Here is a 288,358-nt window from a genome sequence, read left to right on the forward strand (position 1 = left end):
AGGAAGGCTGGGATCATGTGGGACACCAGAACAAAAGACAAAAGATAAAGACTGGGACTGTGTAACTCAGGGAAACCTAGGATGCTCCACGATTGTAATAAAAGGTACAAATATGTTTTTACAAATGAGGTAGAACAAATGAATGTCAACATTGCAAGGTGTTAAAAATAGGGTGGGATTGGGGGGAAAATACAATCAATGCAAACTAGAGGCTAGAATTAACAGAAACATTGTATTATGCTTCCTTTAATGTAACAAAAGCAATATACCAAAGCTAAATGCGTAAGGGGGGGGGGGTGGGGAATAGGGGAAGGGTATGGGACTCCTGGCACTGGTGATGTTGTCTGACTCTTTATTCTACTTTAGGTTAATGCTATCTTTCCTTTTGTCACCTTCTAGCTATCAAGTTTTTTTGTTTGTTTGTTTTTCTCTCTTTCTCTTGCCTTTTTCTTTTGCCTCTCTGCCTTCTTTGCCTCTTCCTTTGTCTTTGCAGAAGAAATGTCCTTATATAGAGAGTGGCGATGGTGCTCAATACAGAAATACGTGACTATACAAGGAACCAACAATTGTTTACTTAGGACGGAATGTATAGTGTTTGAACAAAACCATCTTAAAAGAAATGGGTTGATGAAGAAATCTTGAGGGCACTATATTTAGTGAAATAAGACAGACACAAAGGCAAATATTGCAGAGTCTCACTGATATGAATTAACTATAATATGTAAACTCATAGACATGAAATATAAGTTACCAGGATATAGAATGAGGCTAAAGAATGGGGAGCGGTTGTTTATTATGAGCAGAATGTTCAACTAGGGTGAACTTAAATATTTGGAAATGGACAGGGGTGATGGTAGCATGTAATGAGAATAACTAACAGTGCTAAAAGGTGTGTGAAGGTGGTGGAATGGGTAAGCTCAGAGTCACGTAGGTCACCAGAAGGGAAGTTGGAGGTTAAAAGATGGGAATGTATAAAACAGTGACTCTTGTGGTGGACAACATCCACGATTAACTATACAAATATTAGAAATCTCTCTCAAGAACTAGAACAAATGTATGTAACTATAACTAGAGACTAATAATAGAGAAGCATACAGGGAAAAAATATATACCTATTGCAAACTATATACTACAGTTAGTAGTATTTTAACATTCTTTCATCAATAGTAACAAATGTACTATACCAAAACTATGAATCAATAATGGCGGGGGGCGTGGTTAGGGGTATGGGAGGATGTGTTTCCTTTTTTTTGTCTTTGTTTCTTTTCCAGAGTAGTGAAAATGTTCTAAAAATTGAAAAAAATAATTGTGTTGATGGATGCACAGCTGTATGGTGGTGCTGTGGGCAGCTGATTGTACACTTTGGATCTTTGGATAGTTGTATGGTATCCGAACAATCTCAATTAAAAAAAAAAAGAAGAAGAATCAACGTTGACCCCTCACTCCCAGCCTCCTAAAATCGGAACCCTTCTGGGTGACACTCAAGGGGTCCCACCAAGGGAGCCTCCCCTCTCTCACCACCCACACTCCCACTGCTCCCCTGTGTCCCTCTCCTCCAGTCCCCCCACCCTGGCCATGCCCATGTCCATCCCCACCTCCCAGCTTTCCCTCCCATCTCTGCAACCACTCATAGAGCCCCTTCCTCTGTCTTCCTAATTCCCAGCCCTCCATCAAGGGCCAGCCCAGTCTACTCTGCATCCCTCTACAGGTCCTCAGAGAAAGTTCCAGCCAATCCTGCCCTTGGTGGGACAGTGTCCTATATAGTTCTCCCTGCACTGTGGGTGCTGACCACTCCCCAAAGAAGACATTCATCAAATGTGGAAATATTAAGTTTACCCACCTGGGGAATTCCTCATCTTCTCACAAACATTGGGGACTACCAATTTAGTTGGCCAAGCCCTCAATCTTGGGGCTTGCCCTTATGAAGCCTGTTACTGCAAAGGAGAGGCTAAGCCTATTTATAATTGTGCCTAAGAGTCTCCCCCAGAGAGCCTCTTTCATTGCTCAGATGTGGCCTCTCTCTCTCTAATCCCAGTCAGCAGGTGAACACACTGCCCTCCCCTCTACGTGGGACATGACTCCTAGGGATGAGCCGGGATCATGGGATCGAGAAAGCCTTCTTGACCAAAAAGGGAAGAGAAATGAAGCAAAGTAAAGTCTCAGTGGCTGAGAGATCTCAAATAGAGTCGAGAGGTCATTCTGGAGATTATTCTTATGCATTATATAGATACCCCTTTTTAGTATTTAGTGCATTAGAATAGTTAGAAGGAAATACCTGAAACTGTTGAACTGCAACCCAGAAGCCTTGATTCTTGAAGACAAGTGTATAACTATATAGCTTATGCAGTGTGACCGTGTGATTGTGAAAACCTGTGGCTCACACTCCCTTTAGCCAGTGTATGGACAGAGGAGTAGAAAAATAGGGACAAAAAAGTAAATGAATAATAGGGTGGGATGGGGAAGATGGGTTGTTTTGGGTCTTCTTTTTTTACTTTTATTTTTATTATTTTATTTTTTGGAGTAATGAAAATGTTCAAAAATTGTGGTGATGAATGTACAACTATATGATGGTACTGTGAACAACTGATTGTACACTTTGGATGATTATATGGTATGTGAACATATCTCAATAAAATTGCAAGGAAAAAAATGTAAAAAAAAAAAAAAAAAGATCTTCACCAATGCACAGTGACCACCCCCCCCCCTTAGAACAGGGCCGAGAGGTACAGCTCCAACCCGCTGTCCTGCTGCCGTCCACGGTCTGGATGGCGGATGATGGCCCCGGACTTGTGCTTCCTTCCCACCCCCACCCATCTCCAGCCACACATCACGGAAGCCCACTGGAAACGGCTGCTAATTTAGAGTGACTCATGCCTTCCTGATGCTCTTGAGTTCCCCTAGCCCCACCCTCCAGGTCCCACGTGCTGCACACAGGACTCCAAACCCTGGCTTCAAACCTGACTGTCTTCCTGGGGGGTGGCGGCTCTTCACCACCCAGGTCTCTGCAATCAACACATCATTTTTAAACAAAGCTGTTAAGACTCTCCCAGGATTAAGGCAAGTGGAAAATTGCAGGCCCAGACTTCCAACTCACTTTCTCTAAAGCAAAACATGTCATTCCACATGTTGACACGCCCAGAAACAAACTCCCTACTCAAACCTAGCCCACTACCATGGCTCTTGGAGCCATCCTATAGGGTCTGGCCCAGATGGGAGCCAGGATCTGTCTGTCTGTCCCTTGCACCATGGACCCCTGTCCTGGGCTTGCTGGAGAGGTCCCATCCCCCAGCCTCAGTCGCCATACTGTGGCATGTGCCCAGGTGAGAGGGCACAGGCAGGGCTGCCAGGTAGGGGTGTTTGATGTTTTACACCGCCTTCTACGGTGCACGCTGATTTACTGGAAGGCACAGGTGGCCCTTGCAGCTGAGTCCTGGGCGATGCAGGAGAATTTCCTCCCACACAAACGCCCGCAGGCACCCACCAGCAGGCACAGGCTAAGGCGAGCACACACATCCTCACAGACACGCTCGTGCATGGCCACGCCCTGCTACAACCTCACTCTGTGCCTCCCCTGAGATCGCTTCCCCTACCTGTCCCCTGTCCCCACCCACTCTCCCCTGACTCGCAACCCAACGCAGTTAAGACTGGGAATGGGAGGCACACGAATCGGGGTGCTGCCAGCAACACAGACACCCAAGCCACCAGCACTCTAGAAGCAACCACTACCTTCCCCAGGCAGAGCTGGGTATTGCTCAGGTTGTACAATAATATATTAGCTTGAAAATAATTTTGTTAAACTTAAGAAAGAAGGGACAGTTTCTCAAATTTGCACAAACGTGCCGTACGGCTGAGCAATGGCTTTAAGCTCCCAAGGCCTCCCCAAGGCCCTGCACTGGAGACCCCAGGACCCTGGGAGCCAAGCCTCCCCAGCAGGTAGGGGCACCCGAGCAGGGGCCACTGGAGGCTCCCCAGACTGTCCTCCAGCCCCATCCTTTCCTGCTCCCTCTACAAGATCAGAGGCTCCAATGAATCCTGACCACGGAGAGTAGGAAAGCTCACACAACTCCCAGAAAGTAAGCAAGTACTCAAAGTAAAATCCAATTTCCAGCCCTCCACTGTAAAGGCGGGTGGGAGGCAGACAGGGCGGAAGGGGTGCGGTAAACTCAAAAGTGCAGATAATACCAAACAATGGGTAGTCAAAAACTAATCTATATTTGGCTCCAGAGTGCAGAGGGAAACGCACACTGTGACATTCGTAAAACCAGCAGAGGAGCACCTCCAGTTCAGGCTGGGTTTCTGGTTTGAGAGCAGGGAAAGGGTTTGGAAGCTGAACTTCACCACAGGCAGATATTCTTGGTTCACTACAATGTGGCTATAATTGAAGCTGAAATTATTAACTTGTAGGGCTCCAGTCCAGCAATGGAGCCTTTCTTGATTCTTAAAGGCGTCGGGCAGAAAGTTAAAATGAAAGTAGCGGCAGGGCCGAGAGCACAGGACGGGAAGTCAGGCCACGAGCCCCTGCCACCACTGGACGGGCAACAGGCGATCATCTCTGTCAACAACCTCTGCCCCAGCCTGGCTTCTATCAGAAATCAGGTTTACTCATTAACTTCAGTCCTTCCTCCTCCATCCACCACTGGCCAGCCGGAGGAGAGAGGGCACTTGTGAGAGGAAAAGGGATTAGGAAAGCCCCAGGATGGGGAGCCAACACCCAGGCCTGACCCTCAGCCCACCACAGAAACCATGGATCAGAGGCAATTTATCATCCCAGTTTCTCATTTTGCAGTGAGGAAGCCGACATGAAGAAAGGAATTAACTTGCCAAAGTTCTTAGAGCCAGTTAGAGGCAGAGGCAGGAGTGGGTCACCATTCAGTGGCTCCAGAGCGTGACAAGAAATGGCAAAAACAAAGCCTTCTGAGGCCATGGCCCCACGAGAGAGGACAAACATTCTCTCTGGAAAGTCCTTCACTCAGGTCTCCCTCACTTTGGCTTCAACACAGAAGGAGGACAGTCATTGGGCTGGAAACAGCTGTCTGTCTCCCCGAGGCCACACGAGACTCCTGCAAAGCTCCCCATCTGCTTGTGCGTGGTGGGGCCCCCAGGAGCAGGCCCCCCAGGATTTCTGTGATCAGGCAGGAGCCGTGGAGGACCAGCAGGCAGTGCCAGGCAGCAAAGACCACCATCCACATGTCCTCAAGTCCTTTCCTCCCCACAGCCATGATTTTCACCCAGACTGAGCCCCCTCGGCCCAGGCCAGTGTGCTGTTGCATGCAAGGTCCGACCCTAGGCAGCGCCCCAAGGCCCAGAGCAGAGGGAATGAAAGAAGACACCCATCCAGGCCCCGGGGAGGACGGAGAAGGACTTAAAATGAGAGCTCCCACATTCCTGCTGCAAGCCGGCTCAAGGAGGGCAGCGCAGAGGAATCTGACCACCTGGGCTTGAATCCCAGCTCTAATGACTGATCTGGGCAAGTCTCCGAACTGTTCTCTGCCTTAGCTGCTGCTGCTGCTATTAAAATGGGGAGAAATGACAGCTAGTTCGCGGGACTGTTATGAAAATCAAATGAGATTGAAATTAAAATTTCAGAAGATTTAAATTAAATTAGTGGGGACACAGGTAAAGGGTCTCTAACTGGCCCATGATGATGTCAGATACGAATGCCAGCATCCTATGGATAAAGTGCAAAGTCTGGCAGGACTGTAAGAGGCTCCTGGCCCCTCCTGGGCCACCAAATAATCCCTGCTGGAACTCACAGGGAAAATAAGCCACCAGCCAGTACCATCCCGCTCCCCTGCATCAACCACCCAGATGGGTTCAGGGAAGGTAAGAGATTTACAAACCACCCAGCAGGGAGAAGTCACAGAATGAATTGCACATCAGTTAAAACAGAAAAAGGCCCAAGACTCCAGCTACTGACAGTCCCAGGTTTACAAGCAGCACCCCCAGGAAAACTAAATCAGCACAGTCCACAGCTGCCTGGGTAGCTCCTGCCTAGCTCCAGCTCAGCGGGGGCCTGGCTGCACAAGTGCTGCAAACAAAGAAAAGGAAGCCACCAGCAAGGCCCCAGGACCCCATAGCAGCAGCAGTGAAGATCCTGGGCAGGAGTGACCAGAATTCCACACATGCTCCTCTGGCCTTTAGCGGAAGGTCCTCCACCCTGGCTCCCAAGCCTGCGAGGAAGGGGCAGAAAGCAGGAAGTTGCCGGCCTCTCCCGCTCCCCTAGGCTTCCTCCACACAATCGGGGGAGCTAGGAGAGAAACTAAGTACAAACGGTCAGCCACCAATCCCAAACAGGGAATCCGAATTCTCTCCCAGCCTCCAAAGCCCAATTTAAGGAGCTTATAAATTCAAAGTCAAAAGCTAGGACAAGGGGACATCTAGAAAATGTCAGCATCCCATACTATTCTCCCCACAGTTAAAGGGCAAGAAAGGCTTTGGTTTTTTAGACAGAGCTCATAACACACAGACACAATGGACACAGACAGATACTGACCTGTTTTCTTTGAATTTCCTGCAAAACCTTGGCTGCTGACAGATTAAGAGAAGATCCCAGGGTATTCCTGCTGGGGAAAAAAAAATTAGGTCATCACTTTGTTGTGAAATCACTCTAGGGAGAATTTTGTCCAGTGCTGGCCACTCTGGGCCAGCAGTCCCCGGTCAAGAATCCATTCATTCAACCAATGGAGAATGCCAGAGAGGGCAAACAGGTTCCAGCTCCGGTGCCAGTTTCACTCGGCTGGTGGAAGGTGGTGGAAGGTTCCTAAAGCATTAGGAGTAGAACCCAAGGTCTGGCTTGAGAGGAAAAGACCGATGCAATCCATTAGCAATGTCTGACCTGGGCAGCACTGGAGGTAACTGAATCCATGCCACATATTTGCCATTCCTGGTGTAGACCCTTGGCATCCAAGGATTAAATGTGTGCAATTTTGACCACTCACAAGTGACCCAAAGTTTCAAGATATGTAAAAGTTTGGTGCTTTGCTGAGACATGAGGCTGATGTGAAGCAACAGGCCACTTTGTTATTTTAATCTCTACCACAGCCAAAGTTGGTTTCTCAGTGGGAAACGGCCACCAAGTGAGAGAGAAAATTGCAGCAGAAGTTGAAAGGGCAGTTAACTTGGGGCGTTAGGATATAGACAGGAAACATTTGACTCTGTGGAAACATGACTCCGGAGAAACCCAGGCGTGTATACAAATATTGCTGTGGATGCAAATGTGGGATTCCAGGAGGTACAAGGCTCATTTCTTGAGAACACTGGGGGTCTACACTGGCCCTCCTCTGTGCCTCTCACCAGGAAGAGTGAGACCTGTGCCGAGCGGAGATCAGAAGCTGTTTCGGGCAGAATCCACTAACAGCCACTGGAAACGGCAAATGGCACTGCATCTTCACAATCACCCACCTCAAAATCAGCTTCAATCCCCCTTCATCCTCTCTTCACCACATTCTTTCAATCAACTCATAGATGGTCTCCATCCCACACCCAAAATGTCTCAGATTCATTCCCTCCTCTCCATTCCTCACTGCAACTCAGTTGCTCTCCCCAACATAGTCTCCCCTCTTTACAGACTTCAGATTCACCTTCCTTAAGTTCAGACCTGCTTCTGCAACTCCTCAAAACTCTGCAAAGCGCCTGGGGACGCCCCAGGTTGCCTGCCGTCTCCCCTGCTCCGGCTCATGCCTGCCCATGGCGGACACTCAACAGAATGAAGGGAAGGATGAAATCCCTTAGTTGGGCATGGGAAGCCACCCACAATGTGGTCACTGTCTACTTGTGCAGCCTCTCTTCTCCATCAGCCTCCCACCACCCATCCCACGCATGAGTCACGCACCTCAGCACCCTCTCAGTGCCTTTCCTCGGGCCCATCCTTCTTCCATCCGCTGAAATGTAAACCACCCTTCAGGTTCCATGTCCAACACCACCTGCTGTGTGAAGCAGCATTCCACCCCAGCAAGGGCAAATTATCCCTCTGTTTGAACCCACAGAACATTCTGCTCTCAAAGGCCACTCACCTTATACTTTGAATTCTGTCATTTTTTAAACCCCTTTCTTAATCCTTTACTGGATTATGAAGCCCAGGAAAACGAGGACCTTTATCTTTTTTTTTTTTCATCACTGGGACTTGGCACATGTATGCTCTTGTACCAAGTGTTTGTGGAGCTGCGCTGAAGAACTATCCAAGGCAGTGTAAACATCCAGAAGAGAGGTGAAGACAGAAAATGTCATAGGCATTTCAAGAAAAATGGAAGTTCTTTTGGGATGGCTGGGCATGGAAGGCTCCACAAAGGACCTCAGATATGGGCAGGGTGCTGAAGGAAGGGAAGAGCATTCCAGTAAGGCAGGAACAGTATGAACTAACGTGCAAAGAAGGAAGAAGCACAGCACACTTGGGAGAGAAGTCTGGCTAGAACCGAGAATCCCTGGCGGGAGAAGATGGGAAGATAAGGCTAGACAGGCAGGCCGGGGCTGGATGGGAGGACTGCGGAGTGCCAGGCTAAGGCGCCTGGGTTGGCTCATGCCCTCTGCATCAGGAGACATGACACCACAGCAGACCTGGGCCTTAGTGATGCCGGAAAAGAAGTCTTGTCCTCTCTTGTTCCAAGCATATTAGTCTAGTCTAAATAGACTAGGTTATAAATAACAGCCACCATTTACTGTCCACCTGCTGTGCATGGGGCCCTAAGCTACACGCTTCACATACATTATCTCGTCTCTCCTTCCAATGGCCCTGAGAGCCTGATGCTGTTATTGTCATTTTGCAAGCAGGACACCAAGGCTGAAAGAGGTGAGGGCACTTGCTCAAGGCCTCCCCCACTCACTCAACCACTGAACAACGTCAGCACTGGGGAGAAGGAGGACACTCCAGCCAGCCACCCCAAAGCCCAAGAGCTTCCCACGTACGCTGGGCTGCCTTACCGTGACTCTCTTTACCAATTCCTCCAGGGCAGCATCTATTAAGCATGGAGTGGGAGTTTAATAAAGTCCATTTATTAACTGACCAATTGGCTGCCGATATCATCTTATACTGGTAATGATCTGATGTGTTTCATCTTGTCTTCCCCAATTAAATCACAAAACGTCAGAGCTGGAAGAGACTCCAGAAACATTTCAATCCAATAGCACTCCAAAACCGAGGGATGGAGAGGGGGGGTAACTTTCCCAAGGTAGTACAAATAGGTGGTGTTAGGGCTGAGCTCCAAGCCTGGGCTCGGGAAAGAGAAATGGCAGAGAGACAGCATGGCCCAAAAGAAAGCAAGGGGCATGAGGGGTCAGGAGCCAGAGTTCAAGTTCTGCTTCTTCCACGTAGGAGGTTTGTGACCTTAGAGAAGTTATTTATTCTCTCTGACTCTTATTTTTCTGAAATGTAAAAAGGCGATTAAAAATAATATATACTTCACAAGATTATGTTTGAATCAAATCAGATTATACATAGCTAATGTGCAGAGAAAGCACTTTGCCAGCTATAAGTTACTTTAAGTAAGAGTTATTAATGTTATTAATATTAAATATCTGTTCATGGATTTTAAGAGCCCGATCAGAAGATTAAAATCTGTTAAGTCGGACAAACAAAGTCCCACTCCACTCCAGTCCCCTATCAAGGGTCCAGGACCTGGCACAGAGGAAGTCTTGGATGAGTGAGTAGAGATCTGAATCACCTTCAAGGTTTATCACCCCAACCCTGTCTCCCGCCCCCCACCCTAAACCACAGCCCGGCTGCATCAGCCATGCTAGGACCAGGCGGAGGGTAGGAAATCTAGGAAGCCGCTGTGAATGTCTGCCTCCCAGGCTGCATTCCTTAGCTAAATATAAATTATTTGACGAGTCCATTGTTTGAAATTATCCATAAGGCCTCTCTCCTCCCCGTTACTTTGATGGCAAACCGACTGCACATCTTTACAGCAGAACATAACTGCAAAACAGTCTCCGTGGCTATTTTTAGTAGAGAGAGGGAAGCTGGCTGGTATAAGGGATCAGAGCAAGAGTCCACGGTTTTCTCCACTGGTCTAGGAAAGCTTCCTGGAGGAGGAAATACCCGCGTCTCCCCAGAGAAAGGGATTGATGCCAGTCGGAAGGACACTCTCAAATGAGAGCTTGGTTCTCTTAATCACAGGGAGGTGAGCCTGCTGCCCTCTTATCTCCCTTTTGGAGATGGGGAGGGAAAGTCAATACAGTTCAGGGGATCTCATGCTACCCCAAGGCTTCCAACTTCCCCAGGCACTACAGGCATTTGAGGAAGAGCGAGAAGGGACCACCATCTTTTTCAAAGAGATCCAGGACTGTAGTTCCAAAATGCGTAAGTACAAACGCTGCTCTCAAAACAACTGGTTTCTTGTTTGGATTTTTTTTTTGCTTTTTTTTTAACCACAAGAAAGTTTTTTAAAGTCCCAAACTTGGATGCACAGATGGGCTACATCTTGGACCTCGTAGTCTGCCAAAGCCCTGTCACTCCGAGTGAAGATGTGCCAGGGGGAGCCAGCGAGTGGGCAGAGGTTACCAGGGGGCTGCAGGCAGTAACCTAGCCCTGGCCTTCCCAGGGGGCGTCGCACGGACTGCCCCAAGATGGTCCACCGAACCACGCAGTCATTAACCCTTGACAGCGCCGAGGCTCTCCCTTTCTGCTGCCTCCTACAGACCCCCCATTCCACCGCCCGGGCTTCCGCCCTCCACTCCGACAACCCCATTCTCCAAAGGGCTTCTCCCCCTTGGGACCCCCTCTTCGCTCCGGGACCCCGCACACCTTCCCCTTTCCACCCCGCTTCCCGCCGCCTCACACGGCGCCAACAGCATTCCTCGCTCAGTTCTCCCAACTCCCGATCTCCCGGCACCCCCTGCCCAGAGCACCCCCTCTCTGGGGCGCCCCCAAGCCGCTCCCCGCCTCGGGACCGGTCCGGGGCTGGCCCGGCCCACCCAGAGCCGGCCCAAGCCCCGGCAACTTCGCCTGCTCGCGAGCCCCCGCCCGCCCGGGGCCGCGCTCACCGCGCTCGGAGGAATGCGGGTTCCCGGCTCCGCTCCCGCTCCCGCACCGCGGCCGCCAGCGGAAACGGGGGGCGGGGCCGGGGGCTCGCGGCGGAGGGGCGGGGCCTGCCCGGGAATGGCGAGGGCCGCCGGGAGGGGCTGGGCGGGGCGAGCGGGGGCGGGGCGAGCGGAGGGGCCGGAGCCCGAGGCCGGAGGGAGGGGAGGAGAAGGGGCTGCGGGAGGGAGCTGGGGCAGGCGTTCGGGACCTCGCCGCGGGCAGAGAGAAGGTGTGACGGGGCCGGGAGCTGCAGGGTGCGGGCCTCTCACACCCCCTGGCCCGGTCCCCAGGCTGGAGCCGGAGGGAGCAGAGGAGGGAGGAGGGGCCCTGCCGCCCTCTGGGGGCTCCGGGAGCCCTCCTCCTCGCCCCGCTGCCCGCCCGCAGGGACCGGCCCCCAGCCGAGGCTCTACTGCGCCTTCTCCTCCACGCCGCGAACCGGCCTGGGCCGCGCCCTCGCCGGAATTGGGGAACGGGAGATCAGGGCCTGGTAATGCCCGCACGGGGTCGCCGCCTCCAGACCCCACCCCAAGGGCCGTCCTGGCCAGAGTCTCAGCTTTCCGCCTCGGGCCAGGCTGTCTGGCCTCACCACCCCCACCCCTCCGAAACCCTTCCCTTTTATTTCGGGCCGACTATTTGAAATGTTGACAAGCCGGGTGTGTATTAGATACTGCACGGTGATACTCTCGTTAGAGGCGACTTTCTGGGTCTCCCCAGGAGCTAAAGGCCTCCAAGTGTTGGTAAAGGGCACCGTGGCCGGGGGAATTGAATAGAAGCAAGAAAAACACAAGTTAGACTCCTCTGGCCTAGAGCTCCCTAGAGACTTCTAGGCCCGCATTCTTGAAGCAGGAAGTCTGGACTCTAACGAAGTGGAAATTAAAAAGCCATCTTTCCTCCTCATCATCCTTATAATCGAATATTGATCGGATGGTTCCCACGTGGATGACCGTGTCCTAAGTGTGATTTCAGACAAATTCTTAGAATATGCCTATATCAAAAGAGTCCTCTTTGTGTCCCTCAATTGGAGCTGGCAGTTTCCACTCATCTCCTGCATCCCACCCCCCATGCTCTTACACATGTGGATCTGCTAGACCTAAGCCAATAATCCAACCCCTTCTGCCCCCACCTCAAGTGAAATACTTTCCCCCTTTCCTTCAAAACCTTGCACTGCCCTGAAGTCTTCCCACCAGCCCCCGGCTCTCCCCTCCCTGCGGCATCCCTTTAGCACATGGGCACCACCTCTGACCAACTTCCAGAAAAGTAAACAGAAACGCAGAGAGGGGCCTGCTAGTGATTTCTCCCAGGTGAGTCATCTTACAGTAAAAACAGTGAGGCTCCTGGTTGTATCAGCTCTGCCATTTGTGAGCTGGGCCCTCTCTAGGCCTGGGTTTCCTCACCTGGCAAATGGGGCCTAATTATACCAATCCCACAGAGTTGATGGGACAACCAAGATGCTGGAGGCAAAAACCCCAGCACAACTTTTGATGCCTGGTGGGTGTTCAACAATTGTTAACTTCCTCTTATCTCTTAAAGGAAGGTAAGCAAATCAGGTAAAAATAGAATTATGGAGTCTTAGATATGGAAGGAACCTTAGAAGAATCTCCTCTGGAACAGCTCAGAAAGTGACCACACTGCTCACCCTCCTTCCACACACCCAGTGATGGAGCACTCTGCACCCCCAAAGCGATTTGTGGCTGGAGGAAAAAAACCTATGGAGGAAAGTTGCAGAGCCTATGGGATTATTCAGCAAAAAGGAGACCGACAAGGTGACTTGCTATCCAAAAGGCAGATGTGTACTGATCATGCCCACCCAAGGACAAAACTATAGTAAATATCTAACTGTACCAAGGTTCCGAGGAATGTCACTGGATTTTCATCCTGGAGATCCTGGATAACCACCCTGCAGAGAGAGTGACCATATCCAGGTTCTCGGGACACTTATCATTTGCAACTTTTGTCCTGGTGTAGTTATTAATAGTTTCCCTTTTATGCTCAAAATATCCTGGTTCAAACAATAAATTGTCACTTTAACAATAAACAAAGGCAGTACTCCAAACAGCTCCTTCCAGCCCTGAATGTCAGCAGTTCTACTGGAATTTCCTGATCCTCAGGAATTTCAAAAAATAGTGTGTCAGTTTATCCCCTTAAAGTCACCAAATCAAATAAAAAATGATAATTGGCTGGAAATTAAAGTTCCAGCCAGAAGCCACCCAAATCCAATTTAAGGGCCAGTGCCTGCTGGATTGTGACACCTAGTGGTGAGAGAGCGCACTGCCGGGGGCCAAGTCAGGGCACTTCACACGGGACCATGAGTTTCTTCAAGTTTGATTGTAAAGCAGAGAACGGTAACATTTCCCAAGTGCTCGTTATGTACCAGACACTGTTGGTACTTTACACGCTTCAATTCACTTGATCCTCCCGACAACTCCTCGACGTGGGTGCTGTTATCATCTCCCCATTTTACAGATGAGGACATGGAGGCTCAGAAGGGCTAGGAAATTTCCCCCAAGTCCTTCAGTTCTGAGCTAGAATATAACCCCAGGCAATCTGGCTGCAGGGCCTGGGCACCCAATTGCTATGCCATCCAGCTTCTAATGATGTACAGAGTTACTTTGTCTTCCATTTAAATGTCTTGACCAACCCTTTGACAGGCAGATGATGTGAAAATACAGTGAGAAACAGTCTGTACTGCACCAGGAGTTCTACTTCCATGTCTGTCATTAATGCATGGTAAAATCAGGGCATTAAACCCGACAAAGAGACTTATAAACCATTGGTTAAATGCACAGCGGAGCTGCTATTTTAATGAAGGGCTTTCCAGAGAGAAAAATTAAACAGTTCCTCCCCTACCCCACACCGCACCTTCCACATCTTCCACACCTTCCACACCTTCCACACCTTCCACAGTCCTTAGGGCGAGGCTTCCATTCCATGCTCCCTCTTTTAAAGAATGCAAACTATCCCAAGGGCTCCTCCTTCCTTCAACTTATTTCTGTTCCAAAGCCCAAGGTGAGGTGAGTGGAGCAGGGTGGGGCAGGCAGAGGCTGGATTCAGGGGACACTGAGTCTTATAAAAGACTTTGTTATGGGGTAGCCATGCAATATTTGGGACATGTTTCGTCAAAAAATTATTATTTACCTGAAATTTAATTTTAACTACTTAGTTTCTTGTATTTTTAATTGCTAAATCTGACAACTTTACTTTTTTGTTCCTAAGACAATTGGAAAACATAGACTAAACCGGAGCAAACTTTTTCTGCAAGGGGCCAGAGAGAGACATTTTAGGCTTTCGAGGTCATGTAATCTCTGTCACATTGCTCAACTCTGCCACTGTGGCACGAAAGCAGCCAGAGACAATAATAAATGAATGAGCATGGCGTGTTCCAATAAAACTCTGTTTACAGAAACAGACTTTGGGCTGTAGTTTGCCAACCTCTGGGCCAGACTAGCATTTCTCAAAACTGGAGACTTGCACTGCTAGGTATCCTTAGATGTGCTGTGGGGGTGAGAGTGGGCTGGATCCCAGTTCTCAAGTGTGAAATACAGAGACTGATTGAAAGCCCTGAACATAATAAATACCAGTAATTCCATGAGTGGGTGTGTGCACTTGTGTGTGCACATGTGTGTGTGCATGCGTGCAACCTGAGATGGGTCAGCACCAGCAGACTGCATGCACTTCAGGAGCAGGGGCTGGTTTGGAGCTTCCTGGGATTTACAAGGTCTCAGAAAGGGTTGCAAGATCCTGTCTGGAAAAGTACAGATTCTATGTCTGGGATTCCTGCTGGTCAGCATACATTCTGTAAAGGCAGAAATCCACTGGCCATCCCTGCAGAAGGCCTTTAGGTAAAGCTAAAGCTGTTGGTGTTTGCCTACTTGTATAGTATTCAGCAACATGTGGTAACTATCTGTGCATGTATGAATGTGTGTGTGTGTGTGTGTGTGTGTGTGTGTGCCACATGTACACCAAATGAACACATGGGTAGCAACTGAGGAATTTGCATGGGGGTTAGAATCAATAAATGTAACAGTAATAGCCATATCGGCTACATTCATATCCATTTTCTTATTGGTTTAGAATATTCCTATATACCTATCAAGGGCATGTCCATGGTTTAAAAATCACACTTTAAATTCTGCCCTGCAGACCAAAATAAAATGTAAAAGGACAGACCACTAAGTCCAAACATGAACTTGAAACAGCAGAGAAATTGTTAATGTATCTGGAGCAGAGGGGTTGTGGAGAGTACAATGCAAAATAAGGACAAGGAATTATAGAGAGGTTGACTATGCCAGATCAGTTAAGGATTTTGACATGTATGTTTGTCCTAAGATAAGTAGGTCATCACTGAAGCATTTTGAATAGGAGAGTGATGTGATCAGATTTGCATTTTGAGATGATCTCTCTGGCTATAGTGTAGACAACAAATTGGAGGGGGCAGGGACCAAAATGGATATAGGGGTTCTTAGCAGTGGTCTAGGTACAGGATGACCTTGATCTCGGTTGGTCTAGGTTGATGGTGGTGATGATGGAGGGATACAAATAGATTTGAGAGAGATTTAGAAGGTGACATTTACAGATTGGCAATGGATATAGAGGATTAGGGAGAAAAGGGTATCAAGAATGACTCATTTGATTTCTGACCAGCCAAAGGGATCATTGGTGAAGCCATTCACTGCGATACGAAAGAGTGGAAGAAGTCTAACCTAGATCTAAGGGAAAGAGCATAGTATCCATTTGGAAATGTTGAGTATGAGGGACCTTTGCGACTTCCAACCAAAGAGACCAGGTAAGTAGTTGGACATACAGATCTAGAACTCAGAGAAAAGGTCTGGGCAGGAGATGGATATGTGCAGTCCCCTGTGTATCAGTAGACGTTGAAGCCATGGGTAGAGATGAGATTGATTAGGGAGAAAGTGAGACAAGAAAGCCCATGACCAAGTCTTAAAGAGCTTAGTATGAATTTCCTATGGCTTCTGTAACAAATTACCACAAATATAGTGGCACGAATCAGCACAAATTTATTATCTCACAGTTCCACAGGTCCCAAGGCCAAAACGGATTCCACTGGGCTGAAAGCAAAGTATCTTCAGGGCAGCATTCCTCCTGGAGATTCTAGGGGAGAATCTGTTCCTTTCCCAACTTCTAGGGGCCATCTGCATTCCTTCGCTCATGGCTCCCCCGTCAGCAATGGTTTCACTCTGACTTTTGCTTCCATTGTCACTTCCCCTCCAAGTCTAACCTCCTGCCTCTGCGTTATAAGAAAGCCCACCAGATAATTCAGAATAATTTCCCCATCTCAAGATCCTTAACTGAATCACATGTGTAAAATCCCTTTTGCCACAGTCACAGGTTCCAAGAATTAGGACATGGACATCTTTGGGGAGGGGGGGCTATTATTCTGTCTACCACAAACTCCAGCCTATAATGTCTGGGTTGAGGAGAATGAAGCTGCAGAGGGGACTGAGAAGGCACAATCAGAACTAGGGAGAAAACAAGAAAAGGGATACATTTCAGAAGCCAAGAGGAAAGAACATTTCCAGGAGGAGGGGAAAGTGGGATCAGAAGTTGAATGCTACTGAGAGATCAAGGAAGAGAAGGCTAAGAAGTGTCCATCAGATTTAGTGAGTTGAACATCAGTAGAGATCTTGGTAAGAGCTATTGCTTTGTAGTAATGAGGTAGAAGCTGTGCAGGAGAGGGTTAAAAGGGAGTAGTTCCTGAGACATGGAGACAGTGAGATGATTCTTTCAGGAAAACTGGCTGCAGATGGGAAAAGAGAGAGGGGAGATAGCTGAAGGAGACTGTGGGTCAAGGGATGGTTTGGGGGAACTTATGGGGAGACTTGAGCCTCCTAAGGGGGGACGTGAGCTCGTGGGGAGAGTCATGGGGGCAGCCCATCCAAAGATAACCTCTATATGCTCTGAATAAATACAAAATGACAACAACTAAACTATCTGAGAGTGACCGAAGTAGGCAGATTTTGGAGGGGATTCAAAATGTAGAGGAAGCAACTGATCTGGACGAGTTCCTATTTTTTGTGGCTTGGCCCCAGGTTAACCATGCTTATGGTGCAGCATAGGGTGGCTAAAATTCCAATAAGAAGTTCGTTGTTTTTCTAGCTGGAAGAACTAGAGGATGGAGCACAAAGCAATCAAAATTGCTGAAAAGGGAGGACAAATCCTGGAAAGGAGAGAACCAGAGAAGGGGAACCTCAAATTCTGTATGAACTCCGCACAAGTCTCTGATTGAAGCCTGAATCAAACATTAATAAGGAAAAACTTCAGGCATGGAGACTTGAGCTCCTGCCCACTGCAGGTGAGACAGAGTTTAACCAAGTTAATCATCTGATACAACAAAAGTATCAACACTTTTCTGAGTAATAAAATAGAATCCATACCCAAGACAATTTACACATTCAACAAAATCTCAATACAAATTCCAATAGCGTTCCTCACTGAAATGGTAAAGCCAATCATCAAATTCATATGGAAGGGCAAGGGGCCCCGAATCACCAAAATCACGTCGAAAAAAAGAACAAAGTTGGAGGGCACTCACTTCCTGATTTCAAAGCTTATTACAAACCAACGGTAATCAAAATAGAGTGGTACTGGCACAAGGACAGTCTATTGGATATAGAATTTATGAGAGTTCAGAAATACGTCTATGGCCAATTGATTTTTTTTTTTGTCCTCTATATTTCCTGAAAATTGGCAGCTGAATTGAAAGGTTTAATCAGGCTCATGCTAAATCCCTTTTGGCAAGATGGTTTTGTGTTCTCTTACCAGAAAGTGCATAATATCCAGTTGTCTCTCTTTTGGTGACATTGTAGCCAAATGATTTTGACAAGGGTGCCAAAGCCACTCAATGGGGAAAGAATAGTCTCTTCAACAAATGGTGCTGGGCAAACTGGATATCCCCATGCAAAAGAGTGAAAGTGGGCCCCTACCCCACTCCATATACAAAATTAACTCAAAATGGACGAAAGACTAAAATATAAGAACTAAAACTATAAAAATCAGAAGAAAACATAGGGGAATATCTTCAGGACTTGTATTATCTAGTGGATTCTCAGACTTTACATCAAAAGTACAGCAACAAAAGAAAAATAAACTGAACTTCATCAAAATTAAAAACTTCCGTGCATCAAAGGACATTATCAAGAAAGTAAAAAGACAACCTATAGAATGGGAGAAGATATTTGGAAACCATATATCTGATAAGGGATTAATATCCAGAACACATAAAGAACTTCCAAAGTTCAACAACAAAAAGACAAACAACCCAATTTAAAAATGGGGAAAGGACTTGAACAGACATTTCTCCAACTTGTATACTTGAAAGTGGTTAAAATGGGAAATTTTATGTTGTATATATATTATCACAATAAAAAATTTGAAGATAATAGAATCCTGAATCCCCTCAACATAACCTTCAACATATGATCTAAAATTACTTAGCATACAAAGAACCAGGAGAATATGACCCATTCTCAAAGGCAAAGCAAACATTAGAGGCCAAACCCAAGATAATGCAATCATTGGAATTATCAGACAAGGACTTTCAAGCAGCCATTATAATTGTGCTCAAGGATATTAAAAAAAACACACTTACAATTAATGAGCAGAAAAGAAATCTCAAGCAGAAAACAAAAATGTAAAAAAGAACCAAATGAAAAATTTAGAACTGAAGTATATGATAGAAAAAAAACTCACTAGATAGGCTTAATGGTCAAATGAAGATGTCAGGGGAAAGAGTCAATGAACTTGAAGATAGATCAATAAAAATTATCCAATCTAAAAAAGAGAGAGAAAAAAGAAGATTGAGAAAAAATAGAGTTTCAGGGACCTGTGATACAATAGCAAAAAAGTTTAATATGTGGGTAATTAGAGTTACAGAAGGAGAAAAGAGAGGAAATGGGACAGAAAAATATTTATATTGAAAAGCTGATGGGAGGTATCCAGTTGATAGAGGCTGGACACATAAGAAAAATGAAAGATCACAAACAGTAGAATTTTCCATAGTATGTGGGAAGAGATAGAATCCAAAGTGTAAGTATAGAGCCTTGGCTAAGGCAGAAAAGATGACAGCACTAATAACAGGAGAGAAGAGAGAATCGGATGAGAGCATTGTCCCAGATGGGGATTTTCATTTGATGGTTTCTATTATCCCTGTTTTTTTTTGTTTTTTTTTGTTTTTAAAAAAGGCTAGCTCATCTGCTACAAGTGGAGGAGTGAAGAAAGGCCAGAGTTTAGAGGAGATTTGACAGAGGATTGAAATAACCCCTGTGGGAGGATGAGTTATTGTAGACACTTGACAGGATTTCCTGGGTATACTGAGGGCCTGTATTGATGTGGTGACCATGAATTTATGTGGAACCAGTGTGCCCTGTTGGGTGACTTTCCTAGAAGTTGCTTGGGTGCCAATAGAGTGATACTGGATAGTTGGGTCCATCGAAGTTGGGATTTTGTCAGGTGGGTAAAATAAAAAGAGAAAGGATCAAGGTTAGGAGATTACCACATCTGTATGGTCAGAGACTCCAAGCTAGGTAAGGCTAATGGTGTGGGCTGAGTAGAGGGATCGATGGACCAGAGGGGCCGTGAGAGGGAAGAAGAGCTCCTGCGGGAGTAGTTGAAGAAGCCGGCTGAAAGGAAAGGAGGAGGAACTCGTAACGGGGGAAACTGACTCAATGATTTTGGGGGAGGCACAGTTTCCAGTGATGCCATAGCCCAAATTCTGACTATAGAATTGAGTGGCTTAGAGAGAGTAGAAGTGGTCCTTGGAGAGAAAGAATTCAAGAAACTGAGAGTCCTATTGAACTATTGCACAATTCACCTAAATCAACAATGAATTTACCTAGGATGATAACAGCCCACAGATACGGAGGAGGATGAGACAGGGAGTTCGGGTGACAACTGTGGTTCTCAGTCAGGGAAGGGGACAGCATAGCAGTATGGCTGAGACTCAGAAAAACGGTCAAAGGGAAATGGGCAGAAGATATATACCAACCTTATCTTCTGGCTTTTAAATTGTGGTATGGCAGAATAATCAACGGCCACCACTTAAGTGGGCTATAGAAAAAGTGGTGTGTGTAGGTGTATTATTTATCTATTGCTGCATAACAAATTACCAATGACAAACGACACATTTATTATCTCACAGTTTCTGTGGGTCATTCCTAGTACAGCTTACCTGGGTCCTCTACTCATGATCTCATAAGGCTGCAATCAAGGTATTGGCCAGGCTGTGTTCTCACCTGGAGGTTCAACTGGGGAAGCATCTGCTTCCAAGCTCACTCAAGTTGTTGGCAGAATTCAGTTCTTTGCACCTGTAGGACTAAGGACACTGGCTTCTTTCTGGCTGTCTGCTGGAGACCACCCTCAGCTCCTCAAGGTTTCCCAAGTTCTAGCCAAGTGGGCTTTCCCAACATGCCTGCTTACCTGGTCAAGCCAGCCAGGGGAGTCTCTAGAATCAGCCTGGTAGCAAGACGGAATCTTCTGTAAAACAGCATAATTGCAGGTGTGACATCCCGTCACCTTTGCCATATTCTAGTGATTAAAACCAAGCCACAGGTCCTACCCACACTCAAGGGAAGGGGATTACCTAAAAGTGTGAACACCAGGAGTCAGAAATCATGGGGTGGAGGGGTCCCCTTAGGGTCTATCCTCCACAGTAGGAGAGAAAACAGGGGCATTTGCTGGTTACTATGGGGCAGCATGGTGGAAGAGGGTAGAGGTGGGAAAAGGTGGGAGCTGGGTCAGGGAAAGGAAATGCTGAGCACCTGAGGATAAGGGATTGGCACAGATGGATAGGGTGACAGGGAGAGGGTTTAAACTTTGGGTCCAAGCTGAGGAAACTGAGTTCTCTGCTTTTCTCCACCATAAGTATTAAGAAAAAGAAATCTGTTTACTTAAAAGTGTTATGTTAAATAGGTTAGTTTGGTTAAATATATTGATTATATTTCCTCCAAAAGTCTGGCTTCTTTAAAGAGCAGATGGCTTGGAGACAGTCTAAGAGGAGTCTTGTCGATAATGGAGAGAAACAAAATGACATCCCCGTTCTCCAGTAAAAAAGGCAGAGGAGAGCCAGAAGGCAAAGATTGCTCCAGAAGGAAGGAGAGAGGCAAAGCTGATGCTTTGAAATTGGAAGCACGTCTACTGAATTCAAGAGTTGGATGAAATGAAATTGTATGACTGTCAATAAAATGACCTGAGGATGATGGTTGATAAAACACGCAAGGATTATAGAAGTGAAGAGGGGCACATTTGCAGCCCTGGCCGGGGAATTAGGGATCTCAGTATATATACATCCATTTATGATAGAGAAAGGTTAATTAAGATTATAATTAAAATATACAGCATGGTATATTGAGGTTGTTTTTTTTTAAAAAGGAGAGAGGTTGGTAGTTTAAAAGGGAATAATAAAATAAAAACCTTTTATAGTAGAACATAAATTTTTACAGGACTTAGAATTGGAGTTAAATTGGACACATCAGTGTGAACTCATTTTCTAGCACTACCCCTAGAGTGGCCTGGATGTGGAGATTCCTTGCCTTCATTTCTCAGGCGGATAATCTGATTTGTGCCATCAGAGCTGAGATATTGGCCCCTAATAACATTCACCACTTAAGGAAAACAGGGCTCCTTGGATAGTAACTGCTTCTATACCTTGGTGCGATAAAAATCAAAGTAGGCCCAAGTCCATTAGTTGACATCTGAATCATCTTAGTTTCAAGAGATGTTGGAGGTAGTGTTAAAAGGAAAAGGGATATGGGGGTTGGGGGAGGGCAAAGCTGTGACAATTTAAGTATCAAAAAGGAAACAAAAATTTTGTGAAAATCCTGGGTTCATAATGTTACCAACCACAAGCGTTATGGCCTGAACTGCAGCCCCCAGAAAGCCAGGTTCAGGTCCTAAGCCCAATACTTAAAAAAAAAGTGACCTTAGAGGGTCATTACAGATGGAATCAGGAGAGTTAAAATGAGGTCCAACAGCAGTGGGGTCTTAATCCCATATGGCTGCTGTCCTTGTAAGAGCGGGAGGGAGACCCAACCCAGGGGAGAAGGCCGCGTGAAGGTGGGGACAAGAAAGATGGCCACGTGGGGACAGAGGCTGCCTCGCAGCTACAAGCCAGGGCAGGCTGAGGACTGCTGGCAGACACTGGAACCTGGAAGAGGCAAGGAGAGCTCCCCCTACAGTTTCCCGAGCCCGCGTGGCCTGGACGACACCTTCATTTCAGACCTCCAGACTCCAGGACTGTGCAACAATACATTTTTGTTGTTTGGGGCCACCTGGTTTGTGGTCCTTTGTTACAGCAGCCCTAGCAAACTAAGACAATGCGTGCTGCTAAAAGGAGGTATGTGCGAGTTCCCCCAAATGTCAACTATTCAAATAATATATGCACGTTCCCCAAAATGTTAACTACTCAAACAGTATGCATGCTGCCGTCAGGTTTTGGTTAATACTTACACTGTGCATTCCATGTACCTATTCAGGTAGTGGAAGTTGTGAAAGAAATTATACTAGAAGATTTGGGTAAAAACTGGGTAAAATTGAAACTTAAGGGGCAACCAGGGATGAAAGATACACTGGGTTGTTTTTTGTTGTTGTTGTTTTATTTTTCTGGGTTTTTTTTTTTTTTTTTGAGGGTTTTAGGAATCTTGTTGTCGTGGAAGGCAAAACTAAGCCATGGGAAGCCACCCACTGTGATAATTCCCAGCCTTTTAGAAGGCACCTCCAGATCCATCCCGAGACCTACCCAATCTCAAGGTGACGTTCCCAATCTGTAACAGTCTCCAGGGCCTAACGCTTCAATTTAATAATTTCAGCCCACCTGTGATGCTGATTCTGCTTTCTTTGGATAGACTTGAAAATACATATAAAAATGATGAGTGCTGTAAACATATATTGACCCTTTTGTGATAGATTTAAGGGTGTGTATGGTAATCATTTGGGTAATTTGTGTTTTATCTGCTTTTTTTTAATTGAGATAAAAGTCACATAACATGAATTTAACCATTAACCATTTCGAGGTTTACAGTTGTTGTTTTTTTTTATCTGCTTTTCAAGGTATTAGAAATGTAGAAAAGCAAGTGACAGATATATTAGACTTGTGATGTTAATTTAATACTTAGGTGGATTAGGTTCGATGGTTAAATGTTTACATAAATCTGATTAAAGCGATATGTTTAAACTTATGTTTTGTAAATAGTGTTTAAGTGCTTAGTGTTAAATGCTTAGTGTGTTAAGACCTTGTTAGATTTGTAAGTCTGCCTTGTTAGATGTTTGAAATGCTTAATTGTAGTTTAAACAGTCTGTGCTAATTTAATTAATTGAATTTGTAAATGAGATTAAATATCTAGAGAATGTATAAGCTAATTGAGCACTAATCAAAGAACAAATGAAGGAGATTTTAACACAAAAATAAGCTTTAGAAACAAAATAAGATTTCTAAGCTGAGCTTAAGTTAAAAAAAAAAAAACTAGGCTTTAAATTTACAACCTTAATAAATTGTAAAAAAAACTTAAAATACCCAAATAACTTTATTTTCCATACATAAAAGCACCTCTCAGACATTAAATATTCCAGTGGCAGTGATTCAGTAATTCAAAAACTAATACAAAAGTATGTAATGATATTTACATGTTGAAACAGTGACAGTTGAAAATATTTCAAGTCCAATTAAAAGTCTAGCTGGTAAGAATAATGGGAAGTGCCTCACTTACGCTCTTTCTTTTGCATACATTTCCCTTTTGAATTTGTTACTTTTCTTTTCTTCTATTTTTATGGGTGTTTTGTTTGAAAAGAGAAAATTGACTGATTTTTACAGAGAATGATGAATATACTGCCCAAATACATATCTTTCCTTGGGAAGAAAGTCCTCTATCCCCACCCTGTGGCCCTCCCCCCTCCATCCTCAAGAAAGAGGGATTACTAGGAATTGATCACAGCCTGGGGGGTGAGGGTGAGTTGCTTTTCTCTGCACCTTATTAAATTGTCTAGCTCACCATGTTGAGTAAAATAAGCCAGACACAACAGGACACATATTGTATGATCTCACTTATACAAAATGACTGGAACATGCAAATTCATAGAGACAGAAAGTAGATTACAGAGTATAGAGGTGAGGGTAGAAGTGGGGAATGGGGAGTTAATGCTTAATGGGTACAGAGTTTCTGTTTGGGGTGATAGAAAATTGTTAGTAATGGACGGTGGCCATGGTAGCACAATATTGGGAATGCAATTAACACCACCTAAGTGTGTACTTGAAAGTGGTTAAAATGAGAAATGTTATGTTGTAAATATGCTACCACAATAAAAAATTTTTAAAAAATTAAGTGAAAAAAGGAACGTCTAGCCCAGTTGCTTCTCCAACTTTAATGTGCATAGGCATCACCTACAGAATTTGATTCAGAAACACTGGAGTGGGGTGGGGTAAAAGTCTGCACCCCAAGGAGCACCCAGGTGCTGCCGCTGCTGCTGGCTGGGGAGCCACATGCAAACCCATGAAGAGCCTGCCAGGTGCGTGTGAGCACACACGCGTGTGGTTCTTTCCAGTGATCCAGGTAACAAGGGGTAGAGTTGCTCCCTCTCTCTTGCATTTTCTTTGTGGAACACAGCAAACCATCTTGCTCCCATACTATAGCTGGCCACAGTTGGGGTGCATGGGGGGTTTGCAGTTGTCCTGATGTAAGAAGGCATTGGGGCAACTGCCCTCCGTTGCCATGGCTACCCCTTGACCCTCCCACTCCCCCTGTTGCTCTCCGGCATGTGTGTCGTCTGTCCCTCCATCACAGAGCACACAGCCAAGCCCAGTGGGGTTTGGCTGTAAGGGGGATACATAGAGCAGGCCTGGCATATGTGTGTATGTGTCTGACTCCCCCACTAGAAAATAAGCTTCTTGAAGGCAGGGACTATGTTTTTAGTCACTGCTGCATTCCCAGTAACTAGAACAGAGTCGTCATAGATGCTTAATATATGTTTATGGGATGAAGGAGGCCCGCTTTGGCTCTAGGCATTCAAGCCAACCTTGCTAGAATTCCACAGTGGGGCCCAAGTCCTGGCTGACAGTTAGTGGTAAGTGCCTTCTCGGCCTCTTCCCTGTGGGAGGGGTAACTGTGGCCATGGGCAGGATTTGGGTCTCGCTATCCCCCTTGCCATAGCGCCATCTCAATGCCACTTCTCTCCACCTCTGGCCCTGCCAGGGGCTTCTGCAGGGCCCAGGCCAGAGGGAGCACTCGCCTTGCCCAAGGCCACAGGAGGACACCAAAATCAGGGGCAGGAACGGAGCAGAGGGCTAAGGGAGAAAGCTGAGGCCCAGAAAGCCAAAAGGGGAATGTGACGAGTTGCCAAACCCAACAGAGCAGAAGCAGATATCAAAGCCAGGGACTACAGCCAGGAATCCAAGACCCAGTGAGATGAAGAGAACGAGCAAGTGGGCCGAGGGTAGCCAGGGAGGGGCCTGAGGCCTTTCCCTGGAGCAGGCATGTGTGGCTTGCTTTTATGTGCCTACAGGGCGGTGCTAGGGTGGGTCCCATCGAGATGAAAGGGGGCCCTGGGTGGGATGGACAGAATGGTATTTCCTGGGGGCTCTTAGTTTTCTAGGGCTAAAGCTGGGGAAACGGCACGTGGTCTTAGAAGTCAAAAGGCCAGTTTCCAGTCCCAGCATCCTACATCCTGTGTCACCTTGAGCATGTTCCTTAAAAGTCGCCTCATCTTCGCTTGCTGCTAGAAAGGAGCAAACACTTAATCAGCTTAAAATCAGAAATCTGTATATCCCCAACAATCTCAAAATGATTCGCCAAAATGCATATGCCAGCAACAAAATGTCTGTGTCAGGACTGGTGGGGATTTAGAGAAAGACACTGGAAAGAAGTCAGCAAAGTAGTTAGTGAAGAGGAAAAGCAGAATGAGTGAATCGTGCCAAACGTCAGAAGTTCTCAGCTTGGCCTCTGAGACAGCGAGCTACAGAGAGAAGCCGAAGCCTTTGATACCAAGAAAACGTTTATACAGTCACAAGACGCTCAGCAGACCCTTGATCTGAACATCTGATTACTGCCTGATTATTTCTGAAATGGGATGGCTGGCATGCCAGCTGGCAAACACATTTTCCCTCCAACGTCAGTGGTTGTCCACAGTTTACTTTCCCTTTATTCTGTACAATCTCCTATACCCCATATCGCCCCTATGGAAATGTAAGCTTTTTACCCAAAAGGTAAAGCCACAGAATTCCAAAGATGAGGACGCTCTGATTGCTGCACCGAAAAATGCTGTTCCATCAATACCAGTTCTCTTTCCAGGGCCTTTTGGGGCTGACTTCCAACTATCCCATCCAGCATCAGGCAAATTCTGGGGTAGAACCTCTTGCATTTTCATACCCTCCTCTCCACCTATGCTCGTGAGCCCTGGGTGAGGAGCCGGAAGATCCAGACTGAAGTATCAGCTCTGCCACCAAGTAACCAGGCCACTGAGCTAGTGACTGCTGAGGCTTCATTTCTTCATCTGTGGAGACAATGTCTACAGCATCACAGTGGAGCTACAGACAGCAAGGGAGAGAATGTATGTGAAAGTGCTTTGTAAACTGAAAAGTGCTATAAAAAGTCAGGGGTAGTTATTCTTATTCCTGTTACTATATTGTTATTAACATTATATTATCATTGCCAGTGTTCATGGTTTAATTACTGTGCCTCCATCTTCACTGCCAGATTCAATGACATATCAAGTATAATTAAGTTTGGCTGTTAATTACAAAAAGCAAATAAAATAAGAAATTAAACAAGAAAGTTTATTTCTCTCTCCTGTAAAATCTGCTCAGAGTTATTACAGTGCTCCGTGGTGTCAAGGACCCAAGTTCCTTTTATCTTGTTTCCATTTTCTCATGATCCAAGGTGGCTGCAGGAAATCCAGCCGTAACGTCACACTCTGATCAGCTGGAAAGAAGAAGGGGTGAAGAGGGGCATGCCCGCTCCCTGGCAGGGCGCTTCTGGAAATTGCATTTGTGTTTACCTTCATGGGTCAAACTTAGCCACATGGCCACATCTGGCTGCAAGGAAAGCTAGGAAATGTGTGTTTTATTCAGAGTAACCATGTCCCAGCTAAAAATAAGGGTTCCTATTATTCAGGAAGAAGGGGAAACCAGAAGGTCTCTACCACAAATGATTATTTCTCTGACCTCATCTTTTTTTTTTTTTTTCTTTTTGGTGTGGTAACAAATATACAACACAAAATATCCCATATTAACCATTTTCATGTGTACAATTCCGTGGCATTAATTACATTCCCAATATTATGCTACCATTGCCACCATCCATTCCCAAAACTTTCTCATCAGCCCCAAGAGAAACTCTGTACCATTGTGTAATAACTCCCCATGGCCTCATCTTAATCTACATCAGCAGCATTTGACCATTCCCCCTGGTAACACTTTCTCTTTATTAATGAGAAGAAAACCCTACTTTCCTGGTTTTCCCCTTCTTCTCTTCTACCCCTAAACATTGGCATGCCCCAGGGCCCTGGGACTCTTTCTCTTCTCCATCCTTACTCTCCTTCTAAGTAATCTCATCTGATCCCAAGGATTTAAATACCACTCTGGGTGTTGATGAGTCCTAAATACAGCTCTGACCTCTCCCTTGAATTCCACAGTCATATATCCAGCTGCTACTTAACATTTCCACTTGGATGTCTACTAGGTATTTCAACCTTAACTCTTTTTTTTTAAACTTTTTATTGTGGTAAAACATATATATACATATACATGTACGTGTATATATATGTGTGTATGTATACAACTCAAAACTTCCCTTTTATACACTTCCAAGTGTACAATTCAGTGGTTATTAATTACATTCACAATACTGTGTTACCATCACCAACATCCAGTATCTAAACTTTTTCATCCTCTTAAACAGAAACTCTGCACCCATTAAGCAATAACTCCTGATTCTTCTCATCCCCCAGCCCCCAGTAGCCTGTAATCTACTATCTGTCTCTATGAATTTGCTTATTCTAGGGATTTCATATAAGCAAGATCATATAGTATTTTTCTATTTATATCTGGCTTATTTCACTCAACATGATGTCTTTAAGGTTCATCCAGGTTGTCACGTGTATCAGAACTTCATTCCTTTTCACAGCTAAATAATATTCCAGTGCATGTATATCCCACATTTTGTTTATTCATTCTTCTGTTGAAGGACTCAGTATTAATTCTTGATCCCCATCCAAAAACATGCTTCTCCCCAAGTCTTTCCCCCTCAATAAATAAGAACCAGTGGCTTGAGCCAGGCACTTTGAAGTTGGTTTTAATTCCTCACTTTCTCATACTCCCTACAGCCAAGTCATCAGGAATCCTTGGTGACTCTATCTTCAAAACACATCCCCAGGTCATCCACTTTCTCTCCTCTTCACCACTACACCCTAGTCCAGACCACCACCATCTCTCCCCTCCATCAGCAGCCTCCCAATTGGGTCTCCCTGCTTCCACTCTTACCTTCCTCTGATCTATCTCCACACAACAGCCAGTATGATATTTTAAATAAGTAAATCAGGCCAAAGACGGTGAATTAAACACATGCATTCACTTTGTTTCCTCGTGAACTCTGGAAACCCCTTTAAGATGACTCTAAAGGTATTTTTTTAATCCCATTACAATCTGAAAGAACAAAGAGAACAGGAGAGAAGATAATATTTAACAAAAACTCAGAAGCTGAAAAGCAGGCAGACAAATGGTAACTGACTTGGAAGACCCAGGAAAGCTGAATCCTGACCCAGAGAAAATCAAAACTGAACCTGATTTATACCACAAAACCCTCCCAAAGTCAAGAATTGGTGGCACTGGGTATCTCTGGAAATGGGGTTAAAGATGGGGATTAAAAAATGGGAGGGTGACTTATACTCTTCACGAAACAGACAGATCCCCCTGTTCTGGTCTGCTAATGCTGCCCGTTATGCAAAACATCAGAGATGGATTGGCTTTTATAAAAGGGGGTTTATTTGGTTACACAGTTACAGTCTTAAGGCCATAAAGCGCCCAAGGTAACACATCAACAACTGGGTACTTTCACTGAAGGATGGCCAATGGTGTCTGGAAAACCTCTGTTAGCTGGGAAGGCACGTGGCTGGCGTCTGCTCCAAGTTCTGGTTTCAAGATGGCTTTCTCCCAGGACATTCCTCTCTAGGCCGCAGCTCCTCTTTCAAAATATCACTCTTGGTTGCTCTTGGGGCATCCTCTCTTAGCTTCTCCGGAGCAAGAGTCTGCTTTCAATGGCTGTCTTCAAACTGTCTCTCATCTGCAGCTCCTCTCTCAGCTCCTGTGTGTTCTTCAAAGTGTCCCTCTTGGCTGTAGCAAGCTTGCTCCTTCTGTCTGAGCTTATATAGTGCTCTAGTAAACTAATCAAGGCCCACACTGAATGGGCAGGGCCACACCTCCATGGAAATTATCCAATCAGAGTCACCACCTACAGTTGGGTGGGTCACATCTCCATGGAAACACTCAAAGAATTACAATCTAATCAATACTAATACTTCTGCCCACACAAGATTGCATCAAAGACAATGGTGTTTTGGGGGACACAATACATTCAAACTAACACATTCCTCAATCCTCCTCCCAGCTCCATGCAGCTGGGGTACTGCCTGCCCAACTCAGGAAAAAGCCTGGAATTCTTTCCTAGGGACAGGGTAACCTGGGTGGGGGGCGTGGGGGATATGTCTCTGGATAGGCAGACACCAGGAGGAGTTGATCACAAGAGTGATAATCTCCATCCTGAATGTCGAGGCATCCCCAGCCTTCTTCCCAGAGTGCTGGTGGCTGGGCAGTCCCTCCAGCAAGAACATGGAGGAACCCTCTCCATGGAACCCAACCAAGCCAAGACAAAATACCTAAGGAGACCCACCCGAGAGGTTCCTACACTAAAGAGCCCAGCTAGGAGGCCACAGAGTGCAGCCCTGCCTACTACACCTGCCCGCAAGGCCAGAGCTTCCCATGGGCTTTTCACACCCACTCTTAAGCAAAAGCAGACAGTCAGGGATTAGAGGGCTTCAAGAAAAGGCTCTAATCTAACCTGAACAACAAAGACCAAAACAAATCAAAAGAAAAGTAACTGGGAGGAAATTGATCACATAGGGAGAAGACCTCCTTGAAGTCATTACTAGGCTCAGGTATTCCTGTTCTACAAAGGAAGAAACAGATACAGAGAGGTCAGGTAGCTGGTGGTTCAGCCTGTAGGTGGCCGAGTTTGGATTTGAACCCATGTCAGCTGGCCCCACACTAGAACAGGTAAGTAAATGAAGGGATTTCCTCCATGAAATAAGGACAGGATATTACTCTGGTTGCACTCCAGTTTCTTTCTCCTGCTTGAACCTGCAGTAGTTTTTCCTATCTCAGCATCCTTGCACTAGGGGCTCCCATCTCTAGACCCCCAGAGAACACATCAATGGCCAACTACTCTGAAAAAGCCCCTCTCCAGTCACTCTCTAACACAGGGGTTGGCAAACTTTTCCTGTAAAGAGCCAGACAGTTAAGATTTTAGGTTCCATGGGTATACATGGTCTCTGTCACAACCACTCAACTCTGCTGTTAGAGTGCAAAAGCCTCCATAGACAATATGTAAATGAATGAGCTTGGCCGTGTTCAAATAAAGCTATTTATGGAGGAGGAAATTGAAATTTCATATCATTTTCATGCATCACAAATATTATTCTTTTGCATTTTTTCAACCAATTAAAAATGTAAATGCTAACCCATGTTCTAACACATCATCCTGTTTTATTTTCATCAAAGCACTAATCACTTCCTGCTGTTTTCTTGCTTATTTGCCTTTTTCTGTTGCTTGTTTATTGTAGGTCACCTCCATTAGAGTGAGAGTTACATGACAGCAAAGACTTTTCTAAAAGTCTTCACGGATGCATCACCAGCTCCTAGAAGAATTCAGCGTATGGTAGGTGCTCCCCAAATGTTTGCTGTGTGAAGAAAAAAATGCTAAAGCCTTGCAGCCTGCCCCTCACCTGCTGGCAGTTCCTGATAGCACAAGTCATCAGGGACAATAATAGCACTCCCAAACTTGCTCTCCTCCCATCCCTTTCTCTTGTTTTCCCTCTCCCTTTCCCCTTCTTTCCTGCCCTCAGTCCCAAGTTGCAAGCCTGTCTGTGAAGCCCAGGGCAACCCACAAGCCTGAGAACCAAAGAAAACTCATCATCTGAGGCCAGCCTGTCCTCCATGCTCCCAGTCCTCAAGGTAAGGGGAGCGTGTCCAGTCCCTGGTTTTGCCAGTAGACTGAGGGTCACCCAGGTAAACCCTCCTGCCTCAGGGCTTGGGAAGGGAAAGGAAGTGGGGGTGGGGATGTGTTGCTCCAGGTTTAAATGGGGCTTCAGAATTATCACCCCTGAACCTGAAACTGGTAAAATTTAGTGTAGTAGAGCAGTTAATAAATATTAGGTGTTCGGGGAATGTGCCAGTTTGGATGTATTATGTCCCCCAAAACTCCATATTCTTTGATGAAATCTTGTGAGGGCAGACGTATTAGCATTGATTAGGTTGGAACCTATTGCTTCTGTGTTTCCATGGAGATCAACTGTGGGCAAGGCCTTTCATTGGGTTATTTCTATGGAGGTGTTGCCCCACCCATTCAGGCTGGGTCTTTATTGGATCACTGCAGTACTTTAAAAAGGGCCACACAGGCCCAAACGCAGAGCAGCTAAGAGTGATATCTTGAAGAGGAGCTGCAGCTAAGAGAGGACAAAACACCCCAAGAGCAACACTTTGGAGAACACCATTTTGAAATGCAACCTGGGAGCAAGTGTACACCAGCCACGTGCCTTCGGAGCTAACAGAGGTTTTCCATACGCCAATGGCCATCCTCCAGTGAAGGTACCCTATTGTTGATGCATTAGCTTGGACACTTTATGGCCTTAAGACTGTAACTTTGTAACCAAATCACCCCCCTTTATAAAAGCCAATCCATTTCTGGTATTTTGCAAAATGGCAGCATTAGCAAACCGGAACAAGGAATGACTGGCGAATATTATAACCTATTCTGTAGCATTGTAACTTCTTAGCATGCTATAATGGGATTTATGGTAACATAAAAAAGGAGCAATTTCTAACCAATGTCCTGAAAGGAATCGTTGATCCCGGATGGGAGATTTCAGGTCCCCACAGAGGAGACAGAAGCACCAGACTCTCACCTTTGATGACATACAATTTATTGAAGTCATGCAAGTCCATACTTAAACAAGTCACCCTATGCAGATGGTCTGCCTTCCCTCGGAGCTTCCCTATGGAGGTAGAATGTGCTATTCTGCATTCCCATGTCCTGCTCAATGTGAATGAATAAAGTGGCATTTGGGCTTATCCATCATGATCTGATTTGGGTTAGCAAGCCAGCCCTGTGGGTCTGCTCCCTCCTGGACCAAATGCTAAACCCAAGTTCCTAAGATGCCAAGCTGGGATCACATCCTGCCAGCCCCTGCCTGAGCCTCTCCCTTTGACCATTCTTTGGATCTAATGGTGTGTCCACTTGTTGTTTATTAAGTAGCTAATGCCATGCTTCTAAAATAGCAGAACTCACACTCCCAGGCAAGGAACTTCCTCTTAGAGCACCCTTGGGAGACGTTCGCGATTTATATAACCCAGAGGGCAGCTGAGCACTTGTTCTCTGACGGTCAGATGACGCTGGCTTGAACCTTATCCCACGCTGGGAGGCAACACGTGTTTTCCATTCTCTTAGAAAGGGACCTGGGCTGGGCGGGCAGCCCTCCAGCCCTCCCTGCTTCCACATCCGGGCGCACTTTATGACCGTCTCCGTGATTCCAATCTGCTCTCTGCTGGCAGGGGTGAAACACCTCCGTTTCCGTCAAAAGACACCACTCACACAAAGGCCTTTGGGTATTATCAGACTTTACTGATGATTTGGAGAGATGGAGGGGGTTTACATAGCAAAAATACAAAAAACTTCACATTGCATATTAGACATCCATGAGCGTAAGAGACCCTCAGCCATTCCCACCAACCGGGCACAGCCTTCCACAAAGGTGTTGGCCACCTCTCCCCCTCCTCTCCCGGGAAATAAATCCCAAATTCCTGACTGTCTCTTGTTCAGAGTAGTTTAGCCCTTCCTTTGTTCTGCCTCCTCTTTCTAGACCTTTCCTTGGCATCTCTTTCTCACCCTGATGAGCCACAAAGTTATTTTCCCAATTAAAAACACTTCCCTCCCTGTATCTGTTATCAGGATTAGGGTGAAAGTTCAAAAGCACCTGGCAGTGTAAGCCCCTCATTGGCTGATGCTACAATAGTGGGGAAAAGGGGGTGGGAAGAGGAGACAGTGGGGGGAAGTATTTAGACACCGAAGTGATTAACACTTCCTGAGCACTCCCCAGGATTGGGGGTGTGTGTTTCTCCTTCATATATGATCCCCTTCCTTCCTCCCAACAGCTCTCCGAGGTCACGGCCATTGCTTTCCCTTTTGACAAATGAGGTTATTCAGTTTCCAAGAGGATTGTCCTTTGTCCAAGATCACACAACTCCTAAGAGGCCAGTTCTGTCCTAGGTGGGCTCAGCTCCAGGGTTTAAGTTCTTAAGAACAACTTATACAGATTTAACTCTTTGGGGAAAAGTTTCTTGTTTTCATTCTTAGAGTGAACACACCAGATGTCAGAAGGGGTCAAATGCAGTGACCACCGGATCTAAGTCCCTGAGGTAAAATCAGACACCTCACAGCTCCACTCCATGTTCCTCCACTCCGAGCAGGTGTATCCCACCTGGCATGGGTGACAAAGACACCTGTCACCGCCCTCCTCCCTCCAACCTCTCTCGCCCCACTGCCCACCCTCCTCTGACCCCCCCTCCCCAGTCTGGGAGAGGGAGCAGGTAGACAAGCCAAGAGCACCCAGTGGGTGGGAGGCCCCGAGAAGGCCACAGCCCATGTCCGCACACACACACACACGCATACACACACCAAATTCCTTCTGTGTGGGTTTCCCTCACCAGGAACACAATCTGCTCAGTCACCATCAGACCCCATGAGACAGGTGGGCTCCTTCCACGTCCCTATCTTGACACCGCTGCAGGCTAGCTGGAGAACGCTGCTAGACGGCCAGGATGGGGAGAGGGTCTCTATTCCTGGAGGGCTCGGGGCCCCTTCCTCACCTCCCAGGGCCAAATGCCATGGATCTCGGCGCTGCACACATTCAATCACACATCAAACGTTTCCTGAGCACATGCTATGTTCCAGACATGCTGTTCAATTTATAGAAAGTTAACAGAACCAGGAAATCTATCATCTCCACCCACAGAAGCTGAGTCTAGTCAGAAAGACACTTGAAGCAGATAATTACCCATGCTTCTCTGCAGTCCATAGCAGCCAGTGTTGTTTTTTGAAAAATCAGATCAAAAAGACTTACTCCTTGCTTACAACACTTCAAGGACTTCCCATCACACTGCATAAAATCCAAATTCCCTGCCAAGAGTGGGTGTGGGGAGCAGGGGTGGAGGGGATTGGGTTGACTGCTCCTTTCCCATCTGGGATGCTGGCAGGGGCACAACCCAGCCCCTGCTCACCTCAACAACCCCACCTGTGCCCCCCTCTCCATATCCCAGGCCCGCCAGCCTCCCTTCTGAACCTGGGACACATGTCACCTTCCCACTCCCTCCCCTTGGAATGCCTTTCCTTCACCCTCAGCTCAATCACCACCTCCTCAGAGGCCTCCCCAGTGACCTTTACAGCAACTATCCCATCCTGCATACATCTTGTTTATTTGCTTACTCCCTTGTCTCTCTTGCTCACTAAAATGTAGGCTCAAGGACCTTGTCTGTCTTGGCCACCAATCTTCCCAGCACCTGGCACGAAGCAGCAGTGAGACATGTGCAGAGTGAATGAGTGCACTAATAGTCCAAGCACGTTAGCTGACCTCTCTGTGCCTCACCTTCCTCACCTTTAAAATGGGGCTAGTGTAACACCTGCCATGTGGGGACTGGTAGAGCTCACAGAGGACCCTGCATTTGGGTGCCGAGGAACAGGTGCTCTAATGGGGTATGCATGGACTGCTTTTGACACAAAAGGGCAGGAGTGACTAGCCTTTGACCCTTTCCACATGCATGGGCCACTCTGCTCTACATGCCCAAGACCTCTTGACTCCAGACCTCAATGTCCATGATTTTGTTTTGGAATAAACATAAACAGCGAATTTTGTCTGGACTTCCTGCTGGCTTTTGAACAATGAATACATCTGCCAGGAGAGGAGGGAAAGAGCAAGACTGATCACCGGAAGGTGCGGTGCAGAAGCTCAGAGGCAGGGAGCATGGGCAGGGAACGGGGGTGATTCAGGGTGGCTGGAGGAGGGACAGGTGGGGCCTGGGCCAGCACCCCATTCGCCCCAAGGGTCATGATTTGCACTACACCAGGGAGAAAAAGCTGAGCCTGCTGTTCCCTGCAGCCCGCGGGTCTGGAACTTACATTTATCCGCAGGCAAGTCTGTCGGCCAGCGGAGGTCGGCTGGTGATGGGAAGGGACCACTTGTAGCCAACACCTGGGCCCAAGAGCATCTGCACTGACCTCCTCCTCACCTTTCATCTGTGCATTTGTCCCTGGCCAGGAGGCTGTTCACACATCGTGCATGAGCATCTGTCTCAAGGTCCACAGAGCTGGTCTGAAGGTCCACAGAGCTGGTGCCATCAGTCAAACCAGAAGGGAGGGCAAGGGCTGAGGGTGGCTGGGGCCTTGTGGTGGCACCGGCTCGCACATGGATGTGTGAGCACATGCCTTCTGCACAGGAAGTCAGTCCACTCCAGGACCCCTGGGGCCCGTGCCCTCTTTCCATATGACATCTGATGAGGGCAAGGCCTCCTCAGAGCGCAGCTACACAGCCCTGCAGGGGCTCTGGCCGAGGTCCTGATACCTGGATTTTCTGTTTCATGCTTCCTCCAGTCTGCCTCAAGTGCTAGCTCTTCCCTGAATCCCCCACCCTGGACCTCTCCCATCTTTGAACCCCCAGGTGCTCTGAGGATCAGCCCACCCCACTTAATAGCTTCCAATTTGACTCCTTAGTTAGAGCACAAGCTCCTATATTAATAATAGCTCATATACATTGAACTTAATTATGTGCTTGGCACCACACTAGGTGCTCCGCATATATTGAGGTAGGTCCTGTTATGATACCCATTTTACAGATGGGAACACTGAGGCACAGTAGGAATAACTTACTCCAAGGTCACATGGCTAGTCAGTAGCAGAGCACTGATTCCAGAACGCTTGCTCCTAATGATCCTTCTACTATCTCCTAGAGGCCGTCATACTCATTTTTGTGTTCCCCCTGTAATGCATCCCTGAATCCTGGGGACACAGCAAATACCCGTAGGCTGATCCTTTGCTCTCCTATTCGAGGCTCCTGGAACTGGGGCTCCTATGAGGGACAATGGTACAAAAGAGCCACTAGGTGGCAGCAGAGGCAGGCCCAGCCCTCCCTGAGGAAGGGGAATGATGTGCTCATAATTGCATTTATTTGGTGCATTTTGCACCAGGCACTTTACAGACGTCACTTCTCCTCACGAAGGCCTTCTAAGGTAAATGCTATTGTCTTTCCACTTTTCAGGAGGAAAGGCGACAAGGCTCAGCAGGTTGAGACATTTGCCCAAGGCGAGGCAGCTAGGAATACTAGCACTGGAGCTAGGACTGCCACAACCCAGAGCCATTATGAGGCAGGGGAGCCCTCCGGTTGGCTGACCCTGAGCCCACGGCGCAGTGACTATGCCCTGGGGAGGGGCTGGCTCTGAGGAGGTCAGCACCCAACAGACATCTTGGCCGGGAGGGGGACTGAGGTTGGATGTGCAGGATGTCAGGACTGGGTGAGCCTCGGGGACCAGGGGTGCAACTTTTCCAACCTTCACCACCAACAAGGAGGCTGCATGGTGCCAACCTGGCTTCAGCCCTGCCACCTCCTGTCCTCCGGCCTTGGCTCCTCGGATCTGAGACGAGCTCTGACCTTGTCCCCTCTTACCCGTCACAACCACCCTGACAAATCCACACCTAAAACCTGAGTCCCAGGCTGGACTAGGGGAGTGACAGAGGTGGCAGGGGTGTGCAGAGGCCTTCAGACACGTAGCTGTAGATGCAGGCACGGACACCCAGAACAGACAGTCTGTGTACCCTGTGTGGCCAGCAGCAGAGCGCGGGGCTGGGGTAGCAGCCGAGGGCCTGTCACATCTTGAGCTTTGGTGTTGGTGCTGACGGTCTTGGCTGAACCCTTTGGGGCGTTGGCTTCAGAACTGCCAGGGATGCATCTCCAGGGCACTGCATCCAGCCAGATGGCCCCACCTTCTCATGTCTCCCCCAGTCCCTCCCAAAGCTCATACAGCCAGACCAGGTCCTCTGGAAATACACAATATCGTGGATTTATTTGGGGTCGGGCACTGCAGGCTCAGGCAGTTTGTTCCTGGGTAGGAAGAGTCGTGGCCTCTCCTCTCAGCTCTCCTGGCATTTTGGGGGGCTGCCCCTGCAGGTCCCCTCCCCATACCCCCTTTCCTGCACACAAGTCTCTCCCCCCTCCCTGCTCCCCGAGTCTCTTATTCTTTCACCAGCCGATAGATATGGTGCTGGGCCCCGTGCTCGCTGGCCGACACCTCGAAGACGTATGCGATGCACAGCAAAGTCTCCTGTGTGTCTCTGTTGGTGACCACCTGCAGGGGAGGAAAAGATGAGGGCCTGGGCCCCAGAAGAGGACACCCCATTTGCTCTGTCCACCTGTCGACTCCCAGCCCATCCCTGCAGCGCCCCCCGGACCCACACACCTGCAGGATGGTGAAGTTCTCCAGCACACTGTTCATCATGTACTTCTCGGGCAGGTGCTTTAGCTTGTGGATGAAGTTGATCATGTACTCACAGAGCGGGGACCGGTGGATGCGGTACGAGTAGTGGCCGTTCTCGTAGCGGGCATATTCCGTCTGCAGGGCCCAGGGACAGCAGGGGCTGAGAATCCCTTCTGAACACCTCCATCCAGCCCAGGCCCAATTGCACGGGAAATGGCAGGACCCGGTCACGGCCAGTGGGAAGAAAAGGCAAGAGGCCTGGGGACCCTTGAACAGAGCCCCACCATTGCTAACAGGCAGAAACCAGGTACTGGGGGGGAGGGGGACGTTTAAAGATATGTAAGAGCAGAGGCAACAGGGGAGAGGGGATGGAGTGGAGACCCCCAGTCCCTAGGGTTTGAGACATGGCGGAAAGGCATCCTTGCAGGGATTGAGCTGTCCTGTATATCAACCATGGTCTCAAAAACACAAATCTACGTATTACACACACATACACACACACACACACACGTATGCTTGTGAACCTGGGGATATCTGAATAAGATTGGCAGATTGTGCCATGTAGCATGGCGGTTACCCAAGAAGTTACCAGTGGGGGAAGTCAGGTGAAAGGCACTTGGGACTTCTGTGTGTTATTTCTTACAACCACAAGTGAACTTACGATGATCTCAAAATTAAAAACCTTAATTAAAAATAAATAACTTGGACAGCTTTTTCAAATCTGCTACTATTGCCCAGACTCCGCTCTGGAGATGCTGAGTTAATTGGCCTGGGGTGGGATTTAGGCATTGGTGGGTTTCAAAAGCCCCCCGGCTCATTTTACATGGGCCGGAGACCACTGGGATGGAGGGCGTCTCTTCCCTGGTGCTAGCCCAGCATCTGACTCGGGGTAGGTTATCAACCACTGATTGGTTGGAAATGGGAAAAGCCTGGTTTCATGAATCTGTGGACACGCACAGATCTCGGACTCGAAGTCCAGAGGGTGTCTGCTCGGAGGCCTTCTGCTCCCATCCTCTTGGCACCCCCATTCCACAGTGGAGCCAGAACAGGGTGCCAACTCAGTGACTAGCAAGGATAACTCACCCATTTAGAGCTAAAGGAAGGATTTTCTCCAGCCCTGCCCCCAAGCCTCAGCCAGAAATGGGGGAGCAGGGATTCAAGCCCAGGCCCATCTGATCTCTGCTCTTTACCCCTGCCCTGCACGGCTTCGCGTGAGAACATTTTGCCCCTGGCCAGGGGGCTTAGCAGGAGGTGGAAGCCACTGCCTAAATTCAAAACTGAGTTTTCTGTGGCTATCATTAGTATCATCTGTGTCTCCAGGGAACCCACAAATAAGAAACCAAGGACGTGCCCAGTGTTTAGCATTCACGGAGCAAAAGTGAGCTGGCTTTTGAAAGAGTGGGGTCCATGGAGACCCAGGAGCCCTGGCTCTAGTCCTGCTTCTGGCACCAGCTAGAACCGATGGCAGGGAAGGCCCTTCCACTCTCCGGGCCTCGAATGTGAAATGAGAGGGCTGGACTAGGTGGACTGATCCTGCCTGAGCTGCAGCTCTGCTCTGGGGAGGCTCAGTGGGTGCCTGCACGGAGGTGCCTGGCATGTCAGCGACAGCCCTGGGGAGCCTGGCAGGTAGGGGAGCTGGGGCCCCAGTTGAAGCAGGCAGCATTGTCAGGATGGAGGCGAGGTGATGAGTAGGCTGCCTCTACCTGGAAGCAAGTGGGAGCCACAGCAAGGCCACCCCAACCGCCCTGCCCTTAGAGGAGCTGCAGCAAAGGAGACACCACAGCCCCACCCTGCGGCCCCTCCTCGCCCCCACGGACGGCCTCCTACCTCCACTTTCTCCACCACCTGCTTGCCAAAAGAGCAGACCTTGGTGGAGCAGGTGATTATCATGTTCTCGGGGCTCTCGTACTGGCTGGAGACCCCGTAGAAGGAGCTGCCTTCGCTCTCGATGTTGGTGTTGAGGTCTGCCTGGAGAAGACACAGGGGAGCCGGGGCAGGGGGTGTCAGCCACCTCAGCAGACAATGGAAAAAGACGAGTCAGGTAGACCTTCTGGGTCACAGCCCAGGGTCCAGGGCCGGGAAGAAATCAGGAGGGCTTACAGGAACTTGGACGGCAAGTTCCTGGAAAGCTTGTACCCTTCTCCACACCCAAACCAGGTGTAGTCATGAGGCTGTGTTGCCCAAACAATGGAAAAAAAGAAGACACTGCCCTGGCATTCGTTCGGGCCACTGCTGCCTGCTCAGGTACCAATACACGCTCTGTCTTAAAGGCATCAAGTTTTATAGTTTGATTGTCCCTGTAAACTGCAAACATCTGAATCTGTATCAGTCATTTCTATCATAGTGTGAACGACTTTATCAAACCTCGAAGTCATCTTGTGGCATGAAATAAGCCAGACACAAAAGGACAGATATTGTGTAATTCCATTTATATGAAATACCTAGAAGAGGCAAATTCATAGAGAAAGGAAGTGAAATAGAGATTGCCAGGAACCGGGGAGATGTGGAATGGGGAGCTGTTGCTTACTGGGGTGTTGGGAAAGTTTTGGTGATGGATGGTGGGAGGGCAGCCCCCTGTGAACCTGATTAACGCCACTGAAGTGTGTACTCGACAGTGGGTGAAATGGGAAGTTTATGTGGAATATATGTCACCACAGGAAACATTTTAGAAGGAGGAGGAGGAAGAAAAGGGGAAGCATAAACCGTGAGAACAGAGAGCCAGGAAGGGGGACCAGCAGAGGGAAAGTGGGAGGGGAGGCTGGGGGCCCCGGGGGTCCCCGATTCCTCCATCACTCGCCCTCCATCTGGCTGGTCACCAGATGCTGCCAAGGCCCCGTTCAGAAATGAGCACTCTAGTCATCGCACCTCCCAGCACCACTGCTGGGTGCAGCCACTCTGTATCTTTCTATAGCTCAGTAACAGCCCCCAGACTGCCTCTCCCACACTGGTCTGGCCTCCCTTCGGATCATTCTCTAGCTGCTCCAAGAGTCCCCTCAAAGCCCAGTCTGATGCTGTCGCCGTGGTGAAGGCCCCCATGGAGCCCTCGGCTGCAAGGTAACTGTCTCACTGCCCACCTGGCGGACAAGGCCCACAGTCCGCCCCGCTGGTCCTCCCACTGCTGACGGCAGAGCCAGAGGACATCACGTGGGATACTGGGTGAGGTGACAAGTATCTTCAACACGCCTCCTCTCTTAGAAAAGGTGGACCAGGGCTCTCGGTGGCAATCTCACACATCCCCTGCAAGGGGTTAAGGCAGGGACCACAGGCTCAAGGCTACCAAAGAGGCTGTCTGACCACTGCTGCCCAGAGGGTAAGAGATGGGTTCCAGGTCTCAAGACTCCAGCTCCAATGCTGATCCTGACCCTGCAGGAGGTGCAGAAGAGGAGTGAGGCACAGGCCGGGCTGGGCCTGGTGACTCCGAGGCAGGAACTGTCCTCCTGAAGCCATGGCCACTAAGGGAGCCCTATGCCCGGGATTCTGTGAGCTGCACATGCAGCACTTCATCCGAGTCGGGGGTGCTAACAGAGTAAGTGGCTGCTCACAAGGAATGCACAGATATGTTGCAAGATGCGTATTCTTAGGGCCAGGCCTCTCTTCCTGCCCAGACAACTTAGGCCTCAATCACTGGACCCAGAGCACAGTGGTGGCTGCTGACCCAGGTAACGGCTCCAACACCAAGGCAACGTCCACAGCAGAATAAGGGGGTCCCCAGCACCCCAGAGGAGTACTCAGCACTATTTGCAGAGCCAGGCCCCAGCAATTCTGTTCCTGGCCATGAGGGGATGCTCAGGCATTATTTTCCTCTCCTCTGGGGAAATATTTTTTCCAAGAGAACAAAAATGTTCTCTAGGCTGGCAGGGGGGCATTAGCTGCATTAGGGTGCAAGAGAATATTATGTAGCCACAGAAATGTTGGGAAGGGCCTATATTTATATTGTGGAATGACTACATCATATCATCAAGTGAAAAACAGCAGATTATAGAACAGAATGAAGGTGTATTAGTTTTATGGTCAGAAAAAAAAGCTGGCATATTAAAATAGAATGGCATATCAAAGTTTGATTGTGGTGATGAAAGCACAACTATATAATGATACTGTGAACAACTGATTGTTCACTTTGAATGACTGTATGTTATATGATTATATCTCAATAAAACTGCATTAAAAATGAAAAAAATAGAATGGCATATGCTTTGGGTTGGCTTTAATGAGGCTATAAAGATGAAAAAAAAATAAAAAATTAAAATTAAAAAAAAAAAAGAATTACAGATGCATTTCAAGACAATGCTCAACCTTTGAGGCAAACAGCAGTGTGGTAAGCCTGCCCCCACCCCCTGGCCTCAGTCTCCCCACTCAGACTTCATTCTATGATTCTCGGAAGGAGGGAGAGCAAAGGCAGGCAGGGGTTCCAGTGAGTCCTGGCAAGAGGTGGGTCAGCGGTCGGGGGGGCTGGGACCAGAACCTGGGCTCCCACTACCAAATCACATCCTCTCCCAGGAGGCCAAGCTTGTGTGACTCTCCCCTCCAAAGGAGCTCAGGATATGCTGCAGCCGGGAGCACAAGTCTGAAACTGGACCACGCCCGAAAGGAAGCTGGCAGGGATCCCACTGCCCGGGAAAGGCCTGAACACAGGGTGAGGCATGGGGAGGGGCGGGCAGGTGGGTGCAAGCGTCCAGGGCATGAGACGACGATGCCCCCCAGCCCCTAGTCACGGGCATCCTCCTCTGCACAACCATCTACCACGTGGCTCACTCTGCACCTAATGGTTTCCTTTAAATCGACTGACTTTTAGTCCTTATCGCCATTCTAAGCCATGCATCCATGGAATCTAGGATTATATATATTTTAATATATACAAAAGAAATCACATGACTATTAAAGAAAAACTTTCATTCATGCACCATCTAAAGCAATGCGATGCCCCAAGCTTGGGAAGGGCTAGCACTAACACCTCCCTGGCTCTTCCCAACAGAGGGGCCGCAGCCGCTGCCCCTGCCCCTGCCCCAGGCCGCCGGAGCTTTCTTGGCCGCCCTGTGCTGTTGTGGTCTGTTTGGATGTCCTTGCCCCTTGTGGATGGCCAGCTCCCCGGAGGCAATAAGGAAGCTGCAGTCACTCTGTCCCCCAGGGCTCTGGTGGGGCGTCTACAGGGGGCCTTCACACAGGCTGCTGTTCAGCCTCTCACCTCTGGGTGACGCCGGGCGAGGACAGAGAGGCCCCTGGGTCCCAGGGAGGAAGAGGCAGGGAAAGAGGAAGGACCTACAGTCTCTTGCTTCCCCTGCGCGTCCTCTGCACCCCAGCCCCACCCCCATCTCAACTCCACCCCCCGGGGCCTGTGTCATCACCACCCACTCACCTGGCACGTCCAATCACTCAGTCACCCATTTATCCAGCCCCAGCCTGACCTTGCTGGGGGACGTGGGGGCCCAAAGAGGCTGAGCCATTGTCTCTGCTCTCAAGGAACTGATACCCTGTGGGAGAGCGACTAGAACAAGTGATGGGAAAGAGATAGGGGAGTGGGCACAGTCCCAGGAGACCCCAGCCAGTGACACAGATCATGCACCCCAGTGGCTCGTCTTGTCCCCAGATGCCCTGATCCTTCTAATTCCAACCCCATCCCTTCCCCTGCAGCTATACCTCAGACAAGCCCTGTCCCCCTCCTTGCATACCTCCAAAACGAGCTATGCTTCTCTCCTTTCTCAGCCTAAGAAAGGAGGCAAGCTGCCCCCCTCTCCATATTACCCTGAGGGCCCCCCCACCCTCTTGGCCTCTGAATGCCCCTTGTTCCCCTCCCTCCGCCCTACTCCTAGCTGTGCGTGCGAGTGGGCAGCTCACAGGCTGTTCCTGGAGCAGGTGTTGGAGATCGGGTGACTGACAGATGAGCCCAGACAGCCGCAGCCCGGGGCGGGGGCCGCAGGAGCTCAGGTTCATTGTCATGTGCTGGTATGTGCCCAGGAGAAATGTCAGGGCCCAGAAGAGAACAGTGGGCAGGGACAGGAGCAGGGAAAGCCTGGGGGTCTCCACTCCCTCCATAGCTTCAGCCCAGGCTCTGCAGACCGGAGTTAACAGCCATCAGTGCCCAAGAGCCCCCCCCGCCCGGCCCCGCTCCCTTCCCCAGGACAGAGTGGGGATCTCTGCTTTCCAGCCTCTCCCAGCCCCTCACCCCAGACCCTGCAGTTCTGACGTTGTACAGCCTCAGCAACCTCAACACTCCTGCAGCCAGATGTCATTTCCAGCTATGAATTACCACCACCCTCCTATCAATATGGACAATAACTCAGTGGGACGGAGGGAGGCTGGTTTGGGGACGTCAGAGTCCCCCTCCTGCTCCAAGAGGGTCTCTGGTGGCAGACTGAGAAAGCAGTCAGCCAAAGAAAGGGAGGAGCCTTCGGGAGAGGCAGCATTGTTTCCTTGCCCAAGCAGTTCTTCCTAATTGTAGGGGCCAAGTTCACAGCAGCCAATGGCAGGGGAAGAAGTGATCTGGCCGGGGATCAGGCCGAGAGGGCTTCCAGGTGCTCGGGGAGCCAGACCTGCCCGTGAGGGACCCTACACTCAATCCAAAGTCTCGTCATTTCCAAACATGAACACAGGCGCACCTTGGAGATATTGAGGGTTCAGTTCCAGACACCACAAGAAAGCACATATCGCAAGAAAGCGAGTCACACAAATTTTTTGGTTTCCCATTACATACAAAAGCTATGTTTACGCTATACTGTAGTCTATTAAGTGCAATAGCATAATATCTAAAAAAAAAAAAGGTACATCCCTTAATTAACATGCAACACAGTCACAAAATGGGCACATGCTGTTGGAAAAACTGTGCCAATAGACACTCAACGCAGGGTTGCCACAAACCTCTTGTTTGTAAGAATCACAGTATCCGTGAAGCACAGCAAAGAGAGGTATTCCTGTGCTGCACTTATGTTTCCTCTTCACAGACTTGTATTTCTCTAGTGCCTCTGCCCATCCCAAGACGAGGGGCCAGATGACTGCCGAGGTGCCCTGGCCTCTGACAATTCTCCCCTCTCTGATTTCACCCGTCCTTGCCCTGCCCAAGCCTCTGGCATCCAAGCAGAGGGGCTGGCTCTTGGGGCTCCAGCAGGGGTCGGGGAGCAGGACAGAGCCTCCCTCCACCGCCGGCCTTCCCCCACACACCACAGGGTCCTCCTCCGCCTCTTGCAGGCCCTCAAGAACAGGGAAAGGGGACCAGGAAAGCTGAGATTTGCTCAGGCACACAGCTCTCAGGGGGTAGACCTGAGATGAGCTATGCCCCAGCTGGGGCCAACTGTCGCCACCCTGCTCCCCTTCACCCGTGTAGCAGTTATTGCCCTGAGACCCTTTCTGGATTCTCCCACCCAGGACGTGGGCTCCTGGAAGCAAGGGCCATGCCGGATCCACACAGCGAAGGCACAACTCCTGGAGCACAAAGTCCAGAGAGCTGCTTGGAAGCTGCCTGGTAGATTTCCTCAGCACCAAATGACCCCACCTCCAACCTCCCCAAAGGGTCAGAAGCAGAGGACAAGGGTCCTGAGCAAGGCTGGAGGACTTATAAAGATATAAAGGACTTATACCCAGAATATATGAAGAACTCTTACAATTCAATTAAAAAAAGACAGATAACCCAGTTAAAAATGGGCAAAAGATTTGAAGTCATTTCTTCAAGGAAGATATAAAAATGGCCAATAAGCACATAAAAAATGCTCAACATCATTAGTCATCAGAGAATTACAAATCAAAGCCACACTGAGATACCACTTGTGGTGGTTTGGAGCTGTATTTACCCCCAGAAAAACATGTTCTTAAACTTAATCTATTCCTGGGGGCGTGACACATTGTAAGTAGGACCTTTCCGTGAGGCTACTTCAGTTAGGGTGTGGCCCACCTCAACAGGGGAGGTCTTAATCCTATTACTGAAGTCCTTTATAGTGGGAATGAAATTTAGACAGAGAAAGAAAGCCACAGTGGGAGCAGCCAGAAGCTGAAATTCAACGGAACCCCTAAGAGAATGGAGAGGCCAAAAGAGGCCGCCATGTACCTTACCATGCGACAAGCTGAGGACCAAGGATTGCCAGCAGCCAGCCCCAGAATGCCACGGTGTTTGGGAAGAAAGCATCGCCTTGATGCCTTGATTTGGACTCCCTTAGCCTCAAAACCATGAGCTAATTAATTCCCAAGGTTTAAGACAACTCATTGCATGGTGTATGCTTGAGTAGCCAAGGAAACGAAAACAACACTTCACACCCACTAGGATGACTATAATAAAAAAGACAGAAATAAGTTTGATGAGGATGTGGAGAATCAGAACCCACATACACTGCTGGTGGGAATGTATAATGATGCAGCTGCTCTGGAAAAAAGGAATGAAGTATTGACTGATGCTACAACATGGATGAACCTGGAGAACATTACACTGAGTGAAAGAAGCCAGTCATAAAAGAACACATATTATATGATTCCATTTATATGAAATGTCAGTATAGTCAATCTATGGAGACAGAAAGAGATTAATATTTCCCTAGGACTGGGGGAATGGGGAGACTTGAGGGTGATAGCTAAAGGGTATGGGGTTTATTTTTGGTGTGATAAAAATGTTCTAAAATTGATACTGGTGATGGTTACACAACTCTGAGAATATACTAGAAAACACTGCATTGTTTTTTAAAAGTAGGTGAATGGTATGTCAAAAAAAAGCTGTTAAAAAAATCTGGACAAATGGCCACGGATTACAGACAGTTGAGAAAACCCTCCAACTTGAAAGAAACAAGAGACAGGAAAAAAATGATTAAAAAGAACAATGGGAAAGTTCTAGAAATGGATGGTGGTGGTGAGGGTACCACAACATTCTGAATGTGATAATTCCACTGAACAGTATGCTTGGGAGTGGTTGCAATGGGGAAGTTTATGTTGTATATATGTTTTCACAATTAAAAAAAAAGAGAGAAAGCAACTAGAAACAATGACAATTAAGAGTAATACAGGCATACCTCGGAGATACTGCAGGTTTGGTTCCAGACCACTGCAATAAAGAGAGTATGACAATAAAGCGAGTCACATGAATTTTTTGGTTTCCTAGTGGACTTAAAAGTTATGTATCCACTATAGTAAAGTCTATTAAGTATGAAAGAGCATTATGTGTAAAAAAACAATGTTCATACCTTAATTAAAAAATACTTTATGCTAAAAAACAGTAACTATTATCTGAGTCTCCAATGAATCAACATCTTTCTCCAGGTGGAGGGTCTTGCCTCAATGTTGATGGATGTTGACTGACCAAGGCAATGGCTGCTAAAGGTTGGGGTGGTTGTAGCAATTCCTTAAAATAAGACAACAGTGGAGCTGTCTGCATTGACTGACTCTTCCTTTCACGGAAGATTTCTCTGTAGCATACAATGCTGTTTGACAGTATTTTACCCACAGCAGAACTTCTTTCCAAATGAGTCAATCTCTAGGTTATCAATCAGGTTTATGTAATATTCTAAATCCTTTGTTGTCATCTCAGCAATGTTCACAGCATCTTCAGCAAGAGTACATTCCATCTCAAGAAACCACTTTCTTTGCTCATCTATAAGAAACAACTCCTCATCCATTCAAGTTTTATCATGAGGTTGCAGCAAATCAGTCACAACTTCAGTGCCACTTTTAATCTTAGTGCTCTTGCTATTTCCACATGTGTAGTTACTTCCTCCACTGAAGTCCTGAACTCCTCAAAATCATCCAGGAGGGTTGAAAATAACTTCTTCCAAACTCCTGTTAATGTTGATATTTTGACCTCCTCCCAGGAATCATGAATGTTCTTAGTGGCATCTAGAAGGGTGAATCCTTCCCAGAAGGTTTTCAATTAAGTTTGCCCAGATCCACCACAGAAATTACTATCTCTGGCAGCTACAGCCTTGTGAAACGTGTTTCTTAAATAATAAGACTTGAAAGTTAAAATGACTCCTTGATCCATGGGCTGCAGACTGGATGCTGTGTTAACAGGCATGAAAACAACATTCATCTCATTGCACATCTCCATCAGAGCTCTTGTGTGAACAGGTACATGGTCAATGAGCAGTAATATTTTTAAAGGAATCCTTTTTTCTGGGAAGTAGGCCTCAATAGTGGGCTTAAAATATTCAGTAAACCATGTTGTAAACAGATGTGCTGTCATCCAGGCTTTATTTCTCCATATATAGAGCACAAGCAGAGTAGATATAGCGTAATTCTTAAAGCCCTAGGATTTCTGGAATGGTAAATGAGCAGTGGCTTCAATTTCAAGTCACCAGCTGCATTAGCCCCTCACAAGAGTCAGCCTGACCTTTGAAGTTCTGAAGCCAGACACTGACTTCTCCTCTCTAGCTATGAAACCCCTAGATGGCTTCTTCCAATAAAAGGTTGTTTCGTCTATAGTGAAAATCTGTTGTTTAGTGTAGCCACCTTCATCAATTATCATAGCTAGATCTTCTGGATAACTTGCTGCAGCTTCTACATCTGCAGTTGCTGCTTCACCTTGCACTTTTATGTTATGGAGACATCTTCTCTCCTTGAACCTCATAAGTCAACCTCTGCTAGCTTCAAACCCTTCTTCTGCAGCATCCTCACTTCTCTCAGCCATGACAGAATTGAAGAGAGTTAGAGCCTTGTTCTGGATTAGGCTTTGGCTTAAGGGAATGTTGTGGCTGGTCTGATCTTCTATCTAGACCACTCAGACTTTCTCCATATCAGCAATAAGGCTGTTTCACTTTCTTGAATCATTCGTGCATTCACTGGAGCAGCACTAGAATAGCACTGGAGTATCTTCAACCTTTCCTTATTTCCAATTTGGCTAACTATTTGGCACAAGAGGCCCAGTTTTCGGTCTGTCTTGCCTTTTGACATGCTTTCCTCACTAAGCTTAATCATTTTTAGCTTTTGATTTAAAGTGAGAAATGTGTGACTCTTCTTTCTCCTTGAACACTTAGAGGTCATTGTAATGTTATTAACTGGCCGGAGTAGAGAGAGAGAGATGGGGGAATGGCTGGTTGGTGGAACGGTCAGAACACACACAATATTTATCGATTAAGTTTGCCATATTATTGGGGTGCAGTTCATGGCAAGTGAAAATAATTATAATAGTAACATCAAAGAGCACTGATCACAGATCACCATAACAAATAATAATAATGAAAACGTCTGAAATATTGCAAGAATTACTAAATGTGACACAAAGACATGAAGTGAGCATATGCTGTTGGAAAAATGGGGCAGAGTTGCCACAAACCTTCAATGTGAAAAAACACAAAGTCTTGTGAAGTGCAATAAAACGAGGTATGCTTGTATGTGATTCTTGACAGGATCTAATAATGGAGAAAAGGCTCAAAAGGACATTATTGGGACATATGAAAAAACTGGAATATTGACTGTAGGCTTTATATCAATGTTAAATTTCCTGAACTTGAAAACGGCACATAAAGTAGTTACATAAGTAAATAACCTTGTTTTTAGAAAATGTGTATGATATTACTAAGTGTTCAAGGAGCATGATGTATACAGCTTGCACTCAAGTATTCAGAAAATGAATTGATAGATAGATGGACAGAATGATACAGCAAATGTGGCAAAATGTTAAGATAGGTGGAGCTGGGTTACTGGAGGGATGAGAGTATATTGGAGTTCTATGTATTGTTTTGTATTATTTTTTGCAACTTTTCTAAAAGTTTGAAATTATTTCAAAATGAAAAGTTAAAAAAAAAAAAGGGTGGATATGGGTAACTGGGGGCTTGGGAGATATGTTAGAGTTCTGTGTATTGGTTTTGTATTCTTTTTATACGTTTCCTAGAAGTTTGAAATTATTTCAAAATAAAAAGTTTAAAGAAAAAAGAGAGGAGAAAAAGTAAAAAATAACTCTCATTTCATATCCTTGAAATGATAAAAATTGTATCCATCAAAGAAGACCAGAATGCAATCAAATAAGAAAGAGTTCTTGGGAGTTAAAAATAAGCATAGCCAAAATTAAATATTCAATAGAAGGTGTGGCAGAGATTGATGCTACATTCCATCGGTCTAATTCATCATTAGCTATAAGATACATCATGATTTCATGAACCACTAAGAAAGAAAAAAATGCCATCAATTGAACAATAACAGGCCATCAATTTAAGACTCATTCAACTTCTTCTATAGTAATAGAACCCCAATTTTACTCAGAATGGCAATTTACCCAAGGTGCAACCAGACAATTAAGTGTTGTGTGGGACTTCCAGAAAGGCTCTTTAAAGGACACTAACTTGGCTTCTCCTTCCTGGTACCTGGAATGTAGACAAGATGGCTGGAACTCCAGCAGCCATGGCTTTGAGGGTAGAAGCCATGTACTGAAGATGGCACATAGGAAGAGCAGTCAGGTCCCTGGTGATTTCACAGAGCCAACAAAACAACCCTGGACAATCTCCCTCCAGACTTCCTTTGCATGAAAGAAAAAAAAAATTATTTATGCTACTGTTGATTTGGGTTTTATAGAATAGGCATTCAGGTATAATCGTAACTACTTTAGAAAAGTCAGAAGATAAAGTCAAGGAAATCTCCAAGAAAACAGACCAAGAAATTGAATTGGAAAATAAAGACAGAAATGGTAAAAATCAGAGGATAAGTCCAGGTGCTTCAACATCAGACTGATAGTGGCTCTGGCCAGAGAAAACAGAGGGAAAAACATTATCAAAGACGTAAATTTTCTAAAACTGAAAAGATTCCAATTTCCTGATTAAAAGTGCCTATCTCAAAAATGGAAGCTAAAAAAAAAACACAAAAAAAAGAAAATACACCCCAAAGCTCATCAATGTGAAGTTTATGATCAAAAAAGAAAAAGGAGAAATGCTAAAACTTCTAGAGAAAAAAATAAGTTCAATAAGAAAGAATCAGGAATTAGAATGGTATCAAATTATTCATGTTAGAATGGAGCAATGCCTAAAAATGATTCTTAGAAATCGTTTCTAGGGAAAATGTCTTCCAGTCTAGATTGTATACCAAAACAAACTATCGATCAAGCATAAGGGTTTCAAACGTATGAGCATTAGAACATTTATCTACCATGAGTCTTTTTTCAGAAAGGTCCTAGAGGATATACTCTAGCAAAATGAGGGGTACACCAGAAAACAGAGAAATGCGAGATCTAGGAAACTTTAGATTCAATATTCTTCTTAATAAAGAAAGTCTCAGGCTGACAATTATAGAGCAGGCCGAGAGAATAACCAGTTCAAATTGGAGCAGGAGAACAAAGGCATTCAGGAAGATCTCCAGGAGAAAGGGGAAACTGACAAATTATCTGAAACCTTTAAGCATTTGGGAAAAAATTTAAAAACTAGAGAAAGGTATATGATGATTCTGATTAACTGATTTGTAAAATTTAAGGATAAGTTTATTTAAAAGCATGCAAGTTAAAAAGCCATTGATTTGCAAACAAAACAAAAGTTGTACAAGAAATACAATAATAATCATAATACACTTCTTGGCTCCCACCTCTGCCTAACAGATCCTGTCCGTCTCTAAAGGCCTGGTCTAACGTCCCTCCTGCTAGCAGGACAAGCTGCCCTGCAGAGTACAAAGACTAAGCACCTGCCTTTTCCTTCATGGCATCCCTGCAAGATAAGTCACCAGCATGAGCCACTCATGAAAACTTGGCCAGGGCTCCCGCTCTTGCTGAATCTATTCTAACTGGCATGGTCCAATCTGGAAATATAGCCTCAATATGTGCCACCAATACACAATATATCAGTACACTTCAGGAAGGTGGACTAAGTGATTTTCATAAATGGACTGTCTAAGACATCTACCTAACTAAAGAAACTATGCTAGTTCTGTGTATATAAAATAAAACTAAGAAATCTTCAATTGAAAAAAAAAACACAAAACACAAAAAAACTAAGCACCTGAGACTCAGGGGCCCTGGGTATCAGTTCCAGCTGTTTCCTCTTTTGTTAAAAGGAGATAGCAAGACACAGGCATTTAACTGTGATGACAGCTACGCTAGGAGCTCCTAGCAAGGGGCCTGTAAACCATGTGGAATTACGCATAAACTTTTGTGAGAATGTGCATCTCTCCAGGAACAGTAAAGCTTTCAAATTACCAAAGCGGTCTGGGACCAAATAAAGGGTGAGAACCTCAGATCAAGTATTAAAAGGAGATCCGAAGATAAAACAAAAAAAAAATTTTTTTTTTAATGAATGAAGGAATAAGATATGGTGTGTTCTGAGACTCTGTCTCCTGAGTGTTAACAGAACTGAAACGGTGCTGGAAAGAGGAATGAAGGCAGAACCTTCTGAGCCCTGGTGCCAAAGCCTCAGGATTAGTCACAGGCTCCAATCACAGGCCCAGAAGGCTTTCCCACACTTCCTCACACTTGTTTAATTGGGACTTCTCTGACTCCCCTCCTTGCACCCCTTTCCTGTGTGCACTGGGCACCCTAGAAGGTAGGCTCCGGAAGCAGGGACCACAGCTCCGGCTCATAGAGAAGACGTTTTGAATGGAGGCTGCCCTACACATGGCATCTACTCAGGGGTGAGAGTTGGGAGTGGGGGGCAGAGGCCAAGGTTTGGGGGTGAGCTGTTAGAGAAGTTGGGTGCGTATTTCTCTTGGGGTGCCCTGGCTGCCTTGTCAGTGGGGTGACCTATCCTAACCCCATAGGCCCCCCTTCTGGTCCAACATTCCTTGGAGATGAGCTTTCCCGGACAAGCTGCCCTGCTTCAGGCCCTCAAACCAGTATGAGATTTGCCATTTGACAACAGGGCGGTTGGTGCTGACTCTTCGTCTGTCCCCTCAGCGGCGCCTGTAAGTCTCTTTCCAGCACACAACCCTCTATGGTTCTGCCCCCACCAGGCTTGACCCCTTGCCACCATTCCCACCCATCAGAAAAGGGCCTCACTCTGCTAGCCCAGCTCCTTGGCGTCCCTGGCCCTCACCGCCTGCCTCAGCTCCCACCACTGGACAGCAATGCTATGCTGGCTCCCACCTTCTCCTCCTCACCGGCAGTTTCCACCCAGAGGTGAGCACCTTAGGCCCTCTCCCCCTTTTCTCCAGGGGGCAGGAGGTTTTGGGGTGCCTCGGCTCCCCTCACATGCACAACCAAAGAAACGCTCCTTCCTTTTGTTTTACACCCTGTGCTGCTGTGTGACAGTTTGATGAATGGGTTCACGGGGGTAGGAAGGGAGAGTTTCCCAAAGGGCTTACCCAGAACTTCACGAGAAAAAAGGCATTGGAGGGTCCCCGTTCAAAGAGTTCCTTGAGTCCACCCTTCTTCTCTGGGAATTTGTCATAGATCTGGCGGATGTCCACAGCTTCGAGGTAGGGGTCACTGTAGCTTGGGCTTGACTGGCCAATATGCACAAACAGGTGCTTGTTGTACTGTGGGGAGAACAGCCAGTCTCAGGGAGAGGCGGGAAGCAGTAGGACAGACAGACAGACCGGAGCTCACATCCCAGCTCCAGCTCTCCCTTGCCAAGCAATCTGGAGCCGAGTCATTTAACCCCACTGAGCAGACAGTGAAAGGGCTCCATGTGTGGGGATAAAGCACCTCGCATGGGGCCCAGCACCCAGCAGCACCCAATAAATTGTGGCTGTTCTTTACATTACTCTTTGTTCTGGCCATCACTAAATCTACCTCTACCTTAGGCAAGTCGTTTTTTATCTTTGGGCCTCTGTTTTCTGATCTGTGACAGAGACCCCTGCCTGAGATAAGGTGTTGCAGAGCTGTGCTCCACCCTCAGAGACAGGGAGCAGGAGGTTTTCGGATGCCTCGGCTCCCCTCACATGCACAACCAAAGAAACACTCCTTCCTTTTGTTTCACACCCTGCGCTTCTGTGTGAGAATTTGTTGAATGGGTTCCTTGGCTAAAATACAAGTTTGGACAACTCAGAGTGAGATGCTCTGTGACGTCCCCTCGCGTTGGTGTCCTGCTGGCCTGGCCCCCCATAGATCTACCTGTGACCCTTGCAGGGGACGCTAGTCACCCAGGACCCCTGAGGCTGAAGGGGGTGGGGGGCTCCCTGCTGGCCCCACGAGCTGTGGGTCAGGCACTGGAGGCTCCTCAGAGGAAAGAGGATGTGGAAGGAGGAAGAAGCCAGGGCTGGGACGGAGAGGGGAAGGGAGGGAGGAGGACAGAAGCCGGCGGGGGGGCTCAGGAATGGCAGGAAGGAGGGAGGGGATGGTGGAGGGAGGAAGGAGAGGGACAGGGCAAGGAAGGCTGGAAAGGAACAGGGAACCTAATTTAAGCCCAAGAGAGAACTTGGGGAGAAGATCAGGGCAAGAAAGGCAGAAGCAGGGAGGAAAAGAGGTGGACAAGGCGTGGAAGCAGGAGACTCCGGGATCGAGAGGGCCAGGCCAGGACCTACCGTGTCGGGGTCTTGCTGCTGCTCCAGGAAGGCTGAGAACTCCAACATCCAGAGCTTGGAGCTGGCCACACTGCGGCCCTGCCACGGGGGTGCCGGGGGTGCCGAGGGTGACGGGACGGGTCCTGCGGGAGACTCGAACCCTGCTCACAACAGGAGGGGAGCATGGGGGCCTGTCCACAGAAGCCCTCCCTGCCGCCCCCGCCCCCCTGCCTAGACGCCTGGGGGATCTCCCATCTCCCCTAAACGGGCCTCCCACCAGGGGCGGTGGAGGGGAGGGGTCAGCCAGACCCAGCTCCGTCCACTCAAGCCTCTGGCTTCAGAAGGGTGCCTGGGCAGCTTGCTGGACTGAACATGCCCCACAAGCCCTGTGCCCAGGGTGGGGAGGAGCACAGCAGCTGAGGCCACACAGGGGCACAAAGGGGCTCAGCACACGTGCTCAGGGCCAGGAGTGGGGAGGAGCCAAGATTGGGACGTATGGCCTGAGCACACAATAGGGGAGCATTTGAGGGGACGCAAGGCCTCCACTGTTGGGAGCCTGGGCCCACGGGCATGTGGGCGTGTAGGAAGCCACGCACTGCTGACCCACCTGGCAGAGGCAGCGGAGGCTGGACAGTGTATGTCTGAGAGAAGGGTTTCACACTGCGGGAGATGAGAGAGTTGGTGTAAAGCCTTGGGGAAGATGCAGCCCCCGAGCCTCAGGCAGGGTCCCAGGCCCTCTGAACCACGGGCCTCAGGCTTCGTGGCAGGTCTGCAGAGGCAGCCAGTCTATTGGAGAATTCCAGCCCTCCCTCCCAGCTGAGTCCAGCAACCTGATCTCTAGCCTCTTCCCCCTTGGGGCCTAAGTTCTGGCACTGCCTACACCCTGGAAGACTGGAGTTCCAGCAAATGCCACCCCAGGGTGTCCACAACCCACACCAAGCCAACTGACGCCTCGGAGCAGGGGAGCCCAATCTCTAACTGAAAGGCTACCCTGAAAGGCTGACGCAACTAGGGCCCCGTCCCTCCCAGGGGCCAGGCTGACTCATGAGTTTCGGGGTTCCGGTTCAGTTCAATGGGAGCAGCCATACTCACTCGTGGGATGTTCCGGCTTGGCCTGGCAAAGCTCCTTGCCAAAACTGAGGAGGCAAAAGTGCAGCATCAGCACAGCCCGTGGGCACCTGGAGCCTCTCAGGCTGAAACCTCAGGCTCCTCGGCCAGCAACCCTGTGGCAGGGAGGAGCTCAGGGGTGGCAGAAAGGAAAGGTGATGCTGTTGTCTAGTGTCATAGGCAAGGACAGTGTCCCCAGAGTGCACTGCAAGGAACTCTAGTTTCTGGAAATTCCACAGTAAAAGCACCCCGACCAGGTGAACACCATATGCCGTATCCTCCCTTAGAGACTCCGTGGCCATCAGCACACCTTAGGCTCTGAAAAGTCCTACAGTCTAGAAATCTATGTAATTCTAACAGTGTCCAGACTTACTCATCCACAGAACCACTCCATGTCCCCTCTACCTAACGTTCTGCTGGACCAGTGCTCTCTAGAACACATTTTGGAAAACGTTGGACAGAGAGTCCCCGTAGCCCGTGCCTGTCTGCCCCTTCCCCACATACCTAGGGCAGGGCCGTATATCTCAAAGACCCATTTAGTCCCCAGAACCAAGAACACAGCCCTGGAAGGAGGAGCCTTCTGGACCATTCCAAAAGTGTGGCCAAGTGTCCATGGCTGAAATGAGAGGCCAGTCCTGAGGCCGAAATATTTAAAATCCAGACAAGGGTTTGTTTTCCTCAAGCTGAGCACCTAAGAGGGTGAGCGGAGAGAAAGACCGAGTGCCACGCCCAGCCCTAGGCTTCAGCTCCCAGCCCCTGGACTTCAGCTTCCTCATCTGTAAACTGAGCCAACTCTGTAGGACCACCCGGCCGGTCAGCTAGGGGGGTGGCCCCTTTCCGTTTGTAAAAGGTTTGTGTTGTAACTGCCAACATTCCTAAGGGTGGTTCCAACACCCGCTGAGTCGGGACTCGGCACGGCCCCTCCTTGCCCTGGCTCCCCTGGCCAGAGAGGACTCCAACGAGGGGAACGTGGTCTGGCCAATGCTCGCAGAGCTTCAGAAGGGAGGGGAGTGAGAAGGCGGCTGGCTTGGCCTCTGGCCCTGGGCAGCCCCACTTACCCCTGAGACTGCTGGGTAGCCTGGGCCCCGGGCGAGGGCCATTTTACTGTGGAAGGCTGTGGCGGAGATGATCTGGGCGGACGACATGGAAGCCATGCTCTGCAGGGCCTTGTCTTTAGCTGCCTGATCCTGGGGGGGAGACATCGGAAGGGAGGGCCTCAGCAGTGGTCCCTGTCGGGCTTGTGGTCAGGGACGCAGTCCCACCGCCACCTGGGCCAGGCCCTGGGCTCCAGCTCTGCTCCCTGCAGTGCCGCTAACTGGTTTCTCTGAACCAGTGTCCTCACCTGTCCAAGGGGTATAACACTTGCCTTGTCTATTTTATTAGAGCTTTAGGAGACACTGGATGCTGTCATGAATTGTAACAAGTATACCACAGCAGTGCTAGGTGTTAACAATAGGGTGCTATATGGGAACTCTGTATTTCAGGCATGATTTTTCTCTAAACCTACAACTTCTCTGATTTGAAAAAAGAGACATTGGAGACCATCTTCCAGACCATCTTTATTTTACTAGCCATGGGGACACCTTGAGAATGGGATCTTTTGTGTCTTGCTCACGTGTGTACTGGTGCATGGCTCAGCACCTGGCTCGTGGCAGGTGCTGTATAAATACCTGCTGGAGCCCCACCTCAACAGGCAGGAGGTCCTCAGTCAGATAGACGGTTTGGAGGCAAGGATGGTCTCCTGCAGCTCCCCCATCTCAATCCTGTCCAATGGGTCTCCCACGGCACTGTGCACACTCCCGGGACTCAGCTACCCTTCACGTGTCAGAACGCGAGTACCTGCTATGAGCCCTCCACATGTCCAAGGCCCCAAGGATGGGTAGACCCTACATGGGCCCAGAACAAGGACACACTTAGGAGAGTCATTTACATGACACTGTGATAATTGTAATAGTAATAATAATGTTTTAAACGTGGATTAGTCAGTGGTTCCCACCTTGAGTTTCCCAATCCCAAAGGTCTTCAAAATTAATGAAACAACCTCCCATATTTTAAAAAATCTAAAGGGAGCTGTGTCTCTGCCCAGTATAAGGCCCACATCACAACTGGAACAGCAAGTACTATTCAGTGTGTGCAGCTTCACTAGGGCTAAATGTTTGGATTTTGTCAACCCAGGAGCTCTGACTAGAAATTCTGTATCTTTACAGTTAATCTTTTTTAATGGGAAAGATAAATTAGCCGTTACTTAATAATTAATAGTAATTAACTTGGTAGACCCAGATCTGTCAAGTGGTGAAAAAAGTTGAGAACTGACTGAGACCGTTGCAGCTTATGAGCACCTTTGCATAATTACTCCATGTGGTCCAGCCAACAGCCCTGTGAGGCCCTGGAGAACTTAACTTGGGTCAGATGAGTCGGGGTGGCCCACTGTCCCTCAGGCCTTGTGGAGACCACAGGTTTTCGAGGACATTATCTCCCTTTGACTCTGAATATCACAGCAGTCCAGCAAGGCTGGCAGGACCAGGAGGATCCCCATTCTAGAGATGAAGAAACTGAGGCTCAGAGAATTTAAGCGACCAGGATGCTGACGGTAGGGGTGGCCAGCCCCTGGAGCTTGGCCCAGATCGGCTCCCCCGCTAACTTTGGGGCTGGTGAGGTCATTCTCAACTTGGACAAAGTATAGCAGGTGAGGTTTGCCACTGACCACTTGCCTGGCTCCCTCCTCACTGCTCCTTCTGGGACCAAACTTGGGCCTTGCTCCCCAAGGAGCAAAAGCAGGCGCTGAGAAGCATAAGGTGTGTTTCTTCCCAGGGACTCTGGCACTTTTCAAGAGGGAAAAGCCACACCTGCCTAGGCCAGCCCCACCCAGCTCCCTCCCTCCAGGATTAATGAATGCATTCGAGGCCAGAGAGCTTCTCGTCAAGTGAGTGACCTGTGCTCGAGAAATGGGGCAGGAATCAAGAGTGAGCAGAAGGATGTCATGGAGAGTGACATCAGCAGCCAGGCTGCAGGGCCCGGGAGTCGCAGGAGGGGCCCTCGGGTGTCACCTTGTTTAACCCTGTTGTTTTACAGATGAGGAAACTGAATGGAGACCAAGGAGGCTTGGCAACTCGCCCAAGCTCCCAGGACCACAAAGCAGAGCCCGGCAGGGTTTCTGCCTGCTTTCAACCATGGAGCTTAACTACTGTGGGTCCCAGACCCCACTGAGAGCATGACGACAGCCTCAGACCTTCTCCCCAGGAAAATGCCTATTATTTAAGGGGTTCGTGGCCCCCTGATGCCTGTCCAGTGATCCCCTGAAGGCTGTGCCAGGGCCCCAAGCCAGACCCTGCTGACAAGGATAGGGGCATTCCCTCTGGGCACTAAAGCTCCCCTCTGAACAGAACACTGGGAAGTCTGTTTTCCGGACTGGTCACCTGCTGGGGCAGAGCAGAGAAGGGAATCTGGGGCCTGGCGGTGCACATGTACTGGCCTGATTGGGAGGGGCCAACAGCTGCGGCCTGGCCAGCTGTCCCCGGCATGCAGGAGTGAGGTCCGTCACAGCTGTGGGGGCGGAGGACAGCTGGGCCGTGGGCAGAAGGAGTGGGACTGAGTGGGCCGTGGGGTGTGGCTGCAGGAGGCAGGGGGCTCAGTGGGTCCCACCTGCTTGTCCTGAGCTTCCAGCATCAGATCAGACAGGACCTTGGAGACCATCCAGCCCAGTGGATTTTAAACTGGGTTCTGAGGGGAAGCCTCGAGTGCTATGGGGTGCAAGAGGCTGGATGGGAGGTCGAGGTCTCTGGCCTCCTCTTTGCCCACCTACCTTTGACCAGGGCGGCTTTGGTGTTAAAATACTGGGGTGAAAAAAAAAATTTGGTCAGGGGGAGCTTCCACTGCTTTAAAAAGTGTTTGCAAACTACTAGTCTAGTCTAATGCCCCAAATTTAGGTCTTCCTAGCAAGAGCTGTGCAGGCCTGCAGTTAACACCTCCGTGATGGGGTCTCACTCTCTCCTAGTGTTCACCAAAGAGCCCCCAGGTCCCAGGATCCAGGAGAGCTGATTCCATGGGGCGTGGAGCTGCCTGTCAGCAGATGGGTGGATGGTGCAAAGGGAACCCGTGAGGCTCCCGAGGAGACCCGGGCTCCAGGAGGTCGGCAGGGAATGGGACCCGGAGGTGATCCCCACTGCACTAGCAAGGACCTCTGAGCTGCAGCCAGTGGAGAACTAGCCAGAGGCCGGGGGGCCGCTCCCGAGACACTGTGGGGTCTGACGCCCACACCCACAGCTCTGAGGTCAGGTGTCACCCCTGTGCAGAGAGGAGAGTGGTGACCTGCAGAACCTGGCTCTCCCCCACATTGAGAAATCCGTGACTCTCCTACAAGCAGCCAGCCCCTAAACCCAAAGGGAAGAAGGCATTTTTCTGTTGGAAAAAGAGCTCCAACTTCTGGGAAGCTGGTCCCACTCTGCTCAGGTCCCTCTGGCCCACGGCTGCAATATGCCTTACCTTTAGCTTGGCCTGGATCTCGCGGGCTTTGCGACGAGCCAGCACCTGGATGTGGCTGGAGACCTAGGGCAGGGGAGAGAGGACTGTTGTCTCTGCCCCTCAGACAGCCTGGGCCCCCCATCCCCACCCCTGTTCCTTCAGCCCTCCACAGCCCTCAACCCATATCTCTGGACTGAATGAATGAATGAACGAACGAAAGGGCCACTTAGGCCCCTAGTCCTGCCTTATCCAGCCAGTTCAGGGTTTGGCAATATCTCAAAAGTGTTGTGCCAAGATTTTGCTCTCTGTTCTGGTGTCCTGGAGAAGGGGGTGGGTGAGCTGACCCCCTGGTAAGGTAAGGGGTTTCTCCCAGGTGATGCCTGCAGGGACCCCAGGGAAACTGGACCATCCGTGGCACCCCAATCAGTGCCAACCGTCCCTGAGCTGGCCCCACCCTAGAAGTCCATGCTTGGCCATGGGAAGGCCTGTCCCACCTTGGTGCTGGCTAATGTCGGGAACCTGCTCCCAGGACCCACACCTGCCCCCCCCCAGGGCCCACCTGCTTCCTGGTGCGGGTCTTCCCTGTCCGGAGCTTGATGTAGCGGGCAATCAGCTCGTTCCGACCTGCAGACACCAACAGCCTCTCAGTGGGGAGGAGAGGAAAGACGGCTGGGGGCAGGGAAGTGGGGAGGGCCCTTTGCCTAGCTGGAAGTGCATACTTGGGGTGAGGATTTTGTGGGCTCCCTCCTACCTTCCTTGCGTCATAGGGATCTCTTAGCAGAAAGAGGAAGCTGAAGCCTCACTGGGGGGACTGGCAATCTGAGAGCCAGGAGGTTAAAGGGCCATGGCCCTGTTGCTAGCTCGCAGCTCAGGGAGCCCTTCACAAACCTCCCTGGACCCCCGGCATTGTTCCCCAGCCCGTGCTGGCTGCCACCACCCCTCTACCCCCACAGCAGCCTGACAGCCCCTCTTGCTCACACCTTCTCCTGGAGGCCTTCTGCAGGCTCTTCCCCTTTGAAATCCCCACAAGTCCACCAGCACCACTACCACCTTGGTAAATGCAGAGGACTTTACCAGACCCTCGTCGTGTCACATGGAGGAGGTGAGTGCTAAGACACTAGATTTCTCCAGAGAGGAGGGTCAGGAAAACACAGACCAAATCTCCAGTCCCACAGGTCTGACTCAGACAGGTCATCAGGCCAAACTGAGTGCTGACCGCATGCCCAGTCTTCTGGAAGCTAATGCTATGTGTGAAAGCTCTTGGAAACTGTCAAGAGTCATCCATGTCTTTACTACTGTAAATAAGATTATGAAAAGAGAAGTCATGGGTGCTCATTCAAATGCTCCAGTGCATGCTTCAGTAACGGAACATGCAAGGTGGTCAGCAGATGGACGAGGGGTCAGTTCAGGCTGGGTGGTCAGGGAAGCCTTCAGCTAGGGTGGGACTGGGCCAGGGAGGAGGGCATTGGGTGGGGAGGGGAGGAGGGTGACAGGGAGCTGCCACCCCCTTGCTCCACTGCTGGGTCAGAGGGCACAGTCACCAGCCTGCCCTGTCCCACCGGGCCTGGCCGGGCCTGCAGGGCTTCTGCTGGCTGAGTGAGGAAGCTGCTGGTGCAGGGGCGAGGTGAGACGAGAGAGCTGCCCGCCACCTGGGTGGCAACCAGAGCGTACAGCCCAGGCCAAGCTGCCCCCCAAGTGACCTCTCCCCAATGCCAAGGCTCAATTAGGCGGCCACCCTTTAGGAAGTCTGTCTGCCAGCCTGTCTGTGTCAGAGGAAGGAAGGAGGGAAAAACCAGACCCCTGGGGACACTGCCTGTGGGCAGATCGGCACCTAAACTGCACGTCCAGCAAGACGTTTCTTCTCAAAGCTTTCCAGGGAAAAGTGTTCCACAGGCTCCTTTGGCAGTCTGACGAATGTTCAACCGTCCGACCCTATGTCTAACTAGAAGCACTCGTGCTGCAGCTATACAATGCCTGTCTTCACTGGCAGGCATCTAATCATACCAGGCTACTGAAAAAGGGGACCCCGGCTCGAGCCCAGCTGCCCAGTAACTAGAATGTGATCTGGGCAGAGCCTTCTCTTCTTAAACCCAGTTCTTCAAGGTTTTTCCTCCAGATTTTCCTTCCCAAATTTCTAGGCTTAGAAAACAGACCTTAACTTTGACTCAATGAGAGCTCTGTGGCTCAGTCTCCTTTTTGCTAAAATGAACAGGTGCTAGATCCAAGTAGTCTGGATCAGAGACAAGTCTAGGGGCAAGAAGAGAACAAAGTGGGAGAGAAAGCTCTGGAAAACAGGGGTTCAGTTATGGTGCTGGTGGGCCTGGTTCTTGGCAATGAGTGGGAAAGTCTTGGGGGTCGGGGGTGGGAAGGCTGGATGGATGGGGAAGGCAGGGGACTCTGAACTGCAGGGACGCAGGGACCGTGGCCCTCACCCCGCACACAGGAAGCCACGTGTCCCCGATTTGTCTGTCTTTCCCTGTTAGTCCTTGTGCTGGTTTGGATGTATTATGTCCCCCAAGATGCCATGCTCTTTAATGAAATCTAGTGGCGGCAGGTGTATTAGTGTTGATTAGGTTGGAATCTGTGGATTGGGTTGTTTCCATGGAGATGTGACCCATCCAACTGTGGGTAATACCTTTGATTCAGGTGGGCCTTGATTTAATCACTGGGGTCCTATAACATAGCTCACAAACAGAAGGACCTCAGAGCAGCTAAGAGAGACATTTTGGAGACGGCCATTGAAAGCAGACTTTTTGGAGATGCTAGCCCAGAGTTTGCTCCGGAGAAGCTAAGAAAGGACAAAAATGCCCCAAGAGCAACATTTTGAAGAATGCACAGGAGCTGAGAGAGGAGCTGGAACACAACCCAGGATCAGCAGACACCAGCCATGTGCCTTCCCAGCTGACAGAGGTTTCCCAGACACCATTGGCCTTCTTTCGGTGAAGGCATACTCATGTTTGTGCCTTAATTTGGACACCTTCATGGCCTTCAGACTGTAACTTTGTAACCAAATAAACCCCCTTTATAAAAGCCAATCCATGTCTGGTATTTTGCATAACGGCAGCCTTAGCAAACTGGAACAGTCTTCAACACCTCAGAGGAAGCGACCCCATCTCCATTCCTGTCTGCATCTCCAATACCTGGTCATATTCCTCGAACGAATGAACGAATCTGTCAGCAAATTTCGAGGGGTCTACCTTCAAAACAACTCCAGATTCCAGCCATGTCTCACCCCTGCACTCTCCACGGCCCCTGCCACCATCCTCCCTTGCCTGGCTTATAACAGCCTTCTCCCTGGATTCCCTGCTCCCACCCTTGCCCTCTCCATCTATTCTCCACCACAGTGGTCCCTGGTTAAAACAAAAAGGCCGATCCTGTGATTTCCCATCTCCCTTGCTAACAGTGCCAGGTCTTTACACTGGTCTGGGAGCCCCTACAGGATCTGCCCACCCCATCTATGTCACCCCACATCTTATTCTCTCCCAGCCCTCTTGCTCTTCCTTGGCCACTCCAACCCACTCTCTCCCTTCCATGAGACAGCAGGACTCACTCCCTGGCCTCGGGCATGTCTTGGCCCAGATTCCACCTTCTCAAGAAGGCCTTCCCTGACCATCCACTGAAAGCGGAAACTGCCCCCCACCCCCGGCACTACCTACCACCTTTACTTTAGGGCACCTTCGAATGTACTATATACTTCTAATATACTACCAATATTCTATTTATTTATTTTGTGTACTGTCTATCCTTTCAACTAGGAAGAAAGCTCCATGAGGACTGGGATTTTTAACAGACTGGATACAGTAGGCTCTCAATAAAGCGTTGCTAAATAATTCGATAAAACAAATAAAAGGAGTAAATAAGATGTTGATCACATCACATTTTAAGCTTCTAAGAGAAGGGTGTGAATTAAATAAATGCAAATAACCTTTTATTTCTCATGAGTCCTACATACTTTTTTTTAATTGAGGTAAGATTCACATAGCATAAAATTAACCATTTTAAAGCAAACATTTCAGTGGCATTTAGTTCATAAACAGTGTTTGTGCAACCACCACCGCCATCTAGATCCAAAACATTTTCATGACCCCAAAAGGAAATCTTGTACCCATTAAGCAGTCACTCCCCAGTTCTCTCCTTCCCCAGCCCCTGACAACCACTAATCTGCTTTCTGTCTCTACAGATTTGTCTAGTCTGGACACTTCATATAAATGGAATCATATAATATATGGTCTTTGGTGGCTGGTTTTTCTCACGTAGCATGCAGTTCTTGAGGTTTATCTGTGTTGTAGTATGTATCAGAACTTCATTTTTTTTTTTTTTTTAACTAAACTACAGACTTTGTTAAAAAACTTCATTCCTTTTGACGGCCAAATACTATTCCACTATATGGATACAGCACATTTTGTTTATCCAATCCTCTGGCAATGGACTTTCAGGTTGTTTCCACCATTTGCCCATCGTGAATAATGCTGCCATGAACATTTGTGTCCAAGTTTTTGAGGTTTTGAAGTTTGCATACCTGTTCTTAATTCTTTGGGGTACATACCTAGGAGAGGAATTGCAGACTTACATAATTTTCAAAGTGCTTTCTTATTCTGCTCTCATTTGTGCCTCTCTAAACATGTCGGATCCAACTTTTCAGGGGCTTAAAGCTTCTAAAAATAGGGAGGCCCTCTTTGAGAAAAAAGAACAAGTAATACAAATAAAAAATTAGGTTCAAAACTTTTGGGGGTGATGGATGGCAGTGCTGGCTTCATGGGTGTGTGTGTATATATATGTCAAAATTCATCAAATTGTCCACTTTAAATACGTACAGTTTATTGTATGGGAATTATACCTCAATAAAACTGTTTAAAAGAGGTTCTTGGAAGGGGCCCATGCAAGTGAGGGGTCTGGAAGCTTATGCCTCAGTAACTTCACAGGAAACCCACCTCCTCCCCACAGGAAGGCAGGTGATTATACCTATTTGCAGATGAGGGAACAGAGGCCAGAACACCTGATCCCGTCTCCCCCTTGGTTTGACCCCGGCATAGCCGTGCATCTGGCACCAGGCCTGGCACAGAGAGTTCACTCACTAGTGGGAGCCCTTCTCCCAGCCCCAGGCAGACCCCTGACTCCTCATCCAGGGTTGGGCCTCCTGCAGCCAGGGAGGCCGCTGCCCACTGGCCAGGATCCTCACTCCAGACTCCAGATGGCCCAGCCTGAGGGGCAAGGTGCCCCAAATCACAAAGACAGAGCCCCAGCCCAGCCCCACTGCCCCCTCCGGGTTCAGGGCCTCTGCTACCAGACAGGCCCTCAGCTCCGGTGAGAGGCCAGCAGCGGGGCTGGGATAGGGGCCAAAGCCCAGGGGTCCACGGCTGCCTTTGTGATTTTTCAAGTTGCGCTCCCTCCCCTCCCTGGCCGGCTTGTCTTGGACTATCACTCCGTCTACCCGCTCTGCTTGTCTGCGGATGACGCCAGCAGTTGAGAACAGGCCCCGGTGTGGGAGCGAAGGGCTGGGTTTCTGTAGGTGTGCCTAGCCAAGGGCCCAAACAGCTTCCTTCCTGACACCGGGGTCAGCCTGGCCATCCCACTGCCTCTGGGCCAGCTGGCCTCACCCAGGCTTTAGACACATGCAGGGAACTGCTGTACTTTCTTTTGTTCTTACACACCAATAACCATAACGAACACTTATTGAGCACCTCCATGTGCCGAATACTGCCAGCTTTGTTCGTACGCACTCATTCAATTCTTGTGACAGCTCACTACCATCATCTCCAATCTATAGACGGGGAAACACAGGCCCGAGGAGGTTTACAAACCTGTCCAGGCCACAGACCTACAAGCGGTTGAGACTCAAATCCTCGCAACATGGTTCCCGAGCCTAACTCTTAGCTACTGGACCATCTCTCTTAGAGGCTGATGCCGGACCAGGTGACCCCAGACGATCCTGTCTAGCCCAAGGAAGAAACTGAGGCCAGAGAGAGGAAGAGGTTTCTGCAAAGTCACACAGCTTGTTAGTGTCCCAGGCACCACTGGAAGATACATTTTCCCAGGCTATGCTCAGGTTCAAAACTTTTGAAACTGCCACACAAGGGCAGCTTTTCCCAGGGCTGCCCTCCCCTGCTTAGCTGCAAGCTGCCTCCACGACCGACCACTCTGCTCCCTCCCTCTGGATCCATTCCCGATTCTCTGGGTCTCTGCATGAAGCAAATCCTTGGTATCGTCTGACTACCCCTTGCCCTAACCCAGGTCTTAGAGGCAGAGCTGACACTTTGGACCCACGAGTCTGTCCACCTGCTTCTGCTCCCTCATGTCCAGTGGTACCCGGAGCCAACGTGCCCAGAATACTGGGGATACCAGGAGGCTCACAGAGTCAGGGACAGGAGGGGAGGGGAGCAGGGGGTGTGGCCCGAGAAGAAGAGCCTGACACCATGGTGAAGGCCAGCCAGGGAGAGCAACAAGGAACTGGAGAATACCCAGGTGAGTTGGCGGGGAGGAAAAAGAGCTGTATCCCTGCCCCAGCTCCACCACCAGCTGTGAGAGCCCAGGCAAAGGCCTTGCCCCTCTGGTGGCTGAGATTGCAGGGTGGGGGTGCAGAGGAAGGCTGGGGCCTGCAAGCTCTACACGACCTCGGTGCAGACAGGCCAGGCAGCCAGACATCGCCACATGGCAGCTGGTCTCAGCCAACCCCAGAAAGCACCTGGGTGGGGCTGGAAGGGTGCACTCCCCAGACCCTGGGCCCAGCCATCAGGGGACCCGTGTCACACATCTCTGCAGGGGTGAGGACTGCTGATGGGGGAAGTGGAGCTGGATGACAAGGATACTCTGCCACTGACCACAGGCCAAGGGTGGGCCCCTCCTGTCCAGGGTCCCAGCAGAACCACTGGCTCACGCTCAGGATCACGCACACCCCGCCAGGTGCCCCGTCCTTTCCTCAGTCACGCTTCACCACTAAAACCGTGATCCCATCTCCAGTGTATGGGTCATTTCAGCATCTCACCTCTGCCATGCTGAGCCCCCTCTCTCCGCCCTGCCCCCTCTTTGCGCCTGAGTCTTCCTGCTTCTCGGACCTTCTGTTCTCTTTTCAGTCGAGGCCTCAGGACACAGAGGAACGGCAAAGCAGCTACTCACTGCGTGATCTCAGGCCACTTACCTAACTTCTCAGAGGCTCCGTTTCCTCACCTAATAAACGAGGCTAACCACACCTAGGACGCCATCCTCAGTATTAACTGATGTAAGGTCCGTGAAGCACCTGCCACCCGGTAGGTCGGTAAAATTAGCTAGCACCGTCAGTACTGTTCATTGTAATAACTGTATTGCAATCATAATGTTGTTAATTAGCCCTGCTATAACTACGTTATTAGATTTCAAAACTGCAAAGGGCTGAGCCGCCGAGGCTGTGAGTCTCCCCGCCGACCTCCCAAGAGAAGAGGGAACTGCAAGTGCAGGACGCTGGACCGCTCTGGCCAGAGGCCTCTCGGGATTCACTGGGCTTCAATGAGCTCTCTGTCGCTCTCCTGCAGAACCCAGGTAGCCCCGGGCCTCTCCGTCCAGGGATCAACCAAAGCTATAAACACCTGGGGCTGGAGAAGGTTGTGAGCCAAGAAGAAAACTTGTGACACCCTCCACAGGCCCTGGGCACTTGGCCTTTCTCAGTCTCATTTATTTAGCACCTAATGTGTGCCCCCATCCTTCCAACAACACCCAACAGCAGGAGCAGTATCTGCTATTGCCACTTCACACATGCAGACTCGGAAGCTCAGAACTAGGACGAACAGTTTGCCCACAGACACATTAGCTATCAGGGGCAGCCAGTGGATCTCAATCCAGGCTCACACTATCCAGCCTCTTACTTCATGAAGTCAGGGTGGTTCTGGCCAGAAGGGGGGAAACGTGGAAAAGCTGGAAGCCTACAGGGCAACACAGTAGAGGAGCAAATGCCCAGCAAGGAAGCAGAGGAGCAGGGGACGCTCAGGGGGCTCCCTGACCTTCCACCCCCTTGTGTCAGCGGAAGAGCAGGCAGCCTCAGTGCTTGTCCTGACTTGGCCTCTAATTGGCCTAGTGGCTGGATCTGCTCCTTATCCTTAAAATGAGTGGCTCCTTCACCCCTGACATGATACCTCTGTGCCCAGATCCTCCTCACCCACCGTGCAGACTCCTGCCGCTGGGCTCTTGCCCCCTGCCCGGAGCACCCACCCTCCTCTACCCAGCTCCAGCTCGGCTTCCTTCAAGAAAACTTCCAAGACAACCCGGCCCCCCAGCTTATGGCTGTCTACAACATACATGTCTGCTTGGGTGGTTAGCCAACTTTCCCAAGATGCATTTCCTGCTCCCCTTGTTAGACTGTGAAGTCCTGGAGACCAGGCCTGGCTCAGAGCAGGTGGGCCCTTAATAAGCAAAGACTGCTAACAGGCATGGGGAGGAAAAAGCAAGGAGAGGAGAAGCAGGCAGAAAGACTCAGGAAATTCAAGAGCAACTTCCAGAAAAGAGTGTGAAGCAGCCCAGGAGGGTGGCAGGCACAGCATGCAAAAAGGGATGCCTGCAAAGAGGAAGGCTGTTAGAGCAGCCACAGGAGGGAGAAAGCGAGGCAGCCCAGGGCCAGTGCTGAACTGCCAGGAGAGGGAAAGGAAGTGTGAGGGCAGACGGGGAAACAAGCTCCCCACCCTCCCCTCCTCTCCCCCTGCCCACCCAGGCCACAGGAGGTCAGTGTCCAGCATGGCAACATGCGATGCCAGGGCTAGGGTCACGCAGTGACAGGGCAAAAATGGAAATGGCTGTGGGCAGGAGAGGGCGAGCAGCCCCAGGCCAGGGGTCGGCCAGGAGAGGCAGGGGTGCTCAAGGGGAGGGCCACAGCCTACTGCGTGGGAGACCCAGCTCAGAAACAGCAGGTGCTAATCTGCCATGCTGCTGGACATGTCATCTGCATGTCTGCCTGGCCCGGGATGGAGTGACTTGCTCCCTGAGTGCAGTGGCCTGGGCTGGGAGCAGGCTCAATCCCTCCACAAAAAGCCAAGGCCAACGCCCCTGGCCTCAAATCCTCCTCTCAGCACTAGGGAGTGAAGTTAGCTCTTCTCCCTGCCTGAGGCCAGCTTCCCACTCTCAGGCTCTTAGGGAGGCCAGAAGACAAAATGGAGCAGAGAAGGCGGGAGAGAGGGTCCCTCATGGGACGACGAGAAAACAGAAGAGGAGCCAGACTGAGATTAGATCTGACTCAGCACCCCCTGCCCCCGCCCCCACACTGCACACACTGGGGCTGAGCTCAGAGCTATATATACCTCCCAGCTGGACTGGTCAGCCCTGCAGAGCCCCTCCATCAACTCCCTACACAGCCCATCCTTGGCTCAGATACCATGACTGCTGAGAAGACATGGGGATAAGCCAGCGTGAGATCCCAGGAGGATCTGAACTCGTGGAGGACAGGTGCTGTGGGGGCTGGGTTTGTCAGCAGACGCTGGGGTGCAGCCTCCCACCAGGCCCCTGCCCAGGGCCTGACCCATGTGGAGCTGGGACCACGCTGCAGGCTGGGGTGGGGAAGAGGAAAGGAGCAGGGAGGCTGGCTTCCCAGAGCTCACCAAGGCCATGGGGGAGGGAGAAGGCGCGTAGGGAGGCAGGAGAACTAGGTTCTAGTCCCCACTCCCCCAGTGACTAACTGAGACACTGGGAGAAATCCTTGGCTTCTCTGTGCTTCCATTTCCCCACGTGCAAGACGGAAATTAAAATTCCTCCCTCACCTCCCCTGAAAGGATCAAAGAGATAATGGATACCAAAGTCCTCTGGGAGCTCCCGAGTCGTACCAAATGTAATTAAGAGGCTCCTGCCCTGGCAATGTGGAATATGACTCCCGGGGAGGAATGCAGACCTGGCATCGTGGGACGGAGAACATCTTCTTGACCAAAAGGGGGATGTGAAAGGAAATGATATAAGCTTCAGTGGCAGAGAGATTCCAGAAGGAGCCAAGAGGTCACTCTGGTGGGCACTCTTATGCTTCTGGTTCTAATGACTTGGAGTAGCTAGCAGTAAATACCTGAAACTATCAAACTACAACCCAGAACCCTTGAATCTTGAAGACAATCGTATAAAAATGTAGCTTATGAGGTGTGACAATGTGATTGGGAAAGCCATGTGGACCACACTCCCCTTTGTCCAGTGTATGGATGGATGAGTGGAAAAATGGGGGCAAAAAAAAAAAAAAAAAAAAAAAACCTGAAGGAAGAATGGGGGGGTACAATTTGGGTGTTCTTGTTTTTACTCTTGTATTTTTTATTCTTGCTTTCACTTTTTCTGGTACAAGGAAAATGTTAAAAAAAATAGGGCTAATGAATGAACAACTATATGATGGTAATGTGATCAATGGATTGTATACTTTGGATGATTGTAGGTATGTGAATAAATCTTAATTTAAACAACTGATTGTGGTTTTGAATGCACGACTATATGATACTGTGAACAATTTATTATACACTTTGGATGACTGTATATATATTTAAAAAAAAAAGGCTCCTGGCCACTGTCCCTCTCCTCTCCCTTCCTCCTCGCCCTCCTCTCTGTCGTCTCCCATCTCCTCCCCTCCGATTCTAGCACGAGACCTCTACGGGTTCACCACCATGGCCAGAACCCAGAAGTCTGCCAAGCACCGCTTTCACCTGCTTGCCCTGCTCAGGCTCCCCTCCTGCCACACAGATCTCCAACCCAAGCACTGCCAAGAGACCAGTGCCCCACATTTTCCATGCATGGCTCTGCTGTGATTGTCCATGTTGCCGCAGATGTCTCCTAACCCCAATTTCTTCCCACAAGGGAGTGTAAGGATAGAAGTGACTAAAGACGAAGCATCCCGAGCCCCTGGTCCACAAGGCACTCAAAGAAATGTCTATGGAGCTGCCACCGTCTGCATCCCCCCAGGGCCTTCCCAGACTCCTGCAGCACCCTCAGTGCTCTCCTTTTGCTGAATGCCTCTTGCATGCTGATGTTTTGCACGATCTGCCAAGTGTCCTGGGTAAAGTGTCTCCAACCAAACTGGCAGCCCTTCCCTGCACTTTCTCATCTCCACACCCCAGCTCATGGGCAGCACCCACCCCATTCCCCACGAAGCAGTGGAAAGAGTCTCGGCACCCAGGGGCTCGGATTCCTCACCAGCTGAGTGCGGATAACATGTGTAAAGCACCCAGCACACCTTGCACCCAACAGGTACCCCACGCACATCAGCCACCTCCTACAGAAAGCTTCCCCAGGGGCCAAAAATAAGAAGCCACCCTCAGAGCAGGAGGAAGCGGTTAGCACAGGGGAGGGATGGATACCTGCAGGAGGAATACTCAGCAAAGCCAGGGAGGTGTGGCTGGGAAAGAGAGATGGGCAAGAGTACCCGGCTCTGGTCTGCCCCAAACAGCCAAAGGGAAGAAATCATTTGGGCAGTGTAGGGAAGGCGACAGGTGAAGGATGAATGGAGGACTTTTGGGAACTCTGCCACTCCCTGGGCCATAACAAACTAGATTTGAATTTGCTCAGTCCCCAGGGGCCCCTAACCAGCCGGCAAAGCACCTGTGCTGGAAGGGCCGGGGGTGGGAGGCGCTTGAATGGAAACCCCGGTGGGCCACTGGCCTGGAGCCGTCATGTCGGGAGCTGCTGACTCTGGCCAGTTACAGAGCTCCCAAAATGGATGTCTCAAGCTGGGGGTCCTGGGGGACTTTCCAAAGGGATGTCCAGCCGTTCAGTTTTGTTTCTGTTGTTTGCTTCGCCAGCGGCCCTTCTCTTCCATGCAAAATTCCACATGACCCCACGCAGACTGTTTGGCCCCAAGTGGCAGCTAGACAGAAAGTATATCAGTGTTTTCTGGCTCTGCAGCCACTCGCAAAGAACAAGGCTCCTTCTGACCACCCCAGCTGGAGGTGACCTTTCCTGAGGGAATGGCTTGCAGCACTCAGACAGCTCCGCAGTCAGCCTTGGATTACAGCCGTGTGTGCTCACCTTCTCCACCCTGGGAGCGTCCCCAAAGCAGGGACTGGATCTGACCCACCCACCCCTGGCACACAGAAGGCTCAATGTATGTTTGCGGCATGAATGAGTGAATGAATGAATGAGTCCAGCGATCCTGTTCTTGAGCTGGGTGATGCTCAGGTATTTGCCTGGGGTGTGGCTTGCTGGATTCTTCCCCTCTCCTCTGGGGAGATGCTCTACCTTGGCCAGAGCCCCCTTTTCCCAAGCTTTCCACCACCACAGTTTCGCACCCCTCTGTGCCCCACCCTCCACACCCACTCATGCCCCAAGGTCACTGTGTCCAGTCCCTCACGTGCAGGGCTTGAGCCAGAGCACAGGGGCCCACTGCCTGGCCTGATAGGCTCCTTACCATACATCTTGCCCTCATCCGACAGGATGATCTTGCGCCGGCCGCAGGGTGGGTAGATGGCCAGGGCCTCCTGGAAGCTCTGTTCGATGTCTGGGCTCCACACACCCTCTGCATCGTTGTCGATGGGCTTGTCCAACGCCTGACTGCCCCCCGAGACGTTGCTCCCCTCCGGGGAGTTGGGAGAGCTCCACTCGTTGGAGGTAATGGTGCCGGCCTTGCCCTCCAAGGCTCCGCTTGGAGGAGCACCCGTTGGACCTGTGGGGACAGAAACCACAGCACTGGTGAGAAGTGGGGGAACTGTGTGGGCCATGGGGCAGAGGGCCCGCCATGGGGTGCCAGAGTCCCCAAACCACCTGCCCGTCCCCAGCACAGGGGTGTGGAGGGAAAGGCCAGGGATTTCAGGGGACCAAGAGGTCTGAAAGAGTCCAGAGACTTGGGCTCTTGGGTGGGTCATTTCCCCTTCAGAAGCCTGAGCTCCCCCTCTGTATCAAAAGAGCAGAGCAACCTGCAAGATCTGAGCTCGGATCTAAGGATCCACGTTTCACAACGGGGAGAGAAGGACCAAATGCCAGGGGATGTCCTGGCACTAATGAGTGCTGGGCAAAAAAGGATGCAAAATGAAATGCCGGCCAGCATTCTCTTCCTTCCATCTCCAGCTCAGATTCATTTTTTAAAATAATGTTTTTCTCAACTTAATGTGGTAAAATATATTTAACATAAAATTTGCCATTTTAACCATTTTTAAGTGTACCATTCAGAGGCGTTAATTACATTCCCGTGTTGTGCAACCATCACCACTGTTTCCAAAGCTTTCCATCACCTCAGAGAAATTCTGTACCCACCACCTCAAAGAGAAATTCTGTACCCATTAAGCAACGACCTGACACTCCCCTCCCTGCCAGCCCCTGGGCACCCCTCATCTGCTTTCTTTCTCTTTAAAAGAAGATTTTTAGCCCTGGCAGATTCTCACAGGTTGGGGCGATGGCAGGAGGAGTTGCTGGTGCTTCTGGAGGCTGACAACCATGAGACAAACCCAGAGACCTCTCTGGGGAGCAAACTGTCCAAGCTGTAAATTTCTTGACACAACTCACAAAACTTTGGGAAGGAGCAGCCCATACTGGTAGTCTGCAAGGCAGTGTTTGGAAGAGACACACAGTGTGGAAACACTCACCTCCTCCAGCCCTCCCCTCTCCCAGCCACTGAGCACATCTGCAAGCAGGGCCTCTCCCAATGACACACATCACCCCCTTTCCTTCTCCCCCATTAGTCATGAGCATTGTGGTCCGTCAGCCCAAACCCAGACCCAGGGGTCTAAAGCCGAGTTCCCACCCACTGCCCTCCAGCAGCTTCTGAGATCAGACCTTCCCAGAGGTTCCCTCACTCGACTCTCCCCCACCACCACCCACGCCCCTGGACCCCCGGCCTGGCCCGCAGCCTCCAGATGGACAAAGACCTTCACAGAGAGGGGCTGCAAGTGTGGGTGTGAGGGCGAGTGTGGTCAGCCTCCACAGCTGCGTCTGGGAAGGCACTGGAAGGGAGGTGGAGGACCGAGGAGCTCGGCCAGGCTGCTGGCTCGGCTGTGCGGGTGGAAGGAGGTTGGAACCATGGAAACAAAAGCAGACACTCCAGAGGAAACCACATCCAGTCCCTTCCTGATGAGGACACCAAGGCCAGAGAAGCCTGAGGACTCACCCAAGGTCACGAGTAAAGGGGCAGCTGGACCTCGACCCCAGCCCTGCAGGGTCCCAGGCCTCTCCGTGGCACTGGAAGTCAACTTCCATGAAGGGTTGTCTGAGGGGTCTCTTAATCCGCAAGAAACTAGCTTAACCTCCACCAGGAATTCGGGTCTTGATTCTATCATGAACTTTGCAACATTTTTCTGTACCTTCTGAAACAAACTTCCTAAAAAAGTTGTCAACTTAATTGTTGGCAATATGGTAGACAAGATGACTTTAAGACTCTCACTTCATAAAAGAAACCTAGAAATGATAGATCAACTATAATAAATACATTTTTAAATGCAGAGCTGATTTCAAAAGAAAATCCTTAGAGGCCCCAAATGAGAGAACTCTAAAAAGTAAGCAAATGAGCTGAAGCTACAGTAGCCTTGGGAGGCAAGAGGTGAAGTGGATCGCCGCAACGAAGAGACTGTTTTTTTTTAAATGCAATTTTATTGATATAATCACATAACATAAAATCATTCAAACCATTTGTTCACAGTATCGTCATGTAGTTGTGCTTTCATTGCCTCAAACTTTGAACACTTTCATTACTCCAAAAACATAAAATTAAAATAAAAAAGAACATTCAAAACATCCCATTCCCCTCCTCCCCCACTATATATTTACTTTTTTTAATAGTGTAATTTGATATAATCACACACCCTACAGTCATCCACAGTGTACAGTTATTCACAGCACCATCATACAGTTGTGCATTCATCACCAGAATAAATTTTTGAAACTTTTCCTTACTCCAAAATAAAAATAAAAGCAAAAAACAACACTAAATCTTTCCATCCCCTCCATCCCACCATATTCTTCATCTAATTTTTGTCCCCATTAGTCCACTCATCTGTCCATACACTGGATAAAGGGAGTGTGACCCACAAGGTTTTCAGAATCACACAGTCACACTGTGCGAGCTACATAGTTACACAATCGTCTTCAAGAATCAAGGTCACTGGGTTGCAGTCCAACAGCTTCAGGTATTTCCCTCTAGCCATTGCAATACACTAAAGACTAAAAGGTGATATCTATATAGCCTATAAGAATACCCTCCAGAGTGACCTCTTGACTCCGTTTGAAATCTCTCAGCCACTGGAACCTTATTTTGTTTCCTCTCTCCTCCCCCTTTTGGTCAAGAAAATCCTCTTGATCCCACAGTGCTGGGTCCAGGCCATTCAGAGATGAGGCCTTAGACCCGAGAGATGGGGAGAGGGTGGAACTGAGAGCCATATCTAAATCCTCAAAGAAAGGATGGAATAGTGACAACGCATGACAAGGAAGGTGGTCTGTCTGGGTCTAAACTCTAGATATAAAAAATTGTACTACCTATAAATTTGTAACCAAGGGCCTGCCCTTAAGTAGATTTGAGATTTGAATTTTGTATTACCCAGGAACTACCAGCCAATTCATAAAAAAACAAACAGAGGTTCCAAGCTGAAAGGACATAATCTTACCCCAGACTGCAGAGGATTCCCAAAGATAAAGCCTTGCTAGAAAGGCTCTCCTAATCCAAAATGATAACATATAAGAGGAAACAATCCACCATAATCAAGATTCAGTGTGGTTAGATACCTAAGAAGTGCAGATATAACTGAACTATCAGATAGAAACTGTTATATAATTATGTTTTAAATGATTGTTGATTTAAAGAAGGAAATGGAAACATGAGAAAAAACAAGACACTTAAAAAACACATAGTAGACTGGAAAAAAGAGTCAAATAAAACATTTGGAAATGAAAATTTCAGTCACGGAAATTACATACTCAATGGCTAGAACTAACAGCAAAGTCGATACAGCTAGAGAAAGAATTAAGAACCTGGAAGACAGATCTAAGGAAATTACCAAGAAGGGAACACACAGATAAGAAACATATTTTAAAAATGAGAATACAGGTATGGAAAACAGAATAAAACAGTTCAACATACCTCCAATTAGAATTCCAGAAAGAGGGACTATTAAAAATGTGGTAGAGTAACATCTGAACAGATAATAGCAGGGAACTTTTCAGAATTAATTAGAGACAGGAATCCTCCAATTCGGGAACCATACTGAGTCCTAAACAGGACAAATTCAAATAAAATAAACACATATTTTAAGGACACTGCAGAATATAAAAAAGAAGGTGTAGATCTTAAAAGCATCCAAAGTGAAAAATGACAGATTACCTACAAAGGAAGGACTACTAAATCACTAAGCAAACTTCTCAAAAGTAACTCTAGAAGACCCAAGATAACATCTCCAAATCACTGAGAGAAAAAAACTGTCAACCTAGAATTTAAAACCCAACCACAAAAACGTAAGACTATACCACACAATGAACCCTAAAGTAAAATATAGACTGTTGTAACAAAGGTATCACACTAAATGCAAAGCATTAATAATAGGGAAAAATGTGTGTTTGGTGGTGGTGGGGGGTACCTGGGTACTTGGCATTTTCTACATGGTTTTTCTGTAAACCTACAACTCCTCTAATAAAATATATATATCAAGAGTGAAGACTGAAAAAGGAATTTTCAGGCAAAGATGGAAAGAATTTACCACTAATAGGCCCTTACTGTAAAAACACCAAAAAATAAAAAAATAAAGAAAGAATTTAAAGGAATCAATATGAAAAGAAGGCATGAGACACAAGGAGGTAAAGATAAGTGTAAATCTAAGCAACACTAACTGTAAAAAACAAAACAAAACAAAACAATAACAATGATGACTAATTTGGTGATGCAAGTATAAAAATATGTATGTATAGATAGGTCAGTATGTAGGTAGATGATGGATGGACAGAGAGAGACATAGATAGATAGATAGAAGTGGGAAAACCACATTCTGAACTATAAATTCAGAAAAAGCCTCTGATAAAATTCACAATAAAAACTTAGCAAACTATTAGAAATAAAAGGAAATTTCCTTAATCTGATAAAAACCTAATCTTACAAAAACCTAAAAAATAAATATCCAACTTGATGAAACCCCTTCAAAGTAAGGAATAAGATAAAGAATGCTCACTTCCAACACTTAACATTCACACCATACTAGAAGTTCTAGCCTATACAAAGGACAAGAAAAAGATATTTAAAAATTGGAAAGAAATAAAACTGTCATTCTCAGAAAATATGATAGAAGATTGAAGATTCCAAAAATTATAAAAACTTTTAAGCTAGTTGAGCAAGATCAATATATCAAAATCAACTGCATTCTTTTGTACCAGAAATAAGCTACAAGACAATATAATTTTTTTAAATATTCCATTTACAACAGAAACCAAAGCCATATTTTTTCGAGTGATAAACCTAACAAAATAGGAGATGTTTTCAGAGAAAACTGTAACTTTTTTGAAATATATAAAAGAAACAGATAGGGATACGTTGGAAGCAATACAGTTATTTTAGGTTAAAAAATAAAATAAACGGAGAGAAATTGTGTGCTCATGGATGGGAAAACAATATAAATTCTATATAAATAAATCATAAATTCTATCCAATTATAATATAAATCCCACCAGGCTTTCCATCAAGCTTAACAAGCCAATTCTCAAAATAAATGGATGAGCAAGACCCTTCTGAAGTTGTCTACCTCATTGTCTTCATTCTCCCTTTCTTACTTTGGTTTCCTCCTCTCAGACCCATTCCATGAATGTTTTCCTCGGGTAAAACCATACACATACGCCCCAGGTGATCCCACTGATGGCTTCCACTTCTGCCATGTTTTTGATCCCCAACTCTGTATCCCCGAGCTTTAGGCCAATACAGCAACTACCCACCAGGCATCTCTAATCAGAGGTCGGCAATGCTCCTCAAACTCAACACGTCCAAACCCTTCTCAGCTTGCCACTGAAGCCTGCTCCTCCTCTGTTCTCCTTCAGGAAACAACACAACCACCTACCCAGAGGTCAGAAACCTAGGATTAGATTCTGCCTTTTCCCTCTTACCTCCTACATCCTGTTAACAACCACATCCTGTCCTTCTGCCTCCTAAACGTCTCCTGAATCCACTGCTCTTTCTTTCTCACTGCCCTGACCCAAGTCCCACCAATGCGCCCCGGGATGTCTATAGCAGCCCCGTCCAGACTTCCTAAGCTTTTCACTGCTGCCAGAGTGATTTTTCTAAAACACAAATCTGATCATGTGATTCCTCTACTTAAAATCTTTCAGTGGCTTTCCCATGCTCTTAAGATAAAACTACATATCTTTTTTCTGTGTATATATTTCATAATAAGGAAATAACTGAAATTGCAGAACTATACCCATAATATTCTTTGAAATCTGCTCTCTAACTACTTGGTAAATTCTACTTTGAAAGTTATCACTATTCTGTATATACGTTACAATAAAACAAAATAAAGCTAAAACCACATACTCCAGAGTGTGATTGACAGGGAACTTTACCAGCTGATTCCTGCTCTCCTGCCACACCCTCCATCCATCTGCACCACCCTCTACACTTCTACACTCCCTTCCTCACTCTCCCCCAAGCCCCAAACTCAATTACCCATCTTGCCCACAGCATGTTAAGCTCTTTCTACACCCCTGATCTCTGCTGCTTCTAACTCTCTTCCCATCTCTCTTTCAGCTACCCAACTCCTGCTCACCCTTAAGGTCCAGCCAAAATGTCACCTCCTCTAGAAGAGGACCCTAACCAAATCTGGATTTGGTGCCTCCATTGACTGCACTCCATCAGATCCCTTTCAGTATCCTAGCACCCATCGCCCAGTGATTTTTCTCCTCACTACACTTTGGGGAGGGCAGCAGGGTTGATTCTTTTTCTACTAAATCCTTGGCACATCATACAGTGCTGGCAAACAAGTGAAAGAACAAATGAATGGGTATTTGAAAAGTTCTCCTAGTGGAATAATTTCTCTGATAGGAGGATAAATGACTGTGTTTAGCTTCAGGAACCAAAAGGACATCTCTGGAAATGTCTGGATTATGGCACATCATTGAGAAAGCTCGAGTTGCATGTGCCTTTTTCCCTTTGGGATTTATTTTGGGGGTTTGTAAAATGAAAGTGTGAGGTCTGGGAAATGGTTTTGGTTTCAGTTCTGCAACCAAGTGTGTGACGTGGGCAAATCACTGCCTTTCTCTGGGCCTCAGTTTACTCAAGAAATTGCTCTAGTTGGGATCTAGGGTCCTTTTCATGCCCACAATGTCTGTGGCTCCCACTTCCTACCTAGACCCTCCGCTTCCTCAGGGAGCTTTCCTACTGGCCTCAAAACATGCCATGTACACTTTCACCTGGGTTTGCTCAGAGAAGGCTGGGGATATGTCCCACATGATGGTCAATAAGATGAGATGTTATCCAGGACAGGGCCTGACACAGGGTGTCAATAAGAGATATTTTTGTCGTCATCATTTTATTAAACCCCAAGTGAAGATCTGATATACTAAATGAACCCAATAGGTACGCAAACCTTAAGACCCTGACTAAGGTCTCCTAGGACCTGGCTTTAACCCAGATTTTCCTCTTGGACCTGACACTAAGCACAGATGGAAAATCTGAGCCAGGCGGAGGTGATGTGGAGACCAGAATGTTAGGAGAGCCAGCAAGGAGGGCAGCCCCCTTCCCCAATCCTATGGGATCCTGTGCCACTTTTAATGTATTATGTTCCCCAAAATGCCATTATCTTTGATGCAATCTTGTATGGGCAGACATATTAGTGTTGATTAGATTGTAATTCTTTGAGTGTTTCCATGGAGATGCTCCCCACCCAACTGTAGGTGATAACTGATTGGATAATTTCCATGGAGGTGTGGCCCTGCCCATTCAGCATGGGCCTTGATTAGTTTACTAGAGCACTACATATGCTCAGACAGAAGGAGTGAACTTTCTACAGCCAAGAGTGACACTTTGAAGAATGCGCAGGAGCTGAGAGAGGAGCTGCAGATGAAAGACAGTTTGAAGATGGTCACTGAAAGCAGACTTTTGCTCTGGAGAAGATAAGAGAGGACAAATGCCCCAAAAGCAACATTTTGGAGAACACCATTTTCAGACGCAACCCAGGAGCAAGCAGACAACCAGCCATGTGCCTTCTGAGCTAACAGAGGTTTTCCGGACGCCACTGACCATCCTCCAGTCAATTGTTGATGTGTTACCTTGGACACTTTATGGCCTTAAGACTATAACTGTATAACCAAATAAACCCCCTTTTATAAAAGCCAATCCGTTTCTGGTGTTTCGCATTCCAGCAGCATTAGCAAACTAGAGCAGACCCCTCCAAGAGCCAGAAGCCATGGTCTCAGGCCCTGCTGCTCCTTGGAATCCCCTTCCTGCCCCTACACTCCTGAGCTAGACTGGCCTAGGGAAATGAGCACTGTCTGTCCCTGCAGATGTCTAGCCCAGGGCAGCCTAGTGGAACACACCAGGCCTGGGGAGCACTGGAGACTCCTCGGGCCAGACAGTGCCCCACAAGTGCAGTTTTCTAAGGACCTGCACTCCACGTCCCCGTGACTGGTTGTCTCCCAGGAAAAGCAGGGCAGCAGGTCACCCAAGGCCCTGGGCCACGGGATTTGTTACTGAAATGGCCTTGATGCCAGCCCAGTGTGGCCCTGCTGCCCTGGGTCTAGAACTAACCCTGGCTGGCCTCTCCACCCTACCCACCCCCAGCAGGGTCTGGCAGCTGTCTTCCCTCTCTAGGCAGGCCTCCCAGCAGCCTCTGCTCCATGGCTAGTGGAATGGGGAGGTAAGCTAACACCATCCAGAAGTGTCCCCACTCCTCCTCCTTCTCCAAATGCTCCACAGTGAACCTGGCAGGCTTGCCAGAGTGAGACCTGGAAGGGGGGAGTGGGGGCGGGGAAGAGATGGCATCGTTAAGCCTGGGCCATGTGCCACCAACAGAGGATAAAAATAATCCCTGGCTCACCTCTCAAGGCCTGGCCCAGAGGCCTCCTGCTCCGCCTCAAGCCCCACCCCAAAACCCACCAGATGGGCCACCCAGTACAAACCCCAGGCCCAAGCAACACCCCACCCCATCGTGGGAGACCACAGATATGGTTCACTCAGGAACTTTCAGAAGAACCGGGAGTTCATGGGCTTTTATTAAGTTCTTTGTAATAACCAGAACAATAAACTGAGGTTCTCTATTACCCCACCTTCAAAAAGACTTTCAGAACAGAAAAGCAATTACAATCCCCAGGTGAGGAATGGAGAAACCAAGGCTCAGCAAGGACAAACAACTTGCCCTGAAAAAATGGCAAAAACAGACCTCAGACCCTGAAGTCTTCTTTCTCTTGTCATCATCTTTTGTTCAATTTCACTTATATGAGATAACTAGAATACACAAACTCATAGAGACAGAAAGTACCAGGGGCAGGGGTGGGGTGGGGACTAGGGAGCTAATGCTTACTGGGTACTGAGTTTCTGTTTAGGGTGATACAAAAGTTTGGTAATGGATGGTGGTGGTGGGAGCACAACATTGTGAATGTAATGAACACCCCTGAACTGCGTACTTGAAAGTGGTTACAAGGGGGAATTTTATGTTGTGTATACAGTTACCACAATAAAAAGTTTAAAAAGAAAAAAGGAAGCTTATGAGACTTGCCTGGTGGCATCCAGAAAGTGATGGGTGGACAATTAGAAGAGGGCCTGAGTCCCCGACCATGAGGATACAAATGGTTCCCTGCCTTCCCTCTTCTCCACCCACCTCCGACTCCAGGAGCCTTGGGGCTCTAGGCAGAAGGTTCCAGCCACAACAGGATCCTCATGACCTGTGGGCTCTGATATCGCAGCTCCTACTCTGCTGCTTCCCTCCCTGGGGCCCTATTCGAGAACTACCTCCTTCATCCCAGTGACTGCCCTGTAACTGAGGAGCTGGCAGAAAAAAGAAAATTTGGGGGTTTTCTTCCAACAGACCCATGCACATCTTCCAGATAGGAGTTTCAGAGGCATAAAGATGCAGGAGGCAGGAGGATGGCTAACATAACACAGGTTGGGGGCAGGGTAAGAACAGAAACCCTGCCCCCTTTTGCTTCAGTCCCAGCACAGAAATCCTTCTTCAGGCTGGTGGGCTTAAGTGCAAGGCTTGGTTACGTCTCTGAGTTCAAGTCCTTTGTTCCAATCCAATAGTGTTCCAGTTACAGACCAACACAGACACAATTCTTCCCTCCAACACACTTTAGGGCAGAGAAGAAAATGACCCCTCCCACCATCACCACTGGCCATTCCTACTGGACCAGCTCTCTAGCATGAGAGGGTCATATGTGCAAGTGCCAAAAGGTGTTGCACATGCCGAAGCAGAAATACAAGGTATAAACACCCTGATTTGGGGTGGGAGGGGGTGTCTCTGGGCTTCACTGTTTCACCTCATTTTTAAATTCCTGGATAACCAGAACAGTGGGCCTGGGCCTTTCTCCAGACCCATCCCCTCACTCTCCTCCAGCCTCCAGAATTTATTCACATTGTGTACCTGCTTAGCACAGGCCTTTGTACTAATCTAATTCCTGCCACCAGTTCATCCATAAACATCTACTGAGTACCTGCTCTTGGACTAAACTCAGGAGAAACGGTCCAGGTCTTCAAGGGGCTCAGACTTTAGATGGGCAGAGCAGGGGGAGTGCAAGAACAGACGTGTAAATGTGTAAGTGCCACAAAATGTTAGCGGCTTCGAGGAAGGAGTTACAGGACATGCAGTATGGCACAAAGGCCCAACTCAGAAGCTGCTTCCTCGCTGAAGCATTCCCTGACCCCCAGCTCCCTTGGCCTCCAACCCAGAACATGTACTGCCTCAACTACTCATTTGGTGCTCGGCAAGTTCTGTCTTGGCCAGTCAGCCGTCTCCTGTCTTCCATGTCTACGACGACGTCCTTCTTATCCACTAGAGCCAAGGCTGTATGAGGACAAGGGCAAATTTATGTCCCCCGAGGTGCCTAGTGGCTGCCTAGCTGTAACTCAGTTGGCTGAGTGGGAGGACGGGACCTGGGAGCAGAGCCAGACACCCACCTCCACACACGTGGCAGTGCCTTCTCACCTCCTCACACACAGCATTGCTCCTCATCTCCTCACAGGTGGTGCCCAGCCCCTATGCATTTGTCTGAACCCTACAGGACAATTTCAGGCAGTCCAACATTCGTGGAAGCCTGGGACACTGGGGGACACAGATGTTCTGCTCACCAGAAAGATGAACTATTTCATTATTAATACTAAAAGTTTCCATCTTTGAATGCCCACTCTGTGCCAGGCACTGGGCATGTTAGCACCTCTACTCTAACTTCCCAAGACCTCTCTGAAGTGCCTATTATCCCATTTCACAGACAGACAGACTGAGGCTCCTCAGAGAGAAGAGTCGTGCCCACGTCCCACAGCTAGGAGGTGCCAGGGTCAGTCTGTCAGCTCGGAAGCCCTTCACCACACAAACCACCTCTCATCACCACACTGCTTCTGTACCTGTTTGGTTCACACTTCTGTAGACAATATGAAGGTGAAGCAGTCTTACTCTGCAGCATGAGGGAGTCAAGTTAGATGTGAAGACTAACAGGGAGGGGTACCAGACCCCAGACTGATTGGCTCCGAGGAACCAGTGACGCTTCTCTGTGCAGATTCAAGAACCCTCCTGGTCTCTTAGCACAGACCCCACTGCTCCCACAGCCTCTGGGAAAGGTCCCAGGGGAAATGCAGTGTTCCCAAAGGTTGGGTGGGTGAGAAAAGAACACTGAGGAAGTTGCCCTCCAACTTACAGGAGAGGAGACTAAGATCCTGAGAAGTGAAGTGACTTCCCACGCGGCCACATAACCAGTTAGAACGGGAACTAGAACAAACCTCCTCCCTGTGCTTTCTGCCACACAATTTCAACCCCCACGACCCCACCTGGATGGCTGTCCTTGAGGGGAAGGCAGGGTGTGCTCCAAGGATTGGTAGAAGAGACCCACCCATGTGGATAGTCACATTTCCCAGCCAAAAATATCCCCTTCCCTGCTGACTTTCATGCCTAAAAGCTCACCATTAGTGCTTCAGTCCTTTGCATCTTCCATTCAGTCATTTAAAACTGTGTATTGAGCACATGCTATAGGCTGGGCATTGGGATAATGCTCAAGTAAGCCATAGTCCCTGTGTCTAGTGTGCGTGTGTGTGTGCACATGTGCGGGGGTAGGGGTGGGGTGTTCAGAGTTCCCTGTAAAGGTGCGGGTACCTGAGGGAGGCAACATGTCAAACCATTTTAGTGAACATCTTGGGGAGAGGGAGGGAGAGAATGGACTTGAATAGATGTGGAACTCAAGGTCCTGGGAATCCCACACCAGACAGTGGCCTGATGGCAGAGGTGCCAAAGGGCACCAGGAGGCAGAGGGAGCAGAAGCTGTGGGAGGAGCCGGGAGGAAGGAGACTGCAGGGGACCAAGGAAAATGGCCTGTTTATAGAAATAAGATAGGCAGGTTCCTAGTAGGAGTCCCTACTGATAAGGGAAAGAGAGGGAGTGGAAGGCAGGAAAACAACAGGGAGCCAAAGGGCTGGGCTGGGCTGGGCTGGGCTTGGCCTGAGGACTCAGCTGGAAAAAGCTAACCCCAGTGGGACTCTAAGAAGGCAGGGCCAGGGCTTGCTAGAGACCAGAAAAAGGCCTGTCTCAAAAAATAACAAAACCAAATAAAAGCTCAATGCCCCAATTCCCATCACTGGAGCACCCTCCCCTCATGCTAAGCGTCACTCCCTCCTCTTCTAGCTTCTGTTTCCTCATCTTTCCACAGAGCTGTTGTCAGGACCCAATGGGACAGGACAGGAAAAGCTCATGGAGCACAGGCCAAGTGTGGATACATTCCCAGATGAACCTTTCAACGGGAAGAGGCTCATCACTTCGTTTTCAGTGATGGGGTGGGAATGCCGGGGGACAGTGGGAAGGCTTACACAATTCCTCCCGACTGTAAGAACGTGATGAAAAACAGAAGCCACAGGGAGATGGACCCCTTCAGGCATTGCCTAGCCAGGGGAGAAGGCAGAAAAGAGAGAGATGCCGTGGGGCGGAGATTAAGAGTTTAGGCTCTGGACTCGGATCCTGTCCTGGGTCAGCCTCATGCTGTCTGCGAACCAAGACAAGCTACTCTGAGCCTCAGGTTCTCCCCTACGTACACTCAGGAGGTGATAATGTTATGAGGATTAAATTCGATCATGCCCATGAGATGTGAGCACTGGACCTGGCAGGCTTTGGTGACTCTTCCTTGGCCACGGGTGTCAGGCGGGGTGCTGGAGGGGAGCGGGAAGTAGCAGGAGGGATTCAGGACACAGTGGGGAGGGGCGGGAGCAGAGGAGGAATGAAGGGCAAGGAGAAGAGATAAGTAAAGAGGTGGAGACACTCTCGGCAATAGGCCAGAGGGGAGGTGATCAGCAGAGAAAGGGTGGGTGGCTCAGAGATGAAGCCACGATGGGAGATAAGATTCCTGAGTGGATAGAGGCCCAAGCCCATTGCCCAATCATCCTGGGGTGCCTCCTTCCCGCCCAGCCCCCAGCCCGCAGCAGCAGCAGCAGCAGGGTGAGAGGACGCACCCTGGCCCCAGCACCCCCATTGCCTCGCCTCTCCAGAGGGGGAAGCTGGGACCCTGCCCCAATCAGTGTCGGGCCATGGGTGCCTGTGGGCGTGGCCCTAACACATCTAAGAAGTGGGTCATGGCAGTTGGTGTCCATGGCCCTCCACCCTGTCCCTTCCCCTCCATCGCCTGCCCTGGGGCCACTAAAGGAGGTGATGAAGCTGTGATGAAACAGGCTTTAGGTCTCAAGCACGGTGCCAGGCACATGGCAACTTGGAACAGCTTTGTGGTAAACCAGGTTCCACGCTCAGCTTCACCAAGGAGATGTGGCATGGTGCCTTGGGCCAGTTACTTCTCCTCTCTGGGCCTCAGTATCCCCATTTGCAAGAAGAAAAGATGGGGAGAGTCAGCCTTGTATTTTTTTTCTCCTCGGGGCCTTTCTTCAGGGTTCTAAAGTAAAGCAACAGTCAGGAAAGGACTTAAGGGGCAAAAGTACTGAACCAAACCAGCTGGCTGCACTTTAAATAGGCTTGCCCTAGGAAAATTCAGATCCCAAGACAGATAATTCAGCAGGGAAGACCTTGCCTAACTTGCCCTCAAATAGCAAGTCCCCCCAGGGTGCACACAGAAACTGAGTGGACACACCAACTCCTGTGCTGCTCAAAAAATGTGTCGTTTCCCCAGCCTTGGAGATGGGTTTGCCCGGACTTGGCTGTTCCCCCAAAGAAAGAGACAGGACTGTGCACCACCCAAGTCAGGCCCAGGGTGTGCCACCATCAGGCACCCTGCAGCATCAGGCATCCTGGGTGGGCGTGGGGAGCACATTCCCTGACCAGGAAAAAGAAACTGGCCTGAGCAGGAGCCAGGCAGGAGCTCTCCAAGCTGGAGAGGAGCCCTGCACAGGCCCTGGAGGCAGCAGGCCCTGAGAGCTGCAGAAAAAAACGCTCCTAGGGCTGGGCTTTCCTCTTCAGCTCTGCCCCTTTCTCCAGCTCTAGGCCTTAATCATGTCTGGAAAAGGTCCCATCCATGGGAAGAATGAAGACCTCAGTGCCTGGATGGACCAGCTCCCAGGACGCACGGGTGGGACAGGCTGGATGGAGCCCGGACAAGATGTAGGAGACAGCACCTATCCCAACCTTGGCTATTTTTCATAATAAATGTTCTTCTGTCCCAGAGCCTGCCTGGATGGTGCCAGGGTTGAAGACTGAGGTGATCTAGAAATTCTGCTTGTGATCCAAAGCCCTCAGATCCTAGGCTGGGATCACCCCACATGGGACCCACCCTGACCCAGAAAACTCATCCCCATTGATTCTCCCTGGCACCAGCCACACCCCCAGTGGCTTATCCCTCCAGGCCCAACGATCACCCCACCTCCCATTCCAGAATGCACGGTCACCCAGTTTGGGTGAAACCCGGGCTGGACACCAGCATTTGTTTTTCTGAAGGGGCCAGCCCAGCCTAACCCAGCAGGACACAAGGATTGGGGATGGCACGGCCAGAGGTCAGGGAAGATGGCCATTTGTGCCCCTTACTCCAAAGCATGTTTGATGGCAGGTACTGAACAGGAATGGAACTTTGTGGAAGACCCTATTTCTTCTGGCCTTTTCCATAGGCCATTCTCCAGTGTTCCCCCACCCCCACCCCGGGTCCCACCCCTTGCAGAAAAGCCGAGCTCAGGACACCAAACGCTCACCCCACTTCCAGAATCCCTCACACCCATCATCTTTGGCAGACTTGCTCCTTAAAAGGTTTTCCCCGGAAATTTGCAAGTCACCTACCTAACAAAGAACTTGTATCCAGAACATTAAAGAACTCTCAAAATAAACAAACTAAAAGAAAACAGTTCAAAAGACTTGAACAGACACTTGACCAGAGAAGATATGTGAATGGTAAATAAGCCAATGAAAGATTCCCAGCCTCATCATTGTTACGGAAATGCAAATCAAACACACAGAACCAGAAATGCAAATCAAAACCAAATGAGATACCACTACATACTTATTAGAATGAAACAACAACAACAATAACAAAAAACACTGTCAAGAGGATACAGAGCAATAGAGCAATGGAACTCTCCTGCTTTGCTGATGCAACTCCAAAATGGCACAGCCGCTCTGGCAATGTCTTACAGTGTTACATGTACACATACCACATGACCTTGCAATCCCACTCTCAGATATTTCCCCAAGAGAAATGAAAGCATATGTTCACGCAAATCTGCAGTCAAATGTTTATAGCAGCTTTGTTCATAATCAGCAAAAGCTGGAAACAACCCAAAAGTCCTTCAGCCAGCAAGCGGATAAACAAACTGTGGTAATCCACAGGATGGAACACTGCTCGACAATAAAAAGGAACAAACCATAGATATAGGCAACAACTTGGATGAATCGCAAAGGTATTAAGCAGAAAGAAGCCATACTCAAGAAGCTACACACTGTGTGATTCCATCATGACATTCTTGAAAAGGCAGAGTTACAGGCAGGGAGGACTGATGAGCGTTCCTGGGAGATGGGCCAGGGAGCAGGGGGAAGGAATTACAAAAAGGGGCAGCAGCATGAGAAAATTTCTGGGGGCAATGGGACAATTCTGAATCTTCATTGTGGTGATGAATGCCCAACTCTGTGCTTGTCAAAGTCCATGGAACTGTACAATAAAAACTTTTTACTATACACAAATTAAACATTTTTAAAAATATTCTCCTTATTCTGCCCAGTACAAATTCACCTCATTAATAAATCCTAGTTATCTCCCCACTTCTAATCCACTTCATGATGATAGCTCTCAATCGCTGCTTTTACCCGTCTTCTCACAGGTATTCCTCTCTTCTGTTCATACACACACATGGCTGTCAAAACCCTGCTGTCCTTCCAAGCCAGCACAAATGCCTCCTCCTCCTCCACGCAGCCTTCCCTGACCCCTCCCAGCCTCGAAGGAATGACTCACCCTTTCCCAGCACCCCACAGCACTTGTTTGTGCCTCTAATTAGACCTTCCTCACCTTACAGGTTATTATCATTAGCTATTTATAGTCTGTCTTCCCCCGCTGGATTGCAAGCTCCTTGAGGACAGGACCAGGTTCCCCCTTTCCCCCTGGGAGGCCAGCACAGTGCCAACCACACCGTGGGTGCTCCATGACTGTTGTGGATTGGTGCAGGGCAGGCACCGCTGGAGGGAGCTGATGCCAAGAGAGGCGAGTTGGCAGTGCCGGGGCTGGCAGTGTTCTGAGGAGGGTATCAGAAGCCACTGTAATGGCTTTACTTCTCTTGCATAAGCAGCCCAGCTATTGCCTATAATGGCTTTACTTCTCTTGCATAAGCAGCCCAGCTATTGCCTAAACCTCCAAGTGCTGGAAGTGACCCCACCTCCCATTCCAACATGAGGTCATCCAGTTTATGATGGAGCATTTCTTAGGATGCTCTTGCTTCCTCCACGCCACCCGGCATAGTTCCAAGCCAGGGGCGGCAGATGCTCAGGACGTACCTGCCGAGGGACGGGAACCTGTTCCTTCTTCAAGGTGTGGTGGTTCCTGACTTCCAGATGGCAGGCCCACTTTGCAGCAATAGCAGATCAGGGCCCTCTCATCAGAAGACAATTTCTTTATGTAGAACTACAGTGGTCACCCCACAGGGCTACTTCATGATCAGTTTTTCTAAGCACATCACCGATGCCCCCCACCTCTTACAAACTCCAGCTTGTCTGGGGTCATTTATTGAGCAAACTCTTATGCAGTGCTTGGTATGTGCCAGGCAATGATCTGAGCACTTCACAAAGATCAAATCACTTAATCTTCACATTAACTGTATGAGGCTGATTCTAATAAGATGATCATTCCCATTTTATGGAGGGGAAACTGAGTCACATAGCAGTGGGATAACATGCCCTGGGTCACACAGCTAAGGAGGGGCAGAACTGGGACTTGAACCCAGGCAGGCGGGCTGTGAGGCACTGTCCGAAGGGTATCTTCTTGCCACAGGTGGCTATCAAGCACTTGAAATGTAGCTAGTCTGAACCAAGATGTGCTGTTAAGTGTAAAATGCATGCTGAATTTCAAACACTTAGTATGAAAAAAAAAAGGAAAATATCTCAATATATCTTACTATTGCTTATATGTTAACATGATAACATTTCAGCCCTATTCGGTTAAATAAAATGTATTATTAAATTTACTGTACCGGTTTTTTTTACTTTTTGAACGTGGCTATTAGATAATTTTAAATTCCACGCCTGGCTTGCATTAAATTCCTGTTACGGCTACACCGTGCTTGGATCATCTTCCATATCCCCCAACCTCAGGAGGAACCAGGAAGTAACTCCCCTCCAGATGTCCTCCATTCTGCCTCCGCCACCTGCTCTGACCCCACCCCTCCCAGCCTTCCTCCAGTGGAGGAGGCAACTTAGCTCTACCTTCCTCCAGCAGGAATCTCAGCAAGCAAAAACACCTCACAGATCAGCTAGTGCAGACGCTGAGAACCACAGACTCTTGCAGGAAGCCGAGGCCTGAGAACCACTTAGCCAAATTTCCCACCCAGGCAGACACCTCCTCCCAAGCACCCCCAGCAAGAGGTGGCCACGTGGCCACTGCTGAGACAGTTAAAATTATGGCAAGCTCATTACTGCAAAGGAGAGGCTAAACCTGCTTATAATTGTGCCTAAGAGTCTCCCCCTGAATGCCTCTTTGTTGCTCAGATGTGGCCCTCTCTCTCTCTCTCTCTGGCTGAGCCAACTCAGCAGGTGAACTCACTGCCCTCCCCGCTAAGTGGGATCTGACCCCCAGGGGTACAAATCTCCCTGGCAATGCAGGATATGACTCCCAGAGATGAATCTGGACCCGGCATTGTGGGATCGAGAATATCTTCTTAACCAAAAGAGGGATATGAAATAAAGCTTCAGATGCTGAGAGATCTCAAATGGACTCAAGAGGTCACTCTGGTGGACATTCTTAAGCACTATATAGATAACACTTTTTAGGTTTCAATGTATTGGAATAGCTAGAAGTAAATACCTGAAACTATCAAACTGCAACCCAGTAGCCTTGACCGCTATGACAGCAATGTAACTTACAAGGTAACACTATGATTGTGAAAGCCTGTGGATCACACTCCCTTTATCTAGTGTATGGATGGATGAGCAGAAAAAATGGGGACAAAAAACTAAATGAAAAATAGGGTGGGATGGAGATATCATTTGGATGTTCTTTTTTACTTTTATTCTTCTATTCTTATTTTTATTCTTTCTGGTGTAATTTGTAAGAACAAGTTCAAAATAGATTGGGTGATCGAATGCGTTAACTATATAACTATATGATGGTACTGTGAACAGTTGATTGCACACTATAGATGATTGTATGGTATGTGAATATATCGCAATAAAACTGAATTTAATTAAAATAAATAAATAAATAACAATCAAATGGAAAAAAAAAAAATTACGGCAAGCTCAATTCTGAATAGATCCCAATACAGCCACCCTCCAAAACCAGACGTGGCTCCAGCACGGCGAGCGTCTCGCGGCTCGGCAGGCAAGTCTTCCTGGACACGGTTCCTGGCCACACCACTGGCCCACACAGTTCATGGTCCAGTGGTTGTGGTGGAAAAGAACTGCTCAACCTGGATTCAAACTCTAACTCCAGCATTAAGACCGTGTTGTAACTCTTTTCCTCTTCCGTGAAGTAGAGGCTGAAGACAAAAACCAACAAATCCCTTATCTCACAGGGCATTGTTACGAGAATTAAATGAGATAATAAAGGCAAAATATGTACAAGCCCAGCATTCTACTTTTAATAGTCACCTCCTAAATGTTAGTTTTCCCCTTTCCCTTCCTTTCATCACCCAAAAACTCCCAGGTTTTATTTTTTTTTCCACATGAATTGTTAGTAAGCTCCACCCTATTCTATACTTACATAATTGATGTTTCAAGTTAAATACAAGTGCTTCAAAATTGCTGTATAGCTACCTGTTAAATCATACTTTGAAAGTTATCACCTTTCTGTATATAAGTTATATTTCACAATAGGGAAATTACTGAAATTGTGGAACTGTAACCCATAATATTCTTTGAACTTTGCTCTCTAACTACTTCTTAAATCATATATTGAAAGTTATCATTTTTCTGTATATGTTATATTTCACAATTTAAAAATGTAAAATAAATAAAAAAGGTTAAATGCAAGATTTTACATTTCAACCTGTCAGATTTCATCTTGAGACAAGGATAGATGTTCAATATGGTTCAATATCAAGTAAATTTTTTAAGGCTAAAAGCCCAGTGGGGTGCCAGTAAATAAATTAAGATACATTCATATAAGGTAATATTATTCAGATCCTAAAAATTATAGTTTTAAATCATTTTTATGACATGGGATATTACGATATAGTGTTTAATGGGGGTAAAAAACAGGATAGAGTACAACTGCAATTATGCTAAAATACATATAGATTTACAAGAACACAAATTTGAAGGAAAATATACACAAACACTAACCATGCTCATCCCTGATTTGTGGGACTATTTTGTTTTCTTCTTTATAGATTTCTTATTTTCCAGATTTTCTATAGTGAACATATATTAATCTTAATAGTTGGTAAAAATTTTTATTTCATCTTTCTGCTAATTTCTGCATTCTAGTCCATCGAGATGATTTTGAATCCTGTTTGCTCTCCCTGACCCCCACAGAATTGATAAGCATGTTCTTTCTATGCGATTCCCATGTCCTAGATAAAGGATCTAAAAGAGGACAAAGCCAAAGAGAGCTCCGAGGCATATCGCTAGAAACCTCCAGCAGTAGTCACCACTCAAGGCAGTCTTTCAACCAGCTACAAATCCATCTCCCTGCTGTGCCAGCCAGGCCACATTTACTTCTCTGGTACCCAAGAAACCCATTACGCTCAAATTCCCCACTGAACCTTCCTTCCCCCAAATTAGATTATTTCCCCAAGACCTGTTCGAGTGGGTCCACATTGGCTACTAGTTGTCTTGACTTCCTCTTCTAAATCCCCACAGATCTTGTGTTCAAAAATCTGACCTAGACCTTGGCTAAGGAGCAAAAGGAAGCTTCCCAGCCTATCACTTCCAGGATCCCAATAGTGGGACCTGGAAAAAGGGAAGAAAGAAAAGCAGGCCTTAGCCTTTGAAACGTCTTCTACCCTTGCAAAGATGAAGGCGAGATAAAGAGGCCTGGGCCTCCAGTGGACATCCCGCCACCTGCCTCGGGCAGGCATCTCCCTCTGCCTGTCCCTGTCATCTCTTGCCCTCGCAACTGGGGCCGAAGTACTGCCTTTACAGTGTCCACTGACCCCCCACCCAGGGCTCTGCACGGCACGGCCTCCCCCACCAACTATTACTCAAGGCGAAATGCCAACATGGAGAACAGCCAAAAGAAACAAAACTAGCTTTTTATCCAGGCCAGGACGACTCACGAAGACCTCTCAGGAGCTGGAAGGTGAGAGGGCAGACACGGTGCTGGCAGGGGGTACCGGCTTGGCATGAGCAAGGCCTCAGACGCCACAATATCTTCGCTGGTAAAACACTGAATGAATGCTCCGCCAATCGTGAGCTCTGAGCAGCTCAGGTTTCACTCTGAGTCCACAGGCCCCCTTCACGGAAAGCCCCCACCCCGGGGCCCACCCTGTGTGTCATCAGCCCCTCCCCAGTGCCCTTTGCGCTTGCCCCAACACTCTGCCTTTCCTTCAGGCACGGATATGCAACCCCCTCCCCCCAGGAGGGTTCACCCCTGCTGCTAGCACAGCTCCCATTTCCTGCCCCGGGGTGACTCCTCTGAAGTCTATTGTTCCCATGAAGTTTGGGTCAAAGGAAGCAGAGTCCCCACCCATGGGGGCTGGCGCACTCACAGGGAGCCTGCCTGGAGGGAGGCACGGAGTTTTAGCAGAAATCTCCCCCCAAAGATCCAGTCCCCACCGCCAGAAGGGATATACAGAGAGCAGGTGGTGATTAGAATCACTCCAACATCTAGATGGAGGAAAACCAAAAAGCAAGGGAGGGACAGTCATTTCAGAGAGGTCAAGGCAAACTGCAGAACTGGAATTAACTGTGTGGGAGTCAGAGACTCTGGGCTCCTCAGTGATGAAGCCCTTGCCCCCCACCTCCACCTGGGCCCCCGAGCTGCTTTAAAACCCGGGGCATGGGGGGGGGCGTGGGTGCTGGAGAGCAGCTGTTAGCTCCAGTTTCAGAGCTTTTAAAGGGAGCTGGCGTCTCAACCCCTGCCAACAAAAGGTCATCAGGGGGCAAAAGGAAGACAGGCAAGGTAAAGCCACCCGCACAAGCCCTGAATTTCCGACTGCCACCGGAATGGCCTCAACTATAGGAAAGGCAAGGGACCAAAGCTGGTGGTCAATGTCCACTTCCACTGAGGAAGAGGAGGTGTGGCCACAGGTTTGGCAACAGGTACTGCTTTGTGACAGTCACCCGTGCCAACACGCCAGAAGGGGAGCAAAGGAGGGAGGTTTGTGACATTTGCTCCCAGGGGGTCTAGAAAGATAGGGAGACCCTCGTCCACCTGGCAGAGTAATGCACAGACCAATGAGGAGAAAGGATGGGTGGGTTTTTAAAGACCTCCTGAGGGACGACCCCCCCATTCCGGACTTGGCATTCTCAGATTTTACAGTAAAACGGGTCCTTCCCCAGTAAGTCTGTGTGTTCTGCTGGGCAGAGGGGCCGTTGTGACCCTTAAACAAGTTACTGTCCCCAGGGTTGTAAGGCTCCCTGTCCTTAAATGAGAGTTAGACCCTGACATCAGAATATCCAATAATGCTCAGCATGTTCACTCCGGAGGCACGAGCTACCCTGGTTTCCTAAGAATAAAGAACATGTGGTGGGACCGCTCCACAGTAAATGCTGAAGAAATTATTAATGAGGTAGAGCAGGGTTCCTCACAGGGAGTTCAGAGAAATTAATTCAAAAAACACTAACCCCTAGGTAAAAGAGGGTCCTCATTAAAATAACTTAGGAAACACTGGATACACTATCTGTTGGGTCCATGGAACGTGCCAGGCACTGTGCTAGCTGCTCTGCAGCCATATCCACAACGAATCTTCTGGATAGATATCATTATTACCTGCCCCCCTACCTCCTCCATATAACTCATTGGAAAACTGAGCCTGGAGAGCCCTTAAGGTAGTGAGTGACTGTCAGGATTTGTACCCAGACCTGTCTGACCTCAAACCCATACACTTTCCAGCCCATCAGTGTCGCTTGAGACCACCCTCCCTCGCAGCCCAAGCCACACACCTGACCTAAGCAGGTGAGCGGGTTAGGTGGTCCCACCAGAATCTCTGCACCCTCCAGGGTGCATAGAAGGATAGGGACGAGACACCTCCCCCCGCCCCACCGCTTCTTTCCAAGTGGCTCTAAACTTTATGCCCATATCATCTTGTTGTGGAACTGAAGAAAGGCCTCCAATGCCCGGGCTGCCTGCACCCCCAGCCACGTGCCATGTCACTCTGCCAATCTCCTGGACCTGGTGGCTCCCTCCTACCCAGTTCACTCCTCTGAAATGTTTCTAATGGGAAAACCCTAACTGGAAAGAACAACTCCATTGCAAAGCAGAAAGGAAGAGATGGGGAAACCGAGACCCCCTAGAAGTGTCTCCCCCAAGGTCACCTAGCAAAGCAGGGGTAGTAGCCCTTTCCTCCCAGGCTGGCACTAGAGCTACTCAGCCCCCCTTCCCACAGCAAAGCACTGTGGGGTGACAAGGTGTAAAGAATGAGAGCTTCTTTCATTTGGTTACCTAGTTGGCTTCAAGAACAGTTGGACCAGTAGAAAGTAGTTCAGGCTGTTAAACATCAAATAGATCCTTATTTGTCCTTGGGGACAACTTAGAAGCACTATCTACACAAGTCTCAAGATTCAAAATGGTCTCCATATTTCTGGGGGACTGCACCCCCAAAACATTCCCAACTCTCCCTATCAACAACAACCTGAAGGCAAATATCTGAACTTCTTTTAGCCTTCTACCAGCTTATTCTCTAAACTGTTCCAGGCAAGAATAGGATCCACTCTCCCTCAGAGAGACAGCTGCCTGGAAAAGGCAGGTGTAGACAGCTTCCTTCCAGCTCTGCCCAGTCCAGGGGGCAGGGAGCCTGGAGGCCACACAGTCCAACAACCACAAATCATCCCTGGGCACAGACAACTGTCTCCCGCCCATGGTTATGTATGAAGAAGAGATACTCGGAACCAATACACTCACAGAGAAATACACCCTTAGAGACGTGACATCATACTCATGTTCTCAGACAGCTCTGTGTCAAGTAGAGAGGAACACACTTCAACACACCTTCAACACAAGCAAATACGCCTACTGGAGGCCAAGGGGAGTCGATGCAAACAGCTATCACCCTCACATACACCCGGAGCTGACACTCAGTTGTAAGTTCATATGGACTCACCAGACATACCCACCCAGTCTAACCCAACTCCTTTACACGGGGGCACAGAGGCAGCCCCTGGGATGCCTTTGGGGTTTGGGAGCTCTGCTCTCCACGTTCACCAGTTCTCACTATGGAACACAACAGCCTTCCCAATCCCTCCCTGGTGAGCGGGACCTTTCTTTGGCATCTTAGCACTTAAACCAGCCAATACACCTACCTCCAGCGCTCCTCTCTCTTCCAGGCCCCGAAAAGGGCCCAGGGGAGAAAAGGGGCGTGGGCGCTGGGTCTCTCCACTGCGGGTGTCCGCGGTTGTGCCTCTGGTCTTTTCAGCTTCCGGATCTCCCCTTCCTGCTCGTATCCTGCCCCCCGCCACCACCCCCACCCCCGTCGCCAGCATCTCCCTAAGGTCCACGTTGCCCCGCGCAACACCCCAGATGTCTGCCCTTCGGCGAGGTCCTACAACTCCCCGCTCCTCCGCGTCGCCCCCATGCCGCCCTCCCGGCTCCTCCGCCCCTGCGCGCAGCGGGGCCGCGTCCTCACCGGTCCCAGGGTGCGGGAAGGTGGGGTGTGAGTGCGCTAAGTTAGTTCCAAGAGGTCCGTCCCGAGCGCCAGTTCTTCCAGCCTCGGCTCCGCTGAGGTCCCCGGAGTCCGGCGATTCCACTGCAGGGACGACAAGGGGGTCAGCGAGGGAGCCCCACGGCGACCGGCCGGGCCGGGCGGGAAGGCGCGGATGCGGGACGAGCGACCCCGGGGCGGCCCCAACCAAGTTCGCCGCAGCCCGGCTCCCGAGCGCCGCGCGCCGAGGGAGGAGATTTTCCCAGAATGGGACTGACGGGAAAACACGGGAGATCCCTATTCCTGGAGGCGTGAGTCAACCGGGCGAAAGGAAGGGAGCGCGGCGAGCGGACCCGGCGCGGGGAGAGGGCGGCAGGGAGGGCAGCGGGGCGGAGGGACCGGGGGGCCCGGGCTCCCAGGAAGAGGGGAAGAAAGGAGAGGGGAGGATCGAGCGACGGGCGGAGCGCAAGAAGTCCAAGGCGGGAAAGGGGAGCGGCGGACAGAAAAGAGCAGCCGGGAAGGAGCACGCGGCGCGCGGGGCGAGCGGGCCCCGGGGCCGCGGGCGGGCGCCACTCACCTGAAGCGGGGACGCGGCGGCGGCGCGGGAGCCGGGAGCTGCCGGCCCTCCCACCCCCTGGACTCAAGTTTGAAAGGAGGAAGCCTGGAATGTGCGGAATGAGGGCTGGTATGAGATGCGCGCAGCCGAGGGAGGGAGGGAGCGAGGGAGTGGGCGGCCCCGCCACCGGCACCTCGGGGAGGAGACTGGGACGCGGGCGGGCGGGGGAGGGGGCTGCGGGCGAGGGGCGGGGCCCAGCGGGGGAGGGGAGGGGAAGGGAGGGGGAGCCGGCCCTCGGCGCGGGAGCCCGGGGCGGGGGAGGCCGGGGAGGAGGGCCGGGCCGCGCGGACCCCTCAACTTTGACCTCAGTTGCTGGCTCCGGTCTTTGATCTCTCAGCTCCGACTCCTTTCCTCCTCCCCTCGCCCCTCGCCGTTCCTTCCCCTCCCCGCGGAGCACCCGATTCCCTTTCTCGAAAGCAGAAACCTTGCTCTTAACCGGGGTGGGGGTGTCCCTTGGGCCACCCTGGGGTCCCCGGCTGCCGGCCGGTGTCCCTCCGCTCCAGACGGAAAGGCCGGGAAAGGAGCGGGCGCCTGGCGCGCAGGAAGGGCTGCTCCCTTCCCCGCGGCTCCCACCAAAGGACACTGGCTCCGGGCAACCAGGAAGCAGGAACTCCCGGGTTCTATTCCCGGATCCGCCCCCCAGTACCCCCCGCACCTGCCCTCCAAGGCATTATTTCAGTTGTTCTCTGCTGTCCCTTGGGGATCCGCAAAACTTTTCGCTGCGAAGCAAAACCACACGGGACAAAGGACACTCAGTGTGAAGTTCGTGTGGGAACGAGCATGAGACACCCTTTGGGCTCAGAAACTCAAGGAATTTGTATCCAAGACATCTTATGTGCTCAATAAGAAAGGCTGAGACCTCAGCACCTACCCTGAAGGTTCAGTAGATAGATAGATAGATAGATAGATAGATAGACAGACAGACAGACAGACAGACAGACAGACAGACAGGTAGGCAGACAGACAGATAGTTACAAAGCTGGAGTCTGGGTTTTAAATGAACATGCCAAATGTTGGAAAACAGGCAAGGCACCTGTTGCAAATCTTCAAAACATATCGACTTAAAGCAGTACGTAATCACTCCGCTCTATCATCCATATTGTTGGCAGGCTTGAAACCAAAGGAATTTTGGCATTTTCCAAAAATCAAATCCAACCTCTTAGGGAGCATTATTACTTAATCTTGTATTGCAGTGAGTTTCAGATCTAATCTCCCTTACCAAACAGAAACTTCCTTGAAGACTGGGTGAATAACTGATTCATCTTATCTTTCCCACAGCACCAGCTGCGTGCCTGGGTTAGAGAAGTGGATAATCAATGTTGAATGAATGAAAAAAATCCCTACCATGAACATATTAATAAGAAAGTTCTATAAATGCATAAGTTTTTTCTCAGAGAGGTGTTCCAAAGGGGTTTTGAGCAACGATAGCATGACAGAACTAAGTATCACTCTTGCGTGGAGATAGCTTTGAAGGAAGCAGCCCTCATTTGGAAATATACATTCTGGTATGCTTGTTAAATAATGAGTCATATCAGGGCTTTGTCTCACACCTCATACACATGAAAAGATCACAATAAATAGAGGCACCAAATAAAGTATAAGCTCTAAGCACTAGCTATTTAATGCAACAATCGTTTGTTGAGTGTCTGCTGACTTTGAGCACCAGTCTAAGTGCAGGGAGAAGTCTTTGCCCTCAAGAAGAAATCTAAGGTGGGAAGACAGACAATTATATGAAGTTCAGTGGGAACCTGGGAGCAGGAAGAATAGAATCCAACTTACCTGGGTGGTCTTTGATATAGCTCTTGAAGGGTAAGTGGAAAGCCCATGGAAGCCACGTGGAGTAGCAGGTCCAAGGGTATGGTAGCCTGTAAGCAGGGGGTGTCAGCTGGTGTGGCTGGAGAAAGGATGTGGAGAATCAGATTAAAATAAGTTGGTGTCAGGTTGTGAGAATCACTGTATGCCATGCTGGAGAGTTTGGTTATCATCAAGGACATTTATTCACAGATATGGCATAATTGGCACAACCAGGGGAAGGCCCCCTCTGGCCACAGTGTCTGGGCTGAATGGGAAAATCAGGGTGTCTGAAACTCAAGCAGTGGCCCTGAGGTTGAAGAAGAAAGGAAAGGGTCAAGGAAACAGTCCCAGGAAACAGTTCAGAGGCAAAATCAACAATTGGTAACTAGCTTGGTTGGGAGGGTGAGAGGGAACAAAAATCAGTAACCTTTGACCGCAGAACAATTGGTGGTGCCATTAACTGACCTGAAGAATTCAAACAAAAGGAGGGACAGATTGGGTTGGAAGAGGAGTCCAGCCAGGCTCAGAGCATTGAGAAGGCAGGACAGAATCCACAGCGGAGAGTGGAAAACAGTGCTTTGGCGTTACCGTCCCTGTCGGCACAGACTGCTGAGAGGAACCGTGGAGATCAGATTTGCTTCTGACTCCTTTTCAGGATTTACTTTTAAAATGATTCAAGCTGGAATGGTTTGTCTTTAAGACTTACCCCTCCTGGTCCACACCTTTTACAGGCTTCCAGAGAGTTCTGCACCTTCAGGGATCCGATGGGCCCAAGCTTTGAGATCCCTCTGGGTACGGGAGAGTTTTCAGATGTACATATTCTGAAAAGTTAAAGAGGGAAAGTGATTTTATACCCGCATTCTAATCCCTTCCAGGGGCATTTGCATTCCTTAAGGGACAGCACTGGATCCTCAGGAATGAATCCAGTGATGAAAATAGTTCATGTGTCTGGATCAAGCTGAAAAAGATATGCACCCCCCCACCCCCACACCCCCCAAAAAAATCCCCTCACCTAAGACCACTCTGCCCCACCCCTTGCTCAAGCCTGGTGACAGCAGTGCAGGAGGAGCAGGGCAAAGCTGTGGTCAGAGCTGGTTTTGATGTGGGGAGAGTATTTGTGTTGGCTGAATTCCAAGGTCAAAGTCAAAAATCATAATTACTTTTATCTTATGCTGCTTGGCATTATTTCCATTCCTTTAAATAAATTTCGTTTTTCCAACCCACATAAATCATAGTTGAATTATCTATGTGATAATTTACTAAACAAATTCAACCACATCCATGAGATGGATGCAGCTATTAGTAAGAAGATATGTTTAATATGCCACATATTCATGATACAGTATGTGAAAAAGCAGGTTCTAAAAATGGAATGCATAGTATGGGCCTTTATATATATATTTAATTGAAAACAATTTTAGAGTCATTATCCCTGAAAGGTTGTGGAATAAGGGGATTTATTTTCTCATTTTTTCTTTATTTTTCTATAACAAACTTCTTTTATATTCAAGTTAAAAATGAGATTACAGCTATATCTCTAACCCTTCCCTAATTTCTCCATATCTTAAAAAAATAAAAACAAAAAAAGACCCACAACTGATCTCATAGCCTAATAAGAAATTGACTAGGGCAGAGTGAAATAAAGATGGTTTCCTTATCTTTAGGTAAAAGGCAAATATATTGCTTTTGAGATATCCCAAAAGCATCCCTTTCCTCACCTTCACCTGCTTGTGTTCAACTATGACCCAGGTTCTTTTTTTTTTCTTTAAGTTGTCCATTCTGTATTTCTATTGTTTATGTTTTTCCTTAAGAGGATTCACCCTCTATACAAACTGAACTTGTGTTTTGAAGAACAAAACAGACCTTTATCAAAGTTTTTTTGGAGTCTTTTTTCCCCATCTATAGAATAAAAGCAGTCTGTAAATTTGATAAGCATAATCATAGTTATGTTATCACTTCATCAAAGAGAAACATGAAAGAGAATAGGCTCCAGATCCAGCACTTCTAGGGAAAAAGACTGAAACAAAATGCTTGGTTTCCTGAGCCTCAAGGTGAAGCCTTCACACAATTCTCAAGTGGGGAGTTTCTCTGAAGTTCCCAAGAGGTCTCTAGGATCTGACATCCAGTATCTAAAGGGGAGAGAAGGCTTCCTCCAACCTTCTCAGTTAAAAATCTTCATCTTCAGTTTGATACAATATTCTCAACATGAGAGTTAACATGAACTGTGTATTGTGACCTCACTGGGGAGTTAAACTATCTGGGTTCAAATCCCAGCTTGGTCATGTACTGATTATGATCTCAGGAACAATTATATTCTGATCCTTGGTTTCTTCAGTGTTCATTTTTTTTTTAATCACACCTTTATTTTTTTTCCTCCCACATTCATTGAATGCACCTGCAGTCCTTGGCCCTCTGCTAGATGCGCAGCAGGGATACACACAGACAGAGGTCACAAGCTTTGTTCCTCGAGGGACTAGCAGTCCAGTGGGGAGAAAAATTGGTAAGATAACTTAAACTAGTTAAGAAAACTTAACTCGTTTTGGACACCTGAAGTTGAGATTCCTGTAGACTGGTGCTGACCCATGGAATTTTCTGCAACAGTGAAAATGTTTGATATCTGCACTGTCCATTACAGAAGTCACTAACCACATGTGGCCACTGAGAACTTGAAATGCAGCTAGTCTGAGGAACTGAATTTTATCTCATTTTAATTAACCTGAATTTAAATAGCTACATGTGACTTGTGGCTATCATATTGGCCATCTTAGCTGTGGACCATCCCAATGGAGAGATCCAGCAGGCAGTTAGATGACACTTGAAGGGCTACAAGTTTGGGACTATGGGAGACATTTATTATGTGTCAGTACACTTATGTGTCATATCCTGGGCATTGTGTCTGGAATTCCCCAATTGTCTTCTAAACTCCAGAAATACTGTTCTTAGAAGAGTCACAAGGGTACTCAGTGAAGACATGATAATGTGGTCCAGTTATTGAAGCCACTGAGTCCTTCGCACCTGCCACCTGGATTACAGAATCTGTGTTCACTCTTTCTAACACACTTGCAATGTGCACCGTTGGTCTGTAGGTGGCGCTGCGAAATCATCTGTGGTTTAATCGGGGCTTGCCTAACGTTCTCACGGAGTACTCATTTATTGTGGTATCCCTGGATTTCATGGACAAGGGAAGGGTGTGTTGGTTGATGAAGACTGTGAGGCTTTTGAAGAATATACATTGACTATGATAATGAGACCAAAGCGAGGAGAGGAGCAAAATGATTCATCCACGTTATGGGAGGTGGGACAAAAACCGCAAGGTCCTTGGCAAACCACTGGGTGAGGGTCCACTTTGGAAGGTCTAAAAGAGGTCTGTGGACTGGAGAGAAGCAGCTATTAGACATACAGAATGAACACATGGGCAGGAGCCACCTGACCTTGAGAAGTTGCTGGAGAGCTGAGGAAAAGGGTCCCTTAGCTTAAGCTCTCCGTGGTCTTTTCCTGAGGTCTGTGGCTTCCTCCTTACAGCTATGAACAGCATGAAGCTGTCCTCCAGGAGGTAACAGAGAGCTCCAATTCAAAACATATTTGAGAGAATTCCAGATCACTGCCAGCATGAATGGGGAGAATCGTAAAATTCAAGAATTGAAAAGGATCCTGGAGTTCAAATCCTCTGAATCTACAGATGAGGAAAAGAGGCACAAGGCAAATGACTGGCAGAAACGGGACCAGGATCCAGGTATTTTGCCTCCACCTAACCACTGCTTTATTTCTGCAACTATAATGCTGTCTAAAGGAAGCAAACTGCTTCGAGTTCATTTCTTCTGTGACTTACTAAACAGCTGATCAAAAAAGAACCTTTTGCAGGCCTGTTTGAGATTTTCAGGTGACACTTCCTGAAGTCTTTCATGTATAGTCTTGGTCACCAAAAAGTCTACAAAAGTGTTACGAAGAATTCATTTGGCCAGCCATGCCCCTTAGGCAAAATGAATCAAGTAATAGAAAAATCAAGCTGAAAGAATTAGAATTAAACTCTGACTCCCACTCTCGTCCTGCTGACTTTTGAGTTCTCTCTGCTCCCTCCTGTATGTTTTGTTATCGCCATAATGCTGCTAACAGCAGGAAAGCCTAGTAAAATTTTGTGAACGATGTTTCTCATTGTCTACATAAAATAACTTGAAAAATATAAACATGTAGAAACAAGAGATAGACTAAATATTTAAATATTTGTTTTGCTGCTGAAAGAGTAAGCAGTGCCAACAAAGAAAATCCAGAAGGCAGGCATCCAGGACAATATAATCACTACCCTTCTGTGGCCTCCTCTCAGTTCTGTCATCTGTCCAGAAAACTCTTTTTGGTATTGTGCGTATGATGGGGCCTAGACAGTCTCTGGAATAGACTTTTCAGTCTGTAGACTCCTGATCTTCCCCAGGGTGAAGTGTATGCTGAAAATTACAGTTTATGCTTCAAAGTTCACTGTTGCCAAGTGATGAAAATCCTTTACAGAACATGACAGTAGGAATTCTGGGGGATGAGACTCTGTAAAGAATGGTGACACAATTTTATATAAATTATCTTTTATTTCTGTAGCATACAAAAGGTATAAATACAATTTGTGTAAACTCAACCACCTGTACACCCATGCAGAAAGCATTTATACTTGGGGTATAAATCTCTCCTAGCCCGAGGGGAGGAGGCAGCAGAATTAGGTCCAGTCGCCCCACTGTGGACTCCCCTTCCCCAGATGCTGTCATATGTTGCATTTGGACATAACTGAGTGAAGAGACTTCTGTCTTCAATATGTGTGACTGGTTGGCGGTGCATCAGGACAGTGGGTGGCAGGTTTCTGAAGGGCCTTGGGATGCTTCTGGAAATGGGCACTTCATGGGAAGATTGCCTGAGATGGACACCAATCATACCGAAATAAAGCAGGCAGGACTTGTCAGGGGGGCCTAAGCACAGGGTCTTTTCATCTCCCAGGTCCCTCTCCTTCGCATGGCCGGATGACATGGAGTCAGGAGCAATAGGAACAGAGAGCAAGGAAAGTCCCCCGCAGGGGAACAGACAGGAGCAGGAGCCACTAATACCCTGCCCCACGCTGGCCTACAGCTCAGTGCACAGAGGCTTGGGAGATGAACAATGCTGAACGTATAGAGCTCACGAATTCTTAAGTTCTCAAGATTTAGATACATTCTGGGGCTGGTGACCATATAAGGGTCATATGATTTGTTGGGAGGTGCTAATAATCTCAAAGACTAGGAAAAATCTTATAACTGTGAGGAAAAGTGACAGGAGCACAATCTGGACCAAGGAGCCAGACTTTAGGGAGCTGTTCATATTTAGATCAAGGAGAAAGGCCCAATAAGGTCTGCAAAGCTCAAGAGCCAGCTCCCCGGTTCTCTCCAGAGCCTCTCTTGCTCCCAGGTTTCTATGGATAACGTTCCCTTCTTACCTCTTACACTGTCTACAGGTGCTTAGGACCCCTCTCCTAATGGCTCCATAGTGACAGTTGTGGGAGGCACTCCTGGTTGAAAATCACTCTCAGTCTTAACTAGACTAAGACATCTCCATAGCCTATACCTTAAGGCTTAACCTGAAACTATGATAATTATACCAAATTCTCACATAACTGATCACAAATCTGGCCACGGCCACTTTGAGACTGGTGCCAGCCAACCTCCAAGGGGAGACAGGGAAGGGAGGGACAGTGACATCGGTAGCTTCTTAGCTCCAAAAGGAAAACAAGCCAGCTCTCAGAACAAATACCACACTTCCTCTGATAAGGCATGGATGGTTCTAGATCCTAGTGAGCCTAAATTTTTCTGTTAGGGTGGGTAAAGTGGCTGGCATTGCCTGTTCCCCTGAGTAAGCTGGCTGGGATAGCACAGTCAGGTCACCTGTGTGGACTTAAGATGATCACTGACCTTGGACTTTCCTGGTCCTAATGGCAGATGATAATCCAAAAACCATCCTTACCCAAGGTAAAAACTACATCACAGTGAATGCAGCCTGACTACCTCTTTAGCTCCAATCTACAGGATTGTTGCTTTCCAGACATGCCCATTTTTCACTAGCAGGATCTCACAACCAGAGGCCCATTTTAGAAGAAGCCCGAGCCCATAAATGATGCAGACTGATGTGAAGCAGGAACCAGCAGACTATGGCCCACAGGTCAAATCTGGCCTGCTGGCCATTTTTGTAAACAAAGTTTTATTAGAGTACAGCCCCACTCACTCATTTACAAACTGACTACGGTTGCTTTTTTGTGCTTCAACAGCAGAGTTGAGTAGTCATGAGAGAGATCATATGGCGTGCAAAGCCCAAAATAATTACTATCTGGCCATTTGCAGAAAAAAATTGACAACCTCTGCCCTGGAGAACAAAGGCAATTTAGGGAGCTGCTCCTCTCTGAAAAGGTCTTTAAAAAGAGACCCAAATATTTAATCATTAGAACCTGATTCTAGCTGAAAGTTTCCAAGCATAGGGAATTCAGACTCTTGAGATGCGGAATCTGCAGACAATAACCTCAGGAGTCAACAATGTGCTGCGGACAAGAACCTTCATTGTGCTTTCAACAAGCTCTTACCCGCACTGAACTGTGACCCATGACCAAGTCTATAAAATCCAAGAAGTGTGTACATATGTGTGTGTATGTCTGTGTGTGTAAACAAACACAGACACACACACACCCAGAGATACATTCAGGGATCTTTCCAAAAGGGGCAGTGTTGTTCTTTGTGTCCTGGGGCTAGGAAAGTAACTATCTGCTCTTGAAAGCTCTGTAGTGAGAAAGCCCAGTTAAGCTTGCTTTTCCCTCATTCGCATGCCAGCTTGCTGTCAAAGCTAGAAAGCCCAATGGCAAAGGCCTGCAGGGCACATAGCGGGTAGTTGTAGTCCAGAGTGAACACGTCGTCTGCCACACGCCCAAACTGCATGACTATATAGTCAGCTAGAAACAAAAAGAAATTGGAAGGTTAGAAGATAATGTGATTGTACTGAGGAAAAGTCTATTTAAGATACATAAAAGTTCTCCAAATAGGTCTGTTTATCACCAGGTCTCTTTCAAGTTAAAACAGGAAACTTTTAGAAGGATGGAAAGAGGTATTAAGAGCGTCTGCTAATCAAAAGCAAATGTTCTATTACTATTCCTCTCAATTACAGAGAATGGGAGATTACTCCTGACTAGCATGAAAGGGCAAGAGGAGAGAAAAGTCACGAGTAGCTTATCAGGAGCAGTACCAGCTCCTTGGGCTCAAGTTACCAAGAAACCTTCATTGAGGGTCACTGGCATCTCTCTCTAAACAGCCTTAACTAAGACTTCTCTGATTTGCCGCAGTAAATCTCACACTCCTCTCCCCTACTTAACACAGTGGGCTGGAGGGTTTCCTCTAAAACTGCAGTTCTGTCTTTCCAAGGAAACAATCTCTCTTAAATAATTCTCTCCTGAATATAATTTCCTTATCAATCATAGGCAAGGCCCACTTCCCTCTCTTGTAGGAACATCTCCCCTCCGATACCCATCCCACCCTCCCTGTGGCTTACGATCATTTTCATGAACTATCTGAAAGTTCTTCACAGATGCCTGCGTGACGCGGCCATGGAAGTTCAGGACGTAGGACTGAGTGTCATCGTTCCAGACCGGGGCCTTGTTGTGCAATTCAATCAAGTTCTCCATGGTTTTGTTCTGCCATTTTGAAATTAAGCTCTCATGGTCCTGTGCAAAGGGAAAACCATTGCTTTGCTGAGAATCAGAACACACTCATTCTCAACTCTGTGAAGTGGAAGGTGGAGCAGGTGAATATTTTCTCCATTTCAGGAAGGGCAAGGCAGAAGCAAGGAAAGCCAAAATTTAAACCAGGCCTTTTCATCCTTATCCAATATTCAGCATTTCTCTTTGCAGACTAAGTAGTTTCATATCAGCAACTTTAGTTAACTACCCTGAAACTGCACTTATCCCAAGGTTCTGGAGTAAGGAGACTCTTAAAGAAGATTATGAGCCATACTCGAGTTTGGGATTCTGGAAGAAACAATATTTTTTTTTGTATTGATCTTTTCTGTATTGTATTCTTGTCTTTGGAGTCCTTTGCTGATCAAATATGTTGTTACTTACACTTCGTGGCCGAAATGGGATCCGTTCATGATTCATGTTCATCCCTGGAATAATCACAGACATTTTCCTAGGTCCCTTAAATCCAAGCACATTTGTTTCCTAGAAGATAGGAAAATACGGCACAACTTAGAAACACAGTAAAAAGAGATCACGTTTTTAACAAGAGACTTTCTTGGGCATGTAAAATGTTGACAATATCGAGAACACAAAAAATACTGTATTATTTACTATAATTAGAGAGAAAATAAAAAACAGGAAAGTAATACTGCTTCTCTTTTTAAACCTAATTTGAACACCTGAATTTAAAATAGATCCTTTGGTCTTAAGCAAAATTTGAGACATCTGTGAACAAAGTGAACAAACTGTCCAACTTTGTCATCACCAACAAATATTTATTTTCCAGTGAGGTCATGCCACTATATGATAACAGTGAGAATTACATTTACATTAAATAGGGCCAGTACGAAGAGGTCCAAAACTCAACAGTCTATCAAGCAAGGCAGATTATGTAAATATAAATAAGTGTACAGTGGAGATATATATATATACACATTAACTGACTCTGAAGTTACAGAGGAAAAATCAATACGTTACAAGGCGGTCAGACTGTTCTCAGACACTTACATTAAATCTCATGAGAATCAAATGATGAGATTAATTTCAACTTTAGGAAAGTTAAGACTTTGGGATCAAAGTAACACCTGAGTTGGGTTAATTTCCTCTTGCCTTCTTTTACTCAACAATTATTTGAATGCCTATTATGTGTCAGGCTCTGTGCTAGTATGCATACAGTAAGCCATAAGAGTTTACAAACTGGTAGAGGAGGTTTACATTGAACAAGTAATAGGTATAATATGTGGACATAGGACTGTACACCACAAACAGTGAACCCTAATGTAAACTATGACTATGGATAATAGTGCATTATAATAATATTCTTTCATCAGTTGTAACAAAGGTACCACACTAATGCAAAATGTTAAAAATGGGAGTGGATGTATGAGAACTCTGTATTTTGTGTATGATCTTTCTGTAACTCTACAACTTCTTTAATTAAAAACAAGGGGACAGTGAGACACGCAACGAGGTGAATGGATACTACAGACGGCATTTTGAGTGAACTACGCCAGAAACAAAGGCAAATACTATATGCCTCACCCATATGGACTAACTACAATGTGTAAACTCAGAATTGAATCTTAGAGCACAGGTTATCAGGGGAATGCTTATTGCAATGGTCCCTAGATTATAAGCTCTTACAGCAGTCACATCTATTCCTGAATTGTAATGGCGATCTCCAGACTCCGAGGTGCTGATCCCTTTGTGTATACCCCTGATCAATCCCTGGAATTTTGGGTATCTGTGTGACACCTGAAACTCAGAGCTAGAACTCGGCAGATATGGACGCAGTATTAGCACATATATCAACTGTTAAAAAAGCTGAAAAAGAGTCCAGACTTCAATTAAGAGATATGAATGAAGCAGATGTGGTTATGACTAGGGCAAGTCGGGCCAAAGGATTAAAGGACGATACTGAAGGTGTTTTAAAACTTCAAATTCCATGTGAGACCAAGGGAAGAGATGTTTAGTTGGTGCAGGATCTATATTTCCTAAACAATTTCACTCCTACAGTTTGTTCAAATACCATAAATTACATGGACCTTTGAATAGGAAGTGAGACCTGGTAGGTTTGCATAGGTTAGTGTGAAATAGCGATACATCCCAAAGTAATCTGGACAGAGAATAAAAATATACATGCAGTGCCCCTCTGAGGAGTTGGGGGAAAATGCAGAGGTGTTGGGCTTCCTCACCTGGAATGTGGCTAATGTTCTCACAAACACTGAGGACTGGTGGTTTGGTATGCTGAGCCCTCTATCTCGGGACTTGCCCTTATGAAGCTGGTTACTGCAAAGGAGAGACTAAACCTGCTTATAATTGTGCCTAAGAGTCTCCCCCTGAGTATCTCTTTGTTGCTCAGATGTGGCCCTCTCTCTCTAGCTAAGCCAGCTTGGAAGGTGAACTCACTGCCCTCCCCACTACATGGGATCTGACTCCCAGGGGTGTAAATCTCCCTGGCAACGCAGGATATGACTCCCGGGGATAAATCTGGACCCAGCATCGTGCAACTGAAAACAGCTTCTTGACCAAAAGGGGGATGTGAAATGAAACGAAATAAAGTTTCAGTGGCTGAGAGATTCCAAATGGAGTCAAGAGGTCACTCTGGTGGGCATTCTTACACACTATATAGATAATCCTTTTTAGATTTTAATGTATTGGAATAGCTAGAAGTAAATACCTGAAACTATCAAACTGCAACCCAGTAGCCTTGACCCTTGAAGACAACTGTATAGCAATATAGCTTGCAAGGGGTGACAGTGTGATTGTGAAAGCCTTGTGGATCACACTCCCTTTATCCAGTGTATGGATGGATAAGTAGAAAAATGGGGACAAAAAAAACAAATGAAAAATAGGGTGGGAGGGGGAATGATTTGGGCGTTCTATTTTACTTTTATTTTTTATTCTTATTTTCACTTTTTCTGGTACAAGGAAAATGTTCAAAAAATAGATTGGGGAGATGAATGCACAACTATATGATGGTACTGTGAACTACTGATTGTACACTTTGGATGCTTGTATGGCATATGAATATATCTCAATAAAATTGAATTAAAAAAAACAAGGGGGGCAAAAAAAAAGATTATAATATGTGGGTTACAAGAGGAAGCACAGGGTGCCATGGAGATACACACAATGGAATGTCAACCATATCTAGTGGTTGGGAAAGACTTCTCTGATGAAGTCAGTAGGAGTCGATTAAGCAAAGAGTAAGGAGAGTTTCAGAAAAGGGAAGGCTGTCAGTGAGGAAAGATCAGTGTGTTGGAACAAAGGAACTAAAGGAGGGCTACTGTGCTAAGGCACTTGGCAATTCATCAGCTATAAATAATTAAAACTTGAATACAGGGAGAAACTGATACCAGTAACAGAAAAGGAGGATGACAGAAATAGAAACAGGCATGGGAGGAAAGATTATGAGTTCAGCTTTGGTTACATTAAGTTTGAAGTGCCAACAGGACATCCAGGAAATTACGGAAAAGAGTACGTTACAAGAAGGGCACTTACATAACAGATGGCCGCCAGCTCCTGTCGGTTTTGGGCCTTTTCCACCAGACCCTGGGCCTTGGTGGGGCTGACTCCGTGGTCATAAACTGTAAACTTGGTCCCCATGAGGTTGGACCTAGAATCAGGAGAAAAAGTCACCACGATCATCTGTATTTTCTTCTCTTACCAACACAATCTAGGAGAGCTAAGAAGTAGAATGGAGGTCTTTACCAATTCTTCAAAGATCTCTCATTAAAACAAGGAAGGGATTTTTTTTTTTTTTAATTACAATATGAATACGTAAAAGAAAGATCTGGACTGTTTGGAAACTTCACTTTTTTTTTTATCATTTAAAATAACCTGGAGATATTATATTTTCATGTCAATACATAAATATCTACCTCATTTTTTTTTTTGCCTGCTGCATAACTTCTACAGAATGGAAGGACTATAATTTATTTAGTCATTCATTTATTCATTCATTCAACAAATATTAACTGAGAACCTACAATGGGCCAGTTATTGTTCTAGGCACTGAGGAGACAATGAATGACTAAGCGACTCCCTGCTTGGAGCTTACATTCTGATAGAGAAAGGCAGACAATACCCACAAAAGTAACACAATGGCAGGTAGTATAAGAAATGGGGAAAAAATTAAGTAGGGAAAATGACAAGAGAATGATGTACTCTGCAATTTTTGGATAGGGTGATCTGGAAGACCTCTCTAAGGAAATGACATTTAAGCAGAGGCCTGAGTGAGATGAGAGGCTTAACTTAGAGATAAGTAGAGAATGTCCCAGGCAGAGGAAATAATTAAGTACAAAGGCCCTGAGGCAGGAATGAGCTTAGCATATTCAAGGAGTTGTAAGAAAGCCCAGCAGCTGAGGCAAAGTGAGGGAGGGGAAATGGAATTGGGTCACCAGGGCAAAGGGCATCTAAGGGCACTAAAAACCACGGTAAGGACTGTGCATTTTATTAAAAGAGCAACGGGGAGGCATTAGAATGTTTTAAACAACAAAAGACATGATCTGTTTTAAAAAGATTGTTCTGTGGAGAACAGAGAAAAAGGCAAGAGTAGAAGTGGAGAAAAGAGTTAGAAAGTGGTTAGTGGCTTCTACTAAAATGGACAGTGCAGGTGATGAAAAGTGATCAGAGTTTTGATAGATTTTAAAGGCAGACTGGACAATATCTGCTGATAGATGGCATGTGAGAGTCAGAGAAAATGGAACTGAGGATAGCTCCGAGGTTCCTGGTTCAACGGCTGAATGTTGGTATCATTTACTAAGATAAGGAAGATGAGAGAGAAAAGGATTTGGGGGTGGAAATCAGGAAGAGTTATTGTTCTAGATATATTATGTTCAAAATATCCTTTAGATATCCAAGTGGAGATACCAAGGAGGAGTTGTATAGATGAATTTTGAGTTCAGGGGAGAGTTCACAGTCGAATATATAAATTTGGGGATCATCAATAAATAGATGATGGGATGAGATACCTTAGAGGAGGAAGGGGAGAGGGAGGAGGAAGGGGTCTGAGGAAGGTTCCTAGAACACTCCAATATTTAAAGATCAAGGAAAAGGATCCAACAGAGAATTGAGAAAGAACAGACTGTCAGAAAGAAAATACAGAGAAAATGTCATTCCAGAAGTGAAGCAAATCTTCTACTGAAATGGCAAGTCAGATGAGGATTGAGAATGGACAACTAAATGTGACAATACAGAGGTAACTGGTGACCTTGACACAAGAATTTAGTGGAGTGGTGGGGAGAAATCCTGATTAAAATGGGTTAAGAATAAATAAGGGACATTATTCTTAACCAAGTGACCAATATCATCAGCATGGACACACATCAATATCACATGCTTCCTGATGGGAAGCACTGAGAGGCAACACTTCTGTGGGAATCCTGCCTAAAATGCATAATCTGAATTTAATTTCAGAAAATCCAAACTGAGGCACATTCTACTAAATAACTTGTTAATACGCATCCAAAATGTCAAGGTCATGAAAGAAAAAAAAAGGCTAAGGAACTGTCCCAAACTGAAGGAGACTAAGACCATAAATAAATACACGTGGGATCTGGACTAGAAATAAGGCATCAGCAGGACAAGTGGGAAAATTTGAATAAGATCTCCAATTAGTTAATAGTATTGCATCATGTTAATTTCCTATTCATGATCACTGCACTTGATAATTGTTAGATAAATGTTAACATTTGGGGAAACTGACTGAAGGATATATAGGAACTCTGTACTATTTTGGTAGCTTTTTGGTAAGTTTGAAATTATTTCAAAAGAAAAAAAAGGGATGAGGAAGGAGGAGATAGTAAAAAATAACTCAAGATTTACAAAAAAGGGGAACAGATAAATGAGCAACAGATGGAAGGGAAAACGAGATGTTTATTATGGCATGTTTGCATATCAGTGGGCATAATCAAGTGGAAAAGGAAAAGGTGATATGGTGCAGAGAAAGGAGAAAATTATAGGAGCCAAGTTCATGAATAGGTGGGAGTAGGTGAAATCCATTGCATAAGTTAAGGGTTTAATCAAATATAAAAGAAGCAGGAATATTTAATTACTTTAACAGTAGAGAAGGCAAAGCACATAGATACGGATAGAGTCAGGAGTATTTCAGGCCTCTACTTCTCTTGTCCTGACTATAACATGAAAGCCTTTTGTGTTTCACCATTAAACCCAATGCCCACCTAGTGATAAATATTCTCTATCAAGTTAAGGAATGTTTTTCCACTACTTTTTCCTAAGTGTGTTTCTTAGAAATGCCTGTGTACTTTTATCAAATGCTTTACTCACATTACTGATAAGACTATGTAGTTTTTCTCCTTTAATCTATTAAAGTGATAAAACACAGTAATAGCTTTCCTAGTGTGTAATAATTCTTGTATTCTTGCACTGATCATGACTTATTCTTTTAATACACATTGGATTTGATTTGCTAAGATTCTATTTAGGATCTCCGCATGCACATTCATGAGCATGCTTTGTTTTCTTTTGTTTTTCACTCTCTTTAAGAGGTTTTGCTATCAGGGTTATGCAGGCCCCATGAGTCTGAGTCAGTTGACTCTTTGTGAAACTAGCCTCCATCTGCATCAAGCCTCTATAGTCAGACCCTCTCTGACTAAAGGAATAAAAGACTCAGGAAGACTAGGACAGTGATATGGCCATGCTCACCTGAGTTTGCCAATATAACTTTCCCCCTCACGAGATAAATCTGTTGGATCAGTGGAAATAAGGTAGTTGGATGTTTTGCTCTTTTTCCGCTTTCTACCTGCAAGAAGAAATATCTGGAAAAAGAAAATGTGCCAGTCAAAAATGAAGTCAGGAGAACCCCCAAAGTTTGTTCTACCCATTCATTCAGCAAATGTTTAGTAAGTGCCTATCAGGCACCAGGCAGTCAATCTTCGGCTCTTTATCCCTTCTTCTAATCCTCATTTTACTTCTTCAGATTCACTCCCAGGGTTTCCTTTCTTGCAACTTTTCTAAATACACTGGTTTGATCACCCATACAACAACTTAGTTTTATCCCTAAAATCATCAGTGACTTTTTAAAAGCTTCATCCAATGCCCTGAATAAGAGTCCATCCAACTTGAGGAGAGACAGGATCCTGGACACCTGCCCATTCTTTACTGCCTTCCCTGTATTCCTTTTCATATTTTGTTGCTGTTGTTTTTAACCCCTGTGGCTTCAATGATATGAATACCATTGTATTTATGCATGTTCCTAAACTCCACTAGACTTGGACAAAATAGGGAAGCAGGACAGTGGCAGTGGCTAAGAGAGGGGCTTTGGAATCAAACAGAATGGGCTTGAATCTGGCTCTGCCACTTAGTGTGATTTTGGACAGGTGAGTTACTCCCTAACTTACTCCAGTTACATCACTCATAAAGCAGGGATAGGAAATCCTACCTTCCAAGTTATCACCTTAATAAGGATAATGGGTGACAATATGCATAAAGCATTCAGTGCATGCTGGTACATGGTAAACTATCAGGACATAAGTGTTTACAATAATAACAATACCTACTACCATTATCTTATTTCTAGGCCCTTCAAATCAAATACCACTTAGACCTGTGTGCCAGTTTGGATGTATGGTGTCCCCCAAAACACCATGTTCTTTGATGCAATCTTGTGTGGGCAGATACATTAGTGTTGATTGGGTTGGAATCTATTGAGTGTTTCCATGGAGATGTGACTCATCAACTGCAGGCAAAACCTAACTGGATAATTTCCATGGAGGTGTTGTCCCACCCATTCAGGGTGGGTCTTAATTGGACCACTGGAGTACTTTAAAAAGAGCTACACAGGCCCAGACACTTCTGCAGCTTACAGAGACATTCTGAAGATGGCCGGTGAAAGCTGACACTGACATTTTGGAGAACACCATTTTGAAACGCCACCTGGGAGCAAGCAGATGCCAGGCATGTGCCTTCCCAGCTAACAGAGGTTTTCCGGATGCCAGTGGCCTTTCTCCAGTGAAGGTACCCTATTGTGATGCCTTACCTTGGATACTTTATGGCCTTAAGACTGTAACTTTGTAACCAAATAAGCCCCCTTTATAAAAGCCAATCCATTTCTGGTATTTTGCATAACGTCAGCATTAGCAAACTGGAACAACCTGGTATTAAAGTAAGTTGTTCATTATCAAGTATTAAATTACCTCCAACTTATGTATAAAATAAATTAAAATTTCTAGAGTGAGAAACAAGACATTTGACTTGCATGTTCTTCCATATTTCCAATTCCTTCTATTCCCTAAAACTTGCTCCTCTTCTTCCAAAATGTCATGTTCTAGCATAACAAAAACAAAACCCAGAGCACAGTAACACCCCAAAAAATAGTTATATTCAAACATTCTCTTCCATTTTCATAGATTCTGGTAAAACTTTGAGGAGAGAAGTTGGGGGGCAGTGGCTTTGGACTCTTAGGCTGTGGACTCTTTGAAGATTGTGAGAACACACTGTCTGAGAATTAATAAATACCACCTACTTCTAGCTGACTTGAGATAAGGAAACCAGTGCTGTTTCCTTATCTCAACATTCTTCCCCTCTACCTTAGGATTTGTCCCAGGAATCAATTTCCTCATACCTTCCGATTTTCATCCTTTTCCAGGTGCATATAGTACGTAGGGAAGAGACCCCGATCCATTCCCTTTTTATCCCTGGTTATCCGACACTTTACTGTGATACCTCGAGGAGCAGGACTATATGCAAAGTCCTCTAAATTCTCCACTTCTCCCAGCTGGTTATCAGCCTGTTGGGCTGCAGTACTAGAAGCTCCTGTATCCTGAAAGAACATTCCGAGCAATAGGAGACCAGGTCAGAAGCCTCTTCTTCTCTGGGAAAAACACTTACCAAACAAAAAAACATACAGATTACCCCTATGTCCTCAGTCTTCTGACAAAATAAGGGGAACTTCTGAAAAGTTAAATGAGAAGATGAATATTTGGGTGTAAGTGAAGGAGCCAAGTATGATAAAAGGACACAGCCTCACAACGGTTGACTTGAGGCAGAAGAAATTAGAGGTCATGAACTTTAAGTATAAATTCAAGCTTAAATCTTTTAAAGGAAACTTCATTCAGTATCTAAATATTGAAGGTATGTTTGGGAAACAGTCACAGCTCCAAGGGAAGAGGTTTCAGAGCTACATACTGGGGTTGATTTCTGGCTGGATGCAGAATTGGGTCTCTCTGTTTCTGAATTCGGTGAAGGAGATCTTAATTTCCTTCTTTCTTCTTCTTCCCCATCAGTCTCCTCCTCATCAAAATTCAAGCTACCTGAGATGCCTGGCAGAAAAGGAGAAAGAACCATCAACAATCAACACTGGTTTAAAAAAGAAAGGCAAATATTTTAAGCCAAAGATAGTTTCAATTTTCTTGCTTAAAGTTTTCCTAGCTACTCTGACCCACAACACAGCTATTTTATCCAAATTTTGACAATTCTTTCTTTATAGTCTCACTAACATCCATGCTATATTTTCCCTTCCCACTATTACCACCCTAATTTAGCTCTTGAAACATTATGTCTACCTATGGGAGACACACTTTAAAATAAAGACACAGATAGGTTGAATGTAAAGGGTAGAAAATACAAACCATGCAAACAGTAAGACTAAGCAGGTTAGAGTGCCTATTAAAACCTTCAGCCAACATCATGCTTAATGGTAAAAGACTGAATCTTTCCCAAGATCAGGAACAAAGCAAAGATTCCCACTTTTACCACTGTTATTCAACATTGTGCTAGAAGTCCTATCATTGTAATAAGGCAAGAAAAAGAAATAAATGGTATAAAGATCAGAAAGAAGTATAACTGTTAACCTAGAAAATTCCAGAGAATCTACAAAACTACTAGAATAAATGAATTTAGCAATGTTTCAGGATGCAAGGTTAATATACAAAAATCAATCCAAGTGTATCCTTATATACTAGCAGCAAACAACTAGAAATTAAATTTTAAAATAAAAAATAATTTCATTTATAGTATGTCAAAAAAACATTACCTGGAAATAAATTTAACAAAAGGTTCCCAAAACCACTGCACTGAAAACTACAAAACATGGCTGAGAGAAATAAAGAACTCCTAAATAGAGAAATAAATCATGCTCATGGATTGAAGATCCAATACAGTTAAGATGCCAATTCTCCCCAAATTGACCTGTAGATTAAGGCAATTCCAATTAAAATTACAGCAGGCTTTTTAATATAAATTGCCATGCTGATTCTAAAATTGATAAGGAAATGCAAAAATCTAGACTACCAAAGCAATTTAAAAAAAAACTAAACTGTAACACTTAGTAATGAAGACTGGTATTTGTGAAAAGACAGATTAAGGGAAAAGAATAGAGTCTAGAAATAGACCCACATATACATGTTCAATTGTTTTTTTTTTAATTCACATTTATTGAGGTATATTCACATAACATGCAGTCATATAAAACAAAGCATACTTTCAATTGTTTACAGTACCATTATATAGTTGTGCATTCATCACCAAAATTAATTTTTGACATTTTCATTACCACACACACAAAAATAATAAGAATAAAAATTAGAGTGAAAAAGAACAATTAAAGTAAAAAAGAACACTGAGTGCCTTTTTTTTTTTTTCTTCCCCCATTTTACTACTCATCCATCCATAAATGAGACAAAGGAGAGTGTGGTCCATATGGCTTTCCCAATCACACTGTCACCCTTCATGGGCTGCATTTTTATACAATCGTCTTCAAGATTCATGGGTTCTGGGTTGTAGTTTGATAGTCTCAGGTATTTACTGCTAGCTATTCCAATTCATTAGAACCTAAAACGGGTTGTCTATATTGTACATAAGAGTGCCCACCAGAGTGACCTCTCAGCTCCTTTTGGAATCTGCCACTGAAGCTTATTTCATTTCCTTCCACATCCGCCTTTTGGTCAAGAAGACATTCTCCATCCCACGATGCCAGGTCTAGATTCCTCTCCAGAGAGCAAATTCCATGTTGCCAGGGGGATTCACTCCCCTGGGTGTCAGATAACCATGTAGGGGGGAGGGCAGTGATTTCACCTGCCAAGTTGGCTTAGCTAGAAAGAGGGTGTACCAGTTTGTATATATTATGTCCCCCAGAAAAAGCCATGCTCTTTGACGCAATCTTGTGGGGACAGACATATAAGTAGGGATTAAGTTGGAACGTTTGGATTAGGTTGTTTGCATGGAAATGCGCCCCACCCAACTGTGGGTGATAACTCTGATTGGATAATTTCCATGGAAGTGTTGCCCCGCCCATTCAGGGTGGGTCTAAATTAAATCACTGGAGCCATATAAATGAGTTGACAAACAGAAGAAACTCAGTGTAGCTGAGAGTGACATTTTGAAGAGGAGCTATAGCCAAGAGGGACACTTTGAAGAAAGCACAGAAGCTGCAGATGACAGACAGTTTGGAGACAGCCTTTGAAAGCTGACTTTTGCTCCAGAGAAGCTAAGAGAGGACAAACACCCCAAAAGCAACTGAAAGTGACAGTTTGAAGAGGAGCTGTGGCCTAGAGAGGCACATCCTGGGAGAAAGCCATTTTGAAACCAGAACTTGGAGCAGATGCAAGCCACATGCCTTCCCAGCTAACAAAGGTTTCTGGACACCATTGGCCATCCTCCAGTGAAGGTACCCGATTGTTGATGCATTACCTTGGACACGTTATGGCCTTAAGACTGTAACTTTGTAACCAAATAAACCCCCTTTATAAAAGCCAATCCATTTCTGATTTTCTGCATCCCAGCAGCATTAGCAAACTAGAACAGAGGGCCACATCTGAGCAACAAAGAGACATTCAGGAGGAGCTACGTAGGCACAATTATAGGGAGGCCTAGCCTCTCCTTTGCAGCAACAGTCTTCCCAAGGGCAAGTCCTGTGGTAGAGGGCTCAGCCCATCAAACCACCAGTCCCCTATGTCTGTGAGCAAATCAGCAACCAGTGAGGTAGGGGAGCCCAATACCCCTGCATTCCCCACCAGCTCCTCAAGGGGGCTCTGCATATTTTTTTCATTTTTTTCTTGAATTAACTTTTTTTTAAATCAACTATATCAAATAAAAATTTAAAAAAAAACAATAAAAAACATTTCAAACATACCATAACAAGGGAGTCCAACATGTTCCTACTCTACCCCAAGAAAATAACCTAATATAGCAACATTTCTGTGAACTTGTTCCTACCATACTCATCAGCGATTAACAAACGATAGTCATTCCTGGGCATTCCCAGAATCTTAAATTCACCCACCATAGCTTATCTATTCTTATTGGGTTATCGTTCCCCCTTCATTAATTGCTCTCTATCACTAGTTCCCCCTACATTCTACATTATAAACCATTTATTTTAGAAGTGTGTTGTTTAATCTCCAGGTGTTTGGGAATTTTCTAAGTCTCTGATGGTTATTGACTTCTAATAATATTCCATTGTGGTCAGAGAATGTGCTATGAATAATTTCAATTTTTTTAAATTTATTGAGGCTCGTTTTATGTCCCAGCAAATACTCTATTCTGGAGAAAGTTCCATGATCACTAGAGAAGAATGTGTATCCTGGTGATTTGGGATGTGATATTCTATATATGTCTGTTAAATCAAATTCATTTATCCAATTTTTTAGGTTTTCAATTTCCTTATTGGTCTTCTATCTGGTTGATCTATCTATAGGAGAGACAGGAGAGAGTGATGTGTTGAAGTCTCCCACAATCCTCTGCTTCCTTTAGTTCTGCCAGTGTTTGTCTCATGTATTTTGTGGCACCATGACTAGGTGCATAAACATTCATGATTGTTATTTCTTCTTGTTGAGTTGCCCCTTTTACTAGTATGTAGTGGCCTTCTTTGTCTCTCATAACATCCTTGCATTTAAAGTCTATTTTATCTGAGATTAATATTGCTATTCCTGCTTTCTTTTGGCTGTAGCTTGCATTAAATATTTTTTCCATCCTTTCACTTTCAATTTCTTTGTGTCTCTGTGTCAAAGATGAGTCTTTTGTATGCCACATATTGATGGTTCATATTTTTTGATCCATTCTGACAATCTATAATTTTTAATTGGGGAGTTTAATCCATTTACATTCAACGTTATTACTGTGAAGGCATTTCTTGAATCAGCCATCCTATCCCTTGGTTTATGTTTGTCAGATATATTTTTCCCCTCTCTCTCTTATTGTCCTTTAATGAGCCAATATTGAATCTCTTTAGTACTGAACCTTTCTCCAGATCTCTCTCTCCTTTCTTTGTTTCTCTGTCGGTAGGGCTCCCTTTAGTATCTGAAGTAGGGCAGGTCTTTTATTAGCAAAATCTCTCAGCATTTGTTTGTGAAAAATTTAAGCTCTCCCTCAAATTTGAAGGAGAGCTTTGCTGGATAAAGTATTCTTGGTTGGAAATTTTCCTCTCTCAGAATTTTAAATATGTCATGCCACTACTTCTTGCCTCCATGGTGGCCACTGAGTAGTCACTACTTAGTCTTATGTTGTTTCCTTTGTATGTGGTGAATTGCTTTTCTCTTGCTGCTTTCAGAACTTCCTCCTTCTCTTCAGTATTTGACAGTCTGATCAGAATATGTCTTGGAGTGGGTTTATTTGGATTTATTCTATTTGGAGTTTGCTGGGCATTTATGCTTTGTGTGTTTATATTGTGTAGAAGGTTTGGGAAGTTTTCCCCAACAACTTCTTTGAATACTCTTTCTAGACCTTTACCCTTCTCTTCCCCTTCTGGGACACCAATGAGTCTTATATTTGGATGTTTTATTTTATCTGTCATATCCCTGAGGTCCATTTCAATTTTTTCAGTATTTTTCCCCATTCTTTCTTTTGTTCTTTCATTTTCCGTTCTGTGGACCTTGAGGTTGCTGATTCATTGTTCATCTTCCTCTAGTCTTTTCTTTTTTTTAATTTTATTTTGAAATAAATTCAAAGTTATAGGAACCATTGCAAAAACAATACAAACCGCATACACAGAACTCCAGCTTTCCCTGACCCCCTCCCCCGATATCCCGATCCACTAACTTTAACATGTTGTCACACTGCTAGTTCTTTCCCTCCCTCCCTCCCTCCCTCTCTCCCTATCTATCATCCATCATCTATAGCTCTGTCTTCTGAACATATGAGAGCTAGCTGCACACATCCTTGAACAAACACTATAATTCACATATACAATACCCATGAACAAGAACATTCTTTTATGTAATCCCATTAAGCACAGCTAAGAAGTACAAGAGATTCAACAATGATACAAAGCTTACATTCTATATTTCCTTTTCCTTATGTCTCAACTGTGTCTGTTTGAGCCTCCTGTCCTGCATCCTCAGATCCCATCCAGGGTCATCCTTGGCATTCAATTGTCATCTATTTAGACTGTCTTTTTTTCTTTTTTTTTTCTTCCTCAATTTGGAAACATATATACAGCCTAAATCTTCCCATTCCAACCCCTCCCTAGCATTCCATTAGTGGGATTAATCACATTTAGAATGTTGTAATGCTATCACCTTCCCACCATCCATTACTAGAAATGCCCTTTCACCTCAAACAGCAACCCTACACTCATTTCTTAACTCCCCATTGCCCCTTCCCCCATTTCTCTTAACCCATACTCTACTTTTCATCTCTATGGTCATATTCTCTGTAATTTCTTTGTGTTTACTGTGGGGCTTAAAATTAAACTTTTAAATCCATAACAATCTTATTTTTCTTTGATACCAACTTAATTTCAATAGGACATAAACTATTGACCTATACTTCTCCATCCCCCCAACTTTATATAGTTCTTGTCAAAAATTACATATTTTACATTGAGTTCAAAACCACTTCATTTGTCATTAGAGTTTGTGTATTTTATATCATGTAGGAAGTAAATAGTGGAGTTACAATTCAAAAATTATTGACTTTTATTTGTATTCCATTGTGGTCAGAGATTGTGCTTTGAATATGCTCAATTGTTTTGTTTTGCTTTTTTAATTTATTGAGGCTTGTTTTATGTCCCAGCATATGGTCCATTCTGGACAAAGATCTGTGATCACTAGAGAAAAGTGAGTGTCCTGGTGATTTGGGATGTAAGGGTCTATATATTTCTATTAAAATTCTCTATATCTTTCACCTTTCTTTGTTTCTCAGTCGGTAGGGCTCCCTTTAGTATCTGAAGTAGGGCAGGTCTTTTACTAGCAAAATCTCTCAGCATTTGTTTCTCTGTGAAAAATTTAACCTCTCCCTCAAATCTGAAGGAGAGTTTTGCTGGATGAAGTATTCTTGGTTGGAAATTTTTCTCTCTCCAAGTTTTAAATATGTCATGCCACTGCCTTCTCGCCTCCATGGTGGCCACTGAGTAGTCACTACTTAGTCTTATGTTGTTTCCTTTGTATGTGGTGAATTGCTTTTCTCTTGCTGCTTTCAGAACTTCCTCCTTCTCTTCAGTATTTGACAGTCTGATCAGAATATGACTTAGAGTGGGTTTATTTGGATTTATTCTATTTGGAGTTTGCTGGGCATTTATGCTTTGTGTGTTTATATTGTGTAGAAGGTTTGGGAAGTTTTCCCCAACAATTTCTTTGGATACTCTTTCTAGACCTTTACCCTTCTCTTCCCCTTCTGGGACACCAATGAGTCTTACATTTGGACGTTTTATTTTATCTATCGTATCCCTGAGATCCTTTTCAATTTTTTTGATTTTTTTCTCCATTCTTTCTTTTGTTCCTTCATTCTCTGTTCTGTGGACCTCTAGGACACTGAGTCGTTGTTCACCTTCCTCTAATCTTGTATTATGAGTATCCAGAGTCTTTTTAAATTTGGCCAACAATTTTTTTTATTTCCAAAAGATCTCCAATTTTTTAATTTAATCTTGCAACTTCTTCTTTATGCTCTTCTAGGGTCTTCTTTATGTCCCTTTTATCCTGTTCCATGGTCTTCTTCATGTCTTTTATATCCTGTGCCATATTTTCGTTCCTCGATTGTAATTGTTTGCTAAATTGTGCCAAGTACTGTGTCTCTTCTGATATTTTGATTTGGATGTTTGGGATTGGGTTCTCCATATCATCTGGTTTTACCATATGCATTGAGATTTTCTGTTGTTTTTGGCCTCTTGGCATTTGCTTTGCTTGATAGGGTTCTTTCAAGTTGTAAAAAAAATACTGATCTAATTTTTCAGAAATGCAAGTTGGTGGCGTACACTTTCTCCAACTAACCAGCAGATGGCATCTGAGAGTCACCTATACCCCTCAAGTCAGTTCTCCCCAACTCTGTCTCTGTGGTGTGTGGGGAAATGATTTTTTGGGGTTCAGCTGGTGAACTCAGTTTGAGTTTGTTGTTGGAGCTGTCCGCCCTGAACATGGGGCGTGTGTCTGGGTGGTCAGGGAGGCAGGGCAGCTTTAATATTCAGACCTCCCAGGTGTTCCTGGAGATTCAAGGCTGTTGCAAGAGTCTAAGCCTTCATTTCAATTTTGCCCCAGATTTTCTCTTCGCTGACCCACAAACCACTGGCATTGACGTACCATCCCTGGGTTTTCCGAGCGGGGCCCCCTTCTCAGCTGTGATCTTCCAGGACCTCTGCTTAGGGAAGGCTGTGCTACATCACTAGTGCGCGTGGTCCCTCAAGGGAAGCCCCGGGCCACCGGGCTGTGCAAGGGCGCTCTCTACCTGATGCAAAGATTAGGCTATAATTCTTGACTGGTGTAAGTTCTGAATGAAAGGCAGGTAGTAGAGCTGGGCCCCACCCCTTTACTCTTAGAGAAGATTAACGCCTTAGAGAAGGTCATTAGCATTCCAATGGTCTCTCTCTGCCTGTGCTATACCCCTGTCTGGCTCACAGAACTGGGAACTGAAAATGGCTGAGGCTTTCTCCACTAAGTCGAAAAAGGAACAGAGCTAGTCCGAAGCGACCCTCCGGCTCTCCAAGGTCAGTCGTCACCCAAAGCCTCTGTCTACTTGTTGGGGATTCGTACCTCATAGTGAGCAGTTCACACTCACTAATTAAAACCCCAGTTGGAGCTCAGCTGAGCTATATTCACTTGCTGGGAGAAAGCTTCTCTCTGGCACCAGGAGGCTTTGTAGCTTGGGCTGTGGGGGAGGGGACTCCTGATTTGGATCCTCAGTTCTTACTTACAGATTTTATGCTGTGATCTCGGGCATTCCTCCCAATTCAGGTTAGTGTATGATGAGTGGACGGTCACGTCTGTCCCCTGCAGTTATTCTGGATTATTTACTAGTTGTTTCTGGTTTTTTTTAGTTGTTGCAGGGGTACTACTTAGCATCCACTCCTCTCTATGACGCCATCTTAGCTCCTCTCCTCCTTCCTCTAGTCTTGTACTATGAGTATCCAGAATCTTTTTAATTTGGTCAACAGTTTCTTTTATTTCCATAAGATCATCTATTTTTTAATTTAATCTTGCAATTTCTTCTTTATGCTCTTCTAGGGTCTTCTTCATGTCCTTTATATCCTGCACCATGCTCTCATTGTTTATCTTTAGTTCTTTCATTAATTTCTCCAAGTACTGTGTCTCCTCTGATCTTTTGATTTGGGTGTTTGGGTTTGGGTTATCCATATCATCTGGTTTTTACATACGCTTTAAAATTTTCTGTTGTTTTTGGCCTCTTGGCATTTACTTTACTTGATAGGGTTCTTTTAGGATATACAGGATTATTCAAAGACAAATCTCTAATTTGTCAGATCTACAGCTTGGTGGAGTACACTTTCTCTAACTAACCAGCCGATGGCATCTGCTAGTCACCTATTCCCCTCAAGTCAGTTCTCCCCAACTTCATCTTTGTGGTGTGTGGGGGTCTCATTTTTGTGGGGTCCAACTGGTGCACCAAGTTTGGGTGTGTATTTGGTGCTGTCTGCCCTGAATGTGGGGCATGTGTCTGAGTGGTTAGGGAGGGAGGGCAGCTTTAATAATCAAACCTCCCAGGTGTTCCTGGAGATTTAAGGCGGTTCCAAGAGTCTAAACCTTAATTTCAGTCTTGCCACAGATTGTCTCTGCTGCTGACCCACAAGTCTTTGGTATTGGCATATGGTCCCTGGAATTTCCAAGTGGGTCTCTCTTCCAAGCTGTGCCCTTCTAAGGCCTCTGCTGAGAGAAGGTTGTGCTATGTCACAAGTATGTGCTGTCCCTCAAGGGAAGTTCTGGGCCGTCGGGCCATGTACTTACAGCATGTTCCCAGCCTGCTGTAAGGATGGCTGTATGGGGCATGTTAATTTCCCCCTTTTCGCAGAGCTCCGCCTTCCCAGTTCTGGGACAATTAGCTGTGGGTGCGCAAAAGGCTGTTGTCCATGCCCGATATTGTGGCGTGTACGTGTGTTGCTGGAAACACTTCCTGTTGCACCGGGTTTTTTGGCGCAGCTCTGGGCTCTGACTCCAGCACCGGGCAGGAACATTCCCAGCCTGCCGGGAAGATGGCTGCAAGGGGCGTGGTTATTTTCCTCTTTTGGCTCACCTCTGCCTTCCTTGCTCTGAGACGATTAGCAGCAGGTGCGCAAAAGGCTATCTTCCAACGCCAGATATTGAGGCGTTTGCACAGCCCATTCCTGCTGCACTTCACTGTAAAGTTCTTGCTGCTATATCTGCAGCTGCTTTTGGGTTTTTTAAAAAAAAACTAGTCCGCTTTCAAATGCCAACCCATGGTTTCCCCACACCTCAGTGTGGCTGCTGGATATTCAGCAGGCTTACTCACTCGTTTCAGAATGCAGACTCCCAGTTTCACCAAGTGCATGGTCCCTGTGGATTTAGCAGACCTTGTCCAGCTGGTGCATCACTGGAACTGGTGTTCTGGGCCCCTTTCTGGCTTTTATCTAGTATTTTTCATGGAGATTTTTTTTGCCCTGTCTCTTGTAGCCGCCATCTTAGGTTCTCCAGGCTCATTCTCAATTGTTTTTTGACAAAAGTGCCAAGATAATTCAATGGAGAAAGCGCAGTCTTTATAAGTGCTGTTGGATCAACTGGATGTACATTAGGAAATAGATGAAGACTGATCGTTATCTCACACCATAAACAAAATGTAACTTGAAATTTAATACGTATGCTAAAATTATGTATTTGTTAATATATAAAAATTATGTATTTATTAATGTAAATGCTAAAATGATAAAACATCTAGAAGAAAACATTGAGAAATTTTGCAATGTAGGGGTGGGCAAAGAACACAAACAGCATAAGACAAAAGAGAAACGTTGACAGAAGACATTATCAAAATTAAAACCTTTTTTGTTATTCAGAAGACAACATTTAAGAAAGTGGAAAGGCAAGCCACCAACTGAGAGGAAATATTTGCAATACATATATAAGACAAAGTACTTGTATCTAGAATATATAGGAGGCGGGGCAAGATGGCAGACTGGTGAGCTGTATGTTTTAGTTACTCCTCCAGGAAAGTAGGTAAAAAGCCAGGAACTGCGTGGACTGGACACCACAGAGCAATCTGTCTTTGGGCATACTTCATACAACACTCATGAAAACGTGGAACTGCTGAGATCAGCGAAATCTGTAAGTTTTTGCGGCCAGGGGACCCGCGCCCCTCCCTGCCAGGCTCAGTCCCGGGGGAGGAGGGGCTGTCAGCTCCAGGAAGGAGAAGGGAGAATTGCAGTGGCTGCTCTTATCGGAAACTCATTCTACTGATTCAAACTCCAACCATAGATAGACTGAGACCAGACACCAGAGACTCTGAGAGCAGCCAGCCCAGCAGAGAGGAGACAAGCATAGAAAAAAAACAACACGAAAAACTCCAAAATAAAAGCAGAGGATTTTTGGAGTTCTGGTGAACACAGAAAGGGGAAGGGCGGAGATCAGGCCTTGAGGCGCATATGCAAATCCCGAAGCAAGGCTGATCTCTCTGCCCTGTGAACCTTTCCTTAATGGCCCTGGTTGCTTTGTCTATTAGCATTTCAATAACCCATTAGATCTCTGAGGAGGGCCGTTTTTGTTTTTTTTGTTTTTTTTTTTTTTTTAAATCCTTTTTGCTTTTTCTAAAACAATTACTCTAAGAAGCTCAATACAGAAAGCTTCAAAGAATTGAAATTTGGGCACGTCAAGTCAAGAGCAGAACTAAGAGAGCTCTGAGACAAAAGGCAATAATCCAGTGGCTGAGAAAATTCACTAAACAACACAACTTCCCAAGAAAAGGGGGGTGTCCGCTCACAGCCACCATCCTGGTGGACAGGAAACACTCCTGCCCATCGCCAGCCCCATAGCCCAGAGCTGCCCCAGACAACCCAGTGTGACGGAAGTGCTTCAAATAACAGGCACACACCACAAAACTGGGCGTGGACATTAGCCTTCCCTGCAACCTCAGCTGAATGTCCCAGAGCTGGGAAGGGGGAGCAGTGTGAATTAACAGAGCCCCATTCAGCCATCATTTGAGCAGACTGGGAGCCTCCCAACACAGCCCAGCAGCCCAGAACTGCCCTGGGGGGACGGCACTCACCTGTGACATAGCACAGTCATCCCTCAACAGAGGACCCGGGGTGCACAGCCTGGAAGAGGGGCCCACTTGCAAGTCTCAGGAGCCATACGCCAATACCAAAGACTTGTGGGTCAGTGGCAGAGACAAACTGTGGCAGGACTGAACTGAAGGATTAGACTATTGCAGTAGCTTTAAAACTCTAGGATCATCAGGGAGATTTGATTGTTAGGGCCACCCCCCCTCCCCGACTGCCCAGAAACACGCCCCACATACAGGGCAGGCAACACCAACTACACACGCAAGCTTGGTACACCAATTGGGCCCCACAAGACTCACTCCCCCACTCATCAAAAAGGCTAAGCAGGGGAGATCTGGCTTGTGGAGAACAGGTGGCTCGTGGACGCCACCTGCTGGTTAGTTAGAGAAAGTGTACTCCACGAAGCTGTAGATCTGATAAATTAGAGATAAGGACTTCAACTGGTCTACAAACCCTAAAAGAACCCTATCAAGTTCAGCAAATGCCACGAGGCCAAAAACAACAGAAAATTATAAAGCATATGAAAAACCAGACGATATGGATAACCCAAGCCCAAGCACCCAAATCAAAAGACCAGAAGAGACACACCTAGAGCAGCTACTCAAAGAACTAAAGATGAACAATGAGACCCTAGTACGGGATATGAAGGAAATCAAGAAGACCCTAGAAGAGCATAAAGAAGACATTGCAAGACTAAATAAAAAAATGGATGATCTTATGGAAATTAAAGAAACTGTTCACCAAATTAAAAATATTCTGGACACTCATAGTACAAGACTAGAGGAAGTTGAACAACGAATCAGTGACCTGGAAGATGACAGAATGGAAAATGAAAGCATAAAAGAAAGAATGGGGAAAAAAATTGAAAAACTCGAAATGGACCTCAGGGATATGATGGATAATATGAAACGTCCGAATATAAGACTCATTGGTGTCCCAGAAGGGGAAGAAAAGGGTAAAGGTCTAGGAAGAGTATTCAAAGAAATTGTTGGGGAAAACTTCCCAAATCTTCTAAACAACATAAATACACAAATCATAAATGCTCAGCGAACTCCAAATAGAATAAATCCAAAAAAACCCACTCCGAGACATATACTGATCACACTGTCAAACATAGAAGAGAAGGAGCAAGTTCTGAAAGCAGCAAGAGAAAAGCAATTCACCACATACAAAGGAAACAGCATAAGACTAAGTAGTGACTACTCAGCAGCCACCATGGAGGCGAGAAGGCAGTGGCATGATATATTTAAAATTCTGAGTGAGAGGAATTTCCAGCCAAGAATACTTTATCCAGCAAAGCTCTCCTTCAAATTTGAGGGAGAGCTTAAATTTTTCACAGACAAACAAATGCTGAGAGAATTTGCTAACAAGAGACCTGCCCTACTGGAGATACTAAAGGGAGCCCTACAGACAGAGAAACAAAGACAGGACAGAGAGACTTGGAGAAAGGTTCAGTACTAAAGAGATTCAGTATGGGTACAATAAAGGATATTAATAGAGAGAGGGAAAAATATGGCAAACATAATCCAAAGGATAAGATGGCCGATTCAAGAAATGCCTTCACGGTTTTAACGTTGAATGTAAATGGATTAAACTCCCCAATTAAAAGATATAGATTCGCAGAATGGATCAAAAAAATGAACCATCAATATGTTGCATACAAGAGACTCATCTTAGACACAGGGACACAAAGAAACTGAAAGTGAAAGGATGGAAAAAAATATTTCATGCAAGCTACAGCCAAAAGAAAGCAGGTGTAGCAATATTAATCTCAGATAAAATAGACTTCAAATGCAGGGATGTTTTGAGAGACAAAGAAGGCCACTACATACTAATAAAAGGGGCAATTCAGCAAGAAGAAATAACAATCGTAAATGTCTATGCACCCAATCAAGGTGCCACAAAATACATGAGAGAAACATTGGCAAAACTAAAGGAAGCAATTGATGTTTCCACAATAATTGTGGGAGACTTCAACACATCACTCTCTCCTATAGATAGATCAACCAGACAGAAGACCAATAAGGAAATTGAAAACCTAAACAATCTGATAAATGAATTAGATTTAACAGACATCTACAGGACATTACATCCCAAATCACCAGGATACACATACTTTTCTAGTGCTCACGGAACTTTCTCCAGAATAGATCATATGCTGGGACATAAAACAAGCCTCAATAAATTTAAAAAGATTGAAATTATTCAAAGCACATTCTCTGACCACAATGGAATACAATTAGAAGTCAATAACCATCAGAGACTTAGAAAATTCACAAATACCTGGAGGTTAAACAACACACTCCTAAACAATCAGTGGGTTAAAGAAGAAATAGCAAGAGAAATTGCTAAATATATAGAGACGAATGAAAATGAGAACACAACATACCAAAACCTATGGGATGCAGCAAAAGCAGTACTAAGGGGGAAATTTATAGCACTAAACGCATATATTAAAAAGGAAGAAAGAGCCAAAATCAAAGAACTAATGGATCAACTGAAGAAGCTAGAAAATGAACAGCAAACCAATCCTAAACCAAGTACAAGAAAAGAAATAACAAGGATTAAAGCAGAAATAAATGACATAGAGAACAAAAAAACAATAGAAAGGATAAATATCACCAAAAGTTGGTTCTTTGAGAAGATCAACAAGATTGACAAGCCCCTAGCTACACTGACAAAATCAAAAAGAGAGAAGACCCATATAAACAAAATAATGAATGAAAAAGGTGACATAACTGCAGATCCTGAAGAAATTAAAAAAATTATAAGAGGATATTATGAACAACTGTATGGCAACAAACTGGATAATGTAGAAGAAATGGACAATTTCCTGGAAACATATGAACAACCTAGACTGACCAGAGAAGAAATAGAAGACCTCAACCAACCCATCACAAGCAAAGAGATCCAATCAGTCATCAAAAATCTTCCCACAAATAAATGCCCAGGGCCAGATGGCTTCACAGGGGAATTCTACCAAACTTTCCAGAAAGAACTGACACCAATCTTACTCAAACTCTTTCAAAACATTGAAAAAAATGGAACACTACCTAACTCATTTTATGAAGCTAACATCAATCTAATACCAAAACCAGGCAAAGATGCTACAAAAAAGGAAAACTACCGGCCAATCTCCCTAATGAATATAGATGCAAAAATCCTCAACAAAATACTTGCAAATCGAATCCAAAGACACATTAAAAAAATCATACACCATGACCAAGTGGGGTTCATTCCAGGCATGCAAGGATGGTTCAACATAAGAAAAACAATCAATGTATTACAACACATTAAAAACTCGAAAGGGAAAAATCAATTGATCATCTCAATAGATGCTGAAAAAGCATTTGACAAAATCCAACATCCCTTTTTGATAAAACACTTCAAAAGGTAGGAATTGAAGGAAACTTCCTCAACATGATAAAGAGCATATATGAAAAACCCACAGCCAGCATAGTACTCAATGGTGAGAGACTGAAAGCCTTCCCTCTAAGATCAGGAACAAGACAAGGATGCCCGCTGTCACCACTGTTATTCAACATTGTGCTGGAAGTGCTAGCCAGGGCAATCCGGCAAGACAAAGAAATAAAAGGCATCCAAATTGGAAAAGAAGAAGTAAAACTGTCATTGTTTGCAGATGATATGATCTTATATCTAGAAAACCCTGAGAAATCAACGATACACCTACTAGAGCTAATAAACAAATTTAGCAAAGTAGCGGGATACAAGATTAATGCACATAAGTCAGTAATGTTTCTATATGCTAGAAATGAACAAACTGAAGAGACACTCAAGAAAAAGATACCATTTTCAATAGCAACTAAAAAATCAAGTACCTAGGAATAAACTTAACCAAAGATGTAAAAGACCTATACAAAGAAAACTACATAACTCTACTAAAAGAAATAGAAGGGGACCTTAAAAGATGGAAAAATATTCCATGTTCATGGATAGGAAGGCTAAATGTCATTAAGATGTCAATTCTACCCAAACTCATCTACAGATTCAATGCAATCCCAATCAAAATTCCAACAACCTACTTTGCAGACTTGGAAAAGCTAGTTATCAAATTTATTTGGAAAGGGAAGATGCCTCGAATTGCTAAAGACACTCTAAAAATGAAAAACGAAGTGGGAGGACTTACACTCCCTGACTTTGAAGCTTATTATAAAGCCACAGTTGCCAAAACAGCATGGTACTGGCACAAAGATAGACATATAGATCAATGGAATCGAATTGAGAATTCAGAGATAGACCCTCAGATCTATGGCCGACTGATCTTTAATAAGGCCCCCAAAGTCACCGAACTGAGCCATAATGGTCTTTTCAACAAATGGGGCTGGGAGAGTTGGATATCCATATCCAAAAGAATGAAAGAGGACCCCTACCTCACCCCCTACACAAAAATTAATTCAAAATGGACCAAAGATCTCAATATAAAAGAAAGTACCATAAAACTCCTAGAAGATAATGTAGGAAAACATCTTCAAGACCTTGTATTAGGAGGCCACTTCCTAGACTTTACACCCAAAGCACAAGCAACAAAAGAGAAAATAGATAAATGGGAACTCCTCAAGCTTAGAAGTTTCTGCACCTCAAAGGAATTTCTCAAAAAGGTAAAGAGGCAGCCAACTCAATGGGAAAAAATTTTTGGAAACCATGTATCTGACAAAAGACTGATATCTTGCATATACAAAGAAATCCTACAACTCAATGACAATAGTACAGACAGCCCAATTATAAAATGGGCAAAAGATATGAAAAGACAGTTCTCTGAAGAGGAAATACAAATGGCCAAGAAACACATGAAAAAATGTTCAGCTTCACTAGCTATTAGAGAGATGCAAATTAAGACCACAATGAGATACCATCTAACACCGGTTAGAATGGCTGCCATTAAACAAACAGGAAACTACAAATGCTGGAGGGGATGTGGAGAAATTGGAACTCTTATTCATTGTTGGTGGGACTGTATAATGGTTCAGCCACTCTGGAAGTCAGTCTGGCAGTTCCTTAGAAAACTAGATATAGAGCTACCATTCGATCCAGCGATTGCACTTCTCGGTATATACCCGGAAGATCGGAAAGCAGTGACACGAACAGATATCTGCACGCCAATGTTCATAGCAGCATTATTCACAATTGCCAAGAGATGGAAACAACCCAAATGTCCTTCAACAGATGAGTGGATAAATAAAATGTGGTATATACACACGATGGAATACTACGCAGCAGTAAGAAGGAACGATCTGGTGAAACATATGACAACATGGATGAACCTTGAAGACATAATGCTGAGCGAAATAAGCCAGGCACAAAAAGAGAAATATTATATGCTACCACTAATGTGAACTTTGAAAAATGTAAAACAAATGGTTTATAATGTAGAATGTAGGGGAACTAGCAGTAGAGAGCAATTAAGGAAGGGGGAACAATAATCCAAGAAGAACAGATAAGCTATTTAACGTTCTGGGGATGCCCAGAAATGACTATGGTCTGTTAATTTTTGATGGATGTAGTAGGAACAAGTTCACTGAAATGTTGCTATATTATGTAACTTTCTTGGGGTAAAGTAGGAACATGTTGGAAGTTAAGCAGTTATCTTAGGTTAGTTGTCTTTTTCTTACTCCCTTGCTATGGTCTCTTTGAAATGTTCTTTTATTGTATGTTTGTTTTCTTTTTAACTTTTTTTTTCATACAGTTAATTTGAAAAAAGAAGGGAAAGTTAAAAAAAAGAAAAAAGACAAACAAGGAAAAAAAAATAAAAAGATGTAGTGCCCCCTTGAGGAGCCTGCGGAGAATGCAGGGGTATTCGCCTACCCCACCTCCATGGTTGCTAACATGACCACAGACATAGGGGACTGGTGGTTTGATGGGTTGAGCCCTCTACCATAAGTTTTACCCTTGGGAAGACGGTTGCTGCAAAGGAGAGGCTAGGCCTCCCTGTATTTGTGCCTAAGAGTCTCCTCCTGAATGCCTCTTTGTTGCTCAGATGTGGCCCTCTCTCTCTGGCTAAGCCAACTTGAAAGGTGAAATCACTACCCTCCCCCCTACGTGGGATCAGACACCCAGGGAAGTGAATCTCCCTGGCAACGTGGAATATGACTCCCGGGGAGGAATGTAGACCCGGCATCGTGGGATGGAGAACATCTTCTTGACCAAAAGGGGGATGTGAAAGGAAATGAAATAAGCTTCAGTGGCAGAGAGATTCCAAAACGAGCCGAGAGATCACTCTGGTGGGCACTCTTACGCACACTTTAGACAACCCTTTTTAGGTTCTAAAGAATTGGGGTAGTTGGTGGTGGATACCTGAAACTATCAAGCTACAACCCAGAACCCATGAATCTCGAAGACAGATGTATAAAAATGTAGCTTATGAGGGGTGACAAAGGGATTGGGAAAGCCATAAGGACCACACTCCACTTTGTCTAGTTTATGGATGGATGCGTAGAAAAATAGGGGAAGGAAACAAACAGACAAAGGTACCTAGTGTTCTTTTTTACTTCAATTGCTCTTTTTCACTCTAATTATTATTCTTGTTATTTTTGTGTGTGTGCTAATGAAGGTGTCAGGGATTGATTTAGGTGATGAATGTACAACTATGTAATGGTACTGTAAACAATCGAAAGTACAATTTGTTTTGTAAAAAAAAAAAAAAAAAAAAAAAAAAAAAATAGCAGTGAGCTTGTTTTCGCTTTTAATTTAACCAGCTGATTCTAAAATTTAGATGGAAATGCAAAGGAACAAGAATGCCAGGAAATGAAAAACAAAAGGAAGGACTCACTCTACCAGATATCAAGACTTATTTTTAAATAAGCAGTTAAGACAGTGTGATATTGACCCCAGGAGAGACAGAATATCCATATATAAACTCTTGAGTTATGACAAAAGTAGCACTATAGAGCAGTGGAGGAAAGAGATGATATTCAAAACCATGTGCTGGGTCAACTGCATATTAATGTAGAAAAAATGAAACTTGATTCCTATTCAAACTACACAAAAAGATATAATTGTAAAGGGTAAAATCAAAGTTTTTGAAGAAAATATTGAATATCTTCATTACCTTGGGGTGGGGGAAGACTTGTTAAACACAACTTTAAAAACCATTAGCCATAAAGTAAAAGATTGATAAATTTGACTACATTAAAATTAAGACTCTCCATTCATCAAAAGGCATAGAAAGGTGCAGAGCATGAAAAAAATAATGCAAAACATATAAACAAATGACTCACATTTAGATTATGTAAAGAACTCTCACAAGTGACTTGAAGACATTTTTCTGTGTCTTCTTTCACAGAGGATACCCAAAATAATCAGTAAAAACAGAGAGATGCTCAACCTCATTACTAATCAGAGAAGTGCAAATAAAAACCGCAATGAAATCCTGTCACACATTTTATCATTATCAAGTGTTGGTAAAAATAGGAGCAACATTGCTAGTGGGACTGAAAATTGGCACTGATAATCTGGAAAACTGGCACTCTCTACAAATGTTGAACATAAACATAATCTCTGACCCTGCAATTCCATGCCTGGATCTACACCCAGCAGAAAAGTGTGCACATATTTACAAAGAGACATGCATAAGAATGTTTGCAGCAGTATTATAATGGTCAAAAACAAGAAATAATCTAAAAAGATTTTCCTGTTCAGGACATTTCATATAAATGGAATCATATAATAGGGGTCTTTTGTGACAGGCTTCTTTCACTTAGCATGTTTTCCAGGTTCATCCATGTTGTAGCATGTATCGGTACTTTATTCCTTTTTATAGTTGAATAATTTCCCGTTGCATCTATATACCATATTTGGTTATCCATTCATCAGGTGATGGACATTTGGGTTCCACCTTTGGCATCAAGACATATTTTATGAGTGAATGAATACCAGTCTGTGCTAGAATCTCCTGGTTCATATATCACAGGACCCATCAATGCCTACCTTTTACAAACTGGGCATGCAATAGATATTTATTCCTTATTAGGCTTCAGTTTTCTTATCTGAAAAGAAAACATTCGATCCCTTGTCACTATAAAATTATTTTTGTTAGGAGGAAAGAAGACTACAAGGGACCTCTGAAAAATACAGGAAAATTTATGGAGATGACAACTCCAACTGGCAGAAAGTAGGCTCCAGTGGAAAAAGCAGCAGATTAAATATATTTTGATTCAATTTATGTTTCCACTAAGCTGGCTATTTTATTTTTTTCCCTTTTCACCAGATCAACATAAACTGTGAAACAGAGGCAGACTAGGGGTGTTGGGCGGCAACCTTGTCAAAGGAGGAAGGGTGAGAACTGAAAATAAATGCCAAAAAGAGAGAAACAGTCACATATAACAGCTAATGCTGCTGTTATTTTATACTTGATTTAAACTGCCCCCCTCCAACTTACAGACACACACACGCACACACACATACACACAAACAGGGCAACAAGATAAATGCTACTATTGTGGATAATGACCAATACTCAGATGTCAAAGTGGTCATCTCTGTAAGCCCTCAGCCATACTACAGGCAATTTTGAGTCATCTAAGTCAGTTTTAACCAACAAGGAAAGTAAAGATTACAAATGGATTTAAAAGATTAATTGCCTTAAAATCATTACCAATCCTCACCATGTTTTTGGAGAATCTCCTGAAGATCAGGCTTGGAAGCAGTGTCCAAAGTATTTTCCCCATCAGTGTTTCCTTCAGTTTCCTCTTCTGGAGAAGAGGAGCTTACTGAGAGAACATGAACTTTGGTCTCCAAATCTTGAGCATCTGGCTTCATGAAGGCAGCTGGACCATCAATGCCTAGAGGCAAAAGAAAAGAGAAAAGAAAACATTATCTGTTATTGAGCTGGAGCTATGGGGTGGCAGCGCATGTGATCAGAATTAGGAACTATCCAAACCATTTTTACCTCTCCTCCTTCCTTACCACCCAGAAGGACATTCATTGGTGAAGCAGTCCGGGACTGGTGTTCATTTTATTAACATGTTTTGACTGTTGCTATGGTAACATGAACTTGATGTTGGGCTTTAGGAACTTAAGGATGAGACCAAGAAAACAAAGCAAGTCTCTATCATACACATCCTGTACAAGCTAATAGCTCAGTAGGCTTTGTGTAGAGGGTCTTAATCCTATTCTTCCTTCTCCTACCCCACCATCTCAAATGCTGCTTTGAGTCCTATCTACTGGAAGAATGAATACTCTCTACCCACTCCTGGCTTCATCATTAACTTCTGCCATGATGAAACAAGCAAGACTGATTAAACCATAGCTTTCCTTCTAACTCAAAGAGCTAGAATGTGTTATAAAGATGTACGAAAGTGCCTAGTAACAATGTTAATCTTGTCTCTTTGGTCCATCTGAGAATCCTCCACCCTTCTCCTAGGTTTATGAAGCCCACATCCCAGCAGGAAGGGATGCTGCCTAAATACACACCATGCAGGATGACATTGTTGTGAGGGGTATGAGGTTCCACCAAAGGAGTGTGCTCCTCACTGCCTCTTGGCTTTGACCGACGTAGCCTGGCTTCCGGGTTTGGCTGTACCATAAGTGGTTCAAGACGCTTTTTTCTCTGCTTCTTCTCTAGTAGTGCTCTCTAGGGAAAAATGGGATATTATAGCTGGGAAAGTAATGACAAGACATAGACACTTCAAACATTTACAGCTTGCTTTTCACTGATCCTCACAAAACGTCCTGTAAATTAATGTCTCCCACTTAAGAACTGGGAAAAATGAGGCACAGAAAGGAGCAAGGATACATTCATTCATTCAACAAACACTTATTGAACACCTATGGAGATTTGTTTAAAATCATATAATGCATTGTTAGCCAAGCTGGGTGATGATTCAACTCTACTGAAAATACATAAAGTAAGTACATCATTATCAAAGCATGACTGCAAGTTTAAAATATATAAACACATACACATAGGGGAAAAGACGAAGGAACACAGCAATGGTGGTTTTTTTGGGGTGGTAAAATATGGATGCTTAGTTTCTTTTCCCTAGTTTTCTGTATTTTCCCAATTTTCTTACTTTGGAAGGAAAAAAGTAAAATTTATTTATTTTAAAATGTATTATCCAAATTATTTTCATGTGTTAATAAGCTAAAGAATTATAACTTTTGCTTTCTTGCTCATTTTAAATAATTAGAAATCAAACAAATTAGGACCAAGGGTAAGAAGATGGGAAAAAAAGAAAAAGGCAATTGGACCATTCTAAATAAAAAGCAATTAACTATATGGATAGAAAAGCAAGATAAAGAATATGGCAATAAGATAAGTGTCAGGGAAATGCATGAGAGACTATGAGAAAAAACCTAATGATATGGGAAGGAAGGTACTAACTTATACTATTTTTAAACTTTGGCAAATAAAAGCCCAGAAATTATTATAGATCTGGGATATCTCAGGGATATCTCAGAACGGGAAAAGTCCCAAGCTGGAAGATTAAAAAAAAAAGAAGAAGAAGAAAAGAAAAGAAAAGAAAAGGAAAGGAAAGATATTATGACCTACTTACTATTGTTTCTCAGGGAAGAAAGCCATCTACTTGCTGTTTTCCATGGATATTGCTTCAGAAAAGTGCTGCTAGGAAGAAGAGTCACTCCAAGGGATGAGACTATTAAGTAGGGAAGGAAGTGTGTCTTTCCTGAACTGGGCTGATGAAAGCATGCAAATAAATTCAGAAGACACAGAAGAAACAGAATGTGTCAACATGGACTATACCATTAAGACTGGAGGTTAGAGCAAATTGGGAAGGAATGATCGGGATGTTAAATTATCATGAGTAGAAGGATCTTAATGTACCAGGAACACTAAAGTACCCAGGAGGCTAAAATGAGGCACCCTCCCCCCCACACACACAAAAAAAAACTTGCTGAGACAAGGTCCCATCTAGCAACTAAGAAGCTTTATATAATGGATAACAAGTAACCCACCTGAAGAGATGATAGAACATGATAAATTGCTATATCTTTTCTATATGACCATGGCTATTTAGTCTCACAGAGTCTCATAACTATGACTGATGAAACAAAAACACAAGCTGTAGCCTCTATTTTATTAACACAAGTAAAGAAAGAATGTTCTGTAGAAAAGATATATTCTGCTTGTGGTCCAGAAAAGGGGAGCTAAATTTGACAGAATTTTTCCAGACTGTCTGAGAAAGAGAAATACTGAAACTGGTAGACAAGAGTATCCTATTCATTGATTCCTTGCTTATCAATCAGTCTTGTAATTTTCAACTGACCTTCTCAATACCACGTCCCAGGAAGAGAGTATCGTGAACATACCACTAGAAGAGCACAGTTCCCACTGTACATTAATCCATTGGCATTCTGGTTTTACAATTGACCATTTGGAGTTTGGGTAGTATGAGTTTGTACCCAAGAACATGAGTTCTTAGACCTGTAAAGCAAAGACAAGACTCTGGACCACAGTGATCCTACCAAGGTATCTGGTGAAGCCATTTTCTTTCCGCTTAAACACCAAACTCATTTACGGCAGCAATGTAAGGGGAAAAAACTTGTATATTCAAACTCTAAACTTCAAGGTCACAGATACTACAGCATTGAATATATATACTACTACTGTACAGTTTTGTAAAAGAAAAAGAAGTAACAAAATATCTGTATACTGGCAAAGTACCATCTTTGGAAACCATCACATGATTTAGCATTCTAATCACATAGTCTGGGTGAGGGAGAAGGGAGGTGTTGAATTTAAATGTAATGACGTCAACTCATATTTCATTTATGTTTTACCCTTCCCTAAAAAGCTAACCGTGCTTTAAATGAAACTGGTTAAACAAAGGACTCTTATTGTAAGGAGGAGAAGATTAAGAGAGTCTGGAAAAAATTCTGAGATGCTGAGCATTTTGTGTATAACCTGGTCAGTCTATGGAATTTGGGTATCTGCGTGACACATGAAACTCAAAGCTAGAGCTCAGCAGATATGAACGTCAGTATTAGCACATACAGTAACTGTTTAAAAAGCTGAAAAAGAGTCCAGACGTCAATTAGAGATATGAATGAAGCAGATCTGGTCAGGACCAAGGCAAATCAGGCCAAAGGATAAAGGATGATATTGACCGTGTTTTAAAACTTCAACTTCTGTGCGAGACCAAGGGAAGACATGTTTATTGGGCACAGGATATATATCTTCTACAGCACAATGAATAATTTAACTTGTACAGTTTATTCAAACACCATAATTACATGGAATTTGAATAGGAAGTGAGATCTGGTGGGTTTGTACAGGTTAGTGTGAAATAGCAATACATCCCAGAGTAATGTGAGCAGAGAATAAAAACGTATTTGCAGGCACCTCCTGAGGAACTGGGAGAAAATGCGGAAATGTTAGACATCCCTACCTGGATTGTTGCTGATGTTTTCACAAACATTGAGGACTGACAATCTGATATGCTGAGCCCTTGATCTTGGGGCTTGCCCTTATGAAGCTTGTTACTGCAAAGGAGAGGCTAAGGCTACTTACAATGATGCCTAAGAGTCCCCCCCAGAGTATCTCTTTGTTGCTCAGATGTGGCCTTCTCTCTATAGCTAAGTCAACTCAGCAGGTAAACTCACTGCCCTCCCCCCTACATGGGACCTGACTCCCAGGGGTGTCAATCTCCCTGGCAATGCAGGATATGACTCCCGGGGATGAGCCTGGACCCAGCATTGTGGGATTGAGAACATCTTCTTGACCAAAAGGGGGAAGCAAAATGAAACAAAATAAAGTTTCAGTGACTGAGAGATTTCAAATGGAGTCAAGAGGTCACTCTGGAGGGCATTCTTTTGCACTATATAGATATCCCTTTTTAGGTTTTAGTGTATTGGAATAGTTAGACAGAAATACCTGAAATTGTCAAACTGCAACCCAGTAGCCTTGATCCCTGAAGATGACTGTGTAACTACGTAGCTTACACGGTGTGATGGTGTGATTGTGAAAACTTTGTGGATCACATTCCCTTTATCCAGTGTATAGATGGATGAGCAGAAAAATGGGGACAAAATGAAAAACAGGGTGGGATGGGGGGAATGGAATGATTTGGGAGTTCTTTTTCACTTTTATCTTTTATTCTTATTTTTATTATTTTTGGTGTAAGGAAAATGTTCAAAAATTGATTGGGGTGATGAATGCATAGCTATATGATGGTACTGTGAACAGCTGATTTTATACCATGGACGACTGTATGGCATGTGATTATGCCTCAGTAAAACCAAGTTTCAGCCCCGGGTAAGGGGGAAAGAGTCTGGAAGAAAGCCAAAGTTGACTGTTCAGTGCCTCAATGCAACTCTCATAGGTTGCTTTCAGGATTTAAGTGTCACATAAACTAAAATGTAATCACTTTTAAATTTCTCAGTTCCCTTGGGAACTGAACAATAACTTAAAGAACCCATCTTCTCCAGAATATAGTGGCATGTCTTTCTATTATTTTCTGGGGACAAACTATTGAATGGTGATGCCAAAATAGATAATGAAGAAATATAGCAGATTATATAGGGGAAAAATTTCCATCATTGGGGCTTCAAAGGACTTTATCCAATAAAATAATAAAGTTCAGGTAAGCCTCAAATTAGTGATAGCTTGGCTTTACTGATTCCAAGTTTCCAAGGACTCCCTAGAAGAGATGGGCTGGAGCCACATTATGACAACCTCGGAACAGACTGACCACAGGGTGCAACCAGCAGTATCAGAACAGTTGCCTGGGGTCTATTAGTTTGGCTAAAAATAACCTCCCCGGCATAGGAAAAATCATAGAAAGGAAAGCAAAAAGTTTTAAATCAAATTTCTTAAAGTTTTAATTCAGTGCACTGAATCTATGTTGTACTTTAATCAGTTTTCCACCAGATGGCATAAATGTTCTCAACCTAATGTGTATCCACGTCTGAGTAATATCACTGGGAAAGTCTGAACATCTCTACCTTCTATAGCCAGCTAAGGTGCCCACATAGTCTGAAAATAAGAGCACCCTAGTAAAATTAGTAAAAATAAAAGCAAAACATATTGGATGGAAAAGAATATTCTTTTCAATGAACGCTGTTAGGACAATGGGTATGCACATGCAAAAAAATTAAGTTGGATCCCTATCTCACACCATACACAAAAATTATAACTAAAAATGGTCATAGAAAGCGTAAGAGCTAAAACTATAAAACTCTTCAAAGAAAACATAGGAGAAAATCTTTGTAACCTTAGATTAGGCAATGGTTTCTTACAGTACAAGTGACAAAAGAAAAAACAGATAAATTTAAAACTTTTGTATGCAAATGAACAATCAAGAGAGAAAAAGCCAACCCTAGAACTGGAAAAAAGAAAATTGCAAATCTTATATTTGATAAGGGACTTGGATCCAGAATATGTAGAGAATTCTTAAAACTTAACAATAAAAAGACAAATAACCCAATTAAAATATGGGCAAAGGATTGGGATATCTCTCCAAAGAAGATATACAATTGGCAAATAAGCATATGAAAATGCTTATATAAGATGCTCAATATCATTAGTTATTAGGAAATGCACATCAAACCCACAATGAGATACCACTTCACACCACTAGGCTAGCGAGAATCAATAAGTCAGATTTAAAAAAAGCATTGACAAGGATGTAGAGAAACTGAATCCTCATATACCACTGGTGAGAATGTAGAATGATGTAGACACTTCAGCAAACAGTCTGTTAGTTCCTCAAATGATTAAACATAGAGTTACCAATGACTCAGCAATTCCACTCCTATGTGTATACCTAAGAGAAATGAAAATATATGTCCAACCATAAACTTGCACACAAGTGTTCATAGCAGTATTTGTAATAGCCAAAAAGTGGAAACAACCTACATGTCCATCAACTCATGAATAGATAAACAAAATGTGGTATATATCCATACAAGGGAATATTATTCATCTATAAAAGGAACAAAGTGCTGCAACATGGATGAACCTTGTAAACAACTGGCTATGTAAAAGAAGCCAGTCACAAAAGTTCACATATTGTATGATTCCATTTATATCAAATGTCCAGAATAAGTAAATTCATAGAGATAGAAAATAGACTGCTTAGGGCTGGAGTGTTTGGAGGGAAATGGGTACAAGACTTCTTTTTGGGTGAAGAAAATATTCTAAAGTTGGATTGTGGTGATGGTTCGACAACAAAATATATAATGTAAGTACAAATTCTAAATATATAAAACTAAATGAATTATTCACAATATAAACACTAAATACATAATATATAATGCAAAATATATACTAAAAACCATTGAATTGTACACTTTTAAGGGGTGTATATTTATGGTATGTGAATTATATCTCAATAAAACTGCTTAAAAATATGTATTGGATGAAAGTAGCCATGTACAAATTATCATCTGAAAATTTAGGATTTGAAAACATTTAAATTTCAAGAGTACACTATCAGGAAAACAGGATACATATGAAAGAAGCTGTAATCTAATCAATAGTACTGTCACCTGGACAATGGCGATGAAAGAGTGAGTTAAGAGAAGGGGAATGGTCTGCATGGAAATAAAACAGGTGGAACCTAAAACCAAGATTTACCTGTCTCTAGTACTGTCCAAGGCACGGAGAGTCTCCTGGCCAGACACTAATGTATCTCATTCCCTTGGGAGGTATATCACTTTAGTGGAGGTGGATTAATTATACCATCACACATTAATGATATTCATGATAAAGATCACTTTACAAACTTGGCTTGCTCTGATTTCAAGCTTCCCAGGCCACTTACTGATAATCAACTTCCCAAAGACTTCCCTAAAGAGTGTGTGATGGCCAGCTGATTCTGGTATATATTAATTCTCTGATTTAGATTAGTCACTTGTGAAACTGGTTAATGTCAAGCAAGCCTCATGAGAATGATTAACTTTGGCTGCCATGGGGACATTCCTGTAGCAGAATTCCTGAGTCTTGTCTACTGTGTACACCTGGGGCAGGGGTGGGGAGAGGGAGGGCTCCCCAGGCTCTCCCAACTCCATTAACTGTCACTGCCAGCACAAGCCGCTGTCATCGATGGGAGCGCATGGTGTCCCCAGGTAGGCCGACTAGCACTGGACAGTGGACTGTGTCCCCACCAAGGCATTGCCAACTTATGATGCTGAGACTGAACAGCAGCCCATACTTCCTCTACACAGTTCCAACTCAGCTCTCTCCAATTCTGATACCCTAAATCCTCTCAGGAACATTCTATGATTTTATCAGTCTGACCTCACTTTGCAGATGAAATAATAGAGGCCCACAAAGTTTAAGGACCTTAACTAAATTCACACAACCAATTAATGGCAGAGCTAGGACTAGAACCAAAGTTTTCAGATTCCTGGCCCCATGCTTTATTCTTTTTGTGGTGCTGCCTCTTTTATTCCACGCCATTTGAATGCTCAGCCTGCAGGGATGGAAATTCCCTCACCCCAGGCTGAGCAACCTCCTCCTTAAGCTTACGGGAGCTTCTCAGGCTCTAACATCATCTCATACAGCATTTAACACCTAAATTTACACATGAGGCCCCAAAAAGGTTTTTTCCCTAATTTTTAAAAATTCCTACTAAAATTTTTTTTGTCTATTTATGGGTTCTCTTTGGAAGGATCGTTGGAAGCCAGGGGTAGTCTATGGTAAAGAACTGAGCCAAATGGAGGGAGGGAGACTTACTTTTCACTGAATATCTTTTTTACATGATTTGAATTATTACCATATGCTTATTAACTACCTAAAAAGCAAAAATTTTCTTTAAAATTTGTGCTATAAAAAAGCTTACAAAAGTCTCAAAATTTATACCACACACATTCCACTCTCATTGTAGTACTCTCATTGAAAATATTACAAACTACAAAAATTTAGACCATGTTTACAAAAAATCCAGAAAATATATTTATAAATAAATTTCAAAAACTGATGTCTTACAGCATTACTTGGTAGATGAACCCTAGATTCCATTTAATGTTGGCAAGAGATGTATCATCATTTGGCCTTCTAACACCAGGATGCCTAAAAACAAAAATGAATGAAAGATCTAAAATTTTGCAGTCACTTCTCTTTAACTGTAGTTTGCAATGCTCTGGATTGTGAAATTACATGTGTGTGTGTGTGTCTAAGATCTAATAAGAATTTCCCCCGTGATCCAAGGAATACTAGTTTCTTTCCTACTTTTAATCAGTCTCATCTTTAAAGTAATTTACTAGTGAGAAGTTCCATTCATTAATTCCATCAGCAACAAAAAGATGCAAGACAAGACTTTACAGATACTTTTAGTTACCTACAGAGGCTAGATACTTGGATTGTCAATAATCCTGCAAAGGTAGACTAGGGCTACAGAACTTCCAGACTTAGGAAAAAAACCATGAAAAAGTAAATATGAAAGCAATGTTTGATGGGTATAGGTTATAAGCTGCCTGATCATGATAATAGCATGTAACAATTCAAAACTGTTTGTTTATTCCTTTCTTCATCCAAATATCTAATATTTATTACATGCCCAGACCTATGCTAGGAATTTCTGATATAATGGGCACCAAAAATAGACTGGATTCCTGTTTTCATGGAGCTTAATCTTGCAGAGGAAATAGACATAAATCACATTAATTGTGAAAAAACAAATATGTAACTGCAGACTGAGACTGGTACTTGGAAGAAAATTATTCTATAGTCAGTGGAGGTTTTAAAGCAGCACAGCATGCCCAGATCTGCATTTTGGCTAAGAAAAAAATCTTATAGTTAAGTGAAATTACAGTGTAGAGAGGTATTGAAGATAGCACAACCAAATTACTACATAGAAATACAATATTAACTTTCTTCTAATTCTTAAGAAAAGCACCAAGGAATTTTCAGTGATTATACCAGGTCTAGATTTATTGTTGATGTCCTCAAAGCACTTGAGTCTCGCCATAGCCCTGAGCCTTGGCTCAGAAAATACTAATTTCGGACATGGCTTAACCGAGTAGCCAAGAAGAGCCTCTTCCTTTTCAGCCTTCTTTCCACGATCCTGCCAAAGTAATTCCAAGTCAAGACCACCATCATCATGGTCAGTGCAGCTGCCCACCTATTTCAAAAGAGGAGGCTCCACTCACCTGATTATCCAGCTTCAGCTGTCGAAGCTTCATGGTCTCATCTTCAAAGGCACTGCTTAAAAAATAATGGAAAGAAAGACTATAAAGAGAAAAATCTTTCAAAAATGTAAACTTCATCTTACCTATTTTCCTATCCTCCAGGCTATTTAGAACCTGTTAATTCTGCCTTAGGGAAAGCATCAGTTTCTAGATGCTGCCCACACCATGGCCATGTGTGGACTCCCACTCCTTCATGTCACACTCCACAGAGGATGTGAGGAGATGGAAATATCCAAAGGGTGGGGAAAGCATGGAGAACACAGACTCCATGCAAGCAGAAAGTTTTTTCTTTTAAACCACGTGTTGAGTACTCATTATATTCCAGACTCAGTGTTAAGTATCTTACATACATTTTTAAAAATTTGCTCTTCAAAACAACCCTATGAATTAGATACTATAATTTTTCACACTTTAAAGAAAGAAACAGAGACTTGGAGAGCTGCATGTAAGGTTAAACAACAGAAACAGAATCTAATTCTCGTCTCCTTCCAGAGTCTAAGTTACACCTAAAAATCATATGTATTTTACTTCTTTTTTGGAATTAGTGTTAGGAGAGGGAGAACTAGACTGTTCTTCATGAAGATCCTAGTAAAGGATCTTACTACAGCCACTAATTTCCTTAAGTTTCGAGCAAGAAACTTACTCTTCAAGTTGGCCAATGGTAAAACTTACTATGCCAGTCATGTAAGGAGACTAAGTACACATGAACAGACAAGATTTAATACCACTGGGAGATGGATGTGTCTGGTGGGAAGAAACAAAACAACAACAAATAATAAAAACCGAATCAGACAACTTTCTTCAGTTGATAAACCAACTCCTTTTGAACATTTCTTAACTCTCTATGATGCCCTTTCTATTTTGAAAATTTCCTAATTTACTATTTTATTTTGTGACTCAGCATTCTTGGAAAAAGTAAAGTATGAAACAAGACAGGCAGGGAAAGTATTCCCAGTTATTTGGATTATAAATTTTTACTAGGAGATGACTGTCAGAAAAACTGGAATTAAAAGGTCCTATTTAAGAAGACAAATTACATGGCTATAAAGGGGAGCATGGCTTTTGCTGCATTTGGGATAAATACACCCCAGCATCAATCCATGCTTTTTAATTATATAAAAGGTACATTCCTACCTTTTATATAATACACTCATACCTTTTATATACTAACACACAGTGAGTTGGAATTTGGACCTTCTCCAAAAGTCTTCCTGTCTAACAACTTTAAAGCAGGTTTAGATCTAGATGTGGAGGGGCTTTCTGATTCTCTAACAGTCCTATTAATTTCCTCATCACCTTCATGGTTAAAAAAAAACAAAAAAAAAAAACCCTGGCTATTCAATAAGTCATCTCTTTCTCCAAGCTCAAAAAAGGAAAACAAACAAACAAATAGTATCAGATACAGTATATTTCTGTCCTTGAGTTGTGAGCCCCCAAATTTCTCAATACATTCTTGTTTTTCTTAACGTTTTTATCCCTTCACATATTTTTCATTCCTAGCATTTAGTTGTTATTAATATAAATTTGAATAAGTTCTATATAAAACAACGAAGACTCACAAAATAATATAATGAACATTACGTAGAAATGTAACTTGGAGAAAAAAAAGTCACCATTATAGAACAGTATTTTTAACAGTTACTGCTATGAATCTACTTTCTCTCCAGTTCACTCCACCCCCAACACTAAACCAAAATTGGAACCTTCTGGTGTGAAAACAAAATCATCTTCCCCCATACCCCTAGATGCTAAAACCTCCTCAATAATGCTAAAACCTCTGACAAGACAACTGAAGTCCTCAAACATTTCTCTTAAGGTCTCAAGTAGTGACGAAACCAGGTGTGTCTCCACTGCCACATCTAAACACTACTTAACTCCTTTCATCAAGCCTGGGCAAGCCGAAAAGTCAAGGTAAGTAAACAGGCATCAAAACACTTTGACCTGAACAAAAGAGACACTGAGTAGATGCTATATAATTGTAACATTTAGATATGGCTGATAAATCAAACAACACATTTTCACAAAACCTCAAGTTTAAATTACAATTTCGTGGCAATAATAAAGATATTTCATACATTTATAGCTAATCTGAACTAGGATTTCTAGGCTAAACCGCAATATGATCCTACTAAATTTGCATTTTTTCCTTTGATATTTTCTTTCATTTCAAACTAAGTTACTGAGTAGCAAGACTAACCAATCCTGGTTATTCAATCCACACAGCACAGAAAGAACCCACACAGAGAAAAAGAAATGGAATTAATATGTTTCCACCCATTTTCTCAGGGAAAATTTACTATTGTCTTGGTACAAACAGAGGCAACTCTAAATGTACATTTTGGGGGAAACGGTGACCTGTCAATGACTCTGGTGTGGCAGAGGACAATTCCCACACATCAGCACTCTCTTGAACAGCTCTCCAGTTCCCAACCAAAGTCTCCACTGGAGCTCCTGCCATGCCTCACCACTGCTGAAGGCACACACAGAATTCCCTGAGAATCTGTGCCCCATCCCACCCATCTTTGTTCCTGAGCACCAATTTTTTTTCTTAATAACACTGTGCACTTATTCACCTAACAAATATTTTGTAAAAGTCTGCTAAAAGGTTTCCCCTACTCATCCACTCCTTAAATACACACTTTTAAGAATCACTAGATTAACTGAAAAAAGCCCAAGAATCTAACAGTAGTATAACGGACAATAAAATTTGGTACAGTCACATAATGGAATGTTACACATCAATGAAAATGAATGAACTTTAGCCTCCCACAAAAAAACACAGATGAATCATAAACATAATGTTGAACAGAAAAGGCAAGGCACAAAAGGGTCATAGGGTGGCTCCAAGGTGCCAGAAAAGTTCTATTTCCTTGACTTGGGAAGGAGTTACATGGGTGTTTACAAATCTGTTTAAATCTACATTTATGTTTTATGCATCTTTCTGTACGTATGCTATATAAAATTCCTGCAAAAAGATAAATGCTACTGATAAAAGTGTCAGCGCACGTGACTAGCATGAGGGCAGTAAGAAAAAGCCACACTGTAACACTGCAACAGAGGAATTCATGTATGTGCTAGGGAACAGTTCTCAACTCATAAATAAAAGGGGTTCTCTCTTTTTTGAAAAAAAAAATTCTTATATAATTATTTTATTTCTTTTTAAATTTATTATTATTTTAACTAAAGAAGTTGTGGGTTCACAGAACAATCATGCATAAAATACAGGATTCCCAAATATCACAAAAGGGGTTTCTCTTTAATTTGTGGCAAGAACTATGCTGACCTTAAAAAAAGTCTGGAGATTTTTAATTATTTTTTTGACTATGACATGAGTGTATTAAGAAAACTGACCAAGACCACATGATTTCAACCACACAACTAATCATTTTATATACATTCCTTTTTTTAGCTTTAACATGGAGGGTATCCCTGAGCTTAATTCCACTCCTCTACACCATTCCTGTACAAAAAAGGAACATAGATATTGAAAGTGGCAGATGTGTAATAAATGTGTTCTGACACATGATTCAGTTATGGAAATTTCTGCCTAACAAGGGTATGTTTGACTTCGGGCAAGTTAAAACTTCAAGATCTATGACTTGGTTAATATTTGCAAATGCCTATACTTTACGAATGTAAAGAAATACTCTTCATGATAAAACCATACATGGAAATTCAAGAATTTATTAACAAAAACAATGTGAATGAGCATTCAAAATGAATAATGATAGTAACAGATCATAAAACATCATTTTAAAAAGAATCCATACCAACTGTATTAGTTAGGGTTCTCCTTGGGAAACAGAATCAATGAGAGATGTCTCTTATTATCAAATTGTAAAAGTGACTCACGCAACTGTGGGAGTGCACGAGTCCAAATTCTGCAGAGCCGTCAACAAGCTGTCAACTCCAAGGAAGATGTCCAACGAACTCCTAGGGAAACGAACCAACAACTTTGACGAACTCCTCAGGAAACGAACCGACAACTTTGACGAACTCCTCAGGAAACGAACCGACAACTTTGACGAACTCCTCAGGAAACGAACTGGCAACTTCGACGAGCTCCCCAGGAAAAGCTTCTCTGAGCAGCTGAAGAAGAAGTGAAGGTTCTCTAACCGTCCGGCTTATAAGCCTCCAACTGATCACCCGGACCAAATCCAGCCAGTTGCATTCTCTCACTGTGGAAGCACGCCCCTTGATGAGTCATCAGTCAGCTGCAGTCAATTGACTGATGATCCGACACACCAGCCCGTTGGTTTATTAACCAGCCTCAAATAGCCTCACAGCAATCGTCAGGCCAGTGCCCGCCTGACCAGACAGCTAGGCCACCTAGCCAAGTTGACACATGAACCCAACCATTACAGTCCACCCCTTGTCAACTTGGCAGTTGTACACATCACCTAAAACTATATCATCATAGTCCTCGTTTCTGTAACTGGTCACGTGGCCGTAGTTCATATTTATCACAACCTTCTTCCACTACCCATTCCATGTTCCCTTTACCCTCAGCAAGCACTTCAGCTGGCCGTGGTTCTTTGCCTGGTGGGGTGACCCAAACCTTCCTTCCTGAAGTTTCTTGGCCATTGGTAGTCCTGCCTGGATTGGGTTGTTGCAGTTTTCCACTGACTTTAATCACAGGGCATGGTAGTACTAAGAGACGCCCCAGGGGATCTCCTGTATGCCAGGAAAACTCTTCTTTACTTCCATTGTGTAGTTGCAGAGCTATTTCCCCTTGATAGTCAGGATCAATCACCCCAGCCAGTACAGTAATCCCCTTACTTGCCTGTTGATTCAGAGGCATAAGAAACCCAAAGTGGCCAGGTGGCAGCCTTAACTTCCAGTTCAATGGGATTATTGTTGTGTTTCCTGGTGGAAGCACTCCTCCTTTTGGAACCAAGACTTGTAGACCAGCAGAGCTTAAACTTGCAGGGACAGGAAGCAAAAATTTCCCTAGTGGATCACTAGGAGTGATAGTGAGTGGTGCTACTCCTGTTTCCACCCCTTGATTCCTGGACCCATGAATCCTGGCTATGGGAGAAACAGCACCATAGAGTGGATGCTGATTCAGAGTATACACAGCCTCCTGGAGAACACTGCCCCAGCCCTGCAAGGTATTGCCACCTAGTTGGCGCCGTAATTGAGTCTTCAATAGGCCATTCCACCGTTCTATCAACCCAGCTGCTTCTGGATGATGGGGAACATGGTAAGACCACAGAATTCCATGAGCATGTGCCCATCCCCTCACTTCAGTTGCTGTGAATTGGGTTCCTTGGTCCGAAGCAATGCTGTGTGGAATACCATGACGGTGGATGAGGCATTCTGTAAGTCCACGTATTGTAGTTTTGGCAGAAGCATGTCGTGCAGGGAAGGCAAACCCATATCCGGAGTATGTGTCTATTCCAGTAAGAACAAATCGCTGCCCTTTCCATGATGGAAGTGGTCCGATGTAATCAACCTGCCACCAGGTAGCAGGCTGATCACCCCGAGGAATGGTGCCATATCAGGGACTGAGTGTGGGTCTCTGCTGCTGGCAAATTGGACACTCAGCAGTGGCTGTGGCCAGGTCAGCCTTGGTGAGTGGAAGTCCATGTTGCTGAGCCCATGCATAACCTCCATCCCTACCACCATGACCACTTTGTTCATGAGCCCATTGGGCAATGACAGGAGTTGCTGGGGAAAGAGGCTGATTGGTATCCACCAAATGGGTCATTTTATCCACTTGGTTATTAAAACCTTCTTCTGCTGAAGTCACCCTCTGGTGAGCATTCACATGGGACACAAATATCTTCATGTTGTTTGCCCACTCAGAAAGGTCTATCCACATACCCCTTCCCCAGACTTCTTTGTCACCAATCTTCCAATCATGTTCCTTCCAAGTCCCTGACCATCCAGCCAAACCATTAGCAACAGCCCAGGAATCAGTATACAGACGCACCTCTGGCCAGTTCTCCTTCCAAGCAAAGTGAACAACCAGGTGCACTGCTCGAAGTTCTGCCCACTGGGAGGATTTCCCCTCACCACTGTCCTTCAGGGATATCCCAGAAAGGGGCTGCAGTGCTGCAGCTGTCAACTTTCGGGTGGTACCTGCATATCGTGCAGAACCATCTGTAAACCAGGCCCGAGTCTTCTCTTCCTCAGTCAACTGACTGTAAGGAACTCCCCAAGATGCCATAGCTGTAGGCTGGGAAAGAGAAGGTAAGGTGGAAGGAGTGGGGGCCATGGGCATTTGGGCCACTTCCTCATGTAACTTACTTGTACCTTCAGGACCTGCTCGAGCTCTATCTCGTATAAACCATTTCCATTTTATGATGGAGTGCTCCTGTGCACGCCCAACTTTATGGCTTGGTGGGTCAGATAACACCCAGCTCATGATAGGTAACTCAGGTCTCATGGTAACTTGGTGGCCCATGGTTAAGCGTTCTGTCTCTACTAAGGCCCAGTAGCAGGCCAACAGTTGTTTCTCAAATGGAGAGTAGTTATCTGCAGAGGATGGTAAAGCTTTACTCCAAAATCCTAAGGGCCTGTGTTGTGATTCTCCTACAGGAGCCTGCCAAAGGCTCCAAACAGCATCTCTATTTGCCACTGACACTTCCAGCACCATTGGATCAGCTGGATCATATGGTCCAAGCGGCAGAGCAGCTTGCACAGCAGCCTGGACCTGTTGCAGAGCCTCATCTTGCTCCGGTCCCCACTCAAAACTAGAAGCTTTTCTAGTCACTCGGTAAATGGGCCGGAGTAGCACACCTAAATGAGGAATGTGTTGTCTCCAAAACCCAAAGAGGCCAACTAAGCGTTGTGCCTCTTTTTTGGTTGTAGGAGGGGCCAGATGCAGCAGCTTATCCTTCACCTTAGAAGGAATATCTCGACAGGCCCCACACCACTGGACACCTAGAAATTTTACTGAGGTGGAAGGCCCCTGTATTTTTGTTGGATTTATCTCCCATCCTCTGCCACGCAAATACCTTACCAACAAATCTAGAGTAGTTGCTACTTCTTGCTCACTAGGTCCAATCAACATGATATCATCAATATAATGGACCAGTGTGATGTCTTGTGGTGTCTTGTGGGAGGGAGAAATGATCAAGATCCCTGCGGACAATATTATGACATAGGGCTGGAGAGTTGATATAACCCTGAGGTAGCACAGTGAATGTAAACTGCTGGCCTTGCCAGCTAAATGCAAACTGTTTCTGGTGGTCCTTGCTGACAGCAATTGAGAAAAAAGCATTTGCCAGATCAATAGCTGCATACCAGGTACCAGGGGATGTGTTGATTTGCTCAAGCAATGATACCACATCTGGGACAGCAGCTGTAATTGGAGTCACCACCTGGTTAAGCTTACGATAATCCACAGTCATCCTCCAAGACCCATCTGTTTTCTGCACAGGCCAGATAGGAGAGTTGAATGGGGATGTGGTGGGAATCACCACCCCTGCATCCTTCAAGTCCTTAAGAGTGGCATTAATCTCTGCAATCCCTCCAGGAATCCGGTATTGCTTCTGGTTCACTACTTTGCTAGGCAGGGGCAGCTCTAGTGGCTTCCACTTGGCCTTTCCCACCATAATAGCCCTCACTCCAGGAGTCAGGGAACCAATGTGAGGATTCTGCCAGTTGCTGAGTATGTCTATTCCAATTATGCATTCCAGCACTGGGGAAATAACCACAGAATGGGTCCGGGGATCCACTGGACCCACTGTGAGACGGACCTGGGCTAAAACTCCATCAATCATCTGACCTCCATAAGCCCCAACTCTGACTGGTGGACCAGAGTGACGTTTTGGGTCTCCGGGAATTAATGTCACTTCTGACCCAGCGTCTAATAATCCACGAAATATCTGATCATTTCCTTTTCCCCAATGCACAGTCACCCTGGTAAAAGGCCGTAGGTCCCCCTGGGGAAGGCTGGGAGGAAGATTAACAGTGTAAATTTTTGGCAGTGTGACAGGGTCCTTCTCCAAGGGTACCCGGCCTTCCCTTCATTCAAGAGGCTCTGGATCTATAAACTGTCTCAAGTCTGGGAATTGATTAAGGGGCCGTGACTCTCTGTTTTTGTAATTCAAGGGAGATTTTTGTTCACGTGGCCTAGAATTCTTCTGTTTATATAGTTCAAACAAGAATTTAGTCGATTGCCCATCTATTTTACTACTTGGTACTCCATGATCCACTAGCCAACGCCATAAGTCTCTGCGAGTCATATTATTTTGATTGCTGCTTTGAGCCTGTTTTCCATTATGGTAGCCCTGTCCACCTTGTCTGTGGCGATTAACTGCAGCCACTTGGCTTCTGCTGACTCGGCACCCGATTCTCCCCATTGTGTTTAAGGATTCCAGTTCAGTGACAGCAGTTCCTACAGTAATATCTGACCTACAGAGAAGGGCGACTACAGAGCTCTTCAGGGATGATGGAGCTAGTTTCACAAATTTATTCCTTACAGTCCTGGTAAAAGGTGTGTCCTCTGGACATTCCAGGGCTGTGTGAGTAGGTTTTCCATGATAAATCCACTCTAACATTCCAATCTCTCTAAGCCTTTGAATCCCCTCCTCCACATTATACCAGGGCAGTTCTGGCATTTCAACCTCTGGTAATGCCGGCCACCTTTTGATCCATGTTTCAGCCAGCCACCCAAACAAACTGTTAACACCCTTTCTAACCCCTCGAGCTACAACATTGAATGCAGAATCTCTGCTTAGTGGGCCCATATCAGTAAATTCAGCCTGATCCAACCTTATATTCCTTCCACCATTATCCCACACTCTCAATATCCATTCCCACACATATTCCCCTGGTTTCTGTCTGTATAAGTTGGAAAACTCATACAGTTCTTTTGGAGTATAGCATACTTCCTCATGGGTCACACTTTGTACCTCACCCTTTGGGGCTTGTTGGGACTTGAGCCTAGTTATAGGTCTTGAAGCAAAAACTGGTGATGGGGGTGGGTCATGAAAAGAGTTAGAATTATCTCTCAAGCCATTCAGCTCAGGGCACTCTGCTGCAATTTCATCTCTTAAAACAGGATTAATCTCTCCAGACAAAAGAGTGAGGGCTGCTTCCTCAGGGGAGGTGATTACAAGATTAGCAGGCATTGAAGGGTTAATCTCCTTAGGTGGGAGTTGCATGGCAGGCTCCTTAGGGCAGACTGGAGGCAGGGAAGCTGTTTCCCCAGGACAGCCCTCTACAGGTAAATCTAACAATGACCCAGCAGAATCCAGGGTTCCAATGTCCTCACTGTCATTATTATCCATCCATATGTCCCCATCCCAAGTTTCCGGGTCCCATTCTTTTCCAATCAATGCCTTTACTTTAACAGCAGACACCCTGAGAGGTTGAGATTTTAGTTTATGCTGTAAATGTGCTACTCGCACAATAAGAGACTGCGTCTGATTTTCAGAAACCTCCAGTCTGCGGGCACAGGAAATAAGATTTTCTTTCAGGGCACAGATGGAACCCTTTACATCTGTCATACGGCATTCAAGTTTTGAATTTGAAGCCTTTAGCTCATCCCTTTCTCTTACAACTGTATCCAAAGTATCTAAGAGCAGCCAGCCAACATCATTATACCTCTTAATACTGTAAAACTCCGTGAAAGTGTCAAAAACGCTGTCACGCAGAGCCTCACTTTGTACTAGAGCACAATTAGGAGAATCAAATGGTGCTATTTTGCATATTTCCTTTGCCAACTCCTGCCATGGACTGTTAGTACCCTCTTGATTATTGGAAATAGAGTCATTAGTGCCTCTGAATCTAATCAGAGTAGAAAACAAATTGTAAAAGCCCATTTTAAGATTCCGTTTCTCAAGAACCACTCTCGGTACCAAGCTGTATTAGTTAGGGTTCTCCTTGGAAACAGAATCAATGAGAGATGTCTCTTATTATCAAATTGCAAAAGTGACTCACGCAACTGCGGGAGCGCACGAGTCCAAATTCTGCAGAGCCGTCAACAAGCTGTCAACTCCAAGGAAGACGTCCGACGAACTCCTCGGGAAACGAACCGACAACTTTGACGAACTCCTCAGGAAACGAACCGACAACTTTGACGAACTCCTCAGGAAACGAACTGGCAACTTCGACGAGCTCCCCAGGAAAAGCTTCACTGAGCAGCTGAAGAAGAAGTGAAGGTTCTCTAACCGTCCGGCTTATAAGCCTCCAACTGATCACCCGGACCAAATCCAGCCAATTGCACTCTCTCACTGTGGAAGCACGCCCCTTGATGAGTCATCAGTCAGCTGCAGTCAACTGACTGATGATCCGACAAACCAGCCCGTTGGTTTATTAACCAGCCTCAAATAGCCTCACAGCAATCGTCAGGCCAGTGCCCGCTTGACCAGACAGCTAGGCCACCTAGCCAAGTTGACACATGAACCCAACCATCACACCAACTCTTCACCAACTCTTCCAAAGAGCAGAAGAGGAGAGAACATTTTACAATTCATTTTATGAGCTCAGTATTACCCTGACTCCAAAACCAGACAGATATCAAAGAAAACTACAACCCACTATCTCTTGTAAATATTGATGCAAAAATCTTAACGAAAATACTAAGAAACCGAAGCCAGCAAGATATAAAAAGAATTATACACCATGATCAAGTGGGATTTATCCCTGGAATGCAAGGTTGATTCAACAACAAAAAATCAATTAATGTAATACACCATTATCAATAGAATAAAAAACAGAAAACACAGGATCATCTCAATAGATGAAGAAAAAGCTTTGACAAAATCCAACACTTTACCTGATAAAAATGCTGAACAAAGTAGTAATAGAAGGGAACCTCCTCAATCTCATAAAGAGCATCTATGAAAAACCCACAGCTAATATACTTAGTGATAAAAGACTGGAAACCAAAAGAACACAAGGACATCCACTCTCATCACTTATATTCAAAATCACACTAGAGGTTCTAGCCAGGGCACTCAGACAAGAAAAAGAAATAATAGGCATCCAGATAGGAAAGGAAGAAATAAAACTGTCTCTATTCACAGATGATACGATCTTGTATATAGAAGATTCTAAAGAATACACTAAAAAACTATTAGAACTAATAAACAAGTTCAGCCAGGTTGTAGGATACAAGATCAATATGCAGAAATCAATTGTATGTCTACATACTTGTAATGAACAATTCAAAAATGGAATTAAGAAAATTCCATTTATGATGCATAAAAAAGAATAAAATATTTATGAATAAATTTAACAGACGAAGAGTAAAACTTATACTCTGAAAACTACAAAACATTGTAGAAATAAACTTAAAATGACCTAAATAAATAGAAAAACATCCCACATTCATGGATTGGAGGACTTAATACTGTTAAGAAGGCAATATTCCCCAAGTTGGTCTATATATTTATACAATCCCTAGCAGAATCAGAGCTGGCTTCTTTGTAGTAATTGACAAGCTCAGCCTAAATTTCACAGGGAATGCAAAAGACCCAGAATAGCCAGAAAAATCTTGAAAAGAAACACAAAGCTGGACGATTCACACTTCCCAATTTCAAAACTTACTACAAAGAAACAGTAATCAGGAGAACCTAAGATGGTGGCTAGGAGAGACAGGGCAAAAAAACACCTCCATGAAAAATACTCGATAAAAGCCAGAAAGTGACCCAGAACACCAGTTCCAGCGATGTTCCAGCTGGACAAGGTCTGCTAAATCCACAGGGACTATGCACTTGGTGAAACCAGGAGTCTGCGTTCTGAAACGAGTGAGTAAGCCTGCTGAATATCCAGCAGCCACACTGCGGTGTGGGGAAACCATGGGTTGGCATTTGGAAGTGGACTAGTTCTTTTTTAAAAAACTCAAAAGCGGCTGCAGATACGGCAGTGAGAACCGCACAGTGAAGTATGGCAGGAACGGGCTGTGCAAACACCTCAATATCTGGCATGGAAGATAGCCTTTCGTGAACCCGCTGCTAATGAGCGAGGAAGGCAGAGGTGAGCCAAAAGGGGGAAAAACCACACCCTTTGCAGCCATCTTTCTGGAGGGCTGGGAATGCTCTTGCCTGGCGCCGGAGCCACAGCCCAGAGCTGCGCCAAAAAACCCAGTGTGACAGGAAGTGTTTCCAGCAACACACGTACACACCACAATATCGGGTGTGGACAATAGCCTTTTGTGCACCCGCAGCTAACTGTCCCAGAGCTGGGAAGGCAGAGCTGTGTGAAAAGCGGTAAATTAACATGCACCACACAGCCCAGTGGCCCAGAACTTCCCTTGAGGGATGGCGTGCACTCGTGACATAGCACAACCTTTCCTCAGCAGAGGCCCTAGAAGGGCACAGCTTGGAAGAGGGACTCACTCAGAAATCCCAGGGACCATACGCCAATACCAAAGACTTGTGGGTCAGCGGCAGAGACAATCTGTGGCGAGACTGAAATGAAGGTTTAGACTCTTGCAATAGCCTTAAGTCTCCAGGAACACCTGGGAGGTTTGATTGTTAAAGCTGCTCTCCCTCCCTAACCGCTCAGACACATGCCCCACATTCAGGGTGGACAGCACCAACAACACACCCAAACTTGGTGCACCAGTTGGACCCACAAGAATGAGACACCCACACACCACAAAGACAAAGTTGGAGAGAACTGACTTGAAGGGAATAGGTGACTCATGGATGCCATCTGCTGGTTAGTTAGAGAAAGTTGAATGCCACCAAGCTGTAGATTTGACAAATTAGAGATTCGTCTTTGAATAATCCTACATATCCTAAAAGAACCCTATCAAGTAAAGCAAATGCCAAGAGGCCAAAAACAACAGAAAATTTTAAAGCATATCATAAAACCAGACGATATGAATAACCCAAACCCAAACACCAAAATCAAAAGATCAGAGGAGACACAGTACTTGGAGCAATTAATCAAAGAACTAAAGACAAACAATGAGAGCATGGCACAGGATATAAAGGATATGAAGAAGAGCATGGCACAGGATATAAAAGACATGAAAAAGACCCTAGAAGAGCATAAATAAGAAATTACAAGAGTAAATAAAAAAATAGATGATCTTATGGAAATAAAAGAAACTGTTGACCAAATTAAAAAGATTCTGGATACTCATAGTACAAGACTAGTGGAAGCTGAACAATGAATTAGCAACCTCGAGGACCACAGAATGGAAAATGAAAGAACAAAAGAAAGAATGGGGAAAAAAATTGAAAAAATCAAAATGGACCTTAGGGATATGATAGATAAAATAAAACATCCAAATATAAGACTTTATTGATGTCCCAGAAGGGGAAGAGAAGGGTAAAGGTCTAGAAAGGGTATTCAAAGAAATTGTTGGGGAAAACTTCCCAAACCTTCTACACAATTTAAATACACAAAGCATAAACGCCCAGCGAACTCCAAATAGAATAAATCCAAATAAACCCACTCCAAGACATATTCTGATCAGACTGTCAAATACTGAAGAGAAGCAGCAAGTTCCGAAAGCAGCAAGAGAAAAACAATTCACCACATACAAAGGAAACAACATAAGACTAAGTCATGACTACTCAGCGGCCACCATGGAGGCAAGAAGTAGTGGCATGACATATTTAAAATTCTGAGAGAGGAAAATTTCCAACCAAGAATACTTTATCCAGCAAAGCTCTCCTTCAAATTTGAGGGAGAGCTTAAATTTTTCACAGACAAACAAATGCTGAGAGATTTTGCTAATAAAAGTCCTGCCCTACTTCAGATATGAAAGGGAGCCCTACCTACAGAGAAACAAAGAAAGGAGAGAGAGATATGGAGAAAAGTTCAATACTAAAGAGATTCAATATTGGCTCATTAAAGGACAATAAGAGAGAGAGGGAAAAAATATATCTGACAAACATAAACCAAAGGATAGGATGGCTGATTCAAGAAATGCCTTCACAGTAATAACATTGAATGTAAATGGATTAAACTCCCCAATTAAAAGATATAGATTGGCAGAATGGATCAAAAAAACATGAACCATCAATATGTGGCATACAAGAGATTCATCTTAGGCACAGGGACACAAAGAAATTGAAAACGAAAGGATGGAAAAAATATTTCATGCAAGCTACAGCCAAAAGAAAGCAGGAGTAGCAACATTAATCTCAGATAAAATAGACTTATAATACAAGGATGTTAAAGAGAGACAAAGAAGGCCACTACATACTAATAAAAGGGGCAATTCAACAAGAAGAAATAACAATCATAAATGTTTATGCACCCAATCATGGTGCCACAAAATACATGAGACAAACACTGGCAAAACTAAAGGATGCAATGGATGTTTCCACAATAATTGTGGGGGACTTCAACACATCGCTCTCTCCTACAGATAGATAAACCAGACAGAAGACCAATAAGGAAACTGAAAACCTAAACAATCGGATAAATGAATTTGATTTAACAGACATATATAGAACATCACATCCCAAATCACCAGGATACACATTCTTCTCTAGTGATCATGGAACTTTCTCCAGAATAGACCATATGCTGGGACATAAAACAAGCATCAATAAATTTTAAAAAATTGAAATTATTCAAAGCACATTCTCTGACCACAATGGAATACAATTAGAAGTCACATCAGAGACTTAGAAAATTCCCAAACACCTGGAGGTTAAACAACACACTCCTAAAATAAATGGTTTGTAATGTAGAATGTAGGGGAACTAGCGATAGAGAGCAATTAATGAAGGGGGAACGATAACTCAAAAAGAACAGATAAGCTATCGTGGGTAAATTTAACGTTCTGGGAATGCCCAGGAATGACTATTGTTTGTTAATTTCTGATGGGTATGGTAGGAACAAGTTCACAGAAATGTTGCTACATTAGGTTATTTTCTTGGGGTAAAGTAGGAACATGTTTGAAGTAAAATAGTTATTTGAGGTTAGTTGTCTTTTTCTTACTCCCTTGTTTTGGTTTGTTTGAAATGTTTTTTTTATTGTATGTCTTTCTTTAAAAAAGTTTTTTTGATATAGTTAATTTTAAAAAAAAGTTAATTAAGAGTCAATGACAATCAATGCAATATATGACACTGGAGTAGATCTAAGAATGGAGGAGAAAAGCTCAAAGGGGGCATAAGGAAAAACTGGAATATAGAATTTAAGCTTTATATCCATATTAATTTTCTTGAATTAACTGCAGTTAAGTTAATGACATAAGTGAATAGCCTTGTTTGTAGGAAATGTACATGGAAGTGTTATGAGTTCAAGGAGTATGATACATGCAACCTGCTCTCAAATTTCAGAAGATGATAAATGGGTAGATAGATAACTGATAGAAATATAACAGATATAGTTGAAAGAAAGAGAGGGGGGAGGGAGGGGAAGGGAGAGAGGAAGGAAGGAAGGAAAGGAGGGAGGGAGGGAAGCAGGAAGGAAGGAGAGAAAAAGAAAGGCACTGCAAAGGTAGCAAAATGTAAAATTGGTAGATCCAGATATCTGGGGGTGGGGGGGTGTTGGAGTTCTCTGTATGGGGTTTGTATTGTATTTGCAACTGCCCTATATGTTTGAAATGTAAAAACCAAAAAGAAAAAAAAAGAAACAGTAATCAAGACCATGTGATACTGGCTTAAGGACAGACATATAGATCAATGGGATACACTTGAAAGTCCAAAAGTAAACCATGTTCTAGAGTCAACCAATTTTCAACAAGGGTGTCAAGACCATACAATGAGGGAAAGAATACTCCTTTTACAAATGGTGTTGGGACAATTGGACAGACACATAAAAAAATAATGAAATGGGACCCTTACCTCACACCATATATAAAAATTAGCTCAAAAAGGATCAAAGGCCTAAATTTAAGACATAAAACTATAAAACTCTTCCAATAAAACACAGGGGTAGGTTTGCATGACCTCAGTTTGGCCATGGATTCTTGGATGTGACATCAAAAGCACAAGCAACAAAAGAAAAAAAGATAGATAAATTGGATTTCATCAAGATTAAAAATGTTTATGCTTCAAAAGAACCCATCATGAAAGTGAAAACACAGCCCACATAATGGGAGAAAACATCTGCAAATCACTTATCTGATAAAGATTTATTATCCAGAATACATAAAGGACTCAATTTAAACATGGGCAAAGGATCTGAATAGATGTTTCTCCAAAGAAAATGTACAAATAGTCAAAAAGCATATAAAAAAGATACTTGACATTATTAATTATCAGGGAAATGCATATCAAAACCACAATGAGATACCACTTCATACCCAATGGGAAGGCTAGAATCAAAAACTGCAATCATAACAAGTGTTGACAAGGAATTGGAGAAATCGGAACCCTCATACACTGCTGGTGAGGAAGTGAAAATGATACAGCCAGTTTGGAAACAGCAGATCCTCAAATGGTTAAACAAAGAGTTACCATATGACCCAATAATTCCATTCCTGAGTATACAATCAAAAGAAATGAAAATATGTCTATACAGAGATAATGGGGGACGAGGAAAGAAATAGTACAGATGGGAGGGAGCCACATTTCTCTGACTATCCATGAGTCCATGATCATATTAACAAATAAATAAATTTCTTCCTTACAGAAAAAAGTCCAATTAATAAAGACAAAATGAATGATGGAAATAGAAAATCACCATTAGGCAAACACCATGATAATAGCTGTTGCAAGCAAAAATCAAATCAATGGATACTAAAATTAGCAGGCAAAAATGTCATGAGAAACAGGATATTTGCATAGCCTCAAAGTACTTCCCCATAGGATAATTAATGATTATGAAGTGAAAACTAGAAATTTTACAGTGAAAAACATGGGAGATCCCACAATAAGGATTGAGATTAAGATCACCAATAATGATACTTTAACAGCACATGCCTTCTGATTATCAGGCACTGAGAAGGGCACACTAGTACTTCTGTGGGATTCGTGTCAAACATGCATAATCCAATTTTAATCATGAAGAAACACCAGACAAACCCAAACTGAGGGACATGCTGCAAAGTAACCTGCCAGTATGGCTAAAGTGTCAAGGTCAGAGAAGGCAAAGGAAGATTAAAGAACTGGCACAGGTTGGAGACTAAGGAGACATGACAACTAAAACATTACAAGATCCTGGGCCAGAAAAGGGATATGAGCTGCAATACTGGTGAAATTCAAATTAGGTCTGTGGATTAGTTAACAGTACCAAATCACTATTAATTTCCTTGTTTTGATAGTTGTATAATGATTATGTAAGATGCTAACACTAGGAAAAGCTTGGTGCAGGGTATACAGGAATTCTTATATTTTTACTACTCTTCTGTAAGTCTAGTTAGGAAGATTTAAAAGGTAGGGTACTGAAAAATAATGTTAATAACTGGTAAATCTAGGTAAAGGATATAAGTTGTCAATTGAACATTTCTTGCAACTTTTGGCAGATATAATTTTTTTCTAAATAAAATATTGAAAGGAAAAAAACAAAACAAGAAAAGAATTCGCTAAATGCCTACTTATTAGTCAGTGACTGAGTACAATTAAAATTCTAAGATGTTCATATGCTCTTTAATCTGTGACTTAAGTTATACTCACAGGAATAGAGATGGTATGAAAAAATAATTTTGTCCAAGATCGAATAACTGAGAAACTTTGAGTCTGCTTTAAAATATTACTCATTTGATTGCTGGTCTAATGAGCTGTACCCTGCTGCCAGCATTAAGGCCTTGTAGATCAGGCCACCAAATAGTTTGACAGATTTAATAATGTATCAATGATCCACTAGATTCTATGACTATCGACACTCTCAACATTCACGTCAAGTTCTCTCAGCCTGCAAAGAAAGTAAATTTTCCAAGCTGCCAGTAACACACATCCATTGCTACTAAACAATCAGACAGTGTTTCCTGCTGCCTCCTAAACTGTGCCAGATAATCAAGGATGCCGTAATCAGCACTTAGCTACAATTTGGCCAGTGAAGCTGGAGGTTAAACAGGCTCCTTCTGTGATACTGGAAGGAATAAACACCATTCTTGCCAGAAGCGCAGCAGGATAAGACTTGCAAAAATGAAGGCTGTGATCAGCCCATTGCTTTTCTAATAGTAACATGAGTGAATATTTCCTTTACTGACTGTAATATTCCTTCCTCTTTTTTTGGGGGGGGGGTCATTTTTAATGCAATTTTATTGAGATATATCACATAACATACAATCATTCAAAGTGTACAATCAGTTGTTCACAGTATCATCATATAATTGTGCTTTCATCACCACAATCAAATTTTGGACATTTTCATTACTTCAAAAGGTAAAATTAAAATTAAAATAAAAAAGAACATCCAAAACATCCCATTCCCCTCCTCCCCCCATTGTTCATTTACCTTTTTTTAAATACAGTTTGAGATATATTCACACACCCTACAATCAACCACAGTGTAAATCAATTATTCACAGCACCATCATACAGCTGTGCATTCATCACCAGAATAAATTTTTGAAACTTTTCCTTACTCCAAAATAAAAATAAAAGCAAAAAAGAACCCCTAACTCTTTCCATCCCCTCCATCCCACCCTATTCTTCTACCTGAAGACACAGTCACTGCTCTTGTAAAAGTTCCTCCAAAAAAAAGAAAAAGAAAAGAAAAAGAGAAAATTCAAATAACCCTGTAATTTAGAACCACAGTCAGAGAAGAAACACAATGGAGACATTCTACTGAAGAGCCACATTCATTTGGAATGTTTGCTTTGAAAACAACTTTGGGGAATTCAAAAGGTCCTGAACAAGCAACATAAAGTAAGTCTTTGGATGTTTTGCAAAATACAAATATACAATTGAGTGGACCAGATGGCAAAAACAAACCCACAACAGTCTGAACACTACATTTAAAACACTTGCATTCTGGAGAGGCTAGGCCTCCCTATAATTGTGCCTAAGAGCCTCCTCCCGAATGCCTCTTTGTTGCTCAGATGTGGCCCTCTCTCTCTGGCTAAGCCAACTTGAAAGGTGAAATCACTGCCCTCCCCCCTACGTGAGATGAGACACCCAGGGGAGTGAATCTCCCTGGCAACGTGGAATATGACTCCCGGGGAGGAATGTAGACCCGGCATCATGGGACGGAGAACATCTTCTTGACCAAAAGGGGGATGTGAAAGGAAATGAAATAAGCTTCAGTGGCAGAGAGATTCCAAAAGGAGCCGAGAGGTCACTCTGGTGGGCACTCTTACGCACAATTTAGACAACCCTTTTTAGGTTCTAAAGAATTGGGGTAGCTGGTGGTGGATACCTGAAACTATCAAACTACAACCCAGAACCCATGAATCTCAAAGACAATTGTATAAAAATGTAGCTTATGAGGAGTGACAATGGGATTGGGAAAACCATAAGGACCACACTCCACTTTGTCTAGTTTATGGATGGATGAGTAGAAAAATAGGGGAAGGAAACAAACAAACAAACAGACAAAGGTACCCAGTGTTCTTTTTTACTTCAATTGCTCTTTTTCACTTTAATTATTATTCTTATTATTTTTGTGTGTGTGCTAATGAAGGTGTCAGGGATTGATTTAGGTGATGAATGTATTATTTTTGTGTGTGTGCTAATGAAGGTGTCAGGGATTGTTTTAGGTGATGAATGTACAACTATGTAATGGTACTGTGAACAATCGAATGTACGATTTGTTTTGTATGACTGCGTGGTATGTGAATATATCTCTATAAAATGAAGATTAAAAAAAAAACAAAAAAAAAAACACTTGCATTCTAAAGGCCTGAATATCAACAATCATTAAATTATCTGAATTTATGATCTTAAAACGACTAGCTAATCTTTTAAAACATTAAAAAAAAAAAAAAAAACTTTACAGGAAAAAACATCCCACTATGCCATAAACCCTAACATCACAATGATTTAATTTCTCAGCCATGCTGGAGTGCATTCATATTTTTTTTTTTTCATGTCTTCACCTGAGTTTGTTTTTATTAATTTTATTTTTTTGGATTATCACACAGTAAAACTGACCTTTTTTGGTATGCCATTCTATGAATTTTAACACATACAGATTCCTTGTGAATACTGCAAACATAGTATTTTGGTCTATTTTGTACAATTATTTTATACACATATTTCCTTTTATTGACAAAGTTCATATATATATATCATGTTTAAATGGTTAAAGTGCTCTACCTCACTGATAAGATGTACTCTCTTATATTTTTCCCTCCATTAAATGTGGGACTCTTTTTCTTTTTTTCTGTTTTAGAACCTCAATGAACATCTTTATTCCCAAGAGTGGAATTTTTAAGTCAAAACTTATGAACTATACTGTTATGGCTCTTTACATATAATTCTTCCAGATTGTTTTCCCCCAAAATTTATATTGCTTGCTTAAAGTTAATAACCTGTTTCTCTCTGCTATGGACCATTTGGGATGTTATTTCTGTTAGGTTAATTGGTATGTCGAAGTAACTTAAGGCTGTTTAATTTGGGTGTTCTTAATGACTAAGGAAAAGGGGTATTTTACAGTATAATGAATAAATACAATAATAACAGACTTGTCAGGGGAGAAAAAGGAAAGTAAAACATTCTTTTATGTGCTAGGTTACTAGATGCAAGTAAATAGTATTTATTCTTCATGTTAACTGTGTAAGCTTGGTATTATTTTCTTCATTTTACAGATAAAAACATATGGCTCCAAGAGATCAAGTAACTCACACAAGCTCAAGGTCACGTAAATTAGAATAGGCAAAACCAAATTCTATGCCAATCTGTCCCACACCAAAGCCCATGATCTTTCTGTTTATGTCACCCTGCTTCTCAAAAATTAACAGGCACAGCCAGCAGCCCTTTAAAGTGGACTATTTCCTAATTTTAATAATATGGCACTGCTTACTAATTTAAGCAATCCTCCACTAAAACCACAATGATCAGGCATCACCCCAGATTTGTCCAAAAATAATACTTTCCACATCTTATTCTTAAGAGGGCAAAAATCAATGATTGTGAAGGATAACATAGTAGGAAAACCTCAGTATTCAAAGTCAAGAGATCTGGGTTCCTAGCTATTTAATCTTCAACAAGTCAATTCATCCTCCCAAGCCTTGGTTTCTCCAATTCTAAAATCTTAGAGTTGCTTGTAAGGATCAGATAATTATTATGTACACGGAAGTTTATGGAAACATATTTGAAAAATGCTTTGAAAACTGCAAAGCACTAAGAGAATATTAGCTCCCACTTACTAAAGAGTCACTTTGCTCACCATTCCTAAGGTGGGCAGTGAGCTAGAACAGTGAGTTCACTCTAATTCACCAATTATTGAGCATGGTGTGGAAAGTACCATGCAATATCCGAAGGACATAAAGGCAAGAAGAGTCAGGAGTCTGCTGAGTCAAGACCAGTGAAAGTCTGCTGAGAGTGCCAAGCACTGCTGGACAGTTGCAAGGCCACATGAGAAGTAAATAAAGAGAAGTAAAGTCTACCCTGTGTAAGTTTTAGTAACCTCTGTAACCATCAGGAGACTAGCATATGTTTTCAATTCTGGAACATCTATATGTACAAATGACAGAATCATTCCAACAGCAGGTAATCCTAGGCAAGTGGTGTGAAAAAAATGAACAATATGTCCTTACTTAGCATGATCTAGATCACATAGAGAACACATTTCTGCATAAAAATTCTTATAAATGATGTTTAGGTGTCCAGTCAAGCTCAGGGAGGACTATTTGAACCACAATTTAACTAAAAATAATATACTTAGTTTACAAATTTGAATTAAATTGATCATTATGAAGTGTTCTAGGAATCTAATTTCCATTTGAGAAATTTTTCTACAGAAAAACATTCTGAATGTCAAAAAATATATATACTTTTACCAACTTTTGGAACATATACATTTAAAAATTGGGGAACTCGGGGAGGAATGTAGACCCGGCATCGTGGGACGGAGAACATCTTCTTGACCAAAAGGGGGATGTGAGAGGAAATGAAATAAGCTTCAGTGGCAGAGAGATTCCAAAAGGAGCCGAGAGGTCACTCTGGTGGGCACTCTTACGCACACTTTAGACAACCCTTTTTAGGTTCTAAAGAATTGGGGTAGCGGGTGGTGGATACCTGAAACTATCAAACTACAACCCAGAACCCATGAATCTCGAAGACAGTTGTATAAAAATGTAGCTTATGAGGGGTGACAATGGGATTGGGAAAGTCATAAGGACCACACTCCACTTTGTCTAGTTTATGGATGGATGAGTAGAAAAATAGGGGAAGGAAACAAATAGACAAAGGTACCCAGTGTTCTTTTTTACTTCAATTGCTCTTTTTCACTCTAATTATTATTCTTGTTATTTTTGTGTGTGTGCTAATGAAGGTGTCAGGGATTGATTTAGGTGATGAATGTACAACTATGTAATGGTACTGTAAACAATCGAAAGTACGATTTGTTTTGTATGACTGCGTGGTATGTGACTATATCTCAATAAAATGAAGATAAAAAAAACAAACAAAAAAATTGGGGAACTATCTATAAATCCTTGTAAAATCATCTCAAGTATCAAAGTTAGCTACGGCTAGCTTCTGTCAGTATCTGAGAGAAAACAAAAATATTACTAAAAAAAGACTACCAAAATTAAATATTTATTTGTTATAATTTTAAGAGGAACATAAGTCACAAAACTGAAAATCTGGTGCCAGCAGGAAATCACTTTGTTCTGTAGAAAAGCTGCACGGTGAGATGAAAAGAGATAAAGATTCAGGCTCCTGTGGCCACTTGGAAGGCAGGAATATGAACAAGATCACAGATGCTGAAAGTAGATGATTTGGATTTGAATCCTGACTGTGGCTTCCTAATTGTGGGGCACTAAGTGGTTACTTATCTTCATTGGCTTCCTCATCTGTAAAATGGGTTTAATACTAGAACCCAGCAAGAACTGTTGATAGGATTAAACCAGCTCATATAGGTAAAGCTCTTAGAACAATGAGGCACACAAAGAGCTCTTTAAAAAGTGTAAGTTATTACTGTTATTCCTGTTAGTGCTCTTAAGTCACTGACCATCTCTGAACCTGTTTCCTTCTTTATAAACCAGGCTATGATAATGTCCATCTGGTTTGTATTATTAAGATTGAGAGACTACAATGATGAAAAGATGCAAATATCAACTGGTCACTAAACAGTCGCATACAATCATATAGAAAAGTAAAGGTCATGGGTATCTATCTTCAAGATAAAACATAATAGTTAGGGGCCCTAGGGCTTAAAAAGATCAGTGTAGGTTACACAGTATACTCTAGATAACATCAGCATGTTAAAGCAAGGACAGAGTGTTACTGTAACAGTAGCAGTTATTTTCAAAACAGATTTGAAAATAGAATACTGAATAGAAAGGAGAGAAGAGGGTCTCTTTTCTAGTCTACTCTTGTTTTACTGAGATATTATCCACAATCTTTCAAAACCTCCGTTTTCTTACTAATAAAAGAAACCTAAAAATATGGGTCTCTTATTTACCTAGCTAAGAAGATAAAACAACACATTTTAAAAGCTAAGAAGATGAAACAATACATTTTAAAATTGTTGGGGTAGCCTCAGAGATCAAGTTCACTGCTTCCCACAGGAAATAAAAAGGTAGATATTTGGTTGGCAGGATTATGGATAACCATTCCTTTTTTCCTGTTCCTCTGTTACCTGTATGGTAATTAACATCACGGGGAGGCAGGAAGGGGGGAAATGTGGGAGAGAGAAAGTTTACCACTTCCTCCCCACTGCACATGAATGTGTGAGAATCTTGCTAGGAGGCCCTATTTAATTATCATCACGTGTTAGCTTTATTGACCACTGCACAGGGCCTCCTGGAGATTCTGCCTAGCCCAAGATGATCCCCCATCTCTGACAAGACTAGACCCCCGGAAACATTTCTGTATGGCGGGTATTACTCTGTACGGCCCTGTCTCCATGGCTATAAACTGACAGAGCGAGGTGGATACCTGACCCAAGCTGGGGAATTAAGACTCTGCTGGGATTTTTAAATTGGACCTGAGAGATCTAGTTCCGTCAGGCTATTTAGTGAAGTCAGGTCAGCTCAATAGCTGAGGCTACCTACTTAACTTGGTCATGCGGACATCAAAACGATGAAAGGTGTTCCATGGAGAGAGCAAGACAGAGAGAGAACATTTAAAGCAGACAGGCAACTGGAGAATTAGGCGGTAAAAGAGCTCGGAAGAGAGGCACGGTTTCAGCAGCTTTACAGTTTCTGGCTCCAGTCCCTCATGAAGCCCAGTTGCCTTCCTGCCCTTGCGTTTCATAAACCAACCTGATCTTCTTAGAATAAATTCCTTTTTTGCTTAATCTCACTTGATTTGGCTTCTAGGCAAACAATGATTGAGATCTTACAATGTGCCAAGCCATTATTCTAAGCACTTTTACATTATTAATTCATTTCATCCCCATGACAACTATTTTACATTTGAGGAAACTGAGGCACAGCTAAGTTAAGTTAGGTGGCCCCACAATTAGTAAGTGGCACAGCCAGGATCTAAACCCAGGCCATCTGGTTCCAGAGCCTCTGGTCACAACCACTACACTAAAATATATACTAAAGGATATTGTACTTTGCACTTTATCCATAACCAAGAATACTAAAATGTCTACTAGAAGCTGGAACTGGTACAGATAGTACTGCTCCAACTGCCATACTCTGGAAAGGATGGGCAAAGAGCAAGATCTAAGAACACACACATACACACACACACATATATATACATACCCACAAACACACACACATATATATAAACACTCCATAAACAGGTAATTCTATGTAGAATGGATACTACCCTTCAACCACACTATCAACCAATGTAAAGTAATGTTTTATACTTCACATTTTTAAAGATTCTTTCACGGCATAACTCTCTCCTTCACAGAATTTTTCCTTTAGAACTTCTCCTTCTGAAATACCTAAATTTTCCATGTGTCTTTCAAATTACTGCACATTATCTTTAATTTATTCCCAACCAGTAAGTCATGATACCTTGTCGTATTGTGACATCTGCACTTCCCCACTTCCCACTGCCAAGCAATTTCAGCATGTGTACTGTGGGATTATATATAGCAAGTGTAGCAAAGAAATACCAACAATTTTATAAGCTACACGCAAGTTAGTTTCATTATTTACATGCATATGATAAGCATTTACAAATGTGACTGTGGGCATAAATTGATAAGTTGCTGGAAAGGTATGTAGATGAGTCGAAGAGACCAGAAAAGTCAATGGAAATGGAAAAGGGAAGCTCTCCCCACTGTCACTATCCCAAAGTCCTCACCACTCATACACCCTTGGAGGAGCTCAGCAAAGATGTGCTTTAATAAATATCAGATCATTGCAGCAACAATGAAGAGAGTCCTCTTTTCCCCAAATATAGTTCCAGTTTTTCTTTTTCTTTTTTCCTTTTCCTTTTTCTTTTCCTTTTCCTTCCTTCCCTCCCTCTTTCTTTCTTCTCTTTCTTTTTCAAATGTAATTTTATTGAGATATATTCACACACCATATAATTCAAAGAATACAATCAATGGTTCACAGTATCAGCACATAGTTGTGCATTCATCACCATGATAATTTTTAGAACATATGCATTACTCCAGAAAAAGAAATAAAAAGAAACAAGAAAACCCCACACATCCCATATCCCTTACACACCTCCTCTTAACTGACCACTTAGTATTGCACTCTACCCAATTTTAGGGTTTTTGTTTCTAGAGGATTCCTTCTGTTGTTTCCTAACCAATTCTTTCAATTACCAAGGTCATTCTAAATTTCACACCTTCCTACGGGCAGCTATACGTCAAAATACCAAACAGAAAGGGTATTTCAAGCCTCCAATATATTGACATAGAAACCTGTGATTGAATTAAAGAAACCAGTAAATGTCAATAGCTGAAGCAGAGCACAATGCTTGTAACTCCTGGAAAATTTCTTCTGGAGTTGACATAGAAACACAAACACAAACACCGCCTCTCTTTAGAGCAGGGTAAATAAATAATTCTTGGTTCCCGGCACCTCTATTATATTTTTTAATAACCTACCCTTATGAATTGTTTGTGTAAAAAAAGAAAAGCCACTAAGTTGACAGATAAAATTAATAGAAAGGACAAAACAATCTACGTAAACATATAAGTTGCCATTTTAACCAGTCAAACCAACAACTGCTCGAAAGCCAAGCTACTCCAAGTCCAGGAGAGGAAAATCTAGGATCTTTGTCTATCAACACTCAAACCGAGTGCTAACGTTAGGCCTTCCATAAGCATATTGATACTCTGGACAAACAATTTTACTTTTCTGCATTTTCCTCCCCTGGTGAAAGGGAAAATAATAATGATTTCATAAAACACCTAGAGTAAAACAAAAAATCAATCACCTATGAAGGGATAGTTACAAGGGCAGGCTCTGGAGCCAGACCACCAGCTTTTCTATGCCATAGCTTTATTTAACCTCTGCTTGCCTCAGTTTCTTCATGTATAATATAAGGATAACAATAATATTTACCTTATAGGGCCAAATAAGATTTAAAGAAGTTACATATAAGATGTTCAGACAAATGTCAGGCACACAGAAACCACGTATTAAATATTTTTATTATTTTTCTGAACAGCTGTCTTGCCTATGTGCTCTACAATGGGATACAAGAGTTATAAATATAGTTACTGTTCAAAATAGCTTATATTTAATTAATGGTACTAACATTAATAAAAGCTAAAGGGAATTTTTATGTAAAAATAAAGTTGTCCGCCAATTATAAAATAATAATGAGCACCCAATAAATTTAAGCAACTACAAATAAACTCTGTAATCTATGTTAGTATAATTTATCAAAGGGGGAAGCTTTGTGAAGCTTTCACAAAGAATTATCATAAACAGTGTCAATGAATTTTTTTTTAAGTAAAATTAACACAGTCTCCCACACACTCTTTCCTTTGCTTCAACATTCCTATAGCTTCCAGACTCTCATTATTTCTTTATTTCCAATAAATAAAAAGCCCAATTGTATATATTATCCAATAGTTGCTCTTTTTAATATTAGTTTTTGAAAACTTAAAAATACCTTGATACGAAATATATAGTTTTTGATCGCCAATGAATGCAACTTATACTCCTAAAGAAACTCATCTTTGGCAATTTACAGAATTATTATGTTTATGCTCCTTAATAACTTATCACTTCCTAACTTTAGCCAACTGTCCAGAATGAATGGAATTTAAATTTTATATGACTTTGTAGCACTGATTATAATAGCAAAAGATAACACACCCTAATGTCCATTAATAGGGGACTGGTTAAATAAAGTATAGTATATCCATACAATGGAACACCATGTAGCTTTTCAAAAAAGAAAAAAATAAAAGAAGCGTCAATATAAATAAGATACAGAAATACAGAGGTACTGGTTTGGGAAGATTTCCAAAATATTTTATTAATCGGAAAAAGGCAAGGTGATTCAAGCGAAATGGGGAGTAGTATTTGCTACTATGTATAGAAGGAAACAATATATATATAAATTTCCATTTGAGGAGGCGGGGCAAGATGGCAGACTGTGAGCTGTATGTTTTAGTTACTCCTCCAGGAAAGTAGGTAGAAAGCCAGGAACTGCGTGGACTGGACACCACAGAGCAATCTGACTTTGGGCATACTTCATACAACACTCATGAAAACGTGGAACTGCTGAGATCAGCGAAATCTGTAAGTTTTTGCGGCCAGGGGACCCGCGCCCCTCCATGCCAGGCTCAGTCCCGTGGGAGGAGGGGCTGTCAGGTCCGGGAAGGAGAAGGGAGAACTGCAGTGGCAGCCCTTATCGGAAACTCATTCTGCTGATCCAAATTCCAACCATAGATAGACGGAGACCAGACACCAGAGAATCTGAGAGCAGCCAGCCCAGCAGAGAGGAGACAGGCATAGGAAAACAACAACACGAAAAACTCCAAAATAAAAGCGTAGGATTTTTGGAGTTCTGGTGAACATAGAAGGAGGAAGGGCAGAGCCCAGGCCCGAGCTCAGGCCCTGAGGCGCATACTCAAATCCTGAAGAAAAGCTGATCTCTCTGCCCTGTGGACCTTTCCTTAATGGCCCTGGTTGCTTTGTCTCTTAGCATTTCAATAACCCATTAGATCTCTGAGGAGGGCCCTTCCTTTTTTTTTAATCCTTTTTTCTTTTTCTAAAACAATTACTCTAAGAAGCCCAATACAGAAAGCTTCAAAGACTTGCAATTTGGGCAGGTCAAGTCAAGAGCAGAACTAAGAGAGCTCTGAGACAAAACGCAATAATCCAGTGGCTGAGAAAATTCACTAAACACAACTTCCCAGGAAAAGGGGGGTGTCCGCTCACAGCCATCATCCTGGTGGACAGGAAACACTCCTGCCCATCGCCAACCCCATAGCCCAGAGCTGCCCCAGACAACCCAGTGTGACGGAAGTGCTTCAAATAACAGGCACACAACACAAAACTGGGCGTGGACATTAGCCTTCCCTGCAACCTCAGCTGATTGTCCCAGAGTTGGGAAGGTGGAGCAGTGTGAATTAACAAAGCCCCACTCAGCCATCATTTCAGCAGACTGGGAGCCTCCCTACACAGCCCAGCAGCCCAGAACTGCCCTGGGGGGACGGCACTCACCTGTGACATAGCACAGTCATCCCTCAACAGAGGACCCGGGGTGCACGGCCTGGAAGAGGGGCCCACTTGCAAGTCTCAGGAGCCATACGCCAATACCAAGGACTTGTGGGTCAGTGGCAGAGACAAACTGTGGCAGGACTGAACTGAAGGATTAGACTATTGCAGCAATTTAAAACTCTAGGATCACCAGGGAGATTTGATTGTTAGGGCCACCCCCCCTCCCTGACTGCCCAGAAACACGCCCCATATACAGGGCAGGCAACACCAACTACACACGCAAGCTTGGTACACCAACTGGACCCCACAAGACTCACTCCCCCACTCACCAAAAAGGCTAAACAGGGGAGAACTGGCTCGTGGAGAACAGGTGGCTTGTGGACGCCACCTGCTGGTTAGTTAGAGAAAGTGTACTCCACGAAGCTGTAGATCTGATAAATTAGAGATAAGGACTTCAATTGGTCTACAAATCCTAAAAGAACCCTATCAAGTTCAGCAAATGCCACGAGGCCAAAAACAACAGAAAATTATAAAGCATATGAAAAAACCAGATGATATGGATAACCCAAGCCCAAGCACCCAAATCAAAAGATCCGAAGAGACACAGCACCTAGAGCAGCTACTCAAAGAACTAAAGATGAACAATGAGACCATAGTACGGGATACGAAGGAAATCAAGAAGACCCTATAAGAGCATAAAGAAGACATTGCAAGACTAAATAAAAAAAAAAAAAAAATGGATGATCTTATGGAAATTAAAGAAACTGTTGATCAAATTAAAAAGATTCTGGAGAATTTCGTCTCTCCCCTAGAGCAGCTGGCAGTTACCCAAGAACTATATGAAACAGCGTTTTCGGGGTCTCCAGTAACCAGTCACACATTGGACTCAAGTTTGGAATTGGAGGAAAAGCTGAGATCGCAGCGAACATTGTAAGCTCCCCGGACCAGGGGTCTGGCGCCCCTCCCCACCCAGACCTCACAGACTGTCTTGCTGCCAGCTTCCTGAAAGGGGGGGAAAAAAGAACCAAAAAACAGCAATCTGCTGAGGGCAAGAAGGGAGGCTCAACCCAGCCTCAACTGCAGAATTAATTAACAAATTAATTAACTAACTTTGGGAGCTGGGGTGCTAAAGAAGGGCTGGGCTCCAAGAAGTGGGGGCACGTAAAAGCGGGCACCCATTCCCAGACTCCAAAAAAGCCATTTTTTTTTCCCTTACATTTTGTCCCTTCTGGCTTCTCACTGATCCCTTATCTCTGCATTTCAATAGCCCCTGGCAGGGGTGGAACTGAAGCGGTTGGAGAGTAATTATCAGACAATAGCCCAAAGCATATCTTTAAATGCTCTATACTGACACTGACAAAACTTCCAGGCTGGGAAAAGACGTTTAAAAGAGACTCTTTTTTTTTCCTTTTTTTCTTTTTCTTGATTTCTTTTCTACTTTTTTTTTTTTTTTTTTTAATCTAAAAGTAATATATGTGGTTATTTTCTATCGGAAAGCCCAGGTTGAGGGACTAGGCTGGGCTTCAGGGGAGACAGAGTACCCACAGTGTCTTTGAATTCCGTATTCACTACTGAAGGCCTCCAGCCCCATCTTTAATTGGTAACTCAGGCTGACCAAGGAATCTACCTTGAGAGGCCCCAAAGAGGAGAGAGGAGAAGGGAATAGTGCCCCTGAGAGACAACTGGAGGTCTGCGGATTGGGAGAGTGGAGGGAGGCCCAGCTCAACTGGCAGTCCTCCTTCTGGGAATTCAGACCCCAGGGTCTGGAATTCAGATTCCAGCTTCAGTCAGCCACACCCCTGACAGGCTCAGAGTCACCAGGAGAACTAAAGGCTCCATACCTCCTTACACTGGTGGGGGAGCTGCGGGCTGGCCAGCGCCACCTGCTGGACAGGAGAGGAAAAGCACCAATTCTAAAGGCCTCATAGGAGGGTCTCATTCTCAGGAAAACTCCATACCCTCCCAATGAGACCTGGGCCTCACTAGACTGGGAAAATCTGACTAGGGTCGACCATATCTGAGGAGACCCACTCACAAAAAGGTTACATAGAGGCAGAGCAAGAAACAGAAAAAACAAGAGGGGAAAAATTCTGATCAACTAAATAGAACCTAAGTTAGAGGTCTAGAATAAGTTGAACTGAATAACAGAGGCCAGAGAACAAAGCCAACCAACAAGAAAACCACTAGGTAAAAGACAGAAAACAAGCTCCAAAATAAACTAATCAAGAGAATCAGATGCCTAGACAACTTAAGATAACAAGCCATACCAGGAAACACGAAAACATGGACCAGCCAAAGGAACAAACTAATAGCTCAGCTGAGACACAGGAGTGGAGGCAACTAATGCTAAATAAATTTGATGAAATGAAGGAAGATATAGCAAAAGAGCTGAAGGATATAAAGAAGACACTGGCTGACCATAAAGAAGAATTCATAAATTTAAAAAAACAAATGGCAGAACTCATGGGAATGAAGGCCACAATGGAGGAGATGAAAAACACAATGGAGGGACACAACAGTAGATTTGAACAGGCAGAAGAAAGGATCAGTGAACTGGAAGACAGATCATTCGAATTCATACACACAAAAGAACAGCTGGTGAAAAAAATGGAAAAATATGAGCAGGGTCTTAGGGAGCTGAGTGACAACATGAAACGCACGAATATACGTGTTATGGGTATCCCAGAAGGAGAAGAGAAGGGAAAAGGGGCAGAAAGAGTAATAGAAGATATATTCACTGAAAATTTCCCAACTCTTATAAAAGACAGAAAATTAGAGATTCAAGAAGTACAACGTACCCCAAATAGAATAGATCCCAATAGACCTACTCCAAGACACTTACTGGTCAGATTGTCCAATGTCAAAGACAAAGAGAGGATTCTGAAAGCAGCAAGAGAAAAGCAATCCATCACATACAAGGGAAAGTCAATAAGACTATGTACAGATTTCTCTGCAGAAACCATGGAGGCAAGAAGACAGTGGCATGATATATTTAAGATACTGAAAGAGAAAAACTGCCAACCAAGAATTCTATATCCAGCAAAACTTTCCTTCAAAAATGAGGGAGAGATTAAAACATTTTCAGACAAACAGACACTGAGAGAGTTTGTGAATAAGAGACCGGCACTACAAGAAATACTAAAGGGAGTGCTACAGGCTGATAGGAAAAGACAGGAGAGAGAGAGTTGGAGAAGAGTGCAGAAATGAAGATTATCAGGAAAGGTAAAAGGAGAGGAAAAAATAAGATATGACATATAAATTCCAAAAAACAAAATGGTAGTACAAAGTACTGCCCTTACAGTAATAACACTAAATGTAAATGGATTAAACTCCCCAATAAAAAGACACAGACTGGCAGAATGGATTAAAAAACAGGACCCATCTATATGCTGTCTACAAGAAACTCACTTTAGACACAAGGACAAACATAGACTGAAAGTGAAAGGTTGGAAAAAGATATTTCATGCAAACAACAACCAGAAAAAAGCTGGAGTAGCCATATTAATATCAGACAAGTTAGACTTCAAAAGTGAAACAATTAAAAGAGACAAAGAAGGACACTATATATTAATAAAAGGGTCAATTCATCAAGAAAACATAACAGTCATAAATATTTATGCACCAAACCAGAATGCCCCAAAATTCATGAGGCAAACACTGCGATCACTGAAAGGAGAAATAGATAGCTCTACAATAATAGTTGGAGACTTCAATACACCACTCTCATAAATGGATAGAACATCTAGACAGAGGATCACTAAAGAAACAGAGATGTTGAATTGTATGATAAATGAACTAGACTTGACAGACATTTATAGAACACTACATCCAACAACAGCAGGATACACTTTTTTCTCAAGTGCTCATGGAACATTCTCTAGGATAGACCACATGTTGGGTCACAAAGCAAGTCTCAACAAATTTAAAAATATTGATATTATACAAAACACTTTCTCAGACCACAATGGAATGAAGTTGGAAATAAATAAAAGGCAGAAGGTCATAAAATTCACAAACATATGGAGGCTAAACTACACCCTCTTAGAAAACCAGTGGGTAAAGGAAGAAATTACAAGAGAAATTAGTAAATACCTCGAGGCAAATGACAATGAAAACACAACTTATCAAAACTTATGGGATGCAGCAAAGGCAGTGCTGAGAGGGAAATTTATTGCCCTAAATGCCTATATTAAAAGAGAAGAGAGAGCAAAAATTGAAGAGTTAACTGCTCACCTGGAGGAATTAGAGAAAGAACAGCAAACTAAACCCAAAGCAAGCAGAAGGGAAGAAATAACAAAGATTAGAGCAGAAATAAATGCAATTGAGAACAGGAAAACAATAGAGAGAATCAACAAAACCAGAAGTTGGTTCTTTGAGAAAATCAATAAAATCGATGGACCACTGGCTAGGCTAACAAAAAAAAGAGAGAGCAGATGCAAATAAATGCAATCAGAAATGGGAAAGGAAATATAACTACCGACCCTGCAGAAATTAAGGAGATAATGAGAAGATACTATGAGCAACTATATGCTAATAAACTAGACAACTTAGATGAAATGGACAACTTCCTAGAAAAGCATAAACAACCAACATTAACTCAAGAAGAAATAGATGACCTCAACAAACCAATCACAAGTAAAGAGATTGAGTCAGTCATCAAAAAGCTCCCAAAAAGGAAAAGCCCAGGACCAGATGGTTTCACATGTGAATTCTACCAAGCATTCAAGAACGAATTAGTACCAATCCTGCTCAATCTCTTCAAAAAAATTGAAGAAGAGGGAAAGCTACCTAACTCTTTCTATGAAGCCAACATCACCCTAATACCAAAACCAGGCAAAGATACTACAAAAAAAGAAAATTATAGACCAATTTCTTTAATGAATATAGATGCAAAAATCCTCAACAAAATACTCGCAAATCGAATCCAGCAGCACATTAAAAGAATTATACACCACGACCAGGTGGGATTTATTCCAGGTATGCAAGGCTGGTTCAACACAAGAAAATCAATTAATGTAATACACCACATCAATAAATCAAAGCAGAAGAACCACATGATCATCTCGATTGATGCAGAAAAGGCATTTGACAAAATTCAACATCCTTTCCTGATGAAAACACTTCAAAGGATAGGAATAGAAGGGAACTTTTTCAACATGATAAAGGCAATATATGAAAAACCCACAGCTAACATCACACTCAATGGGGAGAGACTGAAAGCTTTCCCTCTAAGAACAGGAACAAGACAGGGATGCCCACTATCACCATTGCTATTCAACATTGTGCTGGAAGTTCTAGCTAGAGCAATTAGGCAAGAAAAAGAAATAAAAGGCATCCAAATTGGAGAGGAAGAAGTAAAACTTTCACTATTTGCAGATGACATGATTCTATATGTAGGAAATCCGGAAAAATCTACAGCAAAGCTACTACAACTAGTCAATGAATACAGCAAAGTATCAGGCTACAAGATCAACACGCAAAAATCTGTAGTGTTCCTATACACAAGTAATGTGCAACAAGAGGAGGAAATCAAGAAAAAAATCCCATTTACAATAGCAACCAAAAGAATCAAGTATTTAGGAATAAACTTAACCAAGGACACAAAAGACCTTTACATCGAAAACTATAAGAAACTGCTAAAGAAATTGAACAAGACCTGAAAAAATGGAAGAACATACCATGTTCATGGATTGGAAGACTAAATATAGTTAAGATGGCAATTTTACCTAAACTGATTTACAGATTCAATGCAATACCAATTCAAATCCCAACAACTTACTTTACAGAAATAGAAAAACCAGTAACTAAATTTATTTGGAAGGGTAAGGTGCCCCGAATAGCCAAAAATGTCTTGAGAAAGAGGAGTGAAGTGGGAGGTCTCACACTACCTGACTTTGAAGCATATTACAAAGCTACAGTGCTCAAAACAGCATGGTACTGGCATAAGGACAGATATACTGATCAATGGAATCGAATTGAGTGTTCAGAAGTAGACCCTCACATCTATGGACAACTGATCTTTGATAAGGCAGTGAAGCCGAAGCAACTGGGAAAGAGCAGCCTGTTCAATAAATGGTGTTTGGAGAACTGGATATCCATTTCCAAAAGAATGAAAGAGGATGTCCATCTCACACCTTATTCAAAAATTAACTCAAAGTGGATCAAAGACCTAAACATTAGCACCAAGACCATAAAACTCTTAGAAGAAAATGTAGGGCAGTATCTTAGAGATCTTGTGAAAGGAGGTGGTTTCTTAGACCTCACACCCAAGGCACAAGCAACCAAAGAACAAATAGACAAATGGGATCTCCTCAAAATTAAACACTTTTGTACATCAAAGGACTTTGTCAGAAAAGTCAAAAGGCAACCTACACAATGGGAGATGATATTTGGAAACCACATATCAGATAAGGGTTTAATATCCCAAATATATAAAGCAATCCGGCATCTCAATAACAGAAAAACAAACAATCCAATTAAAAAATGGGCAAAAGACATGAACAGACATTTTTCTGAAGAGGAAATACAAATGGCTCAAAAGCATATGAAAAAATGCTCAACTTCACTGGCTATTAAGGAAATGCAAATCAAAACCACAATGAGATATCATCTCACACCTACCAGAATGGCCATTATCCAAAAAACAGAAAATGACAAGTGCTGGAGAGGATGTGGAGAAAGAGGCACACTTATTCATTGTTGGTGGGAATGTAGAATGGTGCAACCACTCTGGAAGACAGTATGGAGGTTCCTCAGGAAGCTAAATATAGATTTGCCATATGACCCAGCTATTCCATTGCTGGGTATATATTCAGAGGAACTGAAACATAAGACACAGACAGACATTTGTAAACCAATGTTTATTGCAGCATTATTCACAATTGCCAAGAGATGGAAACAGCCCAAATGTCCATCAAAGGAAGAGTGGATAAACAAACTGTGGTATATACACATGATGGAATATTATGCAGCTGTAAGACAGAACAAAGACATGGATCAAGTAATAATGTGGCTGAACCTTGAGGACATTATGTTGAGTGAAGTTAGCCAGAAACAAAAGGACAGATTCTGTATGGTCTCACTAATATGAACAGATATTAATGAACAAACTTTGGGAGTTAAAAGCTGACAAACAGGCGACCAGGAGATAGAAAGAGGGCAGAGATCAGCCATTTGATGCTGAAGGACTACAGAATGTTTAGGATTGATCGCATAGATCCAGAAATAGATAGCATAATGCTGTGTGATGGTAGCACGGTATTGTAAGTACACTGAACAAAGATGTCTGTGAGTAAAGCTGAAAGAGGTGGAATAGGAGAATGTATGACACCAGAGGTAAAGATAGATGATAAAGACTGGGACTGTATAACGTGGCAAAAACTGGAGTGGCCAATGACTGTTACTAAATATACAAATATAAAAATGTTTTTGCATGTGGGAAAGCAAATGAATGTCAACCATGTAGAAATTTGAAAAAGGGATGGTATTCAGGAAAAAACATAATCAAAGCAAACTGGAGTCTATGGTCAACAGTAACATTGTAATATACCTCCATTTAATGTAACAAAGGCAATATGCCATTGCTAAATTTATATGAGAAAGGGATATAGGGGAGTAATATGGGATTCTTGGTAGTGGTGTTATTTGCTGTCCTTAGTAGTATATTGTATTGTATGACACGTAATTTTTTTTTTTTAACATTTTTTCTTATTGCTAAAAAAAAAAAAGAAACAATTTTTCTTGTAGTAATCAGTATGTTCAAATGCTGATTGTAGTGATAAATGTACAACTTTATGATGATACCATGAACAACTGATTGTACACTGTGGATAAATGTATGGTATGTGAATATAAGTCTATAAAATTGTAGGAAAATATATATATAGGAGTAAAAGTGTTGGAGAAAACATGGTGAGAGCAATGATGCCTCACCAATATGGACTAACTACAATGTGTAAACTCAGAATTGAATCTTAGAATATAGCCTAACGTGGACACAATAATTATAATAGTACCTAGATTGTAAGCTCTTACAGCAGTTAACTCTATCCCTGAATTGTAAGGCCTATCTCTAAACTTTGAGATGCTGTTCCCCTAGTGTATGTTGTCACAAACATTGGGACTGGTGGTTTGATGTGCTGAGCCCTTGAGCATGGGACCTTGCCCTTATGAAGCTCATTACCACAAAGGAGAGTCTAAAGTTGTATGTAATGGTGCTTAAGAGTCTCCCCGAGTACCTCTTTGTTGCTCAGATGTGGCCCTCTCTCTCTCTAACTGAGCCATCTCGACAGGTGAACTCGCTGCCCTCCCCCCTACGTGGGACCCGACTCCCAGGGGTGTAAATCTCCCTGGCAACGCAGAGTATGACTCCCGGGGATGAATGTAGACCCGGCATCGTGGGACTGAGAGTATCTTCTTGACCAAAAGGGGGATGCAAAATGAGACGAAATGGTTTCAGTGGCTGAGAGATTCCAAATGGAGTCGAGAGGTCACTCTGGTGGACATTCTTATGCACTATATAGATAACACCTCTTAGGCTTTAATGTATTGGAATAGCTAGAAGTAAATACCTGACACTACCAAACTCCAACCCAGCAGCCTGGACTCCTGAAGACAATTATATAATAATGTAGATTACAAGGGGTGACAGTGTGATTTTGAGGACCTTGTGGATCACACCCCCTTTATCTAGTGTATGGATGAGTGGAGGAATGGGGATAAAAACTAAAGGACAAATGGGGTGGGATGGGGGGATGATTTGGGTGTTTTTTTTTTCTCACTTTTATTTTTTATTCTTGTTCTGGTTCTTTCTGATGTAAGGAAAATGTTCAGAGATAGATTGTGGTGATGAACGCATAACTATGTTATCATACTGTGGACAGTGGATTGCATATCATGGATGATTGTATGATGTGTGAATGTATTTCAATAAAACTGAATTAAAAAAAAAAAAAAAAAAGATTCTGGACACTCATAGTACAAGACTAGAGGAAGTTGAACAACGAATCAGTGACCTCGAAGATGACAGAATGGAAAATGAAAGCATAAAAGAAAGAATGGGGAAAAAAATTGAAAAAATCGAAATGGACCTCAGGGATATGATAGATAATATGAAACGTCCAAATATAAGACTCATTGGTGTCCCAGAAGGGGAAGAAAAGGGTAAAGGTCTAGGAAGAGTATTCAAAGAAATTGTTGGGGAAAACTTCCCAAATCTTCTAAACAACATAAATACACAAATCATAAATGCTCAGCGAACTCCAAATAGAATAAATCCAAATAAACCCACTCCAAGACATATACCGATCACACTGTCAAACACAGAAGAGAAGGAGCAAGTTCTGAAAGAAGCAAGAGAAAAGCAATTCACCACATACAAAGGAAACAGCATAAGACTAAGTAGTGACTACTCAGCAGCCACCATGGAGGCAAGAAGGCAGTGGCACGATATATTTAAAATTCTGAGTGAGAAAAATTTGCAGCCAAGAATACTTTATCCAGCAAAGCTCTCCTTCAAATTTGAGGGAGAGCTTAAATTTTTCACAGACAAACAAATGCTGAGAGAATTTGCTAACAAGAGACCTGCCCTACTGGACATACTCAAGGAAGCCCTACAGACAGAGAAACAAAGAAAGGACAGAGAGACTTGGAGAAAGGTTCAGTACTAAAGAGATTCGGTATGGGTACAATAAAGGATATTAATAGACAGAGGGGAAAAATATGACAAACATAAACCAAAGGATAAGATGGCTGATTCAAGAAATGCCTTCACGGTTATAACGTTGAATGTAAATGGATTAAACTCCCCAATTAAAAGATATAGATTGGCAGAATGGATCAAAAAAAATGAACCATCAATATGTTGCATACAAGAGACTCATCTTAGACACAGGGACACAAAGAAACTGAAAGTGAAAGGATGGAAAAAAATATTTCATGCAAGCTACAGCCAAAAGAAAGCAGGTGTAGCAATATTAATCTCAGATAAAATAGACTTCAAATGCAGGGATGTTTTGAGAGACAAAGAAGGCCACTACATACTAATAAAAGGGGCAATTCAGCAAGAAGAAATAACAATCGTAAATGTCTATGCACCCAATCAAGGTGCCACAAAATACATGAGAGAAACACTGGCAAAACTAAAGGAAGCAATTGATGCTTCCACAATAATTGTGGGAGACTTCAACACATCACTCTCTCCTATAGATAGATCAACCAGACAGAAGACCAATAAGGAAATTGAAAACCTAAACAATCTGATAAATGAATTAGATTTAACAGACATATACAGGACATTACATCCCAAATCACCAGGATACACATACTTTTCTAGTGCTCATGGAACTTTCTCCAGAATAGATCATATGCTGGGACATAAAACAAGCCTCAATAAATTTAAAAAGATTGAAATTATTCAAAGCACATTCTCTGACCACAATGGAATACAATTAGAAGTCAATAACCATCAGAGACTTAGAAAATTCACAAATACCTGGAGGTTAAACAACACACTCCTAAACAATCAGTGGGTTAAAGAAGAAATAGCAAGAGAAATTGCTAAATATATAGAGATGAATGAAAATGAGAACACAACATACCAAAACCTATGGGATGCAGCAAAAGCAGTGCTAAGGGGGAAATTTATAGCACTAAACGCATATATTAAAAAGGAAGAAAGAGCCAAAATCAAAGAACTAATGGTTCAACTGAAGAAGCTAGAAAATGAACAGCAAACCAATCCTAAACCAAGTAGAAGAAAAGAAATAACAAGGATTAAAGCAGAAATAAATGACATAGAGAACAAAAAAACAATAGAGAGGATAAATATCACCAAAAGTTGGTTCTTTGAGAAGATCAACAAGATTGACAAGCCCCTAGCTAGACTGACAAAAACAAAAAGAGAGAAGACCCATATAAACAAAATAATGAATGAGAAAGGTGACGTAACTGCAGATCCTGAAGAAATTAAAAAAATTATAAGAGGATACTATGAACAACTGTATGGCAACAAACTGCATAATGTAGAGGAAATGGACAATTTCCTGGAAACATATCAACAACCTAGACTGACCAGAGAAGAAATAGAAGACCTCAACCAACCCATCACAAGCAAAGAGATCCAATCAGTCATCAAAAATCTTCCCACAAATAAATGCCCAGGGCCAGATGGCTTCACAGGGGAATTCTACCAAACTTTCCAGAAAGAACTGACATCAATCTTACTCAAACTCTTTCAAAACATTGAAGAAAATGGAACACTACCTAACTCATTCTATGAAGCTAACATCAATCTAATACCAAAACCAGGCAAAGATGCTACAAAAAAGGAAAACTACCGGCCAATCTCCCTAATGAATATAGATGCAAAAATCCTCAACAAAATACTTGCAAATCGAATCCAAAGACACATTAAAAAAATCATACACCAAGACCAAGTGGGGTTTATTCCAGGCATGCAAGGATGGTTCAACATAAGAAAATCAATCAATGTATTACAACACATTAACAAGTCAAAAGGGAAAAGTCAATTGATCATCTCAATAGATGCTGAAAAAGCATTTGACAAAATCCAACATCCGTTTTTGATAAAAACACTTCAAAAGGTAGGAACTGAAGGAAACTTCCTCAACATGATAAAGAGCATATATGAAAAACCCACAGCCAGCATAGTACTCAATGGTGAGAGACTGAAAGCCTTCCCTCTAAGATCAGGAACAAGACAAGGATGCCCGCTGTCACCACTGTTATTCAACATTGTGCTGGAAGTGCTAGCCAGGGCAATCCGGCAAGACAAAGAAATAAAAGGCATCCAAATTGGAAAAGAAGAAGTAAAACTGTCATTGTTTGCAGATGATATGATCTTATATCTAGAAAACCCTGAGAAATCGACGGTACAGCTACGAGAGCTAATAAACAAATTTAGCAAAGTAGCGGGATACAAGGTTAATGCACATAAGTCAGTAATGTTTCTATATGCTAGAAATGAACAAACTGAAGAGACACTCAAGAAAAAGATACCATTTTCAATAGCAACTAAAAAAATCAAGTACCTAGGAATAAACTTAACCAAAGATGTAAAAGACCTATACAAAGAAAACTACATAACTCTACTAAAAGAAATAGAAGGGGACCTTAAAAGATGGAAAAATATTCCATGTTTATGGATAGGAAGACTAAATGTTATTAAGATGTCAATTCTACCCAAACTCATCTACAGATTCAATGCAATCCCAATCAAAATTCCAACAACCTACTTTGCAGACTTGGAAAAGCTAGTTATCAAATTTATTTGGAAAGGGAAGATGCCTCGAATTGCTAAAGACACTCTAAAAAAGAAAAACGAAGTGGGAGGACTTACACTCCCTGACTTTGAAGCTTATTATAAAGCCACAGTTGCCAAAACAGCATGGTACTGGCACAAAGGTAGACATATAGATCAATGGAATCGAATTGAGAATTCGGAGATAGACCCTCAGATCTATGGCCGACTGATCTTTGATAAGGCCCCCAAAGTCACTGAACTGAGTCATAATGGTCTTTTCAACAAATGGGGCTGGGAGAGTTGGATATCCATATCCAAAAGAATGAAAGAGGACCCCTACCTCACCCCCTACACAAAAATTAACTCAAAATGGACCAAAGATCTCAATATAAAAGAAAGTACCATAAAACTCCTAGAAGATAATGTAGGAAAACATCTTCAAGACCTTGTATTAGGCGGCCACTTCCTAGACTTTACACCCAAAGCACAAGCAACAAAAGAGAAAATAGATAAATGGGAACTCCTCAAGCTTAGAAGTTTCTGCACGTCAAAGGAATTTCTCGAAAAGGTAAAGAGGCAGCCAACTCAATGGGAAAAAATTTTTGGAAACCATGTATCTGACAAAAGACTGATATCTTGCATATATAAAGAAATCCTACAACTCAATGACAATAGTACAGTCAGCCCAATTATAAAATGGGCAAAAGATATGAAAAGACAGTTCTCTGAAGAGGAAATACAAATGGCCAAGAAACACATGAAAAATGTTCAGCTTCACTAGCTATTAGAGAGATGCAAATTAAGACCACAATGAGATACCATCTAACACCGGTTAGAATGGCTGCCATTAAACAAACAGGAAACTACAAATGCTGGAGGGGATGTGGAGAAATTGGAACTCTTATTCATTGTTGGTGGGACTGTATAATGGTTCAGCCACTCTGGAAGTCAGTCTGGCAGTTCCTTAGAAAACTAGATATAGAGTTACCATTCGATCCAGCGATTGCACTTCTCGGCATATACCCAGAAGGTCGGAAAGCAGTGACACGAACAGATATCTGCACGCCAATGTTCATAGCAGCATTATTCACAATTGCCAAGAGATGGAAACAACCCAAATGTCCTTCAACAGATGAGTGGATAAATAAAATGTGGTATATACACACGATGGAATACTACGCGGCAGTAAGAAGGAACGATCTCGTGAAACATATGACAACATGGATGAACCTAGAAGACATAATGCTGAGAGAAATAAGCCAGGCACAAAAAGAGAAACATTATATGCTACCACTAATGTGAACTTTGAAAAATGTAAAACAAATGGTTTATAATGTAGAATGTAGGGGAACTAGCAATAGAGAGCAATTAAGGAAGGGGGAACAATAATCCAAGAAGAACAGATAAGCTATTTAACGTTCTGGGGATGCCCAGGAATGACTATGGTCTGTTAATTTCTGATGGATATAGTAGGAACAAGTTCACAGAAATGTTGCTATATTAGGTAACTTTCTTGGGGTAAAGTAGGAACATGTTGGAAGTTAAGCAGTTATCTTAGGTTAGTTGTCTTTTTCTTACTCCCTTGTTATGGTCTCTTTGAAATGTTCTTTTATTGTATGTTTTCTTTTTAACTTTTTTTCATACAGTTGATTTAAAAAAGAAGCGAAAGTTAAAAAAAAAAAAAAAAGAAAAACAAGGAAAAAAAAGATGTAGTGCCCCTTGAGGAGCTGTGGAGAATGCAGGGGTATTCGCCTACCCCACCTCCATTGTTGCTAACATGACCACAGACATAGGGGACTGGTGGTTTGATGGGTTGAGCCCTCTACCATAAGTTTTACCCTTGGGAAGACGGTTGCTGCAAAGGAGAGGCTAGGCCTCCCTATGGTTGTGCCTAAGAGCCTCCTCCCGAATGCCTCTTTGTTGCTCATATGTGGCCCTCTCTCTCTGGCTAAGCCAACTTGAAAGGTGAAATCACTGCCCTCCCCCCTACATGGGATCAGACACCCAGGGGAGTGAATCTCCCTGGCAATGTGGAATATGACTCCCGGGAGGAATGTAGTTCCGGCATCGTGAGACGGAGAACATCTTCTTGACCAAAAGGGGGATGTGAGAGGAAATGAAATAAGCTTCAGTGGCAGAGAGATTCCAAAAGGAGCCGAGAGGTCACTCTGGTGGGCACTCTTACGCACACTTTAGACAACCCTTTTTAGGTTCCAAAGAATTGGGGTAGCTGGTGGTGGATACCTGAAACTATCAAACTACAACCCAGAACCCATGAATCTCGAAGACAGTTGTATAAAAATGTAGCTTATGAGGGGTGACAATGGGATTGGGAAAGCCATAAGGACCACACTCCACTTTGTCTAGTTATTGATGGATGAGTAGAAAAATAGGGGAAGGAAACAAACAGACAAAGGTACCCAGTGTTCTTTTTTACTTCAATTGCTCTTTTTCACTCTAATTATTATTCTTGTTATTTTTGTGTGTGTGCTAATGAAGGTGTCAGGGATTAATTTAGGTGATGAATGTACAACTATGTAATGGTACTGTAAACAATCGAAAGTACGATTTGTTTTCTATGAGTGCGTGGTATGTGAATATATCTCAATAAAATAAAGATAAAAAATTATTAAAAAATATATAAAGTCAACTTTTAGCCGATAAAAGAATAAAAGACGGAGAATAAAAACTAAAGTATAAATGAACTCAGTAAAGGAGATAGCAATGTTCAGCTATTTATTCACCAGCTCAACATGTGAGTCACAAGCACACTCATCTGATCTCCACGAATCACAGCACAGGTTCACTCACGATATACTCAAAGGCTCCAAAACAGTTGTATTTTTAAATACAAAGGACTGTAAATTGTGCTGATTACTTTTAAACTAGAAATCTAAGCATACCACCTTTAACAAGAGGAATTACTGGTTGGGAAAAGCTGCTCTTGGTTTTGGAAAGGCAGCTGTCACGTTTAGCAGGGATATGCTAAGAGAGTAGGTGTAGTCCTCTGGTCCAAGTGCAGGCTTGTGGGTAATGAAGCTAAATTTATCCCTGTCCCTGTCCTTTATAGGGTGTTTATGCTGCAGCCGCCTGTGTCAGGGGATAGACCTACCCTTCTCTGGGAATTCTCTTGTTTTCACTACAATAGAGCAACTTCCAAAACAATGCTTTGCTAGGTTCTTAAGTGACATATGCAGTAATTTCTTTGATGACTCTGAACACAAACACTTACAACATTCAAAAGAAAAGCAACCTCAACCTTGAGGCTTGCTCTGGTGAAACTCCTGGTTGTAAAGGGGAGGCTAAGCCACCTATAATTATGCCTAAGAGTCACCTCCAGAGAGCCTCTTTTGTTGCTCAAATGTGGACTTTCTCTCTCTAAGCCTAACTGCAAATAAATTCATGACACTCCCCACGATGTGGGACAGGACCCCGCAGATGAATGAGTCTCCCTGACGATGTGGGACATGGATTCCGGGAATGAGCCTGACCCTGGCATCAAGGGGTTGAGAATGCCTTTTTGACCAAAAGAGGGGAAAGAAAGGCAACAAAATAAGGTTTCAGTGGCTAAGAGAATTCAAATAGAGTCAAAAGGCTGACCTTGAGGTTATTCTTATGTAAGCTTCACCTAGATGTGCCAAATTGCCACAGTATGAGAAGCCCAAATCAACAGTAGTCCCTAAAACCCTAAAAATACCCAGAGACTCTGAGACTCTATTAAAGTTTCACTCACTAAGTTTATTCTTCAGAAACTTAAATTCTCCAAAGAACTCCTATACCAGCCAAGTCCCAAAACCCAAAGGCTATATACCGTCTTCAAGAACATCAACCACATGTGTCCCCTTTTCCTATAATGTCAACACTCTTTTCAACTTGAACAAGTTAGGGTGGTCACTGCGTAGACATCCCTGAAGATTGAGAAAGTGATTAATCTGGAGGAAGGGGTAGCAAAAGACAAGATGGACTTTAGTGAAGGATTATGAATACTCAATCTCTATATAATTTTCTTCTTCTTAGTTGTTAGGGTATTAGAATAGCTAGCAGGAAAGAAGTGAAATGATGGAACTGTAACCCATAGCATCCTTTGAAATTTGTTCTATAGCTACTTGTTAAATTATAATTTGAAAGTTATCACCTTTTTGTATGTATATTTCACAATAAGGAAAACACTGAAACTGTGGTACTGTAATTCATAACATTTTTGGAAATTTCATCTATAACTACTTGTTAAATCATAATTTGAAAGATATTACCATTTTACATAAATGTTAAATTTCACAATAAGGAAATAATTGAAACTGTGGTATGTAACTCACAAAATTCTTGGAAATTTGCTAACTAATTATTAAATTGCACTTGGAAAGTTATCACTTCTATGGATGTATGTTATATTCCACAATTTAAAAAAAAGTAAAATTACAAAAGACCCTTACTCACAAACATCAAAAAGATCTAACATTATTCTACATTATTAATGGCATATGGTGTCTAGAACATGGGAGACAGGAAATAAGTGTTTGATAAGTGAATGGATAAAAACAATTATATGAAAAAAAATTCCTCTTATGACTTAAAAATGTTTTAATTTTAATTAAATTATATTGAATTCATTTACTTTATTTTATTTTAATTAAAACTTAAAATATTTTTTTTCCTTGCTTTGGCTTTGCAAAGTAGATAAAAATTTGATAGTACCATCCTCAATCTACAGCTAAAGGGCTGTGGGAACAATTAAGAAAATGATGAAATTAAAGTAGGAATGTGAAAGTTTATCATAAAGCCTTCAAATTCCCAGTCAGGATTACTGGATCATCTTGCCTAATTATGAGAAATAATTTCAACAGGGGTTAATGTAAGCCTAAAATATCTAAAAAAAAAAAAAAAAAAGACTTACTGTTTTTTAGTTTTAAACCACAAATGAACCTTTTACAGATTTAATATATTAGTGCCTACTGCTGCTATAGGGTGTACACATTACTGTATAGACTACTACTAGAAAAGGAAATCTCTTGGAGGTATAATCAACCCAGTTGTTGAGATGATAGAAGCTTTTTTTCTGTTCTTTGATTTCCTCATACACTTTCCTCTGCCAAGTTATGTGCTTAATTGGGACTATGTTTTAAACTAAACGGTAGTATCAGTTATATCACATAACGGATCTTTTTTTTTGTTGCCCAGGATTAGTCAGTCTGAGATCATTATTCTACATCAGAAAAGCTGGCAGCAGTGGTTTTTGAACACATTCTAAATTTGAACTTGCAGTACTGTTAAGTCCTTTATCAAACCACATTTGAGAGCCAGATCTTAGCACCTCCAAAGTGGTACATCTTCCCCTTATACATTCAATTGTGTCTCATCAATCGGAACTCTTGCACCTGCCAATTTAATTTTCTTTTATTATGGACTTTTGATAAAGTTTTGTGGCCATTCCCTATCATAATTACTAGTAAAGATCTTGTGGTTTCACCAAATAAGCTTTGTTTCATCCACAAAAATCTGAGAGTGTTAGTCACATAATCTTGACTACAATTTCCTACTGTGATATGTAAATTTGCTATTAGTTGTGGAATTTTGCATTAGTTAACTTTAAACACTTCATCTCACCAAGGTGTTAGTGTCAGTTTGGGACGCTTTTTTTTTTTTTTTTAATGATTAGAAGAATTTTCTATCTTCGTGTCATGATGCTGAGAGAATCAGAGCAGTGTACAATGGAAACATTCCTGGAAGCCATTCCTACACCAGGACAGTTAGCCATAATTGAACTGTACACAGAAGTAACTCTCACCAACCCAGATTAAATGCATCTTTACTCAATTTCCCCTTAGCAGGTTCTCCAAAATGCCTTGGACCACACCGTTCCAATTCCACTGACACTAGGGGCAATATGAGTGGTCTTCCTTTTCTTATTATCTGTGGGCGTTCTTTACATATTGTGGACTCAAGTCCTTTACCAGTTATATGTATTACAAATATTGTCTTGTACTCTGTGGCTTGCCTTTTTACTCCCTTAACTGTGTTTTTTGATGAACAGACGTTCTTAATGTTAATATAGCTTGATTTATTTATTTCCTTTATGGTTAATGATTTTGGTGTCTTGATTAAGAAAAAATTTCCCCACCTCAAGTTCATGAAGATATTTTCGTTTGGGACCCTTTTTATTGTTGATTCACACGCACCATTATCGCTAAGTACCTACTGTGTACTTATTATGGACATACAAGGGACTAAGCAACAAAGACAAATGACAAATGCTCCACTTCAAAACTGGCATTAAAAATCTGTTGAAGAATAAGTTTATATAACCTTCTCAGAGGGCAATTTAGCAACGCCTACAAAATTTAAAACTCGGCATACCCCAAATATACAAAGTTTACAAAATACTAGACCAGAGACACAAAGATATATGTTACAAGGACATCATTGTTTCATTGTTTTCAGTAGAGAAAGAGCAGAAAACCTGAACACATTTCTGTCAATAGGTGAACAATTAATGAGACACATCTATAAAAAACAATACTTTCTGACTTTTTGGGGAGTCTGAAATGATATAAAGTTACAACAAAACTGGAAAAATAATACTTTGTGGTTATTAAAAAAGAATAAGGTCGATATAGATGTACTAACTTGGAAAGATGCCCATGATACTTTAATTTAAAAAGTAGGTTCAGAATAGTCTTTTCAACAAACGGTGCCAGAACTGGGCAGCTGATATCCAAAAGGATGAATTTTACATTCCCACCAGGATACATAAAGATTAACTCAAAATAGATCAAAGTCCTAAATGTAAGAATGAAAACTATAAAACCCTTATGAGAAAACAGTGTTAGGCAATGATTTCTTAGCTACGACAACAGAAACAAAAGGGATAAAAGAAAAACTGACAAATTAGACTTCAACAAAATTTAAAACGTTTACTATCAAATGATACCATCAGAAAATAAAAAGACAACCCACAGGCTGACATAAAATATTTGTAAATCATATATTTACATATGGGTTTAACATCCAGAATATATAGAGAATTCTTACAATTCAATAACAGAAAGACAAATAACCCAATTAAAAATGAGCAAGTATACAAACAGACACTTCCAGAAAGAAGAGCTATGAATCACCAATAAGGGCATCAAATGATGCGTGACATCATTCATCATTAGGGAAATGCAAATAAAAACCAAAAGAATATCACTTCATACCCACTAAGATGTCTAGAATAAAAAAGATAATAACAAGTGTTGGTAAGGAGGTAGAGAAACTGGAACCCTCTACACTGCTGGTGGGAATATAAAATGGTGCAGCCACTTTGGAAAACAGTCTGGCAGTTCTTCAAAAAGTTAAACATGGAGTTACCATATGACCCAACAATTCTACTCGTAGATATATAACCTACAGAAATGAAAACAGATGTCTAAAAAGTCATGTACAAGAATGTTCATAGCAGGATTATTCATAATAGTTCCAAAGTAGAAAAAATCCAAAACTCCATCAATTAATGAATGGATAACAAGACATGGCATAGTCATACTATATAATACTATTCAACTATAAAAATGAATGAATTACTGATGCACGCTCCAACACTGATGAACCTCAAAAACATTTTCCTAAGTCAAAGAAGCCACAAAATACCACGATTCCATTTGTATGAAATGTCCAGAATAGGCAATCCATAGAGACAGAAAGTAGACTAGCATTGCCTAGGGCTGGGATGGGAGATGGGGAGAATGGGAAGTGACTGAACATGGCCACAAGCTTTCTTTTTGAGGGTGATGAAATGGTCTAAAATTAGATTTTGATGATGGCTGCACAACTCTCTAAACACACTAAAAACTATGGAAATTGCACCCAAAATGGATGAGTTTTATGGTATATAAATTGTATCTCAATAAAGCTGTTGAAAAGTAAGATTTAATGTATGTATAATATTTTCAGTATATAAACATAGTTTTGAAAGAAAAAAACAGATGTGAGTGATACCTACAGGCATAGAAGAATTCCAGGATAACACACAGTTAACAACAGTTACCTCAAAAATAGATTGTAAAAAAAATAGTATCCAAACCAGACATTTTTTGAGTTAAAAAATAGTATTAATAATTATACAGGGAGAGTAACTGTAAATCACAGAGGGTAGGGGAATAAGAAAGTTTCCCATAACTCACATGTTTATGTTTTACTTCTGTGATTTTATAGAAACAATCACCAATCATTACTCCCCTTCTGCAAACAGGCTTTAAATCATAATTTTCCACCCGGTAATATGTTATTGGCACTGAGGTTATATGGGTTCTTTACCAAGATTTCCATCAAAGCGCCTCTAACAGCCAAAGAGAGTGATTTCATGCTCCAAATCAAATTGCAGAGAGAAGGGGAAGGTATAGCCCAAAGAGACCATCTGCAGAAACAATGTATCTTTAGAACCCCAAGTTTTATCTTGAAAATCAATTTAAATTGTACATTCTATTCCATAATGTAACTGGTTCTATTTTAATACAAAAACAACCCCCATTCCCCTTTTATAATAAAATTTATAACATGAATAACTATGACCAACCAGGAAAAAACATTTTTATCTTCTGACTTAGCACAGGGGTCAGCAAGCCACAGACCATTGGCCAAATTTGGCCCACTGCCTATTTTTGTATTTCCTTCCAGCTAGGGATGGTTTTCACATTTTTAAAAGGCTAAAAAATTCAAAAGAATAATAATATTTCATGACACATAAAAATCCCATGAAATTCAAACTTCGGTATCCATAAATCAAGTTTTACTGAAGCAGCCACGCTCATTCCTTTATTGATTATCTATGGCTGCTTTTGTACTACAACAGCAAAGTTGAGTAACTGGGACACAGACTGCATGGGCCACAAAACCTAAAATATTTACTAGCTGACCTTTTACAGAGAATGTTTGCCAACCCCTGACTTAGCATGTATGTGTTCAAACCAAGGGGCTGCATTTCCTTTTAAGCTGGGTAGAGCACAGCTTCCAATACAACTTAACCTCATGGAGGCTAACGTTTGCTTGCATGCAAATTGAGGAGAATGACAATTTGTGAGGTTACTGTGAGGATTAAATGAGATTTAGCTCATAATAAGCACCCAATAAATGGCAATTACTGCTATTACTATGTAAGATTTTTGCTCTACTGATGACTTGAAAACTACAAAGAGATGCACCACCTTAACCTTGTCTTCACTGACAAGACAATGTTTTCACCAAATTATCACCTTTTAAAAACTTCTCTTATGAACTTATCTTTCTGTTGTTGGAAACCATTTCTAGGATTCTCCTGTATTAAATAATTCTTAAACATTCAAAATTTCATTGATATTAAAGCATTCTGTTAAAATAAGTTGTCGCATCACAGTTGTAGTACAGTCTCATTTACTGAATACTTACTGTGTGCTGGAAACTACGTTAAGTTCTTTACATATGATCCTATCTAATTCTTACAATAAACCTTTAAGGTAAGTATTATAGCCCCATTTTCCAGATGAGGTATCTGACATTCAGAGATGAAGGCTTTTGCCCCAGGTCACACAGCTAATCAGTAAAAGAGCTAGAAATTACAAGTCTAATTCCTATTTACCTCAGCATATTTTAAATGGTCAGAAGAGAGTCTGAAATTTCATTATTATATTTCATTAAGTCAGTCAAGAACCTTTTTGGTCAAGATGCCAGCTAATGTGCTAATTTTAGATCTCAGAACTTGAACGGATTCTGAAGAAGCCCTTTGGAGGTGATTACAGTGTATATGGGGGAAAAAGTCATCAGATTTCTTTGTGTTCAAACTGATAACAATTTCAGACAACTGGGACAAACCTGTCCAAACCCTAAATGCCAATATTTTAAGGCCACATTTTTGCACCTATTGAGACATCAAGAAGACATCTGGCTAGACCAAAATGTTGTTTTTGGGAAAAGGCACATAAAGATCAGATAAGAGCTGCAGGAACAGACTCTTTGAAATCTATCTTTTATTACCTGAGGGGAAATGATAATATTCTAGCCTCCCCTGTCGTCTGCTTGAAAGACTGCCTCAATCTGGAACTAACTTAATTGAAGCTGGGGAATGGAAACCCACTTCCTAAAAGGCTCATTTAGTAGAGAGACAAACAGAAAGTAGGGAAAACTGCTTGGGGAGAGGGAGGCAATTAGAAGAAAACTTTGACAACTGATCTGAGCATTCGTCTGGCCCCAAAGAATGCAGCAAGAAATTTATTTTAAAGTGAATCCCTCTTCATTTTCCATATCCCACATAGCAAAATCAAAAAGCATACTTTCGAGTGAACCAAATAAAAAGGTTATTGAAAATGTATGGTTTGATCCAGAAGATAAGAATCCATTTATTGCTTATATATTCAAAAAGAAGCATTACTCAGAACCTAAGTTCATTTCCCCTTTGCCTGATTCTCTCTTCCTCAGGGATTACATTTTCTCTTTTCAGGAATGTTATCTATTTTCCTTCTCTTTCTGGTATAAAGTTGGAAGTACATTCTTCCACCTAATAATACCAAATAAATATTTTCTTTCCCTGCCCACTGGATGACACTAATAAGCATTTGTACTTGGCTAAAATGTCTGACTTATTCAATTACTCAACCTAAAAATAATTAGAAAGTAATCAGTATGGTTGTCATTTATTTGCACAAATGGCATCCAGGTTATCTGGACTAGATAGTCTGAGAATATGTGAGAAAAAGAAGAGAAGAGACTAAAGTAAAGGACTTGGTGATGTCATTTACTTGTCATGTGACCTTAAGTATATTACCACCTTTCTGAGCCTTAATTTCCCTACCTATAAAACGAAGATAATGACACCTGCCCTGCTTTCTTCACAAAGCTACAAAGCTCAAAAGAGATCAAATATGTGAACGCATGATAAAGGATGCAGAGAATACACATATTTATGCCATTATTATTGATCATTTTTTCTTGACAGATCTTCCCTTTTTAAAACACTGCTCCCAAGTTGGAGGACATCACCAAGATGGCAGAGGAAGACACTGCAGGGTTTTACCTCCCCACAGAAGCCTCAAAGAACAAGCAAAAACAGGCAGAACCAACTCCTTATTTTATGCATGATTTTTGTGGAAACCTAAAACTTCTCTAAAAAAAAAAAGAAAGAAAGAAAAGAAACAGGCAGCACCATTTTCCTGAGATCTGGAAAATAAGAGTTGTAGTAACTGGGTGAGCACCAAATCAAGAAAAAGGCAACTTAAAAATGGTAGACAAACCTTGTGATGCCCTTGCTGGCCCTTCTCTCACCTTGGTGTGGTGCCAGCTCATATCCTCAGTGCAGGTCCCTGGTCCTTGTTCTGAAGGAGCAGAGTAAACCTTGTGCACATATTGGGGTACATGTGTCTGTGGCCAAGCTGTCTGGTGGCAGCCTGAAGGTCAGAATCAGGACACCCTTCACAAGGCACCATCCCAGAGCTTGCCCTGTGCATAGAGGCAGCTTGCAGGGTGGCTGAAGTACTGTGTGAGAGTGCTCAAGCCACAGCTGCCTGGGGCAAAGGAGTGCCAACTTTGGGACATGCAGCATGGTACCTGGGATCTGGAAGAAAGACTATTTCTTTGGGGAAGACGACATTTGAATCTGAGTGGACGGAGGAATTCTCAGAGCCATGCATGCAAGCCTTGGACAAGATGTATGCACAGAAAAGACTAGGGAGGACCCTACGCTTTCACTTCAGGCTGTTCTTTGGATGCATTGTTAGTCAGGCTAGGCTTTGAAGGAGAACACTCACCCAGGCCAATGTGCAAAGTCTGGGAAAAATTTTTGTTTGTTTGTTTGCTCCTGGCATTCAAGGAAATGTCTGTCATAACAATAGGTAGGTAGAAGTCTAACGAACAGACACCTCAGTGACTAAATTCTAGAGATAACATATTAAAATCTTAAAATGTCCAGTCAGCAACAAAGATTACCAGGAATAGAAGGAAACAGGAAACGATGCAAGAGAGCAAGATACAGTATTAGAAACTATCAATGAGGAAGACCAGATTTTGGACACACCAGACAAAGACTTTTAAAAATGGTCCTAAATATGTTCAAAGAGCTAAAGGACAAAGAATAAAGGACAGCAGAAAAACAACAGATGAACAAAAAGAGAACTCTGGTAAAGAGAGAGGAATCATAAAAAGGAACCAAACAGAAACACTGGAGCTGAAGACCACAGTAACCACAGTAACTGAAATAAAAAAGAAAAATCCCTAGAGGGTGCAATAGCAGACTGAAGCTGGCAGAAGAAAGAATCAGTGAACCTGAAGATAAGACAATTGGAAGAATGCAGTCTGAGGAGGAGAAAGAAAAAAGAATGAAGAAAAGTGAACAGCCCCTTAAGAGACCTGTGGGACACGAGCAAGCATACTAATAAATGCATTATGGGAGTTCCAGAAAGAGAAAGAGAGAGAGGAGGGCAGAGAGAATATTTGAAGAACTAATGGCTGAAAACTTCCCAAACTTAACAAAAGAAGATACACATCCAGGATGCTCAACTAACTCCAAACAAGATAAACTCAAACTGATCCAAACACAAAAGCACATTATAATCAAACCATCAAATGCAAAAGCACAAAGAGCAAATTCCAAAACCTGCAAGAGAGAAGCAACACATAATGTACAAGGGAGTCTCAATAAGACCAAATGCCGATTTCTCATCAGAAACTATGGAGTCTAGAAATCAGCTGGACGACATATTTAAAATACTGAAAAAATAAAACTGCCAACGAAGAATTCTGAATCCTGCAAAAACACAGCAAAAGAACTTTACTCAGCCAAAACTACCTTTCCTATTTTTGCCTTTGGTTTATCTTCCATATCAAATCACTACAACAAAATTACACTAAGTTTCAAAAGGAAAACAAATCAATCCTCATTCTAAATCACTTCATTCTAAAACCTAGACTCAAAGGCAAACTAAAGATTAACTGAAGTGGCTTTCTGCAAAGCTAAATGGCAACGCTTTCTTTTTCCAGAAGACTATCAGAAAAACAATCCTTGTTTTCTTGTTACAGTTTTGTTTTCTATATGTTATCATAGAAAATATCATAGAAAAAATGTAAAATTTGCAGTAACTATAGTTCATATTCTAAAACACATCTTGCCCAGGAAGAAAGTAGACATCAGAGTTTAGGTTACCATATTCTACCCTAAAGATCAAAATCATCAGATTTAAAAGTGGGAAAAGAAAATCTTTTTTTTTTTTTTTTTTTTTTTGAAACACACAGAACATCTTTGGAAGGACCTCATTTTCCAAACAAGAAAACTGAACCCAAAGAAATAAAATGAACTGCTCAGGCTTACATTGCTAGACAGTGTAAAGGTTAGAATTGACTCTGGGACCTGGTGAAAGTCTTCCCCTCAACACAATGCTATATGGTAAAACTGAAACTAACACAATTTACAAATAATGAGAACATTACTATAATCCTTTTCAGGGGTGTGGTCTTCCAGAGGTCCTGGTGACTCATATGATACAATGTAAATCCCTAATGTTTTCATAGAAGTTTTCAGGCAAAAGGACAGATAGGACAATCCTCATTGTCAAGACTCCCACCAAGTATTAAGTGAGTTAATAAAGAAAGCACTTGGATCAGCACGTGGGTAATGTGCCTTGTCTCAGACATAAATGCAATCAAGCTTTAACGAGACCAGGAAAATTTTGCAGTTTTCATTTTTGGGATATCTGACAAGGCAGAATAGATTCAGTAATACACAGAGCTTATTCCAATGAGTTGACTCAGAGGAAATAAAGCAAAAGCAGACCACAGGAAATTCCAGTTTGAAAGAAGCCTTGACAATTCCACTGAGGAACCACTCTGTAGTAGTTGGGGGTAACTAAGGGAGTTATCAAGGCCCCTGACTAGTCTTAAGACCCTCACATGCAGAGAAGCAGCTTCAACTCCTCCTCTGAGTAATTCCAGCATTCTTTTCCTCTTGGTCATTTCTTTCAGTGGGCACAGACGCAGGGAAAACAGGAGTTCCCAAAGGAAATAATACATGGGAAGTCAGAAATTAAAGCTAAAAAGCCTCAAAAAAAAAGTCAGAGTCTGTTTGTGCAGCCTGAAATGGAAGGACCTTGGAAGAAAGGAAATTTATTATGGGGATTACTCTTTCCTTTCTAGCTCTGTAGGTAGCCTTCATTCCCTTTTGGAGAAACACATGCAGGCGAGATGTTATCAGCCCTTTACTGTAGCTGTTGATATTTGGCAACCATACTGTAGTCCTGTATTAGTTTATCTGAGTATTTTTAAACACTGGGTAATCTGTTTGTCAACAATTCAGTGATCTAGTGAGACATTTAAAAATAAAACAGGACATGGGAAAAGATAGTAAGACTGGCCAGGATACAACTTCAGGCCACTACTGCTGTTCATATTTATAAAGAGAAATCCTGGCATATTGTTTAAACCACAGAGCAGGACTTTCTGAGACAACTCTGGATCACAAGGTCACACTGGGAAGTCTCTCTTGCCGTACATTCAATTCGCTATCACGAACAAAAGGCCAGATAGAGCTCAAGTTCCAGCACTAGTAACAGTTTAACAACCTGCACTAACACACACGAAGTGCAAGATTTGATAAAATAATTTAACTCTCCCTAAAAAAAAAGTTCCAGCCATAGCCAATCCCTATCTTCTCCAGGGAATCTAAAATAAATATAAAATGTCCAGCCTCAACAAAGGTCCTAAGAGTGCTGCTTCAAATCCCATCTCCAATTTTTACTAAATATTTCAGATACAAAAAGATATTTGAACTTTATTAATAATATTTCTACTTTATTGAAAATAAATCTGCCTCATGGTAAAAGTCACACAATTCAAAGAAGAAAAAAAATCACAGGTAATTTAAAGGCAGATGTTATCCTCCCATTGAAAGTATTAATACCAAAGATTATCAATGTATTTCATCAAAAACATTAAAGACACAACGTGAAACCAAAAAAGCAAGGGATAAATTTCACTCCTTCTTTGCAAAAAATGAGTCAAACCGTGAGAAGCTGCAATAACGTTACCTAAGGCAAGAGAAATATTTGGTGACTCACACCCTCCCCTTTGATGTCCATTTTAAAAATTAAAGAGCTGGTGTCTTTGGCAAGAAAAAAGGAAAAGAGATGTTTATCTCTTTAAACTTCAGTTGCCATAAATTATTACCTCCCGATGCCAATGCCAAAGTTACTTTTTTTCCCAAAAACCATGAGTCATATCAAACTTATGAAATTTACAGCTTTAAAACTCGTTCAATTCAGATTTACTGAGTGACCACAAATAAACAAGCACCATCTGAATTCAACCAGAGAAGCTGAATATACCTTCTCCTAGCACTTCCATGTTTCTACTTGTAAATGTGGATTTTCCCTCCACTCGAAAAAAAAACGTGCAGTGAACAAATTTCAGAGTGCCACTATCACATAAACAGAACTTGATGGAGGAAAGTGCTCTCTACTCCAACACCTCCTTAAAGACAATTTTTTAAAAATGGTTTAGAATTGTTTAAATATATTCTAGTCAAAATATCACACTGAATCCTTATACGCCAAATCTTTATTTGCAGTAGTAATGGAATAAGGAAAGAAAAAAAAAAAAGGGGGGGTGACGTGTGTATGATTAAAATCCTAAGACAATGCCAAAGTTTTAAGCCAATGATTCCACACCACTCCCCATTAACTTTTCATTAACCTGGCTAACAGGAAATGACAGGCTGAGATTTCAGATCGTTTTGTTTTCCAGGCTCTCCCTCTTGCGGAGGCAGAAAAAGGGTCACGAAAAAGAATGAGGGGCACCAACAAACGGGTATGTACGTTCGCAAATAACATGGACGACCCTAAGGAAGAGATAATTACTAGAAAGCAGATGGAAGAAAAAAAGAATAGTTTTGCATTTTCAGCCCTCGGACACTGTTCCAGAATCCAGTGTCTGCCAAAAGTATTGGCATTCGTGCAAAATTTTCAGTATTACCCACAACCTTCTGCTTCGACATCCTCGGGAAAGGCTGCATCCAGTCTCAGTTATGAAACCACCGGGCAGCGCCTAAGGAGCAGGACTAATCCATTTTTTAAAAAGGGAAACTGAGGCCCGAGAGGGCAATCAGAGCTCGGAACGAAAAGTCCAAGAGTTTCCCAAGTAGGGAAAAAAAGTCTCTGCTCACGGTCAAAGCTGTCGAGTCGCCCGTCCCTTCCGCTCACACCTTTAAAAACGGGGTCCTGTCCCCGGGAGTAGGGAAAGGGAGCTCTCCTCCTGGAGCGGAGCCCACCGCCCTCTCCCCTCAGACTTCCCAGGCAGGACTTCCACCTCCTCACTTCGTCTCCCGGCCCCGCTCGAGAGACCAGCCACAATCCCTGTCTTACCTATCACCGCTGGTTCCGAGCCGACAGCGCGAAGCCTCCATCCCCAGCCGCTCGGTAAGTGGCAACCACTTCCAGACCCGTAGACGCCGATGCTAGGGTGGCAAGTCTGGACGGCAGCCGGGCCCCGCCCCCTGGCAACCACACCCCGCACTGTCACCATCGCCTATTGGTCCATGCTCTTGCCGTTCCTCTCTCATTGGCTATTGCCGCCACCGGGATGCGAAAGGGTTTCTAAGGGGTGGGAAGAACTAGGGAGTTAAAGGCGCCTGCGCCGGAGCAGGGATGACGCGCAAGGGCTTGGTCCCCTGTAGCGCTGCGCCTGCAAGTGGTTGAGGGCGGAGGGAGGTATTCGCCCCTGCGGCGTGGGCTTCCCGCGACCGGGATGCGAGTCTCTCTGAGGAGCTGCCCACCCCCCACTAGCCGCCACCCACGGAGTGAGGTCCCCGCAGCCCCCGCCTTGTGTACCCAAAGACCACCCATGGCGTTGCCAGAAGTCTTTAATGTAAGAACTTAAAGACTTCCTGCAGGCCCCCTCGCGATACCTCCCCTTCCTTGATACCAGAGGCCTTCCTCCGAAACACAAGTACCCTCCTCAGCAAACATCCCCAATTAAATGCATCTTTCCCAGAGTTACCTGGCCTCACACTTCAACTGCTCAAAACCTACTTCAGCCTCTCCTACGCCAAACTAAGCTTTTAAAACATTCCTAGATCTGCTATACACTGTCCTACAACACAAGAGAATCGAAACTTTTCCATCCACCTTTCTCTCCTGTCTATAGAAGATCTTCAAATATCCATATCCCATAATGGGATCCACTATCTAATCCTGTTTCCAATAAATCTTGTCCCCAACCATCAGTTGCTTTCTCACCACCAATATAGTTACTGCACACTGATTTAAGTTTATTGCATTCCAAAGTCAGTTGTTTCCACATTGGTTTTGAATCCAGAAGTTGATTTCTTAAGAAGCATAGGACTTGGCCCAAGCTAACAGAGCAGAGCATTCAACTCACTGGGTCAGACTCCACTCACTGTGTGACCCTGAACATGGTTCATTGTGCTTCAAATTCCCATCTATAAAATAAGCAGAATAATAAGCTGAAGCTGGACCCAACACAGTAGGTTCTTAATAAATGCTGAGTGAATGGGGTTGAATGAGATATTAGTATGGGTAAAAGTACAATTGCTCAACATAACCAAGGATGTAAAGGATCTGTACACAGAAAACTATAAAACATTGCTAAAAGAAATCAAAGACCTAAATAGGTGTGTTCATGATAGGAAGGCTAAATGTCGTTAAGATGTCAATCCTACCCAAATTGAATTGACAGTCAATGCAATTCCAATCAAAAATTACAACAACCTATTTTGCAGGCTTGGAAAGGTTAGTTATTAAATTTATTTGGAAGGGAAAGGGGCCTTGAATAGCCAAAAACATCCTTTAAAAGCAGAACAATGTGGGAGGACTTAATACTTACTGACTTTAAAGCTTTTTATAAAGCCACAGGGGTCAAAACATCATGGTATTGGCACAAAGATAGCCGTATTGATCATAAGAAATAGACCCTCAGATCTATGATCAATTGATTTTTGACAAGGCCCCCAAATCCACTGAACTGGGGGAGAATAGTCTCTTCAATAAATGGGGCTGGGAGAACTGGCTAACCATATCCAAAGAAAGAAAAAGGATCCCAACTTCACACCCTATACAAAAATTAACTCAAAGTAGATTAAAGACCTAAATGTAAGAGCCAGTACTATAAAACTCCTAGAACAAAATATAGGAAACATCTTCAAGACCTAGTGGTTGGAGGTAGCTTCTTAGACCTTACACCGAAAGCACAAGCAACAAAAGAAAAAATAAATGGGAACTCCTCAAGATTGAAGGAGGAGATTCAAAGGACTTTGTCAAAAAGGTGAAGAGGCAGCCAACTCAGTGGGAGAGAACATTTGGTAACTATATATCTGATAAGGGTTTGATATCCAGTATATATAGAGAAATCCTACAACTCAACAATAAAAGGACAAACAGCTCAATTATAAAATGGGCAAAAGATATGAATAGACATTTTTCCAAAGAAGAAATACAAATGGCTGTACATGAAAAATGTTCATCCTTGTTAGCTATTAGGGAAATGCAAATCAAAACCACAATGAGATATCATCTCACACCTATCAGAATGACCTCTATTAAACAACCAGAAAACTATAAATGTTGGAGGGGATGTGGAGAAATAGGAATGCTTATTTACTGCTGGTGGGAATGTAAAATGGTACAGCCACTGTGGAAGAGAATTTGGCAGGTCCTCAGAAAACTAAATATTGAGTTGCCTTATGAACCAGCAATTCCGCTACTTGGTATATACCCAGCAGATCTGAAAGCAGGGACACAGACAGACACTTGCACACCCATGTTCATAGTGGCATTATTCACAACTGCCAAAAGATGAAAACAATCCAAGAGTCCATCAACATATGAGTGGATAAACAAAATAGTATAAACAAATGATGGAATATTATGCAGCAGTAAGTTAGGAGGTCCTGAAACATGACAACATGGATCAACCTTGAGGACATAATGCTGAGTGAAATAAGTCACGCACAAAAGGATGGATATTATATGATTTCACTAATATGAACTAAGTAGAACATGTAAACTCAGTCTTAAAATGAAGAATATGGAGTACCTATAGATAGACAGAAGCTAGAGAAGGGGGAGCAGTTATCTAAAATGTACAGAATTGTTAACAAGGTTGAACTTAAATGTTTGGGAATGGATAGAGGCGATGGTAGCTCATTATTGGGATTATAAGTAATAGTGATGCATGTTGTAAGTGAATCTGATTTGAAAGTGGTTGCTTAAAGTCATATATGTAAATAAGTTCTTACGTGAACTACTACAAATATAAAAAAATAATAGCAAAAGAGGGATATATGGAAAAAACATAGCTATTGCAAACTATGGGCTATAGTTAAGAGCAATATTTTAATATTCTTTCATCAACAGCAATAAATTTACTACATCAATACTATGGGTCAACAATAGGGGGAAATAAGGGGTGTGGGAGGACTTAGGTTTTATTTTATTCTTATTTCTGTTCTGGAGTAGTTAAAATGTTCTAAAACTGATCACGGGGATGTATGCACAACTATGTGATGATACTGTGAGCCAGTGATTGTATACTTTAGATGGTTTGTGTGGTTTGTGAATATATATCAATAAAATCGGGGGGAAAAAAGGACAATTGAGACATTTTCTTGACTGGGCAGCCTTTCTGCATTACTTACAATAAGAAGTATTGTCTGAAAACTTTCCCCTTTATTTTCAAACAGTTCAAGAAATCATTTTCCTACCCTACTTAATATTTACAGATTTCTTTGCTTGGGAACAAAAAGTCAAAACCTACACAAGCCTAAGTAACTTGTCTATGTCCCCTTTATCTCCCCTGGTTTCACTGTATTTATGAAAACAGGGCTTACTGCCCTTTCCTCATCTTGCCCTTTCAGCAGATGAGCCAGGTTGCTGAAACAGCAGCTCAACTAAGAAGTCATGATGAGTTTGATTTTTTCTGTCCATTTCATCATAAAGGAAGCTGCCACTGAGCATGGCACAGGGTCAGTACTCAAAATGTGGAATGAAATAGTTTGAATAAGATGAATAAAGGAGTAATGAATGAGTAGTGGTTAAAGGAAATAAGAAAGACCTTTTGTGAATGGGGCACTACTGCTGCATTACTGACAGTGAGAAGCAGAGTTCCCTAAAAACTTTCTGCAACCATTTATTTACATAGATTTTAAAGTTAAAAGAAATTTAAAAATTTTAAACAGTTAATACAAGAAAAATATGAAGTGAACTGTTTATAGCACTAAACCCAACTGTTTATGACATGAGGTATTTTAAAAAGCAAATCAGGGAATTCAATTCCCTTTAAGCTCCAGGGCTCTAGTTAAAAGTACCTTTTTTATTTGGTGTTATTTCCATTTTATTCTATTGATGTACTCTCCTGTGAGCCAGAAAACTGACTTTAGCAACTCTATGAAAACCAGCAATTTCTTGAGTTTCTTAATAAAGAGAGAGGCTGATGTCTGAGAAATCAAGTCAGTTCTTCACAAGGAACTGGCTTTTGTTCAGCTTCCCCCTCTCCTTGAGGTACGCAAACAGGTGTTTCCGTCTCCTCCAGGTGACCTTTATGCCATACTTCTCTTCAGGAGTGTCTTTAACCAGAGCAGGCCCAGGCCCTGCACTCTTGGGAGTACTAGTGTAAACCGAGCAGCTTGGAAGGGTGTTTTTCCTCTGATCTGAATGAATGGATTCTTCTTTCATAGATGACTCTGCGGTCTGGATATCAGGTGGAATGAAAATATAAGCTGGGCTTTGAAGTGTATGCATTGACAGTTCCCCACTGCTTTGGGGACTGAGCATAGGAACCAGGGGCCTTACAGAAATGTCCTTTTCCAGTTGTTTGGGGCATTCCTTGATTAAGGGGATCCCCAGTGTCACTGAACTAGAAGACTGTGGAGTCTCAAAGGTTAGGTGGGGAAACTTGGCAGTGGCAGATTTTCGAATCGGTCTTGCATGGTCTCGGTGATGACGTTTCTGGTTGACTGGGTACCAGCTTTCTGCTGTCACGTCAAACTGAGGCAATACCTAAGGATTTTTAAAAAAAGAGAGAGAGAAAGAGATGAAGAGAGCCAATTACCAAACACAAACCTGGGAGAACAATAATCAAGAATTGACATCCAATGACTAGAGTCCTATATGGGGGCCCACTACAATAAAAGAAACAGAAAGAAAAATAGCTGTCTGATGGGTTAATAACAGAAAGGGATGCGAGCTATGGGCAAGATATTCAATCTCTCTGGCTTTAAGTTTCCTTGTTTGTAAGATTGGGTCAATATCTCTTTCACTTCATCACACAATAGGGCTGGAACTTCTTTAAGTATCTTTATACTTCATGAGAGCAGAGATCAGCAGTCTTGTTCACCATTAGTCCCCAGAACCTAGCAGAGTGCCTGGCCCAGGGAAGGCCCTCCATAAATAATAAATGGCTAAATGCATGAATGAGGAAGTGAGATCATGTATGTAAAGCAACCAGCATAGGGCCTGGCACATAGTAAGTACTCAATAAGTATTCCCTCCTAGTCTCATCTACAGAATTCTAACATTTAAGTTTCCTCCACAATCCTGAAGCAAGTATTATGGTTCTTCTAAGCAGTCCTGACCAAGTTATATTTATTAAGTACCATTAACTAAGCAGAGCTTATGCATTTGTCTAGCCCTTTTGCTATACTACTTCCCTGCTATATAGTTACTATACCCTTATTCCAGAGCTTTTAAATGGTTAAATTATGACAATTTCTGTAGATTTTTTTTTCAAAGTGCAATCTATTAAAAAGTAAAGAGAATACCTAGCTGAGTACTCCACTTCTCAAATGGAACTCAGGAAACAATCTCATTTTTTACTTGTCTTGTCAGTTTTCTGGCTATGGGGTGGTGAAAGTTTTATGAACTCCTTTAGAGGAATGTACAGGGAAAGACAACAATTCTAACCAACCCATGTCTCAATTTGAAATGAGGAAAAAAGATAACAGAAGAGATGGCTGAAAACAGAAAGAACGCACTGCTTTTTTGTCTCTGCCCACCCTCCAAGAATCTTATTCTTTGGAGGTCCTAGTTTAACGGGTAGAAGAGGCAGAATTCTGAGACACCTACTGGAGTAAAGGTCAAAGTAAGAATCCTATGAGCCTACCCAGGAAGTGATGGTGTTGTGGTCAATGGGCTTACTGGGCACCCGTCTAGTGCGGGTGATGGGGCGCTGTGGGGATCCAGAGCGGTGTTTGGGGCCCTCCAGTGGTTGTTGCTGGAATAGCAGCGGGGCTTTCTGGGATCGTTGGTGGCGTTTTTTTCTGGGCGGCATCAATTGATGAATGAAGAACAGTTGGCAACCACATGATGCTGGTTGCAATCAGGTGGGGCGATAGGCTCCAATTCCAACCCATGCCTGCAGAGAAGAAACAAAAGCTGGGAGAAAATAGTTCAGATAATTCCCCAGCTCTCCCTGATACCCAGGCAGCCTATTCTACCAAAAAACTACCACCCCCACCTCAAGGTCATGGGGAACAAGCTTCCTACACCTATGAGCAAGCAAAAACACAATAATTCATATGCATTCAACAAAAATTTATTCAATAAACATTTATTGAGTATATTTATTTAATAAACATTTATTGAGTACATGTTAAGCACCATGCAGGGTGCTGGGAATTTAACCATTTATTCAAGAAGCATTTATTGAGTACCAAGCACATGTAGAGATCCCATGAAGAGAAACAGACAACTACCATACAATATGAGAAAAATGTGCCCCCTTTCTTCAGGGGAGGCTTCTTGGAGAGGGTGATACCTGACCTAAGCATGGAAGGGCTAGGAGAAGCAAAGAAGCAGGGAGGGCACTCCCGGCAAGAACGGCATATACAAAGGCCCAGAGACACCAAGGAGTGTTGTGAATTCAAGGAAGGACAAAACCAGTATAGCTGGATACAGGGGATGAAAAGATGAATGGCAAGAATGGAGTCAGGGTCAGATAAGAAAAATCAAGTTTGTCATATGAGTTTGAACTTTAGCCTGAAAAGTCATTGAAGATTTTTAAGCAGAAGGATATGATCATATTTGGGTTTTTGTTTTTTGTTTTTCTTTTTACTTTTTACCCCAATAATTTTGAACATATACAAAAGTAGACTGAATAATACAGTGAGCCCACATGTAGCCATCACCCAGCTCCAACAACCAACCATCAACCCACTACCAATCCTGACCCATCTGTGACCCTCTCCACTTCCCCATCCCTGTATTATTTTGAAGCAAATATGATCTGAGTCATCATTGTTTCCATTAACACAACTAAATATATAAATATATATATTAATTCCTTAATATTATCAAATATCCAGTCAGCCTGACAGCATTTACATTTTTAGTCGTCATATAAACGTCATAACTGTTTTGTTTGTTTTAGTCTTTTAAGACAGACCATCCTGGCAGCAGTATGAAAGGAAAAAAGGTGAAAAGAAAAAAGGACAAAGCCCCTACCCTCAAGGAACTAACAGTTTAGGGAGAACACAGGTAATAAACACATCCATTTGTTTATTCATTCATTCAACAAATATTTAGTGATGGGAACCTGTGGAGATTCCACCTACTATGTGCCAGACACTGTTCCAGGGGCTGGAAATACAAACCAGAGAACAAAACAAAATCCCTGTCCTCATGGTCCTACATCCTAGTAAGGAGGTGATAACAGAGATGGAGAAAAATCAAATAGAACCAGGGTTTGAGCCTTCTGAGTGCTATTTTAGACAGAGTTGTCAGGGAAGGCCTACCTGAAAGGTGACATTTGAGCAAAGACCCGAAGGAAGAGCAAGCAACCAATGGAGAGATGTGAGTAAAGGATATTCCAGACTGAGAGAGCAGTTAAATGCAAAGACCTCAAGGAAAGAAACAGTAAAGCCAGTGTGGTCAGAGATGAGGTAGTAGAAAGGCAGGAACACGTTCCCTTGACACAAGACTCTGTAGGCAAGATTACAGACTGTGGAATTTATTCTTTGGTAGGAAGCCACTGAACGCTTTTGGACAGGAAAGTGACAATATGATTTACAGTTTTAACAGATAACTCTCAGAGCTTTGTGAGAAAAGCCGGGTTGGTGAGAGGGGGTGCAGAAAGGAAGCAGAGCCTAGCTGGAGGGCTACTGCCAGAGTCCAGTGGCAATGACAGTAGTAGCAATGGCCGCCCGAGAAGTGCTGAAACTGATGACTTGCTGAAAGTCACCAGCCTGAAACAGGCTCACCGGTTGCTCAGCAATCCTCCTGTGTTTCTCTGATCAACAAATTCTCTGCAAAGATCATCTTAAAACTTTTCCACTTTCTGAACCCTTCTGACTTCCCCTTCTCTCTCAACAGATGACCTTATTTCCTACTTCACAAAGAATACAGAAGCCATCAAAGGGAAGACCTTCATTTTCCAGAAATCAAACACACAAACCTACATACCTCTGCATTCATCCTCTCTTTCAGTGGTCATTTGAGGTGCTGTCAGTCCCTTTTGCTTTCTGCTATCTAAGGCCTTTCTCACTCTATACTCCTTTCTTAGGCAACCTCATTTAGCCATTTTTCGATGACCACCTAGAATTAGATGACTTAAATATTTATATATTCATTTCATATATTCATTTTAGAATTTCTAAGCTCAGGACCCATATTTCCCACTGCCCATTTGTCTCAAAGACACCTTGAACTCATGTTTAAAACTGAACTCATTATCCTCTCCTTCATGCTGCCCCCCCCCCAAAAAAAAAACTTAATTATTTTTCAGGGTCCTACCATCCTCATTCATCCAGTTATACAGCCAGAAACCTTAACACTTTCCTCTCCCATCCCCCGGCCAACCCAACACCAAGCCCTGTCAATTTTACCTCTTAAACATATCTTCAATACTGCCTCTCCCTCTACCCCCACCCACCCGCCCACCACCCTTCTTCAAGCTCTAACAATTCCAGCCTGGAGAACTGTACTAGCCTAGATAGTGTACCCTAATCCACTCTGGCCTCCCTTCAGAGGCATCTTTTAAAAATGCAAATCTGACCATGACTCACTCTGCTTAAACTTTTGATTGGCTTCCTTTAGTTCTTGGATAAAGACAAAACTCCTCCAGAATGGTTAAGGACCTACTTCCTCTTGGCTCCAGCCTTCACACCACACTCCATTCAGGTCTCTTAGCTCTAACTCCTCAGATATTTTTCATCCTTTGTACTCATCATGCTTCCTCCAGCCACACAGCCTTTGTACACAGTATTCCCTCAGCTTAGAGGGCTTCCCTCCTTTCTTTGCCTAAAGGCATCAGATCTCAGGTCAAGCTTGATTTAGAAAAACCTTTCCTGACCTACCTAAGTCAAAGTCTCCTTATTATAGATACTCCAAGAATCATTTACTGCTATGTATCATTTCATGGGTAAATCTCTACATTTATTTGATTATTAGATAATGCCTGTGCCCCTACCCTCATACACACCCCCTTTGGTCTATAAATTCAGGGGAAGGAAAGGACTATGTTTGCCATTGTACCCCAAGGGCCTATCACAGTGCCTGACACACAGTAGATGCTCAACAGCTATTTGTTCATTAAGTGAAGAAATAAAACACTTTATCATATCAAGAAGCTTGGCTTGGGGTGGGATGGGGGCAAGAGACATAGTAGTAGAAGCTGTAGAGTTTATGGTGTGTGTGTTTTTTTCCCATTGAGCATGTTTTTAGTTGTGATAACAGATTCATAAAACAAAATCCGCCATCTTAACCAATTTTAAGTGTACAATTCAGTGGCATTAATTACTTTTACGATTTTGTGCTACCATCACTACCTCCCATAACAAAAACCTTTTCATCCACCAAACAGAAGTGTATTTTTTTCCTAAAATGGAAGAAATGTGAACAAAATTACAAGCTGCCCTCAAAGAACTCTCAGTCTAGTCGCGGGAACCACACGATTGTTAATTGGACGAAAATGGACAATTTCCCTCAATAAGGAAGTCGGTTAAAACAGACCTTTGAAAAGGGTAGGCAAATTTTGAGGGGAGGGGAAGAGAAGGGACACAGGGGAGGGGACACAGGGGAGAAGAGAGGGAAGGGGAGGGGAGAGGGGCGTCGCCTGGGGCGATTAGGGGAGAGGGTGGGAAAGCGGGGCAGAAGGTGGGCTGAGGAGCCGCACCAGGGCCATCGCCCCTGCCCCTCTGTCGCCCCCCGCTGTCCCTCCGCGTCCCAGCCCCACACGGGAAGCCCGCCCTTGCTCCTGCCCGGCTTGCCACCGTGGGTCACCCCTCGGGCCGAGCCCGGCCGCCCTCTCCCCTCGAGCCGCCCGGGGCCCGCCTCACCCGCCGGGCCGCTCCGGGCCGCCGCTCCTCTCCCGCCGCGGCTCCTCTCAGGCCGCGGACGCGTTCCAGCCCGGAACGCGGAGACAAGAGCCGCCGCCCATTGGCGACGCTCCGTCACGTGACCGCAACGCTCCGCCGGCGCCAATTTCAAACAGCGGAACAAACTGAAAGCTCCGGTGCCGGACCCACCCCCGGCCCCGGGCCCGGGACGCCCTCCCCTCCCGGGATCCCCCGGGATTCCCCACCCCTCCCGCACCGCCGGGGATCCGGCCGGCCTGGCGCGAGTCCCCGTCCGGGAGCCTGACTCGGCCCCCAGGTTGGAGGAGCCCGGAGCCCGCCCTAGGAGCCAGACTCCAGCAGTGGCGGCGGCTGCAGTCTGGAGGTGAGCGGGGGCGGAGGAATGGAGCCCGCAGAGGCTGGGAGTGAGGTCTCCAGCGCCGCTTCCGCGCGTCCTCCGGGCCAGGAGGTGAGGGGGGCCAGCAGCAGGGCGCGGGACCGGAGTGGAGGTTTGGGGGTCACACGAGAACGAGGTCTGAGCGAGGGTGCAAACTTTTTCTGCATCCAACCTCCTGCCCTTGGCCTTCGCACTTCTTTCTCCCTGGACGTTTGACCTCTGCATCCTGCCCACGGTCTCGGGAGGGCTGAGGTGGCCCACTTTCTCAGCGGGGATAGTAGCTAGACTGAAGACTAAGCTTGTTCTACATTAAGTGAAAGACCAACCCGCGCTCTCAGCACCCCTTCTTTTGAGTCCTGAGAACCTAGCAAGGCTTCCCTGATCAGGGTGGGGGTGGAATCGGAGTGGTCACTGGGAAAATCTCCCGGGATAGAAAATGTCAATAATAAAGGCTGGTCAGGGAATAGAAGAGAAAATTAAGACTTGGACCGGGAAGAAGATGGGGGGAGACAATAGTATATACTGATTGATTGGGAGAGGGAGGGACACCTGGAGACATAAGGTGAAAGTAAAACTGAGATTTGAAGGTGGAGGAAGCCTAGATCTGAAGGAAGGGGAGGAGACAGGGTGGGGAGGGCTTGTGAATTCTAAGCAAATGTCAAATGTCAAGCATGTGGCAATGGTTTTTAGGGAGATAGCAGATGACCTAAAGACTGCCAATTCTTCTGTCTCTTAAAGTACCTTGAAATAGAATTATAAATTGCATGAGACACTTTTACAAAATCTTATATTTACCAAAAAAAAAAAAAAAGAATTATACAATTTCATATAATGGTACAGTATTCCTTGTAGCTATTAAAATCAACAACCAAAAAGCACTTTTTTTTTTTTTTTAAGATAAAACTACTTTTCTTAGCTTTATAGCACCACCTTAGCATATTGGTGATAGCACATTCTAGGAGTTAGGAGTTATAGTCTTGGTTCTGGAAGAGAAATTACATAATACAGTGACATGCCTTAGAAAGTTAAAATATGGATAAGCACATGAAATCCTAAAATGCTATTATATAAATATTTTGCAAATGGTGAAAGAAAAGTATTCCTTTTTTTTAAATTAGAACACGGATAATGTTATTATAGCCTGTGAAATGAATGTACAATTTGCACAACTTTTATCTGAGGTCTTGTGAATGGGGAGGTGATCTCTCCATTGGTGTGGCAATATTGCAATGTACAATTGCACTATACAATTGCACAATAGGGCATTGATCCTATTAATTACAAAGGAAGGTGACATAAAGATATAAAGGCGCTGTCCTAGAATGGACTATGGATCAGAGTTTTGTCAGGGCACCTATATGGCCTCCTATTCTGGCATCTTCCATTCATGTCCCTACAGTCTCTACAATTGGTCTGTATCATAGTAGGCTATAATAGAGATTTCCTCCTGTTTGTAGCTGTCCCACTTGTTTCTGAAGCCAAGCCTTCTTAAGCTTCCAAGAGGTGGTCTTCAGCTATCTCAGCCTAAAGCCAACTCAATCTCACTGAATTGCTCAGTCCCTTCAAATCGCTTCTGTTTCTTCAATTTTCGCCTTCTTTTGTCAGTGGAGCATCTCTCCTTACTACAGGAAGTGAGTCTTTCCAAAAGGTCAAGGGAGCTTTCACTTTCATACCCCTGGCCACATGAAGAGGAACACTTCTCTCCTAGAGAATCTCCTTCTCAGCCTAAACAATCTCTGACATCCTGCCACTTCTTGCACTTTCTAGGGTTCCTGCTTGTGATTCTCAATGGAGAGTGAAAGCACAGATTCATAATGAAAACCAGCCCCCGTCGGCCACTGATTCTCAAAAGACGGAGGCTTCCCCTTCCTGTTCAAAATGCCCCAGGTAAAACATCAGAGGAGGAACCTAAAAGGCCCCCTGCCCAACAGGAGCCTGATCAAGCACAGGCCTCCAAGGAGGTGGCAGAATCCAACTCTTGCAAGTTTCCAGCGGGGATCAAGATTATTAACCATCCCACTATGCCCAACACCCAAGTGGTGGCCGTCCCCAACAATGCCAACATCCAGAGCATCATCACAGCACTAACTGCCAAAGGAAAAGAGAGTGGCAGCAGCGGGCCCAACAAGTTCATCCTCATCAGCTGTGGAGGTCCTCCCACACACCCGCCTGGGTCCCAGCCTCCAGCCCAAACCAGCAACAATGCCAAGAAGGCAGAAGTGATAACTGAGACCCTGGGACCAAAGCCTGCAGCAAGGGACACGAATCTTCCTAGACCGTCGGCAGCCCTTCCCGGGCAAAGACGGGAGAGCTATGGTATGTGGGCTACAAGGCAGAGGGGTGAGGAGCTCAGCCTTTCCTCTCTGATGACAAGATCTGCAGTCAGTCATGTTGATGTTTAAAACCGACAGGCATCCAGCCTGAACCAAGTCTTGTCTTCATCCTGAAACCTTGGCCTGGAGCCTTTGGGCCCTGCCAAAAGGGCTGCAATTATAATTTAGCATTTCTATTGCTTTCTTCATATTGGAAAAGGATTTGTTTATTATTTCTATTTATTCTTTCCATTGACCCTAGAAGTGGGAATCTATCTCCATCTTAATAAAAGAAAAAACTGAAGCACAAGGAGGAAAAGTGACTTTCCTTGTGCAATACTCAGTAACTGCTTTGTAAGATTGCCTTCACTGATCCCTTAGGCTCAGTGTGGCTCGGATTGAAATGCAATTTGAACTATGCTCCTAGGGCACAGTAACTGAGAGCCACGTTAGCTTCAGCATGCATTCCCCGTCACTAAGGGTAGAAGTCTTAGAGGGGTGATCCCTAACCACCAACTCTGATGGGCCTGCCAGGTGTCTAGTCAGGCAGCTAAGTGGAGTCTTGGATTGTTTCCTCTCTAGCTGCCGGTGAGGCCCTCGGCTGCCCTCTCGACAACAGCTTGACCAATATCCAGTGGCTTGGAAAGATGAGTTCGGATGGACTGGGCTCCTGCAGCATCAAACAAGAAATGGAGGAAAAGGAGAATCGGCCACTGGAGCAGACTCAGGTTAAGGTGAACTGCTGTAGGCCACTCACTCAGTAGGGAAGTCAAAGCCAGTGCGGGGAATTTCTAAGAAGGGGAAATGGATCCAGTGTTCTGTTGGAGCAGAAGGTCCAGGTTCTGGTATCAGCCCTCCACTTAGTGCCATTCCATATAACTATTAAGCTGCTTTTCTCCCTGGGACTTCTTTTCCCCATCTTTGAAAATTCCTTGAGGCAAAAGATCTCTCACTCACTCTGTATTCCCATCAGGACTGGGTAACTAGACCCTTAGTAGGTATTCAGAAAACCATGAAGAGGTCTTAGTTTGGGAAGCAACTTGCACTTTAAAGAAGTACCTCAACAGTGAGAAAGGAATGCAACATCTCTAACAAAATAGTTTTATTGGAAGATCTACCAATGGCACATAAAGTGAATTAGATGTGAGTTTGATGTGTTTCCCATCAAACAAAATTTATTTGACCCAATTTTGTGGTCTGAGATTGTTTTTCACAGTTCATACATCTAGATTCTGTTATATATACTCTTTAATCATTCACTGTTTAAAAGTGAAAGTTTACATATATGTATACATATGTAAAAATTAATTGAGATGTACACTTGAGATTTGTGCACTGTATAAAGTTATGTCTCAATTTTTAAAAAGCAAATCATCAGGTCTTTGCCTAAGACTTAACCAAATACGTGCTTTGTTCCAGACTCTTGGGACCATTTCTCTCCCACAAACGTTGAAACGAGGTGGCTTTACTCATGTCATATCAGGAGTAGAAATGGGTCTTAAGACCTAGGTCTCTTGACTCCCAGGTCTGAAAAATGGATTTTTTTATTTTTTGGTATAAAATCAATGCTTTGAGAATCATAGTGTATATCCAAACTCTCCTGAGAGGTTTCAATTAGAAGAGACTGGACCTTAGCTTGTTACTGAGCATTATCTTCAGCAAGATAGATGATGACAGAGAGGTGGTTCAAGCATTGGCCAGAAACTGGAGTAGGTCATCTCCAAGATCCCTCCCCATCCTAAAATGTTAATTCTATGGAATAGCGGTCTCAGAGGAGTTTGTTTCTAGCACAATTCTATGGGATAGAAGATTTCTCTGGGGGAAGTTTGGGAGGGGTTGGTGGGGTGGAGTTCCTGTGAAATCTTCCACATCATTCCCTTTTCTCCTTCTCTTTGGCTGCTCCTAACCCTCAGGTTGAAGAGCCCCCAGGAGCACCAGCATCTTGGCAGGATTCTGCGTCTGAGCGGCCACCCTACTCTTACATGGCCATGATACAGTTTGCCATTAATAGCACGGAGAGGAAGCGCATGACCTTGAAAGACATCTATACTTGGATCGAGGACCACTTTCCCTATTTTAAGCACGTTGCCAAGCCAGGCTGGAAGGTAATATGCCCCATGACAATCGGAGTGAGGTCACTCTGGCCCTACAGTTTGTTGTGTAGCACTTTGTGCCTGGTGCTTTGGGGAAGCAGGTTAATGCAAAGGTTACTACAACTATCAGCAAAATGCATCCTTCAAATTGTGACTCAATCCTACTGAATCCAGGCAAAATCATCAACAAGAGCTCTTCAGCCACTTCATCTGTCACTACCTAAGATTTATGGAGACTCTTCAGTGTAGCACCGAGCTCACTTCTGTGCTACATTAAACAGTAGTCCTTGGTATTAGCAGCTGGAGTGGCTAATAGCTGTCAGGACAAGATCTTAATGGGAAGAAAACAAGGCTGTCTCTGAGCTTTGCGACCAAAGATTCATCCCTTACAATGTCACATATCATTTCTACTGGGCAGGAATTTCCTCTTCATTTTCTTCACTGAGATGCCTGGGAGTCATTGTAGCTCACACAGTTGGTCAATGTCAGAGCTGCAAATGAGGTTTTATTACTGGTCCTCAGTTCCAAGCAAGAGTTTTTGTTTTTTTTTTCTCACATTACAATTCTTGGCTTCACACTCTTACCTCTGCTTAATTTTCTGGTTTCTTAATATTTCTTATCCACCAATCTTGCTATTAATTGTTGCTTCACAGTCTCAGTACTTTTTCCTCACCCCTGACAGCTATTCAGGTCTTTTATCACCAACCTAAGGAAGGGCACCAGTTTTTACCTCTGTAGAGATGGGTGGGTTTATGGCTGAGATGACGGCTCTGCAGTGTGGAGTGGTAGGGAGGGAGTTTCCAATGGGTGAGGTTACAAAGACACTTGACACAGCCTGTGCTGGGTATGGTGGGAGAGTCTAGAGCTGATTTACCCCATCAGCTTCAAAGGTGATAGTTCTGAAGCTAAGGTAACTGATAACTGGTTGCCTTTATCTTCTTTCAGAATTCCATTCGCCACAACCTTTCTCTCCATGACATGTTTGTTCGGGAGACGTCTGCCAATGGCAAGGTCTCCTTTTGGACCATTCATCCCAGTGCCAATCGCTACTTGACGTTGGACCAGGTGTTTAAGGTAAGTGTCCTGGTTTCTTCTAAGTAGGGCTGTGTTGGAGGTCCTAATATCCATCTCAAAAGGAAACAAGTTCTGTAATGTTTTTATTTGACCAAAGAAGAGTTAGAAGCCAGCCAGCCAATCAGTGACTTGTGTAGAGCTAACAATTACCAAATGATACACTGTGTGGTAGACTAGGGCATGGAGAGAACTGTTCAATCCAAAATACAGGACTTCCCAGGGCAGTGTTTCCCTAACTTCCCTGTGAGTAAGAAGAGTCTGGGATACTTGTTAAAATATGGCTTACCAGGCTGATCCCTCAGAGTTCCTGAATCAGTGGACATGGGCTGGGCCCAGGAATTTGTATTTTTAACAAGCATCTCAGGTGATTCCTACAGAGAAAGTCTGGGAAAAACTTCTCTACATAAAAACAAATAAAAAATAAAAAAATAATCCTTAAGGCTAGAGCCACCGGACAAATTTTAGAAAGAAGTATTGCTTTAGGATGTCAGAATGCCCATAAGGCTGGGGGGACAGTGGTCCAGGGCATCCTCTGGAATGTCAGGAGTGTGTGTTCTTCCCAGCGTGGTCAGATGGACCACATTGGTGTTAAATTCCATCTCGTTTCTCTCCCGCAATGCTTGGCTGCCAACAGCCCCTGGACCCAGGTTCTCCACAATCGCCTGAGCACTTGGAATCAGTAAGATTCTTTCCCTCTGGCTCGGGGCTTGGCCTCATTTTCCTTTTGCTGCTCAGCATGGCTTTAGTGGACAGGGACAAGATGTTAAGCAGGGGATGGGAGCCTGCAGCCACATGACCGCCAGCCCAAAGCATGGAGCCCCCTGAGGCTTCTGGGAGTGAGGAAAATGAGGATGCTGGGCACATTTGTGACCACCACCTCATCTCCCCAGAAGTAGGGCTTATGCCCACTTCTCCTTCCCATCCCATAGGTATCATCAGGGTGTGTTGAGCAGAGCACAGTGTGGCAGGGGAACACGTCCAGGCTTGGTGCAAACAGCAGTGACAAGTGCATGGCCCATGTCTTGCAGGCTGCGGTTTTTTCTCTCACTTTCCTACCTGGCTTCTCTTTACTCCTCGTGACTACCTGCTTTAGCACCCCCTGGGAGTGGTGCGGATGTGTGGCTGAGGTGGTAGGACTGTCCAGTCATCGCACACCTGTATACTGCCCACCTGTTCCCACTAACCAAGGCTTGGGAGACAGTGCTCAATTCTATCCATCTCCTCAGATCGGCTCAGTACACGGTACCAGAGCAGCTGGTGGGGGTCTCCTGCCTTCCCCCTGACCTTGTTAACCCAGGTTTCTTTCTCTCCTTATCTGCCACAAGCAGCAGCAGAAACGACCCACTCCTGAGCTCCGCCGGAACGTGACCATCAAAACTGAACTCCCACTGGGCGCACGTTAGTATGGGAGAGCGGGCCTCAGGCCTAGTCCTTGTTCTGGGGGCATATCTTTAGGGAATCGGACTCCTGGGTTCGTTTCCCAGCTCAAAGAGATCCAAGCCCTGAGAAGGAGAGCAAAGCTCCCCTTCCTGGGATTGAGAAGGGGTGCCCACCAGGTGCCCCTGCTCCTCAGCTGTCCTGTTTCCTCCTAGGCCGGAAGATGAAGCCACTGCTACCACGGGTCAGCTCATACCTGGTGCCCATCCAGTTCCCGGTGAACCAGTCACTGGTGCTGCAGCCCTCGGTGAAGGTGCCATTACCCCTGGCGGCTTCACTCATGAGCTCAGAGCTTGCCCGCCATAGCAAGCGAGTCCGCATTGCCCCCAAGGTGAGCGGCTTCTGTTTTTCTCTGAGGAGAGACTCCAAACAATTAACACATGGACCTACAGCTTGCAGAGCACGCTGCCAAGTGTTCCTTGAGAAGCTTATAAATCTAGCTGGGTAGACAAGGCATAAATACTTCGGGAAATTTAATGGCATTGTAAGAGCTCCAAAGGAATTTGGATTACTATCAGAAGGCCCATAAATACCTGATGAGTCTATAAAGAAGTCAGAGAAGGGTGACTATGATGAATGGGTTAGGACAGTAAAGGAAGAGTTCCCAAGGGTCATAAGTCTTAAAAAGAAGTGGATTTGGATAAGCAAATGGGTATGGAGAGAGCATTCTAATGGGCAGTGCCACAGAGGCAGGAAATCCCAGTGTGTACCTAGTAGGAGTAGAGTGAATGGGTCAGTTGAGCAAGATAATTATGACATTTGGGGCTGGGGGCTTCTTTGTTGGGGGTGGGGTGGGGTTGCTGTCCTGTGTGTTGTAGCATGTTCAGCAGCATCCCTTGTCTCTCCCCACTAGATGCCAGTGGCATCCCCCCCACCCAGGTGTGACAATTAAAATGTCTCCAGACATTGCCAAATGTCCCTGGGGGAGATATCCCAGTGGTCTAGCTTGAGGGAAAAGTGAGGAGGGTAAGTTAAGACCATGTTGTGATGGGCCATCAAATCTGAATTTTACCCTCTTGAGAAGGTTTGGTGAGCAGGAGCCAACATGCAATCAAAGTAGACAACGGGGCTGTCCCCCACTAGCCCCCTGCACCGAGATGAAAAGAGCATGGGCTCTGGAGTTTGGAGAGATTTGGGTTTGATTTTATATATTTTTTCTTAATTTAAAAAATATTTCTAAAATGTATTGTTCATAAAATTATACATACTATAGCAACTTTATATAAATGCCTTGATGGGATTGTAGCATGTATGCTGTTTTTATTTTAATGCAGTCTTTTTTTTTTTCTTTTCTACTTTTTTGGCTCCATTCCATCTCCCCTCCCCCCACCTTCACCCACCTCACTCCTGCCCCCCAAGATAACCCATGTTGATGATTTAGTATGCTTTCTTCCATATTTTACCCAAGTTCTTAGTAGAATATACCTACATACATAGCTATTTATATTTATACACACACCACACAGACCATTAAAAATGGGATCATATTATATGCACTTTTTGGCATCTCTTTTTTTCTAACTCAACAGTAGCTCCTGGAAATTCTTCCATGTTCTCTGCCATAGCTCTGCTTCATTGTTGTTGTTTTCTTAACAGTCTCATAATATTGATTGGTGTGGTTATACCACAAATTTTTTAACTATTCCACTTTTATGGGTACATTTTTTAATGGGCACATTTCTTTTTTTTTTTTTTTTTTTGCTCTAAGAACAGCAACACAATAAATATCTTTGCAAGTATATCTTTCTTACTAGTGCTTTTATTTCTATGGGATAGAATCCCAGACATAAGGCTGATGAGTAAAAAGACATTTTAAATTGTACCAAATATTGCTAGATTGCTTTCCAAAAAGGCTATGATAATTCACATTTCCACCAGCAGTAAATGAGAAGACCTATATCTTTGCTAGCAATTGGTATTATCAGTCTTTTTAATATTTGCCAGTCGGGTGGGTATAGATGCTATCTCCTTGTTTACTAGTATCTTTCTTTGCTTATCAGTAGGTTTGAGCAACTTCTTGTATATTTGGCTAATTGGAATTTGTCCTCTGTGGATTGCTTATCTCTGGACATTGTCCATTTTTCTATAGGGTTTTATAATTAATTTGTGAGAGCTCTTTGTTTATAATAGATATTAACCTTCTGTCTTTTGTGCTGAAGATAATTTTCTACTTCTATTGTTTGCTTCTTAACTTTGTTTATGGTATCTCTTGCCACAGTAAAATTTTAATTTTATATAGTCAAATATGTCTCTCTTCTCTTTTACAGCTTCTGGGGTTCCAGTCTTGGTTAAGAAGGTCACCCCCACCCTCAGATTGTACATGTAGTCTCCTAGATTCTCTTGCAGGATTTGTATGGTTTTCATTTTTACATTTAAGTCTCTGTATTCTGTTTAAGATAGGCATCCAGTTTTATTTTCTCTCAGATGGATACCAATTATGCCAGCACCATCTGAAATGCTCTTTTACCCCCAGAATTGAACTACCATCTTCATCATATATTGAATTCTCATATTTAATAGTTATTAAAAATCTTGAAAGTCTAAAAAGATGATTAGTACCAGTACGTAAGTTATTATAGTCATAGTTGTCTTTCCTGCCTGGTGGCGGTGGGTTGAATCCTGGGGGCTCAGGGGCCCCCTTTCACCTTCTAACTGCTTCCCTTGTAGGTGCTGTTAGCCGAGGAGGGGATAGCCCCTCTTCCCACTGCAGGGCCAGTGAAAGAGGAGAAGACCCTGCTCCAAAAAGGGCTAACTCCTTTGCTTCCGGTCCAGTCCATCAAGGAGGAGGAGATTCAGCCTGGGGAGGAGCCGCCACCCTTGGCGCGACCCATCAAAGTGGAGAGCCCACCCTTGGAAGAGTGGCCCTCCCCGTCCCCATCTGTCAAAGACGAGTCATCTCACTCCTGGGAGGATTCGTCCCACTCGCCCACTCCAAAGCCCAAGAAGTCCTACAGCAGACTCAAGTCCCCAACGCGGTGTGTCTCTGAAATGCTCGTGATTCAACGAAGGGAGAGGAGGGAGATGAGCCGGTCCCGGAGGAAACAGCATCTGCAGACTCCCTGTCTGGATGAGCCTGAGCTGCTCTACTCAGAGGGTCCCAGCACTTCCCGGCGAGCCACGGAGCTCCCTTTCCTGGCAGATTCCTCCGAGCCTGCCTGCCAGCTTGGCTACTCCCAGGAGGAAGGAGGACCTTTTAAGACCCCTATCAAGGAGACACTGCCCATCTCCTCCACCCCGAGCAAATCCGTCCTCCCCATAACCCCTGAACCCTGGAGGCTCACACCTCCAACCAAAGTGGGGAGCCTAGATTTCAGCCCAGTACGAACCCCGCAGGGGGCCTTTGGCCCCCTGCCTGACTCCCTAGGGCTGATGGAGCTCAGCACTACCCCTCTGAAAAGTATACCTCTCTTTGACTCACCCCGAGAGTTCCTCAATTCAGAGCCCTTTGACCTCACCTCTGACCCCTTCAGCAGCTGCCCCCCCTCAGATATGGAAGTCCCCAAGTCAGGCTCCCCCGAGCCACAGGCCCCTGGCCCTTCAGCCAATCGCTCTCTGACAGAAGGCCTGGTTCTGGACACAATGAATGATAGCCTCAGCAAGATCTTGCTGGACATCAGCTTCCCCGGCCTAGAGGAAGACCCATTGGGCCCTGATAGCATCAACTGGTCCCAGTTCATTCCTGAGCTACGGTAGTAAGCTGGCCTCGCCCTCGCCGCTCAAGCTGTCCACTATTCTGCTCACTTGTGTGCTGGGCAGGCCAAGGCCCGTGGACCCCAAGCCCTCTGTGAGAACAGCTCTTCTGAGTGCGTCCTCTCCCAGTTATGCCAAGGCAGCAGTCACAGCTTAGCTTCCACTGGCACCTCTGCATGCAGCAAGGTCCTGGTAACTGGTCTCTGTGCCACCTTAGGCTCCCCAAGAGAATCTGTTTCCTCTACTCTCCCTACCAGGAGAAGAAGGGTGGGAACAGCAAAAACAAGGATGAAAGGAGATTAAGAACTCCCCAAACTATTTCCATTCTGTGCCCAGGCATCTCTCACCTTCCCTGCTCCTTGCAGGGTGGCCCTTGTAAATAGTGTATATTCTCAAAATTGTCCCCTAATTATAAATGTAAACTTATTTCTTTAGATCATTATCTAGGGACTGCCAGAAGGTGGGTAGGGTGGCAAGGAGTTTCTGTTTGCATTTGTCCTTGCTTCTAGTTCCTAAAGAAGGGAAGGACCTGCAGTGCACGGTTTCTTCCAGGCCCCAGGTATTTAGCTCAAGAGTCTTCACTGTAGGCAACTAGACAAGGAGATCTGCTTGCCAGTATGCCTCTTATTGTCCCTCCCTCCCACCTCCCCATGTCTCCAAGTCATCTTTCCTGCAGGAAGAAATCCTGGTAAAGGGTCTCTTTTGTACTGGGTCAAGAGTTGACTTTGGGGTGGGGGGATAGATACATCTGAAGCAAAGAATGAGGGGTGCCCAGATGTGCCCCCATTTGATGTGACTCTGACAGTGTCCCTAATCATGCCAGGGAGATGAGCACTAATGAGAACTCGGCCAGAGGCCTGAGAGGGCTGACAGGGCCCCTGACCTGCCTGGCTTCCTTAGCGTGCACCTCAGCTTTGCAAAGAGCCACCCTCAGCCCCAGCTGATCACATGCATGTGAGCCAGCTCGAGAACACTACTGTAACCCACTAAATAAAACCAGGGTGAAAATGCTGGTCTCTGTGGTGTCTTGGTGTCTGGTTCCTAAGGCATAAGGAGGGCTTGGAAAAGATAGGAGATGATGGTAACAGGAAGAGGCAGAGGTGACCTGAAGAGGTGCCCAAGGGACTGAACACATCCTCAAAACACAGACATGGGCAGTTTTCCCCAGGCTGGTCCTGCGAAGCCAGCCCAAAACCCCCTCACACTCAGCCTTGTTCTTTGGAACCTCTGTACCTGCTGGTTAGCTTAGGCCTCTTGGGGCTCCCCAATAAGGAGAAGGCCCTGGGAACGTGGGGGAAGGACATCCCTGTACCCCCACACAGGGCCTAGAAGCCAGCCCAACCTGCTTTTCTCAGTCCCCACCACCACCACCACCCCCTTCCTAGGCAAGTCCCACCCCCTCCCCAGAAGCAGCTCCTGCCACCGTCTTTCTGTCTTTGGCAGTACAAGAATCCTATCCCCTGTCTGTCTCACCTGGAAGGCAGCTGGGGCCCCAAGGACTGAAGGGCCCTCCCAGACAGGGAAGGGCCTCCTCTCTGCGTCACTGCTCAGGAAGGATCACCATAGCAACTCCAGCAGCAAACAATGGAGCCAGAAAGGGCTTTCCCCAAAAGCAGCCCCTCCTGGCTGGGAGGCACAGAAGAAGAATGGCCAGTTACCCACGAAGATCTCCCAGAGGGCAGAGTTATCCATCCAAAGTCAGAGAACCTTTCCTGCAGGTAGGGGCAGGGCCCCATCTCGGCAGCCTCCCTCTTTTGCTCCGCCAGGCTAGGGGCTGTCCCTGCAGCTGATCCCCTGACCTTCAAACTCTCTGTCCCTCCGCCTGCAGACTCTCTGCTGTGCTGTCTGTTCCTCCTAGTCCCGTGCTGCTATGCTGCACGACACGGAGCTCAGAGCAGAGGAGAGGAGGGGCCCAGGGAAATGATGCATGGGACTGGGCCCAAGAAACAGGTGAACTTTTGGAGCCAGAAAAGCTCTTGGGGTGGAGAGGAGGGAGGGGTTTTTTTAAAGAGACAGTTTTGAGTCCCAGCCTTGGTGCCAGGCACTGTGCCAAGCCCCCGTCACACAGCCCAGCATCACGAGCACCTTGGGTGAACTACCCTCCTGAGTCTTGCTTTTTGCATCTTTAAAATGGGAATGATAACAATACTTGCTCATAGGGTTTTGAGGATTAAATGAGAGGTGGATAAGCGTTTAGCAGGGTGCCAATATGTACTTGCTACTGTTTGCTTCACTGTGGGGAGGAAGGGCAACAAAGAGAAGCAACTAACATTCTAGGTGCTTTGTATGCTTGCTCGTGGTTTTTTTCTTTCTTTTTTCCCCCAATTCAGTTTTATTGAGATATATTCATGTACCCTACAGACATCCACAGTGTACAGTCAGTTGTTCACAGTGCCATCATATAGTTGTGGATTCATCACCAAAATCAAATTTTGAACATTTTCATTATCCAAAAAAAAAAAAATAAATAAAAATACTAGTAAGGAAGAACACCCAAAACATCCCATCCCTCCCATCCCCTCCTCTTATTCATTTAATTTTTGTCCCCATTTTTCTACTCATCTGTCCATACACTGGATAAATGGAGTGTGAACCATGAGGTTTTCACAATCACACAGTCACACAGTGTAAGCTACATAGTTATACAATCATCTTCAAGAAACAAGGCTACTTCTCACAAACATCGAGGACTAACAATTTAATAGGATGAGCTTTCGATCGTGGGGCTTGCAAGGAGAGGCTAGACCTGCTTATAATTGTGCCTAAGAGTCTCCCCTAGAGAACCTCTTTGTTGCTCAGATGTGGCCCCTCTCTCTCTCTAAGCCCACATGGCAGGTGAACTCACCAGCCTCCCCACTACGTGGGACATAACTCCCAGGGGTATAAATCTCCCTGACAACGTGGGATGACTCCCAGGGATGAGCCTGGACCTGGCATCGTGGGATTGAGAAAATCTTATTGACCAAAAGGGGGAAGCAAAATGATACAAAATAAAGTTTCAGTGGCTGAGAGATTTCAAATGGAGTTGAGAGGTCACTCTAGAGGACATTCTTATGTACTATATAGATATCCCTTTTTAGCTTTTAGTGTATTGGGATAGCTAGAAGGAAATACCTGAAACTGACCAACTCCAACCCGGTAGCCTTGATTCTTGAAGACTATTGCATAACTATGTAGCTTACATGGTGTGACTGTGTGATTTTGAAAACCTTGTGGCTCACACTCCCTTTATTCAGTGTATGGACAGATGGGTAGAAAAATGGGGACAAAAACTAAATGAAAAGTAGGGTGGGATGGGGGGTAGAATGCTTTGGGTGTTCTTTTTTACTTTTATTTTTATTCTTATTTTTCTTTTTGAAGGAAAATGTTCAAAAATTGATTGGGGTGATGAATGCACAACTATATGATGATGGTACTGTGAACAGTTGATTGTACACTGTGGATCATTGTAGGGTATGTGAATATATCTCAATAAAACTGAAGAAAAAAGAATCAAGGCTACTGAGTTGCAGTTCAACAGTTTTAGGTATTTCCTTCTAGCTATTCCAATACACTAAAAACCAAAAAGTTTATTATCAGTTTATTATATAAGCATACCCTCCAGAATGACCTCTTGACTCCATTTGAAATCTCTCAGCCACTGAAACTTTATTTTGTTTCATTTCACTTCCCTGTTTTGGTCCAGAAGGCTTTCTCAATCCCACGATGCTGGGTCCAGGCTCATCCCCACAAGTCATGCCCCATGTTGCCAGGGAGATTTACACCCCTGGGAGTCATGTCCCATGAAATGGGGAGGGCTGTGAGTTTACCTGCTGAGTTGGCTTAGAGAGAGAGAGGCTACATCTGACTTGCTCGTGTTTTAATGAGAAGGGTGGGAAAGCACCAGTGGCAGAGAAATGAGAGGTAAGAAGAGTATGGGACAGAAAAGCACCCAGGCCCTGTGTTCTGGAGAAGCTGTGCTTCTACACCCAGCTGGAGAGGGGAAGGCATTTTCCCTTGTCATTCCCTCAGGGCCTCCAATTAGGAGCCCCAGTTCCAGGGAAGAAAAGTGGGGAGCCCCAGATTGCAGAGGATGGGAGAAAGTTAAAGGTGAAGGGTGGGAAAATGTCAGGAAGGTGGGAAATCAAAACCCAGACATGGAAAGAGATAAATGAAAAGAGAACAAAACATAAGAAATCATGAGTATAACACAGAGCACTCATATCTTCTGATGGGCAGGACAGTGGAGGGAAATGGTGAGAATCCTGGGGTTGAAGGAGGCTGGCAGCTTGTGTTGAGAAGCTTGCCGGCAGCTCTCTGGCCAGAAAGGAGAGGCAGGACCCCCATGCTCACCCCTCACTACCCCCTGCCAACCCCACTCCAGCCATCTCCAGGCTCCCTCCTGTCTCTCCCCAGAAGGTCCATGCAAGTGAGTCAGGACCAACCAGCCACACCTGGGCCCAGCGCGAATTCCTCTTCCCCAATGAGTCCTGGGAGCTGCCCGGCTTCACGCGGCAAGCCTACCACCATCTGGCCCTGAAGCTGCCACCCTGCACAGAAACCAAGTCCAGGGTGCGCCACCGGCTAATCCACCCTTGGAAGGATGCTGCCCAGCACACGCGGGGCTTTCACACGTGGCTCGACGTGGGTCGTCTGCCCGCCACCTTCCCCTCGCGGCCCGACAGGCCCTACGACAGCAACGTCTGGCGCTGGCTGACCAACGCCAGGGCCCACCACCAGCCCCCGGCAGAGCCCCCCATCCCCCCTCCCTCCTGGATGGGTAAGAACAGCTTCCTGACCTTCATCTGCTGCACCCCCATCTTCTTGGATGGGAGTAGGAAGGAGCAGGTGATCCGCAGGGCGGTGAAGGAGCTGGAGGAGGTGGAGAAGCTCAAGCTGAGGAGCGAAGCAAGAGCGCCGCCCCTGGACGCCAGTGGCAACATCCTGCCGCCAGGGAACTTCAAGATGTAAGATGAGCTGAGCCCCTTGCTGGGGAGCTCACCCGGCCCGGCCCACGTTCAGGTGACCCCTCCCGCTCTCTGACGTCTAACTTGGGGCTCTCCCCTTCCCTCCTCCGGTCACCTGAAAACCAAACTCTCTTTCCTGAGCGTAGCCGGAGAGACGGCGGAGGCGAAGGAAGGACAGCAAGTTGATCAATTGAAATTTGGGGGGTTGGGTTGGGGGGAGGGCAACTCCACATGTAACACCTGCTAGACACTGAGGTTACAGAGCCATGTGGTGCAGTCCCCTGCCCTGAAGGAGCTCACGAAAGGCAGGAGAAAAAACGGATACCTGCACCAAGCCCCAGGCGCTGAGGCCTCCAGGAACACCTGCTGGGTGCTAGAAGGAAGACAGTCGTTTAGGGGAATTGTCAAAAGCTGGATCGCTTTGGCAAACTCCTTAGTTTCCCCGGTCTCGATTCCATCATTGATAAAATGGGGATGGTAATACGGACCTCACTGGGTAAGGATAAAATGTGTTAGTCAATATGTAAAAATATTGAGCAAAACTATATGTTACTATGTTCAGAAGAGGAAGAGACTTCTGTGTTCCCCCTGGAAGGCTTCTTGACGAAATCAAGAATAAGCCTGGAAGGGTAGGGCCCCTTGGGAGAGGCGGAAAGGAGGGTCGGTGCCAGGTTTGGTTAGAGCTGAATCAGGAATGTGAAAGAAGGTGTTAGAGACCTCAAGACCGTCCCTCTCCCTGCTCTTTGTGGGGACTCAGACATTTCCCTAACTGCATCCAGTCGAGGCTCTGAGTATAAGCAGCGGGAAGCAGGGAGGCAATAAGGATAGAACGACTCAAATTCCAATCCCAAGGGCATTAGCAGGAGGACAGAAGGATTGAAGGGGAGAGCAGTGTGGAGATTTTTAATCATAAAAAAAATTACACCAACAGTTGGTGGTTTTAAAGGTCAGTTAGTCTAATGATAATTGCTAACACTTAGAACTTCCACGTGCCAGCAACCATTCTAGGCTCTAAGCCGTTTCGCTCTATTTAAACCTCATACGACCCTCTGGGTAGAAACTTGTCATCAACCCCATTTCACAGATGGGGCATCTAAGACACAGAGAGGTCAAGTGTCCTGTCCAAGGTCACACAGCTGGTAAGTGGCAGAGCTGGAACGTGAACCCAGACAGCTCAGCTCTGTTGCCTCGTTGTTAACCTCTGTGCTCTATTTCCCTTCTTGTCTGTTTGGGGAATCAGACAAGTTTGCAGCTATTTCTAATGTCATGCAATGTTCTATAAAGACAGTTTAAGAAAAATACAACTCTCCACAAAAAGAACTTAGCACTCAATAAATGGCAGAAAGAGTATGGCCTCTGGAGCCAGACCTTGCCATATGACCTTAAGTTTCTTAAGTTCTTTGAGCCTCACTTTTCTCAAGTATGCATTGGAGAGTAGAGTACCTGGCACCTGCAGAGTGGTTACAAGATTCAATGGTACAGTGCCTGACATGGAGGGGTTCAATAAATCCTATCAGTATTAGTGTGGCACCTCCATGAGAGGGGGGCAGGTTTACTGCTGTCAGCCCAGACCCTGAAGCTGCGAATGAAGGACCAGATTTTGCTCTTTGTAGAGGAGGTAGTATTTGAGCTGGACTTTAAGGGATCTGTACAAGTTCACCAGGTGGGAACAAGAAAGAGGCTGAAAGGAAAGACCCATTCAGTCTGGTTATTCCTTTTGAGCATCTATAAGGGGTTAAAACAGTCTGGATCTATCAGCGGACTCAGAGGATTTAATATGTATAAGCCTGGTCTAAGCTTCAGGATGCTTAGATTCTCAATCTGAGCAGTATACTAGAACTGCCCAGGGCTCTATTTTTTTTTTTTTCTTTCTTTTTAAGAGAATTTATTGGTTTCCAGAACAATCATGCATAAAATACAGGAATCCCCTATACCACCTTGTTATCAATACCTTGCATTGGTATGGAATATTTGTTACAATTGAAGATAGTACATTTTCACAATTATATTAACTATAGCAAATGGTTTACTTTAGGGTTCATAATTTGTGTAGTGTAGTTCCATGATTTTTTTAAAATTTTATTCTGATACCATATATACAATCTAATATTTTCCCTTTTAATAACATTCAGATATATATTTCAGTGCTGTCAGTTATGTTCACAATATTGTGCCACCATCACCACCATCCATTTACCAAAACATTTCCAACATTCCAACTAGGAATCCTGTATGTTTTAAGCCTTATCCTCACATTCCACTTCCCCATCCCATCCCCTGGCAAATTTTATTCTGGATTCTGACCCTGTGAGTCTGCTTATTCTAATTATTTCAAATCAATGAGATAACATAATGTTTGTCCTTTTGTGACTGGCTTATTTCACTCAACATGATGTCTGCAAGATTTATTCATGCTGTTTCATGTATAAGGACTTCATTCCATTTTATGACAAATAATATTCCATTGTATGTATATATCACATTTTATTTATCCACTCATTGGTCAACTGACACTTAGGTTGCTTCCATCTTTTGGCAATTGTGAATAATGCTGTTATGAATATTGGTATGCAAATATCTGTGTGAGGGCCTGCTTTCAATTTCCTGGGGGATATGCCTGGTAGTAGGATTGCTGGAATATATGGTAGTTCTATATTTAGCTTTCTGAGGAACAACCAAACTGGATTCCACAGTGGCTGAACCGTTATACATTGCTACCAGCAGTGAATGAGAGTTCCTATTTCTCCACAATCTCCCCAACCCTTGCTATTTTCCAGTTTTTAACAACAGCCATTCTAATGGATTTGAAATGTTATCTCATTGTGGTTTTCATTTGCATTTCCCTGATAGCTAATGATGTATGTTCAGCATATTTACATGTGCTTTCTAGCCATTAGTATATCTACTTTGGAGAGATATCTATTCAAGTCCTTCACCAATCTTTAAATTGTATTGTTTTTTGATTGTTAAGTTGAAGGATTTCTTAATATATTCTGTAAATTATACCTTTATTGGATATTTGGTTTCCAAATATTTTCTCTCACTGTTTAGGTTGTCATTTTACTTTCATGATAAAATCCTTTGATGAAAATTGTTTTTAATTCTGATGAGGATGCATTTATCTATTTTTTCTTTTGTTGCTTGTATATTGATTGTAAGGCCTTAGAAATCATTGCCTAACTCAAGGTCCTGAGGTTACTTCCCTTTATTTTTTTCCAGGAGTTTGATAGTTCTGCTTCATATATTTAGGTCTATGTCCATTTTGAGTTGGTTTTTGTCTAAGGTATGAGGTAGAAGTCCTCCTCCTTTGTTATGCAGATGTAGATCCAGTTTCCCCAGCACTAAATGTAGAAATGACTACTCTTTCCCTATTGAGTTTTTCCCCCTTTTCAAGAATGATTTGACCACAAATGTGAAGGTTGATTTCTGAGCTCTCAATGTGATTCCACTGATATATATGTCTGCTCTTGTCCTAGTACCATTCTATTTAGATTACTGTGGCTTTTTAATAACTGTTAACAACAGGATGTGTGATTACTCTGACTTCATTATTTTTTTTCAAGATGGTTTTAACATTTAGGAACAACTTACCCTTCCATATAAATTTGATGATTGGCTTTTCCATTTATGCAAAGAAGATTTTTGGAATTTTGCATGGGGTTTCATTGAATCTATAAGTTGCTTTGAGTAGGACTGATATCTTTTTTTTTTATTATTAAATTCAGTTTTACTGAAATACATCCACACACCATACAATCATCCATGGTATACAATCCACTGTCCACAGTATGATAACATAGTTATGCGTTCATCACCACAATCTATCTCTGAACATTTTCCTTACATCAGAAAGAACCAGAACAAGAATAAAAAATAAAAGTGAAAAAAGAACACCCAAATCATCCCCCATCCCACCCCATTTGTCCTTTAGTTTTTATCCCCATTTTTCTACTCATCCATACACTAGATAAAGGGGGTATGATCCACAAGGTCTTCACAATCACACTGTCACCCCTTGTAATCTACATTAGTATATAATTGTCTTCAGGAGTCCAAACTGCTGGGTTGGAGTTTGGTAGTTTCAGGTATTTACTTCTAGCTATTCCAATACATTAAAACCTAAGAGGTGTTATCTATATGGTGCATAAGAATGTCCACCAGAGTGACCTCTCGACTCCATTTGAAATCTCTCAGCCACTGAAACTATTTCGTCTCATTTTGCATCCCCCTTTTGGTCAAGAAGATACTCTCAGTCCCACAATGCCAGGTCCACATTCATCCCCGGGAGTCATATTCTGCATTGCCAGGGAGATTTACACCCCTGGGAGTCGGGTCCCACGTAGTGGGGAGGGCAGCGAGTTCACCTGTCGAGATGGCTCAGTTAGAGAGAGAGAGGGCCACATCTGAGCAACAAAGAGGTACTCAGGGGGAGACTCTTAGGCACCATTACATGCAAGTTTAGACTCTCCTTTGTGGTAATGAGCTTCATAAGGGCAAGTCCCATGCTCGAGGGCTCAGCACATCAAACCGCCAGTCCCAATGTTTGTGACAACATCAACACCAGTCCAGTTGAGGATGTCCAACACATCCTCACCTTTCTCCAGATCCTCGGGGCTGGGGAGGGGGAGGTTGTAAATATATTTCTTATTATCTGCCCAAATTACTCTGGGATGTGTCACTATTTCACTCCAGCCTATACTAACCTACTGTATCTCACTTCCTATTCAAAGTTCCATGCAATTGTGGTGTTTGAACAAATTGACTGTAGAGTTGTACCGTTTAGAAAATTTAGATCCTGTACCAAATAGATATCTATTCCCAGGGCTCTTTTTTTTTAATGCTGATATTTGGGCCCCACCCAGGAGATTTAAATTTAATTAGTCTAGGGCACAGCCCGGTCATTGGTGTTTTTTGAAAGCTCTTTGGGGTGATTCTAATGTGCAACCAGGACCAGGGATGAGAAACACTGACTGAAACCATGATAGCTAACATGGGAATATTTGTTGAATCAGGTGCAAAGCATGTTGAACTATAGGAAATTTGCACTATTCAACCATGTTTGTTTGTTTGTTTTTAAAGTCCATTTCCTACTGCCCAAACTAATCCTAAAGACCTACAGAGAAGAGGAAGTCATCAGAGAAGGTGTAGAATCACAGCAGGTGGGAGCTGGAAGAGCCCTTGAGTAGCATCATGTTTTACCCATGAGAAGAAGGAACACTTGAGCTGATGCAGGGTTCTTGTCACTGGTGCTACTTTAGTGGCAAAGGTGGGACTTGAAGATAGTTGGAATCTGGATAAATTGAGGATATAAAGAAGATGGAACGTTTACCATCTAAATGACATTATTTTATTAGCCTAATGCCCAAACACACACACACACACACACACACACACACACACACACACACAGAGCAGGCCATCCCCTTGATAAGGTGTAAATCAATATCCAATTAGGAAGAGAGTCAGAAGTGATCCAGGGAGCCTGGTATTTGACTAGCCCGGGAAGGCAGGGTCACCCTTTCCCTTCTAATCTCTTCTTACCATACCTGCATCTCTCCTTTGACTTCTCTGTTCTCTGCCACCCTTTTCGCTCAACAGGTACCAGCATATATCAGCTGGTGGGAGGTTTGAACCCCACGGCCTCCAGCTCATGCCCAACCCACTTCCCAATGATGTTGCCAAGAGCTGGCCCTGTCCAAACCCTCTGCCACACTACCAAGAGACGGCACTAAAGCTGGCTTTGCTGCCCAGTGTGCCCCTGAGCCAGGACCTCGTGAGGGATTACCAGACCCTGATCGAGGGACGAACATCCTTGCCCCTCCACTATCTCTCCAAGGCACGACCTGGAAAATCCTCAACGAGAAAGAGAAGACCTGGACACAGCTAGAGGACCCTCCAATAGGTAGGGACAGTGGTGGGCACACAGACCCCCAGGCTCTGGAGTTCTTAACCAAATGCCTCTTCTGCAAGAAGCCCTTTGAGTGGCTGAAGGATTCTGGCTTCTGCAGAACACAGCCTTTCCAGCATTCCACCATTCTCCCAGCCTCAAGCCCCCTCTGTATCCCAGGCTCCCGGAGACGCTAGTGAAACTCTACATTGTGTCTTCCCGGTGGGACTCTCTCGTAAGGGTGGGAGGATTGCATGGGGAGAGGAGCAGCGAGAGGGCTCCAGACTTGGGGATAGAACAAGGAGTGGGGAGGAAGAAGGTGTGTGTGTGTGTGTGTGTTGGGATGGCGGAAGAGGCACTGTAAGAAATTTGGACATTACCATCACTTCCATTTCCCATTTGAATCAACACCGGGATTGGACAGGGTGCAGGAAGCCTCTTAGGCAACAATAACCTCAATCCCACTGCTTCTCTAGAGAGCCCGGCCTGTGGAAGGCTAACCAAGCCTCAGCAGGGTAACCGGAGTGGAACAAAGTAGGGGTTAAAGATAGAAGTCATAGTGGTCACCCCAGAGCAGTACCTTAGGGCCTTGGGCCTGGGCTGCAGTTGCCCCAGATGCTTCAGCTTTTGCTATGGGGGAGCCAGAGAAGAGTGGCCGGCAGTGGGGGCCTTTTCTGAAGGCAGGCAGAGGCAGTGGCCAGAAAGGTGCTGGCCCTGTTTGGGGACGAGGTTGGGGAGTAAGTAGGGATGTGGGGGCGAGTGGGGGAGGCCTGGTGGAGGGGTGGCAGGGAGATGGCTAGAGGGGGAGAAGCTGTTTGGTGGGCCCCACCCTACCTCCTCTGGCCCCGTCACATCCCTGAGTTGGTGGTCTGGGTTTTCTTGACTCTATCCCATTGCCCTCTTTATCTCACTTTTCTCAAGCCCCTCAAGCCCCTGGATGCATGACACCACTAGGGTTCTAGCCCTGCTTTAACCACTAACCAGCTCTGTGACCTCTGGGAGAGGTTCCTTTTGGGATTCCAGTTTCCTTATCTGCACTAAGAGGGATCAGTAAATAATCTAAGTATCTGCAAAGTGTCTGGTGCATTGTAGGCACTCCATAACTAAGGCTATCAATCATTATTCATATACTAAAAATAATCAGTAGAGTTTGTCTAGAGTTTCCCAGTTCCCTTCTAGCTCTAAATCTATAATCCTATTCAATGGCCCTCCTTGGCCTTGCCACCTCTTCCCATGGTATGTGTGGGGTGGGAAGGATCAGAGTTGGGGGTGAAGGAGCATTCCCTGAGCACTCCAGGGGGTGCCTGGGCTCTGAGAAGGTCCCTGTTCTCACTCCTGGATTGGAATGATCATGGAAAAGAGGGGTTCCTTTTACCTAGACCCTGAAGTGTCAGAGCTGGGCAGGCTGTCAGAAAACAAGTCTCAGCTCTCAGTTTTTAGATGGACAAACTGAAATCCACTGAGAAGTCATTTGCCCTAGGCCACAAAGCAGGTGGTCCCTGCCCTCCTGGGTGTGAAGCAGGAGGCAGGGGGCTGGGAGCCAGGACTCCAGAGCCGGTGTTATCACCACGCTCTTGTCACCTCCAAAATGAGAGGGCCTGGGGATACTCACAGGACTGATATGAAGATTTTGAGGGGTGAAAAGGGGTAGCCTTTGGGATTCTTCAGAGAAAGCACCTACTCTCCAGCCTAAGCAGCTAAGGGATTGCAGAAAGGTAAGCAGCCCTTACACGACTCCCATCTTGGCCAACTCAGACCCTCTAGAGGCTCCTGGCCTCAAGTCAGGAGGACATCCATTCAGCCCACCACCTTCCTGCTCCACTCTTGGGGAAGCAGCCTGTTTCCTGCCGGCAGGGGGCTAGGGCATTTACAGGGCCCTCCTGTTCGCTAGTCAGCCAGGGATGCAGAAGCAAGACTCCATAATCTCCCGAACCCCAGTAGGCCATGGTGGTCTAGAGGTCAAGAGCATCCATCCTGCCTCCTAGCAAAGAGCAGCAGCCTGGGGACTCTGCTAAGGCAACCCCCAGCTCAACCTGCCATAGACCTGTCAGAGGCCTTGAACACATCCCCTATCCTCCGCTAATGAATATGGAGTTCTTAAAGGGTTTGAGGGGGAGAGGGCGAGGATCACTGTAACCTGGGCCTGCCTTAAAGACCTAATCTGTTGCCACAACTTTTGAGAGTAGATCTAAGAAGGAAGCAAGGATGGACACCACCACCTCCAATTCATATCCAGCCCCCCACTCTCCAGAACATCTTGTGCTCAGCTGAATGCCACTAACTTCATTGACACTGATTAATCCCAGCACAGGGAGACTTCAGAGTCTCTTCTGGGCTGACACCCCCTGTTCTGCAAGCTCCCCCTTCCTGAGCCTGGTCTTGACCTCATGAGCTAGGTTGCCAAGGCAAGTTCAGGTTCCTGGGTTGCTTGGTCAGTGAGTGGAGCCCCTGGGGGTCGAGGCAGGGCCAGTCACATTGTGGATCATGATCTTTAGCCTGCATTTGCCATTAGGCTGTGTGCCAGGATTGTCCCATCTAATTGCCAAGCCTCGGAAAGCCCCAAAACTGCTGTCTGAGATGACAAAGGAGAGGCAAGGGTGGGCTCTCCAGGCTGCCCCAAATGCCCCCATCCTGGCTCCTCTGTCTTATCATTTCTACTCATAGCTGACCCACTTGCTCCAAGCCCTTTGTCTTCATGCTTCTCCTCTACTTCTGAACTTAGTTGTGCTGTTCACTGAGCCAAATACAATTACTTTGCATTGCACAATGTAAATAATTGCTGCTGCCTGCATATTGTTATATTTAGAGGTTTCTGCAGCTGTCCATCTAGTTGCCCATCTTGTGTTAGTCCCAAGCCAACACAAACATCTAAACAATTCACTCTCTGCGGGCCCCAGCACAGAGTCAATCATACATGCCTGCATGCCTGTAGATAAAGTTGCTGCATCTTGCCATTGTTCAATTTTCAGGGTAGAAGTTTTGATGTGTGGCCCCTCCCTTAGCCCAGCCTCATTTTCACTGGATGCTCATTGAGCACAAACACTAGACAACAGTCAGTTATACATTCCCAAGTATCACTAGAAAGGAAGGTCATGTCCAGGGGTACAAAGAACAAGATCAAGGCTTAAACAAGGCAGAAGTAAGAAAGGGAGGGAATGGAAGCAGAAAAAGATAATAAAGCAGGAAAAGATGATAAAGCAGAAGGGGCGGGTACAGTGGGGATGAGAAATGCTAAAGCCAGAGGAAAGGCAAAACAGGAGTCTTGGCTGAAGCCTGGAGGATCAAAATGTTTGGAGAGAGATGTGCAATTTACCAAATATCTTGAGGACCCTTGCATGATAAAAATTTGGGCACGGAGCCTGGGGGATGAGAGAGACGTGCATGGGAGCAAGGGAACTGGTGGAGAGTAGAAATGGGTCTTGAGTAATAGCCTATGGCATGGGTTAGGTTTTATGGTTGAAAATACCAGGTGAGGAGCTCAACAGGCTATTCTAGTGTTTCAGCACCCAAGAAGGTATGTTTCCTTCAGAGTCCTCTGGGTCCTGCTAATAATTCATTTAATGAACTTGGTGCTGGGGAAGAGAGAGAAGAGGGAAAAATGGACTCGGACTTTATAAGGCCTAGGATCTAGGGGGAAGATGGACAGGTAAACAGGAAATTATTAAATAGCATGGTAAATACTATATTAAATACCTGCTCCCATTGTTCTATGAGGGCAAAGAGTCAGTGTGTGTGTGTGCGCGTGTGCATGTGTGTGCCCAAACATTTATTCAACACTTGCTATGTGCCAAGCCCTGTTTTGAGAGATTGACATTAATCCATCCACTTAATCATCATGGCAGTGTGATCTCCAGTTTCTAGTTGAGTAAACTGAGGCATAGAGAGCTATAACCATTTTTGCTACTCTGCCTCACATTTAAACTTCACACCAACTCCACAAAGTATGTGTTATTTCAGTTTTACAAATGAGGAAGCAGATTTTAAAAGATTAAGCGCTTCACACAAGACTGTCCAGCTAGCAAGTGACAGAGTTGCAATTCTCGACCAGTTTTGTCTGAATTGGTATCTCACACTCAATCTGCTTTCATCAGCAGAATCAAACTACTTGCCTTTCTGTGCCTCAGATTTTTTTGTTTTTAGTTTTTCATTTATTTTGTTTATTTGTTTTTATTATTGTGTCTCAGTTTTGCCATCCATAAAATAGGAGAAAAGCATCCTAGTGTCACAAATGCAAAATGTTGTCCTTCTGGCGGTTTGATGTGCTGAGCCCTTGATCACGGGACTTGCCCTTATGAAGCTCGTTACTGCAAAGGAGAGTCTAAACTTGCATGTAATTGTGCCTGAGAGTCTCCCCCTGAGTACCTCTTTGTTGCTCAGATGTGGCCCTCTCTCTCTCTAACTGAGCCATCTCGACAGGTGAACTTGCTGCCCTCCCCCCACGTGGGACCCGACTCCCAGGGTTGTAAATCTGCCTGGCAATGCAGAATATGACTCCCAGGGATGAACGTGGACCCGGCATCGTGGGACTGAGAGTATCTTCTTGACCAAAAGGGGGATGCAAAATGAGACGAAATAGTTTCAGTGGCTGAGAGATTTCAAATGGAGTCGAGAGGTCACTCTGGTGGACATTCTTATGCACCATATAGATAACACGTCTTAGGTTTTAATGTATTGGAATAGCTAGAAGTAAATACCTGAAACTACCAAACTCCAACCCAGCAGTCTGGACTCCTGAAGACAATTATATACTAATGTAGATTACAAGGGGTGACAATGTGATTGTGAAGACCTTGTGGATCACACCCCCTTTATCTAGTGTATGGATGAGTAGAAAAATGGGGATAAAAACTAAAGGACAAATGGGGTGGGATGGGGGAATGATTTGGGTGTTCTTTTTTCACTTTTATTTTTTATTCTTGTTCTGGTTCTTTCTGATGTAAGGAAAATGTTCAGAGATAGATTGTGGTGATGAACACATAGCTATGTTATCATACTGTGGACAGTGGATTGTATACCATGGATGATTATATGGTGTGTGAATGTATTTCAATAAAACTGAATTTAATTAAAAAAAATTTGTCCCAGGAAAATGGACTTGATAGAAATAATGTCCACCAAAGATAATTTACAGTGGCAGAATCTATAATTATTAAACTGTGATATGGATTTAAAACAAAAAAAAATGTTGTCCTTGCCTAGTAGTCAGTGGAACATCTGTCTATTTGGAGTGGGAACAGGGTTTGTCTTCCCTTGGTGATAAATTTCAAAACGGGCACTGGGATCGTGGAACCCTTGCTGGACAGGGAGAATTCTGGAAAACAGCTTCATTCCTGTTTCAGCAGACCTGACAAGGTCAGAGGAGAAAGCCTGAAATAGAATTGGCTGCCCTTAACCTTCCACGGCTCATGGGAGCTGTTTATGTAGCGCTGAATAACCCATTCTATGAAGAATATTCTGGGAATTCCCTTATGTGGCAGGGCATTTGACTGGGCGATTTCACTTGGCCAGATGAACTCTCCACCCCATCCCTCCCACTAGAGATAAGAATCGGCATCCTTCAGCCTTGAGAAATGAACATGAGGGAGAAAAGGCATAAATATATTTCCATTATGAAAAGTTATCCCAGGGAAGGTGGAAACCAGTTATCTCCATTTCTACTGAGGCGTGGACAAGAGGGCAGGGATTTAGATTAGGAAGAACTTCCTGACAGAGCTGAGAGATGCTGGAGTAGATTATATAAAGTTAGAGCAAACAAGCTGTGCAATCTTTCTAGACCAGCACTGTCCGATAGCTAGATATATAGAATTAATTTTTTTTAGTTAACACATTAAAAATATAAAAAGAAACAAGTGAAATTTTAATAATATATTTTCTTTAACCCAATAGATCCAAAACATCCTTTCATTATAATCAACATAAAAATCATTAATGAGGGATTTCACATTCTTTTTTTCAAATTAAGTTTTCAAAATGTGGTGTGTATTTGCATGTACAGTACATCTCAATTCAGCTTTGCCTCGTCCCAAGGGCTCAAAAGCCATGTGTCTAGAATTGCCAATAACCGCCTGGCATCCAGTGCCATCTACAAGATGTTGTCTGGTTTTATCTAAAGGCGGAAGTCTTCTAGAAGGCCTTCAAGCCTGAGGGCCTAGAGGCAGGAAGACCAAGGAAATCTTACCTATTTGAGCTCTTTATCAGCCGTCCTCAGAGCCAGAAACACAAAGACCCCAGCCCTCTGTGTTCTCAGAACATACTTGAAGTCATTCTGTGTTCTCTGTTCCGTACAGGGACAGGTCTGTCAGGTGGAGGGTTTGGTGGCCTGTTGACCCAGTTGGGAGGAGCATCATTCCAAGGAAGACAAGGGCAAGTTCTATCTTGGTGTAGACGGGTCAGCTGTATTCTCTCCAGAGCAAGAAATGATGCTCTTCCCCCAGCCAGCCAGTTGTCTTGCTGGTGTGAATGCCTGGTCACAGGAGGAACCAGGCTGGACAGAGGGGAAGGAGAGCTGCCAATCTAGCCCAGATCTGGGGTGGGTGTGTGGGCAAGAGTACATTCCCAACCTAACCTCTCTCTTTCCTGCACTCTCCCCTCTGTCTGGGGCACCCTCCCTCCAGAGGTCTGTCTGGCCCTCCCCCTCACCTTGTTCTGGTCTCAGCACAATGTCCTCTCCTCAGTGAGGCTTTCCCTCACCAGCATATGTACAAGAGCCACCCCACCACCCCATCTCCAACCTGCTCTCTCCTCTTCCTCTGCTTTATTTTTCTTTAGCACTTACCACAACCCGGGATTGTAAATGTCTTCCTTCCCCATTTGAATGTGAACTCCATGAGGGCAGGGACTTCATCTGATTCACCATGGCATCCCCAGGGCCCATCTCAGCGCCTGCCACATAGTAGGTGCTCAATAAATATTTGTTGGCTGAAATAAAGGAAAACTCCTTATATTGAGAGGAGAAACCCATGCAGTGAGGGAGCCATATTTCATGCTTCCATTTTTTTTCCTCTCAAAATTTCTGCATCTCCACTGAATTTAGATCTATTCACTTCAAAATCCATTGTGAACTCCAAGATGTTGTAAATGAGAGAAATAACAGACATTTTCCATGTTTCTTGGAAATGACTTAAGCTCTACTTCTTCCATTCCCAACAATTCATATTGGTTTAATCTTCCTGGACAGTGTTTTTGGAAGTATTTTTCCCCCTATGTCTCATCATTAAAGATCAACACAGGTAACTCTTGGTAATGCATTGGGTTTCTGAATTAGGTTAAAAAATGCTGGGTGGAAGGAACAGAAATAATGGGGGAAGTTGAATTATTGGCAAAGACACAGACCACCAGCTGAGGACATGTACTGGCCTCAGACCACTCCCTGGCACTCTTCACCATTACACCAAAGAGATTTCTTTAGCTCCTAATAAAGAAGAGCATTTTATTGCTAGAACATTCCCTTTCTCCATGCAACTTAGGAAAAGGACAGACACCATGTCTCAGATGATAAAGGAAAAAACTAAGGAACACAAAAAGGCACAAGAAATTCTCCTCACCCCTGAGTCCCACCCCAAGATGGTTGTGAGATATTCTTAGTTTGGGTCACAGCTCACAGGGAACAACTCGACCCCTACTCCACGGCTACATTGCAGAGAATGGCATTTCCTGAGCACAAGTGGTTCTCCAGGGCCAGGCCACAAAGGTCTTCGGAACAACTGGGAAAAAAGGAGCGGGAGTCCTCAAGTTCACCGCATCCAAATTGTAAGCTTCAGGGTCTCCATTCTTAGCCACAGGCACATCCACTCTTCCCTGGGGTGCAGCGCACAGACTTAAATGTTCCTGAGTCTGAGACATCCCCTCCATGATGTCAGGCTGGCAACTTTGCAAAGCCACCTAGAACACCTCCTCGTCAACTGACAACTTAGCGTTACTCCTCCAAGGAAGGTATCAACGAAGAGATCTTGAAGGTGCTGCAGAATCTTCAAACCTAAGGAATAAATCGCTAAGAATACAATTAGAAGAGATATTTTTGAGTGTTCAGGCTTGCCCAGCATCACAACTGTATAGGAAATTCCCTGATGGGTCAGTGCACCCAGTTAGCAACAGTGACACAGAACGTCACAAACACAGCTGCAAGAATTCAGTACAATGTGCGGAGCATCTTCAACCTCTATCTCAGGTGAATGTATCTTGGTACGGGATCTAGTGGGATAGAGCTCGATAAATGGAATCATACCGTAGTTCTGTTTTCATTTCATTTGATATCTCCATCAGTTGTCTCCTGCTAGTGTCGTGGAAATTACACAGTACTTGAAAGTCAGAAAACATGGGTTTGATTCTTGGCTCTGCTATAGGATAACTGTGAATTTTTGGCAAGTTTGTTAAGACTTGAACTTCCTTAGCTGTAAATGAGGATCATAATAACACTTCCTCATATAGTTGTAGTGGTTGTAAAAGTGCCTCAAATAAGCTCAGTCCCAGAAGCTCAGTGAATTTCTGCATTGTCTGTCTGAATTATGTGCCATGGGCTGTCGGGACCAGACAGAGTGCCTCGGGAGCAGGGCTTGGGTGAGTGCACACCACCTGTAAGCTGATACTTAAATGCATTTTGATGTTGCTGATGACAGAAGGTTGGAGAGAAAAATCTGATGAAAGATGAGCCAGGGCTGTAAGTCTTCTGATAATAACAAATGTTGAGGAGGATGTGGAGCCCAAGGTACCCTCATGCACTGCTGGTTGAAGTGCACACTGGTTCAGCTACTTTGGGAAGCAATATCCCCAAAAGGTGAAGATGTGTATCTGATGCCCCAGCAATTCCACTCCTAGGTGTATCTCTAGAGAAGCACATACATACGGGCCCCAGGAGATATGTTCAGAAGTATTCATGGCAACATTGTTTTTCAGCCATCAATGAAAAATCACCTAACTGTCCTAAGTGCCATGTATGCATGTAGTAGGACACTAAGCAGCAGTAAAGGGAACTAGCTAGAGCCATGCATACCTCTTGCATGAATCTCACTAAGGAAAGATCCAGCAAATTGGAGCAAATTGCAGAAGAATACATACACTGGGTTCAGGCAAAATTAAATGGTGTATTGCTTAGGACACATACATGCATACACCTAAAGTGTATGAGGGGTATGGGAATGATAAATACCAAATTCAGGAAGGGGTATTATCTGGGGGAGAGAGAGAAGTACCCAGGAAGCTTCAACCATATTGGTGGCACTTCATCTTTTAAACTGGGTAGTGACCTAAGGGCATATAGTATTATTTATAACTTTCTGCATTGTTAAAAATATAATAATTTTTAAGGAGCTAGGTGTTGAGGGACCTTACACAAAGGAGACAGAGAAGTTGGGGTCCTCCTACTTATGGGGAGACTCAGAGCTGCTAGGTTTTTTAAATTATAAACAAAAAAGTTGCCATTTCAACCATTTTTAAGTGTATAATTCAGTGGCATCAATCACATTTACAATGTTGTGCTACCGTCACCACCATCCATTATGAAAACCTTTTCATCACCTCCAAGAGAATCAGAGTTGCTCTTGCCACCCCCAGGAACCCAGAACCCAGAGCGATAAGCTCAGGACTCATGTGACATCTGCCAGGCTGGAAGGAAGAGACAGGGACAGATCAAGCCTCTCCTATTCAGGGGTGGCAGGCGAGAGGAGGCAAGGGCACTCTGATGCGGCCCCACTGGGTTCTGAAGGCCCGTTACTGGCCTGCACCCCATCCCCTGGGCAGCAGAGAATCCCCGATGGAGGAAACAGCTGGGCAGCCCAGGAGGAGCAGGGAGGGACAAAGAACAGAGCCAGACGCACACGCACAAGGACACAAACGCCTGCATCCCACGCACACACAAAGCACGCAGGCTGACACCCCTACACACAGACGCTGCCTTTCAAACGACTGTCACACACACCCCAACAGTTTACAACACTGTTACAGAAGCGTGAGCACACACACACACACACACGCACACCCCTTCCTTCCACCGCCCACTCCCACCAGGACCCCAGCATTAGAGCCACTGCAGAGCCTGCCAGCTGCAGGCCCCGCCATCCCTCCCTGTCTTCTGGGTTTTTCCAGCTGGAGCTTCACCGCCTCTACTGCAATCTCAGGAAACTGTCTGACGCGGCTGCTCCTGCATGTTATTTATTTATTTCCTCTTTTCCTCCCGCTGAGACCCTCCTGGTGGACGGAGCTGCAGTCCTGGGAATGGACACAGACAGGCAGTCGCAGGGACACGCGGGAGCAGAGAGGACGGAGAGGGGGAGCACTCAGAAGCCCCTCGCCCCATTCACCCCTGGAGGGGCCATGAGCACCAGGCAGGAGGCCAGGAGGGAGGAGGGAGACACCAGGAGGAGGGGACGGGAGGCAGAGCCCCGGCACCCAGCCCACCTGAGCCAGCAGCGCCGGCTCAAACAGGCCACCCGGTTCCTGCACAAGGACTCGGCCGACCTGCTGCCCCTGGACAGCCTCAAGAGGCTCGGCACCTCCAAGGACTTGGTGAGCCACCCCCTCCCCGCCCTGCCCCCGAGAAAGTCCCTGGCCCTTTCTCTCGACCTCCCCAGGCCCTGAGGACCAGAGTGGGACCAGAAAGTGTAGCCCCTCGTTTTCCAATGCCCCTGCCCCTGGCTGAAAAGAGGGGGAGAGAGTACCAACAACTCGAGGGGCTCCCCTTTGAGCATTCTCAGGCTCTTCATGGGGGAGAATCCCAAGATCTGGTGGCTCTGAGACCCTCTTCTCCTCACTCAGTTTCCCCTACCCTTTCCTCCAACAGTCAAAGCTTTTTTTGGGGGGTGGTGAGGAGCAATGCTATTTAGGAAGAGAAACTCAGAGGTGCACCCGAATCTTCTGGGGCCGTCACCGCTGGGAGGGCCTGGAGGACTGGCCTGTTTAGGGTTGTGGTTTTCCCTCTCTCCCCAAACTCCAGATCCCTCACACCTGATCTGTCCCTTCATGTGCCTTTCCCCTCATGAAATCCAGACATCAAAGGCCTGCATTCTTGCCAGAGCCACAAGGTTTCACATGCCCCACTCCTTCCCTGCTTTCCTTTTACCCTCTGCAGCAGCTTTGGCCTCCAGAAGGAAGTGGGCAGTTGAGTGGGTCAGGAGACAGTTGTCCCCTGACATTTACAGTCACTGCCTTCTGAAAGGTAGTGGTTAAGGGCAAGGGCTTTGGAGCTACATTGTTTGGGTTCAAATCCTGGCTCCTCCACTTACTAAATGGGGCAAGTTACTTTATGTCTCTGTGACCTATTACATCATGTTAAAAGAGGATAAATTAATGTACCCACCTCACAGGGTTGTTGTGAGTTATGTGAACTAATGCATATGAAGCACGTAGGACAGCACCTGCTAATAGATGGCACCCTAAATGTGTGCATTATTATTATTTCTCCAGCTACCATTTCTGTTTAGCCTGAGTCAAGGTAAGCCCTGTAGGGTCCAGAGAATGTGGAACCATATGTGGCCTCCGACCCATAGAAGACAGCACTCTGATCCCTCCCATCTCCTAATCAGAGGCCCAGGAGGGGGACATTGGGCAGGGCCAATTCCAGAGGCATGAGGCTGTGTCTGGGGGCCTGATGAACCTCCAGTTGCCACTTATTCCTGGGAACCTGGAGGCACATTCAGCCTTTCCTGATCTAGCCGTCCCTTTCCCTCTTTTCCCAGCCAATGTCCCACCTCCAGCCCAGAGCCCAAGCAACCCCCAGCCCTCTCACAACAGCCCTCAAAAAGGAAAATGATCTTTGATGTTAATCCAGAGAACTTCTGGGGGGCATGTTCCCCCAGCAAACAGCAAGCATGGCTGAGAACCAGGGATGGAGCAGGGAAGCAGGATCTTTGTTTCCCAATGACCAGACTCTGGGGGGACCATCCTCCATCTTATTTGGCCCTGGAGAAGCAGCTCTATCACCATTGCCATCCCAGAGCAGTACAGAGAGGCAGACAGCCCAGGTTTTTGATGCAAGAGTCCTGGACTTTTCACCTCTCCCCTCTGTCTCAGGGCTTCCCCAACTGTCCCCTAACAGTTACTTCCTGTGGCTTTGGGGAGGAAGACAGGTGGGGGGACCCCATTGGTCTCTTTCCCTGGGATGGCACTGGAGCAAACTGCGGAGGTGGGAGGAGGCCTACAGGCTGCATCCATCGTGGGAAAGGAAGGAGGAGAGATGGGGAGTGGAGAGCCGCTCTTTCCAGCCAGTCCCAGAGCTCACTGCCCCTTTCAAGAGCTGGGTCTCCTTGCCGACAACCTCACTGGCAGGGAGCAGCCTCTGGGGCCTCGTTAAGCCAAGGGTATAAAAACAATCCCAGACTTCCCAGGGGAGAGGGCAGCCAAGGGGAAGCATGCGCAGAACCTAGAGGGATACATTCACTTTTCCGTAAACATTCATTGAGTGCCCGTTATACGCTGAGCTAGGCCTTGGTATTTATGGATAAGTGAGACATAGACCTGACTTCAAGAGTTCTCCAGGCTAACCGGGGAGTTAAATCCACATAGAACGTCTGTGAGAAGCGTGACCAAGGGGGAGAAGAGAAGAGAAGGGGCACTAACCCAGCCTGGCACGTCTTTTGGGAGGAAGGAACATGAAGAGGTCAGAGAGGGTTTCCTGGGGTAGGTAAATCCTGCATTCATTACAGGATGCACATAGAATCCCTGATTTAAGATAAAAACTGCTCTCACGAATAATAGTTCCTGAATAAAACTTGTTGAGCCTGTTATCCAGATTGTGCTAGAGAAGAATAAGAAAGAGAAGTTTCTGGAAGAGGGGCAAGCAGGAGCGAAGGCACGGAGGTGAGTGGCAGCCTGGTGCCGGCCTGGAGAAGTACAGGCAGCAGGTGTGCAGAGCGGTGCAAGACCAGGTTGGAGATTCAGGTGGTGGCTGGGTCTTCTGGGCTTTGTGGATGCTTTAAAAAGTTTGGGCTCTATCGTGTAAGCAGCGGGAGGCTTTGGATGGATTTTAAACAGGGGGGTAACATGGTGAGTTTTGTTTTACTTTGGTGCTTCACCTTTGCTGTGCACACGAATCACCTGGGGATCTTGTTAAAAACAAAATTTCTGATTGAGTCGGTGGTGGCTGAGATTCGGCACTTCCATCAGGCTTCTGAGTGATGTGACACTGCTGAACTGAGGACCACACTTTGAAGGGGAAGGGTTTTGGGTAATTCATGCCGGAGGCTGTGAGCAGGTGTATCTGACAGGCCATAATACAGGGAGAGCAGGGAGACCATATAGAAGCAGCTGTTGCCGTGATGCAGGGGAGCTGTGGGAAGGCTGGAATCAATTCAGTCATGCAAAGGAGCGGTGGACTCTCTAAACCCAGTAGGCAAAACTGATAGACTCTAGGAAGGGATTGGATGGAGTGGAGGTGGTTGGGGAAGAGGTCAAGGTCAAGGATGACTCTTAGGATTCTCGTTTTGAAGGCCATGACTTCTTTCCATCACACCGTCAACCCCGGGATCTGTAGCCCACTGAAGCATGAGGTCAGAGGGCGGAAAAAAACTCTTAGTCAAAAACTGTGCTGTAGATTTCAGATCAGTTTAACATATAACCGACAGTTCTCCTGTTCCTCTTTCTTCTATTGGGGTTCCAGAAAAACATCATGACTTGATCCTGGGGTTCCCCTGGCTTTAGGGTTCTAATTGCTGGGTTCCTTTGGTAACCTCCTTCCCCTCTTTGTCTATAGCCTCTTGCCCCTTTCTTACCTGTGAGACCCAGGGTAAGAGGGGTGGGGCTGGAGAGAGCATCCTGGAATAACTAAGGTGCATGTGTCTGGGGAGGGGGGCAGGATTGAGCAGCCCGGACACTTGGGTTTAGGCCTGTCTGTCCTCATTGTTTTGTGATGGAGCCAGCAGCCACACAGTGTGATCCAAAGGCGCCTGATGGAAGGAAACCAGAATCGGCTTCAGGGGGAGCCTCCCCTGGTGCAGACCCTGATTTGTGGCCAGGAAGGCAGCACAAAGACCAGCAGGACAGAGAGTCCAGCGCCTGTCACCTGCAAGGTGAGAGGCCTCCCAGAGCACCAAGTTCCTGAACAGCCCTGCCTATGACGGGCTCTTCACCCACTCTCCTGTCTTCCCTGGAGGACGAGGGAGGGGAGAAAGGAACCTCTCCCCCTAACCTGGACCCAAGGGTGGGGTCCTCTATCTTTGCTGTCTGCCTCAACCCACCTTCCCTCTGTGCAATTCTCCCTGTTACCGTCATTATGCATCCCTTCCTGTATCAAAACATATTTTAACGTGAATATGCAAAATCTCTTCAGTGTATTCTATGGACACAAATGGTGTGTGCATGAAAGGATAATGCAACCCCCTTGGAAAAAGAGCTCATGTGTTCCAAGGTGATGGCCTCATCACTATGGGAGCCATTTAACCACCCAACCACCAATTAACTGTTCCCAATGAATACCCACTGATCTTCTGCCACTATCTTTGCTCGGTGTTTCTTTTGCCTGAGAGCGCTCTTCCTGCTCTGCAATCATCGTTATGTCCACATTCCAGTCTTTTATGGCCCAGCTCCGATGTGGCCTCATCCTTGAAACCTTTTGATTTCCCTAGTAGGAAACGCCTTCCCTCTCTCTCAACATTTCTGGCACTTTACTAACAACTCTTTCATAGACCTTAAAATATTTCACTCACCTTAGATTCCTAGAGAACAGGATTCATTGATGTAGCTCCAGCAACACACCTTATGCTTAGTAGATGCTCAATAAATGTTCAAGGAATGAGGAAACTACCTGTGTTTGTGTATCCAAGTGTAAACCAAAATGTCTGTATACATGTCCAAAAGGTGAACTTGTCTTCCTTTATTTCAGGTGGTTACACACATCTGAATTTCCTAACAAGTGATCTCCATCTCCTCGTCCCTTCTCCGTTCCTAACTTGCAGTACTCTAACCCTCAGTCTCCCCCAAATTCCTTTAAACAGACTTTTATTTTTGACCTAATTTTTCCCAAACTTATGGACTCACCATGTGTAGTTTCCCTTCCTTTTTTGATTCCTTCATTTGGCAGTTAGTTTTGCCTCAATTGTATGAGTCCCATAAAAGTCACTTTTCAAGACTCAGTTCATTCTATCCACTGATTTCTAAAAGGGAAGCATCAAAGAACTGGGAAAGTTGAAGGATTCAGCCCCAATCCATTCTCCTGGCATCTCACTGACCCCAACACAATCCCTCTGTCTCAGTGTCTGGACCTGGCTAGAGTAGCCGTGGACACAGGCACATGGTACAATCAAATTCTAGGGTGCCTCAGCCGCCTGGGCTGAGTGTGGCCCCAGAGAAGATGGGGAATGGGGTTTCTTTTTGGGCTGAAAATGTTCTGGTGATGTCTGCACAACTATAGGAATATCCTAAAAACCACTTAATTGTACACTTCAAGACAGTGAATTTTAAGGTATATGAATTACATCTTGATAAATCTGTTATTAAAAAAAAAGTATATGGGAGGCGCTGGCAGAGAAGACAGGATTTAGAGCCCATGGAGAGCCAGAGATTGGAGGAGAACCCAAAGTGTGGGGGAGGGGGCGTTAGCTGATGAGTGGGGTGCTGGAGAGGCCTATGGTGGCCATAACTCTTGCTTCCCAACCACAGGCCAGGCAAGAGGGTCCTAAAAGCCCCGACTGGGGATCTGGCACCTCGGCCTCGGGTGGAGCGGCTGCAGCGACAGCTAGGGCAGGAGACAGTGGCGTGCTCGGCGAGGGTGGTGGGTAAGTGCCCCCTACATCAGCATCCCAGCCTCTCACCTCTTCCCCCTTTCTCTTCAGAGTAGGGGCAAAGGCAGAGACTAGGCCTTTTAGCCCGTCAGCACTAGACAAGCATCCCCACAGATAGTCGGATTATCCACAATCTCTGAGCTAACATTTTCAGGCCAGAGCATGGGGTGGGCAGAAAAGGGGTGAGCGCCGAGAGAGCAGCGGTGGCCATGGGTTCCCCTCCAGCCTCTTCTGTTTTCAAACAATTCCCGCAGATGTTGAGAGTCCTGAATTCTGCCTCGGACTGCAGACTCTGCTTTGTCTCAAGGTAAGGAGAATGCCAGCCCTTGCACCCACGCTTGAGTGCTGGGAGAAGGAGGCAGAAGGCACAAGTGTGGAAGTGTGGAGCAGGTTCTGATGAGAAAGACTTGGAGGTGGCAGTCAGGGGCCCCAGCTTCCCATTTCACCCTTGCTTCCTTAGAAGTTACTTATTTGCCCACAAGTGAAACATAAAGAGAACTGGGTCTCTACCTGGACAGGGGTCCAGATGAATGGGTAGAAAAGGGGAAAAGCAAAGAGCAGGCGGAAGCTGTGGGAAGTGGGAGAGGCTGCCTGCTGGGGTAACCTCACGTTACACTCTATCCCACCCCCCACCCCACAAGTGCTGCATCGACCTGGAACGTGGTGTCCTGCGGCTGAAAGCCTCATTCCCAGAGCTGCCCTTCCTGCCTTTGTACCAAGAGCCTGGACAGTGACCGCTGGCCCAGCCAGTCCCCAGGGGGGAAATACCTTGCCTTAGGGGAATGGGCACTGCTAGAGCCAGGTCTCCGGGGACTACTGTATCTGTCCCTTTTTATCACCACCTTGACCCCGCTGTGCAATCTCCTCCATTTGGTCACATGCCTCACTGCTCCTACAGCAGCTACTCCCCTAGGAGGAGTTTCCATTAGAAAGGGCCCACGGCTCTAGGCTCCTGGCTTCCCTGTCCCTTCTCATTTCTCTCCCAAGAAGAGCAAAGCCAGATCAGGATTGCAGAAATGCCCATGATCTGAATGGGCTCCCAAGCTTGGCCCCCACTGTGGCAGGAACTGCCAGAGTCACAGGCTCCAGGTGACCACTGTCCACCCCCAGCCCTCCATCTCCACCCCAGACATCACTCGGCTGCCCTGCCCCTCATGCTTCTCACCTCACCTTCTGGGGCTCCCTATCTCCCACAGCTGGACGGCCACACCTCCCCCTCCCGGGTCCCCCGCCTGGCCCACTGGGGCCTCGCTCTCATCTGCTCACAGCTGAGTGAGGGAAGGAATGGGAAACAGTAATTCCAATACAACAAGGAAGGTGAGCTGGTAGAGGAAGGTCCAGCTTGCAACGCTGGAAATGCTTTTACTGGCTTCCTTTGCTGGGGATGCACATGTTTTCAAAGCCAGCTGTTGTTTGATTACCCTGGGCAAAATCTTGGATATACTGCTAATAATTACTCCAGCTATTTATCCTTTTCCATTTGCTTTATGCAGCCCCCGGGCCCCTGAATGTTGGGTGTGTGTGTGGAAAAGCCCTTCAGAGAACTGCCTCGACGAGGCAGAAAGGAGAGTGGGGTTGTCAGTACTTTCAGACTTAACCTTGTCAGTTCTTCCTTATTTCTAGAACTCTCCACCTCGTCAGGCTTCTTCCCACTCTCAACCCTGGTCTTCTTGCCTTGAGCTTTTCCTGCTCCAGATTCAGTGCTTCCCACCCCACTGCCAGGCTCTGAGCCAAAACCCAAGGGCAAGGAGGCACTTTTGACTTCACTATGGAGAGAGGGACCCAAACCTCAAGAAGCCAGACTCCTGAGTGTCTTTCTGGGAGGTTTCAGTCTCTCAAATCATTGGATTAAGGGCAGAGGAAGATGGTGATGTAACTAACATGAGCCCCAGGCCTGGAGCTGGGACCCCTGGGCTGGAAACAAAATCTTGAGCCAGGAGGAGAAGAACCAAGAGCTGCCGAATGACATCCGGTCTTCCTTTCTCAGCCGCCTCCTCTCAAAAGGAAAGGACGGGGGCCCGCTTACCACATGTGTAATATTTTCCTGGTCTCCAAATCCTAAAGGATTCCCTCTCCCTCACTGCCTTGCTCCATGACCTCTGCTTTCCTGGGACGCCCCCAGTCCCCTTCACTGGCTGCCTCCTGTTGCTTCTGTAATTGCAGACCCTGGGTCCTCCGTGCAGCTGCTCCTCTATTTGAATAAACACTTGTTTCTCTAACCTGATGTCCTTCTCTGGTCTTAATCCCTGCCTATCAGGGAACGATAACTCACTCCCTATTCCCTTACAGATAGGAAATGTGAAATGCTGCCCCTCCCGGGTGGGCTCATCTGGCTGGGGTCAGTGTGATTTAGAACACTGGCTCCCAAACTCTTTTGACCACAGCTCACAGTAGGAAATATATTTTACATTGCGCTCACTACACAAGTATACACACACTGGGACAACACAATACTTACCCATGCTGTGAGCAATGTATGCTGATATTTTCTATTCTATTTTATTCTATTTCTTTTATTAAAACAAAACAAAAAAAAAAAAACGCTGGCCACAACTCACCGAAGGATTGCAGCCTACAATGTGAAAAACACTAATTTAGAGTGCAGAGAATCAAGGTCAAAAGGAACATAAATGGCCCAAGCTAGAATTCTCACTGTGATCTGGATCACCCACTTGTGCCAGCTTTTAAATATCTGTTGTTTTATTGTCTTATTTGGGGGGAAGTGGGTGGTAGGAGGAATGGGGGCAAGGATTAAGAAGCTCCTAATACTTGGAATATATGGCAAAGTTCAGAAACAAAACAAAACAAAACAAAACAAAAACACTGACCCAGTGTTTTTCAATAAACTGAGGAAAATCATCTCAGGGTTGCCAGGGACAGAGTAAGACCCGGACTGTAAAATGTCCTGCAAGAGCCCTTAAAACCAAAGCAAAGCAAAGCAGAAGTGGCTAGTGACACTGTCTGCCGTTCTTGTACTGTTGTAATGTCAGTGACCTGGAGCTGTGCCCTGGAAGACGCAGCCTGGCAGGGGGAGCAGCCCTCGCCTCCGCCACCCCCGAGCCCTGAAGCCTGCTTTCTTTATGGGCATTGGGGCCATGCAAAAGATTCGTGCACCCTCCTCACAAACAAGTCTCTGTTGTCCACATGAAAGTTGGGAGCTCTGGGGGTCTGGGGGTGTGGGGGTGGGGGCAGGCAGGCCCAGATGATCTGGAACAAGGCCGGGATCCTACAGCTCCACTGATGTGATGGTGCAGTACACGGGGAGACTGACCAAGGGGGAACTTGTGTGTCTTTCACCAAAAGGTCGCAAGGTCTAAATCATTCACGTTCACCACAGGGAGGCCACCAACCTTCCAGGCCCATACAGAGGCTGTTCTATAATGCACGGTCCCTGTCCTGCCAATACCACGGATCCCTTGGGCAAGTCCAGCTAGGTGGGGCCCTGGAGGCTGGAGAGAGCCCGTGGCAGGGGCCGGTCAGGATGGTAGAGCGTCTGGTGAAGCAGGGCACGGGCCGCAGTGAGGTCATCAGGATCTGAGGGTGCAGAGGGGGCTGGTGAGAGGCCGTGGGGGTCTTGGTGGCTGGGCCCCCGCAGCTCTCCTGGGACTCACCCACGCCCAGCTCCAGCAGCAGGCTCTGGTACTCTGGCTCAGCCTCCAGCAGTTTCAGCAGGTTGGTTGACTCCATCCGTTCCAGCTGCACCTCCCAGTACACGTAGATCTTCTGGTTGAACGTGACGTACACGAGGCAGGGGCTGTTGCGGCCCTCTTTGCAGGCGTACAGGCCTGGGGGATGTGGGAGGGGGGCAAAGGTCAGGGTGCCTCAGTCCCAGTGGTGGGAGAACAGAAAGCAAGACATGGGCATTTGGAGTCAGCAGTTCCGACCCTCCCACGGAGGACCAGCCAAAAACAAAAGGCCCTCTTTCAATCCCTTCTCCATTGGGAAAGCAATAAAATAGATAAAAGGCCTGGTATCAATCTGTTTATCCAAATATGGAGAACCACAGCAACAAAAACCAGGCAGACCAGTATTTACAAAGGTGGTGGTTGTTGGTTTTCCCATTTTAGAGGTATCCCTTGGAATGAATGGGGGGCAGTTTTGCTAGTCCAAGGGAAAGATGAGCAAACGTGATCAGAAGAAACATAAGAATAGTCCTTATACGACTGGCTTCTTATAGGTGCCAACCCTTTCTTCAAAGGATTATTAACCCTTTGGGTCACTGGAGTAGCTACTACAGAACTGTTCTGGGTGTTATCATTTTACTAACCAAAGACGTTTGCTGGTCACCCCCCAAATTAATGCTGTTTCCAGGGTCCTCAATTTGGAACTAGTGAAAATGCACTGGGAGACTTTTCATTATGGAGTTCTGGATGCCTGGACTGGAAAGAACTTTCAGAGGTCTTCATACATCGCAGACATAGACGAGAACCCAACTCATTTGTTAAAATATCCAAAGATGGAGATCTCACTGTCTTTTATTAATTACTTAAAACTTTAAAGATGGCAATTTTGTACCTGCCCATCATCCTTTAATGGAAAAGTGAAGCGCTAAAGAACTAATTTATTTATGAACATTTATATTAGGGGTAATTTGAGAGTGGAAATGAGATGCCAACAAGGGTGGTTAATGAGGGGCCATGGGTTGGGGGAGCAGAGGGTCCCACCTGCACAGAAGGCGCGGATATTTTCATCCACCTGGAAGCGGACAACCGTGCGGTTGTGATCAATAATATACGTCTGTCCGTCCCAGGCACAAGCCACCACCTCCTCATGTCCATTGCCCTGAAAAAGTCCAGAGACAAGGATGTAGCCATGACGAGGAGCTGTTTTAGAAAGGGATCTAATGTCGGGGGCTGGATGAAACATTAAGGGCAGTGGACTTGACTCTGAGAGACAAAAGCAAGCTGGGAAAGATGACAACCCTCTATTAAATGTCCCCATGGGCCGGGCACCAATTGGGGCCACCAAATGTGCCACCTGATACATGCTCCCGGCAGCCCTACAAAGCAGGCAACATGATTCCCGACTTCACACCGAGGCAACTTCAGCTTCTAGAAACCAAGCCTCTTGCCCAAGGCCACTCAGCTGGGCAGTGGCAGCATCAGGGCTCAAACCCAGATCTGGCTCCACCTGACTTTGGAGCTCATGCCTTTTCTCCTCTACCCATCTGCCCATTCAGGGGCCACAGCCCTACTCAAGAGACTCACAGATGGAAAAGAAAAAACTGTAAGATGTACATCTAGAACTGGGACTAATCACTCATTTCTAGACTCTTATGTAACTTCTCTGTCTTCGGGGCTATTACTTTTGCTGAAAGGTATCAAATCGATACCTTTTCCAGTGGTATAGGAGAAAATGGAGTTAAGAAATGTGTAAAAGTGGAAACAAACTTACTTCAGATTGATTTCAACCCTTTTAAAGTGACTTAACATATTAATTATGAAATCTTTTCCCTCCTCTAGTTGGTGTTCTGTTAGTATGAAGAATTAATATTTAAATATAGTTCTGTAATGAAGTATCTTTATTTTACTTTGGTGTAGCCCTCCAAAGTCATTAAAATGTTTTACATGACCCTACATGAAAAAAAAAAAAAATAAATAAAAAATAAAGTGACTTAAGATAAAGGTTGAGAATTAACGGCATTGTGTGATGGCCTGACGTAAATCGAGTCTCTCGATGTGGAGAAGGCCAGAAAATGCTTCCCTGCCAGGCTCCCCACTCACTGTGACGTCTAACTTCTCTAGGGCGAAAAGCTGGTGATCCACCTGCACCGACCACAGAAGCTTGTCCGCTTCTTCCATGAGCTTCAGGGTGCCTGCAGCAGGGAGAGGCAGGCTGGGCGTGGGTGGGACAGAGCTCTGAGCAGACCCCACAGGCATGTCACCTACCACCCCATCCCGGTACTGCCCCATGGGCTGGCCCAGAACTCACCGTCCAGGGTACAGAGGGCAAAGAGGCCAGAGCCACCACTCTCAGGGCCGTGGCCTGTGGGGTGGGACAGGAGGACCAGAAGGAGAAAATGGTTAGGGACAGGGCAGGATCAGAGCACACAGGATCAGGGGCAGCCAACAGCAGGGAGGGAAGGACAGGTCTAGAAGGAGGGCGAGGCCCTGTGTCTCTGCTTCCCAGAACTGACGCCTGCCCCCTGGCAACCTTCCCTGCCCCAACTTCACCTTGTTTGATGCTGCCTATGAGACGGGTGGAGACATTCTTGTTGTGGATGCGTCCAGAGGTCTGGTGCAGCACCACGTCTCGGGGGGCAGTGGGGGTCTCCCTGTGGGCAGGAGGGCAAGCAGGCTAAGTGGGGGACCCAGTGAGCTTGGTTCTCCAGGACCTTGGAAGCCTATCGCTGATCCCGTCTGACCCATGTGGTAAGGAGCAGAGGAACAGAGCTGCCAGGTGAGAGCCACGGAACCTCTTCCAGGTCCTATAAGGCTAGAGCCCAGAATTCCCTGGGTCCCCAAATAATCTTCCTTAATGGAGCACAGGTGCTTGGGTGTGGGCCTAGATGAAGCAGCTCTGTCCACTGCAGACCCATCTCACTGCCGGATGCCATCCTGGAGTACCCACCCCACCTGCGGCCTGTTCCCCCTTACTGGCTGCCTTCCGTGATCCCCTCGGAGGCAGGGGGGGACTCAGCGTCCTTGATCCAGGTACACAGTAGAATTGCATAGGCACAGCCTGGCTGGGACACCATCAGTTCAGGAACACCCAGGGGCCCTGGTGTCACTGAGAGACTGTCCACCTACACCGGGAAATGGAGAGAGAGAAGGATGTGGGACCCCACAGAGAACAGGGGAGCAGGGGAGCAAGATGGGGCAGGGGTACTGGGAACAGTCCTTCAGGCTTTAAAGGTGGCAGGTGGAAGAGAAATTCTAGAATTTACAGGGCTCCTGCCCTGTGCCATCCTCTCCACCTAGGCCACCTGCTGCCCACTGTACAGGCCCCAACGGGGGGTCACATCCTGACACACTCCAAACCACATCCTATCACTTCTTCACGCTCCTAATTCTTAGCCCAGTGTTCAGCCCTCTTTGCTTACTATTAGTAATTTCTCCTAAGACCCTGATTTGCAAGTGTCTTCATCAGATCTTTCTCAACAAGTTAATTTCCCTTTCCCACCCTCCTCCACGACTGCTCTCCCACAAGCCCCCTCTGGAAGGCCTTCCTCCCACCCCCTGTGTGCCTTGGTGCCCAGCTCAGCCTCTCACCTGACCCTCCAGCATCCATTTCTTGAGCAACACCAGCTTCCCAGTCAGATGCTCAGTGCCCTCACCCAGATCTTCCCAACGGAAAGCCCGCACCACGCGGTCTGTGTAACCCACCACCAGCTCGCAGCGCCCATCTCCGTCTGTGGGTTCAGAGAACAAGACTGGTTTGCAGCTGAATCTGCATCCATCAGCCTGAATGCTATAAGCACCCTGCCCCTGCCACCCCCTCCCCACCTTCCCACGACACCTCTGCTGATGTCGCCACCACTGACACCTTTTATCCAGTGGAAGTTTATGGCTGATCTGCTGGGCTACCCACCTCCCTCAGTATGAACCTGGTACCTGGCTCTCTTCCCTTCCTAGTGCTTCCAACACCCTACCCATCTATCTTTTCTGCAGGTCCTATCACTTCTAGTACTTCTCCTCTTGGATTCATCCCACATATTTATCACCACCTTTGAGACAGCTTCTGGTCAAAACATCAGCCCTGTATCTGGATGGTTCGTTCCCTTACCTCCTTCCATCTTTGACCATCTTCTCAGCAAGGACTTCCCTGACAGCTCCACTTAAAATTGCTCCCTGACCGTCACATCGGAACTCTCTAGCCCTGTTCTGCATTTTACTTTTTTCCATAGCACTAATTACCTTTGGATATACTAATTAATTTTCTTCCAGAATTTACTGCTGATTTTCTGTCTTGCTCATAAGCTCCAACAGGGCAGTGATCTTTGCCTGTTTTATTCACTTTGGCTACCCCGGTTCGTAACAGGAGCTCAGTAACTCCCTGTTAAATATGTTATAAGCTCAGAAGTGAACGCTGACATCCCCAGCCCCTGGCAACTGCTCTATTGCCCATGACTCCTATCTGCCCCCCAGCTGCCTGCGCGGGAGCCATGCCCACCTATATCGCTGATCAGCATGACCTTGGTGTTGGCAGGGATGTGCTGCTTGAAGACTGGACGCTGCTCCTCTCCCACAAGGGTCTCATGGTGCCCAGAAGCATCCAGGACCTTGGCTGGGGTCAGGTCGAACAAGAGAAACCAGCCTTCAGCACTCACCGCCACCACCAGGTTCTGAGGGACACAGAGGTACAAGAGCCATGGGGTGGGGAAGGGGGTTTGGGTCCAACCTTGACAGATGATGGAGGTCAGAACTGAAGCCTTGAACTCTTCACAGATTTCCACCCCAAGACAGGGGTCAAATAAGGCTTCAGAGTCCTAGCAAAGTCCCAAGGTCCCCTGAAGTTCTTACCTTGCCTCTATTACAGACATCTCCAACCCCAACGCAGGTCAGCTGCAAGAAAAGAAAGGGAGGGCTGAGGGAGACACACGGGGAGGCCAGCGTTCCCTGAGCTTGGCGAGGCCAGAAGGAGGGGGTAGCCTAAGTACCACCATCTGCTGAAAGTCTGTCCTGCATGACCTACATTGATAGTTTGCATTAATCAAGTTATTTTGCTGCAGGTTTGGTTTACCCAGACAACAGCCAATTTGGATTTAAGAAAACAAGATCAAACAAAACAACCCCATGCCTAATATTGTCAGACTATTGTCTTTTTGGACTTACTCAAATTATTAACCACATTTTCTATTATATTTTGTAAGATCAGACAACCTTAGGCAGTTTTGTACCAGAGGAGGCAGTCCACAACAAATATAAAACAAACCAACCAACCCCCAAACCCAACCCAGCCTCGTTGGGGAGGGGGGGAGCAGCTGAGAGAGCACCAGGCTGAGTAGCGGGTGAGACAGGAGATGCTGGTGAGCTCCTGTGTGTGACTTGCCCTGGACAGCCCCTGGAAAGAAAGAATCCTTCTCCCTTCAAGACTACTGAATACCGACCAATCCCTGGCAGGAGCAGGTGAGCCACGGACGGCTGTCATCATTCTTATACACCGACAGCTTCCCGCTGGTGTCTCCCACCACCAGTTCGTTTAACTTCAAAAGGAGAGAGAAGGGAGTGTTAGGATGGGATCCTGCAGAACCGCGTCGAGTGCTTCTCTACTCAGCCCATTCTGGGAAAGCACAGGACCTCAACGTCTATCTTCATCAGCGTTATTAAAAATCTATTGGTGTGGCTAACAGGGGAAGTTTAGAGTCACATACGTCACCAGAAGGAAAGCCAGAGGTTAAAACATGGGGCTGTATAACACAGTACATCTTGTGGTGGATAACGATGGTGATTAACTGTAGAAATACAGAAATCTTTCATGAACTAGGACAAATGCACATCACTATTACAAGGAGTTAATAGCAGACGGGTAGATGGGAAAAAAATGCACCTACTGCAAACTACGTACTATAGTTAACAGTAATACCTTAATATTCTTTCATCAATGGTAACAAATATACTACACCAATACTAGGGGTCAATGATTGGAGGGATAAGGGTATGGGATGTTTTGGGTTTTCTCTCTTTTTTTTTTTGGAGTAATGAAAATGTTCTAAAATCGATTGAGGTGATGAATGCACAGCTATGTGAGTCACTGATTGTATACTTTAGATGCATTGTATGATGTATGGATATATCTCAATAAAATTACATTTAAAAAAAGCTACTGGGTGTCCCTCAACAAATAAGGAGCACCTGTCACCACCAGTATGAAAATAAGACTGATACCGCATGGGAACTTCAGCCAATACTGCCATTAACAGCTGTTCTTTTGGCATAATCAATACTCATATTCACCTCTTTTGTTAACATCAATTGCCCTTTCCTTTGGGAAACTGGTCTTCCCTGATTGAAGTGTTTAGTGAAGCTCATGAAATTGCCAAACACAAAATCCTCCTGGTGGTAACAGCATGATGTCTTCTTGCCTTCAAATGCTCCAACTCCTGCTTTCCCCATTCCCTACCCCTCCTTGATGGGGTAGACATTAGGTTGAGTGCAAGATACTTGCTAGCTAAGCCTATCAGAATGCATCATATGGATTTGCCAAAATTTACCAACCTGTCCCATTCCCTTGCTGATGGCCGCTTAGATTCTTTCTAGTTTGATGGTTGCTTTGTTTTGCCTATAACAAATTGCTTTACTGACCATATATGTAAATATATTCCAGAAGTGGAATTTCTGGGGAGAGAAGTACATTTAAAGTTTGAAAATATTGCCAAATAGTCCTTCAAAAAGACTGTACCGAGTAACATTTGCTAACTGTGATTATTTGCATCTGCTTGCCCCCTCATCCACCTTTTGTATTACCAGACTTCTTAGTCTATGCCAATACAACAGGTTAAAAAAAAATGTGACATTCTCATTTTAATTTTATTCCTTTAATTATTGTGGCAGATTGAATTATGTACCCCAACAGAGACAGGTTCTTAATCTGCATTCCTGTGGGTGTGAACCCACTGTAAACAGGACTTCATGAAGATGTTATTCTTAGTTAAGGTGTGGCCCAACTGGATGGGGATAGGTCTTAATCCAGTACTGGAGTCCTTATAAAGAGAAATGGAAAGTCAGAGAAGCTAAAAAGGAGGACATCACCATGTAACATAAGACAGAGATGCATGCCAAGGAAACCCAAGGACTACAGCAAGCCTGCACCAGATTGCTAATGACCCCAGAAAGAAGCCAGCCTTCTAGGCCCCCAAACTATGAGACAAGAAATTCTCATTGTTTAAACCACCCACCCACCCCCAAGCCCCCCAAAAAAGAAATCTATAGGACCAATGCAATCTTAGTTTCCTAGAGCTCCTTTATTTCCGTTTAGTGTATGTGTGTTAGAGTAGGAGAGGGACAAGGAATGGGTGTGATACAGAATCTTTGATCCATCCCAGAAAGCCTGACAGATGAGCTGCTCAACGTTCCACATGCCTGACTTCGGCTCTTCTAACTTGTCCATTATAAACTGAGTAAGTTTTGACAAGAGCCCAAGATATATAACTTCTGGAGAATCTAACTTTAGATCTTGTCTTTGATCAGAGGCCAAATAAAAAGACAGGGAGGCCCTCCCTCCTCTAGCAAAACCTTTTGATCTTGTAGGAGGGAACATGTGGGGGTGGGGGTGCAGGCGGGACCAGAGCACGAGGGGGGCGCTGGGGGGGGGGCAGCACCCTTGATCTGGGCTCCTGGTGCCCTCAAGTGGTGCCTGAGGCCTCAGGAGGGAGGCTCCCTGCACCTTGAGTCTTCTCCACTGTTCTGCATCTGGGTGCTCCACTGCCTGGGGGCTTCCTAAAGCCTACTGCCTCTCCAGGGGCTAATAATAATGTGGTGGCTTCAAACCCTATTTCCACAAACAGCTTCATGATTTCCCCCTGAGGATACAGTCAACCCCCTCTCTTTCTGTCCCCCAAATAGGATGGAGTAATATTAGACTCTCAAGAGATTTAACTCTAAGACAACAAAGAGATAAACGATCAACAGAAGGAAGTTAGGAGCAACTTAGGATTTATTAATAATGACTTACTTTACTTGAATCTTAGATTTAGTTTTTAAAACTTACGAATTTCTGGTGGGATGATAAGATCATAGAGGCATGAAGCTTGTTTACTTACTTCAAATGTCAACCCTCACCTCTCCCCGCCAAGTCAAGATGCCGGAGTGACATACTTCAAGATCCATCCTGCCACTGAAGCTGTGAATAACCAACGAGAACTGGCAGAAACATCTTTCTCAAAGCTCCAGAAAACAGTTAAAGGATTGCGGTAACTGAATGGGCAAGCACTGAATGAAAAAAAAGGCTATTTAAAAGTGGAGGACCTCATGGAGCCCTGGCTGTGCCCACCTCCACCTGTCAGGAGCTCAGTGTGGAGCTACCCATATTCCCGCAGGGGATCCCTGGTCCAGGTTCCGGAGGGAGCAGAGATAACCTCGTGCACACACTGGGAGCATGTCTGCCTGGCCCAATCTGTCTGGCGGTGGCCTGAGGGATGCACTGTCCCAGAATGTGCTCTGGATGTAGAAGGCGGCTCACAGAGCTCTGCTACACAGAACTCTGTGAGTGAGCTGTCAAGTGGCTGCCTGGGGTAAGGGACTGCTGGCTGGAGGGCATACAGTGCAGTGCCTGGGACCAGGAGGAAACTGTGTCCTGGGGAGGAGGGGGAATTCCCAGGGCCACAATGCATGCCCAAGACAAGGCATGTGCACTGAAAGGATCAGGGAGGCCCCGTGGCTTTGGCTTTGAGCTATTCCCTAAATGCAATGTATGGTTAGCCCTGAAGGAAGAGCCCTCACTCAGGTGAATTTGCAAAGCCTGGGGAAGGGGTTTTCTTTTTTTTCTCCTTTTTTAAAAGTTTTTATTTTTTAGCTCTTGGCATTCAAGCTTCTGTCATAGCACTATGACAAGTTTAAGGAACAGGTGCCTCAGAATCTAAATTCCAGTCTTGGCACATTAAAATATCAAAATGTCCAGGTTTCAACAAAAGATTACAACCCATACCTAGAAAATAAGAAGTGATGACTCAGGCAATGGAGAAAATTAATAGCAACATCAATGAGGAAGACTACACAGGGGACATACCAGACAAAGACTTATAAAAAATGATCCTAAATATGCTCAAAGAGCTAAAGGAAAACACAGACAAAGAACTAAAGGAAATCAGGAAAATGACAGATGAACGCAAAGAGAATATCCATAGAGAGATGGAAATTATGAAAAGGAACCAAACAGAGTGGAAGACCACAGTAACAGAAATTAAAAATTCCCCAGAGGGTTCAACAGCAGATTGGAGCTGGCAGAACAAATCAGTGAACCTGAAGATTAGACGAATGAAATCATTCTTCCGAGGAGCAGAAGGAAGAGAGAATGAATAAAAGTGAACAGAGCCTGAGGAACCTGTGGGGCACCATCAAGCCAACAATATACACACTGTGGGAACCCCAGAAGGAGAAGAGAAAAAGGGGCAGAGAGAATATTCAAAGAAATAATAGGTGATAACTCCCAAATTTAATGAATGACATGAACATATACATCCAAGCCGTTCAATGAACTCCAAACAGGATAAACCCAAACAGACACATGCCACAGAAAATCAAAATAAAACTGTCGAATGCCAAAGATAAAGAGAGAATTCTGAAAGCTGTAAGCGAGAAGCAACATGTCACAAAAAAGGGAGCCTCAATAAGACTAAGCGCCAATTTTTCATCAGAATCCATGGAGAAGGCAGTGGGGCAACATATTTAAAGTGCCGAAAGCAAAAAAATTTCCACCCAAGTATTCTATATCTGGCAAAACTGTCTTTCAAAACTGAGGGAGAGATTAAGACATTCCCAGATAAACAAAAACCAAAGAAGTTTGTCACCACTAGACCGGCCCTATTAGAGATGCTAAAGAGAGTTCTGCAGGTTGAAATGAAAGGACAATACACAATATATGGAAGCTGTATGAAGAAATAAACATTTCTGGTAAGGGGAATGATGTGGGTAAATAAAAATGCCAGTGGTATTGTATTTCTGGCTTGTAACTCCACTTTGTATAGCCAACAGGATCTAAAAGGCAAATGCATAAAACATAATGAAAATCAGTGGTTTTGGATTCACAATGCATAATCATATAATTTATGATAAGAACTATATAAAGGGGTATAGGAACTTAGTTTGTGTATACTACTGAAGTTATGTTGGTATCAAAGGAAACAAGACTGTTAAAGATTTAGATTGTTAAAATTAAGCCCCAAGGTAACTACAAAGAAAATATTGGAGAATATGCAATCTCACAGAGAGATTAGAATTCAAGTTGCCTGGGGCAGGGAACAGGGGTAATGGGAAGGTAATGCATAATGGGTGTAGGGTTTCTATTTGGGGAGATGGGAAAGTTTTAGTAATGGGAAGTGATGAGGGCACCACAACGTAGTAAACACGAATAATCCCACTGAATGATATGCTTGGAAATGGCCGAGATTGGAAATTTTATGTTGTATATACATTCCCACAATTAAAAAAAAAAAGGAAAGAGCAACAAAAAGACACAATTAAAGGCAGTTCATGATCTTGGATGGGATCTAACAAGGGAAGAACAAAGGCTCAGAAGGACATTGTTGGGACAAATGAAAAATTTGGACTATAGGCTATAAGCTTTATATCATGTTAAATTTCTTGAACTTGATAACTGCACTTAAGGTGGTTCCATAAGTGAAAATCCTTGTTCTTAGGGAATGTACATGGCAGTGATGCGTGTTCATGAAGCATGGTATAAACAACCTACACACAAGTGTTCAGAAAATCGACTGATACATACCCAGACAGATAGACAGAAGAATTGATAGACTGATGGGTAAATAGAATGATACAGCAAATGTGGCAAAATATTAAAATTGGTGGATCTGGATATTTGGGGGTGGTGTGGTATGCTGGTTTGGATTTATTATGTCCCCCAGAAAAGTCATTTTCTTTAATGGAATCTTGTGGGGACAGATTTATTAGTCTTTTGAATAGGATGGAAACTTTTGACTGTTTCCATGGAGATGTGACTCATCCAACTGTGGGTGATACTTTTGATTAGAGTATTTCCATGGAGGTGTAGCCCTGCCCATTTAGGGTGGGTCTTGATTAATTTACTGGAGTATTTAAGAAACTAAGAGCCAACACAGACCCAGATGCTTGCTGATGCTTGGGGATGTTTGGAGATGCTAGCCCAGAATTTGCCCCAGAGAAGCTAAGAGAGGAACCCCAGATACTTAAAGAGAAGTGCCCTGGGAGAAAGAAGCAAGGATGCACAGAGGCTGAGAGAGAGGAGCGAAGGCAGAAGCCCAGAGATATTTTGGAGAAAGCCATTTTGAAACACAACCTGGGAGTGAAGGACCAGCAGACGCCAGCCACGTGCCTTCCCAGATGACAGGGGTGTTCCGGACGCCATTGGCCTTTCTTAAGTGGATGTACAATCTTGTTGACGCCTTAATTTGGAAATTTTTATGGCCTTAGAACTGTGAACATGTAACCTAATAAATCCCCTTTATAAAAGTCAATCCATTTCCGGCATTTTGCATAATGGCAGCATTAGCAAATGGGAACAGGTGGCTATGTTGGAATTCTTTGTTGTAGGATATGTATTATTTTTGTGATTGTCCTGCATTTCAAAATAAAAAGTTTAAAATCGGGAGAAAAAAAAAACCCACAACACACAAAACTTCAAACTCCCTATACCTGATGTTTCCATTTTAACTGCCCTGGACCTCTATGGACACATAGGAGAGAATACACACTGGAAGGGTTCAGAGTGCAAATGCCTGGATTTGAATCCAGCTCTCTCCACCTAATTTTTTTCATCTTTCAACCAAGGATAATAAGAGTATCTATCTCATAAAGTTGTTGTGAGAACTCAGTTAATAGAGGGAAGCACTTAGAACAATGATCGGCTTATGATGAGTACCAATATCAGGTGGTTTTCCAGCCTTCTTGGTTTATTACCTCCAACGCTGGGGAAACTTAGCATCTTTCCTACAATCCATTCTTATTTTTTAATATGTTCACTCAACAAATGCCATAGCATATAGTAGGCCCTTATTAAACATTTATTTAATGGACAAATAGCAAAAACTACTTTTTTAAGAAACAAGAAAAATTCTAATGAAAGGCTGGTCAACCAGTTGGGGATAAAAAGATAAATGCTGCAGGCTCCTTGCTGAAAAGGATCTCATAGTTCAACAGGGGTACAGACACCAGAGTAAAATCATAAAACTGGGTGGGAAGCTCTTTGCATAAGTCGATGTTGGCCAGGCATGTCCAGGGCAGCCCATCTGCTTTCCAGCAGCTATCATGCTCTCCCCAGCAGCTGTGCTTCTCTGTGGCTGATCCTAACTCTGGCCTCTGGAGGTCACTCTGTGACACTAAACCCCAGCTGAAGAGTGCACCACTGGGTCAAAAATGCTGAAGGAAAAAGGAGGCAAGCTCATTCTGTGATCTACTTCAACCTTCCTATGGCTCTCTCTGCCATGCAGCTACAGTTTGGTGGGCAGTCCTAAAGGGTGTGTGTTCTTATTCTTGGCTCTTCCCACTGACTCAGCAGGCAATAAATCCATTTCAAAGAAATTTAGACTAAGGGTTTTGATAAATAAAATCTTAGTAGGCCCAACATGAAGGCACCCATCCTAAGCCCCATGGCAGTGACAGAGATTAAAAATGTCTGCCCTTTGTAGTAATGGAGCTTGTAACTCCGGTGGGGAGAGTTAATATTGTTGAACTGAGTGTGTAGTAATGCAATTCACTTAGAGAAGTACAATTCCAAAAGAGTTGGTGCTATGAAAAAAAGTGCTTTGATATACATTACGTATGCTTCCCTTTTTTTTTGACCAATTTTCTGTTTTCACTTTATTATTTAGTGCAGTCAGAAATTTGCTCAGTAATTTAAATAAAAAGTAAAGCAATTTAATTGAAAAACCAGTGGGGCTGCTTTTTTTTTCTATTTTTTTCTTTATTAGAGAAGTTATGGGTTTATAAAACAATCATGCATAAAATACAGGATTCCCGTATAGCACCCCCCCATGCTTTCCTTTTAAACTAAGAAGGCAATCAGATAAAATGGAAAAGAATGCACATCTAAAGTCACTTTGTTAATTTGCTACTTAAAAGTGATGTCCCTCCCTCGATTTTCTCATAAAATTGTCCTGTTTGGTATACTGAAATGTGAAAGCTTCCCAAAACATAATACAGATTTATGAGAATAACTTTGTCCTCCCTAGAATGGGTAGAGCCAAAACAGCCCTCATAAAATGCCTTCTGCATCACAGCTCTAGGAAGAGAGAGAGAGAAAAAAAGGACGCTTTAGTCCTTGTCTTTCAGGGAAAAAAAAAGCCTATTGAACACTTAGGGAGGTGGGGATGAGAAGCAGGGAAGCAAAGTTGGGAGATGGGGCCAGGAAAGAGGAGAATAGGGTGCTTTGCATTAAAAAGATGAAAAAGGCCATTGATAATGATCAAAAAGATAAAGAATGGGAAAAAAGAGCCTCTGACACCATCAACAGCCCCGTAACTCTTTGATGCTCCACCCCAGTACCCTTTATATATTTTAATTAGCAAACCTCAGTTACATTTTGTTATTCTTATGACTATGACCCAACTAAATTACGAGCTTCCTTAGGACCGGGATTGTCTTATTCATCTTTGAACTTCCAGAATGTAGCAGAGTCCTTGCCACAAAATAGGCAGTTCAGTAAACATTTGCAGAAACTTAGAATACTAATTACAAATATTAACAACACCAGAGCTAACACTTACTAAGCCTCAACTGCGCCAGGATTTGTTTGGCTTTACCTCATTTATTAACTCATTTAAACAGCGAGAAAAGGAGTTACTGCTGATGGAATTAAAGGTAGCTGGAGCTTGTTCTGCAAGTCAACAAAGGTGTAGCGCTTTCAAGCTGCCAGACACCTGTACAGACTATGGAGCAGGCATTGTCGACACCAGACTTTACTAAGACTGGGGTGCTGTGGGCAACTGTTGGCCCAGGCGGAGGAGCTGAGAAGGCGAGGCAGAGAAGGAGCCCCACCTATTTCAGCGTGATGTCTGAGTGTAAGGGAGCAGAAGGGCATTTTTTTTTTTTTTTTTAAATTCAGTTTTATTGAAATATATTCACAAACCATACAGTCATCCATGGTATACAATCAACTGTTCACAGTATGATCATATAGTTATGCGTTCATCACCACAATCTATTTCTGAACATTTTCCTTACATCAGAAAGAATCAGAATAAGAATAAAAAATAAAAGTGAAAAGAGAATACCCAAACCATCCCCCATCCCACCCTATTTGTCATTTAGTTTTTACTCCCATTTTTCTACTGATTTTTTTTCAATTTTTTAACTTTGTTTATCAAAAAATTAAAAACAAACAGGCAAACAACAACCAAAAAAACCCCACAACATTTCAAACAAAGCAATGGATTAAGGAAAACAAATAACCTAAAATAATTACTTTGCTTCCAATATGTTCCTACCATACCCCAAGAAAATTAATAAACCATGTCCAAACAGAGGAGTAAGAAAAACAAATAATCTAAAATAACTACATTGCTTCCAACATGTTCCTACCATACCCCAAGAAAATTAACAACCCCTAAGAAAACAAAGGAATAAGAGAAAAAAAAACCTAAAATAACTCTATTGCTTCCAACATGATCTTACTATATCCAAGAAAGTTTACAAACCATAATCATTCCTGAGCATTCCCATAACAATGAGATTACCCTCCATAGTTTATCTGTTCTTATTAGATTATCATTCCCCCTCCACTAATTGGTATCTCTAGGTCCCCTACATTCTACAGTATAAAACATTGTACATTTTTCACAGAATTCACATTAGTGGTAACATACAATATGTCTCTTTTTGTGCCTGGCTTATTTTGCTCAGCATTATGTCTTTTTTTTTTTTTTTTTTTTTTTTTTAAACCTTCATTTTATTGAGATATATTCATATACCACGCAGTCATACAAAACAAATCGTACTTTCGATTGTTCACAGTACCATTACATAGTTGTACATTCATCACCCAAATCAATCCCTGACACCTTCATTAGCACACACACAAGAATAACAAGAATAATAATTAGAGTGAAAAAGAGCAATTGAAGTAAAAAAGAACACTGGGTACCTTTGTCTGTTTGTTTCCTTCCCCTATTTTTCTACTCATCCATCCATAAACTAGATGAAGTGGAGTGTGGTCCTTATGGCTTTCCCAATCCCCTTGTCACCCCTCATAAGCTACATTTTTATACAACTGTCTTCGAGATTCATGGGTTCTGGGTTGTAGTTTGATAGTTTCAGGTATCCACCACCAGCTACCCCAATTCTTTAGAACCTAAAAAGGGTTGTCTAAAGTGTGCGTAAGAGTGCCCACCAGAGTGACCTCTCGGCTCCTTTTGGATTCTCTCTGCCACTGAAGCTTATTTCATTTCCTTTCACATCCCCCTTTTGGTCAAGAAGATGTTCTCTGTCCCACGATGCTGGGTCTACATTCTTCCCCGGGAGTCATATTCCACGTTGCCAGGGAGATTCACTCCCCTGGGTGTCTGATCCCACGTAGGGGGGAGGGCAGTGATTTCACCTTTCAAGTTGGCTTAGCTAGAGAGACAGGGCCACATCTGAGCAACAAAGAGGCATTCGGGAGGAGGCTCTTAGGCACAACCATAGGGAGGCCTAGCCTCTCCTTTGCAGCAACCGTCTTCCCAAGGGTAAAACCTGTGGTAGAGGGCTCAACCCATCAAACCACCAGTCCCCTATGTCTGTGGTCATGTTAGCAACCATGGAGGTGGGGTAGGCGAATACCCCTGCATTCTCCACAGGCTCCTCAAGGGGGCACTGCATCTTTTTTTTTTTTCCTTGTTTTTTTTTTTAACTTTCCTTTCTTTTTTAAATCAACTGTATGAAAAAAAAGTTAAAAAGAAAACAAACATACAATAAAAGAACATTTTAAAGAGACCATAACAAGGGAGTAAGAAAAAGACAACTAACCTAAGATAACTGCTTAACTTCCAACATGTTCCTACTTTACCCCAAGAAAGTTACCTAATATAGCAACATTTCTGGGAACTTGTTCCTACTATATCCATCAGAAATTAACAGACCATAGTCATTCCTGGGCATCCCCAGAACGTTAAATAGCTTATCTGTTCTTCTTGGATTATTGTTCCCCCTTCCTTAATTGCTCTCTATTGCTAGTTCCCCTACATTCTACATTATAAGCCATTTGTTTTATATTTTTCAAAGTTCACATTAGTGGTAGCATATAATATTTCTCTTTTTGTGCCTGGCTTATTTCGCTTAGCATTATGTCAGAAGGGCATTTTAAAAAAATTTTTTTTAATTATTGAGATTGTTCACATACCATACAATTATCCAAAGATCCAAAGCGTACAATCAGTTGCCCATGGCACCATCATACAGCTGTGCATCCAACACCACAAATTTTTTTTTCAATTTTTAGAACATTTTCATTACTCCAGAAAAGAAATAAAGACAAAAGAAGGAAACTCCAATCCTCCCATACCTGTAACCACCCCCCTTCCATTACTGATTCAGTTTTGGTATAGTACATTTGTTACTGTCGATGAAAGAGTTAAAATACTACTATCTGTAGTATAGTTTGCAGTAGGTATATATTTTTTCCTATATGCCCCTCTATTATTAACTTCTAGTTATAGTGTCATACATTTGTTTTAGTTTGTGAGAGAGATTTCTAATATTTGTACAGTTAATCAAGGACATTGTCCACCACAAGGTTCTCTGTTTTATATATTCCCATCTTTTAACCTCCAAGTTTCCTTCTGGTGACATATGTGACTCTGAGCCTACCCTTTCCACCACATTCACGTATCATTCAGCACTGTTAGTTATTCTCACAACATGCTACCATCACCTCCATCCATCTCCAAACATTTAAGTTCACCCTAGTTGAACATTCTGCTCATCTGCTCATAATAACAAATGCTCCCCATTCTTTAGCCTCGTTCTATATCCTGGTAACTTATATTTCATGTCTATGAGTTTACATATTACAACTAGTTCATATCAGTGAGACCCTGCAATATTTGTCCTTATGTGTCTGTCTTATTTCACTCAATATAGTGTCCTCAAGATTTCTTCATCAACCCAGTTTTTTTAGATGGTTTTGTTCACGCACCACACATTCCGGCCTAAGTAAACAATCGTTGGTTCCCTGTATAGTCACGTATTTATGTACTCAGCACCATCGCCACTATCTGTATAAGGACATCTCCATTTCTTCCACAAAGGAGGAGGAAGAGTCAAAGAAGGTAGAGAGACAAAAGAAAAAGAAAAAAGAAACTGAGAGAAAAAAAACATGGCAGCTAGAAAGCAACAAAAGGAAAGAGAGCATTAAACTAAAGTAGAATAAAGAGTCAGACAACATCACCAATGCCAGGAGTCCCATACCCTTCCCCTATGTACCACCTCCCCCATGCATTTAGCTTTGGTATATTGCCTTTGTTATATTACAGGAAACACAATACAATGTTTCTCTTAATTACAGTCTCTAGTTTGCACTGATTGTATTTCCCCCCCAATCCTACCCTATTTTTAACACCTTGCGATGTTGATATTCTAGCTCATGTAAAAACATATTTGTACCTTTTATTACAATGTTGAGCACCCTAGGTTTCACTGAGATATACAGTCCCAGTCTTTATCTTTCCAGAGGGGCATTTTAAAGCGATGTTAAGCAGGGAGGGAGAGACTAACTGGAGGGTCAGAAAAGTCTTAGAAGGAGCAGAGCTACAGGCAGCGCGGTAGTACCATTTCCAACTTACGGCTGAAAAAAAGATTTGAGGCTTTGAAAGGTAGAGTGGTTTGAGAGGTGATGGCACGCTTGACTACTGAAGCCGTGATGCAGGAAATTTGGCCGCTAGAGTTTTATTAGGTTCGTACTGTGAGCTAGTTACCGAATTAGGCAGAGGGATCACTACCCAACCCCTTAAAAAATATTCCCAGGATATCAGACCAACTAATAAATTAGGTGACGACGTCCAGGTCCACCAAGCAGACCCAATGCGCATGCTCCCTGCTCACGTGGCACACCTCCCGCAGCCTCTTTCACTTCCTTGGCACGCCCCGCCCCTGCGCAGATCCAGGCTGCGTCTCCTGCAGTGCGCATGCACTTACGGTATCGTTGTCCACGTCTCCCAGGCAGATTGCGTGTGGGAAGAGGCTCCCGCTAAACTCCAGGGCTACGCGCTGCACGTAGCTAACCGATCTCATTGCACTTCCAAGGGCCGAGGGACCGAGGAGTCTCGTCGAATGTTCCCGGGACCCCTCCGTACAGCCGCCCGAGCGGAACGCCACCTAAAGTGGAAAGTGACCTCACCGCCGGTCCTCCAATCCCCGCCCTCCTCGCTTATCCACAGATGAGGCGGGTCTTCCGAGCCCTCCTGGCCTGAAGGCGGGCTTAGATGTGAGTGACAGGGGAAGAGGCCTCTCCTTTCCTCCCTAGTGCTACAGCTCGTGGTAGACGACCAACCCTGACGTGGCCGAGCCGTTGCCTTGGTAACAGGGCTTATCTAGGACTTGACCTAATAACCTTGACCTCTTCATTTGTTGTCCTGGCGATGAAGACTTGTAGCCATCAGACCCATCCATCCCTGAGAATCATTTAATAACCATAATAGAAAATACCCAGCGACTCCCAATAGTTAGGCAAAAGTTTTCATGAAACCTTTAATTGTGTATGTTTAAATGTATATACTGGCTCATTTAATTTACATTGTGTATGCGCTGTGGTCAAGACTTTGAAAGCAATTTGTGCAAAGCACATTCCCCTTGTATTATTTCATGTAATTCACGCAACAGTCTTGTGAGGTTCTATCATTATTCCAGATTGCAGGATGAGGAAAGAGGTTCAGCAAGATAACATGGTAGAGTGGTGGAAGGGGGACTCAAACCAGAGTAGTTGGATCCAACATCCAGGTCCTGTCACTGACTGTCATAGTTCCTAGCAAAGGCCTTAGTCTGGACAGGATTTAGGGTTCTGGATCTGCTCTGCTCAGTGGCCCTACCCCTCAGTGTAAACGGGACCATCTCCACCCTGCCTGGCCTTTTACTGATACTTTTCATCCTTAATCCACTCAAGATTTTCTTTGGGAGCACCTCATCAACCAAAGCATCAAAATTATTTCTGAAATCCTACAGGTGCTGTTTTACACTTGGTCTTACAAGAGTTGACATTAATATCTGTCTGTCCATCTATCTATCTTCATCTATCTATCCCTACCTCACCTGGGGATGTTGGACCTGGGGCTGGCTCTACTTTTTGTCTGAACTAGTGGGAGAAGGCTGGAAAAGGACCTATTCTTTGAGCTGGGGCATGCCAACTTTTATTGTAGAGGGCCTGAAATAGTCAAAGAATCTGACAGCCAGATAAGGTAAGAGCAAGAAACAGCAGGTCAGGACAACACATAGGAGGCAGTCTAGACAAATACTGGGGACTACAGACACTATCTGAGACTGAGCAGTCACAAGTTCCTGCTTCTGGTGGCCCCTGTGGGGTTGGCTAGGTCCATTCAAAGGCCCTGGGTCACACGGTATCATACTGGTGCTTTGTATGTTATCCCATTTACAAAGGGGTTGTATGCTGCCTTACCCTGCTCTACCACATCCTCGTTCCACACTCAGCCTCGCTATGATTCATATTAGGTCTTAAGAGGTGGGAAAACAAAAAACAGATTCAAAATGTTTGCCTTTAAATATAGTTAAATCATTTTGAATTATGCATTCACTTTTCTGAATGAAACTATGTTTATCAAATAAATATAGCTCAGGGCAAAATTGATGAGGATCACCTTTCTTCTTTCACCAAGTGCCCTGGCCTGACCCAGTTCTCTGGAATCATGCCCTGACCCAGTACCCAATGCCTTCATTTTTATCTTCTGCATCACCTGGGCTTCTTCTCTGTCCTTCCTGTGCCAAGGGCTGATTATTTTTGTTTGTAGTGTGTTTGCCACAAAGGTCATGTCATTATGATTACAACAGGGATACCATGCCTTTGGCTTTTATCAAGAGCGCCAGATAAACTTGCCACATCCCCCTCCTACCATTTGAAAAATGAACCTAGCAAACAGAGGAAGCAAAATAAATTAACATTCTGGTGTGCATGTGTGGATGAACATTATGCTTGTGTGTAAGGGGGGAAGGGAAGTCAAGTACATTGAAGCTGGTAGAGCACACTGGGATTCTGGTCTTCAGCCTGCGTTGAGGGGGAGGAGGGATCCACTGACAGGGTCTTAGGCAGTGAGAGGGGCATGACATGGATGCAGTGCAGAGTTAACTGCAGGTGGGGCAAGAGGGAATACAAGGCAGGAACCTTTGGCAGATGAGGCTGGGGGCGTGGCGACATAGGGGAGGGAGCAGCAATGGGACAAGGTGAGCCTGGTTTTAATTTTCCCAGAGGGACCACTTGCAAATCTGTAGTAATATCTAACAGTGCTAGCTGCTACTCTACTAGTTTTCAAGCACATTCTCTACACATACGAAGATCTAAGTGGTAGCAAGGAGGGTGCAACTGACAGGAAAATTAACATGAGCATGGATAGAGAGCAGAGCTGAGTATATGGTAGTATTTTTAAGCTTAAAGGATTTTAGCCATTTTAACAAAACATTCTCACAAGATAATTTTAGCATTACATAAACTAAGGCTTTATCTGTCTTCAGTGTTTTACATTAAGTGCAGTTAAGTTTTAAATTCTTGGAATCCGACGGAAGCATGCCTACGGAAGAGCTAGAAAGGACCTTACAAGTGCTTTTTTTTGTCTGTCGCCCTATTTTGCAAACAAGGATAAGAAGCTAGGACCGGCTAGAGGTCACAAGATCTTCATGCAGTGCCCGGCTTAGTTCAGAGATGCTGCCTTTCAGGCAGACCTTCTTTCCATTTAATATCTGAGCCTTGGTTTCCTTGTCTGTAAAATGGGATAACACTCCTTTGTATGATACTTGTTGGGGTTAAGGTTAATCCACACAAGGCTCTTGGGACAGTGCTAGGCTTACCTCCCAAATGTGTAACAAGGGTTGGCTGTTATCACTAGCCTAACAGTCAAATCTTGAAATACCCAAAGGACCCAGCTACAAACCCCGGAAGCACAGGACTGTGACGTGAACCCAGCAGTGACATGGGGAGACTAGAACTCCCGCAGTTTAGTCCGACTCCAGGACTAAATTAATCTCCCACAATCAAAGTATGGGGGAATTTCTTCTGGAAGGAACTACAGGCACATGGAGGTAGACAACCCCTATCACCGTGGGGAAAGGGATGGACAGCCCACAGGAAGAGAAGGCTAAGGGCACAGATATAGGCTCTGGCCTGCAGCCCAGACCAAATGGAGGCACCTCGGTGTGACTCATGCCCCTTGGCTTCTCCCAGGGCTGTGGGACTCAAGGGTCAAAGTATAAGTAGGAAAAAACACAATGAAAAGTGAGTGGGAATGAGTCCTATTCCCTGTCTGTTAAGTTCTTCACTCTTACCTCTTACCTTAATTGTGTAAAAGGTGCCTGATGTGTGTGTGGCACCAGGGACTTTACGTTGCTAAGTAGCCCAAAAAAATGGCTCTACCGGACAAGTTAGGCAAAAGTAGACAAAAAAAAAAAAAAAAAACACTTCAAAACACACAGGCATGTTCCCTAGTCTTTGGGGGCTTAGCCTTTCCTCTTCCTAAACACGGAAGAACACTAGAGCGATTAGAAAATGCCAGGCTGTCGCAGGGAGCCCTGGGGAGCTGTGGCTTGTGTGGTGCCAAGGGGGCCTGGCACTAGTGCTGCTCCTGCCCAACCAGGGCTTCTACAGCTGAAGCCAGTCTCTTCCCCAGGTGGGACAACGCCTTAATTCTGTCCCCTGCTCCTTGCACAGCCACCCACGCTTATTATCACAGGCTAAACAGAAAGGGGTGCCTGACACCCAGGTTTCATTGTTTCCACTTTATTGCTCAAGCATGGAACTTGAGGAGAGCCTGGACCTTCAGCAACATGCAGAGAAGAGGCTGAAGAGGGTGGGGGAGGGACGCAGCTTGGCCAAGAAGGGAAACTCACAGGAGGGGGAACGCTGGAAGGGGGAATGGGGGTGGTCACCATGACACCAGAAGACACCATCAGCCACACCATCTGGGGTGAGGAAGGGAAAAGAGAAGGAACGGGCACAGCAGAGCTTTCCCATGCCCCTAGCACCCACACGGAGGCCACATGTCTGGAAAGGGACTGGGAGGAAAGGATGAGGAAACAGCTGCCTGAGAGTCTCCCTCTCCACCCTCGTCTCACATCTGCCCCTGTCCCTACCACTCGCCCCCTTCTACCATTTGAAAAATGGACCTAGCAAACAGAGGAAGCAAAATAAATTAACATTCTGATGAGTTCGTGTGGGTGGACATATGTTTATGTGTAATGGGGGAAGGGGGAAGGGGGAAGGGAATAGGGGGAGACACCACCTAAAAATTACCCCCCACCGCCATCTCCCCAGCCTACTCCTTTCCTCCTTCCCCCCAAAGCCACCATCCAACCAGATAGAAAAATAAAGGTCTAATTCGCTCAAAATTCTTCAGTTTTTACAAAACTAATAGGGTGGTGGAGGGCCGGGAGCCGGGGAGGCAGGCAGCCCCAGGAGGAGGGCTGGGGAGACGCTACGCTTCTGTCTTCACCTGGGGCTGGCTCCCCGCCACATCGTTTTTCTGCTCGTCCTTCAAGTCTGTGTCTTTATGATGGTCTCCTGCAGCTACGCCTGCCTTGACCTGCAAGAAGAAAGGGAGAGGAAGAGCTTGAATCCCATCTCTCACTACGCCCTGTGCCTCAGATGGGAAAGTGATTTTTCTTCACATCCTTGCTCTCGTCTGCCTGTGCTCAACTGAGCTGGTGGTATGCGGCACCACGCACAGTCTGTTCTAACAAACACTCGTCCCTCAAGTACTAAAACATACCTAATAATTTCTATTAAAATTACATATAAACAGAAATTCCCGTTCTAGATTCAGCTTAAAGATATACCTGCATATACGTGCACGAGGCCATTCATTGCAATATGGTTTAGAACTGTGCTCATCTAATACAGTAGCCACCAGCCACTGCCACAGGTGCTAATGAGAACTTGAAATAAGGCCAGCTCAAATTAAGGTGCTCAATTTTGTCAAATACACATGGGAGTTGGAAGATTCAGTTTCAGAAAAAAAAGTCAATGTAATTTTTATGTTGAAATGTTTCTTCCCCCACAACTTCAGCCATTTCCATTATTGTAAAATATACCATACATACAGAAAGGTGTCATCTCTCAACATACAGCTCAACAAGCAGTCATATAGGCAGTTTCAAAAATTGTTATGCGTTACAGTTCCACAATTTTAGTTTTACTTATTATGCAATACAAGGTATATACAGAAAGCTGAAGCCCTTCAAGGCACAATTCAACAAGCAGTTATAGAGCAAATCCCAAGGGATGCTATAGGATACAATTCCGCCATGTTATTTACCTCCTTCCAGCCATTCCAACGCCCCAGCATCCAAAAATATATATATAATAATAGAAAGTTTAAGATACCTTGTGTCAACTAAAATGCATTAAATCAATTTCATTTTTTTTAACCTTTTTAAAACACGGACATTAAAAAATTTTAAATTACATATGTGGTTCACATTATATTTCTTTCACAGCACTGGTGTACAATAGTGAAAGACTGAACAACAGGAGACTAGTTAACTACTGTACGATACAGCTGCACAGTGGAATACAAGAATGTGAAAGCTCTTTCATATATTGACGTGAAATGAGCTTCCAGAGATTATCATGTGAAAAAAGCATGATACAGAAAATAACAGATACAGCATGTTGTCTTTTCTATGACAGAAAAGGGAGAAAACAATATAAAATGTTCTCGTGTGTGGATGTATGCAATATACCCGAAAGATACAACAACCAGTAATATCAGTTGGTTGCCTGTGTGTGGGAACAGAAATTTTTTATTACAGTCCTTTGTGTAGTTTGAATGTAACTATGTAAACATATCGTTAATTATGCTGGGCTGAATATAGTGTCCCCCCCAGAACCTCAGAATGAGACCTTATTTGGAAATAGGGACTTGGCAGATGTAACGAAGTTCAGATGAGGTCACACTGAATTGGGGTGGGCCCTAAATCCATCGGGTGGTATCTTTATAAGAAGAAAAGCGGACACACAGAGGGTGAGGTGAAGATGGAGGCAGAGATTGGAGTGATGCATCTAAAAGTCAAGGAACACCAAGGACTGCCAGCAACCACTGGAGGCTAAAGAGGGGTCTGGGATGGTTTCTCCCGCAAGAGCCCTGAGAGTAAGCCAACACTGCTGACACCTTAATTTCAGACTTCTAGATTCCTGAACTATGAAAAGTAAATTTCTCTCTGGTTTGAAGTCACCCCATTTGTATCGTTACAGCAGCCCTAGGAAACGAAGACACCCATTTACAAAACAACCCAAAACACAAGCATGCTTATCTGGCTCCTGTCAAAGGCTCTAGGCACAGGAGAGAACCTAAGCCAGGGCATATACTCAGAGTGACCAACTCCCAATCCCTAGGGCTTTGGGGTGGGTTTTCAGTCCTGTCATAGAAGATAGCACCACTGGCAGGGGCTGTTACTGAAGGAACACACAACTGCTCCAGGGAAGAGGACAACTTCTCAATTCCAGGACTGGCACGGACACACAGAGCCCACAGGGCAAGGCCTCCTCTTTTTCTATCTGTCCTCATTGTTCCCCATCAGCCCTCACCTTGCTTTCTTCCTCAGCCAGCCTCTCAAACATGTTGGCATAAAGCTTCTTCTCCCGCGCGAGCTGCTTGCGGGTCCGCTGCTGGCAAACAACCAGCTGGGCCTTGGCGGCTTTGTTGCTGGGGTAGAGCTGCAAGACCTTCTGGAAGTCAGCCCGTGCCAGGTCAAAGTCATTCACTGCCAGGTGGGCCTCTCCCCGGCGGAAGAGGCCCTTCTCATTATTGCTGTCCAGTTCCAGGGCCTAAGGATGCAGGGAGGAAGCAACAACGGAGGGAGACTCAGACCCTGCCGCTCACCTGGCTTAGACTAGGTTTCCAAAGGTAGCCCTCAGCAGGAAGAGGAAGAAGGGAAATGGCTGGCTCCACCCCACTGGGGCATATCTTGGGGCATTAAGTGGAAAGGACCAAGGTCTAGGAAGGAACAGGCAGATAGGTAAACAGAAGAGGACAAGAACCAGGATAGGAGAAAACTCTTTCGTTCCAGCCAGCGCCTCCTCCTTCTGTGCCAACAGTCTCCCTCCACTCAAGCCAAGGCTCCCGCTTCTCCCACCCCCTTTGCCTGGGTCCTTAGTCCTCAGAGTTCCTACTGGTCCATCCTCCTGCCCCCGCCCCACTCACTGAGGGCAAGTTTCACACAGGCAGGCGGTTCACCCAGCCTGCCTCCGAATGGTACCTCAACCCCCCTGAAGGGGCCTCACCTTGTTGCAGCTTTCAACGGCAGCCGAGAAGGCCTGGAGCTTCAGATGACACATGGCCAGGTTGAGGTGGGAGGCCAGTCGAAGGGCCTGTGCCTTCTGCACTTCCTCACTGGAGAAACTCGACTCGTACTCCAGCCAGGACACAATCTTCTTGTACTGCAGTACAGCTTGCTTGTACTTGCCTTCCTAGAATGGAAGGGAGGCTCAGGGGTACCGGGCTGCCTCACTTCGTAGACACTGGTGGCCCATGGGCACCAGAGATCCCCTCTGCCTCATACCAAGGCAATAACAGTGGGCACAGATATACGAGGTGAAGGCTGCAGGTGCCAGCCTGGCCACTCCTTGGCAGAAAATGATGTAGCTATCAGGGCAAAGGTGGGCCCAAAGAAACCTCTCTGGGAGTGTTGGCTCACCTTGAAGTACACCGTGCCCCTCTCTTTCACAATGGTGCTCTGCTCCAGCTTCTCCTCTGAGCTCATTTCCCAGGACTCCTTGACCTGCCGCATCCCAGGGGAGAAACAAAATTGTCAACTAGGGTGACCCTCCAGGGTAGGGCCTGATTCCAGGATAGGGAAAACCTTGAGCAATCGTACCTTCTCAAAACTCTTCAGGTGCACTTCGTATCTCACCGCGGCCTCTGGTGGGATCTGGAATTTCTCCTTTCCAATGCTGCCAAAAGCATAGCTGGGTGGGGTGAGGACAAGGACAACTTCAGGTCATTTCAGCAGCTCTTACCTGCTCCAGGCTGAAAAGGCTTCCTGGCCATTTCCTGGAAAGTACCTCCCTGTCCTTTGAGAACTGGTTCAAGTTTTCAATTGTTTCCCGTTTGGCAAAATCTTCCCTGATTTCTTCCGACAATTGGGAGGTCCCTCAGCGTCTTATCTTTCTAGTAACTTGTAAGATTATTAACTTAAATAACATCTCACTGGAAGGCAGGAACAATGTTCCATTAGTCTTTGAACCTCTGGGGTTTTCAGCACTGTGTCTGGCACATAGTAGGTGTATTTCAGTAAACAGTTGGTTAATGATGGAAAGAATTAATGGGAAATGAATGAAAATCTTGTCGTTGGTAGGAGAACCAGTAGCTGCTAAGACTGATCTGAGACAGAGGACTGTGGCCACACTTGTGGATGTGATGCAGAGATTGTAACGGTGTATGAGTTGTGCCCAGAGTCCCAAGGAACTCACAGGAACCGGCTATTGGGCTGTGGGAGCAGTGAACACACAGGGAAAAGGACACAAATGGCCAAACAGCTCAACTCTTGGTGAACATCTAGATATGCCCACCCCTCACCTGGGCTTGAGGTACACAATGGAATGTTCTCCTTTCTCCATGCGCAGAATGGCTTTCTCCAACCCAAAAGGCAGGTCCAGGCTCTCCCCCTCACCAATCTCAAAGTGGAGCTCCCGACGGTCAAAAATCTGGTCCTTGTAGTACCCTTCCACTGTGACTGGTGTAGAGGAGAGGCCGCGCACAGGGGCGTGAGGGCAGGCGACAGAGCAAGGAGGCCACCACCCCGTGTCGCCTCATCGCTTCCTGCCCCAAGATGCCCCTGTTGCCTTCTCAGTCCTGGGGGGTTTTTAAGAGTTTGGTCCAACCCCTCATTTTGCAGACAAGCATACATGCTCAGAGAAGGGAAGTGACTTGTCCAAAGCCACTCAGGGCCTAACTATCAGAATGAGCACCGAAAACCCAAACTCTAGATTCTTGCTTACACCCCCAGAGTGCACTGCCTCACCCTCCACAATAGCCCCCTCGTTGGGCCTGGAATAGCCTTCACCCCGAGTCCGTATTCTGCGGATGATTCCACCATCTTCGTCTTCTGTCAGGTCTTCTCCCTTGAACTCGAACAGCTCCACCTGCGGTACAAGACATGAAGGGACACAGCTCCTACGAGCACTGAATCCTCCACAGTGACATACACCCTTGTCCTGGAGAATCCTGCTGCCAGACCAGATTTGACAACCATGGTCAGGTTTGCTAAGTTGTCGGGAGTTGCCCTAGTCTTACCTTTGACAGAGGTGGGCAGGCTACCCGAATTCTAGTTAGCCCCAGGAGATCAATCTATTTGCTATCTCCTCCACACAAGAAGGGCATGTTCCAGCCAGCCTTCATTCAGCTCCGTGAGAAACACTCAGTCGTCTTCTGAACATTCTCCAAGTATCCACTGACTGACTCAACCACTTGCAGACCAAAGAATGGTAACTTCTCACTGAAGCCTTTCCTTACCCCCTCAATCCATGGGGGAGGCATCTCTTCCCCCTCGGATCTCTAGAGCGCCAATGTTCTTTGCTTTTACAACTGAACATATAGATTCTGATCTCCTGACTCTTTTCAGCTGACGTTGCAACCCATCTTCCCCAGGCACTGCTCTAGAGATAAAGATGCCTCAGCCTCTTACACAGCTTTGAGTCTGAAGAGGGGCTCGTGGCCATCCCATCCCACCTGAAACCTCCATCAGTGGCCAGTTGCTGGCAGCAGCAGGCTATGTGCACAGCAGAGCCGGCTACCTTCTCCATTTCTCTTCCTCCTCTAAGGCCAGGCCCTCAGCCTCGGCTACACTGTCTCCAAAAGACAGGAAGGGCTGGACGGCAGCCAGGCACGGGGCTAAGATAAGGCTCTTTGCCTTCTTCTCTGTGGCCCGACACTCACCTCAAACACAAGTGTGGCATTGGGGGGAATCTTTGGAGGGCTGCCTGCTGAACCATAGGCATATTCCGGTTTGCAGGTGATGTGGCACACCTCCCCCACCTTCATGGTGGCTATAGCGATGTCCCAAGCCTTGATGACCTCCCCTGCAGGTACAGAAGGCAAATGGGCCCTCCTTAGTCGGGGTCTGACCAGAGAACCTTACTGTACCACCCAAGGAGAGGCTGCACACCCTTTAGAAATGGAGCCAGCTGTGGAAAAATCCCTGATCATGCAAGTGCTGTCAGGTCTCAGAACTCTAAGAGATCACTCAGCCCTGTGACAAAGGAGCTCAAGAAACAAAGCAGTCCACTTCTGAAGGAGAGAAGTTTTGAGAGCTGATGAGAAAAGAGGGGTTGAAATTCATACAGGCACAGAACAGTGGAGGAAAAAGGAGAAACAATAAAATAAGGGAGGATAGTCTCCTCGAACTGTCAAACTGTGATAAATTGCCCCCTCTTGAGCTTATGAGAATATGGCTTCCACTCATTGCACCTTATAACTCCCTCAAAGCCTATCCTATCAACCCACCCAGCAGGCCTACCTTTTCCCAGGTCAAAGGAGAATTTGTCCTTGCGGTCCAGACTGCAGTCAAACTTGGTGCCATCTAACAGCCAGCCAGTGTAGTGGACAAACACCCGGTCCCCAATCATGGGCATCTCTGTGCCTGTGCCCTCTCGCTTGATGACCTGGGAAGAAGGGGAGAAAGTCCACACCCCAGGGATGGCCAAGAAAGGGGAACCCAAACAGCCAGCATACCTCTGAAGGGAACACAGACGGACTCGTCTGCTTCCACTTGCCCCTGCCTACTTATAAGTGGGCTAAACGACCAGTCCTCAAATGATTCTGATCCTAGTAGCTTGGTGACTTTGCAGCTAATCTCCCCCACCTTTCTTGAGATGCAGCATGACTTGGCTTGAAAACCCAAGTTAAAATTTTTGTTGTACGATCTTGAAGTTTAAGTCGCTTAAACTCTCTAAACCTTATTTGTAACATGGGGCTAATAATCCCCATCTTCTAGAGTTGTTGGAGGATTAAATCCATAAAGCGTTGACTAAAAGATTATCACGTTCATCAGTGAAGGGGGAAGTACTCATGTTACAAGTCTTTGTTCTTCCTAAACGCCAGTGGTCATCAGATCAGGGTCTGCTTTGGAACTAGGAGAATGAGAGGAAAATGAGTAATGAAGAGAATAGGAACATCCAGAAAGGGTAAAAGAAAAAGAAATACAGGTTATAGACAAGCACAGAGGTTCTCAAATCAGGCCCTAAGTTCTGACTTGGGATATAAGTATTCCTAACCAGGAGGCTAGTTAAGTCCTTTATTTCAAGACTAGTGTATTTCCCAGGAACTTACAGACCTCTATTGTCCTCTTTAGCATTTATAAAAGGGGATCCCACAGACCTCTGAGGAAGCTCCCATGCTAGAATGGACTGGGGACTTGAAAACAAAAGGTGAAAGGGGACAATAAAAGGTAAATAACCCTTCCTGGAATAATAACCTTGTAGAAATCACCCGGATGCTGGAGAGAGAGGGGGAAACAGCAGCCCACAGGGAGAACAGTTAGAGAAGGGGCTTGACTTCCCCAAGGTCCCTAGCTTTGCTCAGGTCACACACATGTGTAGATCTGAGCAGCAGGAAGGCAGGATGAGGTGAAACAAGGCATGGGGAGAGGGCATGAATCGCGGGCGAGGATTTCGCCATCCTGGACTCTCTGCTACAACCTGCTCTGAAGCGCCTGGGGTTGTCCTGACACAGGTCAAGATGCCCTGCCCCCAGAGTCCTAGACCCCTCCCCCGCCGCGCCTCTGGCTATTTGCAGTCAGGCGGTTACTCAGCAGCAGGTTCCAAAGTAAAGCACCTCCTCCCGGTCCCACGCCCCGAAGCCCCAACTCCCGAAGATGAGGTGGGGGAAAGAGAGTGGAGAGGGGTAGAGGTGGAACGAAGGTAGGCAGGGAACTACAGGTCCCGGCATGCACCGCTCCATCGTCTTCCACGGCCTGGGGGAAAGGGGGAAAGCATGGCTAAGCGGGTGACCTAGATGGATCCCAGCCTTCGGAAAAGGGGGAACTAGAGAGCGCCAGGTCCCGCAAAAGTCTCTGGGCCAGGCAAATACTCTTTTCGCCATTTCACATCCTAGCTAACATTTAACTGCCAAGGGTAGGAGCGCTCTCGCGCCACCACCACCAACGAAGGAGGACGGCAGAGAAGGAACCGGCAGCTTGGCCCCGGCCGAGGGGTCGAGGAGAGGTGAGGGAGAGGCGGGCTCCGAGCAGGCCCGCCCCGGCCGCGGTGCACGCCGCCGGGGGCCCCCTACCTACGGCTCGCGTGCACCGTGTCAGCCCCGCCCCTCCGTCCCGCGGCACGGTGCACGCTGGAGTTGGCGCTGCAGCCTCGGTCCCCTTCCCCAGCCCAGGCGCTGCGGGGCTGGGGGAGCCTAGGGCCCTCAGTCCAGACAACAAGCTTCCACGGGTCCGATCAAATGGCCATGCTGAGGCCAGTGCACCTAGGCCACCCCTCTTCGAAGCCGGTAGCGGGCCTTCTCACCCTTCAAACAACGCAGCCGGGTCCAGGAAGGCGATGCAACCGGCCGCCGGCTGCACACCCACTCGGCGAATGGCCGAGAAGCTGCAGAGGCGGCAGTCCCCGACCCTCCCGGGGCCCGCGGGCTCCCCGGCCCGGCGGAAGGGCGGCTGCGATGAACGCCCGGGGCTCGGACGCTTCCAGCAGGCCCTCGGGCGCCCCGGAGCCCCAGGTCCGGCAGGCGTATGCCCTGCTCTTACCTTCAACACGCCTTCGTCGTGCTTGGGGCTGATGTCCACTCCCTCCAGGGGCAGCGGCACCGACTGCGCCCCGCTCTCCGCTGCCTTCATCTCCTCCGCGGTCATCGCTGCCCGGTGCGCCGTTTACTTCGGGAGCCGGACCCTGGGCGCGCGCCTAGCCCTGTCTGCCGCCGGAGCCGCCCGCACTGGGGTGCGATGGGAGAGCTCCAGCACGGCCGCTGAGCTGCAAACCGGCGGGAGGCTCGAGCACCTCTGGCTGCCCGCGCGCTCGCGGCCCACGGCGGAGTCGGGCGCGGGAGCAGGAGGAGGTGCGTGAAGAGTGGCCCGGGGAGCGATTGGTCCCACCCCACGGCCGGAGGGAGGGGCTGGGAGGAGCTGGAGCGGGGCGCCAAGGGGGTGGGGGCGGAGAACTTTCTGGAGACGGCAGTGGCTCGGCCGGTTCGGGTCCTTGGTGCTAAGGGCGCGTTTATGAATTTCTTTTTTTTTAAACCTGGTTGCTTCCTCCCGCTGGCAACCTGGTACCCTGACCCCCTACTCCTGGCACCCTCGGACTCAGGGTACACCCTTACCCCCACCCCTCAGAGCCCTCCCTGACCCTCCCCCGGCCGTCTGCCGGTCCAACCGGCTTCTTCCAGATCTTTCTCGATCCCCCCACACCCCTCCAAAGCCGCGCCTGCCAGCCGCCCCAGATCCGCCCTATACATTGCAGCCGCGGCGTGGTTTGTTGAGAGCGCGCAGCCGGATGTGAGTGCCGGCGAGTCCGTCTCCCCGGGACCCGAGGCGCGCACTTTCGTAAAAGCCAACCGTCAACACAGACGGCGTGGCTCCCCACCTTTGCCCCGCGTTTACACTCTGCGAGTTGGGGAGAAGGGAAGGGAATAGCGGTCACCCCCAGTGCACAGAATTGGGGGCAAGCAACCTTGACTTCTCCGAGGCAGGAAGACCGCCGGATCTGCCGCCTTCGGCTCTTTAAAATGCCAGGCGCTGCCCATTTGCAAGAAATGACCCGCAGAGCGAAGGACTCTTACATGGGGGCGCCCATTAATTCCTCGACTATAGTGAAACGGCCGTTTGGGTTAATAGTTACAAACAAAAACCGTTTCAACTCATTAAAAAAGTCATTTCGATTTACTAAAGGTTCATGGTAAGGGATTTTTTTTTGTTTGTTTGTTTTTGTTTTTTTCTCGACGTGTGGTTCCCGAGTGGCGTGCCTAGCATTTGGTGACTTTGGAGCACCTACTTATCCAAATAGCCTTTGACAAAAAGATCCAGCCAGAGAGGGTCCTGGTTTTGCTCAGCACTTACCCTGTTTATCCTAGTGCTGGTGAGTAGTGAGTATCAATAAATATTTATTGGCTGCGTGCCTCTTCTTTATTCTGAGAATAATTTTTTTTTTTTTTTTTTTGAGTTCTTACTGTGTACTTGACATTGTGCTGCTGTACACAGAATATTCCATTTAGGTAGGTAATTAAAAGAGCTTTTTCATATGAAATTTCAATACAATAACATAATTCGATAATTCGTTGTAATCCCTTTTGATGGAACGTGACTGGAAGGGGTTGCAGAAGAAATAAAATCGTTTTCTCCAGCCATTGACAGACTAAATGAGTTTAGCCCAGATGAACTTTCTCACAATTCTACTGGAGATACCCTCAGAAGATCGGGGAGGTGGGGGAGAGTTGACTCAGTGGGGGTTAAAGCTATTTCCTTTCTGCATTTTACTAGTAGGGTACAGAAGTAACAGTGCCAGGGCTTTCTGAAATGCCAGAAGCCTAGGATGGTGGGTACTGGCTTGCTGGGTGGCAGTTATCTCAGTTTGCTTATGCACCTGCTGGTTCTCAGTGTGCGGTGGTTTCTTTTAAATCTGAGGGCAGTCAGATATTACCTGGCAGAGGAAGTTGGGATAGAAAGAAAGAGTTCACCTTTAAGGTAATATATCTTTGCATTTTTTTTCTTCATTGAAAGCAGACAGTGCTGATCTGACTCCCCTTCAATTTGGTTCAGCACATATCCACTGAGCTTTTACACTCTAGCAATGGAAAGAGCATGCACTTCCCAGTAAGGAAAGAGCTGGGGTGCCCACTCACCAGCTGTTGGATTTGGGGCAGGTTACTTAATCTTTAAGTCTCAAGTTCTTGTCTGTAAAAGGAGATGGTAACATCTGTAAGTGAGGGTGGTTGTGATGGTTCTAAAAGAGAGAATGTGTGCCAGGGTATCTAGCACACAGCCCGCCTTCAATTGGTGGTTAATAAAAAATGGTCCTGCTAAGATGATAAGGGCCATGGTGGAGATGGGGACAAAGTGCCAAGGAAATAGAGACTTGGAAGTGAAAGAGGATGGATGGGATGGAATAGAAAGGAGAGGGGAGTGTGGGGAAGGTTTCCAGTGAGAAAGCTGTGTCCCCTTTGAGGGAAGAGGGAGCTGGGAGATGGAAAGCAGGAGGGGAGCCTGCCTTCTTCCCCCTGGATTTGCATGCTTGAATCTCAAAGCAGGGCCTTGTTTCAAGATTTTTTTTTGTTGTTATTTACACTATATTTTTCTGATTGTAAAACTTACAGAAAATGCATAGATGTGTAACTGAGAAGTTAGGATTTAGGGGATTTTTTTTTTTTTGCTTTCTGGTATATTAGCGTAGACAGAGGGAAGTACCTGGAATCTCTGAACGGTAATCCAGCTTCCTTATCTCTGATAATGATCGTATTAACGATATAGCCTTTATCTTGTGATTGTAAAAACCTTGTGACTGGCCCTCACTTGTACCCCCTTATCCTGTTTTTTGACTTTAGAGTCTTATGATCACTAAAGACAGCCCGTAATGTTTATTAATGAAGGGCCTTGAGTCAGCCCAGAACTGACCTACCCCATTCCAAAACTATCTTGCTAGATGGAACTGGGTATAATCAAAATTGGCCTGCCTAACATGCACAGCTTAACCTTGAAATGATCTGTATCTCATTATAATACTAAAAATCATGCCCATGATCATATTAAGGCCGACATTTTCTTAAATACAGTCTGTGACTAAGCATGTAATCAATCTGTGCATGATTGATAATTAGGTTACCTCTAATTATGTCAACTAGAGCCATTGTGCACATTATCCTAAAATCTGCCCATCTTTTGATACTATAAAACCATCGGAATTACTGCAGTTCAGGGAGACAGATTTTTAGGCCAATAGGCCTTCTGATCTCCTGCTTTGCACCTGGCAGTGGACTCCCTCTCTTTGAAATCCCTGTGTCTCAGGAATTGGTCATTTGAGCACGTTGGGCAGAGAGCCCACCACTTTGATCGGTATCAGATGTCTCACTCCTTCCTCCTCCCTCTTCACTTCTTTTCCGGCCCACTTAAATTAGTATGCCCATTAAACTCTCTGACAAAATGTTTAACAATGTAGTTCTCTCTGGTATCACTCAGCCGGTCAAAATCCTTCCAGAATGTCTCCCTTTTGCTGGAGAACACTTTTTTTTTTTTGAATCATGCACCTTACTCTGTACATGACTCATTGGCAATGCTGGGGTTAGAAGCTTTATTGCCAAAATAAGCCTTCCTGGCCTCACCTAATCTATCTCTCTAACTCTACACCCATCCTTTAGACTTGTTTTTTAAAGTTGTGGTTTTGACCTTAGGCTGCCAATGCACGTAAAAAAATTTTTTTTAAATTATACCATATTTGAATCATTCAAAACAATATGAGATGAATAGCTGTGTGTGTATACATGTACACACACATGCACACGTGTTATATAGCATACCAATACAGTGAAACTTGGGAATCTACCACCCAACCTAAGAATTAGGACATTGTCAATATGATTTGTGTCAAAAATGGATTGCCAAAAATTGTTAATGATTCTTACATAATACTTGGTACTTTTGGTGTCTGTTGATTGAGAAAGCACAAAGTATACTAACAAAAAAGCTTCTACGCATTTTACAAAACTTTTTTTAGTGATTACAGTTCCATTTTTATATACTTGAAAAATACTAGACTTCTATGTGGAAGACTAGTTTAATAAAGGTTGAGATCATGGGCTCAGGATTGCATTCACCTGGGTTCAAAGGCCAACACTTAGGCCCTGGATTGGGTTCACATGGGTTCAAAGGCCAGCACAGCTCTGGATTGGGTTCACCTGCATTCAGATCTCAGCCTCATCATTGAATTCATCGTGAGACCTGCGGCAGGTTTTCTTCAACCCTGAAATGGGACTCGTGATAGTCCATAGGGTTTCAATGAGGATTAAATGAGTTACTATGTGTGCGGTACTTACAGCAGTGCATGGCACATAGTAGTTAAGTGTTAATTGGTGTGGGAGCCACATTTTATTTATTCAGTCTGTTGATTATTGGTATGTGGCCCAGCTTGGAGGATCCGAGTTCTCCAGCCCCAGGTTGAGGACCACTGGACTAGACCAGGCTTTGGTCCATCAGTTCTAGAGGAGTGTGTCTCTCCTGTTGTTAAACCACA

At 44.6% G+C, this 288,358-nt stretch overlaps 9 protein-coding genes across 17 annotated transcripts in view; 3 read left to right on the top strand and 6 right to left on the bottom strand.

The window, feature by feature from the left end:
* TSPAN9 (tetraspanin 9) overlaps positions 1–11,048 on the bottom strand; it is a 204,299-nt gene extending 193,251 nt beyond the window's left edge. The window contains exons 1-2 of one of the 3 annotated variants that reach the window (XM_037846280.1): positions 10,978–11,048; positions 6,494–6,560 (exon numbers count right to left, since the gene is read on the bottom strand). The gene's annotated coding sequence lies outside the window, so the exon portion shown is untranslated. Of the gene's footprint in view, positions 1–6,493; positions 6,564–10,977 lie in introns of those variants that run through there. The other 2 variants (XM_037846281.1, XM_037846282.1) reach the window with 2 other exon arrangements.
* Positions 11,049–37,538: 26,490 nt separating this feature from the next.
* Positions 37,539–103,522, bottom strand: TEAD4 (TEA domain transcription factor 4). The gene is made up of 14 exons (XM_037847513.1): positions 103,432–103,522; positions 96,686–96,898; positions 96,094–96,213; positions 72,007–72,261; positions 60,244–60,308; positions 59,706–59,768; positions 56,282–56,410; positions 55,209–55,252; positions 54,724–54,776; positions 54,138–54,277; positions 52,977–53,150; positions 39,630–39,770; positions 37,785–37,937; positions 37,539–37,673 (listed from the first exon to the last, which is right to left on the bottom strand). Exons 1-14 carry the CDS (start codon positions 103,520–103,522, stop codon positions 37,560–37,562), a joined length of 1,755 nt encoding a protein of 584 aa, XP_037703441.1. The 3' UTR covers positions 37,539–37,559.
* On the bottom strand, positions 103,073–201,990 carry TULP3 (TUB like protein 3). 3 transcript variants are annotated; one of them, XM_037847827.1, is made up of 11 exons: positions 201,899–201,990; positions 144,718–144,772; positions 136,081–136,240; positions 135,273–135,449; positions 115,389–115,522; positions 114,826–115,023; positions 112,908–113,020; positions 109,743–109,857; positions 106,623–106,721; positions 106,055–106,226; positions 103,073–105,461 (listed from the first exon to the last, which is right to left on the bottom strand). In XM_037847827.1, exons 1-11 carry the CDS (start codon positions 201,937–201,939, stop codon positions 105,328–105,330), a joined length of 1,398 nt encoding a protein of 465 aa, XP_037703755.1. In that variant the 5' UTR covers positions 201,940–201,990; the 3' UTR covers positions 103,073–105,327. The 3 variants fall into 3 exon arrangements, with proteins under 3 accessions (XP_037703755.1, XP_037703756.1, XP_037703757.1); XM_037847828.1 differs by having other exon boundaries at positions 144,718–144,769; positions 201,899–201,988; XM_037847829.1 differs by lacking the exon at positions 114,826–115,023.
* Positions 201,991–205,743: 3,753 nt separating this feature from the next.
* Positions 205,744–211,904, bottom strand: RHNO1 (RAD9-HUS1-RAD1 interacting nuclear orphan 1). Of its 3 annotated transcripts, none has more exons than XM_037846238.1 (3): positions 211,822–211,904; positions 207,651–207,902; positions 205,744–206,548 (listed from the first exon to the last, which is right to left on the bottom strand). In XM_037846238.1, exons 2-3 carry the CDS (start codon positions 207,816–207,818, stop codon positions 206,000–206,002), a joined length of 717 nt encoding a protein of 238 aa, XP_037702166.1. In that variant the 5' UTR covers positions 207,819–207,902; positions 211,822–211,904; the 3' UTR covers positions 205,744–205,999. The 3 variants fall into 3 exon arrangements, with proteins under 3 accessions (XP_037702166.1, XP_037702167.1, XP_037702165.1); XM_037846239.1 differs by having other exon boundaries at positions 207,651–207,922; positions 211,822–211,894; XM_037846237.1 differs by lacking the exon at positions 211,822–211,904 and having other exon boundaries at positions 207,651–208,727.
* A 2,089-nt stretch (positions 211,905–213,993) lies between these two features.
* On the top strand, positions 213,994–223,827 carry FOXM1 (forkhead box M1). Of its 2 annotated transcripts, XM_037846399.1 has the most exons (8): positions 213,994–214,531; positions 215,110–215,261; positions 216,441–216,632; positions 217,566–217,694; positions 218,329–218,373; positions 219,023–219,092; positions 219,287–219,462; positions 221,799–223,827. In XM_037846399.1, the coding sequence occupies exons 1-8, from the start codon at positions 214,030–214,032 to the stop codon at positions 222,822–222,824; spliced, it is 2,292 nt and encodes a 763-aa protein (XP_037702327.1). In that variant the 5' UTR covers positions 213,994–214,029; the 3' UTR covers positions 222,825–223,827. The 2 variants fall into 2 exon arrangements, with proteins under 2 accessions (XP_037702327.1, XP_037702329.1); XM_037846401.1 differs by lacking the exon at positions 218,329–218,373.
* Positions 223,828–224,430: 603 nt separating this feature from the next.
* On the top strand, positions 224,431–233,840 carry TEX52 (testis expressed 52). The gene is made up of 3 exons (XM_037847989.1): positions 224,431–224,539; positions 227,217–227,767; positions 233,366–233,840. The coding sequence occupies exons 1-3, from the start codon at positions 224,468–224,470 to the stop codon at positions 233,652–233,654; spliced, it is 912 nt and encodes a 303-aa protein (XP_037703917.1). The 5' UTR covers positions 224,431–224,467; the 3' UTR covers positions 233,655–233,840.
* A 9,640-nt stretch (positions 233,841–243,480) lies between these two features.
* On the top strand, positions 243,481–251,585 carry NRIP2 (nuclear receptor interacting protein 2). Its single transcript, XM_037847946.1, is given in 7 exon segments — positions 243,481–244,154; positions 247,502–247,651; positions 248,834–248,916; positions 249,240–249,355; positions 249,616–249,668; positions 250,003–250,678; positions 250,985–251,585. Coding segments are annotated over 6 exon segments (786 nt in total). The 5' UTR covers positions 243,481–243,863; the 3' UTR covers positions 250,096–250,678; positions 250,985–251,585.
* A 451-nt stretch (positions 251,586–252,036) lies between these two features.
* Positions 252,037–271,360, bottom strand: ITFG2 (integrin alpha FG-GAP repeat containing 2). The gene is made up of 12 exons (XM_037847974.1): positions 271,120–271,360; positions 258,411–258,506; positions 257,824–257,865; positions 257,474–257,645; positions 256,573–256,712; positions 255,958–256,106; positions 255,535–255,635; positions 255,293–255,346; positions 255,085–255,176; positions 254,026–254,143; positions 252,973–253,146; positions 252,037–252,895 (listed from the first exon to the last, which is right to left on the bottom strand). The coding sequence occupies exons 1-12, from the start codon at positions 271,213–271,215 to the stop codon at positions 252,792–252,794; spliced, it is 1,338 nt and encodes a 445-aa protein (XP_037703902.1). The 5' UTR covers positions 271,216–271,360; the 3' UTR covers positions 252,037–252,791.
* A 3,542-nt stretch (positions 271,361–274,902) lies between these two features.
* On the bottom strand, positions 274,903–284,186 carry FKBP4 (FKBP prolyl isomerase 4). Of its 2 annotated transcripts, none has more exons than XM_037847035.1 (10): positions 283,891–284,186; positions 281,653–281,797; positions 281,073–281,215; positions 280,159–280,279; positions 279,714–279,870; positions 279,013–279,103; positions 278,833–278,916; positions 278,420–278,605; positions 277,724–277,963; positions 274,903–275,720 (listed from the first exon to the last, which is right to left on the bottom strand). In XM_037847035.1, exons 1-10 carry the CDS (start codon positions 283,993–283,995, stop codon positions 275,613–275,615), a joined length of 1,380 nt encoding a protein of 459 aa, XP_037702963.1. In that variant the 5' UTR covers positions 283,996–284,186; the 3' UTR covers positions 274,903–275,612. The 2 variants fall into 2 exon arrangements, with proteins under 2 accessions (XP_037702963.1, XP_037702964.1); XM_037847036.1 differs by having other exon boundaries at positions 281,653–283,107; positions 283,891–284,184.
* Positions 284,187–288,358: the final 4,172 nt, after the last annotated feature.

This window comes from Choloepus didactylus, chromosome 8, assembly GCF_015220235.1.
Source record: "Choloepus didactylus isolate mChoDid1 chromosome 8, mChoDid1.pri, whole genome shotgun sequence".
NCBI lineage: Eukaryota > Metazoa > Chordata > Mammalia > Pilosa > Megalonychidae > Choloepus > Choloepus didactylus.

Excerpts from the sequence above, each read along its gene's own strand:
- RHNO1 (XM_037846238.1), bottom strand. The coding sequence starts at position 207,818 with ATGCCGCCCAGAAAAAAACGCCACCAACGATCCCAGAAAGCCCCGCTG. Across the intron at positions 206,549-207,650 it reads ACAACACCATCACTTCCTGG|GTATTGCCTCAGTTTGACGT; the intron begins GTAGGCTCATAG and ends AAAAATCCTTAG.
- TULP3 (XM_037847827.1), bottom strand. The coding sequence starts at position 201,939 with ATGGAGGCTTCGCGCTGTCGGCTCGGAACCAGCGGTGATAG. Across the intron at positions 115,024-115,388 it reads CCAGCCAGAAATCAACCCCA|GATACAGGAGCTTCTAGTAC; the intron begins GTATGTAGCTCT and ends ATGTTCTTTCAG. Across the intron at positions 106,227-106,622 it reads TCCCATTTCGGCCACGAAGT|GACCATGAGAGCTTAATTTC; the intron begins GTAAGTAACAAC and ends CCCTTTGCACAG.
- FKBP4 (XM_037847035.1), bottom strand. The coding sequence starts at position 283,995 with ATGACCGCGGAGGAGATGAAGGCAGCGGAGAGCGGGGCGCAGTCGGTG. Across the intron at positions 280,280-281,072 it reads ATGCCACACTTGTGTTTGAG|GTGGAGCTGTTCGAGTTCAA; the intron begins GTGAGTGTCGGG and ends CTTGTACCGCAG. Across the intron at positions 279,871-280,158 it reads CGAGGGGGCTATTGTGGAGG|TCACAGTGGAAGGGTACTAC; the intron begins GTGAGGCAGTGC and ends CCTCTACACCAG.
- TEX52 (XM_037847989.1), top strand. The coding sequence starts at position 224,468 with ATGGCCAGTTACCCACGAAGATCTCCCAGAGGGCAGAGTTATCCATCC. Across the intron at positions 224,540-227,216 it reads TCAGAGAACCTTTCCTGCAG|AAGGTCCATGCAAGTGAGTC; the intron begins GTAGGGGCAGGG and ends GTCTCTCCCCAG. Across the intron at positions 227,768-233,365 it reads CCGCCAGGGAACTTCAAGAT|GTACCAGCATATATCAGCTG; the intron begins GTAAGATGAGCT and ends TTCGCTCAACAG.
- FOXM1 (XM_037846399.1), top strand. The coding sequence starts at position 214,030 with ATGAAAACCAGCCCCCGTCGGCCACTGATTCTCAAAAGACGGAGGCTT. Across the intron at positions 214,532-215,109 it reads GCAAAGACGGGAGAGCTATG|CTGCCGGTGAGGCCCTCGGC; the intron begins GTATGTGGGCTA and ends TTTCCTCTCTAG. Across the intron at positions 215,262-216,440 it reads TGGAGCAGACTCAGGTTAAG|GTTGAAGAGCCCCCAGGAGC; the intron begins GTGAACTGCTGT and ends CCTAACCCTCAG.
- ITFG2 (XM_037847974.1), bottom strand. The coding sequence starts at position 271,215 with ATGAGATCGGTTAGCTACGTGCAGCGCGTAGCCCTGGAGTTTAGCGGG. Across the intron at positions 257,646-257,823 it reads ATGTCTGTAATAGAGGCAAG|AACCTGGTGGTGGCGGTGAG; the intron begins GTAAGAACTTCA and ends TGTGTCCCTCAG. Across the intron at positions 255,177-255,292 it reads TGCCCTCTGTACCCTGGACG|GCACCCTGAAGCTCATGGAA; the intron begins GTGAGTTCTGGG and ends TCCCTGCTGCAG.
- TEAD4 (XM_037847513.1), bottom strand. The coding sequence starts at position 103,522 with ATGTCATCCGGCCATGCGAAGGAGAGGGACCTGGGAGATGAAAAGACC. Across the intron at positions 72,262-96,093 it reads CTTCCCGCACCCTGGGACCG|GTCCAACGGGTGCTCCTCCA; the intron begins GTGAGGACGCGG and ends CTGTCCCCACAG. Across the intron at positions 39,771-52,976 it reads TTTTTCTCGTGAAGTTCTGG|GCAGACCTCAACACCAACAT; the intron begins GTAAGCCCTTTG and ends TGTCTTCTCCAG.